The sequence below is a fragment of the Harmonia axyridis genome, chromosome 6, assembly GCF_914767665.1.
Source record: "Harmonia axyridis chromosome 6, icHarAxyr1.1, whole genome shotgun sequence".
Classification (NCBI taxonomy): Eukaryota; Metazoa; Arthropoda; class Insecta; order Coleoptera; family Coccinellidae; genus Harmonia; species Harmonia axyridis.
In genome coordinates this window covers 3511998-3738058 of record NC_059506.1, presented here as the reverse complement: position 1 = coordinate 3738058, position 226061 = coordinate 3511998, and the positions used below count along the sequence as shown (strand labels likewise).

At 34.7% G+C, this 226061-nt stretch overlaps 13 protein-coding genes and 2 long non-coding RNA genes across 20 annotated transcripts in view; 6 read left to right on the top strand and 9 right to left on the bottom strand.

The window, feature by feature from the left end:
• Nucleotides 1–12430: 12430 nt before the first annotated feature.
• On the bottom strand, nt 12431–12816 carry LOC123682054. Its single transcript, XR_006747768.1, has 2 exons — nt 12677–12816; nt 12431–12603 (listed from the first exon to the last, which is right to left on the bottom strand). It is a non-coding gene; the product is annotated as an uncharacterized LOC123682054 (long non-coding RNA).
• A 14850-nt stretch (nt 12817–27666) lies between these two features.
• On the bottom strand, nt 27667–34315 carry LOC123682419 (odorant receptor 22a-like). The gene is made up of 4 exons (XM_045621020.1): nt 33992–34315; nt 31940–32047; nt 27930–28085; nt 27667–27852 (listed from the first exon to the last, which is right to left on the bottom strand). The coding sequence occupies exons 1-4, from the start codon at nt 34313–34315 to the stop codon at nt 27811–27813; spliced, it is 630 nt and encodes a 209-aa protein (XP_045476976.1). The 3' UTR covers nt 27667–27810.
• A 4544-nt stretch (nt 34316–38859) lies between these two features.
• Nucleotides 38860–74525, bottom strand: LOC123682245 (protein henna). 2 transcript variants are annotated; one of them, XM_045620778.1, is made up of 6 exons: nt 73844–74525; nt 55218–55518; nt 49737–50096; nt 46087–46349; nt 43368–43597; nt 38860–39186 (listed from the first exon to the last, which is right to left on the bottom strand). In XM_045620778.1, the coding sequence occupies exons 1-6, from the start codon at nt 73916–73918 to the stop codon at nt 39030–39032; spliced, it is 1386 nt and encodes a 461-aa protein (XP_045476734.1). In that variant the 5' UTR covers nt 73919–74525; the 3' UTR covers nt 38860–39029. The 2 variants fall into 2 exon arrangements, with proteins under 2 accessions (XP_045476734.1, XP_045476735.1); XM_045620779.1 differs by lacking the exon at nt 73844–74525 and adding an exon at nt 60747–60949.
• A 6708-nt stretch (nt 74526–81233) lies between these two features.
• Nucleotides 81234–85673, top strand: LOC123682424 (eukaryotic translation initiation factor 3 subunit D). The gene is made up of 7 exons (XM_045621026.1): nt 81234–81548; nt 81702–81964; nt 82020–82241; nt 82301–82600; nt 82669–82800; nt 84961–85328; nt 85386–85673. Exons 1-7 carry the CDS (start codon nt 81350–81352, stop codon nt 85576–85578), a joined length of 1677 nt encoding a protein of 558 aa, XP_045476982.1. The 5' UTR covers nt 81234–81349; the 3' UTR covers nt 85579–85673.
• Nucleotides 85674–87498: 1825 nt separating this feature from the next.
• On the bottom strand, nt 87499–99074 carry LOC123682088 (exosome complex exonuclease rrp6-like). The gene is made up of 7 exons (XM_045620484.1): nt 98762–99074; nt 98433–98663; nt 96108–96349; nt 94765–95069; nt 92676–93033; nt 90640–91037; nt 87499–87845 (listed from the first exon to the last, which is right to left on the bottom strand). The coding sequence occupies exons 1-7, from the start codon at nt 98850–98852 to the stop codon at nt 87611–87613; spliced, it is 1860 nt and encodes a 619-aa protein (XP_045476440.1). The 5' UTR covers nt 98853–99074; the 3' UTR covers nt 87499–87610.
• Nucleotides 99075–101300: 2226 nt separating this feature from the next.
• Nucleotides 101301–125065, bottom strand: LOC123682332 (probable low-specificity L-threonine aldolase 2). The gene is made up of 6 exons (XM_045620897.1): nt 124545–125065; nt 112978–113052; nt 109470–109639; nt 107253–107473; nt 104882–105018; nt 101301–102112 (listed from the first exon to the last, which is right to left on the bottom strand). The coding sequence occupies exons 1-6, from the start codon at nt 124783–124785 to the stop codon at nt 101793–101795; spliced, it is 1164 nt and encodes a 387-aa protein (XP_045476853.1). The 5' UTR covers nt 124786–125065; the 3' UTR covers nt 101301–101792.
• Nucleotides 125066–132550: 7485 nt separating this feature from the next.
• Nucleotides 132551–133654, top strand: LOC123681995. The gene is made up of 2 exons (XM_045620373.1): nt 132551–132708; nt 132812–133654. The coding sequence occupies exons 1-2, from the start codon at nt 132695–132697 to the stop codon at nt 133122–133124; spliced, it is 327 nt and encodes a 108-aa protein (XP_045476329.1). The 5' UTR covers nt 132551–132694; the 3' UTR covers nt 133125–133654.
• A 430-nt stretch (nt 133655–134084) lies between these two features.
• LOC123681996 lies at nt 134085–135187 on the bottom strand. The gene is made up of 3 exons (XR_006747750.1): nt 134946–135187; nt 134207–134237; nt 134085–134150 (listed from the first exon to the last, which is right to left on the bottom strand). It is a non-coding gene; the product is annotated as an uncharacterized LOC123681996 (long non-coding RNA).
• LOC123681993 (zinc finger protein 182-like) lies at nt 135153–146664 on the top strand. Of its 3 annotated transcripts, none has more exons than XM_045620370.1 (5): nt 135153–135295; nt 140367–140807; nt 140940–141434; nt 141492–141935; nt 145391–146664. In XM_045620370.1, the coding sequence occupies exons 2-5, from the start codon at nt 140376–140378 to the stop codon at nt 145535–145537; spliced, it is 1518 nt and encodes a 505-aa protein (XP_045476326.1). In that variant the 5' UTR covers nt 135153–135295; nt 140367–140375; the 3' UTR covers nt 145538–146664. The 3 variants fall into 3 exon arrangements, with proteins under 3 accessions (XP_045476326.1, XP_045476328.1, XP_045476327.1); XM_045620372.1 differs by lacking the exon at nt 135153–135295 and adding an exon at nt 139217–139475; XM_045620371.1 differs by lacking the exon at nt 135153–135295 and adding an exon at nt 139685–139915.
• Nucleotides 146665–149629: 2965 nt separating this feature from the next.
• On the bottom strand, nt 149630–151727 carry LOC123682654 (zinc finger protein 300-like). The gene is made up of 2 exons (XM_045621401.1): nt 150954–151727; nt 149630–150898 (listed from the first exon to the last, which is right to left on the bottom strand). Exons 1-2 carry the CDS (start codon nt 151296–151298, stop codon nt 149969–149971), a joined length of 1275 nt encoding a protein of 424 aa, XP_045477357.1. The 5' UTR covers nt 151299–151727; the 3' UTR covers nt 149630–149968.
• Nucleotides 151728–151967: 240 nt separating this feature from the next.
• LOC123682285 (protein HGV2) lies at nt 151968–175062 on the top strand. Of its 2 annotated transcripts, none has more exons than XM_045620832.1 (5): nt 151968–152175; nt 170640–170885; nt 171461–171704; nt 173928–174385; nt 174800–175062. In XM_045620832.1, exons 2-5 carry the CDS (start codon nt 170640–170642, stop codon nt 174980–174982), a joined length of 1131 nt encoding a protein of 376 aa, XP_045476788.1. In that variant the 5' UTR covers nt 151968–152175; the 3' UTR covers nt 174983–175062. The 2 variants fall into 2 exon arrangements, with proteins under 2 accessions (XP_045476788.1, XP_045476789.1); XM_045620833.1 differs by lacking the exon at nt 151968–152175 and adding an exon at nt 169438–169572.
• Nucleotides 152177–165603, bottom strand: LOC123682286. Its single transcript, XM_045620834.1, has 6 exons — nt 165272–165603; nt 157540–157932; nt 154043–154302; nt 153525–153644; nt 153335–153472; nt 152177–153213 (listed from the first exon to the last, which is right to left on the bottom strand). The coding sequence occupies exons 2-6, from the start codon at nt 157593–157595 to the stop codon at nt 152942–152944; spliced, it is 846 nt and encodes a 281-aa protein (XP_045476790.1). The 5' UTR covers nt 157596–157932; nt 165272–165603; the 3' UTR covers nt 152177–152941.
• Nucleotides 175063–180206: 5144 nt separating the features above from the next.
• LOC123682041 lies at nt 180207–186812 on the bottom strand. Its single transcript, XM_045620430.1, has 4 exons — nt 186551–186812; nt 182361–182440; nt 180458–180617; nt 180207–180401 (listed from the first exon to the last, which is right to left on the bottom strand). Exons 1-4 carry the CDS (start codon nt 186714–186716, stop codon nt 180301–180303), a joined length of 507 nt encoding a protein of 168 aa, XP_045476386.1. The 5' UTR covers nt 186717–186812; the 3' UTR covers nt 180207–180300.
• A 4-nt stretch (nt 186813–186816) lies between these two features.
• Nucleotides 186817–193173, top strand: LOC123682039. 2 transcript variants are annotated; one of them, XM_045620429.1, is made up of 3 exons: nt 186817–187038; nt 187367–187549; nt 190957–191199. In XM_045620429.1, exons 1-3 carry the CDS (start codon nt 186907–186909, stop codon nt 191155–191157), a joined length of 516 nt encoding a protein of 171 aa, XP_045476385.1. In that variant the 5' UTR covers nt 186817–186906; the 3' UTR covers nt 191158–191199. The 2 variants fall into 2 exon arrangements, with proteins under 2 accessions (XP_045476385.1, XP_045476384.1); XM_045620428.1 differs by lacking the exon at nt 190957–191199 and adding an exon at nt 192933–193173 and having other exon boundaries at nt 186819–187038.
• Nucleotides 193174–222883: 29710 nt separating this feature from the next.
• The window catches only part of LOC123682447, an 8078-nt gene continuing 4900 nt past the window's right edge, over nt 222884–226061 (top strand). Inside the window, exons 1-3 of the mRNA XM_045621054.1 lie at nt 222884–223465; nt 224589–224688; nt 225975–226061. The exon at nt 225975–226061 is cut by the window's right edge and continues 15 nt beyond it. Coding sequence (XP_045477010.1) covers nt 223005–223465; nt 224589–224688; nt 225975–226061 — 648 coding nt within the window. The 5' untranslated portion in view covers nt 222884–223004. The remainder of the gene's footprint in view (nt 223466–224588; nt 224689–225974) is intronic.

The window sequence follows — 226061 nt, the reverse complement described above, 5'->3', positions numbered from 1 at the left end:
TAATTTGAAAACTGAAAAACAGATACTCAATTTTATTTCATCCAAAATACTACAAATTTAATTATTTATGGTACAATTAAAATATAAATTGCAATTTTGGTACACGGTAGGGGTATTGTTTGAAACTTTTGTTGATTCATTGAAGATGTGGAGTATAGGTACATAATTAATGTAATCTGTTGAGTGAGAAGCGGGAGGAGTGACTGCAGGATCTTCTGTTTTCTGCTTTTTAGCTGGAGGTTCTGAGGCGTCACTTCTAAGGGTGTTTATGATGTTGGAGTAGTGCTCATTATCCATTTGCAGATAAGGTTTAATTCTGGTGTCCTTGGAAATAATAATTACGTTTGTTTTCAAAGGTATTGTAATTTTTGGTGACAACAACTGTCAAGTTTTGCCGCGGGTAAACGCGAATAAACTGCTGACAGGTCCTGCCAAACAGTTTTTCCACCTAGAAACCATTTGTAATTCAAAATTGCGCGTTTCTGATTGGTGCAAATTACGACGAGGGAAATAGTCGTAAGTAATTGCACAAGTGCATCAAAATTACCGATAATTTTGTATGACAGCGTGTTGTCATGAAAACTGCAAGAGTTCATTTTCAGTTTTGGAGAAAGAGCCCGACACCGAAGGTGCAACTGTGTAAAATGCATAGAAACTATGCATCTATGAACAGAACAATTATCGCAGTGCTGTTTCGCTTCCTACAATGCAATTATCGCTATAATTTTCGATAATTGTTCTCCATATACATAGAATTTTTGACAGGAGGGAAATATTCAATTTAATTCGTTCATTCTGAATCTGGTTCTGAATTGACTCCAAATTTGATTGATTTGAATATACATATGTACAGGGATGCTCGGATTTTTGGTGCTTTATATGCGACAATTATGCTTATTAACGTAGCCTCCCAGATGAAAATAAACCAAATTACTGAAGTTGATTTTTTGATGAAAATCAATCCGCCTAGTATAATTCGAAATCATTTGGTACTTGTACATTTCTTCAAAAACGATATGAGCCAGATACGGGATATTCGATTCTGCCGTACCTGGCTTGTGTAGTTCGAAACAAGCGAGATAGGTCAAACGGATAATTTTAAATTCTGCAGTTTTTACGAAAATATCAAAAAAGAAAAAAAATTATAATTTCAGCCCACTGATAACAAAAGAACTCAAGCCGGTCGATCATCAGAAAAGTCGTACATTCAATTCGAAAATTGGGTCCTTGAAATTAATCAAAATCCGGATCCGGATTTTCATCGAAAAATGATTTTCTGGGATGAGGCCCATTTTCAGCTCAGAGGATAAGTTAATAAGCAGAATTTTTGCATTCGGGCTTCTGAAATTCCAAGAATGATTGTTGAAAGATCTTTCTATCCCCAACGTTTCATTTTTGGTGCGGTTTTTGGGCTGCAACACCATGGTCAAGTGATTTGACCTTACTGTGCAACCGTTACAATTTTTTGTGATTTGATACCGTTAGACTTTTTTTTTTGGATCCACCTGAAAGAAATTTGTGCCAATGTTTCACAATCGATTCTAGACCTTGAAAAAAAAAATTTTCAAGGTAAAAGGAAAATTTCATGAAATGTATAGGGTGTTTTTTTTCGAGGTATATAACTTTGAGTCGGCATTACTGTTCAAGATGGCGACGGAATTCACAGCTGTTAAGTGATTTATTCTCAGTTTGGTTTGGCAATTTATGAATGGACTCACTCCTGAACAACGCTTGCAGATAGTGCAATTTCATTTCGAAAATAATGGTTGTGTGCGGAATACGTATCGCGCACTACGTCCATTAGCGATGAAGCGCACTTCTGATTGAATGACTACGTCAACAAACAAAACTGCCGCATTTGGAGTGAAGCTAATCCTCACCGTTACATCCAGAAAAACTGACTGTTTGGTGCGCTTTATGGTCTGGTGGAATCATTGGTCAGTACTTCTTCAAAAACGATAATGGCCAGAACGTTACAGTCAATGGTGATCGGTATAGAGCCATGATTACTAACTTTTTCATTTCTGAATTGAACAACCATGATGTCCAGGAGCTGTGTAGCTGTGGTTCCAACAAGACGGTGCATGTGACATGTCACACATCTCGTGCCACAATCGATTTATTGAAAGATACGTTTGGTGACCGCCTAATTTCGCGTTTTGGACCTGTGAATTGGCCTTCAAGATCTTGTGATTTAACACCGCTAGACTACTTTCTGTGGGGCTATGTGAAGTCATTGGTCTATGCGGATAAGCCACAAACCCTTGACCATTTGGAAGACAACATTCGCCGTGTTATTGCCGATATACGGCCACAAATGTTGGAAAAAGTCATCGAAAATTGGACGTCCAGATTGGACTACATCCGAGCCAGCAGTGGCGGTCATATGCCAGAAATCATATTTAAAATGTAATGCCACAAGATATCTTGCGGATGAATAAAATTCATGTCAATCGAATAATCCATCGTTGTTTTATTGCAATTCAAAATTCTATAGCTCTAAAATAAACACCCTATATTTATAGTGGTGCAACTGTAGCCATAGCGCCCATTTGGCAGATATCCTTTTGCATATTTATCGTCATACCTTCTTCTTTACAATGAAATATACTGGTTTTTTACTTCAAAATGAAATATCTTATTGGAAAACCTATTACTAGGTAATTTTCTTCAGATTCTCATCTTGAATAATCTATAGTTCCGGTTACACGAACAAAATAAAATTCAAAACATGGCCTGCATTTTTTATGTTAATTTTCAAAATCTCTACCACGTCTGCTTTGTTATCTCGGAAATATTATTTACGTAAATTCTTTTCGATTCTCTTCTTGGGTTTTTTATCGTTCTAGTTCCGCTATCAGCACATGGTTTCAAATTTTCATTCTAAATCCAAATGCAAATCGTTCTTTTTTGAAATTTTGAAATTGAAAGTAAATCAAAATTTCGGCTGTATTTACGAAACCTCAAGTCAGATTTTGACCATTCTATACCAAATAGAATAGAGATTATTCGTTCATTATTCCTAGTCTACCAGAACATGTCAATAAATACTCATTTATTGACATTCAAAATGACAAAATGACTCTTCCTTTCAGGGATATTTGTATGTTATTATCAAATGAATCAATTTACATCTTTTTGTGAAATCAAACAAAAAATACTAATTATCACTTACTGCTACAACGGACACTAAAAACCCTGCGATTTGTGTAGAATGGAATAGAAAATCACATAAGGTAATGAACATCATAATCGAGTTGAATATCTGTCGATCCCTACAAAAATAAACATTGAGTATCAATTCATTAAATATATTAAAAAAAATTAAAGACTGAAAAATAGTGTAGTTATAGAAACCATACACTAATACACAGAATCTTCATAAACATTCAAAGAAACCTTTCGACAAAGATGTCGTCATCATTTGAAACTAAATCTCAAGTTTATAAAGATTCGTTTTTTCCGTATACTAATTGAATAAAGAATAATAAGAATTATAGAATATATGAATACGCACCTGATTATAGCCTGATGTTCCAAAACGCAAGTCCTTACCAAATTGAAATAGTTCTCTCTGGATGGATCATTTTTATCAAGGAACAAACTTGGATTCCTCAGAACAAACTTAAGTGTTTTTATTCGACAATTGAGGTACAAAACCGGTGCCAACACTAAAAAATCACTAGAAATCACGATAAAACCTACCGAAATGGCAACAAAATTCAAATAAATATGCGCCATTAGGTAATACTTCTGTTCGTCAAAAGGCATCCAAAAATTAAAAGCGAAGGGTTTTTCGATAGATGGTTCTGCACCTCTATTTTTCAGGTAAATGAACAAAGATATCAGAATATTGCAAATCAAAGTGCCACCCATAGTCTTCTTATATAAATTGATAATCTTATACGGATGACGTGTATGATGCAGGTAATTTTTTCGAATAATATCCAGAGATACACTGCTCAGATATTCATCGTTCATCAACATTTCGGAAATAATTTTTTGGAACTTGGGTGTTCTTGAAATCAAAATTTTCAGAAATGTGACAACTAGAGTCAATGTTGCACCAAAGTTGAACCCGAAATCCGGAAGGTCTTTAGAATTTTTCGTCAGAAGAATGTATATCGTCAGGATATAAAGATAATTGATCAAAATCAAATAGCCATAAAGGTTAGTAGTTTTAGTTGGATTCGAATTCCAGAACCCCGCATAAAAAAATTGATTGCGAAAACTTGTGAATAACGGCGAATTTGACATTTTACTAATTCAATTCTTTATCTGTTCGCTGGTTTCTGTGTTATGAGCTGTAAGAGATTTATTGGCCCAACCTTACAGCAGTTCTCGATGGTAGGTATAATAATGGTATGGTATGGTATGGTATAATTAGGGAGGTTCGTCTGAAAATCACAAATTCTTTTCATGATATTTCGTGCTAAGAAAATATGTTTTATTGAATTGATAAGACGGATTTTTCTGCAATTAGTTATTTATGTCCCCCAATCTGCTTTAATAACGCAGGTTGTTGGAATAATCCAATAGTAGGTACGAAAATACTTCCTCAATAATTTTTGTTTTGCTGTTATCAATAATACATGATTTGAATAAGCTTGTTTCGGAATTCAATCTTCTTCATTTTTCTTGGCTGGAGTTGATTTTTAAATTTGATTGAACGTATTTCAGTTCATGTTGTCCCCACTGAATCTTTTAGAGAAGATTAGCATGACTATAACTATGACTGGATACAATGTTCAATTACACTGATCAACAATTGCTAGGGATCACTTATGAACTTCTCTTCATTTGTATTTTTTTCAAGTTATCTCGTGAATATCTGTACATTATATGTTCTCTAAGGAAAAAGTAAGATGTTTTGAGTTGATTATATCAAAGTCTTCCTCACTTCATCGGCTCTTGTTCACAAAATCGATTATTATCTGTAGGCTGTTACAGGTGGAGTGAAAAGCAATGTGGTATTTGTTATTAAATCTGTTTTTTTCTCTCGTTCAAACACATAAGGTGACAATAATTGAAGAAATGAGAACAATATCAGCTTATCAGTCATGCCGAGATGACGTTTGGCTCCTGTGCAACTGGACCAAATCATACGGTGGATACAGGAAGGTTTGTCCCAGCGAGAAGTGTCCCGGCGGTTGAATGTTTCGCAAAGTGTCGTTAGTCGGGCTTGGAATAGGTTCATCCAAAACGACTCAGTAGCTTATGTTCATGGGGGAGGTCGGCAGCGCAGTACAACAGCTGCCCAAGATGGGCTGAGGAGCACCGCAATTGGACACTTGAAGATTGGAGCCGATGTTTATTTACGGATGAGTCTAGATTTCGTTTGGTCAACTCCGATGGACGTATTCTTGCTTGGAGGGAAAGAGGTCGAAGGTATGCAGAACAGTTTATGGTACCCACAACAGCTTTTGGGGGAGGTTCTATATGTGTATGGGGAGGCATTTGTTTGAACCAACGCACAGAGTTGGTTGTTCTGCAGAACACCACCATGACCAGCCAGAGATATCACGATATGATTATTGAACCCATAATTGTTTCGTTTGCGGCTGCCGTGGGCGAGAATTTCATTTTAATTGACGATAATGCCCGTCCACACCGTAGTCGTCTGGTTAATGAAGCGCTAGAAACTCATGCTATTGATAGGATGGAATGGCCAGCTCGCTCTCCAGACATGAATTGCATCGAACATGTCTGGTCTGAGATGTCTAGACAATTGTCAACCTTAGAACAACCGATCAATAACCTGGAGGACCTTTCTAACGCTTTACGGGATATTTGGACGAATTTGCCCCAAAATTTTATAAATCGTTTGATCGAAAGTATGCATCGTAGGGTAGAATGCTTGAGACGAGCTCGTGGGGGACCAACTAGGTACTAGCTTAACCGAAACTTCAGCCTTCTTGTGGTTTCATCATAAAATTTTTATGTTATTCAAACACAGAATTCTGAGTGTTCCTAATGAAGTCTTTTTTTCTCTCCAACTTTCCATTTTTTCATTCTTTTCTCAAGTGAACCATATTATCAACTGAAAATACTCTGATATCTGACTAAATTTATAATCTTGGTGCGAATATTTCAGAAATAAATTTAGAACAAGTAAGTGATCCCTATCAATTGTTGAGCAGTGTATATTCAGTTTTGGGATCTAGACTGGAACTTAAGGAAGATCTCACATATGATAAGTTCGTTCTAAGAATTGTCATGATTCAAAATCTCAATTGGTCTAAAAGGGGCCACGCAATCATTTTTGGATCTTTCATTTATTTATACGTTTCAGAATATCATTCTGGCTGTAGAATAAATTAATTTGCTATATTCACAATATTTCTGCAGAAACTTGTTATTTTTTCACTACTTTTTCTTACAATATCTACAAATTATCTGTACTTTCTAAGTTAATACTAAGTTATTAGTTTAAATTTGTTCTTGCATCTATCTACAAATTAGCAGTACTTCTCAAGTAGAGGTTAATATTAAGTTATTAGTTTGAATTAAATATGATATATGATTTTGAGTTCTTGAAATTATTCAATTATGTTAAAATAACAATATACAATTACAATTTTTTCAGAGCATCGTTCAGTATGGCCAGTTCATTTGATATGTTGCCAAGTAGCATTTCCACCTGTGGTTTGGAGTCCAAAACTTCTTTACTTTGGGTGTGGCATTGTATCTCACACTAAAGGACCTAGGAATCTTCGCAGCATATTTATTGAAATAAAAATTAATCTAATTAGAGATGAAATATCTCCAAGTTTTTTTCTTAGAAGGGTATCGAGCACCTCAAATGAAAATTATAAAATTATTCCAATGTGAAACTGGGGTAGTAATATACTGCTCCACAAAAAGTTCACGAATTTTGTGACCGTTTCAAGTTGTCAATTCTTATTCTTGTCCACCATCCATCCATCTAAGTGCATTCTTTAGTTGAGGTTGGCGATCAATAAGGCATAACCTTATCTATCTTGAGTTCTATTCATTAGTTAGCTCATTTCAATCCATCAAATGTTCAATTATAAGAAATCAAAATATCTCAAAAATATCTAAATGGTTTTTCTGCGCCTTGTTTTATAACTTTTTCAGTTTAAGTCAAGTTCTTGTTGTTTGCTTTCATAAGAATTCTGGATAGTACTCATGAAAAAGAATCCCCTCAATATAAATATGTCCTCTTATTTTGTGAACAAATACCTAAACCAATCACTACACCCAGGGCCGGATTAGACTCATTTCCTCCCCTAGGCCAAAAACAATTTGCCGCCACTCTGAGTAAAGAGATTTAAAAAAAAAAATTTGACACGTGATTTTCGCAGGAGTTGCTTAAGACACTTGACTATCTGGAAATGAACCAATCTATTGTTTCAGAGTGTTTATTCAATAGTATTCTACATAACATTCAAAAGATTTTCAGATAACACCGCAATTACAGTTTTTATCATCAATTTAATGAAGATTTTCTTCTTGCCTTTTTTCCACGAATTTTTGCAATAACTCAGCTTCAATGCACAAAATGGCAAGATAATTCAAACACTCTTGATCTTGAAACATGCTAGATCACAAACACGATAAAATTCGCTTCAAAGTTGAAAATGACCTCTCTGCTTTGCAGTTCGTTGCAAAAGTGCATAAAACTATTCTAATTGTAATATTAATCAAAAAAGTTCACAAAATAATTTTGAATGACCGTAAAGTGAAGTTGATCGAGATAACAGACATTGTGAAGATATCATCTGAACGTATACATCATATCATTCAGGAATATTTTTACATGAGAAAGCTGTGTGCAAAATGGGTGCCGCGCGAGCTCACAATCGATCAAAAGCAATAAAAAATAATAAATAAAAATAAATAAAAAAAAAGCCCCTTTGTGTCCAAAATCTGATAGGCCTATTCGATTCCTCGGGCGAAATTACTAAGAACCCCAGTATCAGAATTCCGTTTTCCACCTGTGCGTTTTGGAGCACTCAGTATATTCATCACTAGATTACGGCACGCTTGAACATAGCCATATTTATATTATTACTTACCTTAAATTGAAGTTTTGATGATCTTGTAATTATTTTGGGCTTAGTAAGCTAGAAATATTTTTGAATTGTTTCCAGATTCCTCGGCATCGCTCGTTGCGAGGTGTATACAGGGTGGCCACTTTTTTAATGGGATTGTATTGGTAAATTCAATCCCATTAAAGTCTTATTCGACAGTAAATTATCCTCTATTTGGCGTAATCAGATTTCGTATCCAACGTTTCGTACTCTCTGGGCCACCCTCAACCTCATTTTTTTCAATACGGACCTGCATATTTTATGACACTTTTCAAAATAACTTCTAACGCTGAATTCAACGATATATCATACAATGTCATTCAAAGTTGATTTTCAGGTAATTTTGACCCTTATCCAATTTTCTTTGGGTCGGATCTGTATTACATTTAAGTTCCTTTAGTTTAATTGACAACATGCAATACATTTCGATAAAAAAATCAACTTACCATCTTGGACTTAATGGAACATATCAGAATCAAAGCAAGAAACCAGTAATAATCATTTACATATTTCAATTCATAATAATTTAACAAAAGTATCATTTAATGAAAGAAAAATCAAATGATTATTCGGAAGTAAATGAAAATTAATGAAGTAAGTGTTCGAAATGTCCACCATTAGGTAAAATGCACTTCACGGTTCTGGAACCCATACTTCTTATACATTTGCTTGTTTTGTCTCCTTGAGTACCTTCCAATACATTCTCAATCTTCTCGCGAGGAATCACTAGTTCTCGATTTTTTTTCTGGGTACAATTGAAATTGGTTCAGAACATTGATATCGTTGATAGACTTGTTTTTTCTTACATACACACCAGTAAATTTGGATAACAGTCAAAATCACCTGAAAATCTATTTTGGATGACATTGTATGATATATAGTTGAATTCAGCGTTAAAAGTTATTTCGAAAGGTGTACTGAAATATGCAGGTCCGTATTGAAAAAAATGAGGTTGAAGGTGGCCCAGAGAGTACGAAACGTTGGATACGAAATCTGATTACCTCAAATTGAGGATAATTCACTGTCGAATAAAAAATTCCTGTAACATTTTTTGATAATATTTGAAATAAAGTGGGAAAATAAGAAAAATCGAAATGACAAAATTTATTTTTCTTATATCTCAATAACCGGCCCTGATAATCTCGATTTGTTTGGACTGCTTGATAATGCTTCTATGCATGCAACTTTTTCTCCATTTGACCGACCTTCTAACTCTTATGTTTTTAAAGTTACCAATACAATCCCATTAAAAAAGTGGCCACTCTGTATATTTATATAAAAACCTAATTTTGATCTTTCGAATTATTTCGACTGGTGCTCCACTATTTTTTTCTTTCATATTTTTGGGCGCCCCTGCGGACATAGCGCCCGTGGCAAGTGCCACCTTTGTCACACCCTAGATAAGGCCCTGTACACCGTACCCTGTGTACCTACAACGATTATCTTCTGTTGGTATAGAGACATCAGTAGCGTACCCAAAGGGGGGGGGGATAAGGGGGATATATCCCCCCCAGGAGGAATATCCATTATGTGTTACAACCTTATACAGGGTGTCCCGTAAAGACCACGTCAAACCGATGGAGAATGTAGATCAAAGAATAACCCACCTGCTATGACAAAATTCCCATTATAAAAGTCTTACCGTTTTCGAGATATATTTTTTTTGAAAATAATGAATTTTTGCCCCTTTCAACAGTTTTATTATTATTATTATTATTATTATTACATTGGATACAGAGTTGAGTATAAAACTATAAAACTCTTAACAAAATAAAACCTAATGTGAAAAAATAACACCAAAACAATTCAGGAAAAACAACACATACTGAAACATCCGATATTTGAAAATATGTTTGACTTTATTCAAGAACTCTTGTCCACCAGATGTCGAACCCATTCTTGAACACGCTCACCGACGCAGCTCCAACAAAATCATGCGTTAATTGATTCCAACAGGCGATTCCAACACGATCACAAGCGAAGACAGATAACTCTTCGAATTTCGAGTTCATAGAAACAAGATTCGTATAAATGAGTGGCAACGTAATCAAGTTAGACTTCAATTTTTTGAGGACGGTATTTTGATTATCGAAGGGATTCCCTTTCTGTATTTAATAGTCAGGTCAGTCTCCCCAGAAGAACGTTTTCTTTCAAGCTCCTTGCGAAGGTCCTGAAGCTGCTTAATTTGAAGTGGCGTCTTATCATCATCTATTGAAATCCTCCTGTAGTTCTCAAAGGCAGCAAGGACCCGTCTATGACGTAAGATATTGGCAGGTACCGCCGGGTTCGAAAACTCCACCTTAACCAGTCTGGGCGCCCCCTGTCGCAAATTACCGAGTCTTCTGGTAGAGATCACATCGCTGGGTGAGCCGTCCCTGATCTTCGAAATAATATCAAGAATTAAAGCTTTATCTGTTGTAACATCTACTGACTCAGGAACATTTCGGACAATGAGATTGTTAGCTCGCTTAACACGATCCAGTAACTCGACTGGATTAACGTACAATAAAGAACCATCGGCTCCAGCCGCCGCTGCCGAGATGGAAGAACCAGCAATATCCTTCAAGGTCAACACTTCACTCTTCAATATAAGGCTAGCTTTCTCCAACGCCACAACATCAACTGACCCCAACTGATTCTTCAACCCCGAAACGTCCTCCCTCAGAACTGAATGGGAAGCTTTAAGGACAATGAGCTCACCACTGAATTGCTGCAATGATGATGCATGCTGCTTCAACATTTTGCCATGTGCCTCTACACTTCTTACACAGCTGCTCAGTTTATCTGAAAGCTCTTTCTGTGCTTGCTTAATTTCAGCAATATCTCTAGCGATACCGTCAAGGATAGACAATCTGGACAAAACTATGTCCAACTGATTCGATGAACCAGTGGTTTGGGACTCCGCTACACCTGTCTTACTCCGAAGCGGACGGGGATTATTGCTTTGCTGGCTGGACATTATTAGGATGATCGAACTCCGAATAATAAAAAAAAAAAAAGGATGAAAAACAAAGGATACACTCTTCACTCAGCCGAGGCCGATCGGTGAGACTTAAATAAACGTACAAGGTGGGCCTAGGATGAGAATAGGATGAAAGAAAACAGAGGATCAAAAACACAGGTGAAAATAAACAATAAGTCAGATCGGGTATGGCTCCCTTTAGAATGTGCTCGAGATTATCTCAAGCAACATATGCAGAGCGTCAGGCCTGAATCAATTAAAAACCGAGGTAACGAGGATTCAAAATAAACAATATAATTCAAACCAAAGCAATATCAACAGATAATACCTGAAGGAATCAATACAAATTATGTACGATCAAAAATTGTGGAAGTTTGTAAGTCACATAGAACAGAAAATGAAATTATCTTACGATAAAACACTCTGAATAAATCGACTAATCTTGGAGTACCACCGAAACGTGTTATCTCTCACAGGTTTTCACAATTTCACAATTTCATTTTTTGTTCTTACGGTTGGTACAATTTTACATCTTTTTGGTTAGTTTTTTGAGTAAATATTGCTGAAGAATGATTTTAACGTTTACATTAAAAACATCCTCCGAACATTTTAAAGGGGGGCTATGAGAAATATTTTTATTGGAAATTTTGGTAGTGGATTATTTTGTTCATGAAGTTTAGCCCATCGTAGTGGAAAAGAAAATGTACCGAGCTACTGCTGCACATTACACCACAATCTTATTATGAGTAAGCAAAACTCTTTGCAAAACTTCTTCAAAAGAAGGAAAATTTGAATTTTTTTTTCTTTATCCCCCTCCTAAGGCTTATGTCTGGGTACGCCACTGAGAGACATAATATCTTTCCTAGTGAACCACTTATGGATAATATTCATTATCCTTTGAAGGATGTTTGGGATGATCACCTAAGATTTACCTTTCGCTGATATAGCTCCAGTCTAGAGTCTAGATCGACGGCATAAGCCTAAACATCTACATAGCGATATGATCACTAATAGCTCATAGAGTTTCATTACATACCCGGCTTCAATACGAGCAAAAAGTTCTTTGGAATACCTAATGGATATTCAAATACTGTGTGTCCACAATTATTCAAATGGGTCTGTATTTTAGTCAGATATTTATCACAATCTGTTCATAGGTAATCCTAGGAGAGGGCTTTTTAGATTATTGATTTTCATTTCATTCGATATCAAACATTGTTATGTTTTTTTATGAATTCGAAATTAGTTGAGAATGAACATTTTTGTACATGAAATATTTTTGAAAAATTGAATGAAAACTTCCTCAGCTCTTTGTGATAGTTGATAACATAAGGCAACTTCTATTATACATAATCAATAATTTTTTTAGAATTATTGAATCTTCAGTGTTAACTTGAATTAAATGCGATAGATATAGTAGGTAATGATTGAATTCCTTTAATTAATCCATCAACCTGAATGTGCAATCAATAAATAATAATAAATGCATGATTCTCAATTTGTATTTCAAGTATTTCTGCAAGGTCGAATCTATTCGTCTCTAGTTTAGAAGAAAAGAGTGGTTAATGAGTAGACAGTTTTAGTAATCTGAAAAAAATTGAGTATATTATCATTCATATATTTTACAACAATAATTACTTATTCAGTTATCTTTACCTACCTTCAGAAAAAGTTCCAAATTGACCACAAAGAAGGGACCAACCGTCAAACTCAATGGTTGAACAGATCTCGTCATCATGGTGATAAGTATTTTTTTCGTTTTTTGATCCGCTTCATCCCAGTCACCCTGAAAAATCGCAGAAGAAATGGTACCGCTCTGAAAGAATGTTTTATTGAGCATTAATTTCGAGAATTCATTGAATGAATTAACTAAGCTAGATGAAAAGATATAAGTATATTATGATCCGCACTAAGTGTAGGTAACGGGTGTTTTTTTTCGAGGTATATAACTTTAAGTTGGCATTTCTGTTCAAGATGGCGACCGATTCAACAGCTGTCAAGTGATTTATTCTCAGTTTAATTTGGCAATTCATCATGAATAGACTTACGCCTGAACAACGCTTGCAACTAGTGCAATTTTATTTCGAAAATAATGGTTCTGTGCGGAATACGTATCGCCCACCACGTCCATTTTATTTTATTGAGCGATGAAGCACACTTCTGGTTGAATGGCTACGTCAACAAACAAAATTGCCGCATTTGGAGTGAAGCTAATCCTCAAATGTATGTCTAAACACCGTTACATCCAGAAAAACTGACTGTTTGGTCCGATTTATGGGCTGGTGGAATAATTGGTCCGTACTTCTTCAGAAACGATGATGACCAGAACGTTACAATCAATGGTGATCGGTATAGAGCCATGATTACGAACTTTTTCATTCCTGAATTGAACAACCATGATGTCCAGGAGCTGTGGTTCCAACAAGACGGCGCAACATGTCACACAGCTCGTGCCACAATCGATTTATTGAAAGACACGTTTGGTGACCGCCTAATTTCACGTTTTGGACCTGTGAATTGGCCTCCAAGATCTTGTCATTTAACATCGCTAGACTACTTTCTATGGGGCTATGTAAAGTCATTGGTCTATGCGGATAAGCCACAAGCCCTTGACCATTTGGAAGACAACATTCGCCGTGTTATATGCCAGAAATCATATTTGAAATGTAGTGCCACAAGATTATCTTGCGGATAAATGAAATTCATTTCAATCGAATTATCTATCGTTGTTTTATTGCAATTTAAAGTTCTATAGCTCTAAAAAAAACACCCTTTATAAAGAATTTGTTTAAACACGTGAATCTCGTTCGATACATCCTCTACGTTTCAAGTGATTTGATAATAACAATATCAATAACAATTTTTATTATGAATCTAACAATTATTATATATTTTATTTTGAGACCTTGTAAAACCTAAGCTTGGAGCTTGTACATGTTACAAGGATGTATAACGTGCTTTCTAATTGTTTTGTGTGCTAATTTGTAATTATATGATTGATAATTCAATCAAAAAATTTGCCGAATTAAAGTAGGTATAAAAACTTGAACTATAGCGAATATGAAGAGCTAATGAATTAAGATGAAGAAAAGAAAAAGCCAAAATAACAAAAATAAGTAACATAAAAAATTATTTTTGTTACCAATTTGTAACCATGAAGACGCAATTTGTAATTTGTTTCAAATCTTGCTTCCTATTCTTAGAACAAGGATTAATTGGCAGTTGCAAAAATATCTTTTTTAATTAGAAGAAAACTGTATTAAATTAATTACTACGTCACCGATATTCTTTGAAGTGAAGCGCTATATCAATTACAGTGCAGGATTCAATAAACATAATCATTGCAGAAAAAGTTTCTAAGTTATACACTGCGCAAAAAAATTAACGCACATTATGGAAATCTCAAATTTATTCTACAACTGAAGGTGTTCTCAATGATAATTATTTTTATCAGAATTATGCATGCATATTGTTTTATCCACTTTCGACGTTTTTCTTCAATACAGATGTTTTTTCCCAGCAGGAATAAAAAAAGATGAGATTATCAGATTTTGAATGTATTGGCTCCATTCTGAAATCAGTTGTTCTCGATCAATTCTATTGATCAATAGTTTTTCTTTCGTTTGATTTTCTACATTCAATCGCTATGCAACGCGAAACACGCAATTTGACCCAAGAGGAATGTGCCCAAGCGGTAGTTTTGCGAGAAGAAGGGTGGACATACACAAGAATTGCAGAAACATTTGGAGTTTCCCATACAAGTGTGTCCAGAATGTTGCAGCGATTCAGGGAGACAGGAATGAATGTCCGAATACCAGGACAGGGTAGACCACGGGTAACAACTGCCATTCAAGAACGTTACTTGAGAGTTTCTTCGTTGAGACAATGGTTTGCAACCGCTCGCCTCCTTCAAAAGCAGCTTGAGCAAACTCATGGGGTGCAAATTAGCACTCAGACAATAAGAAATCGCCTCAGAGAATATGATTCAAGGCCTCGTGTCGCGGCAAGAAGCCCAGCTCTTACTCCAGCCCATCGAAGGGCGCGTTTGGATTTTGCGAGAGAGCATCTCCATTGGGAAGAGGCTGATTGGGAAAGAGTTCTCTTCACAGATGAGTCTAGATTCTGCCTCTACCATTGTGATCGACGTTCCCTTGTATACAGACGTCCACATGAAAGATATGCTCAGTGAAATTTCCTGAATACTACTGGTTCCGGGGGAGGATCGATTATGGTATGGGGTGGAATATCTTTGACTGCTCGCACAGACCTAGTGGTCGTTGATAATGGAGCTATGAATGCTGATAGGTATATATATTCTTGAAGAGCATGTAGTGCCATTTGCCCCATACATTGGTGAAAATTCATATTCATCATTTTTATGGACGATAATGCCAGACCCCATCGTGCGCGCATCGTTCAGGAGTACCTTGAAGAGGTTGAAGTCTCTCGAATGGAATGGCCAGCAAGAAGTCCAGATCTCAATCCGATTGAGCAGGTATGGGACAACCTCAATAGAAGGCTGAGAAGTTCAGAGAATCATCCAGCTACTCTTCATGACTTAGGAATCCAACTCAGAGAAATCTGGAAAGGATTAGATCAGAACATTTTAAGATCACTCATTTTGAGTATGAACCGTCGTTGCCGAGCTGTAATTAACGCAAGGGGTGGAAATACCAAGTATTAAATCACTTATCAGCATTCCAGTATTTTGAAAATTGTTCATTTCTCTTCTTTCATATAAGATTCGGTGAAATTCTGATTTTTTCTTCCATTTAATGTGTCTTGTTTCGTTCAAAACCTTCCCGAGAGAACATAAAAAATAAGTTATAAAGTTAATGTAGAGTTAACTTCCATTAAAATTGAGATTTTCAGAATGTGCGTTAATATTTTTGCGCAGTGTAGTTCTGAGTAATTATAGAAAGATGGTATGACAGATGAGGAATAGCTTCTGATTATAATCTTTATGGCTTTATTGATACATTCGTAGGCCTTTTGCGTAGTTTTCAATTATTTGGATATTAGTGACAATAAACCGGGTGTCCCACCCCAGACGCGGATCTCATCTTGAGGGAGTAAATGAAGATGTGTTGAAAATCTTTTTTGTGATGTATAAAGGGTAGTAAAACACAATTTTAAATCATTTTCATATAAAGAGTGTTTTTTAGAGCTATAGAACTTTAAATTGCAATAAAACAATGATTGATTATTCGATTGACATGAATTTTATTTATCCGCAAGATAATCTTGTGGCATTACATTTCAGATATGATTTCTGGCAAATGACCGCCACGGCTGGCTCGGATGTAGTCCAATCTGGACGTCCAATTTTCGATGACTTCCTCCAACATTTGTGGCCGTATATCGGCAATAACACGGCGAATGTTGTCTTCCAAATGGTCAAGGGTTTGTGGCTTATCCGCATAGACCAATTAATTTACATATCCCCACAGAAAGTAGTCTAGCGGTGTTAAATCACAAGATCTTGGAGGCCAATTCACAGGTCTAAAACGTGAAATTGGGTGGTCACCAAACGTGTCTTTCAATAAATCGATTGTGGCACGAGCTGTGTGACATGTTGCGCCGTCTTGTTGGAACCACAGCTCCTGGACATCATGGTTGTTCAATTCAGGAATGAAAAAGTTAGTAATCATGGCTCTATACCGATCACCATTGACTGTAACGTTTAAGCCATCATCGTTTTTGAAGAAGTACGGACTAATGATGCCACCAGCCCATAAAGCGCACCAAACAGTCAGTTTTTCTGGATGTAATGGTGTTTCGACATACACTTGAGGATTAGCTTCACTCCAAATGCGGCAGTTTTGTTTGTTGACGTAGCCATTCAACCAGAAGTGCGATTCATCGCTAATGGACGTATTGCGAGATACGTATTCCGCACAGAACCATTATTTTCGAAATAAAATTGCACTATTTGCAAGCGTTGTTCAGGCGTGAGTCTATTTATGATGAATTGACAAACCAAACTGAGAATAAATCACTTGGCAGCTTTCAGATCAGTAGCTATCTTGAACAGAAATGCCAACTTAAAGTTATATACCTAGAAAAAAAACACCCTATATAAAGGGTGTTCTAAAACAAATATATAGACCAGAGTTACACTTTTTTCATCGTAACACCCTGTATATGAATTCGAAATCGGAATCGCTCACTCGAATAATGATGAGTTGTTTCAGATCACTCCATCCTTAGGAGCACCATTTACGAGAAAATGGCGAAAAATTGAAAATATGAAGTTCTTCTAATTCGTAATTAATGAAGAAATCAGTTACAATGCAGATTTTTTTTCCAAGTAGACATAGTGGCTTTTTCTATGCAGAAAAAATTCATAATTAATGTTCAAACATTAACTACAAGTTATGGCCAAAAACTTTCTTATTTCAAATAGCACACCCAGTATTTCTTCATCTTATTGAACATAATAATTAATTTCGAAACTATCTTTATCAGGTTTTTCTAATCCTAATAATAATAATCTAATAGCTGAATAGTTTTTCAAGGGATGCCCTTTGAAATAAAGAGTTTTTGGCCATTATTTGTAGCTGACATTTGAATATTAATTATAATCACTCTGTATAATCCAGAGTTGAAATTTCGGTGAATCTCACTTGCGTCTCATTTTGGTTGTCAAATTCGTAAAATTCAACTGCTTTCACATTCAAAATATTCGCACTAACCATCTGTTTTTTGCGAAAAATATGTTACGATTCAGAACGATTCATAACAACACCCAAAAAAAATTGTTGATATTGAAAAATTCCTTCGTATGTGTATAAGGTGATGCAATACTTTTGAATCTATGAAAATGGAAATTGTAACCGAAAAAGATTATTCACTCACCTCCTCTATCAGTATTTGCCCATGCCAGTAAACGATAAATAGCTGAAAGAAGACTAATGTTCCACATGCTAAAGGTAAAAGATTAACCACATCGGACACAGATTCGCTCTGAAAATAAAATATGAAATTGAACCTTTTTTTTTCATATCATTGCTTGATTTATTCTTACTAGTTTAAATTTAATTCGTTCATTCTGAATGTCGTTCTTAATTTACTTCAAATTTGATTGATTTGAATATATATATAGCCATCTGTCTTATAACATTTTGCTCTGGGGAAGTAGCCCCGACTTCTCCAGAGTTTTTGTAGCTCAGAAACGAGTATTACGTACAATATTCAACCTCAATATGTTAGCGTCTTGTAAGCCAGTCTTTATTGGGAATGGAATCTTAACCCTACCCTCGATATACATTTTCAAATGCTTACTGTACGCAAAGGAAAATGAAGACAAATGGATGAAATTATCAAGTCATCATAATTATGTAACTAGAAATACGCAAATTTTTCTATTACCTAAACATAGGACTCATAAATTTGAATGCTCTCCATTGTACCGAAGTATTAAGTTATACAATCATTTGCCACCATCTGTGAAGTCTTTGAATTCAAAATTGTTCAAAAAAGAAATCAAGAACCTCCTCTTAAAAAAAGGTTTCTATTCTGTAAATGAGTATTTATGTGACTTCTTAGTTGTTTAGTTTTCTTATTGTGACCTGTCCTATACACCATGTAGTGTCTTAAAGGATTAAATAAAATATTATTATTATTATTATTATTATTATTATATGTACCGGGTTTTTCACCATAATTTGACCCCCCCTTTAACTTTACTACTAAAAGAGGAACAAAAATATGTTTTCTATAAAAGTTTCACGAAATTGACTAGTGTTTTTTAAAATAATTTCTCAAAACGAAATATATACAGAGTGGACAACATATTGATTTCAACCTCATTTTTTCAAATGGAGCACCCTGTATATTTTCCTATATTTGACTAGCTCTTATTCCCCTGATTTCGAATATATAACATATGTTTGGTCTATCTCTCTTATTCTGAGTACCACAGAGTTTCAAATTTTAAGAACCACCTGATGGCATGCTCAATAATCAGTTTTCAAGTGGTATGCTGCGATTACTCAAAATGCCCTTTTTTGAGTTATCTCATTGTCAACGATATAACATACGTTTTTCACTATAAATTGGAATTGGATGATATATGATTAATTAATTAATTTTCTGTTTACGTATCGAATGAAGAATCCGTAAGTCAAAAAATATGTCGGAAACTATAAATGTTATTAGCTAATTTGAAATAAAATTAGCTAAAATATCAGTTGTTATACTGAAGTTGTTTTCCAAAAAGAGCTGTCACTTCGATATTAAAGAAAACGCGTATATTTTAAGAGAAATTAATGAATGTTTATTTCAATGTCAATAACGATGGAAAACGATATCGGTCAAATAGAAATTTACATCTACTCTTTCATTCTGTAATTTTATTTTTGATATTCCTGTTTGCGTATGCTGAACTTTTTATTTTCCATCGACAGGTTGTCTGCCTAAATATTTCGATGAAACCTATCAAAAATTCTTTCATTTTGCACAAGAATTCGGTACGCTACCTGATAAATTGCCAGCTGTCTATGATCATCTGAAATCCCACCTGGATACTCAATAAAACAACCTCTCGAGTGGCAGGTTTCGATGGCAGTCTGTGTAGACTAGCTACCATTTGGACGCAAGCCACTTGGACGCCTGCTTCCAAACGCTCGAAAAAACGGCTCGTGAGTGGCGGGCATTACTAGTGCAAATGTTACGATGTTTTGTGATTCAAGTGAAAGAAGTTTATGCTTTCACAATCGATTCTAGACATTAAAAATTGAAATTTTTTTAAGTTTGTAATGAATGTGAATAATAATTTACAATTAGTACAGGCTCATTGAAGGGATATTCAACAAATTCCCGGTTCTATCCCAGTAGAGTGAACGCAAACGAAGTCGTTGTCACCCCTCACATTTATTAGGCATTAAGTCCTTCATCCTGGCTTAAGATAAACACCCCAGGGTGGTTGACACTGTCGATATCCCACGATAAAACAACTAGGTTCCAATTTCAAAAGATTTGTACAGGATGTCAAAGCAATAAAAATGTAGTTGTAAAAACACTAGGGAAGTTTAAATGGCCCAAAACTTCGAACATAAAAATCTGTTCTATTCGGAGGGACCACCAACGGTGGTGCGTCCATAATGGTTCCCAATTTTAGGCGGTGCTAACGGTACAACCCCATGTCAATAGTACATAACATGGGGTGGAACCAATAATCTAGGTACATAAGGACAATCACTCTGATTGGACGAAAGGAAAAAGAAGATAGACGCTTAGAAAAATTTGGTAGAAGGAGGGTGACAATTATTCAACTATAAAAACAATAGTTTTCAATTCGGTAGACAGTTAGAGTTAGAGTTGGGGTTCAAGTGGAAGTTCGGGTTCGGTTCGGAAGTTGAGATAAGATAAGTTGAATCAAGTTCAAGTCGGTTTGCGGAAACGGTTTCAGGAAAGGTACAAATAGGGAATTTGTTGAAAGGTTTATTTGAACAGTGATTGTGATATCCAGGGTAAGGATATTTATTTTAATCTTATATATGTTGTTTGATTATTTTTCTCCTTATAAAAGATTTACCAAAATAGTCCAAGATTGTCGAGTGTTATAATTTTTTCTTATTTACTCTTAAGGTGTTTGCCATAGGCTACTAATGTGCAAATTTTATTGACTGTATTTTCTCATTAATTATTTCAATCCATTATTAAACTTTGTTATTCAATAATAGTTGGTCTCATTCAGTGGAACACCTCCTAGAAAAAGATCAAATATAAGACTTATCCTAGTGCATAAGCCGGACGCACGAAAGGTTCTTTCATAAAAGGGAAATTGTGTTAATTTCAAAATAACTGGACTGGCCGGAACTATAGAAAGCCGCTCTTCTAATAAGTTCCCTTTTTTTAAACATTAACACCCAACTACAGGCCAGTTTATTACAAGTTATCATCCTTGGAAAAGTTCATGTGAAGTATATGGTGGTGCAACCGAAACCATAGCGGCCATTTGGCACATATTCTTTTGCATATTTATTGTCATACCTTCCTCTTTACAATGAAATAAACATCCATTAGTTGTTCTTGAAATATACTAGTTTTTTTACATCAAAATGAAATATCTTATTGAAAAACCCTTTATTAAGTGATTTTCTTCAGATTCTCATCTTGAATTATCTATAGTTCTAGTTACACGATCAAAATAAAATTCAAAACATGGCCTGAATTTTTTATGTTAATTTTCAAAATCTCTACCGCGTCTGCTTTGTGATCTCGGAAATATTATCTACGTAAATTCTTTTCAATTCTCTTCTTGGATTTTTTATCGTTCTAGTTCCGCTATCAGCACATGGCTTCAAATTTTCATTCCAAATCCAAATGCAAAGCGATCTTTTCTGAAGTTTTAAAATTGAAAGTTAATCAAAACTTCGGCTGTATTTACGGAACCTCTAGTCAAATTTTGACCATTCTGTAATAATCTTGCCTGTAGTTGGGTGTTAATGTTTAAAAAAAAAGGAACTTATTAGAAGAGCGGCTTTCTATAGTTCCGGCCAGTACAGTTATTTTGAAATTAACACAATTTCTCTTTTATAAAAGAACCTTTCGTGCGTCCGGCTTATGCACTAGGATAAGTCTTATATTTGATTTTTTTCTAGGAGGTGTTTCACTGAATGAGACCAAGTATTCTTGAATAACAAAGTTTAATAATGGATTGAAATAATTAATGAGAAAATACAGTTAATAAAATTTGCACATTACTAGCCTATGGCAAACACCTTAAGAGTATAAATAAGAAAAAATTATAACACTCGACAATCTTGGACTATTTTGGTTAATCTTTTATAAGGAGAAAAATCATCAAACAACAATATATATAAGATTAAATTAAATATCCTTACCCTGGATATCACAATCACTGTTCAAATAAACCTTTCAACAAATTCCCTATTTGTACCTTTCCTGAAAACCGTTCCCGAAAACCGACTTGAACTTTATTCAACTTAGAATCGAACTTTAACTCAGGGCCGAATTCCCCTTTTGGTCCCAACTTCCGAACCGAACCCGAACTTCCACTTGAACTCTAACTCTAACTGTCTACCGAATTGCAAACTATTGTTTTTATAGTTGAATAATCGTCACCCTCCTTCTACCAAATTTTTCTAAGGGTCTATCTTCTTTTTCCTTTCGTCCAATCAGAGTGATTGTCCTTATGTACCTAGATTATTGGTTCCACCCCATGTTATGTACTATTGACATGGGGTTGTACCGTTAGCACCCGCCTAAAATTCAAAAACGTACCGCTGGTGGTCCCTCCGAATAAAACAGATTTTCATGTTCTAAGTTTTGGGCCATTTAATACTCCCTAGAGTTTTTACGACTAAATTTTTATTGCTTTGACATCCTGTACAAATCTCTTGGAATTGGAACCTAGTTGTTTTATCGTGGGATATCGACAGTGCCAACCACCCTGGGGTGTTTATCTTAAGCCAGGATGAAGGAATTAATGCCTAATAAATGTGAGGGGTGACAACGACTTCGTTTGCGTTCACTCTACTGAGATAGAAACGGGAATTTGTTGAATATCCTTCCAATGAGCCTGTAGTTATTGCGAATTATCATTCACATTCATTACAATTCTATACCTAATAGAATACTCAGGGATTCTTCGTTCATTATTTGCAGTCTACCAGAACATGTCAATAAATGAGTATGCATTCAAAATAACTCTTCAATTTCAGGAATATTTGAATGTTATTATCGAATGAAGCAATTTTACATCTTTTTTTGAATGTTCATCAAACGAAAAATACTAATTATCACTTACTGCTACAACGGACACTAAAAGCCCTGCGATTTGAGTAGAATGGAATAAAAAATCACATAAGGTAATGAACATCATAATAGAGTTGAATATCTCTCGATCCCTACAAAAAAAATAATGAGTATTCAGTAATTATCTATTATAAAATAGTGTAGTTAAAGCAACCATACACTAATACACAAAATCTTCATAAACATTCAACGAATCCTTTCGACAAAGATGTCGTCGTCTTCTGAAACTAAATCTCTAGTTTATGAAGATGCGTTTTTTCCGTATACTTATTGAATAAAAAAAATGAGAATTATAGAATTTATGAATACGCACCTAATTATAGCCTGATGTTCCGAAACGCAAGTCCTTACCAAATTGAAATAGTTCTCTCTGGATGGATCATTTTTATCGAGGAACAAACTTGGATTCCTCAGAACAAACTTAAGTGTTTTTATTCTACAATTGATGTACAAAACCGGTGCCAATACTAAAAAATCACCAGAAATCACGATAAAACCTACCGAAAGGGCAACAAGATTCAAATAAATATGCGCCATTAGGTAATATTTCTGTTCGTCAAAAGGTATCCAAAAATTAAAAGCGAAAGGTTTCTCGATAGATGGTTCTGCACTTCTATTTTTCAGGTAAAGAAACAAAGATAGCAGAAAATTGCAAATCAAAGTGCCACCCATAGTCTTCTCATATAAATTGACAATCTTAAACGGAACACTAGTATGGTGCAGGTATTTTTTACGGATAATATCCAGAGATACACTGTTCAGATACTCATCGTTCTTCAATATTTCGGAAATAATTTTTTGAAATTTGGTGGTTCTCGAAATCGAAATTTTCAGTAATGTGACAACTAGTGTCAATGTTGAACTAAAGTTGAAGCCGAAATCCGAAAGGTCCTTAGAATTTTTCGTCAGAAGAATGAATGCCGTCATGAAATAAAAATTATTTATCAATACCAAATAGCCATAAAGGTTGTAAATTTTAGTTGGATTCGAATTCCAGAACCCGGCATAAAAAAATATGTTGCGAAAACTCATGAATAACGGTGAATTTGACATTTTACTAATTCAATTATTTTTCTGTTTGCTGGTTTCAGTGTTATGAACAATGAGAATTTTATTGGCTCAACCTTAGAGCAGTTCTCGATGGAATGGTATAATTAAGGAGGTGTGTAGAAATCACAAATTCTTTTCATGATATTTCATGATTATTCGTGCTGAGGAAATATGTTTTATTAAATTGATTAGAGGGGTTTCTCTGCATTTATTTTCCGCTATCTGCTTTAATAACGCAGGTTGTTGGAATAATCCAATAGTAGGTATGAAAATCCTTCCTCAATAATCTTTGTTTTGTTGTGATAAATAATACATGGTTTGAATAAGGTTATTTCCAGGGCCGTCGGTGAAAGGTAGGCAGGGTAGGAGGTCGCCTAGGACGCCAAAATCCAAAATTTAAAGCTGGATCAACAAAAATCCCATGTATGAAAATTCAAAGTATCGTAGGTTATTGAAATAATCCAAAAGTATGTACGAAAATCCTTCCTCATTAATCTTTGTTTTGTTGTTATAAATAAAATATGATTTGAGTATGCTTATTTGTGAAAACAAATTCCACAAAAAATGGAAAGTTTATGGAAATTATGGTGATTATAAAATATTACAGGCTTTGTGGTCTGAAACCAAGTGTCTTATTAGATGTGATTATGAAAGATATTCAACCTAAGTTCAATCTGAGGTCAAAATTTGTCTAAAAACACTTTTTGACTTTGTCTCTGTTGGTTCTAAAGATTCAGGGTTGCCCAACAAGATGTCTTACAAACAATAGTAGGTATGAAGATCCTTCCTCAATAATCTTTGTTTTGCTGTGATAAATTAAACAAGGTTTGAATTTCGAGGGCCAGGCAGCACTATATCGTGCGAGAATTCTCAATGAAGTACTGAAAATCCATGGTATCTTACAGTTTCTTTAGTCATGAACTGATTGAACACGTTTGGGATCAGCTACAAAGAGCTTTGTATACTCAATAATCACCTCCAGATACACTTCAAGAAGTCAGACGGCTTTTACCGCAACTTTGGAGAAAAATTGATCAAGGCTACTTCAACAATCTGATTGAAAGTATGCATAGACGTCAGCGAGGATGCCATACTCTTTGCTGAAATTTATTTCTTCTATTTTTTTGTGAGAACAAATTTTGTACTACAAATATAGACTATTTGATTTTGACAGCTATGTTGAGAAGCAAAAATATCTTTTCTCTAATTCTGTGGTTATTCCGTTCATTCTTCCACATCTTGTAGAACAAAATCGTTCGAGAATATATCAGAAACGCACAGTTTTCATGGTTATATTTCATTATTATATGTTGGTACTCCGAACTTTCCGCCACGGCTTTATCTGTTAATTCATCAATTTGCCTTAAAGAAATCAGTTCTGCCAACCAACATTTTTCAATGCAAAAATCACTAAATGATATTTATGGAAATATTTCATTAATTTCAATGAAAATGCAATGAATTAGAGAAAATAATGTATAATACTCGTACAGAAGGCTCATTCTACCACTCGTTCATTCAAAAACTCGCCACTTCGTGGCTCGTTTTTGAATTTTGAACTCGTGGAAGAATATCAATGCCTTCTGCACTTGTATTATAAATAACTATTCTTTGCTGTTTTCAATATAACATAAATGATGCGATACATGGCCGACTACGTCTATTGCAGTTCGTAGTATCTAGAGATGAGCGATACCGTGATTTCTAGATCACGTTGTGAAACGTGAACGTTCCTTTATGATTTCAGTGAAATTAAAGAGTGACGTGATCACTGTTTAGGTTGCTTGTTATTAATATTTGTATGAATCACCCAAACCTTAGTTCGTTTATCTTTGCAACTCGAATTGGTCACTTTTATCATTCAAAGCAAAATTAATGAAGAATCATTATGAAAACATCCCTTTTTCTTACATTTTCAACTCTTTTCCTTATTTCAGATCTAGTTAAGAGGTGGTTTTGAAAGATAATGTCAACTTGTATAAATTACAAGTAGCATAATTTACATCAAGTTTTGTGAAGAAAGCCCAAAGATTGCTGGTCTTTCGCCTATTATTATTCTTTCGCCTATTATTATTATGTCTCTGACGTGTTTTCGTTTATTTTTATAATACAGAGTACCATTTATTGCATCGGTCGGCAACTTCGATATAGAAAGAATTTCTTTGGGGTTGTTTATCAAAGATAAGCATAAAATTAGATTTATTGCCACCACCAATTATGCAGTAATTCGGTAGTTCATATTTGTTTGTAGCAAGTATTTATTGTTCAACTAGTCCTACAAAAATACTTCCTAAAGCAAGCGAAGTTGCCTACGATGCTGGGATTGTCATAAAAATATGCAATTATGTTAGTCGAAAAAGGTTCCGAAGCAATAAGCTGCCTTCATAATTTACAATTGCAACGGACTATGATATGCCCTGAAAAGATCTGTGAAATATTCAAACTGTGATCCCGTCACGCTCTGTATTCGTTTTTCGTAACCGTGACTACCTGTGACATTCTGATATCAGTGATTAAATCACAGTTCGTGAAATATCGCTCTTCTCTAAGTATAATATTTCAATATGAGACACAATCTCCAGAATAACAAGAAAGGACAATGAATAATATCTTGATGAATATGAAGAAATTAAAGGACTGAATACCGGGGCTCTTACGATTAATGAGATGCAGATTTTACACTGTTTATTCCGAGGTTTATTCATTGTTTATGTTGTCCTTGAGAATATTTAAGTTACAAAATGTAAAAGTAACCCTTCAATCTTCATCCATAATCTTATGTGAAAATTATAATTTTTTGAACTAGATACCTCCCAAATTGGAAGAATTGTAGGAACTACAAATGAACACGACTTATACAGATTAAGTAACATACGATAATTACAGATAAACCATGACAAGTGAGGTATTTCGAAATCAGAATTTCATGAAGATTATGACATAAAAATTTAGCATTTCCATTCAAAAATAGGGTGGTATCGTGCAAACCCCTCCTCCTCCCTTGAGCGAAAATGCTTGTTTCAAAATGGAAAAAAGACTACCTTCTGTATACCGCCCCTGCTAATAGCACATAGAGTTTCATATTTCATCAGATATCCGGCTTCAATATTCAAATATGGTGTGTAAACAATCATTCAAAAGGGTCTGTATTTTAGTCAGATATTTATCACAATCTGTTCATTGGTAATCTTAGGCAAACGCTTTTTATATGATTCTACTCTATTCGAAATCAAATATTGGTATGCTTTTTTTTGTGAATTCGGATTTAGATAATAATTAAATTATTGTAAGCGAAATATTTTTGAAAAAGTGAATGAAAACTTCCCTAGCTCTTGGTTATAATTGATAACATGAGGCAACTTTTATTATTTACAATTTACAATCGAAATTTCATTTAAGCGATTGAGAATTCGGTGTTAACCTGAAGTAAATTCAAAAGATATAGTAGGTATAGGTTCTAATTTAATTCCTTTAATTAATCCATCAAACTAAAAGTGCAATCAATAAATATTTATGAATGAATGTTTCACAATTCATTTCAAGTATTTCTCCAAGGTCGAATCTATTCATCTCTAGGCAAACGCTTTTAATATGATTCTACTCTATTCGAAATCAAATATTGGTATGCTTTTTTTTGTGAATTCGGATTTAGATAAAAATTAAATTATTGTAAACGAAATATTTTTGAAAAAGTGAATGAAAACTTCCCTAGCTCTTGGTTATAATTGATAACATGAGGCAACTTTGATTATTTACAATTTACAATCGAAATTTCATTTGAGCGATTGAGATTTCGGTGTTAACCTGAAGTTAATTCAAAAGATATTGTAGGTATAGGTTCTAATTTAATTGCTTTAATTAATCCATCAACGTAAAAGTGCAATCAATAAATATTTATGAATGAATGTTTCACAATTCATTTCAAGTATTTCTCCAAGGTCGAATCTATTCGTCTCTAGTTTAGAAAAAAAGGGTGGTTATTGTGTAGACTGATTTAGTAATCTGAAAAAAATAAATCGAGTATATTATAATTCATGAATTTTGTAACAATATATACTTATTCAGTTATCTTTACCTACCTTCAGAAAAAGTTCCAAATTGACCACAAATAAAGGACCAACCGTCAAACTCAATGGTTGAACAGATCTCGTCATCATGGTGATAAGTATTTTTTTGGTTTTTTGATCCGCTTCATCCCAGTCACCCTGGAAAATCGCAGAAGAAATGCTACCGCTCTGAAAAAATGTCGAGAATTCATTGAATGAATGAACTATACTAGATGAAGATATCAGTATTTTATGATCCAAAAGAAGTGTATACCTAAGTGAATTTGTAATAATTTTAAATTAAATATTTTTTAGAAGTAACAAATTAGAACAAAACAAAATAACATAATAATTTTTAAAGAAAGTGTTCGAAATGTCTACCGTTCTGTTGAATGCACAAATGACCTCTTCGAATGATTGATTGTTTTACATTCAACAATTGTTGCGGCGTAATCACATTTGCTGCATTTCGAATTCTTCCCGGGTGTTAACTGGGGTAGCATACACTTGAACTTTTTATTGTCCTCCAAACAAAAAAATCAACAGGATTTAAATCAGGGAAGCACGGTGGCCATTCTACAGGGCCACCTCTCCCATTCCATCTGTTTTCATAAGATGCATTTAGCCAATTTCTGACTTTCGAGAATAATGGACTGGAGACCAGGGCCGTCGCTAGGGGGTAGGCAGGGGAGGCGACCGCCTAGGGCGGCAAAATTCTGGGGCGGCATTTCAATCTTGATCAACAAAAATCATATGTGTAGAAATTCAAAGTAAGAAATGAGATTTAAATCGGTTAGAAACAACACGAAAATATACAGACAATTTAATCAACATTTTAAACTATCAAAGGTGCCGCATTATACACAACAACTCATAAATATCCAGATGTCGTGTAAACCCTCTCACAGCTGTTTACTGTTTACGAGATATTGAGGCTAAAAAACACATGTTCTAATCAGGCGTGTCGGCCTTCTCTTTGTACACTGCTCAATTTTATTGCTTTATTAGGGTACCTAGCCGGTGGAGGATATTTTTCTCTACAATTCTTCAACCAGAATGCCTATTCCCAGATGAATGCAAAATATACGAGAAACGTTTCCATTTCATCATTTCCATCTCATCCTTCCTAAGAAATACATATCTGAGAAGTTTATTTTATTTTATACCACGTTCCATTATATAACAATATTTTTTTGATCGTACTGTATGTGCAAAGTGAGTGTTATATTCTGAATTTTTCGATTTGCCTTTGGATTTAAGGATTTCAAAGTAGATTACTGAAGGTAAGTTCTATAATTTTTTATTTTCATCATTTCCTTATTATTATCATTTTTCGGCACTGGGAAGTACCTACGTTCGAAGCGTCGGATGATGAGATAGACTTAATAGAAAAAATCATATTCATTTATTTCAAAATGTAAGGTGCCGAAAGAGAAAACAAAAATGTCAAGATAATATTTTTCTAAAACGTTCTCATACTTCCCTCGCCCGGAACTTTCAATTGCTTCTTGAAGAACTTTTTCTTAATTAAATACTGAATCAGGGCCCGCTCTGGAGGCTGGCTAATTGGCATTTCGCCGGGGCGGCAAATATTGGAGGGCGGCATTTTCAATTTTTTTCAGAAATCCGAATTCCAAGAAGAAAGTGTTGAATACTTTTTTTTTAATTTCCAAGAATTTCACACATGATTTTTCATCAAATTAATTAGTTTTGGGGGTGGGCGCATTCGAATTTGAAATAATGGTTCATCCGTATCATCCGATTGTTACACACTATCATCTTAAAGATAAAAAACAAAATGTTCAAGCGTTTTATAAGATACTTTTTTGCAAAGGTATCTGAATTTGAATTCATAAGAAATAATTACACTCAATACATTTTGCGTCCATAAAACCCTTCTAACTTTTTATAAAAATTCTCACCCCGAACAAGGGCGTAGACTTGTATTTTTGCCGGGGCGGCAGAAACGCTAGAGCGGGTCCTTATTGAATATTATTATGAAATATTTTTACATTTATTTATTTATACTCGTGTATATTATTCGTTTTTACCAATCCTTAAATTCCAATTTTGACATTAATTAACTTTTCGATCATTTGAATAAATCATCGAAAAGTTAATTCGTTGAATATTTTTTCCGGAAAGATATTTTTTGTTCTAGTCATTCATATTATGTATTCCTATTATTGTTCCTTACCAATCCTAAAATGATTTTCATTTTTTGTACAAGTTTGAACTTGTTGGTTTTGTTTATATTTTTTCTATGTTATTATAATTAAAATTTTACAAACTGTCGCCTTCAACTTTTTCATATTTCGGTAGAAGACCCCGATAACCCAAAATAATTTTTTTGCATTCTGCAGAGTTGACTGTTAGGGCGGCAAATTGGGTATTTGCCTAGGGCGGCAATTTCGCTAGCGACGGCCCTGCTGGAGACCCATCCAACTGGAAAAATACATCATCTCTAATATTTAGTGGCAGATTTTCAACAAATTTGGGGTGGTTCTCAATTAAAAAATTTAAAAATATTTCACCATTTACAATATTGGGGAGCACAAAGGCTCCCAAAACTTCTCCAAAAATTATTCCCATCCAAATATTTAATTTAAATTCATTTTGAAAATTTCTAGGGCGAAATGCATGCGGATTTTCTATCATCCACTCATGCAAATTGTGAAAATTAGCCATTCCTCTTCGAGTGAAAGTGGATTCATCAGTCCAAATTACTTTTTCTAAAAAATCTGGCTCTTGTTCATTTCTTGCAATAATAAATCTGCAAAATTGCTCCCTTCTCATTTCGTCACCAGGATGGAGGGCTTGAACAGGAGTTAAGTGGTAGGCTTTGTAATTGTTGTTTTTGAGTGTTCGGAATATTCTGTTTCCTGAAATATTCAGTTGTTTGGATGCTTTACGAATACTGAGTTTTCTATTTTCTTCGAAGGTCTGTAAAATCCTATTTCTCTGTAGATGATTTCTTCTTTGTATGCCTCGTTCGTGCCTTCGGTCACCAATACCTTTCTTTTAGGTACTGCAAGGACGGTGAGAAAATTCCTAGGAAGCGAAGGACAGGTCCAAGGATCGCGTGTAAGCGGACCAGAAGTTCGACGAGAACCAGGGGGACCACAAGAACCGGACACGACCGAGCTCTACCCTTCTGATATTTTAAATATCTGAGATTGAGTGAATGTTCCTCTTAGCGAGGAGTGTGAAGCCGACGGCGAGGAGAAATCCTACGCGTATAGGCAAAAGTCGGGAATAATAATATTTAAGTAACAAAAATTGTACACATGAAAAATCTTCACGTTATTTTTCTCCAAATTCAATCATTTACTCCTTGATATACCATCTTTGTTTTACCAAAAAAATTCAAAATTTAAACAGCTCCTTCTAGGTGTTGCAGTTTCTTTGTCAGTTAGTATATGTATATATTTCAGGTACTGCTAGGACGGAGAGAAAATTCCTAAGAGGCGATGGACAGCTCCAAGGATCAGCGGGATCGCGTGTAAGAGGACCAGTTCGGCAGAACCAGTGGGACCACGAGGACCGGTCACGACCGAACTCTACCCTTCTGATATTTCAAATATCTGGGATTGAGTGAATCTTCCCCTCATTGGAGAGTGAGAAAGCCGACTGCCTGTGGAGTTTTCTCTCCTACGCGAATAGGTTAAAATCGGGGGGTTAAATATGGAATGACAATTATTACTATCAGCACAAACCTTTGATCATGGCCTTCTTCAATTAGAGCCACAATTCTTGTACGGTGAACCTCACTTATGACTTTACGACTCATGTTGGCAGTCAAACTCGTTGAATTTAACTGCTTCCAAATACGAAATATTCGCACTAAACATCTGTTTATTGCGAAAAATATGTAACGATTTAGAACGAAAAGCATTGATAAACAAACCCAGAAAAAATTGTTGATATTGAAAAGATCCTACGTAGGAAGATAATGTGATGAATTCTTTTGAATCTATGTGTATATTTCTAATGGAAATGATACCCAAAAAACTGCTTAAAACTATTCACTTACAAACACTCACCTCTTCTATCAGTATTTGCCCATGCCAGTAAACGATGAACAGCTGAAAGAAGACGAATGTTCCACATGCTAAAGGTAAAATATTAACCACATCGGAAACAGTTTCGCTCTGAAAATAAAATATGGTATTGTAACTTTTTTTCATTTCAGTGCTTGATTTATTTAAACTATTTTCAATTTATTTCGTTCAGTTTGAATTTACTTCAAATTTGATTGCTTTGAATATACGTACATCAGGGATTCTCAGATTTCCCAAGTTTTATAGTATAAACTTGGACGTATTTATTATTAAAAAATACCAACTAAGCCGTCGTTTCAAAGGGTCTTTCCTTCTTCCTCAAAGGCTAAAAACGGTTACATGTTAAAAGATAACACAAGAACATCACACAGAAGAGACATACCTAGTATGGAGATTTTGAGTATAAACTGTTATGTTACAGTAGTGCATGAGAAAGTATGCAAAAATACAGACTCTGAGAAAAACTTCTCTCTCTGAAAATGGAAGATTCACCAACGCTGAAAATCTTCAAAAAAAAAGCTAAGATTTTTTAGTTTAGTTTTTTGAAGATTTTCAGCGTTGGTGAATCCTGCATTTCCAGAGAGATAAGTTGTTTTCAGAGTCTGTTTTTTTTGCATACACTATCATGCGCTACTGTAACATAACAGTTTTTACTCAAAATCTCTATACTAGGTATGTCTTTTCTGTGTAATGTTCTTGTGTTATCTTTTAACATGTAACCGTTTTTAGCCTTTGAAGGAGAAGGGAAGACCCTTCGAAACGTCAGCTTAGTTGATATTTTTTATGATAAATACGTCCAAGTTCCTGCTAATCGTTTGTGCCAATGTTTCACAATGGATTCAAGAACTTGAAGATGGAATTTTTGTGAGTTATCGGGGACCTAAATGTCCTCGGAAAATTTCATGAAAACGATATGGTGGTAACCGTAGCCGTGGCGGCCATTTGGCTGATATTGTTTTGTATATTTATTGTCATACCGTCCTCTTTACAATAAAATAAAAATCAATTGATTGTTTTCGAAAAATACTAGTTTTTTACATCAAAATGAAATATCTTATTGGAAAATCCTTTTTCAGGTAATTTTCGTCAGATTATCAACTTAAATAATCTTAAGTTCTAGTTACTCGATTGAAATATTTCAAATTCAAAACAAGACCTGATTTTTTCATATTAATTCAATTTTCAGAATGTTTACCGCGTCTGCTCTGTGGTCCCGGAATATTAGGATTCTCGTTTTAGATTTTCTATCGTTCTGTATCAACATGCTATCAGCACATTCTGAATCCAAATTCAATGCAAATCGATCTTTTCTCGAGTTTTGAAATTGGCAGTAAATCAAAATTTTAAACGGCTGTATTTTCGGAACGTCTAGTCGCATTTTGATCATTCTTTACCAAATAAAATAAGGATTTGTCGATTCATCATCCCTATTCTACCAGAACATGTCAATGAACAAGTATGCATTCAAAATGAATATTCAAGGGAAATTAGCAAATTTGGATAAATGAACTCGTCATCCAATATACCCCTTTAAAATCAATGCAATAAAATTTATAGAAACATACATTCTACAATTTCAGGAATATTTGAATGTTATTATCAAATGGAGCAATTTTACATCTTTTTGTGAATGTTCGTCAAACAAAAGATATTTATTACCACTTACTGCTGCAATGGACACTAAAAACCCTGCGATTTGTGTAGAATGGAATAAAAAATCACATAAGGTAATGAACATCATAATCGAGTTGAATATCTCTCGATCCCTACAAAAACAAGTTTGAGTTTTCATTCATTGAGTATTCATCTATTATTAAAAAATTGGAAGAATATTAAAGAATAGTGTAGTAGCAGTAACCATTCTCCAATACACCGAATCATCATAAAAGTTTAAAGAATCGTTTCGACAAAGATATCGTAATCTTCAGAAACTAAATCTCTAGTTAATGAAGATTCGTTTTTTCCGTATGGATACAAATTGAATACAAAATCCCACCTGATTATAGTTTGATGTTCCAAAACGCAAGTCCTCACCAAATTGTAATAGTTCTCTCTGGATGGATCATTTTTATCGAGGAACAAACTTGGATTCCTCAGAACAAACTTAAGTGTTTTTATTCTACAATTGAGGTACAAAACCGGAGCCAACACGAAAAAATCTCCAGAAACCACGATTAAACCAACCGAAGTGCAAACAACATTCGTGTAAATATGCCCCATCAAGTGATACTTCTGTTCGTCAAAAGGCATCCAATAATTATTGAGAGTGAAAGGTTTTTCGATAGCTGGTTCTGCACCTCTATTTTTCAGGTAAAGGAACAAAGATAGCAGCAAATTGCACATAAGTGCACCACCCATAGTCTTCTTATATAAATTGACAATCTTAAACGGATCACGTGTATGGTGCAGGTAATTTTTTCGAATAATATCCAGAGATACACTGCTCAGATACTCATCGTTAATCAACATTTCGGAAATAATTTTTTGGAACTTGGTTGTTCTTGAAATCAAAATTTTCACAAATGAGACGACTACAGTCAATGTTGCACCAAAGTTGAACCCGAAATCCGAAAGGTCTTTAGAATTTTTCGTCAGAAGAATGAATGCCGTCATGAAATAAAAATTATTTATCAATACCAAATAGCCATAAAGGTTGTAAATTTTAGTTGGATTCGAATTCCAAAATCCGGCATAAAAAAATATGTTGCGAAAATTCATGAATAACGGTGAATTTGACATTTTACTAATTCAATTCTTTATCTGTTCGCTGGTTTCAGTGTTATGAACAATGAGAATTTTATTGGCTCAACCTTAAAGCAGTTCTCGATGGAATGGTATAATTAAGGAGGTGTGTGGAAATCACAAATTCTCTTCATGATATTTCGTGATTATTCGTGCTGAGGAAATATGTTTTATTAAATTGATTAGAGGGGTTTCTGTGCATTTATTTTCCCCTATCTGCTTTAATAACGCAGGTTGTTGGAATAATCCAATAGTAGGTATGAAAATCCTTCCTCAATAATCTTTGTTTTGTTGTGATAAATAATACATGGTTTCAATAAGGTTATTTCCAGGGCCGTCGGTGAAAGGTAGGCAGGGTAGGAGGTCGCCTAGGACGCCAAAATCCAAAATTTAAAGCTTGATCAACAAAAATCCTATGTGTGAAAATTCAAAGTATCTTAGGTTATTGGAATAATCCAAAAGTTGGCACGAAAACCCTTCCTCAATAATCTTTGTTTTAATATTATAAATAAAAAATGATTTGAGTATGCTTATTTGTGAAAACAAATTCCACAAAAAATGGGAAGTTTATGGAAATTATGGGGATTATAAAATATTTCAGGCCTTGCGGTCTGAAACCAAGTGTCTTATTAGATGTGATGATGAAAGATATTCAACCCCAGTTCAATCTGAGGTCAAAATTTGTCTAAAAAAACTTTTTGTCTTTTTCTCTGTTGATTCTGAAATCAGCGAGTCAGACAAAGAAATTTGTAATTTATTTGCCGATTATTTTGAGTCTTTTCACTAAGCCTGATCCAACCAAAAATTATGATACAAAGAAATGCTCTCCTGATCCATATTTCTTAGGCTCATTCCATATAACTTTTGATCATGTCAAGGAGATAATAATAATAATTCTTTATTGCCATAACAAAGTATTACATCATTTATTACATTGTACAAAAGGTGAGCATATCACTAAAGCGATATCTTCCTGCCTACCTCAAAATTGTGTAAAAACAAGATATGACGAGACCCATTGTTTATGGGCACTAATTTAATACAGAACTAAAATCCGACTACACAAGACTGAGGATACAGGATTGGAAAGATAGGAGAAGGGACAAGCGAAATTGCACGGCGCGATGAACCTACCTTTATATCAAGTTTAGTAAGTAAATACTTCTTAAGAGCAATCCTAAATGATATACTTGGTTTAGATGAAAAGAAAGGAGCTGGTCCAGACTCGATACCATCAATTTTTGTAAAAGAGTGTAGTATCCCACTGAGTATCCCTCTTGCATTGATATCTAATGAATCTCTCCGTAGTGGCATATTTCCTGACTCCTGGAAGGTTGCCAGCATAACTCCTAAATCCGGTATTCTGTAGAAAATTATCGTCCCATCAGTAAACTTTGTGTCTTCGAGAAAGTGTTTGAATCATTAATATACAACCGTTTGCTCAATCATATGCAATCTCGAATAATACCTGAGCAGCATGGTTATGTTGAAGTAAGATCAGTTGAAACTAATCTCATCTGCTTCACTGAATTTATCCAAAAAAGTCTTGATGAAAGAATTCAAGTAGATGCTATATACACAGATTTTAGCAAAGCTTTCGGCCGAATCAATATTCAAAACTTTATGAACGAGCTTAAGAATGTTGGTGTTGAGGGCACATTGTTGAGAAGGTTCGAGTCCTATTTCACAGAAGCGGACCCAAATGGGAACCTTGGGGGACCCCTACGTTAAGATAGGGAGATTCAATTCAAGATCATTTTTCTAATATCAAGGGTCCCCCAAGGTTCCCTTTTGGGTCCACTTCTGTTTATCATTTACATAAACAGTACCAACAAATATTTTAAAATATATAAGTTTTTGTTGCCTTTGTTCACAGCAAACTCAACTTTGCTTCTTCGGTTTGGTGTCCTCATTATAATGTATATACCAAATAGTTGGAAAAGGTACAAGCTAAGTTTCTTGGGTTTCTAAGTTGTAGGACGGGATTTCACCTGATACCTGGAAATCCTGATAACTATTAACTACTGTGTTCGTTTGAAACATTTTCCAATTATTAGCTTGAAGAACAGAAGTAAAATGAATGATTTAATTTTTATCTATAAAATACTGTCGAATAAAATTAATTGTCCTCAAATTCTAGATTCAATTGATTTTTATGTTATTGTCAGACATCTGAGGAGACCTCCTGTATTTTACCTGACCATCTATAGAACCATCAGCGCAAAGTCATCTATATCGAGAATCTTAGATCTATGCAATTCTTATGTACAGGGTGGGCAAATAAGCGAGGTAAGCGGCTATATCTCAGGATCCACTCATCGTAGAGACTTGCGGTAAAAAATTTTACCACTAAAGTAAACAAAAGAAAACACTGGAAATTGTTTTGAAGTTCATACCTCCACCCCTAGGGGGCGTAATAGCTATCGTCGAGTAGAAAAATGCATTTTACTCGAAAAATTTTCATATTAAGTTGGAAAACCAATATCATCACTGTAAACCTTGGAAAATTCTCTATTTGTTTGAATTGTCACTTTCGATTTTGCGACATCGAATAAGGGTGGCGGAAAGATAGAAATCTGACTGATTGAAATGTCTGTAACTTCAGTTTGGCTCAAAATTTTTGAGCAAATTAGATCTTATTTGAGAGACAACATCTTGTTGATTAAGGAAAAAATATACTCATGATGAATTTGATTCAGCTGCTTCCGATAGGGAGCGCTAAGTCAGAAGTTCATTGTTTTATTCATTTTTCTCTGAAATTTCAAATGTAATGATAGGATTTTCTTAACAGAAACAAAAATTTCATTGAATTCGCATGAGAAAACCTGAAGGTCGCAAAGCGATAATTTCAGGCGTTCTGAAGTTATGGCCGAAAGAAGATATTCTTCAACTGATGCACTGCGAAAAACCAAATTGAGTCTTCAAGTTCTAACAGAAACAGAAATCCCATCAAATTTGTATGAAAAAACCAAAAGGTCGCAAAGCGATAGCTTCAGGCGTTCTGGAGTTATGGCCGAAAGAAGACACAATTTAGTTTTTCAGTGCATCAGTTGAAGAATATCTTTTTTCGTCCATAACTCCAGAACCCCTGAAGCTATCGCTTTGCGACCTTTTGGTTTTTTCATACAAATTTGATGGGATTTCTGTTTCTGTTAGAACTTGAAGACTCAATTTGGTTTTTCGCAGTGCATCAGTTGAAGAATATCTTCTTTCGGCCATAACTTCAGAACGCCTGAAATTATCGCTTTGCGACCTTCAGGTTTTCTCATGCGAATTCAATGAAATTTTTGTTTCTGTTAAGAAAATCCTATCATTACATTTGAAATTTCAGAGAAAAATGAACAAAACAATGAACTTCTGACTTAGCGCTCCCTATCGGAAGCAGCTGAATCAAATTCATCATGAGTATATTTTTTCCTTAATCAACAAGATGTTGTCTCTCAAATAAGATCTAATTTGCTCAAAAAATTTGAGCCAAACTGAAGTTACAGACATTTCAATCAGTCAGATTTCTATCTTTCCCCCACCCTTATTCGATGTCGCAAAATCGAAAGTGACAATTCAAACAGATAGAGAATTTTCCAAGGTTTACAGTGATGATATTTTTTTTCCAACTTTATATGAAAATTTTTCGAGTAAAATGCATTTTTCTACTCGACGATAGCTATTACGCCCCCTAGCGGTAGAGGTTTGAACTTCAAAACAATTTCCAGTGTTTTCTTTTGTTTACTTTAGTGGTAAAATTTTTTACCGCAAGTCTCTACGATGAGTGGATCCTGAGATATAGCCGCTTACCTCGCTTATTTGCCCACCCTGTACATAATGTTGATTTATTTTCGGGGGGTAATTTAAGTTCTTTCAAAAAAACTGTTAAAAGGATATTTGGGTAGTTCTATTGTTCGTGAGTATCGTTTCATTTATTTCTGATTTTTAGCATTGTCTATTTTATGTTATTAGTGGGCGCTTCTTTTGGGTGTTCACATCTGTAGCGTTCTTCTGTGTAAAAGAAAAATAAAATTTCGGAATTTATTCTTTTTAATTTTTTCTTTGATGGAGTTCATTTAATGTTAACGGAACGTATTTCACTCTTCGAATAAATAGTTAATAGTGTTCTATTAGCTGTTTTAGTTATATTCTGTAGAATAAATCAATTCGCTATATTCACAGTATTTCTGCAGAAACTTGTTATTATTTCCACTACTTTTTCTTACAATATCTACAAATTATCAGTACTTCCTAAGTTAATACTAAGTTATTAGTTTAAATTATATAGAAGATATGATTTTGGGTTCTTAAAATTATACAATTATGATAAAATAACTATATACAACTACAATTTTTTCAGAGCATCGTTCAGTATGGCCAGTTCATTTGATATGTTGCCAAGTAGCATTTCCACCTGTGGTTTAGAGTCCAAAACTTCTATACTTTGAGTGTAGGCATTGTATCTCACACTAAAGGACCTAGGAATCTTCGCAGCATATTTACTGAAATGAAAATGTATCTAATTAGAGGTGAAATATCTACAAAATTTTGTTCTTAAAAGGATATCAAGGAACTCAAATGAAAATTATAAAATTTTTTAAATGTGAAACTGGGGTAGTAATATACTGCACCACAAAAAGTTCAGAAATTTTAGACCGTTTCAAGTTTGCAATTCTTGTCCACCATCCATCCATCTAAGTGCCTTCTCTAGTTGAGGTTGACGATCACCTTCTCTCTAGCTCTATGAATTACTTAACTAATTCCTTGTCCATCAAATGTTCATTTATAAGAAATCAATTCTTTACTCTCAAATAACTGAATGGTTTTTCTGCGTATTGTTTGATAACTTTTTTAGTTCATTATTAAGAATCTGGATAAGTATAGGGTGTTTTTTTTGAGGTATATAACTTTAAGTTGGCATTAATATTCAAGATGGCGACCTATTTAACAGCTGTCGAGTGATTTATTCTCAGTTTAGTTTGGCAATTCATCACGAATAGACTGAACGCCTGAACAATGCTTGCAAATAGTGCAATTTTATTTCGAAAATAATGGTTCTGTGCGGAATACGTATCGCGCACTACGTCCATTTTATTTTGCACTTCTGGTTGAATGACTACGTCAACAAACAAAACTGACGCATTTGGAGTGAAGCTAATCCTCAAGTGTATGTCGAAACACCATTACATCCAGAAAAACTGACTGTTTAGTGCGCTTTATGGGCTGGTGGCATCATTAGTCCGTACTTCTTCAAAAACGATGGTGGCTTAAACGTTACATACAGTCAATGGTGATCGGTATAGAGCCATGATTACTAACTTTTTCATTCCTGAATTGAACAACCATGATGTCCAGGAGCTGTGGTTCCAACAAGATGACGCAACATGTCACACAGCTCGTGCCACAATCGATTTATTGAAGGACACGTTTGGTGACCACCCAATTTCACGTTTTAGACCTGTGAATTGGCCTCCAAGATCTTGTGATTTAACACCGCTAGACTACTTTCTGTGGGGCTATGTAAAGTCATTGGTCTATGCGGATAAGCCACAAACCCTTGACCATTTGGGAGACAACATCCGCCATGTTATTGCCGATATACGACCACAAATGTTGGAAAAAGTAATCGAAAATTGGACGTCCAGATTGAACTACATCCGAGCCAGCCGTGGCGGTCATATGCCAGAAATCATATTTAAAATGTAATGCCACAAGATTATCTTACGGATAAATAAAATTCATGTCAATCGAATAATCCATCGTTGTTTTATTGCAATTTAAAGTTCTATAGCTCTAAAAAAAACACCCTTTACATTTACTGTTTAGGTAGACATTTGTTTCGATGGACGTACAATATTGTTGTTTCTTGAAGCTACCTTAAATGCCCAGATATTCATAGAGGAGGTAATTGACAATATTATTCCTTTATTTAATGCTGCCTCTTTTTTTTTTTTTTTTTGAGGATAATGCACCACCATTTTGTGCGAGAATTTTCGATGAAGCACAGGAAATCCATGGTATCTGGCAGTTTCCTCTGTTCCATCAGTCATGAACTCAATTCCATTGAACAAGCTTGAAATCAGCTACAAAAAGCTCTGTATACTCATTAATCACCTCCAGATACACTTCAAGATCTCAGAAATCTTTCACCGCAACTTTGGAGAGAAATTGATCAAGGCTACTTGAACAATATGATTGAAAGTATGCAAAGGCGTTGTCAGCAAGGAGGCCATTAGATTTAGATTTAATTAAGGAGGTTACGTTTCACTGCGACCTAATGATCTATTGTGCCCCCCATCAGAGCTATTCTCCCCATAACGTGATCTACTCGCCTTTCAGTTCCAGAGTTCTGATGAACTCCAATATCTGGGATGGCTTCAAGGAGGCTAATTACTCACTTCTATAGGTTTCGTGTCCAAGGCAGGTTTTCCGTTGGCTAGCGATGGCGAGGCATTCCGTCACCAGGTGATCTGGAGTTTCTTCCTCCTCCCCACAGAATCTGCACTCGTTATTTTCTGTTAGACCCATTCTCATGAGGTGTTTCCTAAGGCGGCAATGCCCTGTGAGGAATCCAGTGAGGAGGTGTAGCATATTCTTACTAAAATCCAGATACTTCTTGGATCTTGTAGAGTCAAAGTTTCGAAGAAACTTTTTGGAGTGATCCAGACCAGGAAGATTCCACCAGAGATTTTCTTCTTCGGTTACCTCTTTTTCCTGAAACTCTTTCTTGTAGGTGCATTTATCTACACCACAGAAAGATTCCGGGCCGATGAAAGGAGTTTGTGCTCCTTTTATGGCAAGTGTTGGCCTCTTCATTCCCTCTGATTCCCGAGTGGCCAGGAACCCAGACTAAAAAGACCCTGTTATTCTTACCCATTTCATTAATTTCTCTTCGACACTCCCATACCATCTTAGATTCGATGGTTTGTGAGTTCAGTGCTTTAATTGCAGCCTGACTATCGGAATGTATCGCTATGTCACATTTCCGATAGTTTCTTGCTATGTTGATTTCTACACATCTTTCTATTGCAAGTATCTCTGCCTGAAAGACACTTAGACAGTGGTCTAGCGATATTGAGCATTTGGTACAAGCCCCGAATACTCCATCGCCAGTCCCCGTCGTTTTTGAACCATCTGTATACCATTTGATGGTATTCTTTTCAAGAACTGGGATTGTGAACTCCTTTTCCCAATCCTCTTTTTTACTTAGTATCGTAATGAATGTTTTTTCTATGCTAATTTTCTTCATCATCCCATCACTGGGAAGGTTCGCTGATGATATAATTAGTCAAGGAGAACCAGGCTCTCTTATTCCTAATTCCCTCATTGCCGGTACTTTCCCTAGATAGTCTTAGAATGGCCTCATAGGCCACTCTCTTTATCACTAGATAAAGAGGTGTGAGATCTGTGATGATCTCCAATGCCCTAGTTGGATATACCACGTTCTCATAGCTCCAGTGATTCAAACACAGGCTAACCTTTGTAGAGGAGGCCATACTCTTTACTGACATTTATTTTTTCAATTTTTTGAGTGAACAGATTTTGTACTACAAATACCTACTAAAAATCAAATTTCACTTGAAATTGTAAAACTTATAAGGAAATGAGCAAAAGAATGAGTTAGATAAGTCGGTAAACATTTAGATTTCTCATATATCACAAATTGCTGAAAAGAAATGGAAACTTTCAAAACAGTCTCAAAATTTACAAACTTCCCTAACTTTTGTAGAGCAGTATATTTTTCTGATAAGTTTATTAATATTAATACTTCATCACTGAATCAACTTAATTAATCATTTTTTAAATATTTCCGAAGCTTGCACAATGTTTCATTTTCACACATGAAAGATGCAACGATTTTGCACGCTTCATTCCATGTTACGCTACTGGAATTTTTTAAGACGCGGTAATTTGTCAATTAATCGTTTCATATCGTGTACTTTCGGTCGGAACGCAGATGCGCGTTTCTGGAGAGAATTTTCTGAAAGATTTTCAATGATGATTGAAACTCCAGCAAGAATAAGTACCTCAGATTTAGGTTTCAGTCATTATTAATTCAATTTGAGACTCGGAATCTTATTTATCGGCGAGAATTGTGTCGGAATTCTCGCACCTCCCGTGGGATTAGAACGAAGAAAACCTCCCGTGGGATTAGAACGAAGAAACCTCCCGTGGGATTAGAACAGGAACCTTTCTTGGGATTGAAAAATATCAAGAACTACTTCCTTGAGATACAGAATTTGGGATAGTACGTATGTTAGACCACTTTACTCTCTGAATCTGAAAGAATTCCTGCGAAATACCTGGCATTATCACACCAACTTCGTTGAATGAGGACTGGAGTACTATAGCTTCCTGATAAGAATTGGTGTTCAGAAGGCTGAAGATAATATACAGAAGAGGTTCCATCCTAGTAGCAGAGAAACTCTTTTAAAATCGTTTTAAGTTAAGTTTCTATTTTATTATTTGTTTAGAGTGAAAAGGATCGATCATTGTATATTTTGATTTTATTAAATTTGTAAAAACCTGGGTAGGAGTTTTGTTGCCAAATAAGCCAAACCACCCCTAGAAATTAGTCCTTAGAGTCTCATGGGCAATTGTAACGTTACAAAGAATATTATGATCTCTAATTAAGTAGAGAATACTCCTGAAAGAATATAATTATATGTTTAAATGTTCTTACATCAATTTTTCCTTGGCATCATCGAAACTTTCTGCAACGTAGTAGATTGGTTGATACTCTGTAATTGGATATTTTTGCACTCCTGTTTTTTCAGGTTCGAAAGGTCTTATTTCTGCTTTTCCTTCTAATGCATATTGAAGTTCGCCATATGAAGATAATAGTCCGGCTCCGTAAGCTTTGATCTCATTGTCTTCTTGACATAATCCGTACTCTACTGTGAACCAGAAGCACTGAAAGATAAGATAACAAATTCAGTTCAAGAAGTACTGCTAGAAAATTGATATCTACACAAATAAAAAAATTTCGAATTGAAACTTCTGGTTGGGTGGGTTGTTTACATAGCGACCAAGTAAAAAATATGCTTCGTCGTTGAAGAAAATTCGATGCAAAAAATCGTCATCCAAACATATTGTTCAAGCACCTAATGTTTTACACATTCCATCGTCAGCTAGCTTCAGTTCTTGTGTCAACTGAACCTTATAAGTATGGAGATGCAAATTCAGATGCAAAATACGTGATAGCGTGCCGTTAGACCGGCCCAAATGTTGTGCGCGCCGAGAAATGAATAAATTAGGATCTTCTTCAACACTTTCACTTACAGCAGCCAGGGCCGGCGTTAGGGGTGAAACAGTGAAGTCACTGTTTCAGGCGCCTCTTTTCGAAAGGCGGCAATTTAGTCTAGTTTGTGGCCGCCCTTTCATATTTCTGGAAAAATATAGCCTTAATTCTTGAAAAAACATGAAGTTGGTACGCTTTACTACGTTTTCAACATTCCCTGCAATAAAAATCTTCAAACCATCTCTACTAAGCCGCCTGTTCAATAAATAACGCATGACGACCCAACCAATATAAGCAGCATTACCTATTACCCTAATTGAATGAGGGATGGAACGTATTTCACAAAGACGAAAAACAACTATTCGAATTACGTGGAAGTTATTTACACATTCAACATTTGGAAAATTCCTAAAATTCTGCATTCCAAACTAGTTACTGATAAATGCTGAATGTTTTCAGCGGTACATATGTTTTTAATCCCATTTAGTTTTCAAAGCTTTGCGTGCCTTACCGCCCTTCATATCCTGTGGTGTGATAGGTAATCTTTCATTGATCGTAAGCAGTGCCTTGTGAATGTGAGAATCAGATACACTTACGCATTGTTCATCGGCGTCGAAGAAATCTAGGAATTTATTGTAGGTAAAAATGTCCGAAAAAAAGTGAAAACGACTTCAGAAAGAAACAATTAGCAAAAACGCTAGAATCAAAAATGGCGAATTATTAACGAGACAGGGGATGTTTTTTGTTAGGGGGAGGGTTGTTTATTGATACTTTTTCAGCAGGGGCGCCAAAAAATTCTTCGCATCAGGCGCCAAAATTGCTCGCGCCGGCCCTGACAGCGGCAACATTCTCAGTAGAGTGTGCATTTCGATGACCTTAAGACATCACTAACAGATTCAGTCTCTTAGAATGGACTAGTTTTCATTTTTTTGTTAAGGATTTATTCTAAAAATTTAAGTAAAATGAAACAAAAATGTGGAAGAATCATTGAAATATCTTTAGAAATGAAAAAGTTATGGGACTTTGAAGTTGCGCTTGGAAGAATAATTTCATAGTCTAGTGTGTGACGTCACGCCACTTACACGAGGCGACTGGTATTCGCAGAGTGCTTACGAATTCATTGGTGTAAAATCACCTGTGCCGTTCGTGTCATGTTTTGTTCGTTACACGATGGCTGAAATAAAAAAAAATCCTACAAATATTGTATTGTGCCTATGTGTGCAAGCACGACAATTAAAAACCCCAATAAATTGTTTTTTCATGTACCAAATGACATGAATGAAAGGAAAAAATGGTGCAAAATAATGAGGCGTGACTTAATTGGACCTAAAACTACTTCATATGTGTGTGAAGATCATTTTGATGTAAGTACCTATCAGTACTAGCTGTCTATTTCTGATAATAAAAATACTAAGGTGTAAGTTGGTTTGAAATAAGTTATTGAGTAAAAATAACGTTGTCCTTTCACGAAGCCTTCTTCCATTATGGTGACATAAAAACAAAACTCGAGTTAAAACTACACTGTACAACTACAAACGGCACGAGAGCCTTGGCGCGGCTAAGTATTTGAACGTAATTTATGGTATAGCGACAACAGGCAAGTGGCGTGACGTCACAGACAAGTTGGAGACCAAAGACGTTCCGCGCTAAAATACGTAAATTTAAATAATCTATTTCTCAGTCATTTATTGATGGATTTTCAAAATTTTTTCACTGATTTATCAGTTTTGCTCTATATTTTAATTCTATCGTGTCAAATATAGTATTATCAACATCACTAAACTAGTCCATTGTTTTACTATCTTACCGATTATGCACTCAGATGGACGATTATGTCGGAAATAATATTCCTGTAATGGACTAAACGTACATGGTGGGGTTTTACAATTTCAACACGTTCAGCAGTAGGTAAAAGATCCATATTGCTAAATCGCCAACCTTCAACTGAACATACGACGCTTCGGATGACAGTTTTATTCGACATACACGAAATAATTTTGAAAAAGTAAATAAAAACTTCCCCAGTGACCTCAGTAGTTCTTGGTTATAGTTAATAATATAATGCAACTTTTATCATTCACAATCAAGAAGTTCTTTGAAGCAAGTGAAGCTTCATTTCGAACCTAAAGTTGAAGATTAAAAATTTAATAATTCTACCTACGGTAGCTAGTTTCTCGATGTAATCATCTGGAGCTCCCAGAGAAGCTAGACCAATTTCTTGTGAAAACTGGGCGAAGGCCGGATCTGCAAACAATGGTACATGTCCCAAAAGTTCGTGACATACGTCAGGCTCTGGCGTGTAGAATGGTTTACTGGGATGACGTATGTACTGCGTCGAATGGAACACCCTGAAAGCCAAGCCTGCCAAGAAATCTCTCGACGAAAGTAATCCAGCTACCGGTCGTAGTCTGAAGCCTGTACAGTCTGCAATAATATATCGAATAAAGATAACAATCAAAAGAGGGATTGAGACAGGGAGGAGTGCTGTGTCCATAGAGTAATAATCATATATAGAGGAAGTATACGCAATTTTTACATGTCCCCAACATGGTTAGATTACGTTGTCGGATTGTGATATATTTGCAAAATCCACAATTTTACTATATCGTTATGAATGTATATTATATTCAATGAAATATACAATGCGCAAAAAAATTAACGCACATTATGGAAATCTCAAATTTATTCTACAACTGAAGGTGTTCTCAATGATAATTATTTTTATCAGAATTATGCATGCATATGTTATCCACTTTCAACGTTTTTCTTCAATACAGATGTTTTTCCCAGCAGGAATAAAAAAAGATTAGATTATCAGATTTTGAATGTATTGGCTCCATTCTGAAATCAGTTGTTCTCGATCAGTTCTAGTGATCAATAGTTTTTCTTTCGTTTGATTTTCTACACTCGATCGCTATGCAACGCGAAACACGCAATTTGACCCAAGCGGTAGTTTTGCGAGAAGAAGGGTGGACATACACAAGAATTGCAGAAAAGTTTGGAGTTTCCCATACAAGTGTGTCCAGAATGTTGCAGCGATTTAGGGAGACAGGCATGAATGTCCGAAGACCAGGGCAGGGTAGACCACGGGTAACAACTGCCATTAAAGAACGTTACTTGAAAGTTTCTTCGTTGAGACAACGGTTTGCAACCGCTCGCCTCCTTCAAAATCAGCTTGAGCAAACTCATGGGGTGCAAATCAGCACTCAGACAATAAGAAATCGCCTCAGAGAATATGATTTGAGATCTCGTGTCGCGGCAAGAGGCCCAGCTCTTACCCCAGCCCATCGAAGGGCGCGTTTGGATTTTGCGAGAGAGCATATCCATTGGGAAGAGGCTGATTGGGAAAGAGTTCTCTTCACAGATGAGTCTAGATTCTGCCTCTACCATTGTGATCGACGTTTCCTTGTTTACAGACGTCCACATAATACTACTGGTTTCGGGGGAGGATCGATTATGGAATATCTCTGACTGCTCGCACAGACCTAGCGGTCGTTGATAATAGAGCTATGAATGCTGATAGGTATATAAGGAACATTCTTGAAGAGCATGAAGTGCCATTTGCCCCATACATTGGTGAAAATTTCATTTTTATGGACGATAATGCCAGACCCCATCGTGCGTGCATCGTTCAGGAGTACCTTGAAGAGGTTGAAGTCTCTCGAATGGAATGGCCAGCAAGAAGTCCAGATCTCAATCCGATTGAGCAGGTTTGGGACAACCTCAATAGAAGGCTGAGAAGTTCAGAAAATCATCCAGCTACTCTTAATGACTTAGGAATCCAACTCAGAGAAATCTGGGAAGGATTAGGTCAGAACATTTTAAGATCACTCATTTTGAGTATGAACCGTCGTTGCCGAGCTGTAATTAACGCAAGGGGTGGAAATACCAAGTATTAAATCACTTATCAGCATTCCAGTATTTTGAAAATTGTTTATTTCTCTTCTTTCACATAAGATTCGGTGAAATCCTGAATTTTTCTTCCATTTATAGTTATATATATATATAAGTTATAAAGTCAATGTAGAGTTAACTAAAATTAAAATTGAGATTTTCAGAATGTGCGTTAATTTTTTTGCGCAGTGTATTTAAGTGATTCTAGATCACATATGCAAATTTGAATATTTGGAATCCAATATTTTTCCTAATTGTCGAATTTATAATAAGCATAATATTTATAATTTTCTGCATCTACCTGTTGAAATCCAAGGTTTGGCAACTTTTGCTCTCCTAGTGTCATCGGTTGTTTCACGTCGTTTGGCGCGCTTGAAGTTTGTTTTCTGAATTTCTGATATATTTAGGTATTTATTTCAGTATATTTTGAGGTAATATGAAACCTTGATTAACTATGGGACATAAAAGGTGCGTTCTTTGTGGAGAAACTCGCGAATTGAGTGAAATATCGTATCACTGATATGTTTTCATTTCCGCGCACGAGGACCCTGTGCTAACTTGAGGGCGGCCGAAGAACCTCAACATTTCCGGATTCTTCTCAGTTTTTTGCTCATAACCTCTAAACCAAGCAGTTTTCGACCAAAGCGTTCATTTTTAAAGTTGTAGATCATTAAATTCTCTACAATTTTGTATCTACAAACTTTTTCGTAAACCTAATATCAACTGAGATAGAGTCGATCAAATTTATAGTCCAGTAGTCAAAGAAAAAAATGTGGGTCTGCTGGAAAAAATTCCGAACTTGATAAAACTCCTACAGATTGTTCAGGGGTGTTGTGGGATGACACTGTCGAGGACCCTCTGCTAGCTTGAGGAGGGCCGAAGAACCCCAACATTTCTGGACTTGGATAAGTTGACAGAGTCATGCCACAACAGCTTCGAACAACCTGTAGAAGTTTCAAGTTCGGAATTTTTTCCAGGTAATAGTATATTATTCAACGAGCGGTAATGTAGGTCATAACTCACGCAGATGAAGTTTGCAGCACGAGCCGCAGGCGAGTGCTGTAATTCATCAAGTGAGTTATGACCATTACCGCAAGTTGAATACTGTACTTTATCTAAGACTATTAATAAATATTAAGAAAAAATACAGACTCAGAATATAGACAGAAGGAACGGGAAATAAACATATGTGCACGATCCCGAGTACAAGATAGATGGAAACTTAGTGTTACCAATCACAATCGAACTAGCTTCGGCTAGCTCGAATCCAGTACAGAGTACAGACATTGAACTTTATTGAAAAACATTAATAGTTGCCTATAAAAATGCATTAAAATATACCAAAAAACATTCCCTGTAAACGATGACTTAATGATCCTACTGCTACACCAATCTTGAAAATGTTTTCAAACTCCTTTATATTTTTTTCGGGCAAATAATTCTGTATGATAACATTAGCTGTTTGTTTTTTGGAAATATATGCCTATATAATATTTCATCTTCACTATCTGAATTAATCGTTTTCAGCAAAACATAATTAGGTATCAACTTAATATGAAAACGTCAAAATTATTGAAGTGACATTCCTCCCCTCAATAACAATAATGGAATGTTCCCTTTCGGCCAATCGAATAGAAGCAGAGAAGTATAGAAGCACAGATCCATATTTTCCGATTTATTATAGTGAGTTATAGCAGTGAAATATTATAACTCACGCTTCTTGTTAATAGATACTATTAATTGCTCAAAAGCAGTTGAATAATGAATATATAATTCAATAGGAGTAGATAAAATGTATTTATTTATCTACTGGACTATTATAGCTCTGTGAGGAAATGGTTGGTCAAATGAACCACTAAATCTGAGGCTAATTGATTTATACTTCTTCAGCAATTGTCTCATATTACATTAACTTACCCATCAAAAAATTAGTTATATCTTCAAGCTGAGGTATGTTGTCTTCTCTATAACCACAATTCTGGACGAGAAGGGGAAACACATGGTTGTGTTCTTTGCAGGCGTGAGTTGGATATAAGGCTGTCAATTGTCTGAATACTTTTCCCCAGGTGTCTATTTCTTCCTTCGTATATTCCACCCTCGGCAGAGGCTCCCCGTGTTTGTAGTTGTAGGCGATATCTGCAAAGTATTTCCTTCTTTTTCTGTAAACTGGGTCCGTGAATCCTGGATGATCAGCATCCAGTTCAGCTCCATACGATAATATTTGATTGGCGAATTTGTCGAGGTCTCTTATTCTTCTTGGAAACCATGGTACACTGTCTATAAAAAGACAAAATACTTAGTTTTAAACAATAAAATATTACTTCTTTTATATGAAAAAATATTCCAAAAACAAAGGAATTTTCAATTTTCGGAATCGAACCTATAAAAGTACTGGCATGCAACGGAATCCTCTATTAGGCCAATTGAAAAGTCCCTAGTGTGATGCACAGATGGCGGTGCTAGTATTAAATCCATATGATTTTTGGTTAGTACCAACCTCTAAACGATACGTGTCAAAATTTAACAGCAGTTCGACCATTAGTTTGTGAGATATTGCGTTGTGAGTGAAGCTACTTTTGTTATTCGAAAAAAGATGGGAGAATGAATTTCATGTGCTGATAAAATATTGCTTTTTGAAGAGCAAAATACAGTTGAAGCAAAATCTTGGCTTAATGAAGAGTTTCCGGGGTCAGCACCAGGAAAATCAACCATCATTGATTGGTATGCTAAGTTTAAATGTAGTGAAATGAGCACCGAAGACGGCGGTGGAAGCCCAATAAAGGCTGTCACCGACGAAAAAATCAAAAAGTTCACAAAATAATTTGGAATGACCGTAAAGTGAAGATCGAGAAAGCAAACATTGTGAAGATATTATCTGAACGTGTACATCATATCATTCACGAATATTTATACATGAGAAAGCTGTGTGCAAAATGGGTGCCGCGCGAGCTCACAATCGATCAAAGGCAACAACGTGTTAATGATTCTGCGCAGTTTTTAAAGCTGTTTAAGTGCCATAAACCTGAATTTTTGCGTCGATATGTGACAAAAGATGAAACATGGTTCCATCATTTCACTCCAGAGTCCAATCGACAGTCAGCTGAGTGAACTGCACACGATGAATCAAAACCAAAGCGGGGAAAAACACAACAGCCAGCTGGCAAGGTTATGGCATCAGTATTCTGGAATGCGCAAGGTATAATATTCATTGATTACCTCCAAAAGGGCCAGACCACCAACAGCGATTATTGTATAGCGTTATTGGATCGTTTAAAGTATGAAATCGTTAAAAAACGGCCCCATTTGAAGAAAAAAAAAGGTGCTGTTTCATCAAGACAATGCGCCGTGATACAAATCAAAATTAGATGAATTGGGCTTCGAATTGCTTCTATATCCACCGTATTCGCCAGATCTGGTCCCCAGCGACTTTTTTCTGTTCTCAGACCTCAAAAGAATTATCGCTGGAAAGAAATTTAGCTCCAATGAAGAAGTAATCGCCGAAACTGAGGCCTGAGATTGGGTCATATTTGCATATATAGGGGTAAAAATGCATCAGTTGAGCACAGAAAAACTCAAAGCAGGGATATTTAACGGCCCACAAATAAGACAATTAATTAAGGATCCTGCCTTCATAAATTCAATGAATTAAGTTTAACGAGAAGCTTGGACATCATTTGTTGCAGTTGTAGAAAATTTTCTAGGCAAACATAAAGCTAAAAACTATGTTAAAATGATCAACAAGACGGTAAATAGTTTCAAATCCTTAGGGTGCCATATAAGTATTAAAATACACTATTTACATAGCCACTTAGACCGTTTTCCAGAAAAATTAGGACACATAAGTGAGGAACAAGATCAAAGATTTCACCAAGATATTAAAGTTAATGGAGGACCGCTACCAAGGAAGATGGGACATGCACATGATGGCAGATTACTTCTGGACTTTAAAAAGGTACTGTTTGAAAAACCATTCAAGAATGTCGCGGAAAAGAAGCTTTCGAAGTGTCGAGTGACTATTTGATTTCTTCGAAGTTTTTTTTTGTTTGAAGTATGACACAATATTGTGTTTTGTATAACGAAATAAAAATTTTGTATCTACTTTTATTTACCACACTTACGGATTTGAGTTAAAATAATGTAACTTATATTTCTCTAAAATTGTATTTCTCAAAAATTTGATCTCCTAGGTAAAAATGAATATGTTATTTGAATTCAGGACATCAAATTGATAAAGGATCAGCTCAAAAAAACCTCAATACCAAAACAGCTGTGCACATGTTATGTATTCAGTACAATCATAACAATTCTCTTCCAATAAATATGAGCTCTTCAAAATTTGATTGCTTCATTTTTTGCATTAAAAATGTATGGATCATAATCTTGAGCTAGAGGGATCAAAACGGTATAATAACTTGATTTTTGATTTATATGATAATTACAGTTTCACACAGAAGCATTACCATTTCGAAAGAACTAAACAAAATTGCATTAAATAATTGATGCTTTCATCAAATTATCTCAGAATTTCGTCAGACAATAACTATATCATTATGCAACTTTTTCGAAAATTCAATCAGAAAAAAATTTGGAAAATCCCATTCAGTGATTATTTCATTCACGTGTAATTGAACTAACAATACAATTTCACAATAATATTTTCGCCAAAATATTTAGCGAATAATTTACATGAGTATTTCGAAATGCTTTCTATTCGGAAAGGGTCAAGGACAAGAAACAAGAATCAACTGATGAAATCAACCTTTTTTTGTCGGGAATAAACATTTAGAATCGTCCGAGAAACTTGAAATTCATTCATGTTTATATTCGAATTTGAGCATTCGTTTTAGGATAAAGAACTCCTTCATTGCAAAAATCAGAATGTTATCAGAGATTATGAAATTTGCAGACCTAGTAATGAATTCTCAAGCTAAAAATCATTATATTGAGAAAATTGAGTTTGTACATCATAAAAGTATTGAATATAGTGGAATAGTTGAATAATATAGGTACTAACTGACAAAGAAACTGCAATATCGAGAAGGAGCTGTTTAAATTTATCTATTATTCATTTATTTTTTTTTGGTAAAACAGATATTATAGTAAGGAGTAAATGATTGAATTTGAAGAAAGAAATCGTGAAGGTTTTCTCATGTAACAATTTTTGTTACTTAAGTATTGTAGTCGTTTTTTGCAAACCAGCTGTTCGAGGAGATCCAAAATCGATGTTTAGATGTTGTTATAATGCCTAGAGCACGTGTACGCGAAATCTGTGGCACATCTATGTTCTTAATTCTTTTCTATAGTTCGACCAAGAAGTGGGGGAGGACCAAGGGGGGTAATTCATTCAACAGTATATATTATAACATTATAGTTCTTTGTTGTTCTCGTAGCTTGAGACACAGTGTTCACCTTTCCCATTTCAAGTTAGTAAAATATTGGCCTTGGCGCTACTTGGTTAGTAAAGGCCCATACAGTCGGTCATCGGTCTTAGCCACCAAAATCATCGTAAATACCCAAGTCGGTGAATTGTTGGACAGTGCCTGATTCATAGTTTTCATTAACTAGTTATGTGGATTTTATAAAGTGTAAATTGTGTTCAACTTCAATCATGGGCGTAACGAGGGGGGAGGGGGGTTACTGGGGACGTAACCCCCCCATTGATCAGAAGGAAAAAATTTTTTTGGCAGAACAATAAAAAAATACCTTGGATGATTTTGCTTTTTCAAATTTGTTATTGTGGAATAACAGAAGTATCATTGTGAGAAGAAAAATATTTTTAAATAGTACTACATGAAAAAATGCTTATTTGAAGTGTAAGCAATTTTCTCATTCATCAGCTATTTAAGCAAGATACCAAAATTCCCTCTCTTTTCAGTATTATTTCTTACTTTTACAAGTAGAATAAAATAATTCTCGCCCAGAACCGCGCCTAACCAAGAGCGAATAATACTATAATTTGAGGGAATCGGGGCACCGTAAGTGCCCCTCAATACTCGGCGCCTCTGGGTCGATAGAAAAAATCAGAACCAATGCTGAAAAAGAATTTGCATCCATATCATCAGAGACTATGGCTGAATTACTCAGTACCTCAATAAAAGCCCCAAGAAGAACTCGACGCAAACTCTTAGGTGCAACATTGAAATCGACAATCCTCAATCATACTTTAAGATATCCCTATTTTTGCCATTTTTAGATCACTTTTTAAGTGAATTAAATAGTCGCTTTCTGAAACATCAAGACGTACTGAAAAGTTTTGAGTATCTTATACCGACCTCTACCAGTAATGCTGAAGTCACCAGAACACAGGAAGAAAGTTTTAAAAAGCTCCTGAATTTCTATCAGGAAGATATTCAAATTGGTGACATCGCTGCCATTGAGGAACTCCATATATGGTACGAGAGTGTGAAAGATTAGAAAATTAGCTCAAGAAAGTCAATCAATTATTACACTGCCTGCCATCAGGATGTTTTCCCCACTATCAACACCCTCCTGAAAATTCTTACCACTCTTCCTGTATCGACATCAACCAGTGAAAGGTCCTTCTCATCTCTTAGAACTGGCCAGCAAAGGTTGAACGGGCTTGCTATGCTCAATACTCACAGAGAGCTAGATATCAATGCTGCTGAAGTGTTGGACGAGCTGGCAAAAACACCTCGCCGTCTTGAATTTAGACTTTCTTGAATGATTGGCGGAGCGTGATAGCAATTTTCACTTATACATTGATATTATTGAATATTTTCAATCTTTTTTTAATTCTTACACGTATTTCATTGTTTATTAAGTGTAGCATTCAATAGTATAATATATATTGTGCCGGTATGATGAAATAAGTTTTTCACACAAATCTTCGAAAGGAAACGATATCTACACTCCGCCCCCCCCCCCGCTTTTCACTTCAGTTCAGGTCACTCGCTAAAACCTGGCACTACCCATAACCCTCCCCATGAGTCAACTCTAGTTACGCCACTGACTTCAATAGAAATTGTGGAAAATCTTATAGTCCTTCGAAACACAGAATCCAGTACCTTACAGTCCAATTTATATATGGATGTTCTACATCTAACAGTTACAATATTACCTTTAAGCCGTTGTTGTCGATAGAGCAGAGTTTGAATAACACTTATCAAGCCACTATTTTGATTCCAGAGATTTTTTCTCATCGAAAAAACAGTGTTTTATCATACACACGAAACGTCTTGTTATCCATTGACAATAACAAATATAGCGTTCACTATCTCGATTTAATTTTAGCTCTATGTTTCCAAATTTTGAAACGTTCCTTTGAAGCTTGGTACTAACGACAAAAAATGGTATGGCACCCTTGGTGCCATCTGCGGGCCAGGCCGAGGACTTATTGAGTGAGGTAGTAGTATTATCGATATTTCACATTACTCTTACCTTTGTTATCCCTGTAGTCTCTAGAAATTATATTAAGATAGTCGCTCATGTCTTTGATGTCCATGATTGCAGATGCGATATCTCCACTTGGGGCACATTCCACCATGAATTCATATCGTCCAGGCATCCTGGAAGATGGCCTCGATTCAATGTGCAACAGGTTAACATCGTTCTTCATGAAAATTTTCAAATACTTGGCCAGGATTCCACATTCGTCGTCGTGAGGTGCAAAAATGAGACAAGTACTTTTTGCTGAATCTCTGCCTGTTTGGATGTAGTTGCCTCCGGGCATGAGCTTAGGCTGAAAAAAATACAATGAAATTAGAGATGTAGTTCAACTTCATGGTATGTACAGTTTCAATTCGCGTAAAAGTCTGTAATTTTATAATATCTTACTACTTAAATGATTAAGTGCGACTCATTTATGAAGAATTAGGAGACAAAATCAATTATATCCATATATCTGGCTAGATACCGTGTTTACGATAACTCTCTGGCTGAATGTGCTATGGAGAATTGAATTTTCAAGATGAGTTAGGACGAGGACCAATATATGGCAATGGTCAAACAATGAGAGTAGGACAATAGAAAAACCCTCTGATGAAACACTGCGGGTCTTGCTCGGGAAATGAAATTTTTTATGCTTTCACCGACCTATGCCAGAAAGCTCCTGAAGCTACCACTAGCTGAGCTTTGGATAATGACGGGACTGCTGACAGGGCACTGTGGGTGCTCTGTTGAAAAGAGGTAGAAACAACCGAATACATAAAGTGCAAATGTCCGGGCCTACGAACCACTGACATGAGAAAAGCTGTTCTGGATATTCACAAAGTAATAGCCAATGCTCCTAATGATGTCGTCGGTTTCGTTAACAGAAGCGACGGCCTCCCAGGGTTTGTATGAATAGGAAGGGGTTAAGAACAAATAATCAATTTAGTTGCTGTTCCCGGTAGGCTATCAGAGCCGCAAAGAACCCGATTCAGTAAATAATGATGATAATAATAATAGTTGATCATCTTTCCAATGGACAGAAGATAGAAGCAATAAAATCGGACGATCTTTATAAATACCTAGGAATGAAACAAAACCGACGAATAAACCATCAAAAAATGAAGGAAGACTTAACAACTGAGTTCATTAGGAGAATCAACAAAATTTTAAAAACAAACCTCAACAGCAAGAACATGATGAGAGCTATCAATACATATGCATGTTCAATTCTAAAATACTCTTTCGATATAATTCCATGGATCAAAACAGATATAGAAAAACTGCAACGCAAAATGAGAACCTTGATTACAAAAGCACACAAGCACCATCCGAAAAGTAGCATTGAGAGGACGACACTGCCGAAGAATAAAAGAGGCAGAGGTCTGCTAGACATCATAGAACTTGCCCATGATCAAATTGAATGCCTACGAACATACTTCAAAGACAAATCAGGCACGTCAGAGATCTACAAAGTACTGTGTGAAGCAGACGAATCAACACCTTTACAACTGCACAAGGAGCAATTGTCATTCAACCACCAGACAATCCAAGAAAAACTGCAAAGATGGAGAGAAAAGCCTCTACATGGACGACATTTCAACGAGGTAAACCAGGATCATGTCGACATTGAAGCGCTCACATCAGGTGCGATGTATCCAGAAACGGAAGGATTTCTTTTAGCCATCCAAGATCAAGTGATCTCAAGAAGAAATTACTGCAAGCGTATCATGAAGGATCGAACTATTACTGACGATCGATGCCGTTATGGGTGTCCAACGAATGAGACAATTCAACATATCACGGGAGGATATCAAATGTTTGCAGGAAATGAATATAAAGAGACACGATGCAGTAGGAATGATACTACACCAAGAAATGGCAACCAAATTAACACTAATTCATTCTGAAAAAGTGTCATACTACAAGTACCGACCGGAAACCATCCTGGAAAACGAACGCTATAAACTGTACTGGGATCGTACAGTCCCTCACAACAGGCCAGATATACTGCTTGTTGTCCTTGTTGATAAACATCAACAGGCAGCAATACTCATCGACGTAGCAATACCTAATAACAACAACATGCGTCAAAAAGAGGTCGAAAAAATTTCAAAAAATAGGACCTCGAATTTCAGATAAAGCGCCAGTGAGGAATGATATCAACGAAAACTATTCCAATTATCATCTCAACACCAGGAATAGTGCCCAAAAATCTCAAGAGAAATATCAAGCAACTAGGACTTAGTGAGTATATATTATGTAATATAATGCAAAAAGCTGTTCTTTTAGGTACTGCAAGGACGGTCCACGGACCACAAGGACCAGACATGACCTAGCTCTACCCTTCTGATATTTTAAGTATCTGGGATTGAGTGAATGTTCCTTTTAGCGAGGAGTGAGAAGCCGACGGCGAGGAGAAATCCTACGCGTATAGGCAAAAGTCGGGAAATAGTTGATGAAAGCCCCTACATGGACGACATTTCAACGAAGTGTATCAAGATCATGTTGACATTGAAGCGTCGAGCTATTGGCTCACATCTAGAGTGATTTACTCAAAAACGGAAGATTTTCTTCTAGCCATCCAAGATCAAGTGATCTCCACGAGGAATTACTGCAGGCATATCATAAAGGATCGAATATTACTGGATTTATTTTTTTTTTTTTATTTATTTAAGACAAATAGGAATACAAACAGGTAAACCCCAATACAGCATTCACAGTTTGACAATTAATATATCATACAAGATATTGAAATAATGAAAACAAAATTCAAGCTATGCTATGAACTATAAACTAAAAATTAAACATAACATTATCTGAAAATGATCAGCATACTGAAAATACAAAGGGCAACTTTAATTTTAAAATTCTCTTCAATTCATGGAGTTGAACATTGAAAATATCAACATCACATGAAAAAGAATTAAATGTTGACAGCATTCTACACAGTGGCGAATTTTGGGTTACATTAACTCTACGGAATGGAACCGCGAATAAATCACGGGATCTTAGTCTTCTCTCCGGTACTCTAAAATCGATAGATTCGAGAATTTCTGGGACATTAAGTATATTATTTACTAATTTGAAAAGCAGACACATATCATTTAGTCTTCTACGATTCTCCAAGCTTAATATTTTAAAACTTCGTTGAATTTCGGTGTAGTCATGATCAATAATCTGAATTTTACTTCTGAAAGACAAGAACCTCAAGAATTTATGTTGTACACTTTCTAATCTACTAATATAACATCTATACTGTGGATTCCATATTGATGTTGCAAAATTAAGCCTACTGAATACAAATGAATAGTAAAGAGTCAACAATGTTTCATTTTTCTTGAACAATTTTCCATGCCTGAGAACAAACCCGAGCATCTTATTCGATGACTCAATAACTCCGTTAATATGCACGTCAAATGTCAACTTCGAGTCCAGAAACACCCCCAGGTCTCTCACAGCATCTTCCTGCTTTATAATCACCTGATTGATAGTATAATCAAATGCAAATGTGTTGACATTCCTAGTGAAAGATATTTTGAGGCACTTGTCAAAATTCAGAAAGAGGAAATTTACTCATAAAACCTGTCCAAATCCTCCTGAAGTTTCATACAGTCTTCGAAACTACTTATCCTCAAAAATATTTTGAGATCATCAGCGTACACCAAGAACTTAGCATAATGAAAGCAGCAGGATATATTGTTTAAATAAATAATAAAGAACAAGGGCCCCAGATGAGATCCCTGAGGAACACCCGATCCATTATGAAAAATGCCCGAATACTGTCCATTCACGCATACAAATTGGGATCTATGTAGAATATATGACTGTATCCACCTCAACAAGCTCCCACATATACCCACCTCCGCAAGTCTTCGCAATAAAACAGCATGATTTATTTTGTCAAAAGCCTTTTTAAAATCTGCATAAACACTATCAACCTGAGAATGGCTTTCAAAGCCTTCATTAAGATTTTCTAGGAAATTCAATAAATTTGTTTCCAGATTTCGACCCCTGACAAACCCATGCTGATTTTCTATTATTATGTGTTTTACATGATTAGAAACGAAATCGTATACCAATGACTCGAAGAGTTTAGGAATAGCCGAGAGTATGGATATGGGGCGATAGTTCTTGATGATATTTTTTGCGCCACCTTTGTGAACAGGGACTATCTTCGAGAGTTTCCATCTATGGGGAAAAATCCCCGAATGTAAAGATGTGTTGAAAATTATAGTGAGCGGTTTCAATATGTTTATTCTACATTTGATCAGAAAAAGTGGTGGAATATCATCTGGGCCGGGACCCTTATCAGGATTTAGAGCATTTAAAGCCTTTTCTACTGTTATCTCATTCAAAGTGATTTCAGACAAGTACATACTGTTATAAAGATTCTGTACTTCATTAATATTATCGTGGTTGCTCGTAGACGACTCGAAAGCACCGCTGAAAAACTGAGCAAACAGATTGGCTATGTCCTCAGATGAGGAAACCTCAACATTATCATTTTTCATCTGTGAGGGAAATTTGCCATGTTTTTTCTTACTTTCTTACTTTCTTACTTGGATGTCCAACGAATGAGACAATCGAACATATCACTGGTGGATGTCATATGTTTTGCAGGAAATGAATATAAAGAGAGACACGATGCAGTAGGGAAGATACACTACCAAGAATTGGCAACCATATTAGAACTAATTCATTTAGAAAAAACTGCCATACAACAAGTACCGACTGGAGACTACCTAGAAAACGAACGCTATAAAGTGTACTGGCATCGTACAGTTCTGACTGATTAAACAGTCCCTCACAACAGACCAGATATATTTCTAGTTGATGAACATCAAAAGAGAGCAATACTCATCGACGTAGCAATACCAAATAACAACAACATGCGTCAAAAGGAAGTCGAAAAAATTTCAAAATATAGAGACGTCGAGTTTCAGATAAAGTGCCATGAACGCGGAATGATATCAAGGAGAACTATTCCAATTATTATCTCAACAACTGGAGGAGTGCCCAAAAATTTCAAGAGAAATATCAAGCAACTAGGACTCAGTGAGTATATCATGGCTCACCCTCTAAATACCCCCTTCATAATAATATCAGAAATGTAGAAGTGCAATAAAAAAATGTTTTTCAACAGCATACATTTATGCAAGAAATTTGAATCAGGTGGTATTCATAGTTTATAAGTTATGCGGAGTTTTTTTTTAATTTTATCAACTTTGGAATATGCATTTTGGGTCATGAGTTTATTCATCAAACTATACTTATTTTTCAATGTGCTATCACGCCCAGAAAGCTCGGTACACATTATGCATTTTATTTCTCGTTCATATTTCAAAATAATAATTAGACCGAGAAAAAAAAAATTGAAAAGCAACTGACATTCCGTTAAATTTTTAAATTAGACACATTCCTCAAATTCGATTCGATATTTTCAACGTTTTCAAAAGTTAACGATTGAAAAAAATTAACCAACTCAGATCTTGTAGACAAGCTGCGAAAAAAAAATTACGACATTAACTAAGAACTCACATTTCTGATCACTCCACTACCACCCATCTCGAACGTATCGAATGAATAATAAACACAATAGATTTATAACAACACTAAATCACTAAGAAGTGCAGCTGATTTTCTGCATGAACAACTGGTAAATGAATTAGGAATTAATTTCATTTGGAAGGTAATTTTTACTCCTTGTTCGACGAAGTCAGTTTTTTTGTTCTTCAAACCAGCCTGCGGTTATTCCGTACTAGTTTTCAATTTCCTTATTATTATAAATTACGTTGTTTGCAGAACTCGATCGTGAACGTCACTTATATTTGCGAAGGTAAAACCCAAACGGCTTTTGCAATTTTGGATGCAATTTCATCACCATACTTCTACCTGGAAATATAGAGAATTGAAGATTGGTAGATGAGTCATTCAAAAATGGAAATATTCCTAAGGATTATAGTTTTGATTATAGGACATTGGCGTGAATAGTCTTACTCTCGAAAAAAATTTCCCAAGTAATAGTATATTCTAAAACAAGTTGCAGAATGGGCTCCTATTCCAACACGAATACGAAATGAGGGTTGAAATTGCCTTCTGCAACGAGTATTAGACGATATTTTTCTATTTCAGTCAAGCTTTATGAAATATTGTCGAAATTAAATGAAAAATTCAGATCATTTAACCTAGTGACTTTTGTATTGTATCATGGCAGTTGGTGTGACTGTTGCCAAAATTGACAGATTACGGAATTTGAATATGAATCGTACGTTTCGAATTTTAAAATAATTTACAATTACGCATTCAATTCGTGAATTATTTCTGACGAAATCGATTTAACACCACCAGAATTAAGAGAAATTGCGAATAATGTTGGAAATCATTTCCCTATATCCAAATTATATTATATTGACAATTATTGGCGTTTGTTGAAATTTGATAGGATTGGAAGTCGGTATAGACAACCACAAAACGAAAAATATAACTGAAAACGATGGTGTAATGAGTTCATTACAGCACTGTTTTTAGAACTGTAATGATCTCATTACGATACAGAAATAGAGAAAATTCCATTTCTACACCAAAATCGAGTATTTTCCCAAACTGTTTTTGTTTCAATAAGTATTACTTTTGCAGTTACACACTTTATATGGAAAGTAAATATTTGTACAATGTCATTTAAAGAATAAAAGTGAGAGGTTTCATTTTGATATTAAAAAACGAGTATATTCTAAGAGAAATCAATGAATGTTTATTTCATTGTAATGGGGAAAAATGTCATTAATGCTAGAAAACGATATCATCCAAATGGCAGTCCCGGATATGATTCGATTATGGAGCATTGGCATAGAAGATATCTTTGACGAAAAAGGTGTTAAATCACAAGACTTCTGTTACCAATTGTTATCAACTGTTCAAATAATAACACATAAACAATAAGCACATAACAATAAAAGTGCTCTAGTTTTGCGAACTGTGACTATAAAATTTGAATATATGAACAATTGTTTGATTGCTTGTTTTCCCAGAATGATCTTCTAGCTCGAAGTACCATGAACGAATGCATGCTTGATGTAAAGGGTGTTTTTTTTAGAGCTATAGAACTTTACATTGCAATAAAACAACGATGGATTATTCGATTGACATGAATTTTATTTATCCGCAAGATAATCTTGTGGCATTACATTTTAAATATGATTTCTGGCATATGACCGCCACGGCTGGCTCGGATGTAGTCCAATCTGGACGTCCAATTTTCGATGACTTTTTACAACATTTGTGGCCGTATATCGGCAATTACACGGCGAATGTTGTCTTCCAAATGGTCAAGGGTTTGTGGCTTATCCGCATAGACCAATGACTTTACATAGCCCCACAGAAAGTAGTCTAGCGGTGTTAAATCACAAGATCTTGGAGGCCAATTCACAGGTCCAAAACATGAAATCAAACGGTCACCAAACGTGCCTTTCAATAAATAGATTGTTGCACAAGCTGTGTGACATATTGCGCCGTCTTGTTGGAACCACAGCTCCTGGACATCATGGTTCTTCAATTCAGGAATGAAAAAGTTAGTAATCATAGCTCTATACCGATCACCATTGACTGTAATGTTCTGGCCATCATCGTTTTTGAATAAGTACGGACCAATGATTCCACCAGCCCATAAAGCGCACCAAACAGTCAACTTTTCTGGATGTAACAGTGTTTCGACATACACTTGAGGATTAGCTTCACTCCCAATGCGGCAGTTTTGTTTGTTGACATAGCCATTCAACCAGAAGTGCACTTCATCGCTAAACAAAATAAAATGGACGTAATGCGCGATACGTATTCCGCACAGAACCATTATTTTCGAAATGAAATTGCACTATTTGCAAGCGTTGTTCAGGCGTGAGTCTGTTCATGATGAATTGCCAAACCAAACTGAGAATAAATCATTTGACAGCTGTTAAATCGGTCGCCATATTGAACAAACAGGATACCAACACCAAATTCCAATAAGTCAGATAAAAATTGAAGAAGTTAAGTGTTTACGGATTCACACACGAAATTTAAGTTATTCAGAATAATCTGAAATGCATTTTGCTAGCGTAAATTATGAAATTGGAGACCAAAGATTTTTTTTTAATCCAAAAATAAGACTCGGAAGCAAAAAAATATATTTATAGAAATAATGAAATGCAAACCCTATTCAGACTTATGTTCATTACCTCGTGCAATAATTGTAGGTAACAATAAAAACTCAAGGAGAAAATCTATTTTACCGGAAATTGAAATGATCTGCTCAATATCATCTGGCTATCCAATTCCCTTTCACAATTCTTTTATTCAAACTATAATCTCATGATGACTTCACCATTTATTAATTAACTATGGGATCAAAATTTAATATTGGATTCAGATGTGAAGAAACAATTTCAAGCTTCATGCAGAATTTTATGTCGATCGCGTCAACATATGCAGATAAAAAAAAAGAATTTATCGATTTATAATATTCAATCGACTAGTTGAGATTTGGAAGTAGAAAAAAAAAATAACAATTTAGAGCTTCATACAGAAACCAAGATAATAAAATCCTCAAAACTACAGAAAATTCAGAGAATTAAATTATGCGTTTATATAAAATCACAATCTCAAGTTTCTGGCAAAATTTTGTGTTGATAGCGTCGTCAGAACCATTGAAAGTTCAAATAATAGCGATGGAAAATTTTGATCCCGTCACAAGAAACGAAGAAAATTAAACAGAATATAGAAAAACATAACCTAATATATTGAACTAGATTAAAATATGTATATTTATGTAAAATAATCACTTGAAATTTCATGCCAAATTTCAGGAGGATTGTATTGACAAAGCCCGTCAACTATATAAACTAACTGATAACAAAGACGTAATGGTGAATAATTTCTCATATATATTTAGGTAAACCTTTTTTCGAACTCAAATAGTGCAATCAGTGTATAAATGAACGAGCGCTCAATAATTTTTAAGGCCAAGTCAACGCTTTTTTAGAATTTATTTGCTAAATTTCATATTCGTGGAAGGAAGATTGTTCCAATTGCTATGGAGTGATAAACTCCACTAGTTAATGAAAAAAACTATTTTTTTTTATCATATGACAAATAAATAGTATTTTTCTTTATCGATTCATGATATGTATTAGACTGTGTCATTAAATCTTAGCTGTAACATATAGAATATACACATTCTAAATCATATTGACATTGACCTTTGAGGCAGGTTCAAGAATACCTTCTGAAATTACTGCAATAGTTATCAGGAAGTAAACAAACAAGAGATTGTTTTGATGTGGGTTATGTAATTACCGCAATGAGGATATCATTCATTCAATGAGAATAGATCAATTAGATCGCTCATGAACAATTCAATAGGTACTTAATAGGTTACATTAAAAAATATACAACACTGTAGGGCACTGCCTAGTATAAAATCAAAAGCATCCAGTAATTTACTTTTATTTAGAAACCTATTGCTTTTTTCATATTTTTACTTAGTTGTAGGTAAGTTGTAACACATCTCATCAACTAAGACCAGTTTGTTATTTTGATTTTATTGCTCGGTTGCAAATGTCATCATTATGTACTTATGCACTTGGGCATAATCTAAATATTTTATGTTTGAGCATAATGCAAACAGAGTATTCATTTTAAAATATATTAATGAATTTTATTATCGAAATTATCACAAATTAAGAACTCAATCAAATTAATAGGAAATTGTCAATTGAGTCAATTCTGAAAGTATTCTGCAAAAATGAATTCATGTGTCATTGTCACGTATTCAACTTCCTGTAAAGAAAAACCAGACTCAGAAAATGGCGGCGAGCATTCTTGAAACCTCATTTCTTGAAGATATACCTACCGTTGATTTATACAGGGTGTCCCGTAAAGACCACGTCAAACCGAGGGAGAATGTAGAAACAGGTCATCATCTGAATCGAACATGAGCAACTGTTCTGGCAGAAGTTAATGGTTTAAAGTGTATGTCTTTGGCTGAAGGATACATACATGGTGTCCCGTAAAGACCACGTCAAACCGGAGGAGAATGTAGCTCGAAGGATAACCAACCTGCTATGACAAAATTCCCATTATAAAAGTCTTAACGTTTCCGAGATATTTTTTTTTTTTTTTAAATAATGAATTTTTGCCCCTTTCAATAGTTTTGCCCTTACGGTTGGTACAATTTTACATCTTTCTGGTTAATTTTTTCAGTAAAATATTGCTGAAGAATGATTTTAACGTTTACATTAAAAACATCCTCCGAAAATTTTAAAGAGGGGCTATGAGAAATATTTTTATTGGAAATTTTGGTAGTGGATTATTTTGTTCATGAAGTTTAGCCCATCGTAGTGGAAAAAAAATGTACCGAGCTACTGCTGCACATTAAACCAATAAATTGTCTATTTTATAGTGATTTCAAAGAGGTATCACACAAGTCATTTGTTATTCAAAGAAAAAAGATATTGCTATTTTTATCCAAATGGGTACGTTTCTGGCAATATCAAGTTTGTCAATTCTGTTGAGAAATCTTCGATGTTGCATTACTTAGTGAACAATGGCAATTGTTTACGTGCGAAAATATTACTCGCATAATTATTCCCCTCAACGAAATTCAATTTTGCCGGCAAATTTTGGAAAACATGATGCAAATCCAGATTTTTTCAATAAGATCATTTGAAGCGACGGGTCTTCCTGTACCAAGGATGGGTACATGAAGACCTTAATCCTCTGGACTTTTAATATTGTGACTGCCTAAAAGACAAAGTATACGCAACACCCATACGTGATGAAGCTGAATTGCGGATGCGTTCTCTCAATTCGGCTTCATCACGTATTGGTGTTGCGTATACTTTGTCTTTCAGGCAGCCCCGATAATAAAAGTCCATAGGATTTAGGTCAGGTGAACGAGGAGGCCACAAAATTTCACCTTCTGTTCCAATCCACCGGTGGGGATAAGTTCTATTCAAATGTGCGGTAACTTCGAGTCCGTATTGTGCCGGGCATCCATCATGTTGAAACCATAGACTATACGTCGCAGCGCCAGTGGCACATCTTCCAATAAAATGGGCAGCTGGTTGGTTAAAAATCCCAAATAATTGTTTGCGTTCAGTGATGGCGGCAGTTCGATCGGGCCCAAAATTGCACCATTAAATATTCCAGTCCATAAATTGATCTTGAATCGATATTGTGATCTATCTTCTCTCACCCCGTGTGGATTTATGATATTCCAGCTATGCAAATTGTGGAGATTCATGTACCCATCCTTGATACAGGAAGACTCGTCGCTCCAAATGATCTTATTAAAAAAAATCTGGATCTGCATGATGTTTTCCAAAATTTGCAGGCAAAATTGAATTTCGTTGAGGTGAATAATTATGCGAGTAATATTTTCGCACGTGAACAATTGCCATTGTTCACTAAGTAATGCAACATCGAAGATTTCTCAACAGAATTGACAAACTTGATTTTGTCAGAAACGTACTCATTTGCATAAAAACAGCCATATCTTTTTTTTTTAATAACAAATGACTTGTGTGATACCTCTTTGAAATCACTATAAAATAGACAATTTATTGGTGTAATGTGCAGCAGTAGCTCGGTACATTTTTTTTCCACTACGATGGGCTAAACTTCATGAACAAAATAATCCACTACCAAAATTTCCAATAAAAATATTTCTCATAGCTCCCCTTTGAAATTTTTTGAGGATGTTTTTAATGTAAACGTTAAAATCATTCTTCAGCAATATTTTTCTGAAAAAATTAACCAGAAAGATGTAAAATTGTACCAACCGTAAGGGCAAAACTATTGAAAGGGGCAAAAATTCATTATTTTCAAAAAAAAATATATATCTCGAAAACGGTAAGACTTTTATAATGGGAATTTTGTCATAGCAGGTGGGTTATCCTTCGATCTACATTCTCCCTCGGTTTGACGTGGTCTTTACGGGACACCATGTATGTATCCTTCAGCCAAAGACATACACTTTAAACCATTAACTTCTGCCAGAACAGTTGCTCATGTTCGATTCAGATGATGACCTGTTTACTTTTCAGGACAAACCCAGATATTTAGAAATGAAACATTGTACAAGAGACTTGTAAAAGTGAGGAAGTAACCTCCTTGAAACAATCCCAGATACTGGGGTTCAGTAGAACCCCAGACCTAACACCTAGATGTTAATATTGTTATTTATCAACAAAGTCTTCTTTACTATTGAATATTTGGAACAAAAACAACGATAAACTATCTTAGTTTCATTCTTTTTGTCAATAAATTTTCTACTGTCCTCTAAAGACAGTAGTTTATAGACAAATAAAATTTTCGAAAACCAAGCAAGTACATCAGAGGTCTACCGAACATTGTATGAAGCAGTTGAATCAACTTCTTCACAACTGCATAAAGAACATGACGAGACCACAAGAAAAATGACGATTAAGCCCCTACATGAAAGAAATTTGAACGAAGTGAACTATTGGCTCACATCATGTGCAATTTATCCAGGAAGAGAAGGTTTTCTTCTAGCCATCCAAGATCTAATGACCTCAACGAGAAACTACCAGGAACATATCATAAAAGATTCAACTCCCACTAACTATTAATGCCGATATGGATGTCCAACGAATTAAACAATCCAATATGTTACGGGCGGATGTCATATGTTTGCGGGCAAGGAACATAACTAGAGATAACGTGCGATGGGAAAGATACTTCACCAAAAATTGGCAACCGTTTTAGGACCACCTAATACATTCTGAAAAATTGCCATACTTCACCATACTACAAGTACCGACCGTAAATCGTACTACAGAGGTAACTCTCTTGGAGTCGTACGGTTCTCACAGATAAAACATTTCCTCACAACAGACCAGATATATTAATAGTCGATGAACATAATAATCCAGTAATACTCATTGACGTAGGAATTCCAAATAACAACAACAACCGTCAAAAAGAGGTCGAAAAAATTTCGAAATATGCATATCTCGAGTTTCAGATGAAACGCCAGTGGTAAATGCTTTCAACGAGAACTATCTCAAAAATCATCTTAACCAGTAGTAGCCGAAATTCTCAAGGAAAATATCAAGGAACTAGGACTATCTAACTAGCATGTAATATTAGGCCAATTGAAATGTCCCAGGTCTGATGCACAGATGGCGGTGCTAGTATTAAATCCATATGATTTTTAGTTTGTACCATTCAAACAATACGTGTCAAAATTTGACAGCAGTCCCACCATTAGTTTGTGAGATATTGCGTTGTGAGTGTAGCTACTTTTGTTATTTGAAAAAAGATGGAGAAAAAACAATTTCGTGTGCTTATAAAATATCGTATAAACGTGTTGATGATTCTGAGCAGTGTTTGAAGCTGTTGAAGTACAATAAACCTGAATGTTTGCGTCGATTTGTGACATTGGATGAAACATGGCTCCATCATTTCACTCCGGAGTCCAATAGACAGTCAGCTGAGTGGAGTTCACACGATAAACCGAATCCAAAGCGAGGAAAACACAACAGTCAACTGGCAAGATTATGGCAGCAGTATTCTGGGAATTCAGCACCAATGATGAAGTAATCTCCGAAACTGAGGCCTATTTTGAAGCGAAAGACAAATCGTACTACAAAAATGGTACCGAAAAGTAGGATCGCTATAATCGCTTTATCGCCTTCGAAGGCAACTATGTTGAATAATAAAATGGAATTTTGCCAAAAAAAAATGTGATTAACTGTGGTAGACTGAGGACTTTTCAATTTTCCTGGTATAATGCAGGTTTTTTTAGGTACAGTAAGGACATTGGAAAAATTTAGTCGACCAGTAGACCCAAAAGATCACGAGGGCGAGGACCAGGAGGTCGACGAGGACCGTCCACGACCAAGCTTAATCATCCTGTTATTTCAAATATCCATCAGGCTGAATGTTTCCCTAAGCGGGAAGTGAGAAAGCCGATTTCAAGAAGAAGAGTTGCCTCTCTTTCGATGATAGGCTGAAGTAGGATATATATCACATCTCATACAGGGTGTTCCACCTTTGACGTGAGGCTTTATTACGGTTGAACTCTGAAATATTCGAATTGTTTTTCGACACAGTATCATTAAGAGCTACATTCTCAAATTGTTTGGAAATACACATTATTATTATTATTTGAACTGGGGTATTTTTGGTTCAGTAAGCCTTCCGGGAACTGCGACCATGAAGATCTTTTTTTCTCTACCCTACTCATTCATAGAAACCTAAAGAGGTCGTCAATGACAATAGAACTGACAACCTCCTTAGGGGCCCTGGCCGTTACCTCTCTGATATCCAGGACCGGCTTACCCATGTGAATGGTTCTTAGGCCAGCCAGCTCCGGACACTTGCATACCATGTGTTCGGCTAATTCTGCTTCTGATCCACAGAGCCTGCAAATCTCGTCTGCTGACTTTCTCATACGGTACAAAAGATATTACCCGTCAGTAGTCCCACCATCACCCGAAACTCGGCTCGTGACAGCTTCAAGAGATTTTTGGCATAGGTAGGTGAAATCGTCACGAATTTCTTTGCCTGAACAAGTCTAGGAGTGTAAGTCCAGTGGATTATCCTGTTTTTCAACTCCCATAGCTGGACCGCAGCTTTATATTGTTCTTTTCCTATCCCACAGAAAGGCTCAGGTCCAGCAGGTGTTAACCTTGATGCACTTTTTGCAAGTTCATCAGCTCTTTCATTTCCTTCAACCCCACAGTGCCCTGGTACCCATAGTAGAGTCACCTTATTTCCTCTGGCCAGTTGCTTTATGGTGTTACGGCAATCCCAAGTCAGCAGAGACCCCTGGCAACACGATTCCAGAGATCTCAGCGTGGTTTGGCTGTCCGTGGTGATGTAGATATGCGCCCCCTTGAGATTCATTTTGAGACACTCCTGAGCGCATACATAAACAGGAAATACACAAGGCGTGAGAAAAAAGTGTGGATGACCAAACATATGTTTTTTCTTAGAACTCCCTGTTTTTATTGAATTTTCAGATTACGTGGAATAAATGAGAACCCAAGTTTCAATATGCTTACATGTGCTTAAAACTTACTGCTTTTGTGTTATTCCGATTTCTTATTAATTGTAGGGTCTTTGGAAATGCCTAGTGACTCCGAAATAAATTAATTTAGTTGAATTAATTTTGAAAGTGAATACTAGAAGAACGGAGGTAAGTACTGGCTCCTTGATAATCATTGAGAACTCTACTGGGTGTTCAAAATAAGACAGTTCATTAATGACTTTTTCAAACGTGAATATCCAGCTTATTTCAAATGTTACACCTGTATTTTATTTTTTATTGAGTATCGACGCTTATTACATTCACTACCAAATAACAACATGAATTTTAGGGTATGCCGTTTGGATTTTAGCCTGATACTAACGTGTTTTTCAATAATTATAGAAGCGCTCGTTTTTTTTTTTTCAAGCAATGATATCTTTGCTCATTTTGTTTTATCAAGTACCACGATTTATTTACTTATAATACATATTTATCTCAAATGAAGAGGAATTTCGAAAATCATAGTCAGATCATTAAAAAATTCATCAAACATTTAATTATCTATTCCAGAAAAACCGGCAAGTGTTCTTTATCGTATTTAAGGAAACTAATCAACGAAAATTATAGATATAAATTGAATTGTGTAATAGTAATTCAAATTATGTAATAATTAAGTATTAGTTAATCATGCAAACTAGTTGATTATACAAATTCAAGAAACTCGAAGCAATCTACGTAGGTATGGTTCATTAACCTCATGGTAAACTTTCTGATTCGAAATCGGGTTCGTTTCAAAGATGTGCCCTTGCACACCACATAATGATACACATGAAAAAATTAAATTGTATGGTCTCTAAGGGCTTAATTGGCACATGAATTAACTATCGATCAAATGTTTCTAACTTAGGCAATTCATTGAAAATAATGAACCAAAGTTTGTATGAATTTCACAACATTTTTTCAATTTGTATCATCCACAGAAGAATTGTCTATAAATATAGATTTATTCATATCAGAAAAAGGTTCACATTTTTGTAGGTTAAACCTGATAAAAATTGTCATTGAAGGACAAACAGAGGCATATTTTTCATTCTGATCAAAAATATCAATTAGGTCACTCAAACGCAGTGCACTATATTTAGCATGCAATATAAAATTAGACCCAACAAAAGGGAAATTTAATGAATTAATCTTAACAATTTGAAATAGTGTACTCTTCGAGTAAACATCTAGTATCGATAAACTTCGTATCTTAAAATTTGAAGCACCGCTATTCTATTCTCATTCACCTCCTTTAAGTCACTCAAAAAAATGCTTTCTAACCTATAAATTGACGTTTCTTGATTATCTCAAAAAAATATTCGAAAAGAAGAAGCTTCTCATTAATCTTCATTTTAGCTATTCTTATCTTACAGAAGTTTATTCTTTTAAATTTATAGCCAAAATCTTTCACTTTGAAATTAAGATTTTTGGTTTTTAAAAAATTCAGAAATTAAAGATTTTCAGTTATCCAATCCATGCTGACATAATCTCAATTATTCTATACAACTCCAAAGCAATATCTATAAAAAAAAAATTTTGAAAAAAGCTCTGACTTGGCATCAAGAGCTCTCAAGCGCTCGTCATTATTACTCCTCAAATGCGCTTTGGAGACCATAGAATTTTATATAGGTATATATGACATATGATATATCTATATATATGATATTCCACCATTGACACGGTTGAACGCTGAAATTTTCGAATATTTTTTTGACTCAATATCATCAGGCTACATTCTCAAATTGTTTAGAAATACACAAAGTATAAACTAAAACTAAAAAAGTGTAATAACCTAACATATATCTTATGGAACACCCTGTTTCCCATTGAATTTTCAGACTGCATGGATTAAAGGAACCCAAGTTTGTTCGAAATTTCATTTCATTAAAAGTTAAATCTTCCGTTTTCGAGATATTTGGATTTTTCATAAATTGCAGAGTTTTCTGAAAAACGTAATAACTTCGAAAGGAATGAATTTATCTGAATGATATTTTGAAAGTAAATAGGTACTTGAAAAACGGAGGTAAGTACTGACTTTTTGATTGTCATTAAGAACTATACCGGGTATTCAAAATGAGACAATTCATTGATAACTCAAGCAAATGTTAATATTTGGCTTATTCCGAAAGGCACGCCCTAGGTTTTATTTCCTCAACTGGAAGAAAATAAAACTTTCTACAATAAAAAGAATTAAATACTGTTTGCGCCATTTGAAATATGCCACATATAGCAACGTTCGAACACCTAAATCATAAAAAAATTGTCTCATTTTGAATACCCAATCTTCTATTAATGATTATCAAAAAGTCAGTACATACTTACCTCCGTTCTTCTGGGATTCACTTTCAAAATCTCATTCGAATAAATTCATTCAATTCAAAGTCATAAGGTTTTTCAAAGACCCTTCAATTTTAGGATAATAGAAAATCTCAAGTTTTAAGCATATGAAACGTTCAACAAGCTTAGGTTCATTCATTCCATGCAATCGTAAATTTCAATAAATAACAGTGTTCCTCAAAAAAAAACATAGTTTTGGTCATTGACACTTTTTTGGTATTTTCAAACAATTTGAGAGTGTAGAAAAATTCCAAAATTTCAAGCTTAAACATATATTAGAGCGTCACGACAATGGTGGATCGCCCTGTATACGTACAGGGTGGTCCAGATTTCAGTGCAATAACTTTGGCATTGGATGGAACAATTTTTTTTATGGGAAAAAAATTCTATAAAAATTGATTCTAACAAGTTTCTTATTCGAGATACAGTGTGTTAAGGTTTGAAAAAAATCAGTTTTTTATTTATAACTCTAGTATTATTAAATTCATTGTTCTAATTTTCAGGTTATGAAGTCTTGATAATGTAATATTTCGATTCAGGTAAGTGTCTCCTTCCTAATTTATCCAGTGGCGTAGATATAGAGGTGTGATCCTTTTCTTATTGAAAATCTCCACCACTGTCTTTTTTTCGAAAAATTAATTTTTGTGGATAGTATTTTGCTTTGTAATCGATTATCTTGAAAAGGGTGTATTTCATGAAAAGAATTCTTGAGACCTTCTATTTCAATGAAGCTCTGTTGATTTCAGAAATAAAACAATGTTTTCGAAAAAAAGACAATGGTTCAATTAGAAAAGCATGTCAACGCCACTGGAAAATTTTGACAGGAGATACTTATCTAATTGGAAAAATTGAATTATCTAGACTTCAATTAATAAAAATTAAAACAATGAATGTAATAATACTTGAGTTATAACTAAAAATTGATTTTGTTCAAACTTTATCAACCTGTATTTCGAAAATGAAGCTTGTTAGAATAAATGTACATAGGAATTTTCTTCATGAAAAAAGTTATTCTATCCGACGCAGACGCCAAAGTTATTGCACTAAAATCTGGACCACCTGTAAATAGCTTTGAAAGTGATCTACGAGAAAAAAGTTTGGGAACCACTAATTTATTAACATTCCTCGTTTCATACGTATGTATACAAATATTTGAAAATATTATTCAGAAATTTTTTAATTTTAGCCTTCAGCTTAACCATAGAAAAATCGACTAAATTTCACTTACTTGATCAGGAGGGCTAGGGGTAGGACTGGCTTCCTTTCCATTTCCATTTTTATCAATATTCCTCGGTGTCGACATTATAGTCAATGTTGAACCTGCACTAATGAATATACACTACTAGCAGAATAACTTTTCAATTTAACGCTTTTGAGTAGGAACCGGTCTCTTATAATCAAATTCGAAACGAAATGTTATGAATCGATTGGTATCACTTGTATATCTCTGTACCGCCAGATGATGAAATAGAATTATTATGTTATTTTATATTCGTTCGATTGATAAATTCAAAATAAATTATAATTGCAACACGTAGAACATCTTGGACTGCATTCTTATGAAATGATTCTGCGTTGTTTTCATTTCGTGATGTTTTCAACATTTCCACAATTCATTTTTATAAAATACAACGTCAAAACAGAAAGCGAAGTTTACAGAAACATTCCATTCATAACTAAATCAATTTTTTATTTATTTCCCATAACGAATTGTAATAACATCATTCACCTGTTTCTGTATTGCTGGTTATGTTGCATGACAGATGTCATTTAAATGGACTTGGAATTTCCTGATTAGAAAACATGGTTCCGAAAGTAAACAGAAATGAAACCCACTTTCATTTAGAAAATCGATCTAATTTATATTTCAGTGAAATGCTTGGATCTTGTCATTATATGTCATTATATACATCATTTAAATGTCCTCCGCGTGCTCTCTTACAGCACTAAATTCTCATGTAGAGATTTTTGATGACTCGCCAGTAGATCTCGAGCAATATCTAACCAATAACTTGACAGATGTTGGTTGTTGATTTTCAAATCGTCAATAGTCTGTGGATGATCTTATCGGCATAAAAACAATCCTTCAAAAAAAAATTCAAGGGCGATAAATCACAAGATCTTGGTGGCCAACACACATCGACAAAATGAGAAATTAAGCCTGTTACGATTTTTTCTCAATAAAGCTAAAATGGGCCGTGTGATTTGTTGCACCATCTTGCTGAAACCACATCTCTTTTAATTCCATATCATTGATTTCGGGCCACAAAAAATTGGTAATTATTAGGCTACAGCAATGAGAATTGAATTCTTCATTTTCAAAAAAGTACGGACCAATCACTCCACTAGGCCAAATTGCACACCATACAGGATTTTCAATGCTCTATATTCGACGTCTTCTAAATGTTCGAGCATCCAATCAAAATATGTTCTACGCATTCCATTGTGAGCTGGCTTTAGTTCTTGTGTCAACTGAACGTTATCCTTATGAGGTGGATGAAAAGCCAGATGCAAAATACGCCAAAGCGTACCGTAAATGAGGCCCAAATGTTGTGCGCGCCGAGGAATAAATAATTTTGTATCTTCTTCGACACTTTCATTTACAGCAGCAACATTTTTGGCCGAGCGTGCATTTCGATAATGTATGGGCCTTAAGACATCAATAACAGATCCAGTATTTTCGAATGTTTCCACTGTTTCCACAATTCTACGCTCAGATTGACGATTATCCATAATCAATCCGAAATGCACGACACGAAGGTACTTACTACAAAACCATTATTTTCAGTAATATAGTAGTTAGTATTTTCTCTAATTCTGTGGTTATTCCGTTCATTCTTCCACATCTTGTAGAACAAAATCGTGCGAGAATATATCAGAAACGCCCTGTTTTTATGGTTATATTTTATTATTCTATGTTGGCACTCCGAACTTTCCGCAATGGCTTTATCTGTCAATTCATCAATCTGCCTTAAAGAAATCAGTTCTGCCAACCAACATTTTTCAATGCAAAAATCACTAAATTATATTTATGGAAATATTTCATTGATTTCAATGAAAATGCAATGAATTAGAGAAAATAATGTATAATACTCGTACAGAAGGCTCATTCTACCACTCGTTCATTCCAAAACTCGCCACTTCGTGGCTCGTTTTTGAATTTTGAACTCGTGGAAGAATATCAATGCCTTCTGCACTTGTATTATTATTATTATTATTATTATTATTACATTGGATACAGAGTTGAGTATAAAACTATAAAACTCTTAACAAAATAAAACCTAATGTGAAAAAATAACACCAAAACAATTCAGGAAAAACAACACATACTGAAACATCCGATATTTGAAAATATATTTGACTTCATTCAAGAACTCTTGTCCACCAGATGTCGAACCCATTCTTGAATACGCTCACCGACGCAGCTCCAACAAAATCATGCGTTAGTTGATTCCAACACGATCACAAGCGAAGACAGATAACTGTTCGAATTTTGAGTTAATAGAAACAATATTCGTATAAATGAGTGGCAACGTGATCAAGTTAGAATTCAATTTTTTGAGGACGGTATTTTGATTATCGAAGGGATTCCCTTCCTGTATTTAATAGTCAGGTCAGTCTCCCCAGAAGAACGTTTTCTTTCAAGCTCCTTGCGAAGGTCTTGAAGCTGCTTAATTTGAAGTGGCGTCTTATCATCATCTATTGAAATTCTCCTGTAGTTCTCAAAGGCAGCAAGGACCCGTCTATGACGTAGGATATTGGCAGGTACCGCCGGGTTCGAAAACTCTACCTTAACCAGTCTGGGCGCCCCCTGTCGCAAATTACCGAGTCTTCTGGTCGCGATCATATCGCAGGGTGAGCCGTCCCTGATCTTCGAAATAATATCAAGAATTAAAGCTTTATCTGTTATAACATCTACTGACTCAGGAACATTTCGTATAATGAGATTGTTAGCTCGCTTAACACGATCCAGTAACTCGACTGGATTAACGTACAATAAAGAGCCATCAGTTCCAGCTGCCGCTGCCGAGATGGATGAACCAGCGATATCCTTCAAGGTCAACACTTCACTCTTCAATATAAGGCTAGCCTTCTCCAACGCCACAACATCAACTGATCCCAACTGATTTTTCAACCCCGAAACGTCCTCCCTCAGAACTGAATGGGAAGTTTTGAGGACACTGAGCTCACCACTGACTTGCTGCAATGATGACGCATGCTGCTTCAACATTTTGTCATGTGCCTCCACACTTCTTACACAGCTGCTCAGTTTATCTGAAAGCTCTTTCTGTGCCTGCTTAATTTCAGCAATATCTGTAGCGATACCGTCGAGGATAGACAATCTGGACAAAACCATGTCCAACTGATTCGATGAACCAGTGGTTTGGGACTCCGCTACACCTGTCTTACTCCGAAGCGGACGGGGATTATTGCTTTGCTGGCTGGACATTATTAGGATGATCGAATTCCGAATAATAAAAAAAAGGATGAAAAACAAAGGATACACGCTTCACTCAGCCGAGGCCGATCGGTGAGACTTAAATAAACGTACAAGGTGGGCCTAGGATGAGAATAGGATGAAAGAAAACAGAGGATCAAAAACACAGGTGAAAATAAACAATAAGTCAGATCGGGTATGGCTTCCCTTAGAATGTGCTCGAAATTATCTCAAGAAACATATGCAGAGCATCAGGCCTGAATCAATTGAAAACCGAGGTAACGAGGATTCAAAATAAACAATATAATCCAAATAAAAGCAATATCAACAGATAATACCTGAAGGAATCAATACAAATTATGTACGATCAAAAAATGTGGAAGTTGTAAATCACATAGAACAGAAAATGAAATTTTCTTGCGATAAAACACTCTGAATAAATCGAACAATCCTGGAGCACCACCGAAACGTGTTATCTCTCACAGGTTTTCACAATAATGAATTATTATAATGAATTATTATATAGTTATTATAAATAACTATTCTCGAATACTTTTGAAAAAGAGGGCAGAATACTAATCGGTCTATAGCTATTTGGATCACTGATGTCTCCCTTTTTATGTATAGGTTTGACAATGGCAACTTTCAGTTGGTCCGGAAACATTCCCTCTTTGAAACAGCGGTTAATAATAAAGCTGAGTGGTTCGAGTATAATATTGATCGATGATTTCAAAACTCTTATCGGTATCTCATCGTAACCACAAGATAATTTATTTTTCAAAGACCTAACAGCTTTCAATACATCATCATGTGAAATATCGAACATGAAAAATGACTTATTGAGTTTATCTCTATCATCAGGGGTAGTTTTTTCCAGCATTTTAGTGATATCAGAAGGGAAGTCCACGAAAAAGTCATTGAATCTATTTGGTAAACATGAGGGATCACCCTGATCATATGAAATTTCCCGAGAACTCCCATTTTTAGTAAGAAGAATTTATTACCCGCCATGAAGCCTTTGACTTATTTTCTGAATTACGAATTAGGCTGTTGAAATGATCTTTCTTTTTTTGGGACAGTAAGTTGTCATATTGTTTTTTTATTGAAATGTACGTTGCTTTAAATTCAGGTCTGGCAAATGAAAATATATAGAGCTTATCTAAAATGTCCTTCAGATGCTCGACATTGGGTGTTACTTTGATGTTCTTTTCATTAGAAGATAAGTAAACTTCAACCTTGGGAAAACATTGCTCAAAAGTTTTGGAAAAACGTTCGTGAAAAATATTCCAAAGTTGATTTGGATCACTTGTACAGGTATAGATGTCATCCCAATTTATTAAAGTTAGTTTTTGCACGAAATTTGTAATGGTTCCATCATTTATAATTCTCCTTTTAATTTTTCTCTTATTTATATGATTACTGTATAAAGAGTTGGCAACAAATTTCAACGCACAGTGATCGGATATATGATACCCTAAAACCCGAGTTTGACCCAGAAGGGGCGTGATAATATTATCCAAACAGGAGCCAGAAGCTGGGCGGGTGGGCACAAAATTAGTGAAGTCAAGGTTAAAATTTTCTAAAAGAGATTTAAACTCACTGACATTGGTAGAATCAGAAAGGATGTCCAGGTTAAAATCACCTACCAAAATGAATTTACCCTTCTCGACTGTGCATTTTTCAAGAATGGTTCTTAATACTTCCAGAAATTGGTCGACATCTGCTAATGGCTGGGTGTTTGGCCTATAAATACAAACAATGAGTATCTTATAATTTTCAAGATAAATTTGTGCAGCAGAACATTCAATTATGTTTGATACGCTCAGAAGACTGTAGTCCGTCCTCTCAGTACACTTAAATTTCTCCTTGCTGTAAATTGCAGATCCACCATGTTTTCCTTGTGTTCGAAATCAGCTTATAACCCTTTATTCTGTAAGCCTCAAGTTCCTCCTTACATTTCCAATGTTCTGTAATAGCCAACACGTCTGCACCTTCTTCACCAGCCATAAGTTGCAAACTATTCAAAGCTGTACCCAGAGATCGAACATTTTGAAGAATAAGACAGAAGTTATTTGCTGACTTGCACTCATTGAGATTTCCAGATGGAATTTTGAATTTCTGGTGAGCCACGGAAAAGGATTTATGTTTACTATTTTGCCATGTTAGTTTGTCCGTTTCATTCTTCCCGCCCGGTGAAAAAAAATTTCGCTATTTCACACAAAAACATATTTTATCCTTATCTACTGAAAATGATGAAATATTTTCGGCGTAAATTCTAACCTCTCTTTTGTGTTTCAGTTCTGTCCTGATTCCTTAATTTCTTGCAGGTTCAAGTTTGTGAATAATAATAGATAATAATAACAATCTCTATTTCAGAAAGTTCTCATTTACAAAAAAAAGAACAAATGAAACAGTGTCAAAAACTCTTCACATAAAAAAATCCTCATGTTTATAGGGTTCCAGTTAAATTGAATGATCATGTATGTATTTTTTGAAATTTTCCTCTATTTGAATATTTGCTGGTAACGCATTGAAGAATCTTAGTCATATATCTTCTAATTTTTTCGTATAAGTATGATAATTATAAATATAAATCACTTTTTGTCATAACTGATCAGCATTTCATCATATCATTATTCATGTTGCATCCAAAATTGTGCGAATATATATTACAGGGGTTCAACCACGAACAATCACTGTTTTCGACCTCCAACTAGAATTTTTGAATGGGATAAAGCCATTAAGCTGTTCATTCCAGCAAATATTAATATGAACAGTAAAATATGTGGGGACCATATCAGTGAGGACAATTTTTTCAATACACCTAAAACAAGACTGTTACCTTCAACCCTGCCAGATTTGTCAAATTATGCACTGCTTTCAGATCAGAATAATTTAATTAATTGTGTACCGAGTACTAGTTTAACAGATTCAAGTTCAGATATCAGAAATAACCAACCGAATACTGATACTGTTTCTCTTTTTGTAAAGAAAATATAAGGCATTTTAAGTCAAATCAATGTCAAGGAAAAGAGTAATTTAACAAAGAGAGAATTTTTTTTATATTAGTAAATGTCGAAGGGAGCAGTTGTGTAGATTTAAGAAAACGTAGCTATATTTTCAGTTCATTTTGTTTTATTGCTATCACCTTATATACTTTCAATGAAAATCTCTTCAGAATCACCATTAATTTTTTACTTTGTTCCAGGTTTCAAACGGCTCGCGTTGTAGTTCTGCCAAAGAATTGAAGATTCCAATTCTAAATCAATACTTCGATTTCCTGGATTTTTGTCAGTAATCACAAAAATAATTATTTTATTGTCAATCTTCAAATGAAAAGTTTCCTTCTAGTTCTAGTTAAGTGGTACAATACGATATATATAATTTGATTCAATTATTTCATTGATTTCTGTTCACAAATATCAATTTGTATAATTATGTGCAATAAAAAGTATGTCAAAATTCGTTGACTATTATTAATTAAGTAAAAATTAAGTTGGATGCAAAACCTCACTGAAATATTGAAAAAACTGTAATGGATATTACAGTTTTTTCACAATTTTCGGTGCAGGTTTTCATTCAAATTATGAGTTGTTTCGGATTATGAAATAATAAGGCGCCAAATGCGCAGAATCAACATCATTAGTTTCATTCCCTGCCCATAAGATCGCCACAATCACGCTTGTTTATTTTACCACTGAGTTCCACTCTTTCCTTCCTTTCTCTATTGACATCCCATTAAAAGCAATCCGACTTTGTATATTGAGCCACCCCAATTCATTTATATTTTTTTTCTTCCAAATAAGGCCTTACTACACTCAGAGATATTGGAGGAAAATCCCGTTAGTCCAAATAGGTACAAATATTTAAAAGAAACAGTCGTCAAACTCAAAAAGTTTTCAAGTTTCCTATTGAATTATCAATTTTAATATATCTGAAATTGAAACACCTAGTTTGTTCGTCCAAATTGAATACACTATTATTAACACTAATAGAAACATTGTATAGAGAATACAAAAACACAGAGTAAATTTCGAGAAGAGTACTTGCCTTCCTCCATGTTGGTTTAGAGTGCGCTACGCCCTCTGGTAACACATAAAGACAACACAGAATATATCTTTAAATTTTCGACTAGTTGAATTGGAAGAAGAAGAACATATTCTGTTTTGTAAACTCAAACTTGTCACTGGCGTGTGTCTGTCATTTAAGTTTTCAACCATTCCGGTTTTTTAATAAAATTGATTTTATTTACAACTTGAATAATATATTTATCAAAGCAAGAAACCATCAATCCAGATGTTGAAAAGTGATAATCAATCAGGGGAAGCACCCCAATTTATAGCGCCTGTAATACAGGATAATCCAACTGGATGGGGGCCATGCGAAATGCCTGAACAATTCAGGGATATGCCATATCAACCATTCAGCAAAGGAGATCGTTTAGGAAAAATAAGTGATTGGACAGGAGCCGTCTTACAAGACAAAAAATACGCAAGTAAGTGAACATGATACTTTTGGTTATAACCTCAATGAAACATATTTGAACCTAAAACAAACAGAACTGTATATTTTTCAATTAACGAGGTCCTTTTTAATACGTCATAATTTGTTTTCAATTGAAAAAACATTGAATATTATGTATTTTCAGTAAAGTATGCCTCCCAATTTGGTTCTGGCAGTCAATATGCTTACTACCATGAGGAAGATGAAAGTACTTTCCATCTCGTTGATACAACTCGTGTACAGAAACCACCATATCAAAGAGGTAGATTCCGTCCTAATCAACGTAATATGAGAGGACGTGGTGGAAGAGGTGGAGCCCAAACTGGAGGCATGCAAGCTCTGGGTAAAGGCCTTAAAGCTAGGGATACCTACAAAAGAAACCAGATCAAGAAATGGGGACAAGGAAGGGTAAATATTAATCACCCTAAAACTATAATTCATTGATATAATCTTGTATTTTCAGCCTCAAATTAAAATAAGAGATGCCTCAGTCACTGTGAAGCCAGATTGGGTAACAATTGAGGAAATGGACTTCCCTCGATTAGGAAAGTTGTCCTTACCAAATATTAAAGATGGTGATGACATTATGCTTTGTGGTGAGCTTGAATACTACGACAAAGCTTATGACCGTGTTAATGTTAAGAATGAGAAACCTCTTCAGAGTGTGAATAGGATCTTCCATACTGTAAGTAATTTCACTCTGCAATAATTTGAATTTGCTTTCTAACTCGATTCTATTTAAAGGTAACCACAACTGACGATCCTATCATCCGTAAATTATCAAAAACTGAGGGTAATGTTTATGCCACTGATACAATATTATCAACAATTATGTGCTGTACTAGATCCAACTACTCGTGGGATATCGTCATTGAGAAGATTGGTGACAAGCTATTCTTTGACAAGAGAGACAACACAGAATTCGATCTACTAACTGTTAATGAAACCTCAGTGGAACCCCCTCAAGATGATAGCAGTGTGCTGAATTCTCCAAGAGATCTGGCTTTGGAAGCTACTTTTATAAATCATAATTTCAGTCAACAGGTAAGACCAAGTCCAATGGTTTAAAAATGTTCAACACTAACTTCTCATGTTGTTTTAACCAATATTAGGTACTGAGGACCGGACCTGGAGAACCTAAGTACAAGTTTGAGAATCCTAACCCTTTCATTTCCGATGAAGAAGAAGGTGAAATTGCGAGTGTTGGTTACAGATACAGAAAATGGGACCTTGGTAGTGGAATTGTAAGTACAATATTTGTCAATGAATTAATTTTTTTGTGATGAGGATAAAACAGCATATATTATATGACCACCTTGGTGGTCCAGTTGGTTATGAGCTGACTTTACCACGAAGGTCTGGGTTGGAATCTTAGGTAGGTCATGGATATTATGTTCCGGATATTTATAATTCAGAGAACAGTCATGGTCCAGTGAAAGAATGCAACAATCAAAATGTTAGCTTGATATGATATCAAGTAAATGAGTGTTCTCTTTCAATGGCCGATGGGATGATCACTGCCATGGCTTGATTCTCAATAGTCGAATATTAGTCGCTTTCCAACCGTGGTATGGGTTGAAAATAAATCAGAAAATTTTATTCCATTGTATGCAATCAATTTATTTGCGACAATGAATGACAAAAAATTTTCTGTGAAAATGAGTACTTTGGTTTGGTTTCCCAATAACTTTTTTGAAAGTAAGATGAATACTATGAAAGTAAAAAATAAAATGGAAAACATAAACATTCTAGAATCTGCTAACTCAAGGATCAACAAGAATAAATTAAATGTTCAAATAATAATAATGTTTATTGACTTAATTCTACATGATGTCAGGTTAGTCAAAAGGAATAGAGTTCGGCCAAAGCCAAACTTCCACTCTTCCATTAAAAGGGTGTTTTTTTAGAGCTATAGAACTTTAAATTGCAATAAAACAACGATGGATTATTCGATTGACATGAAGTTTATTTATTCGCAAGATAATCTTGTGGCATTACATTTTAAATATGATTTCTGGCATATGACCGCCACAGCTGGCTCGGATGTAGTCCAATCTGGACATCCAATTGTCGATGACTTTTTCCAACATTTGTGGCCGTATATCGGCAATAACACGGCGAATGTTGTCTTCCAAATGGTCAAGGGTTTGTGGCTTATCCGCATAGACTTTACATAGCCCCACAGAAAGTAGTCTAGCGGTGTTAAATCACAAGATCTTGGGGGCAATTTACAGGTCCAAAACGTGAAATTAGGCGGTCACCAAACGTGTCTTTCAATAAATCGATTGTGGCACGAGCGGTGTGACATGTTGCGCCGTCTTGTGGGAACTACAGCTCCTGGGCATCATGGTTGTTCAATTCAGGAATGAAAAAGTTAGTAATCATGGCTCTATACCGATCACCATTGACTGTAATGTTCTGGCCATCATCGTTTTTGAAGAAGTACGGTTCGTACTTCTAATAATTCCACCAGCCCATAAAGCGCACCGAACAGTCAGTTTTTCTGGATGTAACGGTGTTTCGACATATACTTGAGGATTAGCTTCACTCCAAATGCGGCAGTTTTATTTGTTGACGTAGCCATTCAACCAGAAGTGCGCTTCATCGCTAATGGACGTAGTGTGCGATACGTAATCCGCACAGAACCATCTTGAACAGTAATGCCAACTTAAAGTTATATACCTCGAAAAAAACACCCTATATAAAAAAATTGCACATCAATAATCTTATTGAGCTTAACAGTAGCCAAATCTACTGAGATAATTTCAGATTTGGCATAGTTGCTATATTGGCACTAAGTTGAATTATTTGAACCTTATTCATTAATATTCCTCACTATATCAATTTCTTGCCCATAAACCAAATTTTTCAGATATGAATAAAGAAAAAAATCACTAGGAGTTGAATCTGGTGGCCATTCGATTGTACGATCAATAGCTGTCAAGTTTTATTCTGTAAGCGCTCCAGATATTATGTAGTGTTTAGGTTACAAATGAAAAACAGCACTATGATGTAATTTGCCAGAAGTACAAGCTACCATACAATGGAATAATAAAATTTTCGTATTTATTTTCAATCCATATAGTCTAGCAATCGATACCACGGTTGGAGAGCGACTATCAAGGCCACAACTGTGATCATCCCCGCTTCGCCATTGAAAGAGAACACTTATTCATATTGTATTACGGAGATGTTATGAATGTGAAATGCACTGTTCCTCTACAGTCTACACTCTGCGTGTTGTCTGGAATAAAGTTGAATATCCTATCTTTCCAAATGTATTCCAGATGTATTTTACTGTTGAATTTTTATACTGATCACTTGATTCTGGTTGCATGTTGGATGCAGCGAACCAATATAAAGAAGAGATAACAATTTTTTAGCGTTCATTATGATTTTTGTAGATTCTAGTTGCCAGATGTGAACATGATGCTATGGTTCAAACTCCAAATGGAGAACTGCAATTCTTGACCATCAAGGCTCTAAACGAATGGGATTCCAAATTGGCTAACGGAGTGGAATGGAGGCAGAAGTTGGATACTCAAAGAGGAGCAGTATTAGCTAATGAATTAAGGAACAACGCTTGTAAACTGGCCAAATGGACCGTCCAAGCTCTTCTTGCTGGAAGCGATCAGATCAAGTTCGGTTATGTGTCAAGAGCCCACGTCAGGAACAGCAGCAAGCATGTCATCTTGGGTACTCAGCAGTACAAACCACACGAATTCGCTACTCAAATCAACTTGAATATGGACAACGCTTGGGGAATTTTGAGGTGAGTAAAATTGTGAAAAAGATGATGTTCGTATGATATCAAAAATATTTATTACAGGTGTATTGTTGACATCGTTATGAAGCAAAAAGATGGAAAATATCTGATAATGAAAGATCCCAACAAGCCCATGATCCGTTTGTACGATATTCCTGACAATACATTCGAATCCGATGGAGAATCGGAGAGCGATGATGACGTTCCTCAAGACTCAGCAGCTTTCCAAGGTCTCTATCCGTACAATAAGAGTTAATGAGAATTTTTTAAGTTCATATAAATAAAACTTATGGTGAATGTTCAAGTATTTTAATTCTGTAACTTTTGCCCTGAAATATAATATTTAAACTTAACATTTTCATTTGATTGAATAAAGGTTGATGATATGATCATCTCAATAGAGTAGAAAATGTTATTATTATATTGTTCTAGATTCTAAAATTAGCAAAAAGGAAAATTAAAGATTTTGTTTTTTACTTAGAGAATTGAAGGGTCTTTCAGTCGTGTTTCTAAATTTTTTAATTATCTTGGAATTACCAATTTTTCAAACACACTTCTTCGAGCCAATTGCCATTTATCACTTTCGTATTTGGTAATATTTCTATTTATTGATATTCTAAATTTTCAAACTTAAAACCACAAGAACGTATAATTTTTTTTCAACTCTAAATAGGTTGCATATATTTTTCCATCGGAATTTTAAAGTTCCAAATATATTGAAATTTATCATTGAAATAATTGAGGTACGATTGAAAAACCTTTCAATTTTCAAAGTGATATAAAACTATAAACTTTTACGTGAGAAAAAATCAGCAAATTTATTCTTAAGTGCCATACAAAGGTTTCTTCCAAAAATTGATGGAATCAATCAAGCGATTTCCGCACAGAATCAAAATTAATCTGCACTGAAGAACCTAGTGAGAAATGTACTGTACACCTTTAAAGATTCTCTATACCTGAAAAATAACTCAAAACTTTTTTCTGGGTAACAAAGACGTTTTAATATTTTCATTTCATCCATAAAAATTAATTATACTGAAGAACAATGGATTTTACACAATTATTTCCTCATTAAATTGTGAGATAAAATTATTCATCAAACAATGACAATATAATAATTGATAAAGAAAGCTTTTGCTTTTCCTTTAAAAAAAATTGAACCTCTAATTATAAAATTCAATCTCACTCAGAATTATAACAAATTAATCTTTTGATTTACAAAATTGTGAAGTTTTTCAAACTTTAACGGTGCTTGAAGATTGACGAGAATTGACTTCAGTACTTTTAGCGAATTCTGTTTCCATTGATAAAGTTCAAATCACTAATGAGAAATCCATGGCCAAACGTAAACACGATAACTCTCGAACGTAAAAACTTGAAACAGGGTGGATTCGATTGTCAAATGCAGCAGTTGAATTAATGGACCAATCCAAATAGAGGTTCCGTAAATATAACCTTCAATTAACATTTGCTTTTATTAAATGCGATAACAAAACGTTAACTATAAAATGCTTTAGGTCTCCACCGAATCCTAAGGTTTATCATTGAAATAATATACTAAAATAGTTCAAATTTATGACGTAATCTAAGTATTTCCCAATTTATTTCATCGAACCTTGAAATATTCAAAAGAATCTTGAATAGCAACTTGATAATGGAGATGATAAACCTATTTTAATTGGATGATTATTGATTGGGGAACTCCTCCAAGATCAAAGTTTGTCTCCACTTATATGATTGTTAGAACCAGCTCATTCTGGAGGTTTAAATTAGGCTTTCTTCTCTATCTCCTTTGAATCAAGATCTAACCGCTTCGTACTCGAACATATTATGCAAGCAGATCGTTTTCTTCTTCAACGCATATTGTAAACTGTGATATACAATTTTGAAAGGTTTCACTATATTTTCAATAGAATTCATCCTTTTCTGAAGAATTTCTTCACCAAACCCAGTGTCTAGCGAAGTTAGTTTCTGGATGGGTGAGCAATGTTTTAAGCTCTGTTCTGTTGGCACTAATGGAGCCTAATGATACTCTGTCGAAAAAATTGGAAAATGTCAGCACTTAACCATAATACAGCATCACATCAATGGTGGAACACCATGTATAGTTATAGGAGCAATTTTATGTGATTTAAAACTATAGCTCCATTTAATGGAAAATAGAAAAAAAAACAAATAGCGTCTACATTCATTTATTTGGTCAATCAATTAATTAATTAAATAATTAACCCATACAAATAGGAAAAAACAAATCACATACATCCAAGTTAATTAATAAGAATTCAATTTCAATAATACTTGAAGCCGCCACCTCCGTAGTTATTGAAATTCTGATTTTGCTGTGGCTCCCACACATTTTGAGGATTTGGATACTTGACTGAATTCTGGCCATAATTCTTGCCAGAGTTACCGTGGTATCCTCCTCTGTAACCGCCAGACCCTCGGAAAGGAGATGTCATGGGACTCTTTGATTTATTACCAGTAGAAAAGTTCCTCCTTCCTTGTCTGAAACTAGATGAAAACCTGAGAAAAAGCAGAAATTTAGTGTGATGATAAACAGAAGTAGTACATTATCACATCAAATCACAGTATTTGAACATTCAATTTGTGATTAAATTTAACTGAACAAAGAGTACTAGGAATTGGTTCAAATTATAGTTCAATTATAAGAATTGTATAAAAATACTAAAATTCCAAGATGTAGTCAATAGTTATATTAATTAATTTATTGGATTCATTAGCTATTTTCTTGAATTGTAATTCTGAAATAGTTATTTATAATACAAGTGCAGAAGGCATTCCACGAGTTCAAAATTCAAAAACGAGCCACGAAGTGGCGAGTTTTGGAATGAACGAGTGGTAGAATGAGCCTTCTGTACGAGTATTATACATTATTTTCTCTAATTCATTGCATTTTCATTGAAATTAATGAAATATTTCCATAAATATAATTTAGTGATTTTTGCATTGAAAAATGTTGGTTGGCAGAACTGATTTCTTTAAGGCAAATTGATGAATTGACAGATAAAGCCGTGGCGGAAAGTTCGGAGTACCAACATAGAATAATAAAATATAACCATGAAAACTGTGCGTTTCTGATATATGCTCGCACGATTTTGTTCTACAAGATGTGGAAGAATGAACGGAATAACCACAGAATTAGAGAAATTTAATTTCTTCTGTTATGTAGTAGTAGTAGTAGTAAAAAATTTTCATTAGCACAAGCTACACAAAGTTTATAATATAACAATAGGATAAAATTACAACAGTCGTTCACTCACTGTAATAGATATAATTTTTTATTATTGAAAAAACGAAATATTTTTTACACAAATAAATATGTGTAAGGACCTGATACAGGGTTTTCCAATAAAAGGTTTCATTTAGAACAACCCCCACCATCTGAGCAGCTGTCATCTTAAGACATTTGACAAGCGAAAACTACGTCATTACTAGAAATGGAAGGGAACGCTTTGAAATTTGAAAATGAAGCACTTCTGGGTCGTCGTGAAGCACCTTCTCGGCCGGTAACAGTAAAACTGGTGGAATAATTTGGGCTGTTGGGATAAGTTATGATATAAAGAGTCGAAACCACTCCAGAACAACTTGAGAACTAGGTATTCCACAATTTATTTTGGACGTAATTGGAAGATAATGATATGGGATTTATTTTCAGCAAAATGGCGCTATGTGCCACACAAGCAGCGAAACAATTCCAATTTTACAAAAAAAGTTTCATGGCCTTGTTATTTACCAAAAGGTAATAACAATTCGCCACCAACATCTTGTGATTCAACACCTTTAGACTTTTTTCTTTGGAGACACGTGAAAGATGAAGTCTATGCCAATGCTCTACAATCAAATCCAATGATTTCTCTTAAAAGGGAACACCTCCACGTGGTTGCTCAGTTTGAAATGAAATTAGAGATATTTCTTCTTACAAATCGCTGATTTTTATGGAGTTTTCACATTTTTTTTTTTTTAAATTAATCCTCATGGTAGAAAGAAAATATTTTCAATTTCTGAATGAAAAAAAAATTTTCTTAACTTTTCGTTTTCCGCAAAAAAAATTGATAATCTAGTAAAATTTACCAAAAATCATTACAAAAGAGGTAAAATCATTATTTCGTGAAAGTCGTCGTACAGTGCTGCCCTCTACTTATTTGCTTCGAAAAAAAAAAGAAGATGAAGTGAATGTAGAAGTTCGTGCATCGTACAAAATTTGGTCATCGCAGGAGCGCCAAAGGGGAAATGAATGGGTACCAAAGTTTGGCTGATACGCGAAAACCACATGGTGGTAATCCCTCTTAAAATATACTCATTTTTATTAGCATCAAAATGAAACCACTTGTTGGAAAACTCTGTATTATAGATCTCAATTCAATGTAAAGCCCTAAAAGTATGCTCCTTTCAAAATAATACACTTCAGTCAAAAAAATCTAATTATAAAAAACAATTTTGAAATGCGATAGGAGGAACTTCAGTTCTCAAAGAAAATTAATATCAAGTCTTTTAACAGCCTGAAACTTGATGTTAAGACAAAATTCATAAGTTTGCTTTCTACAAATCTGGTCCATTTCTACTAGTTATGTGAAATCACGTAAAAACTGTGAAACATCTGAGATGGAAAAAATGTAGCACAACCAAATGATAGATGTCGCTCAAAATTCGATTTGATAAAGAGGTGCACAATTGTGCCAACTTGATAATAAAAAAAATTTCAACAATTCCTCAAATGAGCCTTTTGTAATGAGCCATTCCCAGTGCCTACTAGACGGAATATATTATTTTCATCTAAATCCTTCACATCCTTTGCACAGTATGGAATACATTAACTTCTTCTCAAAAAACAAATTTCTGTTCAAATGCTGAAACACATCGATTTATATCTCTGATTTCCCATTTTTGACATTCATGCGATAGACATTACGTCATTGATGACGTCATCGATTTTTTTAAAAGGGGAAACATGGCATGTTACGCCTTGAGGTTGTCAATTAGCTATTCAACAGTACAACTTACTGTAGGGTCTATTTATTTTCAACAATGTCAAATAGATCTTATAATAATTTGTACCATTGAATAGGTAATTGAAAGACCTTCAAATTGAGGTGTCACATGACGTACTTCACAATCTGAAACAAAATCGATGACTGTTATCAGTGAAGATTACGCCATTGCGTAATGTATTTCAAAAATTGGATAATCAGAAATATAAATCGAGATGTTTCACCAATTTCAACAAAAATTGATTTTTCGACAAAAAAATTAATTCATTCCGTACATTTGCACCAAACTGTATATATTTTCAACTGACCTTCCTTTCTTGGCAGCCAAGGGACGGACGAATCCATCGCTTTTCCTCTTCAAGTCGGTTTTGATAGCGGCAACTGGGGAATTTTGGATATTTGGTTTCGGACTGCTCTTAATCATGGGTTTCTTGATGGGCTTGCTCGGTACCGGCCTCAAATCGTATTTCGATTCATCTTTAGGATCCTTGAAGTACTTCTTCCTTGCCGCCTTCAATATTGCCAATAACTTTGTGAAATACATCCGAACAATCCTTGTGTTTACGACCATCAGTAATTCTTCCTTTTTGATGGGTAAAGACAAGCATATTTGCTTGAAGTCTTTGATAGACAGTATAACATTCACGTCAACATTCCTGTCTTTAGCAAGTGTCTCACGCCAAGCGCATAATTCCTCAGCTGCCAACTAAAAAAAAAATAAATTAAAAAAAAATTCCATTAGGCATGTTAGTTTTTTCAGATATAATTATATTTTTTCAATAGAGATAGAGACAATTCTTGCTAAAAAACGTATAAAACTGTCAGATAATTTTGAAAGAATTTTGAAAGTTTTGTGATGAAGAAAACGGTATTTAAATGAATAACATAATCAAATATTCTATAGAATTTTCGTGATCAATGCAGATGCTATCAAATGGTAGACAACAATACCAAGTTTCCATATGTAATATGTAGTGCTACGAGAATGTACTAGTTACCAATAGGTTCAAACGTGCCAAAAATGTTTCCCAATAAGAGGTTTTATTTTGAATAGCTCGCTATCTGGGCAGCTGTGACTTTTGAAGCTGTCATATTTTGACGTTTGACAACTAAAAACTAATGGCGTATTCGACTGTCTGCACCAGGGCGAATTAATTCGAGCTAAGGGCCAATTGCACTCAAAAAATAAACGCTGTTTACCTAATCAATGTTTAGTACTAGTCAATGATTATAATTTCTACCGATTGCACCGTTTGATAATAATCGATGTTTAGCTAAACATGAGATATGTTTGGCAACATTTCAAAATATCGACGGTGATCATAGAAAAATCAGGAATTTCAATTTTCTAGTATAATGTTCTCTGATCTTGTGGCGACAAAGTTAAAATAAATCACGAATTATCATTATAAATTGTCATTGAATGATAATTCACTATCTGAATCAGAATCCATATTTCAATTTTGAAAGTCCTCACAAAACCAAACACAGAAACATATAATGTGACACCATCAGGTTATGTCCATAAAGACATAATGTTTATGGTTATGTAATAAGTCATATGTTTTGACGTTTTGAGTTGCGCAGAACCATAGACATTATATAAAATTGATATTAGGTCTATGCGCAGAACCCTGTTTAAAACAAATCGGGAAAATAAATGTCCAAATTTTCCTTTTTAGTGTAATCGGTGATTAGGCCACATTAAACGTCATTTGACAGAAGGTGCAAGAGAAATCAGAAAGTAATCAATGTTTAAATTTTTAATCAACGATTAGGCAAATGGTGCAACTGGCCCTAATTATGACATTTAGCTCTACAAAAATTCGAACTGGTGCTGCCAGTCGAATATGTTATAAGTCATTACTAATAATAGAACGATACCCGGTAGATGAAAAAGGTCGACATTTGTAAATTTTATGATTAAATTTGTAAAAACCTGGGTAGGAGTTTGGTTGCCAAATAAGCCTAACCACCCATAGAAATTTGTTTTAGAGTCTTTATTATTATTAATTATTATCTCGACAATTTTTCCCAGTGGGCAATTGTAAGGTTAGTTAAAATATAACCTTGCATTGCATTCTTTAAGCATCAAATATACAAACGTATATTTGATATATATGTCCAAACGGACATATCCCCTGAATGATTTTAATGGAAGTTATTTAGATATTTTCCTTCGGGATATACGTAAAGTTCGAAAAAAATAATGAATTCCTGACAGATATTATCGTTTATGCCTCATTACGAACCATTTTTGTCAAATTCTTGATGTACGTTATAAACAGATAATGCTATAGATTCAAGAGAGGGTTATTTTTAAAACTTCGTGAATGTTTCTCACCTTTTGAGCATCGTTGAATTTCTCAAAGTCTGAGAAGATATTTTCGGGTTTTCTCTCCTTCACTGGTGCAGTAAGATACATGCAGGTTTGGGCCCCAATAGCAACCACTTTGTCATATATACCCGCTTCAATGGCTTCATTCCTTGTTTTGTAATATATGTGTAGCAAGTAATGCGTCTCCTTTCTCAAGTTAGTTTTAATATCATTCTTGAGTGGTCTATACGAACAATCGGAATCAGTTGGTTTGAAGTAACTGACATACTTATTAATAAGACCATATAAGGATGATGTTTCGTATTTCAATTCTTTGACAGCACTACGAACACAGTACGCATTTACTGTGAAGAGATTATAACATCTGTAAAAGAGAAAAAAAATCATAACACAAATCAAATTACGAATAGCTTGGTGAAAAAGGGTCCTGTTGCTCAAGTGAATTTTAGTAGTGAGCTATCTGACCTACCAACCCGATAGATCTACATATCCCATAGATTGATGAAAACTAGTAGATTTACACAGAAAAGAATCACAAAATCGATGAGTCAAGGAGGCTGATCGATTCAGAGGCCGATAAGTTAGTAGGGATAATGGTTCTCGATTAGTTCAGGTTCCAATAGGAGAATAAAATAATTATGATTTATTTTGGTGAAAAATCAATTTAACAAATTTTAACTGGGTTATCCATGGCGTGGTTCAATGACATATGTCAAACAGAATATGTCATTGTCTAGTTGAAGTCAGCCATTTAACAATATGGAATACTTATCTACAGCTGAGCGTGTGAAAACTTACTAAAAAAATTACAATTCTGTAATAGATACAGTTCAATGACATATGTCAAACAGAATATGTCATTGTCTAGTTGAAGGTCAGCCATTTAACAATATGGAATACTTATCTACAGCTGAGCGTGTGAAAACTTACTAAAAAAATTACAATTCTGTAATAGATACAGTTCAATGACATATGTCAAACAGAATATGTCATTGTCTAGTTGAAGGTCAGCCATTTAACAATATGGAATACTTATCTACAGCTGAGCGTGTGAAAACTTACTAAAAAAATTACAATTCTGTAATAGATACAGTTCGTGCATTAAGAGCAGATTATGGTCGACATAATCGTCCATCTGAGCGTACAATCTATAATACAGTGAAAAAAGTCAAAAGGACTGGAACTGTTACTGAAGTCTTAAGGCCCATACATCATCAAAATGCACACTCAACCAAAAATATTGTTGGTGTAAGTGAAAGTGTTGGAGAAGGTACAAAATTATTCATTCCTCGGCGCGCACAACATTTGGGCCACTCTTTCGGCACGCTATGGCGTATTTTGCATCTCCATCCTTTGAAAATCAGTTGACACAAAAACTAAAGCCAGCTGGTCATGGAATGTGTAGAACATAATATGCCGATTGGACCAACCAAGCACATTTTTAATTTGGTGGCTATGTAAAACAAGCAAGATTGAAAAACCTCAACTGAGAGATCATTACATCCGAAAAAAGGTTGTATAGTAAGCAATTAAGTCTGGTGCAGTGATAGACCCATACTTCTTTGAATATGAGGAAGGTGTCACTGTAACTGTCAATTCTCATCTATATAACGGATTTTTTTGGCCTGTAATGAATGATATGGAATTGGAAGGAATGTGGTTCTAGCAACACAACACAACCTGTTTTGGCTTTATTGCAAAAAAAATTCCCAGGATGCGTAATTTCTTCACATAATGGCAAGGTCCAAAGATTAAATTGAAATAAAAATTTGACTCTTAGTCTAAATGGAAGTGTGTTTCTAAACGTTTACTTTCGGAACCACAAATTGGATAATCCTTCATATAATAAAAGCCAAAAACACTGAAAAAATTCCATGTGATAAATCTATTTGGATATCACAGAGTACAATTTTTTCAATATATTATTGAAGAATATGTTCGAAAGTGTTGATGAGAATATTTAAAATAGTGGAAATTTCAAAACCAATTGAAATTGAAAAAAAGCTATTTATATGCGGGAAAAATCCCACGATACCTTACAGTTACAACAGACTGTTAGGAATACTCAGAATAATCAGAACTAAAAGGAACCCACCTCTGCAAAAATTTGACCTCGTGTCTTGCTTCATAGAACACCTTCAAAATATTAGGATTGGTGAAAATCTCAGTTAATAACAATATCAAATGGTTCATCTTGCTGAAATCAATAATGTAATCTGTGTTTTGGGTGGATATCATCATCAAGTTCATGCTTTTTTCATATGTATCCATATTATGTCTCGCATCGACAGCTATGATTTTCTCCTTACGGAGGGCTTTTATTGCACTCTTTAGACGTCTCTCCTCGGTGATCAACTCGAAGGGTTTAGTTTCAATGTTGGCGGGCTCTTGTAATTCGACCTATGAAAGAAAAAGAAAATGTTGCAACACAACACAGCACACCAGGAAATAAAAAAAATCATCTACTCAGAACAATTAATAGTCATCTTTCATGCCTTTACATGAATTATGATTTAAATTCTGCATGAAACTTCAAATGATTATTCTATATATACAGGGAGTTCCACCATTGACGCAACACTCTATTATGGTTAAGCGCTGAAATTTTCGAATTCATCATTTGAGTATCATTAGGCTCCATTAGAGTTTTTTTAAATAGTTTGGAAATATACAGGTTGTACCAAAAAAGTGTAAATGACCAAACATATATTTTTTTCTTATGGAACATTCTGTTATTTATTGAATGTGCATGATTGCATGGAATAAATGAAAGTCATATTTGTTTCAAATTTCATAGGCTTAAAGCTTACTGTTTTTGAATTATTTCGATTTTTCATAAATTGGAAGGTTTTTGGAAAATGTAAAACTTTAGAATGAAATAATCAATTCAAATGAGATTTTGGAAGCAAATACTATAAGAATGTAGATAAGTACTGACTTTTTAATAATCATTGAGAACTCTACTGGGTGTTCAAAATGGCACATTTACTCCATGCAATCTGAAAATCCAATAAAATACAGGGTGTTCCATAAAAAAAGCATGTTTGCTCATTTCACGTTTTTGGTACACCCCGTGTATTTCCAAATAATTTCAGAATGTAGCTCTATTGGAGTCTAATAAAACTGAAAAAATATTTAAAAATTTCAGCGGTTAATCGTAATAGATTCGCATCCATGGTGGAAAGCCCTGTATATAAAATGTCACCAAATGAACTTCGACTTCGAAAAGATATCGAAAAGTTAGAAGAGTGTTGGAGTACATGTATTTCTCTTGAAGATAACTATGTTGACGGAATAAAGTCAATTTTTAAGAAAAACTGTTTTACTGGATAGCTCAGGACTTATTGAGTGGAGTGTTAAGACAAATCTCAACTGGATCAGCGAATGAGCAATAAAAAAAAAAACCGGAGGACATAACACTACAGGTTAAGATCTCACCTTAACATTGAACTCTTCCGACGGCTTGAAATTGATCAGGTCATATTTGTAGGGATGGTTTTTGTCTGGTTCAACATTTGCCGCCTCCTTTTTACCACCAGCGTGTTCAGATTTCACAGAATGGGCATCTGAATCGTCACCAGATTCATCGATGACACGGAAATTACTTTCGTCCGCTAAAGTCGGAAGTTCTCCACTGTCATCTTTACCTTTGTTCTCTGAATTAGAGTCGTCATGATTTTCTATCGGAAAAAAATTGATCAGGGGATAAATCAAATTGTAAAACACCCTCGAAATATAGTAGTCTACGAGTATTGTAGAACTCTCCAATTTTACTAAATAAAAATTATGATTTCCTTCCTGGGGTTTCAGGTAAGTGAAACACATGACTTCAAGTATAAACTTCTAAATTTTGGTTTTTTTACGATCAATAATGGAACATATAGTTTAACACTTAAGAGATTATGATTGGCTGCAAAAATTAAATTTTGTGACATTGTATTATCAAAGTTGCATACTCACCCATTGGGTCAAATGAACTACTCACCAATATGTCACTAATATTAAATTGCCTATACTCTATCCTTTGGATCTACATAATTGCAATTGTAGAATCAAAGCTGTAAATAGAAACAATAAATCAGTATAATTATATTCATACATACATTGTATACATTGATAGGCAGAAAGAGACACAACTTCCTGAAATTAAATTCAAGAATAATGGCTATTTTCTGATAACTAAGCTGAAGTTAGACTGGAAGTTAGAAAAGGAAATATAATTGTAGTAGAACAGATCATCAGAATTTTAATAACCATTTTACTACTATAAACTAAACTAAGAATGAAGATAAGCAACCAGCATTTGGAACAATAAACACATAAAATTATTAGAAGAGTAAAATTCTACCTCATATTACATAAATAAGATTTTCAGACATTATACCATAAACAATACGAACATTTCTCCAATTCACAACTCAAAATTGAACCCTGAACAAAGGAAATATAATTGAATTATAAATTCGAGAGATGAAGAACTACTTTATTTAGAGTTATCAGTTCTTAGTTTAGTTTGGTTTATGAATCCTGAATTATACACTATAAAGAAATTTGTTGGATTTCTCCCCACTTTTTGAAATGAAAACCCCAAGTAACAATGACAACTATAGGTGTTTCTTTCCTCCCAACAACGTAACTTTTACCACATTTAATGTCAAATATTGTATAGACTGAATTTAACAGGGCCTGCGTATTTCACGACAGATTCAACAAACCTTGCAAAAATCCCATCCTGTAGACTGATTCTGGTCCTTCTGAAGCCTAATCAGACAAAATACTTGCATCATCTTCATCATTCCGAACACCAGCAAATGAAAAAAGGTGGTGTGATCTTAGAATTCCAATGATTCATTGTGTGTTGGATCAATCTTCTTCCAGATGATATCACCATTGATGGGATGTTTGAAGAATTGGGAATTCCTACTTTTCCCAATGCCGAATTTGAAGCTTGACAAATTCGAATTCTTGACAGGAACATTATCGCTATGTTGACGATTAATTGAGGAAGGTGGTAGGTCTTTGTAGATCCAAGGATAGAGCTATTCAGGTAGTTCCATTAACAGAACATTTGTACATTTATATGAGATACTTAATCATATCTTATAGTGTTATTAGCATCCAAAATGCCTAGTTCTCAGCATCAAATATTGTCCTTATTTTTTTTACAAAATAAAATCCATCCTAACATCCAATTCTGCGATCTGCACACAAAAACTATAAAATTTGTGATACAAACTCCCTTTATCCAATGTTTGGACAAAGCTGGTTTTTTGCTTTGAAGTACATAACTGAGTAATTTCACATAACTTTTGACGTAAAGTCAAATTTTTACCTAGTCTCCACAGTTGGTGCCTCTCTAGAAAAACTTTCAATAACATTGAAGTTCTTCAGAAATGCATCACTTTCACAGGGTTTCTGGGAGATTCTACAGGTAAGTGGACTTAATATTATTGTAGTAACTGATAAAGCCTTACCTCTTCCCCAAACCTCTAACATGAAGGATAATTAGAAACCAAATATGCTTTCCAATAACTCTGAAGATGTGGATAATTTGTTCAAAAACAAATAAATTACCCATGAAATAATGTGCTAGGCGTAGTATAATCAGCATCCCCAAAGAGACGAAAATGCAGGTCCAAGGCAATTTGCCCTTTTAGCGAACGTCTAATATTGGAAACCAATATATTTCTGCGACTGCTCCATTTTACGTTACCACATGTTCCACTATCGATCAAAATTAAAAACGAATTCAAAAACACTTACCAGCTTCATCGACTCCTTCAGATTCCATTTGTATTTCATTCTTCTTCTTTTGAAGAGCAATGGTGAGCTTTCTGAATGGACCTAAAGGTAATCCAAGGCTCTTCAAATCTGTCTCGGTGAGAATCATGAGAGTTTCAAAGTCGATCTGTTGATCCCTGAAAAGGGTAAGATGTTCTTGAAGCTTATTTTCATTGAGAAAATGTTCCAATTCATCTGCGTCTTCGTTGAAATCTGTAAAATGGAGAGTTGCATTTAGTGGATATCAACAATTCGGTCATATCAAAGTTCAAGCGTAGAAATATATCCTAGTATTCAAACATTTATGTTACCTTCTTCTTCTCCTTCAACGATATCCTTCATTTCGTCAAATATTTCAGCATCATTGTCGCCTAAAGCCTTCAATTCGTTTTCATCGGCCATTTTGTATTTCCGTACCGGCTTTCCCAAATATGATCAGGAAATAAGAAGGAATTCTCCTTCCGTTTTTTACTCTCTCCTTAGGATTATCTGCTAGTTATATTAATAACTATTTAACTTATAGCTTATAAAACGCACAGTACTAAATCAGTTGCGCGTCAGTGATAGAAATTCAACATTCAACAAAAAATCAATAGCAGATACGTCAATATAATCCACAGAACAGAACTACCACAGAAGTCATAGAATTCTTACTTTTACTGCTGTCATTGATGGTGGATTTCATAAAACTTAAATGGCCATTTGCCTAAATTGATTGCCATTGATTAAAATTCAAACATTGATTACTTTCTGATTTCTCTTAAGAAATCAGGAAGTTATCAATATTAAAATTTTAGACAAATGGTGCAATTGCACCATTTGTCTAAACTGGCCATTATTGTGTGATTTGTTCGATCATATCATTTCTGTATTCAATTTCATTTCATAGATTTCAAACTACAATCAACGCGTTGATCGGTCAATCACAGTTTTATGAAAACACGAGCACGTGTGTTTTATTAGCTCCAAAACTAACATTAATACAAAAACATTCAACCAGGGGTGGCTCCAGGCTTTTCGGCTCCGGAAAAGAAATTTTTTTCTGAAATCATTCAAAAATGCTGTTTTATCGAGTTCCAAGAAAATTTTGATCGACTTATCAAGATGTTGCTTTTCAGGGCAAATGTATGTGCATTTGTTGAATAAAGTCGATTTATTATTATTATTATGTTGATTTTAGTTTGAAATCTAAAGTTACATTTTGTCCATTTTTATCTGAAAGAAACGGCATTCAGAATTTTATACAATCGTATAAATATTATTTTCAATTCTAGATGTAGGGAATCTATCGATTCCCTCAAAAATATTCGAGTTAAGTTAAATTTCGAACCAAAATGCTAAAAACAGAAGAACTCGGTGTAAAAACTTGGAATGATCAAAGCTACACCCCTAAGAGATCCGTAGAAAGGCTTTGCTAACGGTCGAATCTAAAACGGTCTGAATGCCCATAATAATCGGCATTTCAGGCCGAAGAATTCAATTGATTTCAGACCAGTCTACAAATACAACATATGTGCAACACTTGCACCGACAACGAGAAGTTAGAGATTTCACATCTGTTCCCGAGACCAGCGAAAAAGTACCTGCGACCGAGCCGCAACGACCCAAGTGTCCAGCGACCCTTAAAAAACGATTAGATCTAAATATCATCTTCATCAAACTCTTTTAGTGGGTTGGAAATAAATTTAATGAGTGTTTTTATCCCGTTCTTTTATTTCCCTAATTTGTCCTTGGCCGTGAACTACGTAAGTCACAGTGTAAGGACCACAACCCACATAGGGTTGCGTATGACGTCAAATTTAAAACTGGTCAAGCGTTTCAATAGAGTCTTCCAAGTAATATTGGAAGAACTAAAGGGTGTTTTTTGAGAGCTATAGAACTTTAAATTGCAATAAAACAACGATGGATTATTCGATTGACATGAATTTTATTTATCCGCAAGATAATCTTGTGGCATTACATTGTAAATATGATTTCTGGCATATGACCGCCACGGCTGGCTCGGATGTAGTCCAATCTGGATGTCCAATTTTCGATGGCTTTTTCCAACATTTGTGGCCGCATATCGGCAATAACACGGCGAATGTTGTCTTCCAAATGGTCAAGGGTTTGTGGCTTATCCGCATAGACCAATGACTTCACATAGCCCCTCAGAAAGTAGTCTAGTGGTGTTAAATCACAAGATCTTGGAGGCCAATTCATAGGTCCAAAACGTGAAATTAGGCGGTCACCAAACGTGTCTTTCAATAAATCGATTGTGGCACGAGCTGTGTGACATGTTGCGCCGTCTTGTTGGAACCACAGCTCCAGGACATCATAGTTGTTCGATTCAGGAATGAAAAAGTTAGTAATCATGGCTCTATACCGATCACCATTGACTGTAACGTTCTGGCCATCATCGTTTTTGAAGAAGTACGGACCAATGATTTCACCAGCCCATAAAGCGCACCAAACAGTCAGTTTTTCTGGATGTAACGGTGTTTGGACATACACTTGAGGATTAGCTTCACTCCAAATGCGGCAGTTTTTTTTGTTGACGTAGCCATTCAACCAGAAGTGCGCTTCATCGCTAAACAAAATAAAATGGACGTAGTGCGCGATACATATTCCGCACAGAACCATTATTTTCGAAATAAAATTGCACTATTTGCAAGCGTTGTTCAGGCGTGAGTCTTTGATGATGAATTGCCAAACCAAACTGACAATAAATCACTTGACAGCTGTTAAATCGGTCGCTATCTTGAACAGTAATGTCAACTTAAAGTTATATACCTCGAAAAAAACACCCGTTACAACTATCAATACTATCATAGAAATTCATCGATTGGTATTTCGAATAAAAAGCACACATTAAAAATTATGGAAGTGTATTTCATATCACATAATAATAATACTTTTACACTTTGTCTATAATAAGTAGGATATTATCAATTGCACTATTTACTTAGAAAAAATTAATTATTAATTTTCTTACATTTCACTAAACTAGAGAATTCAATATAAATGAATTCAGTCATAATATCAATTCATATCTACTTCAAACAATTCAAATTCGGTTTTTTCTTTCCTAGAGCAATATTGTAAATTCAATGGAAATAGTAGTGAAGATGGTTTTTATTTGACAGTAAATAAAAAGAAAATTGACCCGTGAACCTGATTTACATTGAAGCATGGACTATCAATAACTTCGAAAGAATCTTAGAATTCACAGAGTCCATAGACGAGATGTCAGAAAAACATTCATCATCATCTAAAATCAGATCTTTCGGTATTAGAACCTTCTAACTAATCTGAAGCTTTACTCAATTACCTACTATTTTCTCTCTAAATTATTAAATTACGTTAACATTCTATCATATCCATTTTATCACTTCTTTTGGTAAATTTCTCGTCCAATTCCTTCATTACGAGAGATATTTTATCGATAGCTGCTCTCACGCATTCTTCTGTGATTTCCCAGTACAACACGATCCTGAAAAATCCAGGGTCACGACAACTAGTCCTCAAACTAACGCGCACAGAATCCTGAGGAAGCACTGTTGCCAACCGTTCCACAATTTCTCTGGCTGATATTTTGGATCGGTCCACTTTGATCATCACTATATTGGTCTGTACTGTTGCAAGGTTGACTCGACATATTTTTGATCCTGACTCGTTGATGGCTGGAACAGGACAAAACAATTTCAATTAAAACTATCGATAATGGAAAAATTTTCATCTAGAACTACAGGGATTCCCAATAAAAAGTTCCAATTACTAAAACTATGAAGATACTCCTGCATGCCTCAAAACCCATTGAAATTTCGATTCTTCACATCAATAACTTGTCCTAACAGCTCAAATTTTTCCTACCAATTTCACTATTTCCGGCCGAAAAAATGCTGTATCACTGTGACTGCAAAATTTCCACCATTTTTTGAAATTTTGTATTCACAGTTCGCAAAACTAAAGTACTTTGCAACAAGCAATTTGGGCTGTTGGGACAAGTCAATGATGTGAAGAATCGAAACCGTGTACGTCGCTTGAGAGAAACTGAAAATATTGCTGCTGTAGCTCGTAGTGCTAACGAAAATCTAGGTTTGCTGATTCCAAGTCGATCTCGCGAATTATGCTATGAATAATGATTTTTATGACCGAAATTGTAAGATATGTCAATTCTCGAAGAGGTGATCACATATGGCCTGCGAGATCTTGTGATTTAACACCTTTAGACTTTTTTAATTGAGGCCATGTGGAAGGTAAGGTTAATGTCAATGCTCCACAATCGATTCAAGACCTCAAACATGGAATTCGTGAAGTTATCTAGAACATACATCTGCAAATGTGCAAATTGTACATGGAAAATTTCAAGGATATGGACCATTTTATCGGTGTCGTTTTCTATCGTTAATGGAATATCTGATCACAATTGCGTCCTTAAATTTTAAATGCGTCCTTAAATTTTAAATTGAATGAGAGGAAGTATGTCCTCATCCGACAATCCTCTCATTCAAGTTAATGGAATACCTCCCCCTTCACAATGAAATAAACATCCAATGATTACTCTTAAATTAACTCATTTCTTTTATATCAAAATGAAACCTATAATTGTTAAACCCTTTATTATGTTATAAGGAAACTCATCTGATCTTGGTAGATTATTCATAAGAATAAAAAAAAAATCAGGTTTTCATTATTATAACATAAGGAATGATAGTGTTCTGTCTATTCCGAAACACAAAAGAACTAGGTAGATATGAAATTTCTCTTAATGAATGAAGGTTTTTAATCGTCTTCCTAGAAGTAATCAATATTCAAGTTTTGAATAATTCAAGAAAGTATTAGACCAATTGAAAAGTCCTCCATCTGATGCACAGATGGCAGTACTAGTATTAAATCCATATGGTTTTTAGTTAGTACAACCTTCAAACGATAAGTGTCAAAATTTGACAGCAGTCCGACCAATAGTTTGTGAGATATTGCGTTGTGAGTGTAGCTACTTTCGTTATTTGAAAAAAGGTGGAAAAAAGAATTTCGTGTGCTGATAAAATATTGTTTTTTGAAGGGAAAAATGCAGTTGAAGCGAAATCTTGGCTTGATGAAGAGTTTCCGGGGTCTGCACCAGGAAAATCAACCATCATTGATTGGTATGCTAAGTGGTGAAATGAGCACCGAAGACGGCGAACGCAGTGGACGCCCAAAAGAGGCTGTCACCGACGAAAAAATAAAAAAATTTCACAAAACAATTTTGAATGACCGTAAAGTGGAGTTGACAGACATTGTGAAGATATCATCTGAACGTGTACATCATATCACTCACAAATATTTATACATGAGAAAGCTGTGTGCAAAATGGGTGCCGCGTGAGCTCACAATCGATCAAAAGCAACAACGTTTTAATGATTCCGGGCAGTGTTTGAAGATGTTTAAGTGCAATAAACCTGAATTTTTGCGTCGATATGTGACATGGCTCCATCATTTCACCCCGAAGTCCAATCGACAGTAAGCTGAGTGGACTGCACACGATCAACCGAATCCAAAGCGAGGAAAAACACAACAGTCAGCTGGCAAGGTTATTGCATCGGTATTCTGGGATGCGCAAGGTATAATATTCATTGATTATCTCCAAAAGGGCCAGACCATCAACAGCGATTATTATTTAGCGTTATTGGATCGTTTAAAGGATGAAATCGTTAAAAACCGCTCCATTTGAAGAAAAAAAGATGCTGTTTCATCAAGAAAATGCGCCGTGTCACAAATCAATGAAAACAATGGCAAAATTGCAAGAATTGGGCATCGAATTGCTTCTGCATCCACCGTATTCGCCAGATCTGGCCCCAAGCGACTTTTTCCTGTTCTCAGACCTCAAAAGAATTTTCGCAGGAAAGAAATTTAGCGCCAATCTACAAAAATGGTATCGAAAAGTTGGAAGATCGCCATAATCGCTGTTTCGCCCTTGAAGGCAACTATGTTGAATAATAAAATCGAATTTTGTCAAAAAAATGTGATTTACTATGGTAGACCGGGGACTTTTCAGTTGGCCTGTTAGTTAAGTAATTACTCCTAGAAAAATATTATTAGTCGGTTAAGCGAATATTTTTTGTTTGATTGTAATTTTTTTGTGTTTCATTCTATACATTGTGAAATGTCGATTTCCTATCTGCAAACAACCTTGTAGATAAAAGGTTATTAGGTTTAGGGCATAAGTTTCTTCTCAAAATCACCTGAGCATTCATACCTCTAAGGATCAGCTTCCTTTTTGAAAGCACCCTTTACTTAAGATGTTCTGATGAACATCAAAAGTTGGCAGTATCTTAGAAAATATTTGTGTGAATTCTTTATAATTTGAAGACGAAGTATTATGTCATTTCCTTCACTGAATTCACTATTGAAATTCAAAATCAGTACACAAATAACGCATACACATGACTTTGAAAGATTATTAATCTTACCTGTTGCAATTTTAAGAGCATGTCTGTGATCTACTTCCAGCCTATTGATCATTTTGTCTATTGCAACTAGACCAGCAGCTGCCAAAAATCCGGCTTGTCTCCAACCACCTCCTAGAACTTTCCTCACTCTATTGGCCCTGAAAAATAATAACATGAATAATAACATCATCAAAATGAGAAGCATGAAAAGGAACTTCACAGAAAAAAGACAATTGGTTTTATTTTGGTAAGAAATGCGAGTATGTGTACAAAGGCAAAAATAACCCCTCTGGTCCAAATCAGTGAAATCTAAAGTAAGGGCCATATGTACAAGTGGAAAAGTAAGAGCCAAATAACGGGAGTTTTTTTTCGAAGTATATAACTTTAAGTTGGCATTACTGTTCAAGATGGCAACCGATTTAACAGCTGTCAAGTGATTTATTCTCAGTTTGGTTTGGCAATTCATCATGAATAGACTCACGCCTGAACAACGCTTGCAAATAGTGCAATTCTATTTCGAAAATAATGGTTCTGTGCGGAATACGTATCGCGCACAACGTTCATTTCATTTTGTTTAGCGATGAAGCGCACTTCTGGTTGAATGACTACGTCAACAAACAAAACTGCCGCATTTGGAGTGCAGCTAATCCTCAAGTCTATGTCGAAACACCGTTACATCCAGAAAAACAGACTGTTCGGTGCGCTTTATGGGCTGGTGGAATCATTGGTCCGTACTTCTTCAAAAACGATGATGGCCAGAACGTTACAGTCAATGGTGATCGGTATAGAGCCATGATTACTAACTTTTTCATTCCTGAATTGAACAACCATGATGTCCAGGAGCTGTGGTTCCAACAAGACGGCGCAACATGTCACACAGCTTGTGCCACAATCGATTTATTGAAAGACACGTTTGGTGACCGCCTAATTTCACGTTTTGGACCTGTGAATTGGCCTCCAAGATCTTGTGATTTAACACCGCTAGACTACTTTCTGTGAGGCTATGTGAAGGCATTGGTCTATGCGGATAAGCCACAAACCCTTGACCATTTGGAAGACAACATTCGCCGTGTTATTGCCGATATACGGCCACAAATGTTGGAAAAAGTCATCGAAAATTGGACGTCCAGATTGGACTACATTCGAGCCAGCCGTGGCGGTCATATGCCGGAAATCATATTTAAAATGTAATGCCACAAGATTATCTTGCGGATAAATAAAATTCATGTCAATCGAATAATCCATCGTTGTTTTATTGCAATTTAAAGTTCTATAGCTCTAAAAAAAACACCCTTTACAATAGAAAACTGCCTGCCGGAGGCTGCAGCTACGCACATCTATCACTTATTTTTCATATGATTCGCGTAAACCAGTGCAGTCCGTGGGATATCAATAAAATGAGCATTTTCGCTTTGTTTTTAGTTCATTGTATGACTTATTTGGATAAAGTACGTTCAGAGCCAATTGAAGTAGTGCAGAATATTTCTAATAAACAAGGGTTTTCCAAGTTTCCAGAAATATATTAGGTAGCATGGAATTTATTGTCTTGGCAGTCCTCTTGAATGAATCCCAGTATGTATATATATTTAGATATAAATTTTGTTTCCTTTCTTTGCTGAACAGTTTTAGAATGTAAAATTAATTTAGTAACACGTACAGGTTAATATACTCTGTCAGTATATATTACCTCTGTGACAAACTATGTTTATTTGTTGAAGTTCTCGAATAAACTTTATTATTATATTATTATTATTATTACGCTATTTTATCGACTATCGAATTAGTATGTGTCGATTTGGTCACTTTAATTGCTCGAAATAGTACACATGGTGCCTCGTGACAATTTGATCGTTCTTATTGGTGAGGATCGTGGTCATTTTCCACATCTCATTAATAGGACTGGTTTGAGGAGTTTTAAGAGCCGTTTAAAAAAAATTAATCAAACACCGACGATGAATTTTATACAGTCGTCGAGAAAAGAAGAGAGGTTTTTAACGATTTTGACCAAAAGACCAATGAAATTGGGCTTTTGAATCGTTTCAATGGAAACGCAATAAATTAGCACATACTGTCAACGAAGGCCATTTTGATTTGAATTAAGTCCATTACTTGAATTATTGAAATATGTGCAGTTGTAGGAAAAGTATAGTGTGCAATATGTGGAGAAAGTCCTTTTCTCGCTCGTGTGTTTGCGGCACTCGCCTTTCAGGCTCGTACCACAAACTTCCACACTCGCGAGAAAAGTTGAACTTTCCCCACTTGTTGCACAATATACTATTTCAACTCTAGTGTTCAAAAAGCCTGCCCTCATAGTTGCAGCATGAGTAGTCGAGAAGAGTAGATTGGAAGAACTATACATCAATGAATTAAAAATGCGAAAATTTTGACATACTTTGCAATGAAACTCTTCGATCCGGCCAAAATAGAACCGACAGGGGCTCCAAGGCCTTTGCTGAGGCAGAAACAGATGGTATCCACATATTTTGCAATCTCAGCAACCGGAACCTTCTGGTAAACTGCAGCGTTCATGACCCTGGCACCGTCCATATGAACCTTGATACCATATTCCCTTGAAATGTTCTGCACTTGAGCCAGCCATTCCAAAGGAAGTACCTGAAATGAGTTATGTTTTAGTTTTTTTCGATAGACAAAGAAAGGAGACCATAGTTTTTTTGGTCCAATTTTGTATTTAGAGAATCTCTCATCTGAGCAAGAGAAGTAATTTTTTTTTACATATACATATTTAATGTTTTGGACACTAGAATCTCTCAAATGGTCTAAGCCATGGTTGTCATCTTTTCTATAAAATGTATGTGAATGTCCCTATACAGAGTGATTCAGGAAGAGCGTTGGTTAAAATATTTCCAAGAAAGACTCGAGTAAACGATTGAAATTTTATAGTTTATAGCTTTGTTGTGAGAAATGAATTCATAGAGAAATAAACAACATAGATAGAGTGAGTATAAGCAATTCTTACAAGTCCCCAACAAGGTTAGATTACGTTGTCGGATTGTGATATATTTTCAAATCCACAATTTTACTATATCGTTATTAATGTATACTGAAGGAATAAATTAAAGGATCAAAATAAAATTCGAGATTTTTAGCGGTTTTTCTAATGGCCGTATTTTCGATAACAATGGTCATATCTCAATTTGAAAAAAAAATATTTGAAGCTTGAAGTTTATAGTTTAGAGATCCCATGATGAGAAAATTTTTCGGGCAACGTGTACCGCTCAATCCTAATGAATATAGTAACTAAAATTTCTGCGAAATTTTTTCAGTTTTTTTTTTTGGCCTACAGACTTGGAATTTTTTTTCCAACTTAACCACTATATGGATGAGATAACTTGTTTGTATTCAGCTCCAATATCCTTTTTTCAAAATTTCGATAAGAGCACTTCTCGTTGAAATATCGAACTTTGAATTGAAAAGAACCTTTTTGTCTTTAACCATCAATACCTCACCAATCAATGATTGCACAGACAATTTAGGGGATGTTTTGAAATCTTGAATGAATTTTCTACAAGAAGTAGCTATGGCATTTTCGGAAAAAAAATTTTTTCGTTCTCTACATTAATTTGAAAACTTGATAAAAAAAAGGGCTTTTGGAGGCTTTTTGGATAATCGAGCTGAATTGAAAATATCGAAAAAACTATCAATGTTGAGTATTCCTTTTACAGTTCAATATCACCACAAAAGTCACAGAGAATTTCAAATCAATCCATGGAGCGGTTTTTTTGTTTCATTCGATCGAATTTTCAAAAAATTAAAGGATCAAGTATGCAAATACGTTCTCAAGCTGTGGTTGATGTTCGAGGAGACCATACGCTTTACTGAACTTAATTTTTTGAATGAACTGATTTTGTACTACCTACAAATACTAAAAAGAAATTTTCAACTGAAACTACGAAACACGTGAAGGAATTAGCAAAAAAATAATTTAGATAAGTGAGTAAACATTTAGATCTATCATATTTAAAAAATTTCTGAAAAAACGAAAACTTTTGAAACAGTCTCAAAAGCCCTGATCTTCCTCAACTTTTGTGGAGCAGTATATGTCTATGGAATTGAGTGAAATATCATATCACTGATATGTTTTTATTTCCGCGCGCTTCATGTCAATTTTAATAGTTTATGTTGGAGACAAGATTTGCTTACTGGAAATGACATATGCTCCCTCTATCTATGTTTATTACTTTGAGGATGAATTGAAAAATTTTCATTCATTCGATAACAACTTTCATTTTTTAAATCCCAGTTCTTCATTCATAATCAGATTACTCGTTGAATTCGACATTACTTCATTGTATAATTCGCATATTTTTCCCAGAAAATTTGACTGAAATTTGAAAAAATCTTCAGATTTTCCCAAATAGGCCTTCATCCCAATGTCAATAACTTTGAGATTTTTTCATGAAAATTTCTAATTTTCTAGATTTTATCAGAAAACATGCCAGTTCTTCTCCTCCATTGATTTAAAATTCAATTGAACATACAGGGTGTTTCGATTTCGATGCCAAAAACCTCAAAACTATTTTGTTTTAAATGAAAACCCATTCCTTTTTTGGTCAGGTGAAATCTACGTCAAAAAATAGTGTATACTTACTTTTCCACCGCACATATTGTGAGTGTTCTCCACAATCACCAGCTGGGTGATGGGTTCATGTATATCTGAATCAACTCGTATTTTATCCCTTAATTCATCTAGATCAAAAGTGCCATCTTCTCTGTTCCTCAATAAGGCAGTTTGAACACCAGCTATCTGTGATGGACCACCTACAATGAAAGATAAAACATCGAATTACTGAATAAGAAAGAAAATGCGGACCGTATCTATCTATTCACAATAAGGCAAAGCACTTGAACAAGAAAAAATCGAGAAAAGCTTTTAACCAATCGTTCATTCATGCACCTAATGGAGTCTACAAAACTGTTGTAATATACAGTGTGATACACTGCGATGGCCTATCAGACGTTTATGGAAAACTAATCATAATTATGCTGAAAATTTGCATGTTGGGGTTTGGGACAATGATCTTTCTCAGTGAAATATTTTTAGATCTCTACAACTTCCGGTTATACTGGAAACAGACTACTACTTTCTTATTTCAAATAGCACACCCAGTATATTATTGTATCATTAGATAGCTTATTTGATGACAATTTCAGCAATATGCCATAACTTGTGAAAACTCAACGGTTCATGAGTTATGGGATTCTTATGGAAAAAATTGTGGCGACGAGAACTCACATTTTGTCGAATATTTCTGCAGAAAAATTTGTTATCGAAAAAACTTTTTATTTTTTTAACCTGCCAATACTTTGTACTCGTTGTTTTATGAGACTGTTTGCGGTTTGGACCAAAAATGTATCGGGTGTCCCAAATTCGTTGTCTAGTGAGGGGATCTTAGAACCCCTTTGAGCTAAATGAATGACACATTTTCGGACTCGATTTTTGAGAGGATTAATTTGGCGAAAACCACAACCTGATAAATTCTACTGTTCTCAAGTTATCAGAGAAAATTGAAAATGGCGTGGAATGAAAATTTCTCATAACTTCTTTATTATTGGTTCTATTAACATGAAACCAAAACATCCTACAGGCACTTTTTTAGTAGGTGTTGGTGTTATAATTTATTTTTTATTGCCTTTTGTTTTTGAGTTATAATACAAACTTTATTTTTTCAAATGCAAACCATAACAATTGATTAAAAATAAAATCACTTTTTTTTCTCCTATTCAAAAATATATAACATGATACATATATAAATTTCTCATCAAACTATAAAAACCATCGAAAGTTTAAATTTCACACGGCAAATCAACCAAGTGCCTAATAATATGTGAACTTCAGATAATTAATATATTCGGAAGCCACCAAGGTTTCCGGATTTGACACCGTTAGATTTTCTCAACATTTTCAAATTGATCGAGGTTGTTCTTCGAATATGACCAAAAAAAAAAAATCTTACGATGTTAAATCCGGAGACCTTGGTGGTTTCCAGGGGCGTCACCAATTGGGGCAGGAGGGGTGCCGCTTACACCCCCCCCTCCCTAGAGTTTCGACTCATTCTTGAATTTGATATGAAATATTCAAAATTTGAGTTTCATTGAATTATCAGCTTATAAAAGGTGACATCAATAGAAAGAGAGAGATAGATAATGTTTTTGCTTTGTTTGGTCCCCCCTAGCCCAACGGCTGGCGACGCCCTTGGTGGTTTCCGAATATTTTAATTATCTGAAGTTCACAGATTATTATCGATAGGCATTTGGTTGATTTGCTGTATGAAACTGAAACCTTTGATCATTTTTATAGGTTGATAAGAAAAATTAAGCGATTTTATTTGTCATAGAAATTTTTATGGTTTACATTTAAAAAAACACAATTTTGTATTATAACTTCAAAACTAATAACAATAAAGGAAGTTATTACAGCAATGGATTTCATTGAAAAAAAGTGCCTATAGAATGTTTTTGTTTCATGATAATAGCACCAATAATAAAGAAGTTATGAGAAATGTTTATTTCACGTCATTTTACAATTTTCTCTTTCAGCTTGAAGACAGTTGAATTTATGAGTTTGCGGTTTTCGTAAGTAATTGCACAAGTGCATCAAAATTACCGATAATTTTGCATGACAGCGTGTTGTCATAAAAACTGCATGAGTTCATATTCATTTTTGGAAAAATGAAAACGACCGAATGCAGTTTTTCAAAGAAAACACGATGGAATGCGAAATTATCCGGTCATTTTGATGCACGAGTGTAATTCGGGGGAATATTTCCCTCCTGTCAAAAATTCTATGTATATGGAGAACAATTATCGAAAATTACAGCGATAATTGCATTGTAGGAAGCGAAACTGCACTGCGATAATTGTTCTGTTCATAGATGCATAGTTTCTATGCATCTTACACAGTTCGAATCTATGGCAATTCCATTCTACATCAGTTTGACAAGTGATGTAACAGTTTATTCGGGAAATATTCCCCCGAATTACACTCGTGCATCAAAATGACCGGATAATTTCGCATTCCAGCGTGTTTTCTTTGAAAAACTGCATTCGGTCATTTTCATTTTTGGAGAAAGAGCCCGACACCGAAGATGGAGGGAAAATGAACTCATGCAGTATTTATTGACAACACGCTGTCATGCAAAATTATCGGTAATTTTGATGCACTTGTGCAATTACTTACGAATATTTCCCTCCTGTCAAAAATTCTATGTATCTGGAGAACAATTATCGAAAATTACAGCGATAATTGCATTGTAGGAAGCGAAATAGCACTGAGCTCTGTTCATATAGATGCATAGTTTCTATGAATCTTTCACAGTTCGAATATACGGCATCTATGGAATCTATGTCACTTTGACAAGTTAACAGTTTATTCGGGAAATATTCCCCCAAACAGTTCTCGAGTCGAGCCCGAAAATGTGTCATTCATTTTTTTTCTAGCTCAGAGGGGTTCTGTTCTGAGATCCCCCTACTAGACAACGAATTTGGGACAACAGAGTGTTTATGAGAAGATCGTGAACTTGAACAACTCAAAATCTTCAAAACTTTACAACCTGATGGGGTGTTTGGACTTTACTTATTCAAGAATGAGGTTGGTGCAACTGTTACGGTGAATGGATTGGGCTACCGAGCTATGATTAATGCTTTTTTATTGCCAGAGTTGGAATATGCTACGATAATTGCATTCTTTTTCTCGAACAAATCAAAGATTGATAATAGTGAACCAATAATGCATTGGAACATGCAAGTTTGCATGAAATTATCGAAATTATATAAAGCACCTCAGCGGCATTCAACATTTTCATTATGTATGTATGTACTGGAAACGGGAAAGCGCACTAATAATAAAGAACTTAAACATTTCATCATCAACGTAAAACTACCGTATAATCAAAGAGACAGCAAATTGTCGGTTTGAAATACAATGCAAGTAGGTTAATCTCTGAAAAAAGTAGTCGGGCTCACAATAGTCATTATGGGATGATGGAATGTTGTTACGACCGCCCTCAGCTGTTTCGAAAGGTTCCGTAGAAATCGATCAATCAGGTGAGCGGTGAATGTAAACATATCGATAGAGAAAAAAAAGAAAAGTATCTCACCTTGTTCGAATCGGAATGTGTGCGAGTTGTCACCGGCTATTATCTCGCCATCTCTCCTGGAACAATGTACCATTACTGAAAAAAAAAACAAAAAGTTAAATAGTGATAAACTTAAATTTACACATTTTCAATAGGATAATCGGCAATTGTTCCACCACATTATGACTCCGTCTGATTTATTATGAGTTTTTTTTTATCACAATGATATCTAGGCCATAAAAGTTGTCAATTAAACACAAAATACCTACCTGAAAACTAACATGCGTTCATTTAAATTAATGGTCAAGAAGGCTGTGGAAAAATTAGAGTTGATTTTCTGTGATTACAAGTAGCGCTTAGTATCATATCACTAACATTTGGGTGTTTTTTTAGAGCTATAGAACTTTAAATTGCAATAAAACAACGATGGATTATTCGATTGACATGAATTTTATTCATCCGCAAGATAATCTTGTGGCATTACATTTTAAATATGATTTCAGGCATATGACCGCCACGGCTGGCTCGGATGTAGTCCAATCTGGACGTCCAATTTTCGATGACTTTTTCCAACATTTGTGGCCGTATATCGGCAATAACACGGCGAATGTTGTCTTCCAAATGGTCAAGGGTTTGTGGCTTATCCGCATAGACCAATGACTTTACATAGCCCCACAGAAAGTAGTCTAGCGGTGTTGAATCACAAGATCTTGGAGGCCAATTCACAGGTCGAAAACGTGAAATTAGGTGGTCACCAAACGTGTCTTTCTATAAATCGATTGTGGCACGAGCTGTGTGACATGTTGCGCCGTCTTGTTGGAACCACAGCTCCTGGTCATCATGGTTGTTCAATTCAGGAATGAAAAAGTTAGTAATCATGGCTCTATACCGATCACCATTGACTGTAACCTTCTGGCCATCATCGTTTTTGAAGAAGTACGGACCAATGATTCCACCAGCCCATAAAGCGCACCAAACAGTCAGTTTTTCTGGATGTAACGGTGTTTCGACATACACTTGAGGATAAGCTTTACTCCAAATGCGGCTTTTTTGTTTGTTGACGTAGTCATTCAACCAGAAGTGCGCTTCATCGCTAAAGAAAATACAATGGACGTAGTGCGCGATACGCATTCCGCACAGAACCATTATTTTCGAAATGAAATTGCACTATTTGCAAGCGTTGTTCAGGCGTGAGTCTATTCATGATGAATTGCCAAACCAAACTGAGAATAAATCACTTGTCAGCTGTTGAATCGGTCGCAACTTGAACAGTAATGCCAACTTAAAGTTATAAAGAAAAAAAACCTATTCACCTTATCCTTCACGTGGCCCCGAAGAAAAAAGTCTGAGAGCCTTAAATCACAAGATCGCGGTGGCCAATTGTAATAACCTTTTCATGAAAAAAAAAACAACCAGAAAATTTTGTTTGCAAAATTGCAACTGTTTGGTAACTCGAGTGGCAAGTAGTGCCATCCTGTTGAAAATAAACGTCATCCATATCAATATCTTCCAATTCCGGCCATAAAAAAATCAATAATCATAGCTCGGTAGAGCAATCCATTCACCATAACAGTTGCACCAGCTTCATTTTCTATAGACAAGGCCCAATCACATCATAACCAACCTAAAAACCGCACCAAACAGTGACACTTTGAGGAATAAGGATTGATAGGCTTCTCATAAATCATTCTTGGATTTTCCGAGCCCCAATGTGGCAATTCTGATTATTAACGCTGTCTCCTAGGTGAAAATGGGCCTCACCATCGAAGATTATTTTTCTATTAAGAGGGGTTTATACCAAGTGCTTTTCTCGTGATCTGCCGAAGTTTATTACTCCTCCTCCTCTGAGATCCCAATACTTTTCAGGATGAATGAAGCAATCTCAACCACATCAAAGATTTCAAAATACGTTTTTACGTCTTCATTTTTAAATTGAAAAAAAAAACAATTTTTCAGCCTTTGACAAGATTTTTTGTATAATATTCTCATGTGAAAATTCATAAAAAAAATAAATATTTGTTCGGAAAGTTATATCATATTTATTCTTCAATGAAACCTTCATCTAATTCTTTTTTTTTTTCGTTTCGAAAAATTGATAAAACAGGACTTTCCGCAATGACGTTCTCGTTGAAATGAACAACAGTGAACACCTCAAATAAATCGATGGTCTTTAGCTTGGAACGTACTAATTTTTGAATTGATCGCTGAAACGGTATAGACCTCTCTTGAAGTCCGGATCACTTTTATGCATTTTAAGGACCCAATCAGCAAACATACAACGTTGCTGATGATGATCGAGCAGCTTGAGTTCTTGTGTTATATGAACTTTTAAAGCCTTAAGGGTGTTCAATACCTTGTTCATACCACTGCTATTTCAGTGCTAATTTCAGTGCATTCCAATTCCAAAGTACAGGTCGGATTCATTTCATTTTTTGAGTGAACAATGACGTGATATAGTGAACTTGAAGATCCCGTCTCGATTTCCAAAAAAAAATCGATAATATTCCGCAAATCGAACTTTGAAATTGAACACTTTCTTTAAATGACTATTCAGCTTCAGAGAGACTTCTCATTTCAAGTAACTCATCCACAAATGTTCAGTGATATTATGTGTTTTGAATTGGTGCAAAAATTTTTTTAAAATTGCTTGATTTGCTCTAATTGTAGATGTTTTTCATATGGAATTATGCTTCTTGGAACGCCTCCCAAAGGTTTACGCCTTTTTGCAACATGAACGCCAATAGAATCTTGGACTGTATTTTATGGCTCGAGATGAATGACACTTTTATGATTTACGAGGGTAGGGTTTCTCTGATTGGCTAAAATTGTGTACATTACTAGTTTATGACAATATTGCACTGAAGAATAGGGAAAGGTAGAAAACTTGTTATGAAATCATTGTTAGAATTAGAAACGATACTGTTCCTAAAATATATATGCTAGCTGATTTTATTCGTAATGATGTCTGGAGAAGTACATTTTAAGCGCTTAGTATCATAAAGAAAATTTCAAAAGTCATAAAGAAATTAAGATGAAAAAAAGGTATCTGGATTTTTGCCGAAATATGGAAAATTATTAATATTTCAGAAATCTGACAAAAAATTCTCAAAAAAAAAATTTCTTTTGAAAAACTCCCTATTCCCGAAACTCTATCTACAATATTTACCATTTAAATTCAACCCTGAAAATAGGCAATTCTTGATTAAGAAAATTTTCTCGTACTTCCTTCATTAATATTAACTTGAAAAAATTTATAGTAAAAATTTTTCGCTTCGTGAAGCCATTCTTGTATACATACCTCCTTGAAAATTTCATGTCATAAAAGTTTAAGAAATTGCAATATTTTTTTTAAATAATCTTTTTCGTTAACTCAACTCTCTTGATTTATTGCCCTAGAGAAAGAGAACAATATACATCTCTTTCAACTCGAAGAGTTGAACGTTAAATCGTTATTCCAAATTTGAATTGTGAAAAATATTGAGAATTTTTCTACCTGAAGTAAAAGAAATATTACCAATTCAAAAGATGATTGAATCGAATATTACTTATCTTCACCTATAGCCAATAAGAGTATTGCTGATTCCTATAAGCAATTATTTATATGTATATTATATTTCCTTGAGATATTAACCATGCTGATGGTCCTTCCTGGCATCTGAATGCATGGAAGGGGAATAGCAGCAATCATATGATACAATTTTGTTTGAAGAGGAAGCGGCATAATGAGCAGAGGAGGGAGAGGATTATTCCGTCGAAATCAAGAAAACTATGTGTTGGTCCTGATTCCAATTACGGACCAAATGCTTCGCAACCGGACATGGCTGAAATTGAAATAGAGGAGAAGAAAATAATTTTCCTTCAGAACCTACGGGACAGAATTTCAGGGGATTCATCCATACAAGAAATAGAGATGAAAACAAGAGGACAACACGATAATGTATTGTGGAGGGAATATCGACAGGATTATCTCACATCATCGAATTTCGGAGCAGTGGTGAAAAGAAGAAGGACAACACCCTGCCATAATTTGGTGAAATGCCTCCTCTACAAAAAACCAATAAACACTCCGGGAGTTTTATATGGCAGAGTTAATGAGAATCGGGCTATTGAAATATATGAAGCCACAAAAAATGTTGAAGTAACACGCTTTGGTTTCATAATAGATCCCGATTTCCCATTCTTAGGTGCCTCGCCTGATGGACTGATCAAGCATGATGGTCTGATAGAGGTCAAATGCCTTCAATCTGTAAAGGGTAAGCTTAGTGAAAACAAAAAATCGAAATGCTATACTGTTCATCAGGATGGATTAAGGTAAGAAACATTTCATGGATTATAATGTTGCATTATAATTATGATACGTCACATTGAAAAAAATTTTTACAGGTTGAAGAAGAATCACAACTACTATTTCCAGATTCAGGGCCAATTGAACATATGCAGAAGAGAATATTGTGATTTTATTCTATACTGCGACAACGATTTTCACGTAGAAACCATTAAAAGAGATGAGAATATCTGGAAGAATATTATGGTACCAAAATTGAGAGAATTCTATGAAAATTGTATTCTCCCGGAGATAATAGATGGGAGAATTCCAAGAGGAATGCAAGTTCGCGAGCCAGAATCTTGAACTTATGCTTCAACGCGTAGGGCTTTCCCTCGCTTACCAAAAAAAGTTCTTGAAATTTAAATACACTTATAAAATATTTTTTCTCCGATTGACAACAAATTTCAATTTTGCAGACACATATCAATCAGTAAAGTATTACTTTTCCTGCCTACGCAGCAAAGTAAGTACTTTCATGCTTAGGCATCATCAGAAATGATTAATGGGAAAAAAAAATTTCAAACTACAATTATTATGGACATATACATTTCCATGACAACCAACCATACGAACAATTGCAATTTGTATGAAATTTCATTTCAATTTATCACTACAAAAAAAATTAAAAGATCAATACTTATACATGGCCGAGCGAGTTTATCCGATTTGAAAAAATTATTAAATATTGAACTTAGATGAGCTGAATATATCTGTAAAAACCCCAAGTGTTCCGATAGACAGAACAAAATACAATCTTTTTTTTCTATTCTGTTACTCTTTTCTTATTGCCTTCACTAATTTTTTTACGTGTCAAATGCCAAATAATCATTTTGAATTTCAGTAGAATATCAGAAATTCTCATCCAAATAAACAAACCGACAACAATAACCTAATAAATCACATGTCTTATATTCCTATACCCACTTTTGTGGTCTCCAAAGGCGCATAAAATGAGAACTCAAAAGCTTCTCGAATTTTTCATTCTAGAAATCTCAATATGCACTATTTATGATTTTCTCTGTGAAATCATACACTCAGAGATAATCATATATTTTTTTCTATTATCCATATTCGATATACGTCCATGACAGTGGTTCATTGTCATTTCTGTATTCACAATATTTACAGTAATTATCTTATTTAGTAATATATAACTAAACAAATATAACAAATTTTCCTTCTTTTGAAGAAGTTTTCCAAAGAATTTTGCTTACTCATAATAAGATTGTGATATATAAGGTTGTTACATATAATGGATATTCCTTCTGGGGGGTATATATCCCCCTTATCCCCCCCCCCCTAGGATACGCCACTGTATCTTAACTGAACTGAATTTCTAAAGTTTACAGAAACACAAATTTACTCTTTGCTGGGCTTCATCGAGAGTTGAGATTTTATTAGGGGCAATAAATACCAAACAGGCGGTTCTTCAACTTGAATGGGTGTGCCAGGTACAAATCTACCAAAAATTTTCGGGTAGCTCCATCTAGCGGAATTGCAGTTTCAGCGCAAAGTAGTCTACAACCTTAAAACCTAAGTGCAAAATAAGTTGTAATGTCGTATGTGGAATGCCTATTTCCTAGAATCGAAGAGAAATCGACAAACTTGGGTTTTTGTCAACACTACAAGAGCTACCAGGGAGCTTTTGGGGCAAGTTATTGATATGAAGAATCTAAAACTTCAGAATGTTGTAGAATGGGCTCCTATTCCAACACGAATGCGTAATTCGAAAACTAGCGACGAAGGAGTGAGTTTTCGAACGCAAGAGTGTTGGAATTGCCTTCTGCAACGAGTATTAGACGATATTTTCTCTATATTTCAGTCAAGTTTTGTAAAATATTGTCGAAATTCAATGAAAATTTCAAATTATACATCCTATTAACTTTTGTATTGTATCTCGGCAGTTGGTGTGACTTGACTGTTACGAAAATTGACAGAACGTACGTTTTGAATTTTCTTTTGAAATTGTAATTTATAAATACGCATTAAATTCGTGAATTATGTCTGACGAAATCGATTTAACACCACCAGAATTGAGAGCAATTGCGAATAATGTTGCAAATCATTTCACTATATCCAGATTATATTATATTGACAATTGGAATAATGGTCTTGAAATTTGATAGGATCGGAAGTCAGTGTAGACAACCACAAAACGAAAAATATAACTGAAAACTATAATGAACTCATTACAGCATTGTTTTTAGTACTGTAATGAACTCATTACGATACTGAAATAGAGAAATTATTATTTCGCCATTTTTGATCGACTTTGATAGACGTATTTTGGAGTCGATTTAGTTGAAAGTCACTTGACTGGTTTACAAGTTGAACTAATATTCGTTTTTCGTTCCATTTGAATTTTCATTCCTTACGAAATATTCGAACTCTAGATTATTATCTCATGATTTTGTAGGAAAACCTAGTGAATCCTTAAAAAAGATGAGACTATATGGATCTTTGATTTCTAAAAAAAAATAATAAGGAAGTTTTTGATTCAATTCTGTTTCGATAAAATTGAAACATTGGCATTTCTTCTCAAATTTCTCAAACATATTTAAGCTTTTTGTGTTCCCTTGCACTATTGATTATTTTTCCAAATGTGCATTATGAATTTCTTAAGAATTATTCCGCATTTCATTCTATTGAGTTGTTTTCCAGCATTGTTTGTTTATCGATGATATCGGCAAAAACGTCATTACAAGAAATTTCCATCATATTTCAAAACCCCCATGTTGTAACAAATTTCGAAATTTGTTTGTATTCCAATGGGGGCCAATTTTATTTTTTCCTATCTCCACCTAGTAACAATTTTGCAACAATAAAAACAAAGTTGTGAAATCCTATCAGATGTTTCCCTATTGACCTATAAGGGTCAATGGAATGTAAATACATAATAATAAGGATTCTCAACATGCCGATTAGATTTCCAAAGATTTCACAAATTGTTTTATTATTTACCTACTCGTATCTCATGCAATATATCAACCAATTACCTAAATATCATTCAGGAGTGATTTTTTCCCATTCCTAATCAAATATTCAGAATTTATCAATTATAGGCTAATTAATTTATGTTATCATCACACATTTTTAATGTTATGAATCTATATTTCATAAATTTCGAAAGGTGAATCTTCATTTTCGGACCTCAGAATGAAAAAATTTTTTGTTGTATTTTAAAATAAAATTGTCCTAATATGATTTTACTAGTATTGTCAATTTTATTCGGAACAAGAAATCAACTCTGAATCGAGATATTGAAGCTTAAGTGATGCTGCATTTGTTGCTGTCTGAAAAATGGATGAAAAAGAATTTCGTGTTTTCATGGAATACTTTCTTACGGGAAAAAAAGCACAGCAATGGCCTTATAGGTATTATTCAAACTCAGATCTAAACGGGTAAAAGTTGGTATTCTGACTTCAATCACACAATTTATCACAATTGGCCACCGAAATCTTGTGATTTAACACCTTTAGACTTTATTCGTTGGGGCCACGCGAAAGATAAAGTCTATGCCAATGCTCCAAAATCGATTCGAGATCTTAACTATGGTATTCGTAAGGTATCGAGGACATACAGTACCAAATGTGCAAATTGATCATGAAGAGGATATGGTGCTGCAACCGTAGCCGTGCACTCTTTTTTCTAAATATCATAATGAAACATGTTGTTGGAAGACCCTATATCTGGCATTAAATGTAGTAAAGGTACTTATTCAAATGTTATGGAACTTTACCAATTGATGTCAACTTGCAGAATATACGTTGATGCCACTTTAAGTGTGAATACAATTAGTCCATAAAGAACTAATGATTAATTAAAAAATCCAAATTGAGTCGCTTTGAATTGAATTTATGAGGATTAAATAATTTTCATAGTTTCTGAATCAATTGTGCGAGACGAAACATTAATTTCTGGGTGCACTAGTACAGAATAATGCATAGAAAATAGAGTAATAACATGACAAAAATATAAAATGGTAAGAAGCACCTTACTCGTGATTTTTTCTGTTGAATTGTTTCCCTGTTGACTCTCACTTTCAATAAGTTCTGTTGGGAAATGAGAACCATGTTATTTTACCAAAATATATGAGGGTAAATAGCAGGGCCGCTGCCAGACATTTTGACGCCCCGTCAAAATAAAATTTCGACTGCTTTGCTAAATTTATCTCAACTTTCTTCGAAGGCGCCTCTGTTATCTCCCTCAAGTATAGTTTCAATTTCTTATGAAATCGAATTTTTAACTCAAAATCACCTTGTCAAATTTATTAAAGGACGTTTTGCAGATTTTATCAAAAAACGTTCTGCATTGTAAGTAGGACGCTCTATAAGTCTACAGTAAAAAGACGACGTAGTTGCATTTTAGTATAGCTGTTTGTTTTTTCATAACTTTAGTTGAGAGCACCTATTGCTTTATAAAAAAATGGATCTGAATAATTTTATCATTTCACTACAAAGAGTGGTATTTCTACCAAGAAAACATTGTTGTGTCAAAAAATATGTCTTGTTAGTGACTGCGCCCCTAAAATTTGGCGCCCCGACAAAATGTCCAGTTTGCCGGTCCTGGCAGCGGCCCTGGTAATTTTTGAATGTAAATATGACTTCACAGAAATTCTGTAGAAGATCCTACTTTTGATTTTCTTTCGATATACACTCAGACACTGTGATACATTTTTGAAATCAGCTCAGCTAGAGTAATCGGAAAATTGAGACAAAATGGGGGTGCTCCATTAAAAAAAAATGACGTCATTACTCGAAAGTAATTAACCCTGTATATTATATTATTATTATAAGACACGGTAAATTTAAATAAAAAATCGACGAGTTTCGGGATTATTTCTTAAAATGGTCTGTTTAGATGAAAATGAATTTGTTCCATACTTTACGGACACAGTGTATACATATTATTTATGAAGGAGTATGTTTTTATTGAAATGAATATATCAAAAGTATAAGGGCTTCTTATTATTTATAAATATGTTTTTATCGAATAATAAGGGTTTTCATAGACTTTCTGTAAAACTTCTTTATATTGAAGTACATACATTTATCAAGTAGGTATATACCCTTTTGAATTTTATAATTTAAATATATTTTCCTCTGTACAATTGGTGGACTTTTTCGATGAAAGAAAAATATTCAATGTATAAAGAGGCAATAAACAACTTAGTAGCCATCTATAGTCTGGTTAAGGAGTGATGGCTGAAATAACATTAGCTATTCATAGAGAGTTTTTTTTTTTTAGCAATTCCGTTTTAGATCATTTTTTTCCTAATTCTACAAACGCATGAGGTGTTTCAAAATCTATAGTTTTTGGATGTTATATTTGAAAAAAAAATATAGTCAATAAAAAGCCATCAAATATCTCTCACGTAAATCAATTGTTAACTTCGTAAGTTACAAATAAAATGTAGTTTTCTTTCATCAAACGATTCCAAAGATGCTGAAAAATTAATCCGACTATATTAGGTATGCAGTTCTGTATTACTCTATTTACAAATGAAGTGTTAAATGATTATTTATTACTTGGGATTGATGGAATTCGCCTGTTTTTGATAAGACATTTAAATCAATCAGCTATGAAATAACTTCGATTGTTAATTGTAATCTATCGTTGGCTAAATAATTCGTACACATTCCAGAATTAAATGATACTATAATTCCTTTTCTATTCTTCGAAAATATTAATTATCCAATATCCAGAATGTGGATAACTATGTTACATTGATTCGAAGTATAAATTCTAGAAATTTGAAAATTCATGAGTTATTACTAATTTTCAATTAATGGACAGTTTATTGTGCAACATCAAACACTCTAATGCATCATGAGTTGCAATTTTTTTTATCGGCTACCTGATTTCGGTTCATATCTCTGCGATAAATTTTCATTTCAAATTTGAGCATGATTTTAGGTTGAGAATTCGATGTAAAGCAAGACGTTCAATTTGAATACAGGAAACTCGGTCGAAACTATACCTACAACATTGAAAGTTGAATTTAAAAAAATGTCAAACGTAATATAGACAATACTAAACTACTTAGAAACTGGTTTTGGAGCTATGAAATTTTGGCTTTTTAATTCGAATTTCGTAGCTCCAAGACTTGTTTCAATGAGATTACACATTCCATGTGATAGAAAAAAAATGAGAAATTTGCAATCTCGTTCGAATAAAGCTCAGGTAAAGATTAAAACGATATTTCTCATTGTGACTTAATATGTTTCACCATCGTAGAAGAACATTTAATATACATGAGGAAAATATTATCTAAACAATATTAATTTCCTAGTTACCCATAGTTTCTACACTTAATATATTTCGAAAAAGTATGTTGTAAATCATTGTCCATATTTTTTTCAGAAACAATTGAAACTAGTCAAATAAAATTTCATAAAAAGGCTGAAAATTTTAAACCATGGTTTATAATTTCATTAAAAATGGGATTAGAAATAAAAAAATTTTGGTCTCACATAGATTCGATCTTTAACTTCTAAGTTAACATGCAAGAAATGCACTACATATTCCATTAGCTTAAAAAGTAGTTTAATTTATATTCCGATCAGAATATATGAAACTGTTGATTCTGAAATTATGAAATATGGTTCATAATTTCATCAAAAAATTAAATATTGTTGGTCTCGTAAGATTTGACCTTGGACGTCTTAATTGTTATAATTTTTATTTCGATAAGAATATGTGAAAATTCTATATTCGAAACTATGAAAACTCATATTTGGCAATATTTCTGAATTTTGAGAAATTAATAAATGCCTTGATTTTAAGCCTTTGAAATATATGTATTTTGTTGTCAAACAGTGAATGAGGGCGTTTTTTTCGTTCAAAATTTCATGCATATAAGTTAAATTATTCTGACTGAAAAATCTTCACTATTCGATTTTTAGATTTCACTGATTTCAAAATTTTAACAGTAAGAATATCAAACGAACGCAAAATTTTATTACATTTAATGATTTCGAAGGTTTATTCAATAAATAAATTGTTCAGATTCAAATTTTCAACTTTCGGAACAACATTGTGCGATTATGTAGCCTGAAATTCAAAATTTTCGAATCAAATTTGAATCTTATGATTATGAGTTTAGACATTTAAAATTATTTTTTCTGTGAATGCTCTTCTGGTGTGTTTTAATTAGAAAATTTTACTCTCAATTTCCTTCTCTTAAGAACCATGTAGTCGTGAAAAATTTTAAGATTTCATATTCTCCCTATATGTAAAAAAACACATTGAATTTACTTACTAGCAATCAAATTTGCCATGGTACCGCTGACAACAAAAAGGGCATCCTCCTTCCCCAGCATCTCTGCCGATCTCCTCTCTAACTCTGCAACAGTTGGATCCTCCCCATAGACATCATCCCCAACGACTGCGTTCACCATTGCATCCCTCATATCCTGAGTGGGTTGACTGATAGTGTCCGTTCTCAAATCCACAGTTATGGCATCGGGTATATGCCCATTTCCGTTCACTGTCCAATACATTTCGTCAGAAAACTTCGATTTTCCGTGAAAAATTAACTGATGGTTTTACTGTACAGCGAATCCGTACGTGTATGGCAGACTTTATAAGATCTGGTGGAGACCGCTCTTCGGCGCTTACGAACAAATGAGTAAGTCGATTGTGACGGTCTGTTTTATGCGTCCCTGGTCGACTACCACATCCAATCGCAGCTGAAGTTCGCTCTTGCAACTTGAAAAATTGTTATCAAACTGTTTTTCATTGTGCGTTGATTATTTGGGCTTGATGGACGGGCGATATTTTTATCTTCCTAGAGTAAATGTCGTCAGCGCACGTCACGATATAGGCCGCTCCACACACGCCTTTCATTCATTGGCATTATATCAATTTTGTTCAATTGGTTAATGAGATACTATACTGGCTGGTGGGCTCTTTCGGCAGTCTGGATTCTTAATAGGGAAGTCTTAAATTAGATGGGAACCTATTTCCCACATTTCCGATAATAATCTGAGAAAAAATTTGGAACTCCGCGAATTTCAAACAGTTTTTTATAATTTTCGCGACGATTTATGGTTTCTATCTGAAAATCTCAATATCTGATTTATACGGAAAATAAACTGTTTTCCAATTAAAGGTTCCATTTTGAATAGCGCGCTATCTGGGCAGTTGTCACTTTCGAAGCTGTCAGGTTTTGAAATTTGATAAGTAAAAACATTACTAAAATGGAACGATACACCCTTCAAAGACGCATTGAAATTGATTCTTCTTCTACTTCAAGTGCCGTCTTCGCTCCGAAGTTTGGCTACCATCAAAGCTATGCCTATTCTCGATACTGCAGATCTAAACAATTGGCAGTTGTTGCAATTGATTATATTCACTAAAAAAATGTTGAACATTTTGCAGTTACAGTTCGTAAAATTAAAGCACCTTCTCTGGCAATAGTAAAACTGGTGGAAAATTTCAAGCTGAACTTTTAGATACTGAAAATGTGGACCCCAGACATTTCCGCCATTTTGGGACGTATTTTTTCTTGCCGTTCATTAATATGGGTTTTCACAAAATGTATTGAAGGTGAAATGAATGTTGATCTTGTAATTATTTGAGCCTTAGTATGTCAAATTCTAGGAGGGCAAAATTTAAGAGGTGCCAGGGCCATTTGGCGGGGGAACGTTCCCCCAGTTCCCCCAACCCCCTGGATCCGCACCTGGAGTGATGTCGTATTCGTAGTCAATTTCAATTCTATTCATTTGTTTCGTTCTTAACAGAAAGACCTAGAAAATCGAAATTACGATCGGAATAAATTACATATTGCATTAAGATGTGCTCAATCAAGCCTTATGTGAAATTTATATATCTCTTCACTTGAACCTGAAAAAAATGTAAAAAGAATATGGGTATTTCCCTGACCACAAAACCAATAGCGTTGAGGTGAATGAGAAATAGCTACTGACGTCAAGTCAGTGCTTTTCTTGAAGTTTTTTCATCATCTTTTATGGTTTTTATCACTAACCTGATAATGCCTGGCTTTTGGACTCGTACCAAATTACTTAAGAATACCTTGAAACATTTTGAAAAATTACATCATTTTGAAGGTCTATGAAATTACCTACATATTAGCTGCTAGATTACTACACTGATCAACAATTGCTAGGGATCACTTATGAACTTCTCTTCATTTGTATTTTTTTCAAGTTATCTCGTGAATATCTGTACATACATTATATGTTCTCTAAGGAAAAAGTAAGATGTTTTGAGTTGATTATATCAAAGTCTTCCTCGCTTCATCGGCTTTTGTTCACAAAATCGATTATTATCTGTAGGCTGTTACAATTGGAGTGAAAAACAATGTGCTATTTGTTATTAAATCTGTTTTTTTCTCTCGTTCAAACACATAAGGTGACAATAATTGAAGAAATGAGAACAATATCAGCTTATCAGTCATGCCGAGAAGACGTTTGGCTCCTGTGCAACTGGACCAAATCATACGGTGGATACAGGAAGGTTTGTCCCAGCGAGAAGTGTCCCGGCGGTTGAATGTTTCGCAAAGTGTCGTAAGTCGGGCTTGGAATAGGTTCATCCAAAAGGACTCAGTAGCTTATGTTCATGGGGGAGGTCGACAGCGCAGTACAACAGCTGCCCAAGATCGTCTTTTGATCCTCAATGCTAGGAGAAATCCCACTTACCCGGCGTCGCGGCTCAATAGATCACTGAGAGTTGCAACAGGAGTTCTAATTTCGAACCAGACTGTAAGACGACGACTACATGTTCGTGGTTTGAGAGCACGTAGGAGGGTACAACATCCCCGTTTGAATAGGGAACACCGGGTTCATCGACGGTAATGGGCTGATGAGCACCGCAATTGGACAATTGAAGATTGGAGCCGATGTTTATTTACGGATAAGTCTAGATTTCGTTTAGTCAACTCCGATGGACGTATTCTTGCTTGGAGGGAAAGAGGTCGAAGGTATGCAGAACAGTTTATGGTACCCACAACAGCTTTTGGCGGAGGTTCTATAGGTATGTGTATGGGGAGGCATTTGTTTGAACCAACGCACAGAGTTGGTTGTTCTGCAGAACACCACCATGACCAGCCAGAGATATCACGATATGATTGTTGAACCCATAATTGTTCCGTTTGCAGCTGCCGTGGGCGAGAATTTCATTTTAATTGACGATAATGCCCGTCCACACCGTAGTCGTCTGGTTAATGAAGCGCTAGAAACTCATGCTATTGATAGGATGGACTGACCAGCTCACTCTCCAGACATGAATTGCATCGAACATGTCTGTTCTGAGATGTCTAGACAATTTTCAACCTTAGAACAACCGATCAATAACCTGGAGAACCTTTCTAACGCTATACAGGATATTTGGACGAATTTGCCCCAAAATTTTATAAATCGTTTGATCGAAAGTATGCTCCGTAGGGTAGAATGCTTGAGACGAGCTCGTGGGGGACCAACTAGGTACTAGCTTAACCGAAACTTCAGCCTTCTTGTGGTTTCATCATAAAATTTTTATGTTATTCAAACACAGAATTTTGAGTGTTCCTAATAAAGTCTTTTTTTCTCTCCAACTTTCCATTTTTTCATTCTTTTCTCAAGTGAACCATATTATCAACTGAAAATACTCTGATATCTGACTAAATTTATAATCTTGGAGCGAATATTTCACAAATGAATTCAGAACAAGTAAGTGATCCCTATCAATTGTTGAGCAGTGTAATTAAAATGCTCCTTTTGCAAATTATCACGTTGATGTGATCAGAATTTATAAAAAATAATTTGGAGACAGTTACTCTACTCAATTTTAGGCAACTTTTTGGAGCATTCAGTTTTAATGCTCAAAATTCATACCTTGATATACATACCTACAGCAAACAGGACTACTTAAATATCTTTTTTGTAATTTTATGGAATATCTCACATTTTGGGAAGGTAAGGTATAAGTACTTGAAATCTACTTATCATACATGGTCTGCTTAGGATAAATACATTTCTGGAAATTACAATATTCTGTATTGATAATACTAAAACATTCAAAATAAACACATAATAATGTTCGAAAAAAAAGAAGAAATTGTATCTTACAACAGGCTTTTCTGCCAAAATTATTTCATGCGATTCACATTGAATGAGTCAACAAAAACGACATCCTAACCTCTCAAAAATATTTATATTTATACATTTATATAAAGTGTACAACTTTGCTTCCGAAGACCAGAAGAGAGAAGGTTTTCAAAGATGCAGAATTAGAGGCATTACTTGATCAAGACTCGTGTCAAACGCAACAAGAATTGGCAGAATCATTGGGAGTGACACAACAAGCCATTTCAAAACGACTTAAAGTCATGGAAATGATTCAGAAACGAGGAAATTGAGTCCTGTACAAGTTGAAGCCGAGAGATGTTTAACGGCGTTTGTTTGCTGCTTGTAAGGCAAAGACGGAAGGGCGATCGTTATCAAACGCAATTAATGCGTTTGAGCCGAGTATTGAAAGATAAACGGCCGCAATACAACGAGAGAAAAGATAAAGTTATGTTACATTACAGCATGACAATGCTAGACCCCATGTTGCGAAAGTGGTCAAGATAAACTTGGAAACGTTGATATGGGAAGTCCTACCCCACCCGCCGTATTCTCCAGTGGTTGCTCCCTTGGACTATCACTTAATAAATGTATAGCTAGTTTTTTGCAATAAAGCCTCGAATTTCGGAAAACAACGGCGGGAGCAAATTGTTTGAATAGGTTAGTGATGTCGAGTGTTGGTTATAGTTTGAAAGTTATTCATATTCTGTACACAACTTAGTTAAAATTTTCAAAATCTGTTCATTACTCACGAAATAATATAATATATTGAACTTACCATCAAAAAGTGATGTTGGAAAAACTTATGAGCCTAAGAGTACAAAATAATAGAAAACTCCAGCAAAAAGCTGAAAAATCTGTTTAGGAAGCCGTTGAATAGTTCAATGGTAACAATTTGAAGGTGAATCCTGAGAAAACTCAAAGGCTAGTAATAACAACCAAAAGCCATAATAAAGAGAGCATTTCTTTGCTCGGGATGTGCATCAGTGGAAATTTCACTTGGACTGAGCATGTGACTGAATTGTGAAAAAGGCTTTCCACATCATTATTTGCAATAAGACAAATAAAGAATATGCTCACAGAAAACGAAGCACTCCTCACCTATCGCGCTAAGTTCAAGGGCGTAGAAATAGGGGGGGGGGTGTACTGGGGATAATTACACCCCACCAAGATTTCCAAAGTATAAAATTGCAGAATTCTCGCAAAGACGAAGAACAAAAATTTTTTCATTAAATGAACCAATAATCATTTTACTTTCCTTTGAAATCCACACGGCAGCAAAAAATCGGACCCTTTTACGGTTTATGAGTTTATTATCACCCTCAAGATGACTACTTTCATTGTACTATGAGTATGTCTATGTCCGAGGTTTATTATCTTCTTTTATCTATCCGCTTTTTCGGCCCCTTATTTTCCATCTGTGAAAAAAACGCCCTCCCGGCCGACCACCAAAGAGATGGTATGAGAGTTCGACGTCAACATCGCAAGAGGCTGGATGAACAGAAGATGACAAGACATGGTCTTAAGAATAAGGAAGAAGAAGAAGAAAAAAGATCCCGTCGGACACGTCGTAATGTTCGGTAGGAGGATCGAATGGAAATACGAGGTCAAGTATCTGGCAGTGATGCTTGACAAGAAGCCCACTTGGAAACAATACGTCACATCAGCTGTGTCGAAGGGAAAGACAGCAGCGGCAGCAGCGCTACTTTGCAAAAGCAGCAAAATGTCTCTTTCCAACAAGCTTCTTCTAAGTCCACCATTCGGCCGGTCATGTCTTACGCAAGTCCGGCTTGGGGATACGCTGCAGAGACTACAAGTCATGCAGAATTATATCCTAAGACGAGCCGTAAATGCACTATGGTTTGTCAGCAACGTACGGATACATGAAGACCTGCATATACCATTCCTAGACGACCATCTAAAATATCTGAGCGTGAAGACCTTCATTAAAATGGAAAATCACGCAAACCCTCTTATAAGGAAGGCTTGCGACTACGATGAAAAAGCTCCTAGGAAAGACAAACGGCCGACGATGGCACTTCCCTAGGAAGTGTGTGTTAAACCACAAACTTTCTGAGTGGCATATTGCCACAAAATAGCTCACCAGAGGTGAATTATATTGAGATGGAGCAGTAAAAGGCTAATAGCCTGACTGCAAAAGAGAAAGAAGTTCTAAGTGTATAATATACTTCCCGATCGCATGACATTACTTCGTGGAGCGACCTTTAAGAGACTTGTGAAGAATTTGCTTATCGAAAATGTCTTCTATTCCATAAAAAATTTATTTATTTACTATCAATTCTAGTCATTATATTCCTTAGTTAATTTTGTATATATATTAGATATGTATTTTTGATCTATGTGTATCTGTATTTATTGTCTTATATTTTATTGATTCACCGTGTAAAGTTTTGAGGAAAATAAACGAGTATCAGTATGAGAATATCTTCCTGGAGGGCGCAAATATACTATTCTCACCCAAAAATCCTGAAGGTGTCCCTGATTATCATTGTTTAAAGATAATATATCGATTCCGTTCAAATTGGATTTGAAAATTCATCGGTGCCATCTAGCTAGGAGTTATCATTACTTCGAGTTAACTAGTGTCAACTACCATAAAACAATAGTATATAACATTACTAGCAAGGTAAGAGGGTTTTTACTGGCGAATGGAGGATATAATTGACGAGCCGCAGGCGAGTCAGTTACCTCCTTGAGCCTGTAAAACCCGTTACCTTGCGTGTATTGTTTTATATTTTATTTGTTACTCATTTGTAAAAAGGTTAGATGAATTCCAAAAAAATCTCCATAATTTGTCTCAAATGTCGTAAGCTATCATAGACATAAGTCTATGTAAGCTATGGAAGCGTTGCCATGAACATGTCTGTTTATTTTTCTTTACAAAACGAGAATGAATGTACCAAAAGAAATTATTGAGGCAGCCAGTAGTGTAGCTTCAAGTTTATTACCTGCAAAATCAGCTTCAAGGTACGAGCGAGAATACGACGACTTCAAAAAGTGGCAAAACAAAAATAGTGTGATTGGGGTAACTGAAGATGTTTTGTTGGTCTACTTGTATCAACTATCAGCTAGATTCAGCCCTAATACTTTATGGGCGAAATGGTCTATGCTGAAAAGCTGCTTGGAAATGAAAGAAAATGCCCCTGTTCGCAGGTTTGTTTTCCTTAAAAAATTTCTTGAAAAATATGACGTTTAGTTGTCATTTGCAGATTTCAAAAGATATTAGCGTTTCTGAAACGAAAATATGAGCGTTATACGCCAAAAAAGGCCAAGGTAGTAAGTAAAGAAGAGGCTGAACAATTTCTTTTACATGCTTCTGATGACCAGTGGTTGCTAGCGAAAATTGTAACAATATTTGGGATTTTTGGATGTTGTCGATGTGATGAAATTCTCTCCTTAAACATGAATGATGTAGAAGATATGGGAAAATACGTTATATGACGATAAAACAAAATTTTCTAATGTGAATAATACTACTAACTTGTAAAAATTTTGCAAGGTAACTGTCAGTTTTACAAGTTAGTGACTTGATAAAATAAACTTTCTTGATTAATATTGTGTTTTTGGAAACTGACGTTTACAAATGAGAAACAAATAAAACCTGTTTCAATCCGCCCCTGATTTGTCTGAAGTAGTCCAAAAAAGTTCCGAAAGAGGTAGCTTTGCATGAGTGAATTACTTGCTACTCCTATAGATGGTGCTGTAGGACGTCAAATCACATTTGAATGAAGTTTTTTTATATAATCTATAAATAATGAGATATAATCTATATACAACGATGATATTACACTATAAACATTATGATAATAGTCTTAGAAAATAGTAGTGATTTTTTCCAGACTGGCAATACGATTTTAATTTCGATCTCCAATGATAAAGTTTTAGTGATAGAAATATTTATTTAGCAGCAATATTGCCAATATTTAGCATTTTACTTGTACAATAAAATAATTATTGAATTAATTCATTTGTAATTATCAAAGTCTATTTGTTCAAATCACAGCATGAAAAGAAATTAAAATTTTTATATAACAAGAAATGTTAATCTTTTCTAAAGACTTATTGAATCAGAAATTCAATTGAACTGTATTAAGTAAGGTATATAATATGCATATACATATAGAACACATAATTGAGCTTATGTATTCGAAATTAAGAACAAGATATGTTACTTGTATATCTATGGAAAAACAGAAAAAAGTTAAACTGTCATCCAGAACAAATAAAAATATGGTACATCCTGACAGCTGTGTGGCAGAGAAATATACGTGAAAAATTAGAATAACTCTATATTTGAATATAGACAGTTCAAATATTTAGCAGAATGACGAATAATAGGTAATTTCCTACTAATTGAGTTTGAACTTATGCCAATATCTATTTGTTAAAGCATCGTATTGCTTTGAGTATTATATATTTTGAATCTAAGTTTCCCTTTTAGGAAAAGACCAAGAAATAATAAAGATGAAGGTGAATGCTTACCTTTATCGAAAAGAATAAACAATCTTCATATTAACAATAGGTTAATGTTTGAAAATCAAGAAGGGCATCGTCAGAACCCAATTCAAGTAGGGCCTGGTCCCCCATCTTACAACATGCCTCAGATTGATAATCCCACAGACAACAATGACTATCAGCAATCAATGCCCAACTATGCACCTGAACTGGATGAATCACAAAATCCACATTATTTCAATATAAATAAACTTCTTTACGAGATGTACCTCGAGAGATCACGAAGAGATTCACGTTAAATCATAGATTAAGTTTCCAATTAATATTTGTACCTTTCAATTGAGTTTTATATATGAAAATGCATTTCATCTGAGTGAGGATAAGAAGGATGTGTCATTTATTTCTAAAGAATTATTTCTTTGTGATATCTGATATGCTATTTTCATTACTGCCATTTTGAAGTATTTTCTGCATTGCACGAGATGCATTGAAAATAAATTGAGATATATTAATATTCTATGATATTCTGTTTGCATTGATGAACTTTGTTATATTTATTAGAAGTACTTGGATTTGAAAATGTTGCATTGAAGAAAACAGGGTTGTTTATTAACTGAATGTGATCAGAAATATGTGAACAATATTCAACATATAAAGTATATTTAAGTCAATTTTTTTTGTTGATAAATTTATTTCCTGAGAAAATGCATTTGAATTAAGACTTTGATATCTTGGATCAAAGTTTTGAGCCAATAAGACAAAAGATCAATAGTTTGATCCTTTCTTTTATAAATTATTTTTATCGTTTACTATTAAACATTGGAAAAGCCGAACTTTGTTTATTGCATATTTTTGATAAACTAGAAATGTTTCTGTATGAATTGCCATAATTCAATAATAAAAGCATAAAAGATTGATTTTATCAAATTTTAGAGGAGTGGACAAGTTTTAATAAAATTTTTATTTGGTGATGGAAAATGTTTTCAAAGAAATCATCGTTATTACTATTGCAGTATCCCTAGGATATTAACATAATTTAGTCGTTTTCATTATAGAACTGATGCATAATAATTGTCTCCAATATTTTACATGGTTTACCCTCCAGGTGTGAGGATCTTCAATAATTTTTCAAGCATGAATTATAATCTTCAACAGTGTGTGGAAAAGAACTGATGAAGTATGAGATTTCAGTTGATATACTATATTGGTTTGAAAAATTCTATAGTTAGGTATTCAATATATTCTACAATTTTCAATTGGTCTTGTTCAAGCTATGCCTTCTATTATTAAAATACCTGTATAAAGCATGTACTGAACATAGAAGTCTGAAATTAAAAGTATACAATTTCTTATTGTATATAAAATTATTACTAGAATCTACCTGCGACTTCTTTCCTTATCTGTGTTCTATCCTAAAAATGAATGTCATAGTTAATGATTCGCAAATAGGATGGATTTTCTACAAATTCATTGCCAAATTTCATGGGCAAGTTTTTTACATAAAAAATTTTTATTTTGTATGATGCATATTACACTCTTAAAAAAATTTCTACAATTTGGTTCAAAATTTTTTTGGTCAAAGAAGAACGATTTTAAAGTAATACCATAGTATAAGGAATCCTTATACCATGTATTATAGTATAAGGAATCCTTATACTATGGTAATACCTATACTAAGAGCAAAGAAAAGAGTTTTTTTCTTCCGCTGAATACCTATATTTGTTTATAACACGGTATACAAAGATGGCGAATTTTACTTGGAGAGAGAATATTATGAAAAAGAATGATAAAAATGCTTTCAGCTGTAATAATTTAACATAATAATAATTACAACAATTTTTCCAAAATAATTTCCTTATATATCAATGGCCTAGCTGCTGAGACACGTTAATTTAAATTAAAAAAATGATAATAAACAACAGGGGCAGAAATTTCCAATTGTAAAGATATATTAACCAAGTAAGCAATAAATAATGAAAATATTTCGAAGTAAAAATTTTGCAATTTGCACCAATATTAGGGACATCTAGATTAAGGGGAATTTTTATATAAAAGGTAAAAAATTATGATTTGATATTAATTTCTGAATTTTCTTCTCATGGAAAGAATACATATCTCACCTTATAGTTTTAAAGAATATAAACAATCGTATTCGCTTTGCATACTTCTTCGAATTATTTATACTTGATTTCATCCAAAGTAACCTTAGAATCCAATCTGTTTATGCTTTTAACCCCTCAAGTTTCTCATTCATCCCCAGATCGATTTTCAAAGCATTCCCCTCGCTTTGGCGGTAAAATTCAAATGTATTCGACACGTGCCCATATCTAGGGCCATGCGCACCAATGCGCGATGCATCAGAAGAACTGGCATTTACTTTATAACGTACGAGTGTTGCCTTGCCTTTGCCGTGTCACTGCTTAATATCTGTTATTTGTTTGAAGTTTGAAGGAAATCCTGAATTTCTCTGGTAAGTTATTATTTAATAAATAGTTCGGAAAAGTTATCGTGTACAGTTATAAAGGGCATTTGGGAGACGGTTTTCTCCCACGTCCAGCAGGGTTTGGGGAAGGGAGCTTCGTCGCATAGAATTTGTGGAAGGGGTGTTCGTACCGTATTCTGGTAGGATATATTCATCCCCACGTTCCTTTTAAACCACCACCACTTTTCTCGATTTCCTCCACCACGTTTTGATTTAAACAAACGTCATCGTAGTTCGAAATGGGAGTATCAAAGTTTTCGTTTTTCATTATCGTTATTGCGATTCACAATTAGGTTTCGTCAAGGTCGTTCACCTAACGGGTCTTCCAGAATTATTGAGATTGCTCATCCGTTTTCATTTACCGTTATAGGTTTGTCCCTATTTCATCGTTGGGATGGGATGTTCGTTAACTGATTTTCATGTTTGTAACATGAGTTTTTTCGATATACCGTGATCAGTTGACTTTGGCCTATTGTTTCCTCCATATTGTAACCTTTAAAATTGTCACGTATATGGGTTTTTCCATCATCCATTTTAAATATCTGTAATTTTTCTCCTGTTTCAGTTTTATCCCGAAACTTACTTCTATCCTGTAGGTATTTTTCGAAATGTGAAGAATATACTTTTTGTTATTAAAATTCCTAGGTACATTTAGAATACAATGAAATATCTACCTTAAAAATCCCAAGAAAGCATTCGAAACCTATTTACTTTATCTGACTGAGAAAGATTAATGATTTTATAATGGAATTCATAGATTAGCACAAATAACTTTTTGGAAATGCGAATAGGTAAAGTTTTTGTTAGTATTTCTTAAACTCTTGCATTCAGAGTAAAATATTTCAAGAAAGCATTCAAACCTATTTACTCAACTGAGTGTTAGAGATAGGTTGATGACTTTATAATGGATCGATGTGCATTTTTAATTATCGTAGAATCAGTGGCGGGACCAGTGTATTGAAAACAGGTTTTTTAATTACAGTTACCAGGAAAAGTTTAAGACCTATATCAAACAGACCTGAAGATCCTACTTTTGAGAAAAAAAATGTGGATAATAAATAAGTTATAAATTTACAGAAGCTTCAACTCGATAAAAACTGAAAAAAGATTCCCTTATATTACTTTACCCAATGATTAACAGTTTATTCTTCTTAAATTTCAGAATCCAATAAATAGAAAAATACAAATAAACAAGAATGTTTTTATGGTAATAGTCCATAGGTGGAGTTATTGATAATATAGGTATAAATAAGAAATGTTTTTTACTACAAACTTAATTTTTTTGATCAATCATTAAAGATTATCACTGATTCGACAAAATATTCCTTCTGAATGCAAAATCCTAAACAAAAATTCTAATTAGTTCGAGATTTTTAGTCATTGTAAAGATCTAATAAAAAAAAGAGATGAATTCACCACATGGAGCACTAGACAAATTGAGTACAGAGAATGCTTAAACTCCGCGTGAGTATAGAGAACAGTGATGCCAAATAAGCGACAACAAGAAGGCATTGATATTCTTCTACGGGTTAAAAAACCCAAAAAAGTACCACGAAGTGGCGTGTTTTTGAAAGAATGAGACGAGAAATGTATCCGAAAGATCTGGAAAAATATCAACTTGAAGAAATTTTTATGTGATTCATTTCATAGATGAAAGGAATACACAATGTCTTTTCGACATATTTGTTAGGTAGGTAGGTAGTAGGTACCTACCTACCCTAATCGTACTGAAAGATCTTTCTACGGAAGCAGTTATTACTGGGTTAACGGTAATTACTGCACAGAATTTCTATTATTCTCTACAGTGACTACATGGGTGACACTGGTGACAGTGGGAATATACGTAGTCACTGTAATTCCGCTGTCCTAACCCAACTTAACCGAGAATCCCGGTTTACATTCTCCAAAATTTTATTAATGTAACCTGCCCAAAGGGCTATGCGTATGCTTCATTAGACTTTTAGTTCCACGATAGATTTCAAACTAAAATCAACAAGTTGATCAGCCTATCAATGTTTTGTAAAAAATCAATTTAATTGATTATATCCTTGGTTTTTCACCAGACTACAGTCTTCATCCACTATTTCATAGAATATAAATGTTCCTTCTCAATTGAACTTCACTTTTACTTCTGAGAGGTTGATTTCTAACAGATTCCGGCTGATTATCATTGACTTTTACTTTGCTTCTCGTCGTCGTAGACCTATAAGTTGGCGGAATAGCAAAAAAGCGCGATTTCAACACGATTTCCCAAGGTGAATCACTGCTTCAAATGCAATTCCGTAAAAGAGATAATGTTCTTTAATTTATTATTCAATGACGAAAACCTCATTGAAAATATTCCGCTTTAATTGGAATTATATACGTGTTGATTCGTGATCCACGATGTGGATAATTTCAAACATTTTAATCGCTATAGGCAGAAATAGATGCATAGAAAACCTGGTGTGTCTACTTATACCTGTAAAACTTTCAGACGAAACGGGAGATTTTTCAGTTTTATACCTACTTGATTTCAAGCCTAGAATATAGAAAGATTATTAATGTTCTAAGATTTCGAGGGATTATATTTAACATTTCTCTCAATTCTCGGCTCTCGTGACCTTTAAGTATAGAACAATAATATTTTATATTCTATGCTCGTAACAATCTACTAAACTTTGTCATTATATTCCATTCATTTCATTAAAAATTCGATAGGAACTGAATTTTAATTTATTGTGGAAGTTTGTAAAGTCTAAAATCAGTATTTCATTTTTAAACGGCGCCAGGCAGATAGCGGCAATTCGAAAATTTCTGAAGAGCGCCACCTCACAGAACTCTGGTGAAGCAGAACACCAAAGCAACAGGTGGGTATCTCAAAAAGTCTGAAACAAAATCTAATCCTCAGAGGAAAGAAAACATCCTCTTAGATCTAATCATTAAACACACCAGGGATTCTATCCATCTTAGGCCAAAATATCAAGTCTACCTAAGCAAAAGTCTGGAAATAAATTCGGAAAATGTTTCCTTCGAATGCTATATTTTAACTCGGCCTTTGTTGAGTCATACAAAAACTATAACATAAACAATAAGACAGCTTTGGTTCTGCTTTTATACATGGTGTTACTGAATTGGAGGTATAAAGGAAAATGAGAGATTCCTTGGATAATTTCAAGAAAAAAAAGTCTTATAAACATGGAACCGCAAACGCTTCGTTCTCGAGATACAGGTGTTTCTTGTAGTACTAATTTTTTGTGATGATTACCTGTTCCAGTTCATCCAATCTTTATTAATATTCGCTACAGATTGGCTAAATCAGTACCAAAACTCATAATTCGTTCATTCATCACAGCAACTTGATCTTCTGGTGGAAAGAAGCCGACAAAGAAGCCAGAAAAGCCATTCAAAATTAGCGTATCACATGATGAAAACTTTAAATTGGAAAATCCTATGCCATATTCAAGTTACATTTTCTCTTGAATAGAAGGAGCTATGAGAAGAAACTTAAAAAATCAAACTCTAACACCCCGTCAATCATTTTACTGCTTACAAAACAAGTTTTGAGTTACCATTTTATTCTATTCGAGTTCGTTGAAAATAGAGAAGTTGCTTCACTTTTCTCTAAAAGATATACATTAGTGACAACATGGAAACATTAATTTCTATGACGATAAAAATAAATGATTATAATGAGAACAAATCCAAAATGCATAGGATTCAATCAATGATCTAATAATATTATTATTACATCATTGGATACGATATACCTTGCTTTCTAGGCATCTTGTGGGGAATTTTCTCCAAGCAACATCTTAGAAATTAGAAACAAAATTAAATGGACCTAGTAGATTACTCTATGGTCCCATGAGTTTTGTGGCACGTGGGTACATAAAGCATACTCATTACTCATAGCTGAGCTGTCATTGCCCATTGGTCACTATAATTTGAATTATTTGTACATCTTCAAATTTGTGAAAAACCACATTATAAATGTATACCGTCGCTGTTATCAGTAGTCTTGACCAATCCTATTCATCTGAAGTGTCGAATGTCCCACTAGAAGCCGTTTTGTATTAGACCTGAACACAGATTTTTGGAATTTGATTTTTCTTCATTTCGTTGGAATTTTTCTCTGCCATAAAATGTGAAAAAAATCAGAAGAGAAACAATGAAGACTTGAATCAGGGTAATGTCGCTATCATTTCAGAAGAAATCTGTTTTTTTATCTTTCGTTGAACATGTATTCCATTAACGTATTTACTCGTTTTATAGCGGAATATATCTCTGAAACTCGAAGAAGTGTGTAGTCGCTGGTGAAAGTACGAATAAGTAGGTAACTGGGTTTAACCCCACTTTAACCAGATTTCTCTCGATTCTCGTGCTTCGACGTCTCTATCTAACGCACAGGTGGAAGCATATGTTGTCTCTCGAATTTCGTCATTTGGTATCGGTTTTGAAATTCGTTATACCACTTCCTAGAGGATACTGCCACTACTGTCTTGACTAAGCTGACTTCGCAGTTGTATTATATTGGTTTATACCACTCTTTTATATCCTCCTGTTTTTCATCCCCTCTTGCTTTAGGGGATAACCGTCAAGGACGCTTGTGTCAAGTTTGAATTTTCGGTACGTATAATTTGGGCGCTTTTTTTGAATGGATGAGCATATAATTTCATTATTGTTTTTAATTATTTCGATCAATTTGATTAATCCGAATGAAACTTTTGAACTATTTCGATGGGATTTGTGGAAAGGATTGTTGATCATGATTTAATATTTCTGAACTAGATGAAATAGAATTAATTAAACTAAAATTAGTTTTTTTTTGATTCATACAAATGATACAAAAATTAATAAATCAGTATATTTATATATGAAACACAAATGAATTATGTGAATGCATTGATTATAATAATAATATTTACCAATAATTTTCAAGTGAATATAAGAAATTACAGACATTCATTTCCTTCGTGTTTTATAAATTAAATTTTAGTTTACTCATCGAACATTAAAAAAGTTGGAAATTCGGAAATGGCACAAAAATGTTTGTTAAATCTGAACTTTTTGTTTTCAGTGAGTTGATATGAATTTCCAGCAATTTGGAGTTCCTATTTCTGCTGCTTTACCAATAGCCACTCAGTATCAAGGTGGCAAAATCACTCAAAATGTAACTACACCAAATGGACAAGTTGTGGGTCTATTGCAAGGTGGAGAAAATGGGGTTCATTACCTTAGACCCTTTGACATTAATTCCTTTGCTGCATCACAACCTAGTACAAGTAATGGCCAACAAGCGCAAACTTTGATAACTCTCCCCATAACAATGCCAGGAGCAAAACCAGGAGATCCCCAGCAGACGGTACAGATCCAAGTGATTAATCCTCAACCAATGAGCCCACCTAGTCCTAATGCTCAACAAAAATTTCACATGACGCAAATACCAATTCAAACATTTGGCCAAGGTGCTACTGTGCTTACTGTCGCTTATAATGGCAATCAAGAAGGCATCCAGATTGTAAGTAGTTCACATTTTGCTAGTTTTTGAGAACAAAATTTTGTTTATTCATTTTGATTGAAACCATATTTGAAATATAATTATTGATAGTTATTGCTTATAATTATTATTAATTCACGTTTGAATTCCAAGGTCGATGGGCAAAATGGAATACCCGAAGGAATGACAGTGGTCGCAGCAATTCAGCCCCAAGATATCCAACTCATCCAAACAGATCCAAATGAAAAGAAAGATGGACTTTTACCAGTCGCATTGATTAAAAGTGAGGTGAATAAAGATGATGCGAATCCTCAAGAGAATGGTGCACCTGTTACTGCTTTTCCTACACAATATCTCCAAAATACCTCTGTACAAGAATATCTACAAAAAATGCAACAAAACACTGCTTTACCACTCAGTTTACAACAGTTCCTCAAATTCAATGCACCAGGTATTAAACAAGAGCAGATAACTGAAGATGGAGTCTTGGAACAAGTAAGCATTTCAGCTGAAGTCGATCAAGAACAACATTTAGTATTGAACTCTGTCGATTATATGGAACATCAAGAAGAGAATCCAGAAGATGCAGATAAGAATAAGAAAAAGAAGAAATACAAGAAGAAACCAGCCAAACCAAAAAAGCCCAAGGTAGATTCATAACTAGTGAAAACAAAACAATTCTCTAAAAAAAAAATTTTTTTCCAGCCCGGCCAAGTTCACATTGCTACAGCCCTCGATGGAACGACACTTTTTTGCTGTCCAGAATGCCATATGGCATATCCCGAAAAGGACCTATTGGAATCTCATTTAGTTGGACATAAAATTGAAAGAAGATTTATATGTGATATTTGTGGTGCTGGATTGAAACGAAAAGAACATTTGGAAAGGCACAAATTAGGCCATAATCCCGAAAGACCTTTCGTTTGTTCCGTCTGTATGAAAGGTTTCAAAAGAAAAGAGCATCTGAATCTTCACTATGTCATACATTCAGGTGAAAAGACTGAAATTTGTGATGAATGTGGAAAAGGTTTTTATCGAAAGGACCATTTACGGAAGCATCAGAGATCCCACGTAACCAGAAGGGCGAAAGAACAAGCAGAGAGACAGAGTTTGTTATCTAAAGAAGGAACAGCCCAAGTCACTATACAGGTAAAAGAAATATTTGTTTTAAAATCTACTGAAAACAAGATAAAACTGGTGATTTTTGTTCAGGTCTTATTTTCAACAACTCCTGATTATAAAGAAAGAAATGTACTTTATAACGTTAATAGGGTTACATCCAGAAAGAATAACTTTTCTAATTCTGTTGCAAATCCGTTCATTCCACCAAACTTTGTAGAACAAAATCTAGTTACTCAGTTTCACACAGGGTTTATGGATATATTTTATTATTATATGTTGCTACTCGGAACTCTCCTGTCATGTATTTATCTATGATCTGTCAAATTTGTGATGCAGAAAACAGTTCTGCCAATCAACATTTTTCAATGTAAAAACCACTAAAGGATATTCATAGCAGTATTCCATGAATTTCAATAAAAATCCAGTGAATTAGAGAATAGTATATTCTAAAATAAGTTGCAGAATGGGCTCCTATTCCAACACGAATGCGAAATTTGAAAACGAGCGAAGAAGGAGCGAGTTTTGGAATGCATGAGTGTTGGAATTGCCTTCTGCAACGAGTATTAGACGATATTTTCTCTATTTCAGTCAAGTTTTGCGAAATATTGTCGAAATTCAATGAAAAATTCAGATTATATATCCTAGTGACTTTTGTATTGTATCTTGGCAGTTGGTGTGACTGTTACGAAAATTGACCGATTACGGAATTTGAATATGAATCGTATGTTTCGAATTTAGACATAATTTACAATTACACATTAAATTCGTGAATTATGTCTGACGAAATCGATTGAACACTACCAGAATTATGAGAATTTGCGAATATGTAGCAAATCATTTCTCTATATCCCCAAATTATATTATATTGACAATTATTGACGTTTGTTGAAATTTAATAGGATTGGAAGTCAGCATAGACAACCACAAAACGAAAAATATATCTGAAAACGATGCTGTAATGAATTCATTACAGTACTGTTTTTTAGAACTGTAATGAACTCATTACGATACAGAAATAGAGAAAATAATTTGTAATACTTATATTACTATTATTATTTATTTCTTTTTCGTGGAAGAATATCAATGCCTTTTGCATTTGTATTATGAATAACTATTGTGCGTTTTGATTTGCTGGCGACTCCTAGTACAAAAATTCCAAGTCTGTGAAGTAGAGAAAATCTCCTTTTATCATATGCCACATAATGTTCCGATGAATGCAAATCCAGTAAAAAAAATTAACGCCTGCTTTTGGTTTATTATTTTCAATAATGAACCTTGTTTTTAATATTTCCAATAAACTTTTTAAATCGTTTGAGGAAAAAAGTTATTGTATTTATTTTGAAATGGTGTTACATAACTCTGGTTTAGTCGTATATGACATCAACTAGATATAATCATTAGACTGCTTGAACCACTTAATGTATGCAAATAACACAGTACCTTTAACTCTTATACTAGCATTTCGATAACCAAAAATCTATTTCTTTTTTTGTTCACTTTTTATTTTTATAAATGTTTCCAATAATGATGTTCCATAACTCTTGTAGAACTCTGAGGTTGGAAAAATATATTTCCTAAACGTCGGCCAACTGACACAGTATCAATTTTCTGCTTTTTGATCCTTATGCCTCCAGTCTATTATTTCTGATATAATCTCCATAAATCTCCGTAAATAAGTCCAATATGACTTTTTTTACAGTGTAAAGAAATTAACACATCACACTTTAATTCCAACATAATTCTTTTTAACAAATAAAATTCATAGCAAGCACTATTGCAGGAATACATATGGATATCTCTTGATGCCTTATTTTTTTTTATGAAAGTTCTTCATCTCAAATCTGAGCGTTTATGGAAAAAACCAGTTTAGTTCTGCATTTTACACTTGTTAATTAAAATTTTTTATTTTCTTTTAAAATAGAATATTGCTTATAATGCACAAAGAATGGAAAAAATTTTACTCATAATGAATGTGACGAATAACTGGTTGATTTGGTCTGTCGCATACATCAATTTTCAGAATGCTTCAGTGATATAAAGAAAAGAACACTACCACCAACATTTATGATAATTTCTACAATTTGTAACCACAAGAATCTTGCAGACTAGCTTGAAAACGTGAAAAAAATCGCTTAAGTACAAAAACAATTCGGCAATATCTAAGAGATATGATAGGCTTGTTCATGTTTTTGATAGCTAAATGAAAAATATGCCCTATTCAACTAAATGAATACTTTTTGGTGGAAGCTCAATAAAAGTGTATGACTTGATTGTCATGAATAATGAAAATCTCTGCACTGCATGCTACATAACCGATATTTTTGAAGTACAAGTAATGCCATTTGTTCCATATGTACAGAGTTTTCCAATAAGAGGTTTCAATTTGAATAGCTCGCTATCTGTGCAGCTGTCGTCTTTTGACATTCGACAAGTAAAAATTCCATTCTAAAAATGGAACGATACACGCTTCAACAATGCATTGAAATTTTTAAAATTTACTAAGAAAATGGTGATAATTTTGCAGTCACAGTTCGCAAAACTAAAGCACTTTTTTATCACCTTTAGGCTTTTTTTTTGGTGCCACATGAAAGATTAGTTCTATGCTAATACTCCATAATCGATTCAAAACCTTGAAGTTCGAATTCGAGAACAGCCGCAAATGTGCGAATTGGTAATGGAAAATTTCATTAAATAGATTATGGTGCTGCAACCGTAGCCGTGGCAGCCATTTGACTGATATCGTTTTCCATCGTTAATGGCATACCTTCCTCTTTACAAATAAATTTTTAAATAAACAAGCATTGATTTGTCTTAAAATGTACTCGTTTTTTTATAAAATGAAACCTTTCATTAGAAAACGCTTTATACTTTTCTAAATTTTCTACTAATGCAAGTTAATGTCTCCCAACTGTGCAACTTGGGGCAAATCGATGACTAATTTTCAGCCTGAATCATTGTTGTGGAGAATTCATCCTAATTAGGGGTGGTAAAACACGATATGGACTTAATAAAAATTAAATAACTTTTCTTGGAAAGTTCCATTTTATTGTTCTTAGATTTTTTTCATCTTGTAAATGAAAATGTTGGATGTGTAAGGTACAAGTAATTGTTTCCAATCACTCTTTATTAATGAATGATCATTGGAATTCCACAAAAGTTGAATATCTGAAATAATTCATTATTTTCTTGAAGAATGGTATTTCATTCAATTCCTATTTAGAGGTTATTATATATTTTTCACACTAACAATATCCATCGGTAGTTTTCTCACCAGATTGGCAAAATGTCAATTAACTCCCACATTATAAACTCTAAATTACACTCTTAATTTTCAGATCCCTCAGCCGCAACAAGAAATACCTGTTCACACTCAAGCTTCCGTTATGTCATATTATGAATATCAAAAGCCTACTGAACAAGAACAAATTCCACAAATTCCTTATCAAAACGAAGGTTCTATATTACCATATCTTAATTTTCAGATGCCTACTCAACAACTTCAAATACCTGTTCAAATTCAAGTGCCCCAACATCATATCCAAATGGCAACACAACAGGAAGAGGAAAACAGCCAAGTCAGTACGGTTGTGTTACCTGCTAGCGAGGCATTGTCGATCTTACCAAACTAAAATTTACCATTTTCATCATAAGTGATCTTTTCAAACAAATATTCAGTCATGCGCGATTGGGAAAAACTTGATATATTTATCTGAGTTATCTTTATTTAGCCCAAGACTGCCTAAATCAGCCTTCAATTGAATGAATTGCATAGATTGATAATACTGTTGTTTGATCGTTGATGGTGGTCTTGAACTTGAACAAAATCTTCTGTAGTTTTGAGTGGAACATTGAATGAAATAATAACAAGATACTAACAAAGAACTTATACAACAGTATTATGGATTGAAGTAAGAAGCTCCCAAAGGATTGAAAAAACATTATTTTTATTTAGTGGATTTCTGAAAATTATACTTTTTCAACCGCACATGGCACTTGTATATATTAGATATGTATTGATCTATTTATTCTACAAATTTATATTATACACTAATACCTGAAAGGAATCTAGCAAATGTGCCCTGCACTAATAAAACATTGATTATTTTTGTCTCAGTTGAAGTTTTTATTTCATTTGATGTGGGGTACAGTGATATGGTGCAAATCAAAGAAAAATCTATATTTGTTCAATCTTCAATTATGAGAGACTTGATTATTATCAAAAAAGAATAATTTGTGTATGATTAGCATTTTTCTGCACCTGTACGATTCCTAGACTATAAGAAAATATTTTCTTGAAGATATATGATTGTTGATAAAAAAAAATGTGATATGATGAACAAATATTAAAAAATCATTAAGATAAATCATATTTGGCCTAAACAAAGTGTTTATCATATATATTGGTCAGTTTGAGTGCTTATCAGTATTAGTTTGAAATAATCATTTAAAAATTCTAAAGCATTCATGTTGAAATTTTGAATTAATTCTGTACAAATTATAGTTTTAGTGGTTTTGGGTAATAATACTGAATATTTTAATTTTTTTGCTCTGCCAGTGCTATTGGTAGAGTTTATTGGATTATTTATGAGGATTTCGTTGTCTTCATCACATTTTCATTTTTAATTAATAAAGATGGTATCAGTTCAAATATGTATAAAATCAAGTTGTTGAATGATTTTGGTTGAAATATTATTAGGTTTGTAGTTTTTATATAAAGATGACATTCTATAGAATGAAAATAAAAATTTTTATATAATATTTTTTTATTTGAACACCAACAGAATAACTAAATGTTATGAGTGTCATATAAACCATAAAAATTACTGAAAAAAATCTTTTAGAATTTTTCGAATATCTCAAAACAGAAACTAAGATACAGCAAAATATTTGATCCTGTAACTCAAGACACCCTATATTTTTCAACGTAGTGAAACCGTAATTAATTTCTATATGTTAAGAGTGTCCTTTAAACCATAAAAATAACTGAAAAAACCCTTTTAGAATTTTTCAAATATCTCTAACAGAAACTAATATACAGCAAAATATTTGAATCAGTAATTTTTCAGAAACAAAAATTGATTTGTCAAAGGAGTTAGGATATGAAAATGAAAAAAGTGTGTTCACCCTCTAATCCAAATACACTGCGCAAAAAGAAGAACGCATAATATTATGGAAATCTCAAATTTATTCTACTACTGAAGGTGTTCTCAATGATAATTATTTTTATCAGAATTATGCATGCATATGTTATCCACTTTCAACGTTTTTCTTCAATACAGATGTTTTTTCCCAGCAGGTATAAAAAAAGATGAGATTATCAGATTTTGAATGTATTGGCTCCATTCTGAAATCAGTTGTTCTCGATCAATTCTAGTGATCAATAGTTTTTCTTTCATTTGATTTTCTACACTAGATCGCTATACAACGCGAAACACGCAATTTGACCCAAGAGAAATGTGCCCAAGCGGTAGTTTTGCGAGAAGAAGGGTGGACATACACAAGAATTGCAGAAAGGTTTGGAGTTTCCCATACAAGTGTGTCCAGAATGTTGCAGAGATTCAAGGAGACAGGTATGAATGTCCGAAGACCAGGACAGGGTAGACCACGGGTAACAACTGCCATTCAAGAACGTTACTTGAGAGTTTCTTCGTTGAGACAACGGTTTGCAACCGCTCGCCACCTTCAAAATCAGCTTGAGCAAACTCATGGGGTGCAAATTAGCACTCAGACAATAAGATTGATTGGGAAACAGTTCTCTTCACAGATGAGTCTAGATTCTGCCTCTACCATTGTGATCGACGTTCCCTCGTATACAGACGTCCAAATGAAAGATAAGCTCAATGCAATTTCCTGAATACTACTGGTTTCGGGGGAGGATCGATTATGGTCATGGGCGCCCGCAGAAATTTTTCTCAGGGGGGCAAAATGAAAATTATTGAAAAACGATAAGGCGTCCATGATTTGTCATTGAAAACCGGAAAATTGTTGAGAATCCATTACTTTCCTTTTTTCCATGCCCTTTGGATTGAGAATGTAATATTGATGGTGTTGTGCTGAAAAATGAGGCAATCAAAATCTCAGGGGGGGGCCATGGCCCCCCCCTGCGGGCACCCATGATTATGGTATGGGGTGGAATATCTTTGACTGCTCGCACAGACCTAGTGGTCGTTGATAATGGAGCTATGAATGCTGATAGGTATATAAGGAACATTCTTTAAGAGCATGTAGTGCCATTTGCCCCATACATTGGTGAAAATTTCATTTTTATGGACGATAATGCCAGACCCCATCGTGCACGCATCGTTCGGGAGTACCTTGAAGAGGTTGAAGTCTCTCGAATGGAATGGCCTGCAAGAAGTCTAGATCTGAATCCGATTGAGCAGGTTTGGGACAACCTCAATAGAAGGCTGAGAAGTTCAGAAAATCATTCAGCTACTCTTAATGACTTAGGAATCCAACTCAGAGAAATCTGGGAAGTATTAGATCAGAACATTTTAAGATCACTCATTTTGAGCTCGTTGCCGAGCTGTAATTAACGCAAGGGGTGGAAATACCAAGTATTAAATCACTTATCAGCATTCCAGTATTTTGAAAATTGTTTATTGCTCTTCTTTCACATAAGATTCGGTGAAATCCTGAATTTTTCTTCCATTTAATGTGTCTTGTTTCGTTCAAAACCTTCCCGAGAGAACATAAAAAATAAGTTATAAAGTCAATGTAGAGTTAACTTTCATTAAAATTGAGATTTTCAGATTTTGTGCGTTAATTTTTTTGCGCAGTGTATGATGGAAAATTTTATAGTTTACAAGCTATGAGATTATCCATTTCTGTTCACTGTTTGACACACTTCTCATCTTTGAACCTGTTTACTTATTCTTTAACTGGACAAAATAGTTTTTTTTTAATTCTTACTAAGGTCTCCTTTAAATAGTGAAAAAAAAACAATCTTTAGATTTTCTATAGAAGGAAAACATTGGTGAATTCAGACAAAACATTTTTCTAAAGACTACAATTTATTTATTCTTCAAGGAGTACATGGGAAGCACTGTCTATAAAGCAAGCTGGAATACATTTCAGAATAGACCACTTCAATTCTAGTATTTCAATCCTATTCTTAAAATACTATCATGTTCGATTAGAAATATAAAAATTTAAAATCTATCACTTCTACATTTGTATACTTATTTTTACTTTATATATTTTGTACTTATTTTTTATTTGTATGCAATCTTAATTTTATTGGAAACAAATAATTTAAAAAATCCACAAAATGAAGCAACTGAAAAATACACTCATTAAAAATAAATACTCAGCATTAACAAACATAGACACACTTACAAACATTACAAAAATGCTTAATTATTTTGTAAAAATATTTTCCTGTTCGCATAAATCTATAAAATTTTGAATTCTTAGTATATGAATATATAATATAATAGGAAATTTTCATCACAACTCTAAATTTTTAATTGATTGTAAAAACATTTCCAGACAGCTCTAATAATGACTTTTAATTTTAAGCATTTCAGTACTGCAATATTGAAGAAAATCCCAAAACTATTGAAGTTCCATTTTCAAAAGAATTCGAATTATTCGGATATGTGTACTAAAATTAATCAATGAAAATATATAAAATTCCAATACTGCAGCATTATATTGAGTATTTTTGGTTATTTACATATTAATTCTTCCAGAATCATTTTGAAATAAAAAAAAAGGTGCTCACAACAAAAATGTATAGTAAAACTTTCCATAATTAATTCATTATTTCGAACAAAAACAATATCAATTTTGAGAATATATAAATAAAAACTTAACAGATTAAAATCCAACAAGTAACTTAAAAGTTGTACATAGTACGAAATAAAAAATAGTAAGTTTTCTGAGGTAGTATTCAATTACTTTTCGAGATTATGGCTCACAAGGCCCAAAAGTGTTTTCATACTATTTCATCACATCTTTACTGAATAGGAACAATTTTAAATTTAGCCCCAAATTTATTACTAAAATCACAGCCAAACATTTTTGGAAAAATTTAGAACACGAAATTCCACCCTCCTCTAAGAACTCAAGGTATGATTCATCGAAGAATTTTGAGAAACACTGCCACCCTGTTGGGACAGTTCTGCTTTTACCCGCCGAGCAATGTGCGACCTTGTATGTTTACGTAAATGATCCTTACGATAAAATCCTTTTCCACATTCAGGACATATGTGTCGTTTTTCTCCAGAATGTATGACGAAATGAAGAGTTAACTGTTCCTTCCTTTTGAAAGCTTTAAGACAGACTGTACATACATAAGGTCTCTCTGGGTTGTGACTTTGTTTGTGGCGAGTCAAATGATCTTTTCGTTTCAACCCAGCTCCACAGATATCGCAGACAAATCTACGTTCCATCGTATGTCCTAAAAGATGTTGTTCTAGTAGTTCTTTTTCTGGATATGCCATATGGCACTCAGGACAACAGTAAAGAGTTGAACCATCTAACGCAGTAGTTAGTCTTATTTCTCCAGGTTTAGGTCTAGGTTTCTTCTCTTTTTCAACTTTCTTTTTCTTTTTTTTCTTCCCAGTAGAAACAGTTTGAAAATTTGATACATTTGCAGCAGATAAATTAGTTAATGAATTACCTGTATTAGTTGTTAAATTATTGATTTGGCTGTTAAATATAGTATTATTCATAGAATTATTCAAATGACTTACATTAAGGGAATTATTTGTAAGCAAGTTCATATTAGAATTATGGTTGTGTAGTGTTTGTTGAGAAGCTGTCTCTTTCTTAATATTTTCAGCAGAATATTTCAAAAAATGATGTAGACTCAATGGTAGAGTAGATGCTGGCAAATGTGATAAATAATCTGCTACTGTAGATCCAGCTGAAGTGAGAGTTTGCCATGTAGTGGAAATATTAGACACATGATCTTCAGAGTTATTATGTACAATTTGGGACTGACCCTCTAGCCTTCTGTCTTGTCGGTTATTCTCCTGCTTGACCTACAGATTATTCAAAGTATGAAATTTAATAATTCCAATTACAATTTATACGTACCTTTTGAAGTGAATTTTTCTCTTCATGCTGTAAAACAGCTGCACAAATTTCCTGAGTCAATTCTTGATCAAAATGTTCTCTCTTATCATTTTTTGCAACTAACTGGCCATAATTGCTTGTATCTTGATTTAGATAACTAGTCTGATACTTATTGGTAAGAATGGGTTGTTGTAAATGAACATGTTGAGAGAAAGGAATCCCATTGGAAGTATAGCGAACATTATTTGCTTCTTGAGTGGAAGCTATATTATTGGAAGATATATTGTCCTGAGAAAATTTGGCTGCAAACTGATGAAGATTCGGAATACCGGTAGAAAAATGACTTCCAAACGATGGAAAATTCATTATTCAGAAAGCGAAATAATTGATGCTTAAGAATATTTTTTGAATGTCAAATGAATTTACAAAAATATAATCCTACATACATGCGCTTTTCTTTCATTTCACGTAATTTCTTGAAAATTCAATAAACCAAGCCATACAACACATTTCCATTTTCATTTCATCCCATTCTTCTAATTGGAAAGCTAGCGCACAGAAAATATCTTGTTATCAATGAAAGGGTGATAATCGCATACAACGCAACCCTTTCAGTTCGTTAAATATCGATTTTTTTTTCATTCAGTATGATTCTAAAAGGAAGTGAATATATCCATTCCATTTAATTGGTAAGGAGTAATCTTGAATGATAATAGAATCTTAGAATTGAGCTAGAGTTAAGGTAAAAGCAATATTTTCGATAAGGGAAATTCCGAAATTCAAATATTGGCGAGTTACCTATGAAGGAAACGGGAAACAGTCAAATATTAATTTTTGGCCCACACAAATACACTTCGCCAGTTCTTGTTGAAATTAATTTTTTTTTAGATTTATATATGTCGTGATGAGTTTAAATATATATACATAATAATAAATTACCTCAAAATCATGTTTTTTTTATTTTTTTTATTTTTTATTATTCTATGATAATAAAACTAGTTTGACAGTAAAGAAGTTCCGTTATCTGTGGTTAAATGCAATAACGGTACATTAGCGCGAACGTAAAATCTTGAATCTCCTGTTTTTTTTATTTGCTTTTCATCCCAACTGTTGCATTTCATTCATAAAAAGTGCATTGTGATTTTCTTCTTTAGTTTCTTATTTTTTTATTAATATTCAATTATATTTTTATTCATCTCTATTCGAATAGTATAAAATTTGAGGATAAGGAATCATTTCTAAGGTAAGTGCAAAATTTGTTGATTTATTTTTATTATTCAGAAATTATTGATAGAAACCTAAGATGCACAAATTAATATATTCGCAAATAGCTCCCAATTTTCGTACAAAATAATTTTTACAATAGTCGAATATTTCTTATAAGGCAAGCATCGTAAGGTATTCTTTGTTGCATGGTACATTGCTAACTTAACCTATTATTGCTCCCGCATTCTTTTTCTCATAAGATTTTGAGGAACAAGCTTACATTCAATATTCAGTCCACATTATCCTTTGAAGTTGAACGAGTTCAATATTTGAAAATATGAATACAAAAATAAGCACAATTGTTACGTTTTTGAATAATAAGCTTTTTTAGCTTGTAAATATATAATCTTTTATTATTGGTATTTTTAAATTTCAAACGAACACCTCCAAGAGCCGAGGATCACATTTCTAAAATTATATGGACGGTAAAAGTACTTACTCAAAGAGTCAAAGTCAAATTTATAGGCACAAAGCATCTATAAAATATTTTGCCAGATCAATTCATCTATTATATAATTTGCATTTCATGGTTTTTCTTCACCATCTTTGAAAGATTTAGGTAAAAAATGTTGACTAATTTGAAACAAAGATAGCGATACTTAAAGCAGACTAGACCTAACTTTTCAAGTTATTGCTGCCTGAAATTCAAATGGAAAAATAACTATACAAATTTTATTTCAATTTGATTGAATGGTGTTGCTGTTTCTAAAGAATTTACGTTAAGTCAGTATGAAGTTCCAATCTTAATTTATCATGCTTGTTATTGGATTGAATCTCATGATTTTCGAAAGTAAGATCCACAGTATTGAAGTCATCACACATAAAATCACACCTCCCCAACCAAGGTCTAAGGACCAAGAGGTGGTGAATATTCTTGCCCCCAATAGTTCAGACACTCCTTTTCCACCCATGGGACTAACTACCCCATCCACCATGCTTTCGGACTCGTCCAGTCTAGGCTTGTTTTGAAGTCTCTTAAAATGTATTATTGTAAGAGAAAAGAGAGCGAACGATGCTGAAACACATTCGAAATATCAGTTGAAATTATCTAGTGTATAAAATATGGACAGCTTATTTTCTATTAGAATATGATCCATAAAGGATCAATATTCGTCTATTCTATCTTATTTTAATACCTGCTAATAGATACATAACCCCTGTTACTAAAACAGCACTAATTTGGTGTTGAAAAACTCCAAATGCTCCTACCAAAGCTGCACTTCCAAGCACAATTAGGCATACTAGAGCACAAGATATAGATAAGTTTTGCATTCCTGTAAATGAAATTACTTATTGGGTGTTCATCGTCCCTTGGAATTTACCTACTATGTTGCCAGTCTGCCCTTGGCTCGTAACCTCTCATTCCGTCCAATCCGCCTGATAAATAATTCACACATTGGATGACTGGTGGAAATCCTATCTCTCCAAGCAATTCTATCTCTTCACCTGGAATTTTTTCGTCATAAGGATAGATCATATGTATGAATTTCAAATGAATTTGTTTCATTAATAATATACCTAATTTGCAATATGTTTTAGAGTTGGATACTAATGTCAACCGTAATGATGAGATCTTGTGAAATCGAGAGAAGAATTCAGTGTTCTACTAGCTATATGGGCCGAGTTTATAACAGAAGCTATGAACCTATATTATTTCTAAAATTACAGTTGCCTTATTAAAATTCAGTACCTAATTTCTTCATTTTGTTACATTAATTTCTTTCATCTAAGTTACTTGAAAATTATTGATTCATTTGATAATAATTGGAATGTCTCTTTCAAAATCCTTGTCTCTATTATGCTTTCGACCTTTTTTCATGTGTTTATTTCTACTTATTTCTTACTTGTCAAACTAACACACAATGTCCATATGCCACCATGCATGGGAACTAAGAATGCTATTATCTTATTCTTGCCATCATTTGTCATGATTTTCGCAACTTTTCCATCTAAATACCATTGGATTCTGACTGTTGAATTAGATAAATCTTCCAGAGCATATCTGTCCCATGACACCTCTTCCAAATGGTCAGTCATTATAGCCCCGCAAAGCATTGCAGTGGCGCATGTAGTAAGTAAAAGGGTGCCCAATAGAAAGAAAACACTGCAAAAAAGACATTGATTATATTATTATTTCAGTATTCGATTGATAGAAAAAAATTGGAGTGAATTTTCAAGAAAGTTTCTCTTGCAGCCAATATTTACCTATTTTGAGATATTTAGATTTTTCATTAATTGAAGATTCTTTGGAAAAACCTAATAACTTCGAAATGAATGAATTTATTTGAATGAGATTTTGAAAGAGAATTCTAGAAGAACTGAGGTAAGTACTGAATTTTTAATTATGATTGAGAACTCTACAGGTGTTCAAAATATGTTCCTGTTGACGACTCCAAATGGCAGACCTTATATTTTATTTTCACTGTTGGTAGAGCATTTTTGGAAATTAATAAAATTTGCTACTAATGAAAAGTATGATACAGGGTGCGCCCTTTGAAATAAGCTCAATATAAACATTTGAATAAGTCAATAATGAGTCATCCCATGTTGAAGAGAGAGTTCTCAATGATTATCAAAAAGTCGGTACTTATCTCAGTTCTTCTAGTACTTATTCACTTTCAAAATCTCATTCAAATAATTCCTTCATTTCAAAGTTATTATGTTTTCCAAAGTCACCTGAATGTATGGAAAATAATTACCGGTTAGTTTCAAATGTTAGTATTGTTTTTTGTAGACCTTTATGCCCTTAATAAGAAAAGCTGAACATTGGACTGGTTCCCAAGTTATATGGTCAAAGTAGACATGGCGATAAAAGCTACAAATTGATTATAACCATAAATTTTACATATTTGAAGAGTTTTTTCGCTATTTTGTAGCTAAAAAGGCTATTTTTCATTGATCGCTGGGGTTTTTTGATTTTTATGTCGTCTTTTCTTATGATCTTCAAGTTTTAAAAAATTTTAAAAAAGGAACGAAGTAACCCATTTCAATTTTGTAGCCGAAGATACTGGCTAACTCCCGCTTTAGAGCAAGCAAGAATGCTGTTATTATTTTTGCTTTTATTAATATTCCAATGAAAATAGCGCAATAATAAACTCATACTAAAATAGTTTTTTTATATACAATGCTGAAGGCATTGATATTTTTCCAAAAGTTCAAAATCCAAAAACGAGCCATGAGTTGGCGAGTTTTGAATGAACGAGTGGTAGAATGAGCCTTCTGTACGAGTATGATACATTGTTTTCACTAATTAACTGGTTTTTTATTGAAATTAATGAAATATTTCCATAAATATCGTTTAGTGATCTTTGCATTGAAAAATGTGGGTTATCACAACAGTTTTGAGTATCACAAATTTGACAGAAAATAAATAAATAAGTGGCAGGAGAGTGACGAGTACCAACATATAATAATAAAAACCATGAAATTTGTGCGAAACGCTGATATTCTCGCACGATTATGTTTTAGAAAATGTAGCAGAATGAACGGATTAGCCACAGAAATAGAGATTAAAACATTTTATGATCAAAACTGCAAAGCAGACACGTTTAGTCATGTAACTCATAAGTAATGACTATAAAATACCGCTAAAAAATTATAAAACCTTAGCGATGAAGAATAACCCTTTTAGCTGATGTCCTTGGAATCATACAGCCAGGGGTCTCTATTGACATGAGAGTGCCGTTATACCATAAAGCCACAGGTAATAAAGTAACTCTACTATGGGTACCGGGGCATTGTGATATTGAAGAGAACGAAAAAGCCGATGTAGTTGCAAAAGGGCATCAAGGTCGACACCTGTTGGTCCTGAACCCTTCTGTGGGCTTGGAAAATGCCGATATAAGGCAGCGGTCCAACAATGGGAGTGGGACAATAGAAAAACCATCTGGAGGAATACTCCGGGCCTTGCTCAGGCAAAAAAATTTGTGGTGCTTTCACCGACCATTGCCAGGAAGCTCTTGAAGCTACCATGAGCTGAGCTTCGGGTTATGGTGGGACTGCTGACAGGAAAATGTCGATGCAAATAAAGGGTGTTTTTTTTTAAACTATAGAACTTCAAATTGCAATAAAACAACAATGTATTATTCGATTGACATGAATTTTATTTATCCCCAAGATAATCTTGTGGCATTACATTTTAAATATGATTTCTGGCATATGACCGCCACGGCTAGCTCGGATGTAGTCCAATCTGGACATCCAATTTTCGATGACTTTTTCCAACATTTGTGGCCGTATATCGGCAATAACACGGCGAATGTTGTCTTCCAAATGGTCAAGGGTTTGTGGCTTATCCGCATAGACCAATGACTTTACATAGCCCCTCAGAAAGTAGTCTAGCGGTGTTAAACCACAAGATCTTGGAGGCCAATTCACAGGTCCAAAACGTGAAATTCGGCGGTCACCAAACGTGTCTTTCAATTAATCGATTGTGGTACGAGCGTGACATGTTGCGCCGTCTTGTTGGAACCACAGCTCCTGGACATCATGGTTGTTCAATTCAGGAATGAAAAAGTTAGTAATCATGGCTCTATACCGATTACCATTGAGTGTAACGTTCTGGCCATCATCGTTTTTGAAGAAGTACGGACCAATGATTCCACCAGCCCATAAAGCGCACCAAACAGTCAGTTTTTCTGGATGTAACGGTGTTTCGACATACACTTGAAGATTAGCTTCACTCCAAATGCGCCAGTTTTGTTTGTTGACGTAGCCATTCAACCAGAAGTGCGCTTCATCGCTAATGGACGTAGTGCGCGATACGTATTCCGCACAGAACCATTATTTTCGAAATAAAATTGCACTATTTGCAAGCGTTGTTCAGGCGTGAGTCTATTCATGATGAATTGTCAAATCAAACTGAGAATAAATCACTTGACAGCTGTTAAATCGGTCGCCATCTTGAACAGTAATGCCAACTTAAAGTTATATACCTCGAAGAAAAACACCCTATATGAATAAGTACTAAGTAGCGTTAAGAACAAATGATCAATTTGGTCGCAGTTCCCGGAAGGCTAACAGGGCCGTAACGATCCCGATTCAGTAAAATAATTATAACTCTTTTAGCTGTAAAGTAGCGAGAAAACTATTCGAATATGTGCCCTGGTTCAAAAGTAATGATAACATTACATTTGTAACTTTTGCCGCTATGTCTGCCCCTATAACTGGAACCAGCGTTGACCAGAGTCTTCTGACCAGCTAGCTTTTCTTATTAAGGACATAAAGATATGCAACAAACAATACAAACATTTTAAATTAACTGGTAACCATTTATCATTCTTGATACACGCAATGTTTGTAATTTTCGAATATCTAAAATTCTCAAGAATTCTCTTCTAACCTGGGATGAACACTGCAGTTCCACCTCCCATCCTCGTCTTGCTCGGATCCCTCCATGAAGGGGTCGCAATCGACGATTAGGAGGTCGTAATCGTGGCCACGCTTCAGCTTGAAGCTTTTTTTACCAATTTTTTCCAGAAATTTCGACGTCCTGATTTTGACTTTTAACAAATTTCGCTCGATTTACACCACTAAAAAAAATTATTCGACAAGCTTATTGTGCGGTGTGCTGTATGCGTAGTTTGTTCGTATATAATGCTTTTTTGATTCCTTGTTTGTTTGTCGATGATTGAACCATTATTTATATGTAGGTGTCTTTAAATTCGTGATGAAGTAGTTGGCTAGTGTTGAAAGTGGCTTCTTAGGAGAGGGTCGAAGTTCCTCTGTAATACATCTGCAAAAAATTGGTAATGCTTGAGAACTGTTCAAAATTAAAAAAAAATTATTAGAGCATTCCTGAATTGTAAATAGTTACAATATTGCTACGTTACGAGGGCTTCTATTTATGTATTGAGAATTGGCAACACTCATATTGACTGCGTAAAATTCAACATTTTTCTTGTTATAAGTACTAATATCGTTTTGACTTTCGAGTAATTTTTGTTGTTCACAGTAAATTGAAAATTTCATCTCTGCCAAAATGGATTTAACTCGTGAAAATTTTCGAGCTATGAATATTATGACTTTCGAAGTGGTCTAACAGAAAAATGCATCTATCAACTAAATTCAACTTTTGGGCATGAGGAACCATTCAAAGCCACTGTACCGGGTTTTTCACCATAATTTGACCCCCCCTTTAACTTTGTTACTAAAAGAGGTACAAAAAAATGTTTTCTACAAAAGTTTAATGAAATCGACTATTGTTTTTTAAAATGATTTCACAAAACGAAATATATACATAGTGAGCAACATATTGTATGCAACTTCATTTTTTCAAATGGAACACCCTGTATATTTTTCTAGCTCTTTTTCCCCTGATTTCGAATATATAACATATGTTTGGTTTATCTCTATTATTATGAGTACCACAGAGTTTCAAATTTTAAGAACCACCTGACATGCACAGTAATCAGTTTTCAAGTGGTAGGCTGCGATAACTCAAAATGCCCTTTTTTGAGTTGGCAACGATATGGCATACGTTTTTCACTATAAATAAGAATTGGATGATTTGGATGCAACTCCATATATTCTCTCCTTGTAGCTTTCATATTTTTATTGTTCTTCACATAAAATGAAAATATTTCGAATTTTTCCGCTTCTGTGTAGTGCATATTCGATTAATAGTTTCATTCAATGTCAAACGTATGTCATATATCGTTGCCAACGAGATAACTCAAAAAAGGGCATTTTGTTTTATCGAATCCTTCCACTTGAAAACTGATTACTTAGCTTGCCAAGTGTTTCTTAAAATTTGAAACTCTGTGTACTCAGAATAAGAGAGATAGGCCAAACATATGTTATATATTCGAAATCAGGGGAAAAAGAGCTAGTCAAATATAAGAAAATATACAGGGTGTTCCATTTGAAAAAATGAAGTTGCAATCAATATGTTGCCCACTCTGTATATATTTCTTTTTGTGAAATCATTTTGAAAAACACTAGTCGATTTCGTGAAACTTTTGTTGAAAACATTTTTTTGTACCTCTTTTAGTAACGAAGTTAAAGGGGGGGTCAAATTAAGGTGAAAAATCCGGTATATCGCTGGTACACTGAATTCAAACTTGGACGTAGTTCGGTCTCAGACGAAGTTAAAGGTCGTCCAAAATCAGTCGTTGTGCCGAAAAATATTGAAGCTGTGCGAAAACTAATTGGACAAGATCGTCATGTGACATATCAGGAAATCGAGAGATGTTTAAGAATTAGTATGACTAGCATACATAGGATTTTGCAAGAACATTCGTGGGTTCGGTAGCCCGGTGCAAGTTGGATTCCACATTTGTTGAATGATGCTAAAAAAATTGCTAGTGTCAAGATTTTGTAAAAGGCCGTGTTTATTAGTTGAACTTCAAGTTCGAACTTACTGGCATTAATCTCGTGCCTTCTGTCTATCAATTAATAGTAAAATCGTTCCTTAAATAATCTTATTTATGAAAATAAGCCAATTTCTTCAACGACAACGTACTAATTTGAATTACAATTTTTTTGTTTGGATTCCGAACATTGACAGGAGAACTAAAATGGCGGTTTGTGACGTCATCACTAATAGAGCGTATTGAGAGAAACAAACCCAAAACGACGAATCACCTTGCATCATGACAATGCGGGCTCTCACTCATCAAGTGCAACGAATGAGTATTATGACACCCAAAAAATGAAATTAATGGGTCATCCGCCTTACAGAGCCGACTTGGCACCGAGTGACTTCTTCCTCTTCCCAGAAATTAAAAATAAACTTCGTGGACAACAATTTTCATCGACCGAAGATGAGGTTGAGGCCTTCAAAACGCATGTTTTAGAACTATCATCTCCTGACTGGAAAAAATGTTTCGATTGATGGTTCAATCGCATGCAAAAGTGTATAGATCATAAAGGCGATTATTTTGGGAAGCAGTAACAATATTTTGCATCAAAATCGCTTGTTCATTTTTGTATTCTCAATACATAAATAGTAACCCTCGTATAATCTTAATTAAAGGATCTGAAGTCCTTGAATTCATTTATATCAACTATTCACTAAAATAATTATGTATGGGGTGTCCCAAATTCATGGTCTAGTGATGGGATCTCAGAATCTTTTTAATCTAGAAAAAATGAATGGCACATTCACGGGCTTGATTTTTTTAGAAACATTAATTTGGTGAAAACCGCAATCTCTTAAATTCAACTGTTTTCAAGCTATAGGTAAGAGAAAATTGGGAAAAGGCGGAAATTATTATTGGTGCTTTAAATATGAAACCGGCACTTTTTTCCAGAAGAATCCATTGGTGTAATGTTTTGTTTTCTATTGCAATTAATGTTTAAATTGTAATACAAACTTCTTTTTTCAAATGTAAATTTTTGTAACGAATAAAATCGCTTTTTTTCCATTTTCATTAATATATGAGATGATTTATTCATTTACAAATCTATAAATCTTTCACAAAGAAAAAGGGAAATTATTGTCATAAAATTCTCATTCTTTACACCACATATTCCTCGATGGAATGGGGTTCCATATCTACTAATAAGTTATGAATTTTTTCTTGAAAATCTTCAATTTACTCAATAACTTTATTTAATTCGATAGATGATTAAACAATTTCATAGAGGTATAATAAGCTCCCTTTCTCTTTTAGAAAATCAATGTATGGGGTAATTATAGTTCGAATAAATTTCTCATCAAACCAAAAATTCATCAAAAGATTCAGTTTTACACGACAAATCAACCAAATGCTTATATATGATAATCTGTGATAAGCCTATCTTCAAAGAATCAAAATATTCGGTGGCCACCAAGGTCTCAGGTTTTGACACCGTTAGATTTTATCTACATTTTCAAATTGATGTTTTTTATATGTGATCAAAGGAAAAATTGTAACGGTGTTAATTCCGGAGACCTTGGTGGCTACCGAATATTTTAATTATCTGAAGTTCACAGATTATCATATATAGGAAATTGGTGAAACTGAAATTTTCGATGAATTTTACAGTTTTATAAGAAATTTATATATCATGTTATATATTTTTGAAAGGGGAATAAAGCGATTTTATTTGTTAAATAGATTTTTATAGCTTACATTAAAAAAATTTGTATTATAACTTCAAAACTAATTATTGCCATAAAAAACAAAATGATGAAACCATTGTTTGGTGCCTGTAAAATGTTTTTTTTTTCATGTTTATAGCACCAGTAATGAAGGATTTATGAGAACTTTTCATTTCATTTATTTTCCAATTTTCTTTTATAGTTTCAAAAATTTAGCCCGAAAATGTGCCATTCATTTTTTCTAGGTTAAAGGGATTCTGAGATCCCTTCACTAGACGAAGAATTTGGGACACTTGATACGTTAACTATATTATGTGTACTCTTCTTATTTTTCTCTACGGCTTCCGAAATCTGTCAAACTGTTTCCTGCAATCTGCCTTTGTTTTTGTTGTCGAATTCTCTAGAACTCTCACGAATATACCTGGAACTACCCCTCGCATTTTTTTTTGATATTTCCTTTCCGCACCAGGTACAAATGTACTTCAAGGGCGTAGATCTTTTTTTTTTTCTTGGAGGGGTAATCGAAAAAAAAAATTTTACGACAACGTTTACTCATATCTGTAATGTGAGAAAGAAAGGTTTGATACCGAAGTTTGAACCATTTTTTTTAATTACCGATTCGATTGTTCTATCCTTATACGGGGTGTTCCTAAATTGGAGGTACAAAGAAAAAAAAGAGATTCCTTGAATAATTTTAAGAATAAAATGTCCTAAACATGGGCCCGCAAATGCTTTGTTTTCGAGATACAGGGAGTTTCTTGTAGCCATACTTCTTTGTGATGCTTATAACAGTTTATCGAATCTTTATTAATCTTGTCAGATTGGGTAAATGAGTACCAAAACTTATAATTAATTTAATTCATCACAGCTTACTGGATCTTATAATAATTTGGGTTTTCCTGAGGATTACTGAAGAATTGTTTGACAAGAAACCAAAAAGTGTAGTATTGGACCACAGTTTTTTTTACATTTTTCTAAACTACCAGTGGTTCACCAAAAAAAATTCTGGTGGAAAGAAGCGAACGCCCTACCAGAAAAAATATCACCCTGTGAATTCAAAATTGAGATATCACATGAAAACTTCAATCTGGAATATCTATACCAAATTTAAATTAAATATTTTGTGAAGGGAAGGTGCTATGAGAAAAAAAAACTTGGATATCTGTACCTCGAAAACAAATCTTTTGCGGACCCATGTCATAAGACTTTATTCCTTAAAATGATCCGAGGAATCTGTGATTTTCGTTTGTGCCTCCAATTTCGAAACACCCTTTATAGTCAATTCAGAACTGATGTCTCCACAAATAAATTGCAATTTTGATGAAACATTAAATTGTAAAACACAGTACACGCAATTTTTCGATGCGGATAACTCAGTTCAGTTCTGCATCGTCAAAATATTGTGACGAAAACACTGGGTAAGTGTATACCGATGACGAATGCAAAAATCACGGATGACAAAACAAGGGGAACGCCGACAAAGCAAGTAGATAAAGGAAAAAATAAATCTCGGACATGGACGTGCTCGTAGTGTAATAAAAGTAACCATCTTGAAAGCGATAATAAACTCATAAACCTCAAAAGGGTCCGATATTTTGCTGCCGTGTCGATTTTAAAGAAAAGTAAAAAGAATATTGGTTCACATTATGGAAAAAATTTCGTTTTTCGACTTTGAGAGAATTCTGAAATTTTATATTTTGGAAATCTTGGGTACCCCCCTCTTCTACGCCTTTGATATACTTAAGGGCCTTAAGTTAAGGCTGTTCGTTAATTGTAGCGAACCGCCTTAAGTACACATGTACCTGAGTACCTGGCGTGACATCGAAACACCAAGAAGAATACGATAACACACAGGGTGTATACACAGTGTCCCACATAAAAGACATTTGCCGAATATTTCCGTTGAGTTGGTTGAGAGACACATAACTTCAGTTTTAAATTATTGTATTTATGAATATCTTGAAAATGTTCTTTTCGTCGTTCATTTGGTGTAAAATCAACCGTAAGATGAGTTTTTCATGATCGAATTCTTGATAATTTCCAATGTTGCAGAATGTTGGACAAAGACATTGTTACTATTTACTATTTTTGTTTGAAAAATTGATAAAAACGAGTTACGTGTATTGATAAAACGCTGTTTTTTATGGGAAAAATATTGTGCAGTCAAAGTAATAGATTGATGGGTGTTATTCAGTCTCTGTTCCATCGACAAAAACTGTTATGAAATGCCCCAAGAAATTTGGCTCTGATGAAAAGAAATAGCAGAAGTTTAATGAAGCATATTTCTTAATCGATTATGAATCTTTATACAGAAAAGGTTTCAAAAAGTTTAAGGAGCTTTGTAGTACATGAATCATTTTTAAAGGTGACTATGTTAAAGAATAAAATCGATTTTTTTAAGAAAGAAAGTGTTAACTGATTAGGCCAGGGACTTATCGAGAGAATTTTTATAAAGGGTATTCCACCATTGACGCCACGCTCTAAGCTCTAAAATTAAAAAAAGAATTTTCGACACAGTACCTATCGTCAGGCATCATTAGGACTACATTCTCAAATTGTTTGGAAATACACAGGGTGTACCAAGTAATTGTGAATGATCAAACATATGGTTTTTCATATGAAATAACCTCTTTTTCAATTGAATTTTCAGTTAGCATGAAATAAATTAAGGATAATATGCTCAAAACGTTCTCGAATTAGTTCGATTTGCCATAAATTGGAGGTTTTATGAAAAAACCTAATGTTTACACAAAAAAATAAATTTATTGAAATCAGATTATGAAAGTCAATAATAGGAGAACGGAGGTAAGTTCTGCCTTTTTGAAAATTATTGAGAACTACTGGATGTTGTAAATGAGACGATTTATTGATGACTAAACGTTAATATCGGGATTATTCCAAATGGAACACCCTGTATTTTATATTTCTATAAGGTAGCAAATTTTATTATCTGAAAAATTATCTACCTAATGTAAAAATAAAATATATGGTGTCCCACTTGAAATGAGCCCAATATTAACGTTTGAATAAGTCATCAATGAATCACAAAGTAGTCCTCTCAATGATTTACAAAAAGTCAGTACTCGCCTCCTTTCTTATAGATTTCACTTTCAGAATCTCATTTGAATAAATTCATTATCTTTGGTGTCGTTAGATTTTCCCTAAGACCCTTCAATTTGGGAAAAATCTAAATATATCGAAAACGGTAAGCTTTCAGCATATAAATCTTTGAACAAACTTGGGTTCAAGAAACAACAACCACAATAACAACAACGCTATTTATTGGCCAAAGGCCAATTGGCCATCGACAGTATTAGTTCTGCAGCTAGGTGATTGGGTTCATTCATTCCATGCAATCTGAAAATTATTAATAAAAAACAAGATATTTCATAAGAAAAACATGTTAGTTCATTTAGATTTTTTTTGTGTACCCTGTCTATTTTCAGACAATTTGAAAATGTGTCTTGAAAAATTCGAAAAATTTCAGCGTGTATAGTCCATTGGTCCAGTGATTTTCATTTTCAAATGTTTGATTTATACCAAAGAAAACGAATGTAACATGACCAAACTTTCGAGCTTTTACAGCTACAGTACAAGAAATGAGGGATTATTGTGTATACCAAAATATAATACTTCTAGATTCGAATTTTCACCAATGTATCAGTGTATAAACATTTTTAATCACTTACCTAAATCTTTGCGTAGTCTCAAGTTGAATGAATTTAAAAAACAATTAAGATTAGGTTAGTCAGTATATTAATACCACACAAGTGTGAGCGAGAGATCTATTTCTTTAGTCAGTATATGTTATTATTCTGTTCCTGAATATTTTTCTGATTTTTGTGAATAATTTTCTATTTTGAATTTTTTTTCCTGTGACTTATCCTATACATTTTTGTCTGACTGGATAAATATAGTATTATTATTATTAATATTATACCGAATAATAATTTGAACTGACAAGAGTATAATCGTTGAAATAAAACCAGCATGAATAACGACAAAAGAACGTTACAAGTTGCACAACTCATCGTCCCACATTACTCACCCTAAAAATCTGCATTTTCATATCGTTCCTTCGTTCGAATTCCAGCAATACGTGCATCTCTAAAAATTCCGTTGATTGCGATAAAAGTACGTTGGAAAAGGACCTCGTCGATTAGCTTTTCTCGTACATTTTCCGCCTCGGCACACGCTGTTTTCCGTATGGCGAAAGAGTTGAATGAGCTATTCTCGTGTTTATCTATCCTACCACCCTCCGATAACCCGCAACGAGTGCACGAACCTTGCCCCAGTTGAGCAAGGGTTGAGGGTTATTGTCTGGCGCGTTGCGTGGGGGTTCTCGCTGCTGGTCCTCCATTGCCGGATTTCCTCGGGAATCCCGTTTTTTTAGGATTTCCCTCACGGGCCTCACGTGGTCGGTGGAGGTTTACGATTTGCGTAAGCCTGTATTTTTTTCGTGAACACAAAATGCCAGGCGCATCATAATTCCAACAGTAAGCGGAATTTTGAAAAAAAAATGGAATCTTGTGCTTGTACCAATACCAAATTCGTTTTCTTATGAGGGTATCTCGGAATCCCTTAGAGCTAGAAAAAACTGAATGGCACATTTTTGGGCAAGATTGGTGAGAGAATTAATTTGGTGGAAACCGCAACCTCATAAATTCAATTGTTTTCAAGCAATAGGGATTGGAAAATGACGTGAAAGTTCTCATAACTTCTTCATTACTGGCGCTTTTAAACATGGAAACAAAATATATATACATAAATTTATATTTTTATGTGAAAATTCATGAAGAAATAAAAATTGACGTTTCTTCCTGAGGCCATATGAAACATATCACCCGGTATATTTTCTTCATATTTAGCAAATATGTTCCTAATTGAGAGCCCAAACGTATCATGCAATAACCGCCTTGAAAATCTAGGACCGGGTTAACAAAAAATTATGAATCGTTTGAATCCTCGTAACAACACCCTGTACATCGGAATTTTGAAAATCTGTTTTGATATTCGGAAACACCACTAGAAACTAAACTAAGACGTGTACTTCAAATTTTCGCGCAGACAGTTTTTCTGCACAAATTTTCAACGTAAAAGTGAAGTTTTTAAGAACTTGGATATCTGAAAGTGGTTTGAAGTGACTTTTAACAATGAACATGAAAATATTGAATCCATAATTATTTCAACTTTCAACATTACTGTATAATTCATTTTCACATTGGTTTTCTTTTTTATAGCTGTATACTATTTCAGTTTCTATTTATTGAGAATTGAGTTGCATTAGGTTGATATCGTATATTTTGAAACAATTATGAACAAAAAAATATAATAACAAAATAATTAATCTGAATTATTCTAAACAACAATGGTCTTCTGTCAAAGTGATGGTCAACCTACTTGATTGAATACGAAATTTTATGATTATTCGTAGTATTGAAAAGCTCTGCTGAAAGAAACAATAGACTTCATACACGAAAGAGGACTATGATCTCAATAACTAACTCATAGATTAATCACTAAAAGTTACTTTATCTACTCCTATTGAATTATAAACTCATTATTCAACTGCTTTTGAGCAATTAATAGTATCTATTAACAAACAGCGTGATTTATAATAACTCACTGCTATAACTCACTATTATAAATCGGAAAATATGGATCTGTGCTTCTATACTTCTCTGCTTCTATTCGATTGGCCGAAAGGGAACATTCCATTATTGTTATTGAGGGGAGGAATGTCCGAGGGAATGTCACTTTTGACGTTTTCAAATTAAGTTGATATCTAATTATTGTGAATGTTTTACTGAAAACGATTAATTCAGATAGTGAAGATGAAATATTATAAAGGTATACATTTCCAAAAGACAAACAGCTAATGTTACCATACAGAATTAATTGCCCGAAAAAATATAAAGGAGTTTGAAAAAATTTTCAAGATTGGTATAGCAGTAAGATCATTAAGTCATCGTTTACAGGGAATATTTTTTGGTATATTTTAATGCATTTTTATAGGCAATAATTAAGGTTTTTCAATAAATTTCTATGTCTGTACTCTGTACTGGATTCGAGCTAGCCGAAGCTAGTTCGATTGTGATTGGTAGCACTAAGTTTCCATCTCTCTTGTTCGGGATCGAGCACATTATGTTTATTTCCCGTTCCTGCTGTCTTTATTCTAAGTGTGTATTTTTTCTTAGTATTTATTGATATAGTCGTAGATAAAGTATAGTATTCAACTTGCGGTAATGGTCATAACTCACTTGATGAATTACAGCACTCGCCTGCGGCTCGTGCTGCAAACATCATCTGCGTGAGTTATGACTTACATTACCGCTCGTTGAATAATATACTATTAAACCACTTCCAGCAAACCAAATTCTTAAAAAATTCACGTTTTCGTTGAAAATTTGTGCAGTAATGAGAAACGACGAGAGACTGAGAGAGTAACTCAAAAATAAAAACTGAAATGGTATACAGCTATAAAAAGGAAAACTAATGTAAAAATGAATTACAAAGTAATCTTGAAATGTTTTTGATAATTCATTGTTAAAAGTCACTTCAAACCACTTTCAGGTATCCAAGTTCTTAAAAACTTCACTTTTACGTTGAAAATTTGTGCAGTAAAACTGCCTGCGCGAAAATTTGAAGTTCACGTCTCAGTTAAGTTTTTAGTGGTGTTTCCGAATATTAAAACAGATTTTCAAAATTCCGATGTACAGTGGTGTTGTTTCCAGGATTCAAACGATTCATAATTTTTTGTTAACCCGGACCTGGATTTTCAAGGCGGCTATGGCATGATACGTTTGGGCTCTGAATTAGGAACATATTTGCCAAATATGAAGAAAATATACCGGGTGGTTCGTTTGATATGGCCTCAGAAAGAAACGGGCAAAATTCATAAAACACCCTGTATCTCGGCTACGAAGACAGTAAGACCCAATAAATGGGGTATCTCCAGAACCGCCTTGGTGCCACCTATGCACCTGTGAAGTATTTCCGTTTCCCAATGAAACACCCTGTATCATGCACATATTTATTTTTCAATAAAAAATTAATCTAATTCTTCTTTTCCATTCCGAAAAATGTAATAAATTAGGACGCAATGGTATTCTTTGAAATGAATCATAGTGAAAACCTTATTTCCAAGTTATTCTTGAGCGACGCACGCCGCTTCGACTCTTCACATCACTAACTTGTCCTAAATGCTCAAATTTACCACCAGTTTCACTGTTTTTGGTCGAAAAGGTTCTTCACGACGAAGATTATTTTTTAGTACTGCGATTTCGAATTTTTCATCATTTTTGTAGTTTCAATGCTTTGTTAAAGCGTGTATCGCTCCATTTTTAGTAATGGCGTAGTTTTTACTTGTCAAATGCCAAGAAATGTCAGCTACGGAATATCCAAAATGACACCTCATCAGTCATCATTGGAAAAGATGAGTGGCAAGCGTTTCATGCCCAAACAATCCTTTAAATTGGTACTAATTGATTCGAACGCCACACAATAATGAAATTTGGAACATATAAGATGATATTCAAAGCAATATTTTCACCGCAAAACTCGAATTTATGTATAACGATTAAGAGGGATTACCACCACGTGGCTTTCCGCACATTAGTCAAACATAAGGACCTATTTATTTCAACTCTGGTGCTCCTGCGATGACCAAACTTTGTACATCCACTTTATCTTCTTCTTTACGAATCATTTAAGTAGAGGGCAGCACTGTACGACGGTCCATTATTTTTTCACAATTATAGTTTTACCTCTTTTGCAATTATTTTTTGTAGGTTTTTCCACGAATATTTTAAAAATATATCAGTGCTTTTTGAATTCAACATATCATCAATTTTTTTGCGAAAACGAAAAAACGCTCTTTTTTTTCTTTCGCGAATTAAAAATATTGTCATTCTACAATGTAGATTATTGCTTAAAGGAATTATGTGAAAACCCCTTGAAATCGGTGGTTCTAAGAGGAAAAATCTATAATATTTCCTCTTAAGTTTCTACATAGTGTCATTTGCCACATCTTTTTTTTAATTAATTGAGAAGATATGCTGCAATAAAAAAATACTAGCACCTAGTCTAAATTTTGAAGTATTTCAACCGAATTAGTGCCCTATCGGAAGAGCTATGGGAGAACTGAAAAAATATAATCGATTATTCTCATTTCTAGTTTTTCGTGACAAGATTTTTGATGAAACGTGACAACTCCGCTAAGCCAACACATCGAAGTCGATACGTTCCGCTCAACTAATAATCATTAAAAATGTTTACATTGAAGAGTGATTTGAATATTTTCTGTGTTTTGAAAAGTGCCGAGTTTTGAAGTACCGCATTGTTGGTACGGTACGTTGTTTTAAGTTATTCGTTTTTTTGTAATTATTAGGGACTGTTTTTAACCAATTCTGAACCACATTTGTGGAAAATTCGTCATATTCAACCTGAAAAATGATTTATTTGCGATTTATGCAAATTAAAATGATGACAGAAATGTATGAACCCCAACTAAAACATACAGAGTCTTTATGAATTAATTTGACATTGTTGTGGCCTTTGAAATAATTTATATTGTATAATGTTACTTTGATAATAGGCATCTTACATGTTCTCCTTTATTCCAAATATAATAAAAACAACAATAAGCACATTTTAACTAACAACAAAATAGGAAAATAACATTCAATTTAAATCCCATAATAACATTATAGGATAAATATATTTTGGAATGAAAAAGAAAACAAGTGTTCCACAGGTAGTCTATTGAATAAATCGAACCCCTTGGAAAATATAGGATTCATTGCAGCAGCATTACATGTTTCTCTAATGTAGATTACTAGTACTCTTATTTCTTGTTGGATAGGCATTCAGCTTCCATCCATAGTATGGCGACGAAGTGCCATGTAAGAACTTGAAAATAAACAACATTGTCATGTAAACCAAGGTTATGGATTGCATTCAACATGCCTATGATAGGTGTAAGTCTATCACATTTTAGGATGATTCGCATTCCCTTATTCTGCATCTTCTGCAGAAGAAACTATAATAATAATAATAATAATGAGGCTGAACAATTACATTTAAATAATCATTTATAATTATCTTATATTTGTTGTCGTTTGCATTTCATTGAATGCAATAGTTTTTATCTGTTTAAAAATATTCTTTTCTCTAATTTCTTTTCTATATTTTAACTTGGAGTGTTAGTGAATAATTTTTTTTTTTAATATTTTCTTATGCTTATTATTTTTTTTTTTCATTCTTAATTTTGATTGTGTTTGTATGAAATTGAGGGTAGAATTTGATTCAGAATTATTAGCAAAATTATGTTCTTTGTTTCTTTGACGTTTAAGTAAGACTATTTTTCAATTATCTCTCAAAGTTCTTTGACTTCAAAATTGTTTTCTTTTTTTTAGATGGCTGACGTAAACATTGATCTCGACACCAAAGACAGCAAGCAACTTTTTAATCAAGGGGTAAAAGCCTACGTTCTTAAGGACTACAAAAATGCAGTTGATGCTTTAGGCAAGGCAACAGAAATCATGGTGGCTGAACTTGGGGACGACTTGCACGATTCTCTTGGCGAAACCTACCTGTACTATGGAAAGGCCTTATTGGAAGTATACAGACAGGAATCTGATCCTATTGGGAATTTACCTAAAGTAAATTAGATCTTGATATTGTTTTCATTTTATAGTTTTGAAGATAAGCAATTCCTTGTTCAAAAATAATGAGCTGAATTTTCAACAAAAATATAATAATATAACAATTGTTTCACCGCATAAGAAGAGCTTATCGAAAAAAAAGTTGCTTCAACTCTAGCATACCTTATTTTAATGACGAGTGTAGTGTTTTTTCATCTATTTACATTAATGTTGCTGCGTATCTTGCAAAAGAGTTAATTCGTAAAGTATACTTCGAAACAATTAACAATCTGAGATTTTCCATTGAAAATAACAAAGATAATGCAATGCTATTCATTTGAAAAAATTTGGTCATGAATTTAACAATTATTTCTACATCTTCTATTCTGAATATAAATGTGTAAAACTTTTATATTGCCTCAAGATAAAACTGTGTAATTCCCAAAATATTCTTTTTAAATGAACAAATAAATGTAAATTCATCCCCTTTTACTCGATGAAGTCAAAGTATGCTAAATACCTGAACAATGTCTAATATATTGAAATTTTGTAGAATTTAATTTCCTTACAATGACTCAACCACTTTCTTGCAGACGATTGATACCTCCACCACCGAAGAACAAGAACCAGAAGAAGATGAAGAAGCAGAGAATCAGGAAAACGAGGAAATGGACGAATCTAAAGATAATGATGGTGAGGAAGCAGCAAACGGAGACGATACCAAAGAAAATGCCGACGGCGAGGAAGAGATGGAGGAAGAGGAGGAAGATTGCCTGAAAGTTGATGAAGCCAATAAAAGTGGTGCTGGCGCTGCAAATGAAAGTTTTTTGGAATTAGGTATTGAATCTTTCTATATCACTGAAATTTGATAGTGTATAGTGGAATAGAGCGGATACCAGATACAGATTTGCTCTAGCTGCTATAGTTTTTTTGATGATACAGGGTGATTTTTAAATTTTGTCATTTTGGAGCTTGATCGGTCAATAGCTCTTGTAAATTTTGGGTTAGGAGAATGATTCAAATTTGGACAGAATCGACAATCCTCTGTGCTTAAATTATTGACTCTACAGGCTGGTCCAAAATTGGTGAAACGAATTAAAACACCGTTTATCAAATGGGAATACCCAATTTATATATCATACTCATAACCTCCATGAAATTCTTATTTTCAAATACCCCTCTTGTTATAATTTATCTGTGGTTCATTTTGACGTAGACCACTTTTTTCGACAAATTCCGTGGATATAATTGTTCAAAATAGAGATCATATCTTGAACACCATTCAAAGAAAATTTTTTGATTTTTTTTATTCCGAAAGTTTCCACAACTTCTGCAGATTTACAGATCACTCTACAGGTGGTCCTAAGACGTAAAAACTTTTCGGGAAACCCATGAAAAATATCATACAATTATCTCGAACGATTTTCAAGATATGATCTCTAGTTCAAATCATTATAACCGTTCTAAAATATGTAAAAACTGCGACACTTTGAGCTATTTCAATATATTTTGTAATGGCCAGGATATAGTCGATATATGAAAATGGCAAAGTTTGAAAATCACCTTATAGCACAGAAATTATAAAAGAGTAAATCTGTTTGTGGTATCTTTGGTTTCATCAAAATGTAGCTCGCTATCGCGAAAACCCTCGATTTCTACCTACCTACTTACTCATAATCGAGAAATTCCTTGAAACCCATGAATGTTGAACACCCTGAAATATTTTTCTCTTAATTCTGTGGTAAATCCGTTCATTCTGTCATCCCGAGTAAAACATATCATGCGTGAATATCTAGATTCGCACAGTTTTCTCGGTTATATTCCATTATTTTATGGACGTATTCGGAAATCTCCTGTCACATTTATCTATGCTCTGTCAAATTGGTCATGAAAACAGTTCTGCCAACTAACATTTTTCAATGCAAAATTCACTAAACGATACTAATAGTAACTATTCTTTATTAGCCATCGACCGAAGTCCTTCAGCCTAACTAAACAATATATGTGAAAAATTCCATTAATGTCAATAAAAATTCAGTGAATTAGAGAAAATAACGTATAAAACTCGTACAGAAGACTGATTCTAAAACTTGTTCATTCAAAAGCGAACCATGAGTTGGCGAGTTTTTGAACTCTTGGGGAAAATCAATGCCTTCTAACACTAAACGATATTTATGGAAATACACACTGCGCAAAAGAATTAACGCACATTATGGAAATCTCAAATTAATTCTACAACTGAAGGTGTTCTCAATGATAATTATTTTTATCAGAATTATGCATGCATATGCTATCCACTTTCAACGTTTTTCTTCAATACAGATGTTTTTTCCCTGCAGGAATAAAAAAGATGAGATTATCAGATTTTGAATGTAATGGCTCCATTCTGAAATCAGTTGTTCTTGATCAATTCTAGTGATCAATAGTTTTTCTTTCGTTTGATTTTCTACACTCGATCGCTATGCAACGCGAAACACGCAATTTGACCCAAGAGGAATGTGCCCAAGCGGTAGTTTTGCGAGAAGAAGGGTGGACATACACAAGAATTGCATAGCGATCGAGTGTAGAAAATCAAACGAAAGAAAAACTATTGATCACTAGAATTGATCGAGAACAACTGATTTCAGAAGGGAGCCAATACATCAAAATCTGATAATCTCATCTTTTTTTATTCCTGCTGGGAAAAAACATCTGTATTGAAGAAAAACGTTGAAAGTGGATAACATATGCATGCATAATTCTGATGAAAATAATTATCATTGAGAACACCTTCAGTTGTAGAATAAATTTGAGATTTCCATAATGTGCGTTAATTCTTTCGCGCAGTGTATTTCATTAATTTCAATAAAAATTCAGTGAATTAGAGAAAATAATGTTCATTCTGATATTTGTTCATTAAAAAAATCGCCCTTACTAGCATCATTGTTTTCGAACGTTTCCCACTGTGTTTAACACATTCATTTGAAAAGGAAAATATGAAATTCAATTGAAGAAGTTACCAAGTTTATTAAAAATTGACATGGCGGTTTTTCATTTTGCAATTTTAATTTGTCCTTACAGACCCTAAGGAACCAGAGGAAGATGAAGAACCATCAGATTTACAAGTAGCCTGGGAAGTTCTGGAACTTGCGAAGAAAATTTTCACCAAGAGAACAGGCGATGAAGCCAAAAAATCTTTGGCTGATACCTTATCAGCATTGGGAGAGATTTCTTTAGAAAGTGAAAATTTCCTAGCAGCCATAAATGATTTCAAAACTGCCGTGGAAATACAAGTACTAATTTATCCAAAAGGTTCTAGAAAATTAGCAGAAACCTATTACAATTTGGCAATGTCTTATTCGAGTCATAGTGTGTACCGAGAAGCCATCACTAACTTCAAGAAATCTATTGAACATTTGGAGAAACGCATATGGTACCTAGAGGATAAAAACATAGAACGTGAGGAAATTCAAGAAATACAGAAATTAATTCCTGAAATATATGAAAAAATAAGGGACTTACAAGCATTCACTGATGAGGTATGTTGTGATCATTGTAAATGTTTAGATAAGTTAGCTATGTCCTTTCAAAAAGCTAAAGTAAGAGAAGTATTGAGAAAAACATATGAAACTTTAAGAGGAAATCCTGATAATGAGACGACAATTGCAAATTTTTTGAGTGGTAATTAATGAATTTTTACCTGATTTTAACGTTTCAGTATTATTACATTGGGTCTGATTTTTTGTGCCATTTTTTATGTTCATTATTTTACCATTTTTCACCTTATTTATTTGTTGTAGTTTTTTCAATAAATAAATATTTTTGTAGTTTTTTGTTTTTGATTTCCCATTTTTTATTAGTTTTTCGGAGCTCCATCTAGATCTAGGTATATGAATATGACATATGGTCCGATTTCCAGTTGAATGAGTAGTTATATTTTCTTGTCATTTCAGACATTAAAGAAATTGGAAGAATTAACAAAGCAACCAGAATTGGCTAGTAAAATCTTAGACAGTGCCAGTAGTAGTAGTAGTACTTCACAAAAAGCTACTGACATCACTCACTTGGTGAAACGAAAGAGAAAACCTGAAGAGAACGACGAAGAATCTAATCCATCTAAGAAATGTCCCCAGTAATACACGCTCTGATTTTATTTATTCTAATTTTGTTTTATTGTTTTTTTCTTAATTTCGATATAAATAGATATTTTTACTGAATAATGTTCATCTTTTACCTCTGGATTAATTTCAACTACCGCTTGAAAGCAATCCATTATAAACTAATTCTTGATTCGTATTCACATGGATGAAAGTTTTGGAAAAACATTAATATGAAACTTAACTAACATTACGATAGTGAAGAATCCGAAAATTAAACACAAAGATCTCAAACATAATCATTTATCTCAAATTGAAGTTTATTTTTATTTTAAATGTGAATTGAATTTCCAACAAGTGAAGACTGATTCAATCAAATACAATATTTTATTTTCGCTATTTTTATTTCTACGACAATTGTTTCGTCATACCATGACTTCTTCAGGTAAGTATTAATAGATACTGATTCAACAAATATTTAGGCTTGTCTTTAATAATAAAATTGCGTACTAAAGATTTAGTAGAGGGGACTGATGGAAGTTGACAATTTTTGGGATTCTCAAAAATTGTTGAGTAGAGGGGATCCGTTCAAGTCTATTTGTTCATTTGATAAAATTTGTTTTTTATATATATATTAATATTTTGAGTTTTTCAAAATTATGTTTTGTATCTTAAGAATATTCTGCATAGTGCTATTTTTTTCATTTGTAATGTAACATTAATCGTGCTCCTTAATTCTTGTCTGGAAAGATTTTCCTGTTTGGCCAACATATATGTATGGCCAAGTTCGTCAGGTAAACTTACATTCTTCTGATTTCTTCTTATTATATGTTATGTCATTATTTTTTTTCATTAATTTTCCTAATTAATTATCTGTTTTAAATTGAATATAATTTTGTTTCATCTTCAAATATCTAGCAACTCTCTGTGTTTTTTGTTCTATGTATGTTAAAGAAATATATATCTTTTCATTTGGGTTCTTGGATATACTGAATTCATTGATTTTATATACTGAGCTTTGTTTAAAAAATTTTGTTACAAGAAATTTTACACATTGAAAGTAAAAACTTGAGACCAAACTCATTAGAAATTATTGAAATAAAATAAAACGAAGTAATTTCCACTATGTTATTTAATTGTTTCGCCACACTGTGGCTTCATCAGGCTACATTTCAGAAATGTAGCCTGATGAAGCCACAGTGTGGCGAAACAATTGTTGCAAACAATTAAATAACATAGTGGAAATTACTTCGTTTTATTTTATTTATAATGAATTTCCGCCAAGTAAGGACCGAATCCATTAAATATTATTGAAATAAATAGATATCCAAATAACAACTAGTCTTGAACCGATCCCATCTATGGAACTTTTTTTTGAGAATCCCAAGAATCATCAACTCCCGTGGTCATCAATTCAAATACTGACCTTGTCCAAAGTAGGTATTTATTGAAGAGATCATAAATTATCGAATTTTCTTAACAAATACCATGTTTCACTACACAATTTTCCCTAAGAAATGGATTCTTGTTTTGATATACCTCGTTATAGGCAGTGGATATTGGAAAAGAATTGAAAAAATATAAAGAAAACGGAACTCTTGCAACTCCTGTGTATCTTCTGATGTTCATCGAATTTCACTACGATGCTAAGTAGAAAAGAAGATTGAGTAAGGCAGTCCACAATACCAGTTCTCAAAAATAAGTTCATCAAATCGTACACCGATGGTTCTAAAATCACGATGGGGACTGGCACCAAATGCTCAATATCGTTAGGCCTCTGTTCACGTGTCTGTCTGACAGAGATACTTTGTAATCGAAAGATGTATGGAAATGAACCCAACAGGCCAATTGAAAAGTCTCCGGTCTTCCATAGTAAAACGAATTTTTTGGCGATTTTATTATTCAACATATAGTTGCCTTCGAGGGCGATACAGCGATTATAATGATCTTTCAACTTTTCGATACCATTTTTATAGTACGATTTGTCTTTCGCTTCAAAATAGGCCTCAGTTTCATGGCGCTAAATTTCTTTCCACCTCTTTTGAGGACTGAGAACAGGAAAAAGCCGCTGGGAGCCATATCTGGCGAATATGGTGGATGCAGAAGCAATTCGAAGTCTAATTCATGCAATTTTGCCATTGTTTTCATTGATTTGTGACACGGCGCATTGTCTTGATGGAACAGCACCTTTTTTTCTTCAAATGGGGCCGTTTTTTAAGTCAGTCAGCTGGCAAGGTTGTTTTTGATCGCTTTGTATTCGGTTCATCGTGTGCAGTCCACTCCGGAGTCCAATCGACAGTCAGCTGAGTGGACTGCACACGATGTCGATATCGACGCATAATTTCAGATTTATTGCTCTTAAACAGCTTCAAATATTGCTCAGAATTGCACAGCTTTCTCATGTACAAATATTCGTGAATGATATGATGTACACGTTCAGATGATATCTTCACAATGTCTGCTATCTCGATCAAAACTCCACTTTATGGTCATTCAAAATTATTTTGTGACCTTTTTTGATTTTTTCGTCGGTGACTGTCTTTTTTGGGCGTCCAGTGCGTTCATTTCACCACGTTTGAACTTGGCATACCAATCAATGATGGTTGATTTTCCTGGTGCAGACCCCAGAAACTCTTCATCAAGCCAAGACTTTACTTCAACTGTATTTTTCATTCATTGTCACTAAGATGCATCTTAATTGTCACAATTCGACTGCTGTCAGATTTTGACATGTATCGTTTGAAGGTTGGACTAACTAAAAATCATATGCTCACATATCATTGATTCTAAAATGGTAAATTAGAGTGCCCAAAGAAACTCAATAAAATAGGGTTGAATAACACGGTCTGTTTAGTCTGGGTTCCCGGTCATTAGGGAATTAAAGGAGATAAAAGAGGCCAACACACTTGCACAACTCAAGGAGCATAAAATCTTTTCATTAGTCCAGAATCAATGTTTGGTATAGGTAAATGTACCTTCAATAAAGAGTTTCAAAAGAAGGAAAAAGAAAGAAGAAATACTCTGGCAGAATCTTCAATACTGCTAGATCGAAGAAGTATCTAGATTTTTCTCACTACTCACTGGATTCCTTACATGGCATCACGGGCGTAGCCAGGTTTCAGTTTCGGGGGGGGTTTTACATATTATAAAAAAAATCTTATGTTTTTCTTTTTAAATATATCAACTTTAAAAGAGCCAACCCATTCAGTCTATTTTCACTAGTTTCATTTTTCAAGTATGTTTTGAGAAAAATAGCATTTTCAAAATCACTTTTTGAAATTTAGTTTATTTCTTTACATCGATTCCTATCAATATATTTAGGAGAAAAATACCGTCGTAGTATTTGTACAACAGAGTACTCAAATTCAAATTTATGAGTAGAAAGTTTATATGCAAAAAACCGGTAAAAAATGATAGTTATCAACTTTTTTGCGTTTTTCTATGTTTTATCATGAAATTTTGGGGGCAAACTTCAGATTCGAATTCTGTACCCCAGAAACAGAGATAATAAATCGAAGAAATTATAACTACCCCATCAAGTTTTAGCAGAGATAGATATAATACGCCAATTTTGAACTATTGTTTGAGCCAGGTTTTTCGGACAAAAAACTTTATGGAAGAAAACGTCAGAAGATTAAATTATTTTTGTATTTTTTTTATGTTCCGTCACAAAATTTTGGTGCTAAACCTTAGATTCGGATTCAGAACCCAAAAAAATAAAGGGTGTTTTTTTTAGAGCTATAGAACTTTAAATTGCAATAAAACAACGATAGATTATTCGATTCATATGAATTTTATTTATCCGCAAGATAATCTTGTGGCATTACATTTTAAATATGATTTCTGGCATATGGCCGACAAGGCTGGCTCGGATGTAATCCAATCTGGACGTCCAATTTTCGATGACTTTTCCAACATTTGTGGCCGTATATCGGCAATAACACGGCGAATGTTGTCTTCCAGATGGTCAAGGGTTTGTGGCTTATCCGCATAGACCAAACTTTACATAGCCCCACAGAAAGTAGTCTAGCGGTGTTAAATCACAAGATCTTGGAGGCCACTTGGTACAAAACGTGAAATTAGGCGGTCACCAAACGTGTCTTCCAATAAATCGATTGTGGCACGAGCTGTGTGACATGTTGCGCCGTCTTGTTGGAACCACAGCTCCTGGACATCATGGTTATTCAATTCAGGAATGTAAAAGTTAGTAATCATGGCTCTATACCGATCACCATTGATTGTAACGTTCTGGCCATCATCGTTTTTGAAGAAGTACGGACCAATGATTCCACCAGCTCATAAAGCGCACCAAACAGTCAGTTTTTTTGGATGTGACGGTGTTTCGACATACACTTGAGGATTAGCGTCACTCCAAATGAGGCAGTTTTGTTTGTTGAAGTAGCCATTCAACCAGAAGTGCGCTTCATAGCTAATGGACGTAGTGCGCGATACGTATTCCGCACAGAACCATTATTTTCGAAATAAAATTGCACTATTTTCAAGCGTTGTTCAGGCGTGAGTCTATTCATGATGAATTGCCAAACCGAACTGAGAATAAATCACTTGACAACTGTTAAATTGGTCGCCATCTTGAACAGTAATGCCAACTTAAAGTTATACACCTCGAAAAAAAACACCCGTTACATACGATCGAAAAAATCCAACTAACCCATAACTTTCCTTTGAGGGGCACATGTGAGCACAAATTGACTGGATTACGTAGAGGTAATTTGATTCAAATTTCACAGTACAAATTAATTGAACTGAGAGTGATAATTTCATTCACTCTTTACAAATTCCATTAAAAAATATTTTCGAGATTTTGAAGAAAAAATAAGTTTTTTTGACATCTTTAACATTTCGGGGGGGGTTTGAACTCCCAAAACCCCCCCCCCCTGGCTACGCCCGTGCATGGCATTGACACCTTAGGAAGCACCTCATGATACTGAGTCTAGCAGAAAACGACGAGTACAAATTCTGCGTGGAGGAGGAAGAAACTCCGGATCACCTGGTGTCGGAATGCCTCGCCATCCAACGCAAAAAATGCTTTGAACAAGAGACTTGTAGAAGCGAGGAAGTAACTTTCTAGAAGCCATTCCAGATAGTGGAGTTCATTAGAACTCTGGAACTTGAGGGCGAGCTGTAGGCTACGATGACTAATGGCTAGAACAGATCTGATGGAGGCACAATATACCATAAGATGCAATGAAACCCCCCTTAATTGTAAATATATCACCTGACTTTGATGAAAATAAAAAATTACTCAAAAACCATAAATTTTATTGAAATGTGATAGGAATTTGGACACAATGTTTATCTCTTCCACACCACAAATGCAAACATGCATTGAATGATAGTCATTCCATCAATTGATAATACAACTCCTTTTCCAGTCGTTTTCTGTACCAAAGGTAAGTTGATAACTGGAGAACTCTCATTGTTAAAAACGAACGGATAACTGAAATTATAAATACATATTTTAGGATCCAACATGAATACAGGACCTTGATTCACCTAATGCAGCTATGCTGAGAGCCACGGTCATCCAAGGTAATGTTGCGCTAACTCTGGCATACCTGAAGGTAGATATCATCTTTAACAGTCCTTTGTAGTGGGTAAAATAAATACTGTAGGCCATCATTCCAACCCATGGCACTGCAAGAAGAAAGTTGCGCTGTAAGGAGAAAAATTTGGATCGGTCATGGGACTCGAGTTTTGAAGGACTAAAATCGTATTGATATCTGTAAATAATAATTCTGTTTAACTTAAACAAAATATAAGTATCAATCATGAAATCAACTAACTACACTGCGCAAAAAAATTAACGCACATTATGGAAATCTCAAATTTATTCTACAACTGAAGGTGTTCTCAATGATAATTATTTTTATCAGAATTATGCATGCATATGTTATCCACTTTCAACGTTTTTCTTCAATACAGATGTTTTTTCCCTGCAGGAATAAAAAAAGATGAGATTATCAGATTTTGAATGTATTGGCTCCATTCTGAAATCAGTTGTTCTCGATCAATTCTAGTGATCAATAGTTTTTCTTTCGTTTGATTTTCTACACTCGATCGCTATGCAAGGCGAAACACGCAATTTGATCCAAGAGGAATGTGCCCAAGCGGTAGTTTTGCGAGAAGAAGGGTGGACATACACAAGAATTGCAGAAAGGTTTGGAGTTTCCCATACAAGTGTGTCCAGAATGTTGCAGCGATTCAGGGAGACAGGTATGAATGTCCGAAGACCAGGGCAGGGTAGACCACGGGTAACAACTGCCATTCAAGAACGTAACTTGAGAGTTTCTTCGTTGAGACAACGGTTTGCAACCGCTCGCCTCCTTCAAAATCAGCTTGAGCAAACTCATGGGGTGCAAATTAGCACTCAAAGAATAAGAAATCGCGTCAGAGAATATGGTTTAAGGCCTCGTGCCGCGGCAAGAGGCCCAGCTCTTACCCCAGCCCATCGAAGGGCGCGTTTGGATGTTGCGAGAGAGCATATCCATTGGGAAGAGGCTGATTAGGAAAGTTCTCTTCACAGATGAGTCTAGATTCTGCCTCTACCATTGTGATCGACGTTTCCTTGTATACAGACGTCCACATGAAAGATATGCTCAGTGCAATTTCCTGAATACTACTTGTTTCGGGGGAGGATCGATTATGGTATGGGGTGGAATATCTTTGACTGCTCGCACAGACGCACAGACCTGAATGAATGCTGATAGGTATATAAGGAACATTCTTGAAGAGCATGTAGTGCCATTTGCCCCATACATTGGTGAAAATTTCATTAATATGGACGATAATGCCAGACACCTTCGTGCGCGCATCGTTCAGGAGTACCTTGAAGAGGTTGAAGTCTCTCGAATGGAATGGCCAACAAGAAGTCCAGATCTCAATCCGATTGAGCAGGTTTGGGACAACCTCAATAGAAGGCTGAGAAGTTCAGAAAATCATTCAGCTACTCTTAATGACTTAGGAATCCAACTCAGAGAAATCTGGGAAGGATTAGATCAGAACATTTTAAGATCACTCATTTTGAGTATGAACCGTCGTTGCCGAGCTGTTATTAACGCAAGGGGTGGAAATACCAAATTTTAAATCACTTATCAGCATTCCAGTATTTTGAAAATTGTTTATTTCTCTTCTTTCACATAAGATTCGGTGAAATCCTGAATTTTTCTTCCATTTAATGTGTCTCGTTTCGTTCAAAAACTTCCCGAGAGAACATAAAAAATAAGTTATAAAGTCAATGTAGAGTTAACTTTCATTAAAATTGAGATTTTCAGAATGTGCGTTAATTTTTTTGCGCAGTGTATAATTAGATAATATGGTAACATATTTTCAATTTTAATCACGATCAAGATCTCAAATTGACTTTCACATCAAAAATTAAATATAGATATTCACCTACCGTACACAGAGACTTGTGTAGTAACCAGCAAGAAATAGTTAACATTATTACATCTTGAATTGTTAGGGAAATTAGTACTCCTGTAAAGATATGTTGTTAGTATATTGATGACTAGTAGGTTACATAGGTGTATATGGTCTCCAAGGGCAATTGGCATATGAATGACGAGTGGTCAAAAGCTACTGACTTCAAGTCAGTGCTTTCCTTATTTTTTTGCTTGAATTTTCTGGTTTTGAAGAAGCTGCCATACGGAGCTTGGAATTATTATTTTACAGGGTGAGTCAATAGGGCTCGATTGGTCGATAACTCTTGTGAATTTAGGACTAGGAGAATGATTCAAATTTTGACTGAATCGACAGTACTCAGCACATTGGCTTAAATTATTGTTGAGTCTACAAGCTGGTTCGAAAGTGGTGAAACACGATACCACCCTGTTTTTTTTCAATGAGATGGACCACTTTTGATATCATTTTCATAATCTCCATAATATTCCACTTGTCGCATTTTCTGTGGTACTTTTTGAAGTATGCCAGTTTTTTCGAAAAATTTTATAGTTATAATGGTTCAACCTAGAGAGTCCTTTCATTCAAATGGACTTCTTAAAAGCTGAAAAATGCGGGTTCACTTATACCATCTCAGAAATAATTGGTGTTGAGTTGCCACAACTTTTTTTTAAAATTTTATTTGAATCAGTTGTATATTTCTCGAAAATTCCTCATGGAACTTCACCTATAAATTCTTTAAATCTATTCCTTGTTTTTATTTATTTTCAGTGGAACACCAACAGGACAAAATCCCAGATGCAGTGTTTCATTAGCTTTCTAAAAAGGTATAAATGTTACCTACTTTTTCACGGAACGGACAAAAAATTAAAAAAAGAGCTAAAATACAACGTGATTCGAACTCTAATATTCTTATACAGGCCTATGGAGTATTTCGTAATGAAGGTCACCCGTTATTGAAATCTGTATTTTATATGCTGGGTGGACGCCAAAATCCACTTTTTCATTCCACCAGGGGTAGCCACTGAAGCAAGTCAAACTTTTCATGCCACCCCAAATGTAAAAGTCACATGGGGTTAGTTCTGGAGATCTGGAGGGTCAAGTAATTGGTCCTCGCATAGTCAGCGGTACGTCCTCCAATAGCATTGAGAACAGATCAAGCAATTCGGGTTTTGGAGAAAAACTGACCCAACAGTGCAATTGTGGATGGCTTTATCCATACATTGAATTGTATTGAATTGCAAAAAAAGTTTGAGGGGTGGCCCTTTGAACCCTTTGGAATCATAGAGGAACACCACCAACAAATTTTTTGAATGCCTTCTCGCCCTCTCAAAATGTCAGCTTAATTTCTATTTGTGAATTTTTTGGTTTTCAAGAAAAATATTGAAAACTACTTTTCGGGCGTCGTCTTTGAGGGGTTGTAACTAAGCGGGAAAGGGCTCAAAAAAAGTTTATATGAAAGACTCCCCCTATTTTTTGACAAGGATACACCCCTTTTTTTTTCGCAACTATTCATAAACACCTTGTATATATTTACTAATTTTTATTGAAAACATTGAAATACTCATTTCATATACATATAAAGAGATAACTCCAGAAGATCTAAAAAACCGATCGTTATAAACTTGTATCAAAGAAAAAGAAAAAATTTAGGTTGAGTGTTGTACAAAGCGAACGACGAATAAGGAAAGTAAAAGATATACAAGAGTAGACTCCCCTACCTCAAAAGGGTGATGGGAATGGAAGAGGTTGTAGCATAAGCGAACTTCTCCCTCAAACCAACAACCTTTTATTCGAAACATTTTTCCATAAGATGTTTCCTGGCCGAGATTCACCTGATTCAACTTAAGAAAATCACCGGATATATAGGCAAAGTTAACACAATAAGATCTGTTATCACGAAAATATTTGGTATATCCTTACCAATGTTTTTTTAAAATTTTCTATGGTTCAGCTTGAAACTTCTAATACTTCTATATATCTATATTCCTTATCTAATTTCCTCCGGTTTTGTGGCACAGATTTGAGGCTTCAAATTGTCATTCTATACAGGGTGTTCCAACGAAAATTTGTCCCCCTCAGAACTCAGAATAGAAGAATTTGTGAAGATTTAAAAAACCGGTCAACTTCTGTTTTGAGGGGGACGAATTTCCATCATGAGTTTGTGCCGAAAAAACACCCCCATGAAGGCATCGACCCCCAACATTTTTTTTAAAGGAAAGAGATGTCGCGTGTTGGTTAATTTGAAAGTTATTCATGGCCTTTACCCAACCCAGTTGAATTTTTTTTCAAATCTTCGAAAATCCTTTTAGGGGTGTCCAGGGCCGGCGCGAGCAAATTTGGTGCCTGAAGCAAAGAATTTTTTGGCGCACCTGCTGTAAAAGTATCAATAAACACACCACCCCCCCTTCCAACAAAAAACATCACCTGCCCCGATAATAATTCGGCAGTTTTGATTTCTCTAGCATTTTTGATAATCGTTTCTTTCTGAAGTCGTTTCCACTGGGTTTCTTTTTTTTTCGGACATTTTTACCTACAATAAATTCCTGGATTTCTTCGACGCCGATGAACAATGCGTTGGTAATATATCTGATTCTCACATTCACAAAACACTGCGTACGATCGATAAATGATTACCTATCACACCACAAGATACAAAGGGCGGCAAGGCATTTAAGGCTCCGAAAACTAAATGGGATTAAAAACATATGTTCCGCTGAAAACATTTAACTAGTTTCGAATGCAGAATCGTAGGAATTTTTCATATGTTGAATGTGCAAACAACTTCCACGTACTTCGAAGTGTTGTTTTTCGTCTTTGTGAAATACATTCCATCACTCATTCAATTAGGGTAATAGGGAATGCTGCTTACCTATTTTGGTTGGGTTGCCATGTGTTATTTTCTGAACAGGCGGCTTAGTAAAGACGGTTTGGAGATTTTTATTGCAGGAAATGTTGATAAACGCAGCAAAGCGGACCAACCTCATGTTGTTTTTAAGAATCAAGACTATATTTTTTCAGAAATATGAAAGGGCGGCCACAAACCGGGCTGAATTGCCGCTCTTCGAAAAGATGCGCCTGAAACAGTCGCTTCACTGATTCACCCCTAACGCCGGCCCTGGGTGTGTCAAATTTTCGTTGGGACACTCTGTACACAATAATGCAATATTTCATCTTGATCGAATCAGTATTCTGAAATTATCTGAAAAACTAAATTTCCAACGGCCATATGTACGGAAGCCCTAGTGGTATACGATCGATTAACAAACTTAACAGCGGCATTCTAGATCCGAACCTATCCTGAAAATTTGAAATTTCATGGTGTTTCCGTTCGAGAGTTATCTTTTACGGACGGATAACGTCAACTGAGTCCTTGGAGAACACATACCATAAATGCACCATGAATAGGGTTGTCAAATGTTAATATCAAGGCAAAATAGCAAAGAGCTTGTAAATTCAGCATAATATTCATATCGCCAATTGATCGATTCAAGCAAAATTTCAACTAAATCGGATATTACAGTAAGGAAAACATTGAATATTGTTTCTGATATTGTGTTTCGGAATTTTCAATGATTTCTTAATAAACTTGAAATTTTTCATCAAGATTGATATATTTATTGAACATCTACAGGCAAAATTTCAATTTTTTTTTTATAATCTGCTTAAATTTTCTATGGTTGTGATAACGTAATCAACATAAAATTTTCCACGAAACTAGAATTTTTTATTTCATATCTTCAGGCTAAATCTCAACTTGATCGATCGTGATATCACCAAAAGATTGGGACATAATTGAATTTGACCATGGCAGTCACTCGAATATGATCTTTTGAGACTATACCCGGTTCAAAATTCCAAAAATACCGACATCGGGCCAAATATATTTGGCGATCTGATCGGGAAAGGGCCACTCAAAAATGATTAAAAGTAGGTGATATTCTAAATTTTTTCCGATTTTCACATTGTTATGCCCTTGAAATTATTGGCAAAAGTTGAATAGCAGATAAAGAATATCATCTTAGCGTTATGAGGCATTCAAGAGAACAAATTAGTTAGTAAAAACAAAATTTTCGAAAAAAAATCTTCCTATATTTTGAAGCAGTTTCTTTCATAACTACTAGTAAGAAAAACTGAACAAATAAGGAAAAAAGAGTGTAATATACTGATTCGAATATATTTGCTCACCTGTTCCATTTGGACTTGTATCTGCCCTAGCAGCAGCAAAAACAGCAGAAACTAGCCACAGAGTTGGTACAATGATCGAGTAAGTTGTGGTGCTCAAATAGCTCTTCCTAACAGACCCAGTAGCACTTGCTGGTGGATTCTTAATTACTATCGTACTTGCGCTCATCCTCTCCTAATTTAGTACATAGCTGAAAAATTAAAGAAAAAACCTGACATCTTCTGACAAATAGAGGCACGTCGTTGCATGGCAAACTTTGGCAAATACCCTGTGTCATACGTGACAATACGTAACACTGACGTAAAAACAGAAAGACGAATTTATGGCTCGAACAAAAACAAAATTATAGTATGAAAATATGAAGATACCTTTTTACTCGATTTTAGGTCCGCTCATAAGATCAAATCAGAAATCCATCAGGCCAATATGTGCTCATCCGTTGATGGCATACTCCCACATGTACACGGGACTTCTTGGTTTCATCGGCATGGTGAGCAGCACCTATTCATAAAATGAAAAAACTGGTCAAAGAAAAAATGATTTTGTCATTCATGAACTTGACCATTTCAGCTTTCAGCCCAACTGTTGTTTCATCTTAGTTTTTTTGACTCTTATATTATTCTTATAATTATTTGCTAATTTATATTCATGTCACTTTTCAAATTTTGGTCAACATAATTTTTTGGTGTTTTTTTTTCAGGCTATCCTCAATTTTATCCAACTATTCCGTGATTATTATCTTGTTTACTCATTTTTGATTTTAATGTTTTTAAGTTTTTAACTGTTGTCGAATCTTAGCGAATCTTATTCTTTTTTAGGTTTTAAGTTTGGTTGATATTGTTAGAATAATCAAGTGTGGACCAGTTCTTCCTGGTTACATGTGGAGAAGTCGAATAAAAAATAGCAAGTTAGCTAATCCGGAGTTAGAGCGTGATCTGAAGCTGATTTTCTTGTCTATATCCCTGGAATATTATATTTTTCTAATACTGGGATGTCTTACAGTAAGTAACATCCTTTCAAAATAAGCAATTATTTCAAGGTTTTGAGTTGGTATCAAGAGGTATGTTGAAAATGATCGTATTTCAATTGTTTCTATATTTTATATTCAAATGATGAACTCATTTCACATCAATTTTTGAATCACATTATAAGAACAAGTATTTGTTCAAAGTGTATCTTCGGTAGTAGAGGTCTCACACTCAAATTGATTTTTTTCTGAAGTGAAGTAAGGAAGTAGAGTTAATTTAGGGAGTAGAATATGGACCTCCATATTCTACTCCCTAAATTAAAATAAAAAATAAATAAACTAAAAAATAAATCTACCTAGATTTATTCGTAAATTTTTTAAGTACCTACATCCTTTGAAATTGAAGTTTGACGATCGATAATACTAACGAAAAAGGTTGCAGGTATATGTGTATTGGGTTGTATAGGTCTGAAATCGGGTTTCCTCAAGTGAAGTTCGTAATTGACAGTAAAGGGTTTTCCAATAATATGTTTCATTTTGATATTAAAAGAAAGAGTATACTTCGGGAGCAATCCATGGATGTTTATTTCATTGTAAAGTATGCCATTGATGATGGAAATAGATATCAGCCAAATGGTCGTTACTACTGTGGTTGTAGCACTATATTCTTTTAAATTCTTAAATTTTCCATGCACATTAGCGGCTGTTTGTCCTCGATAACTTCACTAATTCCATTTGTATTAAGGTCTTGAATCTATTTTGCAGCACTAACATAGACCTAATCTTTCACGTGGTCCTAAAGAAAAAAGTCTGAAGGTGTTGAATCACAAGATATCGGTGGTTAATTGTGATCACCTCTACGAGAAATAATACAGCCAGGACATTTTTTCTTGCAAAATTGTGATTGTTCCGTTGCTTCTGTGGCTTGAGCGTCGTCTTATTGAAAATAATTGTCGTCCACAACAATATCTTCCAATACCGGCCTTAAAAAATCATCAATCATAACTCGGTAGCGCAATTCATCCACCGTAACAGTTGCAACAGCCTTTTCGAATAAGTAAGGTCCAATCCATCACCAGCCTAAAAACAGCACCAAACAGTGATACATGAGGATAGGGGCTTTTCATCAATCATTCTTAGATTTTTTGAGGCCCAAATGTGACAATTCTCCTTATAGCCACCGATGTGAAAATGGGCTTTATCATCGAAGATGATTTTCCGATGACAATCCAGATCATTTTGTTGCATTTCAAGGACCAAATCAGAGAAGATACTATACGTTGCTTGAGTTCTTGTGTTAACTGAACTTCAAAAACCTTGTGATCTAAGTCTTTATGCATAATATGATGTAATGTCGTTTTTGGAATGCCTACTCCCTAAGATGAAAAAGGTATCGCCTTCCGGGAACTGCAACCAAAATGATCTTTTGTTCTTAACGCTATCTATTCATACAAACCCAGGGAGGCCGTCGATACGGTTACCGAAACCGACGACATCCTTAGGAGCCTTGGCTATTACTTCTTGAGTATCCAGAACTGACTTTCCCAAGTGAATGGTTTTTAGGACCGTCAGTCCAGGACATTACTTGTTTGGCTGTACCTATCTCCTTTCCACTGAGCCTGCAGATCTCATCTGCTGGCTTACCCATGCGGTACCGAGATAATGGCTGTTTATGTATGCGCCCAGGAGTGTCTCAAAATGAACCTCAAAGGGGCGCATATCTACATCACCACGGACAGCCAAACCACGCTGAGATCCCTGGAATCCTGCTGTCAGGGGTCTCTGCTGACTTGGGAGTGCCGTAACACCATAAAGCAACTGGCCAGAGGAAATAAGGTGACTCTACTATGGGTACCAGGACACTGTGGGGTTGAAGGAAATGAGAGAGCGGATGAGCTTGCAAAAAGTGCATCAAGGTTAAGACCTCCTGGACCTGAGCCTTTCTGTGGGATAGGAAAAGACCAATACAAAGCTGCGGTCCAGCTATGGGAGTTGAACAGTAGGACAATCCACTGGACTAACACTCCTAGACTTGCTCAGGCAAAGAAATTCGTGAAGATTTCACCTACTCACACCAGAAAGCTCCTGAAGCTGTCGCGAGCAGAGCTTCGGGTGATGGTGGGACTGCTGACGGGGCACTGTCGGTACAAACATCATTTGTACCGTATGGGTAAGTCAGCAAACGAGATTTGCAGGCTCTGTGGATCGGAAGTAGAAACGGCTGAACACTTGATATGCAAGTGTCCAGAGCTGGCTGGCCTAAGAACCATTCACATGGGCAAGCCGGTCCTGGATACCAGAGAGGTAATGGCCAAGGCCCCTAGGGAGGTTGTCAATTTTATTAACGTCGTTGTCGACCTCCCTGGGTTTCTATGAATGAGTAGGGTAGTGAACAAAAGATCTGCATGGTCGTAGTTCCCGGAAGGCTTACCGAAGCAAAACGACCCCAGTTCAAATAATAATAAATAATAATACCCATGCGGTACAAAAGGTATTTGCACCGACAGTGTCTTGTCAGCAGTCCTACCATCACCCTAAACTCGTGGTAGCTTCAAGAGTTTTCTGGTATAGGCCGGTGAAAGTACCACAAATTTCTTCGCCTGAGTAACACCAGAGTGTTTCTACAAAGGATTTTTCTATTGTCCCATTCCCATTGTTGAACCGCTGTCTTATATTGTTCTTTTCCAAGCTCACAGAAGGGCTCAGAAACAACAGGTGTTAAGCTCGATGACCTCTGCAAGTTTATCGGCTTTTTCGTTTCTTTCAATATCACAATGCCCAGGTAGTGGAGTTACTACATTGCCTCTGGTCAGTTGGTTTATGGTATTACCGCAGTCTAATGTCAATAAAGACAGCTATATGATTCCAGGGATCTCTGCATGGCCTGGCTGTCCGTGGTGATGTTAATATCCGCTCCCTTAAGGTTTTTTCTGGGACATTCTTGTGCGCAAGTTTAGACAGCTAGTGTCTCGGTTTGCAAGATAGAGAGCTCACTTCCAAGGAATCTAGAGATCCTCAGTTTAGGCCCATATACCCCAATACCTGTACCTGTCTCTGATTTCGATCCATCGGTATATCATAGGATGGACTTTTTGTCCGATTTACAAAGTTCATTGTACTGAGATGGTGCAATTGGCACAATCATGGAACAAGTCAGTTATGAATAAATATGAACAGAGATCCATCAGTCTTAAAAGTGATTGTTATTGAATTTTTGGAATACTTGGTGATGGGTTGAGTGAAAAATGGGGAAACTGAGAGATGAAATAAAAATTGAGCGTGAGGAACAACACACTAAAAAACTTTGAATAAAATTGTTTTATTAATTTTTTCTACTTCTTTTTATGATTATCATTTGTGGAGTTCTCTGAACTTATTTGAATATTCATTTTCAGCATGCCCTAAGGAAATGAGTGAATAATGATACTGTCTTTTTTCCAGCAAAACGCAGTACTGTTTCTCCCATTCCTTTTTCTGTACGCATTCATAATTCTGATGGAGGGTCTCATATTTTTGATGTTTTTGTTCGTCAAATGCGTCAACCTGTCAAAGATCAACATGTGCATGATCGCGTTTGTTGTTTACAACTGGATGGCAGTATTTTGTGCCTTTCAGGGTTGTCTACGATATTGTGACATGTAAAAGTGAAAATCGAGCAAGTGTAATAAACTGTTTTGTAAACGATACCACGATTTGATTTCGCATATGCTTTCGGATCAGAATATTATGGATTGCTGAAACAAAAATGATGAGCAAAACTCGAATATTTGAGACCCTTCTGTCATATTCTAAATCTGCAATTGAAGAAACTGACAATGATCATTTTGAGGATGCAATTCATAATTTTCATGATCCATGAAATTCTTATTTTTCTGAATGATTCTTTAATTGCAGATTTTTCATTTTAAGTACTAGTTCTTGTTGGACAAAGATTGGGTTAGTGGGTAGCTACTACCATAGTATAAGGAAAAGATAGTAAGCCAGTGTAGTGCTTTTTTCGATTTTGTTGATGTTGAGCGCCATCTAGTTGTACTCATGTTTAACTCGAATTTTACTGTCAAAAAGTGGTCCGTGAAGTGGAGCCCTCTGAAAAAAATTGGTGTTATTTTGAAGAACTAAAATATTTGAAATAGAGTGGTCAGAAGATTTCTATATTTCGATATTTTTTCTGCTCTGTAATAAGCATTTACGCCAGTGGCGTGTATTTGTGATAACTTAATAATAACATAAAAATTGTTGGCAATGTCATGCGACCCCTTTTCAACCACGCCATTGAATGAATTATCGTATTATTTCTGCGCCATCTATAGCTCATGATTCAGTGCCATCTATTATCGAGTTACTTCTCCAAATCCAAATCCAACTACAGTAGCGACCCCTGGTGACTATTTCCTTGCCGTCAAACGGCGGTTGGCTTACTATCCTTTCCTTATACTATGCTACTACTAAAAGAGTTCCTACCATATTAGAATTTTGAGCAAGGTTTTCCCATTAGATTATAGCAATTTTTTTGGTGACAGTGTTCTAGTGAATATTCAGAATATTTTATATCTGCTACCGTTTTCCAATGAAAAATGATAAATACTTCAGAATAATCGAAAAAATTATGAAATATTAAAGGCCGTTTTTTATAATTTTCCAACTGCTGCTGGCGTAACACAAAAAAGTGTTCTGTATCTTAAAAACAAAGCGTTTGTAATCATATGTTCATTAGATTTTTTTTCTTGAAATCAATAAGTAATTGCACTTCTTCATTTGTTCCTACGACAAATTTTTATTTTCAAATCGTTATTTTGGTTTATTATGAATGTGGATATTGTTTTGGGATTACATCCTGTTGATATCCCTTAGTGTGAATAAATAAATAACGAACCTTTCGAGAAGAATGTAACCATAACTGAATTTACATATTTTTGAAATCCATAATTTAGTTACTTATAGTTACCTATAGAAGACTACAGTCAGTATAGTGGAATTTTTTGTTACGAGATATAAAGTCTATTTTCCCAAACAAGTTGTAAGTATTATATAAAGCTGGATAATTCTTTGATAAAAAATATTTTTTTGAGATACACTTGATGATAACTATATAAAATTTCATCGGGGGATTTTAATTTTCTCGATTCTGCAGATACTTCATCTTCCAACAACTCAGATTTTTTAAGCATGGAATTTAATGGTTTCCAAATCAAGCGCTTCATTTGATTATCAGAGTTTGTTTCAAGTATCTACATTATTAGGCAATTTGACGCTACGTTTTTAACTATAAGTGATTTTTTTTCGATTGTGTAAGCCACGCAAAATATCTTTATTGTTTAAGAGCCACTGTTTTATTTTCTGATTATTAGGTCACGTATGGTTCTGTAGAATACAATATAAATAAAATATAGTAACAATTCCACCATTCAATTTTTCAGAGAAATCCTGTACTTTTCATTCCGTTTTTGGCCTTGTATGGTTTTATTATTCTGACGGAGTTCATCATTTTCCTGCTCTACCTCTTCATAAAATGTGTGAACTTGTCCAAGATAAACATGCCGATGATTATGTTTGTTATCTACAATTGGTTTGCCGTCTTTTGTGCTTTCAACAAGTTAGTTAGGTATTGTGACATGTAAAGAAAATTCAGTGGATCTAAAATAAAGTAAATAGTAGAAATAAAGAAGTATTTTTGGAGTTCGTCATCAAAATATCATTGTACTAGTATTCGTTACTATCAGTTATGTAAAAGGCACATATTATGTAAAGCACATATTCATATAAGTAGTGCTATTTTAAAATAGTAAAACCAATCGAAAACTATTTTGATCATTAATAATTGGTTAATTTTTTGAAATTTGGAGTGAGTTTATGTAGTTTTTGACATGTCCATGGAATGTGCTTTATCCAAGGATCCTGTATGATATATGAGGTAGGTATTTCGCTGGATTACAATGAGTGATATCTACAGAGCATATTTAGAGGGGAAACTTCAATATACATAAATGGAAAAGCCTTCATAATTGCAATATGTTGAGAACTTTGCCGACAAAATATTGTGCTTAAATTGAATTCTTCAAACCATTACTAAAATATTTTCGATTTCTGGATTCAAGTCCATAGCTTTTATCTAATTATAAAATTCATAATTTATTCACAAGATAGTATTCTAAAATTTAGGTGAATATTCTCAGGGCCGCTGCCAGGAGCGGCATACCGGACAATTTGCCGGGGCGCCAAATTGTAGGGGCGCAAAGTCAGTTAATAAAACAATACTTTTTCTTTTCTTTTTATTATAGACTTATAAATAGAGCGTCGTCCTTTTAAACAATGCAGGGCTTTTTTATGTAATCGACAAAACGTCGTTGGATAAGTTTGACAAGGAGATTTTAAGTTGAAAAATACGATTTCAAATGAAAAGATGCCTGAGAAGAATAATAGAGGCCCCTTTAACGAAAATTCATATAAATTAGGTAAAGCAGGGCGCTAAAATAAATGGCAGCGGCCCTGAATATTCGAAACGTTGGCGATGTATTAATAAATTAAAGTTGTCCAAATTCCTGTTATCATTATTTAACTATTCTAGGATATATGCTGAATTTGAATCAATTTAATTTTTCTCTGTTCTCATAGAACATTTTTTGAACAGATGTTTAATCCAAAGAATTCATTTCATTGAAAAATGAGAACTGGATTAACGTTTCCGTAAATCATAGTTTTATATCCATTTAAATCAAATTTATAATTCACAATACGTCCGGTTTTACTGTCATAATTTGAAGGTGAATAATTTATTGAGGTAGTAAACAGCTAATAAAATTTTTTGTTTATTTTTATTCTCAGTTACCTTCTTTTATGATCTTCTTTTAACATTCCTTGAATTTTCAGATCGAAAAACCCATCAAAATGGGTAGGTAGAGTTAAGACTCACTATGCTCTCACACTTTATTGAGTTATGATTTGAAAACTCGGGCTACCTACATAATATGACAAAAATAATATTTCATTATTTATTCTTATGATTTTATACATTTCGTATAAAATTCAACAGTAAAAAGTTTCTGTTATATTAGGACATTGGAAACATACGAGTGAAAAGTGCCACTTAAGGATTTTAAAGTTCAGTTAACACAAGGACTCAAGCAGGTCGATCAGCAACCTCGTATCTTCGCTGATTGGGTCCTTGAAATGCATCGAAATGATCCAGATTTTCTCGTAAGTATCGTAAGGGCATCTAATTTTTCTAATTTTTTGCTTTGTCCTACACAAGCAACTGACCAATCGCAATATTGCAAGGAAAGTTTCCTGGCATTGTTAGATCACAATCGGCCACCCAGATCTTAAGATTTTTTTGTGGAATGAGAAATGAGGTATATGCCGATGCTCCACAATCGATTAAAGATCTTTAAGATGGAATTCGTGAAGTTTTTGGGGACATACTCCCACAAATGTGCGAATTGGTCATGGAAAATTTTATAAAAAGCATATAGTGCTGCAACCGTAGCCGTGGCGGGCATTTTATACTCGTTTTTCCTAATCATAAGATGAAGTCTCTTATTGAAATACTCTTTAATTAAAAGGAACAGTATCCTAGTAACTATAAAATCATAGATATACCTACTCTTTTCGGACAGCAATCTGCTGAGATAATACACTCACCGGCAAAAAAACTTGGCCACCTAAAATTTTGCTAAAATTTGTTGACCAATAACTTTTGTAATTTTTTATCAATTCCAATTGTTTCTACGCCAAATTGAAGATATTTTCTTTGGTATTGAAACAAACTCCAGAAAATTTTCCCGGAAAAGTTGATAGCTTATTTATACAGGTTGAGAAAAAAACATGTATTTGTAGTCTGATTTCTCAATACCTTGTGGAACAGTTCAGGAAATTTGTGGAGTATATGCTCAGTTGATTACAAAGACCACCTTTTCTCCATTTTTCAGTTTTTATTTCACATTGATATCTTGATTTCTTTCACGCTTACACGTATTTAAATGAAAGTCTGAAATTGTTTTAGGAAACAGAATTTAATTGGTAATGTTTTAATGTTCAACACAAATTTGAAACGAAAAGAAGAAATAATGGGCACTTTTCAATATTTCGTATGCCTATCTCTAGCAGAAATAATTGCATGCAATCGCCGAGACATCGAATCGATGAGAATAATGGGAGGATTAATGCGATCTTGGGAAATTGCCTTGAATTGTATCCCAGAGATGTTCAATTGGATTCAGATCCGGGCTACATGCAGGCCATACTAATCGGCGGATATCAACCTCGTCCAAATATTTGTTAACAATATTTGCTACATATGGTCTTGCATTGTCGTGCAATAAAATGAAATAATCTCAAACAAATGGAGCATAGGGATCTACAGCTTCCAGAAGAACGTCTTGTATCTAGTATTTTACGTTGAGCATTTAGAGCTCTCAATAAATAATAATTAAATACGTGCTGCTCTTGATATACCGGCCTGTTCCTTAATAGAGCTTGGCGTGTTCATAAAATTCTTGGCTTTTATTTCAAAGGAAATCAAGAGATCAATGTGACATAAAAACTGAAAGATGGCGAAAATGATGGTCTTTGTAATAAACTTAGCGTAAACCCTACAAATTTCCTAAACTGTTCCATAGGGTACTGAGAAATTAGACGACAAATACATGGTTTGTTCACCCAGTATAGATAAGCTATCAATATTTTCGGAAAATTTTTCTGGAGTTTATTTCAATACCAAAGAATTTATCTCATCATAAGATCAGATTGCTGTTCGAAAAAAGTGGGTATATCGATGATTTTATATTTCAGATAAAATGATGATTTTATAGTTAATAGGATACTGTTTATTTCAATTGAGGGAATTCAATGAATGTTGATTTTATTGTGAAGAAGGCACCTATGGCATTAACGATATCAGTCAAATGGCCGCCACGGCTAAGGCTGCATCACCATATCCTTTTCCTGAAATTTTCTATTACCAATTCCACATTTGCGGCTGTATGTTCTCGATAACTTCACCAATTCCATCTTTAGGGTCTTGAATCGATTGTGGAGCATTGGAATATAGGAACCTCATCGGTGAGTGTAGTTCAAAATGAAAGATGATGACCTTGAAGGGTTGAAAGGACTGAAGCACAGAATTCAAACATTCAACTCTCCCCCCATCAACATTTACAGCAATCACGTAAATCACTCAATCAATTATACTTTATTACAACCCCCTCATGGCATAAACTAATAAGCTATAATAAAAAAGCAGAATTAACGACTTTAAGGCCATAAGTCCCAGCTCGAATACCACCAAAATTTCAATCTTCACTAATTGCCTCCTTCCAACCACTATCTCTCACATATTTAAGAGCCCAACATTTGGCCGGGTGGCCAATCCCTAATGCAATAACTACACTCATTACCGCCCAAATATTCAGCCAAAAGCACCATAATCAATTACCGGCTAAACTGGCGGAAACGCTAAGACCTTGAAAATCTGCCGTTTCGTGAAAGTCGAGTGCAAGGTCGCATGCACAGGTCGCGGTGCCAATGCACGGGTTATTCAACTGTCACATCACAGCTGCTATGGAAACGGCTCGGCACGTAGCTGGCCTCCTTGATCTTGATCCGCATATCGCTTGCTTTATGCTGTTGCCTGTGCCATTTTTCGCGAAATATATGACAAGGAGGAGACTGGAACAGTTAGGCCAAAGAGAAGACTCTGCGAGAATGATAATAACGTCCTATTACAACAAAGGTATTTCCTGGTGGTCCAAAAAAATTATTGCGGTTTCGGGTTTCGGGGAAACCCGCTATGGAGTTGTCTCCTAAATTCTGACGGTCCGCTTTTGGGCCTAAGAATTAAATTGACAATTTATTGCAGTAGAATGTGCAGGACCGCAAGTAATCTTATGCAAATCTGTTTCTGATCAGAGACGGATGATAAAAAAGATAGGTGCAGATATTTTTCTGGTGAATAACTGTTGTACGGGATTCGGTGGAATGCTTGATGATGGTACGTTTATCAAATGGGATCTATTGTAATTTTACAAGGTACTAAAACAGTCAGAATCTGACTGTCAGATGTGCAGATATGTATTCATTTATTTAGATGTGAGATATACATGAGTCATAGTGAATTTCGGTTCAGATGAAGAATTCTATTAGAAATTTGAGTTTAAAGCCATGAAATTGGAGAGGTGAGTATACCTTATATGATGGTTTTTCCAATAAGAGCCAAGAGGTTTTATTTCGAAAAAATTTCCAGCTGTCGGGAAAATTGATGTTGATTTGCTGTGAATTCTGAAGTTCATAAAGTCTTTCAAAATTAATTTTGAAAATTAGATAAGTCTTTGCCGTAAGTTAATTATTTTGAAAGAGCAAAACATTGACTTTTGTTGAATGATACATAATAACGAAGGGTTTTCTTATAATAGATTTCAGTTTGATAAAAAAAGGAATATATTTTAAGATGATTCAATTGATGTTTATTTCATTGTGAAGAGGAAGGTAAGACCTAAGCGATGGAAAACGATATCAGCCAAATAAACCTTATTCACGTGGCCCCAAACAATCAAGTCTGAAGGTGTTAAATCACAAGATTTCGAGGACCCATTGTAACACATCTTCGAGAAACCCCAGGAAACTTTTCTTGCATATTTGCGATTGTTTCGCTGCTTGTGTGGCATGTAGCGTCGTCTTGTTGAAAATAAAGGTCGTCCACATCAATATCAATTCTGGCCATAAAAAAATCATCAATCATTTCTGGGTAACGCAATCCTATCACTGCAACAGTTGCACCAGCCTCATTTTCGAATAAGTAAGGTCCAATAATATAATAAACAACAGAATCGAAGAATTAAATGCCAGGTCAAAAAAAAAAAAAAAAAACACACATTTCAGTTCTTGAAGAATTCTTCCAATGAATATACTGTATACTCTAAGAGGATCTGCTTCACACGATTCTTAAACTTCTTCTCTGATAATTGCTTAATTGATTCAGACAGCTTATTGTAGATTTTTGGACCCCAGAAGTCAACACCCTGCTGGGAAAATTTCCCTCTGTGGAAAGGAATGCGGAGCTGATCTCTTCCTCTTATTGAAAAGATAATATAGGCCATTGGATGGAAAATGGGCCAGATTTTTATGAACATAAGTAGAGCATTCAAGAATATATACTGCTGGTATGGTTAGAATCCCCAACTTTTGGAAAGGAACCCTGCAGCTATCTGACTGTTTGAGATTCATGATTATCCTAATAGCTTTTTTTTTGGAGAATCAGGAGGTCATGGACTAGTGGTGAGGTACCCCATAGGAGTATTTTATATGTTGCCACAGAATGGAAGTTCTGTAATATGTAATCAGAGCTGCGTGCCTTGGAGATATTTTATTCATTGTTTATATTGAAAATATGGATACTGACAGCTTCTTCTTCATCTCCTCAATATGTGGCTCCGATGACAAAACTCCGTCCACAGTTATTCCGAGGAGATCGATAGTGTTCTCCTTCTTACTTCTTATCTGTAATTGTTGAGTCTTGGATTCGTTGATGGATAGACAGTTGGAGTGGAACCATTGACCTGAAGTCGAGTGCACATATCTCTCCAACAGCTGTAGCTGCTCAACACTAATATCCCTCATAAAAAAGGAGGTGTCATCTGCAAAGAGAAGGGTTCTTGATGTTCTTTTGGATGTCTCCATACTTAAGTTGAGATCATTCATGTAAATAATAAAGAGCAAAGGTCCAAGAATTGAGCCCTGTGGAACCTCCGCTGATATGCTCTTTATATCCGAGAGGAGATCATTCCATTGTACTTGCTGTTCTCTGTTTGATAGGAAAGAGCGATCAACTTCGAAGCTGTACCATCCAAACCATAGTACCGCCTCTAACCATGATTTACCGTATCAAAAGCTTTTGTTAGGTCTTTGGAGAGTATTTGTGAGATCGATTTTTCACCCATAACTTCGATAATTAGGTGCATCAGCTCAAGGAGTATTGTTGATGTCGATTTGACGTTTCTGAATCCATGCTGTTGGTTGCTCAAAATTTCATTGCTATCATGTATTTAAGAAGTATCGTTTTTATAATCTCTTCGAAAATTTTTGATATGACAGGTGAAATGGATATAGGTCGATAGTTTGATGGGTCAGATTCTTCTCTTATGTATTAGTATGATTTTTGCTTTTTTTAGTTCATAAGGAGAGAAACCTTTAGCCAGATATTTATTGAAAATCACACCACCAGCCCAAAAAACGCATCAATCATTGACATATTGAAGATGGAGAGGATTTTTAACAATCGTTCATAGATTTTATGAGCCCCAAATGCGACAAATCTGCTTAATAACGTAGCCTCTGAACTGAAAATGGGTATCCCCATTGAAGATGATTTTTCGATGATAATCCGTATTATTTTGATGCACTTCAAGAACGCAAGAACGGTGGCTATAAAAACAAGCAGAATTGTCGCCTATGAGGGAAGTGAAAATCATCTTGTACGTGCCGAGATACCATAACATCCAAAAAGAGCCACTGTATGGTGTGCAATAGGTAGTAAATATGAGGTGATTGGCCCGTACTTCTTTGAAAATGGAAAATGCGTCACTCAAACATCAATTCGCATCGCTATAGCCATTTGATTACCGATATTTTTACCTGAAATAAATTTTATGGAATTGGAAAGAAGGGATGTGGTTCCAGCAAGATGGTGCAACAAGCCACAAAACCGAACCCGTTTTGGCTTTATTGCAAGAAAAATTCCCAGGACGCGTAATCTCTCCTTTCGGCGATGTGAATTGGCCATCAAGATCTTGTGATTTATCGCCTTTTGATTTTTTTGTGTGATGCGAAGGATCGTGTATAAGCCGATAATCTCCAGACTATTGACAATAACATCCGTTATTGGCAAGATATTGCCCGAAATGTGCAGGCGAGTCATCGAAAATTACCTCGCAAGAATCGAATCCTGTAAGAAACCACGCGGAGGACATTTAAATGATGTTGTAATCCACACAAAATGACAAAGTTCAATCTTTATATTGAAATGAGAAATTGATCGATATTCTGAATGAAATTGTGTTTTAGTTATGTTTACTTTTGAAACCACAAAATGAATAACCCTTTGCTTCTATTATTATTAGTTTTATGATCAATCCATAGGAGCTAGTTCTGTAAGATGTCTAAAATACTGGTGTGTTCACTGATTAGATTTTGTTTAAGATAATTCTAGCGACTCGCTTGGCATGGGTCCCTTTTCTCTTTTCTTCCTTAAAGTGGCGCTATACATTGTACAGGGTGGGCAAATTTCGATGTTTTAGCACTACAACTTTTGAACCAGAGGAGATAGACAAAATCTGATACCCACTTCTCGATCTCTTTTTCTGAGAAACTAAAAAGGGTAGTTTTCGTTTTTGGCCACCTTCTTTTGTTTTCGAGTTATAAGCGAAAATTGGAAAAATGGCGAAATCGAAAAACAGTTATATCTCCGCTAATACTCATGATAGAGCTCTGAAATTAAAACATTATACAGGCTTTTTTTTACGTAGAATCCAGTGGCGTGCTCGTATTTTCAAAAGGGTTTTTAATTACGAAGCTATGACCCAAAGTTATGTTTTTTTAAATGAGAACACTAGATTTTTGTGCCATTTTCTGAAAGCTTAATTTTTCCTGATTTCAAAAATATATAACATCGTATGATTCGGATCAATATAAATAATAGAAAATGGCCAAAAACCTCTTTTCACCTAAGAGTCTCAATATTTCTATGGTTTCAACTGTTGATGAACACAGAAAAATTGAGCTTTCTATAACAAGAGCATTGTCCTTCCGTCAATCTGATTATTTCTATGCTTTTCACTTATTTCTACAAAATTCGAATCTAGATATGTTTTATAAATTTTTTATCTAAAAATTGATTTGGAAATAACGGAGAAACCACAAGATCGAATTTTTCAATCGAAAGAGTTGTAATGAGATGCATGTATCAGGAGATTATTTACATAGGTCTCCAGAATCAATACGCACAAGTACCAATCCATTTTAAACAGCATATGAAACAATGCATATCTGATTGAACTCAACATTTTAATTACGAAGGGACAAACAAGAAATAATATTTTACCTAATAATGACAACAATTGCACAATGCACAGTCGTCACCTCTTCTCGATATTTCAATAGATGAATATTTGAAACTGTGTTCAAGCTACCTAGGAACCTTTTTCCAAGTTCGTTTATCTTTTCGAAACTATTTGTATAAAATAAATATAGATTCGAATTTTGTAGAAATAAGTGAAAAGCATAGAAATAATCAGATTGACGGAAGGACACTGCTCTTGTTATAGGAAGGCTCATCAACAGTTGAAACCATAGAAATATTGAGACTCTTAAGGAAAAAAAGGTTTTTGACCATTTTCTGTTATTCATTTTGATACGAATCATACGATGTTATATATTTTTGAAATCAGGAAAAATTAAGCTTTCAAAAAATGGCACAAAAATCTAGTGTTCTCATTTAAAAAAACATAACTTTGGGTCATAGCTTCGTAATTAAAAACCCTTTTGAAAATACGAGCACGCCACTGGATTCTACGTAAAAAAGTGCCTGTATAATGTTTTAATTTCAGAGCTCTATCATCAGTATTAGCGGAGATATAAATGTTTTTCGATATCGCCATTTTTCCAATTTTCGCTTATAACTCGAAAACAAAAGGAGGTGGCCAAAAATGAATACTACCCTTGTTAGTTTCTCAGAAAAAGAGATCGAGAAGTGGGTATCAGATTTTGTCTATCTCCTCTGGTTCAAAAGTTGTAGTGCTAAAACATCGAAATTTGCCCACCCTGTACAATCAATGTCATCAATTTGAAATTTTCATTTGTTGTGTCAAAAGTTGATCGACTTTTGATTTAACCTTAAAATGACATTGAAAGAAAATGAAAAGCCAGAAGAAAAGATGTGGAAATCAAGTGAAAAGGGACCAATATCATCAAAACACATCTTACTTATATTAAGATGATCAAAAATACTGGTGTTTTCAATAACTTTTAAGATATTAAGATAATTCTGGCGACTCGGCTCGTCATGGTTTCCTTCTCCCATTTCTTCTTTAAGGTAGTGCTATTCAAAGAATTAACCAATCAACGGTATCATTTCAAAATTTTTATTTGTTATGTCAAAAGTTTTTGGATTTAGTTTGAAAATCCCAGGAGGCAAACTGTCCGATATAACTTTGAAGTTTATGATACACTATAGAATATTTTTCTGCTAAAGTTGAATTTTTGTTCCTATATAAGTTTCTGAACAACTCTGTACTCTTATCAGTCAAAAATGTAGCCTGATGAAGCCACAGTGTGGCGAAACAATTGATGCTAACTTAAGACAAAGGCGTATACAGAAAGGATAATGGGAGAAATAAGAATTTTTTTCATAGAAATAAATGAGTGTTCGTATTGTGCCTGCATGTACATGATATAGCAAAAATATCAAACTCGTTCTCTGTATATGCCACTGGTTCAAGAAAATAATGCTTATAAAAGGGCTTGACATAACCATAATCATATTTATTATAAATTATATATTTAACCATATAGAAAAACAAAAAAAAACAAATGCATTTGATTTTATTTACATATTATAAAAAAAGTCTTCTGTTTTTCTTGCATCCATTTTATTTTGTTTAGCGATGAAACGCACTTCTGGTTGAATGGCTACGTCAACAAATAAAACTGCCGCATTTGGAGTGAAGCTAATCCTCAAGTGTATGTCGAAACACCGTTACATCCAGAAAAACTGACTGTTTGGTGCGCTTTATGGGCTGGTGAAATCATTTGTCCGTACTTCTTCAAAAACGATTATGGACAGAACGTTACAGTCAATGGTGATAGGTATAGAGCCATGATTACTAACTTTTTCATTCCTGAATTGAACAACCATGATGTCCAGAAGCTGTTGTTCCATCAAGACGGCGCAACATGACACACAGCTCGAGCCACAATCGATTTATTGAAAGACACGTTTGGTGACAGCCTAATTTTACGTTTTGGACCTGTGAATTGGCCTCCAAGATCTTGTGATTTAACACCGCTAGACTACTTTCTGTGGGGATATGTAAAGTCATTGGTCTATGCGGAAAAGCCACAAACCCTTGACCATTTGGAAGACAACATTCGCCGTGTTATTGCCGATATACGGCCACAAATGTTGGAAAAAGTCATCGAAAATTGGACGTCCAGATTGGACTACATCCGAGCCAGCCGTGGCGTGTATATGCCAGAAATCATATTTAAAATGTAATGCCACAAGATTATCTTGCGGATAAATAAAATTCATGTCAATCGAATAATCCATCGTTGTTTTATTGCCATTCAAGGTTCTATAGCTCTAAAAAAACACCCTCTATAAGCGCTAATTGTAATCACAGAAAATCAACTCTAATTTCTCCACAACACTCTTGACCACGAATTTAAATGAACGTTCGCTATGAAAGATGTCTAAAATACTGGTGTGTTCACTGATTAGATTTTGTTTAAGATAATTGTGGGGACTCGCTTTGCATGGGTCCCTTTTCTCTTTTCTTACTTAAGGTGGCGCTTTACGAAGAATTGGCCAATCAACGGTATCATTTTCAAATTTCTGTCAAAAGTTGATCGACTTTTGATTTAACCTCTAAACGACATTGACAGAAAAACGACCTGAGCGCCATTAGAAACGATGCGGAAATCAAGTGAAAAGGGACCAATACCGAATCAAAAGATATCTTACTTATATGGAACCGCTTATATCATAATATTTCTGCTTAAACTACCTTTTTGTATGTGACACACACACACCCCATACTTCTGAAATATTCAGCAATCATAACCAGAATATTAGAATATTCCCACAAAGGCCTCCAAACCGCCAAACGCTCGACGGCAGAATTATTATTAAATGCTCCGAAATCATCCCACGTATCAGATTGGGATCTTGAAAAATTCGCGCCGGACATCTTCATTCTATGTCATTTTGACGTAATATAAATCTTTCTCTCTTTGGGCGCGTTCCGAATTTCCATACGATTCGTCCTGAAAAATTCTTAACGGGACCGGTGAGAATTCGCGGATAAGATTTATTTTTAGAGGCGGACCCAGAGCGGTCTCAGCGTGTCGCATTAGCCATTCTGGTCGTAAATCAACGGGTCGATTTACATGATTGATCGCCACTTAAATCACTTGTACAAATAACTCCGTTGATAGTTAATTGAACGCGTTTAATTAGTGGTTGTTATGTCTTAGTTGGTAAAGATATGAAGCTAACGATGAGGACTTGCGTATTGGACGTAATTGTGGTTGAAACTGGTTGAAGAAACTGGTATTAAAGGGTATTAAGAGGTTTCGGATGCTGTATATATATTCTTTTGAGAAAGAGCAATACAAAATATTAATTTCAAACAATCAAGCATATGTGTCGATGAATCTCAGTATTAGCAGAGGAAATGTAACGGGGCATCATACATTTTAACGTATGATACAAGAGAACAGATAAAAACCTCAGCAAAAACTCTGTCTCCCCGTATCGGTGTAGTGACTAGTTTGTGTAAACGTTTACAGAATAAGCTGACATAATTTATATTGAAGGACTTCCTCTTCAACCTAAACAAAATTTTCTTCATCCTCTATTTTCGGTTGATGACTCTATAATTTCCAATTGGATCCTAAAACAAACAAAAAAAGAAGCAGAAAAGAAGTACTAAATATTAGTTTTCATTATATCGATTTGAAGTTAACTACCCATTCTAAAAAAGAAGCTGAAACTGAATGGATAGCTTGGAAACCATCATGAAATTTATAAATCGGACAATCATTCACCAAGTGGTCAATGGTCTCTTCTACACCACACTCACATAGTGGGCTATCAATAGAATGCCATTTGAAGAGGGTACTATTACAACGACCATGACCAGTTCTAAGTCGATTTAAAATACACCAAATTTTCCTAGGAAGATTGAAACCTAGAACTTTTTCTGAAGGATCAACGATAAGACTTTTGTTGAAGACGTTAGAAGAAGTCCATCCCGAACGCCAAATTTCCTTGTCGCTTTCATTGGATTCAAGGAAGGTTTCTGAAGTATACTAAACTAAGATAAGAATAATTCACACACGTATTTTTGAAAAATGTGACTCACAAGTAGACAGGGCGCAGTTTGGTTCCAGGAACGACTATGGCACTCGTGAGGCTCTTTTCTCGTTGAATGTCCTGACTCGGAGGTGTAGAGTCATGAATGTGAACGTGTGTACCTCTTTTATTGATTACCGTAAAGCGTTTGACTGCGTGAAACATGATAAACTTATGGAAGTTCTTTGTAAGACCGGCATTGACAGGGAGGAAATCAACATCATCTCCCAGCTGTATTGGAATCAGTCAGCAGTAGTTAGAATCGAGAATCAAACATCTGAAGCTGCAATTATTAAAAGAGGGGTAAGACAGGGCTGCATCCTGTCTCCATTGCTGTTCAATATTTATTCCGAAGTTATTTTTAGGGAAGCTTTAGAAAAAAGATTAGAAGCCATTTAGGTAAATAGTATCGTAGTGAACAACTCAAGATACGCCGATGATACCGTAGTTCTTGCAGATAATTTAGAGGATCTGCAAATACTGATGAACTATATTGTTAGATGCAGTGAAGAATAAGAATAAAGAACAAAGCTACTTGTTTTTTCAAAAACAAGTATAACTGCGCAAATAAAAATAAACGGGCGTACTATAGAACAGGTGAATTCCCTCAAATATTTGGGCACGAGCATCAACAGCCAATGCGACCCTAAAATAGAAATAAGATCACGTAGGTATTGAGCAAGCCAGAAAGGCCTTTATGAACATCAAATAGTTCTTTAAGAAACCTGAGATAGCACTGGACCTCCGAATGCGAATGGTAAGATGCTATGTGTTTTCCATTTTATTATATGGGTGTGAAGAATGGACTCTCGATCCAACTACAGAGAAGAAACTGCAGGCATTTGAGATGTACCTTTATAGACGCAAGTTGCGGATATCTTGGGTGCAAAAAATGACCAATGAGAGAGTACTTTCCCTAATGCGTAAACCACTTGAGCTCCTTTTCAGTATCAAAGAAAGAAATACCAGATACATAGGGCATGTGATGAGGGGTGCGAAATTTGAGCTTCTTAGGTTGATGATAGAAGGAAAGATACAGGGCAGAAGATCGTTGGGAAGAAGACAAAATTCTTGGCTGAAGGATTTGAGAAGATGGTTTTGATTGCCAGATGGATCGCCAACCTTCGTTAAAAGACGGCGTACTAAGAAGAAGAAGATGTCCAAAACACTTACTCTAGAAAAACCTTTGGAATAAATTGCTGACTTTTGAAGGGACAAGCATTCTTGGATTTTGATGGTATTGGTCCCTTTACACTTGACTTCCACATCGTTTCTGATGACGCTCACGTCGTTTTTCTGTCAATGTCGTTTTTAAGTTGAATCGACAATGAACAATTAGTTGTACAACTTTGCTTCCGTTGTTTTGCAATAGATAGATAGCTATAGAGGTGAGTGGTAGTTGAGATAAATAGATCGTAGATGTCATACAATAAGCTTAGGAATTTGTAAACATAACGCCATCGAAATATTAGTCGATTTTTGTCTGCATCATAAAGTTATTCTCTATTAAACACGTCAGCTTACGAGCCAAATTCTCGTCATTTGCTTGAGGTTTTAAGTTTCTGCTTTAATATGAAGAAATTTGCGGCTGAGGTTCATTGAATGCTCTCAAATACCTATGGTGAGGTCGCTATTAGTGAAAGAATGTGCCAAGAGTCGTTTCAACGCTTCAAGAACGGTAATTTTGACGTCGAAGACCAGCATGGCGAGGGAAGAGATAAGGTTTTCGAAGATGCAGAATTGGAGGCATTACTTAATCAAGACTCTTGTCAAACGCAACAAGAATTAGCAGGATCATTGGGAGTGAGGTAACAAGTTATTTCAAAACGCCTGAAAATTATGGGAATATTTCAGAAACAATGAAACTGGGTGCCGTACGAGTTGAAGCCGAGAGATGTTGAACGGCGTTTGTTTGCTTGTGAACAGCTGCTTGCAAGGCGAAGACGGAAGGATTTCTGCATCGCATTATGAGTGAAGACGGAAAATGGGTTCATTACGATATTCCTAAGCGCAGAAAATCATGGGGATATCTCGGCCATGCTTCCATGTCGACGGCCAAACAGAATATTCACGGTTCCACGGACATGCTCAGTATTTGGTGAGACCAGTTTGGCGTAGTGCATTATGAGTGGTTGAAACCGACCGAAATAATCACAGGCGATCGTTATCGAACGCAATTAATGCGTTTAAGCCAAGCATTGAAAGACAAACGATCGCAATACAACGAGAAACATGATAAAGTGATTTTACAGGATGACAATGCTCGACCCCATGTTGCGAAAGTGGTCAAGACATACTTGAAAACGTTGAAATGGGAAGTCCTTCCCCACCCCCCGTATTCTTCAGACGTTGATCCCTCGGACTATCACTTGAAAAGGGAAAAGGAAACCATGCCTAGATGAGTCGCCAGAATTATCTAAAACAGAATCCAATCAGTGAATACACCAGTGTTGTAAGGTGCGTTTCCTCAGACAGTTTCCTCCGACCGCCACGTTTCGAGGACTTTATCTAACCAATCACAAAAGCGTAGTTCCGCCCACCATGGGCTACAGTGGCGATAACTTCAGTTGTTCTTGAGAGACGCACACGGTTCCAATTTTTCATATCGCTAACTTATCCCAATAGATCAAAATTTTTCAGCAGTCATCCTATTGTCCGTCGAGAAGGTGGTTGACGACGACCCAAAAGTGCTTTAGTTTTGCGAAGTTCGCCATTTTTGTAGCGAATTTCAACAATTCCAATGTGTTGTTGAATCGTGTATCCTTTCATTTTTAGTAATGGCGCAGTTTTTACTTGTCAAATGACAAATGATGACAGCTTCAAATGTGTCAGCTATCCAGAGAGCGGAATATTCAAAATAAAACTGCTTATTGGAAAACCCTTTATCACTTTTATGAGTTTATAAGTTTGCTTAAGAGGGATTACCACCACGTGGTTTTTCGGTTATGCATCAAACTTTAGTACCCATTAATTTCCTCTTTGGAGATTCTACGTTAACCAAACTTCGTACGGTGTACGAAGTTCTATATTCACTTCATCTTCTTTCTTTTAAGACAATAAGTAGTGAGCAGCACTGTACGACGATTCTCACGAAATTATAAATTCACCTCTTTCGTATTGATTTTTGGTAGGTTTTTTTTCACGAATATTTCAAAAATATATCAGTGCTTTATACAAAGTACATGTCATAATTTATTTTATTCACAAATTCAAAATATTTACTTTCTTCCATGTAGATCATCGTTTGAGGAAATTAACTGAAAACTCCTTAAAAATCGGTGATTTATAAGAAGAAATATCTCTAACTTCGTTTTGAACTGAGCAACTACGTGGTGGTGTTCCCTCTTGAGCTATAATCTTTTCAGTGATGATAACGGGTGTTTTTTTTCGAGGTATATAACTTTAAGTTGGCATTACTGTTCAAGATGGCGACCGATTTAACAGCTGTCAAGTGATTTATTCTCAGTTTAGTTTGGCAATTCACTCACGCCTGAACAACGCTTGCAAATAGTGCAATTTTATTTCGAAAATAATGGTTCTGTGCGGAATACGTATCGCGCACTACGTCCATTTTATTTTGTTTAGCGATGAAGCGCACTTCTGGTTGAATGGCTACGTCAACAAACAAAACTGCATCATTTGGAGTGAAGCTAATCCTCAAGTGTATGTCGAAACACCGTTACATCCAGAAAAACTGACTGTTTGGTGCGTTTGGTGGAATCATTGGTCCGTATTTATTCAAAAACGATGATGGCCAGAACGTTACAGTCAATGGTGATAGGTATAGAGCCATGATTACTAACTTTTTCATTCCTGAATTGAACAACCATGATGTCCAGGAGCTGTGCTTCCAACAAGACAGCACAACATATCACACAGCTCGTGCCACCTGTTGCCGTTGGAGCTGTGAATTGGAATCCAAGATCTTGTGATTTAACACCGCTAGACTACTTTCTGTGGGGCTATGTAAAGTCATTGGTCTATGCGGATAAGCCACAAACCCTTGATCATTTGGAAGACAACATTCGCCGTGTTATTGCCGATATACGGCCACAAATGTCGGAAAAAGTCATCGAAAATTGGACGTCCAGATTGGACTACATCCGAGCCAACCGTGGCGGTCATATGCCGGAAATCATATTTAAAATGTAATGCCACAAGATTATCTTGCGGATAAATAAAATTCATGTCAATCGAATAATCCATCGTTGTTTCATTGCAATTTAAAGTTCTATAGCTCTAAAAAACACCCTTTATAAGAAATAATGAATTAGCTAGTAGGAATCGAAAGAGATCCCCAACTAAAGTCCACAAATCTTCACAAACCTAAGAAATAAAAAGGCAAAAAATTGAATAACAAAGAATATAAATACAAACCCAACCTGCACACGTATGGGATCCGTGTAAACAAAATGACGAGAGTTAACACCCATCTAATTGTAATTTGCAAGCCATCCAACGTACAACGCGTCTTTCATTTTAATCTGATTTATAATTGGGATTTACGAGGTTTAAGCACCTCGTAAATTCGGTAAAGCCACTTGTTCCTCGGAACGTGAAATTATCCAGATTTAATACCTTGAGGGTTTAATGACGCCACTTCGTAGGTACAGTGCAATCAGCCGGTGCGAGCAGGTATTTTTATTGTGCACATAAAGACCATTGGCAGGATGACACTAACAAAAATCGCTGAAATTATGATTTTGAATCGGATGATGTATGAACATGTGTATTTCTCATATTCTCATATTCGTTGTTGTTTTATCTATTGTTGAGTGCGTGAAAATTGTGAATACTTATTATCGAAAAAATGATTCTTTAGTAAGTATGTTTCATACATTACGGGCAGATTATGGTCGACATAATAGTTCATTTGAGCATAAGGCAGTGAAAACATTCGGAGAGACTGGATCTGTTGGATGATGTTTTAAGAGGAAATATTTACGTGAGTGCTCAGTTCAAAAAGAAATTATAGATTATTTCCTCTTACAACCACCGATTTTGATGGGGTTTCCACATAATTTCCTTGAACAATAATCTTCATTGTGGAAAGTCAATATTTTCAATTTACGAATTAAATAAAATTCGGAAACTTTTCGTTTTTGGCAAAAGGATTGATTCTATGTACCTACATTGTTTAAAGATCTGATATATTTTCAAAATGATCGGGAAATAAAACCTACCAAAAATCATTACAAAAGAGGTAAAATTATAATGTGAAAATAATAATCGACCGTCGTACAGTGCTGCCCTTTACTTATTTGCTTCGAAAAGAGAAAGAAGATGAAGTGGATGTTCAACTTGGTCACCGCAGGACCTTCAGAAGAGAAATGAATGGGTAACAAAGGTTAACTGATACGTGGAAAGCCACGTGGTGGTAATCCCTCTCAAGGTGCATGGCATACCATACATCATTGAAATGCACGCCCGACCAAAAATATTACTGCTATAAGTGAAATTTAATAATGCTAATAATAATTATTTGTTCAGTTGTTGAAGAAAATTTGATAATTCTCGATAATAAACTTTCGACGATATAAAAACTAACATCAGTCAAGTTATTGGTGAGATATTCGCCGAAATATGTCATCGAGTCATCGATTATTACCTCACAAAGATTGAGTTCTGTAAGAGACCATGCGGAGGACATTTACATTTACATAAATGATGTTGTATTGTATTCCACACATTATGGCAAGATCCAAATATTATATTGAAATAAAATATGATTTATATTCTTAATGAGAGTGTCTTTTATTTATGTTCTGAATTCATAAAGAATTCAAGAACCGACAAACCTGGGTTTTCGTCAACACTACGGCTACATCAGTTATGTTCTCAATTGTTCTTGGGCGACGCACATGGTTTCGAGTATTCACATCACTAAATTGTACCAACAGCTCAAATTTTTCCACCAGTTTCACAATTGCCTGCCCAGAAGGTGCTCCTCGACGACCCAAAAGTGTTTTAGTTTTGCAATATATGACTGCAAAATCTTCACCATTTTGTAGTGATGCATCGTTTCATTTTAGTAATAGAATAGTTTTTCTCTATTTCAGTATAGTAATGCGTTCATTACAGTATCAAAAACAGTACTGTAATGAATTCATTACAGCATTGTTTTCAGTTAAATTTTTCGTTTTGTGGTTGTCTACTCTGACTTCCGATCCAATCAAATTTCAACCCTCTTCAATTGTCATTATATTATAATTTGGATATAGTGAAATGCAAATTTCAACATTATTCGCAATTTTCCTTAGTTCTGGTGGTGTTAAATCGATTTCGTCATAAATACTTCACGAATTTAATGCGTAATTATAAATTATTTCAAAATTTCAAACGTACCATTCAAATTCCGTGATCTTTCAATTTTTGTAACAGTCACACCAATTGCCTATATACAATGAAAAAGTCACTAGGATGTATAATCTGAATTTTTCATTGAATTTCAACAATATTTCACAAAACTTGACTGAAATAGAGAAAATATCGCCAATACTCGTTGCAGAACACTCGCTCCTTCGTCGCTCGTTTTTGATTTTCGCATTCGTATTGGAATAGAAGCCCATTCTGCAACTTGTTTTAAAATATAGCTATTACTTATAAAATGTCAAAATACAGATAACAGCTTCGAAAGTGACGGTTGCCTAGATAGCAGGTAAGATGTCTAAAAACCTGATGAATGAACTGATTAGATTTTGTTTAGCCAATTTTTAGAAAAATTCAGGAAACCTTTAGTGCTATCGTATTTTTCCTGTCATTAGTGGATTTGATATTTTCTTTTGACACAGTTAATGAAATACATACTATAAACGTTTATTACACACAGGAAACTGATCCTTGGAGTTCATCTGTTGATTTGGTACTTGATACATCAATCAAATTCAAATCAAATTCAGCAGAGAAAAAGATCGAAATGACAATTATAACATTGCGGCGCCGCCACGAAATAAAACTAATATTCTCAATTTGGTCGAATGTCATAGCATTCAAAAATTGACACGTGCATACACCATGTTTTTAGTGATTTTAATAGCAAGCTATTCCAAATAGATCCTCTCATTGAAAAACCCTTCGTATTTCCAAAAATAACGCAGCAACCAAGTCTATAGAGACTACCAACGCTAAAAACGCCTCTAATATCCCCAGCCAAGACTCATTATCGACATTAATCTCATATCAGGATCACACGTAACCCAACATTACTTTCCATAAATTTCGATCTGTACCTATACACCGACCGTCAGCTGGTACCACATCGCACGTCATGTTGCATTTTTCTGCCCGCCGCTATCGATCCATTATTCATCCGCCATCTGAGAACGAATGTGGACGCCTGTCAAACATTTCCGTTTATTTTTCCTCAAGATACCCTCAGATCGACCGCCGCCATTACCGATATCGGGGCATTTAACGTCTCATAGAATTAACGCCATTCATTAGAGAAGGCCTCGATCCGTCTAGGCATGAAGTTTTAATCTGTCCGTCTGTGCGTGCGCGTACCGCATTTTGATCAGGTGGTCGGGGCGGTTCTTCTGCAGTGACTGGAGCTTAGGGATGGGTAAGGGACAGAAAACTATCGATATAACGAGTGGCTTGAGGGAGTTAATGAATATATGTAGGCTTGGTTAATCGATCGTCTAGAGGTATGATTCGATTACCTGGCCTTTCGTCTTTTTCTCCGTGACTTTGTTGGATTTGTAATAATGAAACTCTTTTGAGTTATTTATATCTATTTACAAAGCCACAATTATACAGTGAAAACTCAGTATTGAGAAGATCCCAATAACGTCCTAATAACAAGTTTCTTACTACTATACGGTATACGGTACTGAATTTCGTCTTTAACTCTCGTTTAATTGATTACTCGAACCGTCTTCGTCGTACTTCAAGTTTTCGGTCGTCTCGTCTTTAACTTGTTCGCGACTCGTCTTAATCTAGTCCGCGAACCGTCTTTTCGTCTTACGTCTTAAGTTGACCGACCGAACTTGTCTCGTCTTTGATTTGAGTTAAACTGTACCGTCTGTACACGTCTTTGGTTTAATCTTCTGTCCTCTCTGTCGATTGGAACTACCCTGTCTCGAATATCCCTTCTTTTCGTTTTGGCCACACCCTTAGGGGAAAGTACCATCTCTTAGTCCAATGAAATCTTTTGCCGTACCGCCCCCAAAGATCTTCGCGGATTCCTGGGAACCGAATATTCTAGAAGGACTAGAACCCGAGAAAAAAAAGATGAAACACATCTGGCAGGACCGTATTGTCTTCGAACCTTATCAACCCCCCCAATAAATCTCTTAGGTTTTACAATCGACATAACACATTCTTCGACACCCCGAAGAATGACACATCCTTTTCACATTGTATACAATAACCATTCGTTCCCTGTAAATTCATTGAATTTGTCATGCCCTTGGCACTTGAAGAGACTAATAGGTCTTCAAGCAACCGGTTGACCATCTCAATTATTTACAGGGAACAATGAACTGGATCCTACATTATATAGGTAATAATTGACAAAAAAACTGCAACAACCAGAAGGAGCTGCTTAAATTTTATTATAGCAAGGAGTAGATGATAGAATTTGGAGAAAAAGATCGTGAAGGTTTTTTCATGAGAACAATATTTGTTACTTAAATATTGTAGTCGTTTTTTGCTAGTATGTTAAATTTTACAACAAACCATCTGTTTGAGGAGATCCAAAGTCGATGTTTAGTTGTTGTTAAAATGCCTAGAGCACTTGTACGCGGAATTTATGGCCAGCTAAGTGAATTTGAAAGAGGTCGAATTATTGGTCTACGGGAGGCGGGGTTGTCATTTCGAGAAATCGCTAACCGTACGCACAGAAATCCAACTACTGTAATATGAGATATTGTCAAATGTCAAGCGTGGTTTGGTAATGCCCAAAATCGAAGAAGAGTAGGCACCGGACGTCGAAGGGGCACAAATGAAGTTCAAGATCGACGTCTTAAACTTATGGCCATTAGAGACCGATTTGCGACAACTCGATCTTTGGTTGATGAGTGGTTAGGAGAACAAGTTCATCCTGTAACTGTCCGAACGGTTTACCACCGGATAAGGTCTTTTGGACTTCAGCATTATCGACCCCATCTTGTGTTACCTCTGACGGTTGAGAATCGCCGGCAACGATTACAGTGGTGCAGAGAACGTCAACATTGGAATGTGGAATGGCATCAGGTCGTCTTTTCTGATGAATCTCGATTCTACTTGGGTGCACATGATGGCCGAAGAAAGGTTAGACGACGTCGGGGAGAAAGAATTGAACCTCAGTTTGATGTTGAGTTTCATGTACACCGGACAGTAGGTGTTATGGTACGAGGTGCTAATGCACATGCAAGTAGGTCACCTTTATTCTTTATTCGAGGTAACATGACAGCGCTGCGTTACCTTCAAGAAATAGTGCAGCCATATGTTCTTCCTTTCCTTAACCGGCTCGAGAATCCAATATTTCAGCAAGATAATACCCGACCTCATGTTGCAAGAGTTAGTTTGAACCTTTTCGAATCGACTCATGTGAATCTTTCGCCATGATCGCTCAGATCCAGAACTCTGGATTTTTCAGAGTGATCATAATTAATATTCAAACATTAACTACATATAATGACCAAAAACTTTCTCATTTCAAAGGCACACCCAGTATTTCTATAAGCTGGCTGCTTCTCGGCAATTGCTTTCTTCAGATGGCTTAATTGTTTACAGTATACTGCCGAGTTAACAGTTGTGCCGTAGGGGAGCAGCTCATAGTAGAGAATTCCCTGTAAATCCCATCAAACACACAGCAAAACCTTCCCGGCCGTCAATCCTAGCTAGGCCACAGTTTCCGCAGGCCAACTGCATTTCGACCACGACCGTTTTTGCTTGACGTTGTCGTCATTTTTCATCACCAGTTACCAACCGCTTCAAAAACGGTCGATTTTGTTGCGATTCAGCAACGATTCGCAGAAAAGAATTTAATAATCTCATGGGTAATTGAAACAGTGCTTACATGATGACAGTGATTAATCCAGAAAATTTTGTCCGTGGGGAATTTCGAAATCTAGGGGGGTTGTCAAAAAAAATTGTTTTGAAAAGCTTCTTTCTTCGGTGGGGGAGGTGGTATGTAGAGTGGTATCGGTCATGTTCTGGGGTAGTATTTTCTGGGTACCCCCTGGATTCAACACGGCATGACGGTCGGACTCGATAATGTTCATGATTTTATCGACATTTTCGACAGTTGCTCTTCCAGTGCGTGGTCCATATTAGCTGGGAAAGTATCAGGACCATAAACACCTCGATAAACACTATTTACATCTTCAGCTGCCTGGCTTGCATTTTCGCCTTTATCGAAGAAGTCTGTAAAATATAGCGGGTTTTCTCAAAGATGCTAGTGTCCATCTTTGACGTGCGCTCAAACTAAACTGAGTCAACTAATCACAAAACTGTCACGAAAGTTTTTGTAGTACTAAATCTCATCCTTCAACCTCATCTAGTGGAACCCGATCGGACATATACAAAGCGAGATATAGATAACTAAAAAAATAATGGATTTTTTTTACTACACCTATAATAAATATCGAATATCACTAATATTGGAATTGAAAATATCAATGATATTTTTCGACCATTTTCAGAAAAAATATCGACATATCGATATTTTTTGCCCATCCCTAGACAGGAACGGTCGTTTGGTAATTGCGTCAGTGCTGCTTGTATAGAGTTGTTTAATGAAGTGAAAAAGGGCGATCTTGGGAAGATATTAATGAATTTTCATAATCCCGACTTGATCTACAATTTAATTAAGCGTCGCTGATTAATTGTTGGAAATAAGCTGGAAATGGCGATTTGGAATATCTGCTGGCATGATTTAAATTGCTACTTGTTGATGCTCGCGGGAATTACGATTTAATTGACTTGTTTTATTGCTTTTGGTTCATCATATTCACTTTGAGTCTAGACCTTGTTTGTAGAAATAATTATACAATTCTAAAACGTGAGAGACTTATCAGTACTCTATGAATAAAAAATTTGACGTAAAAGTGTTGCATGGAAGATGTTCTCCTACTAGAAATGTTGCTTTAAAGAAATGCTATTTTTCAACTTCGACATCAATTAAATATATAAACATCAGCTTCTTTTTCAATATCGAAAATTTTTATTTTGTCAATAGTTGTCAAACCAGTTGTCTCTATTACTTTTGGAGGACAAGCGTTCTTCTCTACTCATAGACTCTGTCTATGGTGGCTATAAAAATAGCACAATCTATAGGGTAAGATTAAAATTAAAGGAATATAATTTCTTTCCATAATAATAATGCAATTTTTCGCTACTTTGAAAGAAGCTTAGTTTCTTTAAGATTTCAAGGTCATTTCCAGACACGAGCATTACTTTCTGTATTCGAAGAACCGTATGTACTTTTGTTTTCATCCAATATTCAACGTATAATGCCAATGCCCACCCTCTAATACCGTACATTTATGATGAAGTATTCTCGACCTTCTTATTTAAAATGAATCATTGAGCAATTTGAGAATTTTATTTCAGATCATTCGGATGGCATACATTTCGAAATAATCCAAGATTAGTAGGTACCACAATTATAGTTATTACAATACTTGAAAATTCCTCTCTTCTATAAAATAACGTATTAACAAAATAATATTGACTCGTATTGTTGTATGAACTCTCTATGTATAACGATACTTATAGGATTAACAAAGAAGGCAATCTTCAATCCAGAATAATGTTCAAGATTCCAAGTTAGTAATCACTTAGAACATCAAATACTCAAACCAACTGATAATTATTTTCAGGTTCCTTGGTTGCAATCAAAAGAACATCCTGGTTATGGTACGATTCTAAGATACAGATACATGCATCTAGGATAACGTTCATATCCATACATTCTTATATTTTATTATTAATCCTTGAATTTCGCAATAACGGAGTAGATCTTTACTTTGTTTTAAAATACGGTGCAAATATAGTTGCATACATTTTCGTGAGTATACATACAATTAGTGATCTTACAATAAGAACAGCGAAGGTTATTTCATACTGTGAAAACATTATTTTTTGCCATAACGTTAGGTTGGTTTCTTTCTAATGAAATAACATACCTACCGTTTATGTGAAAAACATGACGTTGCACAGAAACTTGATGAGTGAGTCAGAACACGTCAATTTTTGATGACATGATGAATGAGATGAAGCTGGAAAGAATATGAATATTTTTTAGAAATAGGACTCACATGGCAAATATCAAGAGATATTCTCTATGTAATGAAAAGACTTTAAAAAAATATTATTTATATAAAATAAAAATTTTTTTTCTGATCGAACCAATATTGAGCTATATCGCCTTAGTTACCATGTGTCATAACACACTCATATTTCCCAAGGGAAATATGAAACGTCAGTTCATATTTCCCTAGGGAAATATGAAACTATTTCTTTATTTAGTAACAAAATGGAAACTGCAATTGTTGAAATTTCCACTAAAAGTATTTCCACCAGATACAAAGGAAGAAGAAATATCTTGTTCATAATTATTCGACGACGAGACTACAGTTTTCTTGAGAACATTCCTTGCAGCAGCAGTCTCGGACGATTCTCCCAAAACGGTCTTCAAAGATTGTGATGCTGCAGATGGCTCACCCTCCACACCTGCTATCATCTTCGCTACCTTATTTTTGTGCAGCATACTGTCCGCCAGATAGCCTTCTGCAACAGACGAACTTTTCCAACCACCATGTCTCTTGAGTGTTGTCATTGAGGCTCCCGCATCGGCAACCAATGTCGCGGATGTTCGTCTTCCACAATGACCTGTATAGGTTTTCGGATTATCTAAACCCAACCATTCAGCAACCTTACTCGGAATTTTTCCGAAGGTATTTTTGCCGACAGGCTGAAGAGTACACTTCTTATTCCTATAAGCTACGAAGAACCTAAGAACGCCTTGCGGGCGCAACGCTGAATACTCCCTCACCAAACGAGCAGCACCCAGATCTTCTTCATCAATTATAGTGAATATTCTGTTTATATCATTCTTAGTCTTTGAGACTTTGATTATGATTACCGAACCACGATCTTCGATATCTGAAGATAGCATATTCACCAACTCTCGTGTTCTGCAGGCGCCAAAGATTTCCATTATTAAAACAACCTTCAAAATTATGAATGTAAAAATCTTATCAACAGAGGAAATCAAAATGAAACTTTTACCTTATACATCAAAAAAACGTCATTAGGAGCTTCACTCAAGAATGTCTTGAGCTGCTCCCGGGACAACACTGATGATTTTTTAGGAACGTATCCTTTATTTTTGTTCTTAACAAATGCTTCGACTTCATCGAATAATTTGACATCAGTTTTTTCCTTCAAATGTAGCATTGATCTTAACATCGATAGTTTCGGCCATAACGTGTTTGGAGAATATTTCTGGGACTGGGGATCGAATGAATTAATCATACATCAAGAATAACAAGAATCAGAGCAACATACCAAATCTTGGAAATATGCTAACAAAATACTATCGCTCACACCGTCCACCAATTTTTTTCTTTTCCACTCCTGAAAGCATTCGTACTCTTTACTGTAGGCAGCTTGAGATTTGGCTGGAACCAAAGATTCACGGGCCTTTGCCGCTTGAGTTTCGACGTAGTTCGACATTTTTTCATTAATTTTATTTTTGACAAGACGTCAAAATGAAACCAGTCAACCAAGATTCTCAGAAACATGGCCCATAGCAACGTTAAAAATTTAATTATTACAAAAATATACAATCTAATAATAATTTTTCCTTATCAGATTGTTTCAATCAGAAAAAAACTATTGATTACACCACGGGAAATATGAATACATTTCCCTCGGTTGTCTATACATCCCTCGGGCTCCGCCCTCGGGATGTAACTTTGACAACCTCGGGAAATATACTATTCATATTTCCCTAGTTGTAATAATAGCTATATTTTTCACTTTAATATGTGAAAATTGAAACAGAGGTAGGGGTAGCAACTGTCATAAGTGTCAGTCAATGGATGACGAGTTTTCTTGAGTTATCCCGAGTAAAGTGTAAAGAATTCAGCTTCATAGTAAAGGAGGTTTTTTTTAGAGCTATAGAACTTTGAATTGCAAGATAATCTTGTGGCATTACATTTAAAATATGATTTCTGGCATATGACCGCCACGGCTGGCTCGGATGTAGTCCAATCTGGACGTCCAATTTTCGATGACTTTTTACAACATTTGTGGCCGTATACCGGCAATAACACGGCGAATGTTGTCTTTCAAATGGTCAAGGGTTTGTGGCTTATCCGCATAGACCAATGACTTTACATAGCCCCACATAAAGTAGTCTAGCGGTGTTAAATCACAAGATCTTGGAGGCCAATTCACAGGTCCAAAACGTGAAATAAGGCGGTCACCAAACGTGTCTTTCAATAAATTGATTGTGGCACGAGCTGTGTGACATGTTGCGCCGTCTTGTTGAAACCACAGCTCCTGGACATCATGGTTGTTCAATTCAGGAATGAAAAAGTTAGTAATCATGGCTCTATACCTCGATTGACATTCCCGTGTTATTGCCGATATACGGCCACAAATGTTGGAAAAAGTCATCGAAAAATTGGACGTCCAGATTGGACTACATCCGAGCCAGCCGTGGCGGTCATATGCCAGAATCATATCATTTAAAATGTAATGCCACAAGATTATCTTGCGGATAAATAAATTTCATGTCATTCGAATAATCCATCGTTGTTTTATTGCAATTTAAAGTTCTATAGCTCTAAAAAAAAAAACCCTTAATTAATATGTGTCAACAATAGACACCAGAGTTCAGATCTCGTAAATATTATATTCAACTCTAGGGTTGAAAAACGCGGGTTCATCGTTTAAAAAAATTGCGGCATGAGTGCAAATAACATCTGGGCAAACGTTTTCATGACGTAGTTCAAGGAAGATTGAGAGAACTAGCAAAATATTTCTGAAAATTGAGATGACTAAGGATAGCGTAAGAATAGTATAATTATTCTAAAACAAGAATGCAGAATGGTCAGAACGCATGAGTGTTGGAATTGCCTTCTGCAACGAGTATTAGACGATATTTTTCCTATTTCAGTCAAGTTTCTTTGTCGAAATTCAATTAGGCCGGGAGCCAGTTGCAAATTTCATTGATTTTTTCTTCTCGGTGAGATGCATCAGATAATAGTAATAAAAAACCTCGTGAACGTCAGCTAAGACCCGACTTTTATTTCTTTGTGTTTGGGGGGCTGCCGCTGCTCTCCCCCCAAGTTCGAAGAAAAAAAAAATTTAGTCATTTCCTCTCAACTGAAAATTTGTCAAATTGTAGCTAACCCAATATCTAGACGTAAAACAACAATCAGCTGGCTATAGCATAGTGTATTATACGTCAGCTGGTGTCTCAAACATGAAAAAAAAAATTATGTTTTCAATAACAACTCTGACATTGACTCTGAATTCTGATATAATGAATCGGAGACTGGAAGTGAATAAATAACATTGTTAGTTTCATTGTAATTTTCAATCATTTTTTTATAATAAATATTGTTTATCGAGAACCAGTTAAATTAAGTGAAGCTAATTGATCAATTATTTATTTAAATATATCTCAAATTATTCAATTATATTCATTCTTATTCGTTTCAAGAATCTTGAAGCGAAATATTTATTTGATCCGAACACTCATATTTGAAATATTGGAGTGTAATGCCGAATACTTAAAGATACGTAATTTCAGCTTATTATACTGCTGTGATAAATAAAAAAATCAGCTAGCAGTAAGTCGGGGAAACATGGTAAGCTGATGCATTTAAATTGGCAATAGATGCATCCGCTTAACTTCTACGTAATAACTTTCAAAGTATAAGCTGACGGTTTTTCCACGAAGATACAGCCAGCTGACATATACAGGGTGGCCATTTGAAAACGAAACAGACGAGATTACAGACGAAATAAAGTTTCTGATAGAAATGCTCGGACAGGTCGATTTCTGTTTCGAGGGCGACAACTTAAGATGTAGGTTACGGACGCATAGCGCTTCAACCCTTGCTGCTACAACCCCCACCCCCAATTTTTGAATAGGGAAGATGGGGTGAGTGACACCTCAATTTAAAGGTATTTTTATACTGATTTCAGCACAGTAATTGTTTTTTCATTTTATGCATTAGTTCTCGAAATATTCATGCGTTAGTTAGTTAGGAAGGAAGCCACAGTCATGGTTGTTTTGAAGCTCCAAATGTCGATTTTTCACAAAACACTACAAGTGCCATGAAAACACCACTTCATTTTCAAATACTTAGTTAAGAATATTTCGAGAACTAATGCATAAAATGAAAAAACAATTACTGTGCTGAAATCAGTATAAAAATACCTTTTAAATGAGGTATCACTCACCCCATCTTCCCTATTCAAAATTTGGGGGTGAGGGTTGTAGTAGCAAGGGTTGAAGCGCTATGCGTCCGTAACCTACATCTTAAGTTGTCCCCCTCGAAACAGAAATCGACCTGTCCGAGCATTTCTATCGAAAAACTTTATTTCGTCTGTAATCTCGTCTGTTTCGTTTTCAAATGGCCACCCTGTATATTTATCCATAGTTGCATATAAGCTATCATCCGGTAAATTTTTGTTTGAGAGAAAATCATTGAAAATTAATTTATTTTTTTCATGTTTGAGGCACCAGCTGACGTATAATACACTATGCTATAGCCAGCTGATTGTATTGTATTGGGTTAGCTACAATTTGACAAATTTTCAGTTGGGAGGAAATGACTTAATGTATTTTTTTTCTTCGTGTTTGGGGGGCTGCCGCCGCTCTCCCCGCTAGCCGAGTCGGAGCTGACGTTCACGAGGCTTTTTATTACTATTATCTGATGCATTCTACTAATTACCGTTGGAGAGGAACTTGGTCATGTATATCTGTTACTGGCTCCCGGACTAAATGAAAAATTCAGATTAAACATTGACAGATTACGTTTCGAATTTTTGAATAATTTATAATTACGCATTGAATTCGTGAATAATGTCTGACGAAATCGATTTAACACTAACAGAATCAAAAAAAATTGTTGATAATGTCGCAAATCATTTCCCTAAATTCAAATTATATTATCTTGACAATTGACGTGTGTTGAATTTTGATGAAAATGATTGAAAACTATGCTGTAATGAGTTCATTACAGCACTGTTTTTAGAACTGTAATCAAGTCATAACGATACTAAAATAGAGAAACAATATTACATGATTATTGCCAGTTGATAATTAAACTCACATTGGATTTTTCATTTGCAGTACTCAATAATTGCGTTCACTTACATAACTCAAAATAAAGAAGTTTATAACATCGAGAAATTTATGATGGACAATTTTCGTCGTTTTTCTTCAAGAGGGGACACCATTAAGGGAAGTATCATAGATAAAATAAAAATGGGCCGATACATGGCTTTTATGCAAATTACTCTCTGTATCATCTGCCTGATAGCGATTCTTCCTACAAATTCAGACAGATCAGGAATTTTGTACATCATAATGATGATTAAGAGAGCAAATGTGCCGCCTGTTATCGAAATTGTCCACTACTTACATTTTGTTTCGGTTCATTACTGTTGTTTTCAAGTTACTTACTGCTACTCAAATGTCATGCTTTATTTTGTTCTTCAACTCCATTTTCAATATATGTTATTGATAGAAGACTGCAGGCGATTGGAAAGAGACTTGGACCTATCCAGATATTCTGATGAAGACGTGAACCAATATCATGCAATAATTGAGAGAAGGTTGGCTTCGATACTGAGTTATTACCAAATTGTAGATAGGTCAGTATACAAATTTTCAGTAGATTAGTATTCGAGTTTTTGAAAACTCGTTCTTGGGGTTGACAAGACATTCTTGTCTTGATTGAAAGTGGGATGCATAGAAAACCTGGTGTGTCTACTTATACCTGTAAAACTATCAGACAAAACGGGAGATTTTTCAGATTTATTCCTACTTGATTTCGAAGGATCGCGTTTTTTTCAGATGGCGCATACATCGTTTACATTTGACATTTCTCTCAATTCTCGACTCTTGTGAACCAAGGGCGTAGATATTTTTTTCTTGGGGGGGATAATTGAAAAAAAAATTTTTGACGACAACTTTTACTCATATCCGTAATGTTAAAAAAAGAAGTTTGATAACGAAGTTTGAACCAAATTACTCGAAATAATTTTTTTTTATTACTAGTTCGGTAGTTCTCACCTTATACTGGGTGTTCTCAAATTAGAGTTACGAAGGAAAATGAGAAATTACTTGGATAATTTTGAGAAAAAAAAGTTTTATGAATATGAGCACACGAACGCTTTGCTTTCAATATACAGGTTGTTTATGTGTGTCGTACTTTTTGTGATGCTTATATCAGTTTATCAAATATTTATTAATCTTCGCTACATATTGGGTAAATAAATAACAAAACTTATAATTGATGCATTCATTAGAGCTTACTAGCTGGATCTTTATAATAATTTGGATTTTCCTGAGGATTACTAGTGATTTTCTCTCGAAATCGATAGCAGATACGACAAGACTGGACCAGAGGTTTTTTCTAAACTAACAGCCATTCACCTAAATATAGTTTCGGAGGAAGGAGGCAGGCATCCTTCCAGAAAAAATATCACCCTATTGATTTGCATTCAAAATTAGCATATCACATGGTGAAAACTTAAAACTGGAATAGCTATGGCCAATTCAAATTGAATATCTTGTGAAGGGAAGGTTATACGAGAAAAAAACTTAAACTTTAACACATGTATCTCAAAACAAAATGTTTGGGGACTCATATTATAGGACTTTTTTCTTAAAATGATCCGGAAATCTGTCATTTTCATTTGTACCTCCAATTTAGGAACACAGTGTAACATGAACATCTAGACTAAGAAAATCTTATAGATATTTTTTTTTCAGGTATCAAGTTTTATGTGGAGACCTTTTCAGGCGACCCATGTTCCTTGTGATTTGGTTTGGACTCATCGCTCTGATGTTCACCAGTTATTTGTTGGCTAAAGTAAGCAATAAAAAATTGTTACCGTATGTTTTAATTCTCGAAATGAAGATACCACTTGTACACACTGGCAAAATTAGGGGAATGGACAAAATCTTGTTACAATCACTCGGCATGGTGGATGATGTAAACCCTTAAACCTAACCCATATTTCAAATTTGATATCAATATCCCAAAAACTGAGCTATGGAGAAAAAACTAAAAAATCTTGAAATTTTAAAACTCTGTAGTCGTTAATGAAGCATTTGCGGACACATGTTCATTCATTTAATTTATTTATAATCGTATTATTATGGAGAAAAGTATTATGTTGACCTGAAAAATACGCCCCTAAAATCTTGGTACTGAATTTTGAATCACCCTGTATAACAAAAACGAATTAAGTGGGGACGAGTGGGACGTGTTACCAAGGAATCGAGCTACAATTCGAAAAAAAAATCTAAAATTTGCCAAAAAAAAAGGTTCAAGAAAAAATGAAAGAGAAATTATGTTGAGATTCGTCCCTTCAACAACTTATATGTTATATTATATACAGGGTGGCCATTTGAAAACGAAACAGACGAGATTACAGACGAAATAAAGTTTTTCGATAGAAATGCTCGGACAGGTCGATTTCTGTTTCGAGGGGGACAACTTAAGATGTAGGTTACGGACGCATAGCGCTTCAACCCTTGCTACTACAACCCTCACCCCCAAATTTTGAATAGGGAAGATGGGGTGAGTGATACCTCATTTGAAAGGTATTTTTATACTGATTTCAGCACAGTAATTGTTTTTTCATTTATTGCATTAGTTCTCGAAATATTCTTAACTAAGTATTTGAAAATGAAGTAGTGTTTTCATGGCACTTGTAGTGCTTTGTGAAAAATCGACATTTTGAGCTTCAAAACAACCATGACTGAGGCTTCCTTCCTAACTAACTAACGCATGAATATTTCGAGAACTAATGCATAAAATGAAAAAACAATTACTGTGCTGAAATCAGTATAAAAATATCTTTAAATTGAGGTATCACTCACCCCATCTTCCCTATTCAAAAATTGGGGGTGGGGGTTGTAGCAGCAAGGGTTGAAGCGCTATGCGTCCGTAACCTGCATCTTAAGTTGTCCCCCTCGAAACAGAAATCGACCTGTCCGAGCATTTCTATCGAAAAACTTTATTTCGTCTGTAATCTCGTCCGTTTCGTTTTCAAATGGCCACCCTGTATTTAGAACTATCAGACCAAATTGGAGAGTTCTTCTTACCTATTTCCGGTTGAATATCTATGAAATCCTCATAACTGATTTCAGGTTGACTTGGGGCCAGATATAATCCTAGTTTTCATGGTTTGGTTATCTATAATTGAAATAGCATTACATTATGTAATCTATGGACAA

Bases quoted from the DNA above. Each gene is read 5' to 3' on its own strand.
- LOC123682419 (XM_045621020.1), bottom strand. From the start codon at position 34,315: ATGGGTGGTGCACTTATGTGCAATTTGCTGCTATCTTTGTTCCTTTAC. The intron at 32,048-33,991 runs GTGAGGACTTGC...TTTTATTTTCAG, and splicing joins GAGAGAACTATTACAATTTG to AGCGAAACTGTTTCCGATGT. The intron at 28,086-31,939 runs GTGAGTGTTTGT...ACATTTTTTCAG, and splicing joins GGCAAATACTGATAGAAGAG to AGCGGTAGCATTTCTTCTGC.
- LOC123682245 (XM_045620778.1), bottom strand. From the start codon at position 73,918: ATGTCGACACCGAGGAATATTGATAAAAATGGAAATGGAAAGGAAGCC. The intron at 55,519-73,843 runs GTAAGTGAAATT...TATTTTTTTCAG, and splicing joins CCCCTAGCCCTCCTGATCAA to CCTAAGCTCATGCCCGGAGG. The intron at 50,097-55,217 runs GTAAGAGTAATG...GTCTTTTTATAG, and splicing joins AGACTACAGGGATAACAAAG to ACAGTGTACCATGGTTTCCA.
- LOC123682424 (XM_045621026.1), top strand. From the start codon at position 81,350: ATGTTGAAAAGTGATAATCAATCAGGGGAAGCACCCCAATTTATAGCG. The intron at 82,601-82,668 runs GTAAGACCAAGT...AACCAATATTAG, and splicing joins ATCATAATTTCAGTCAACAG to GTACTGAGGACCGGACCTGG. The intron at 85,329-85,385 runs GTGAGTAAAATT...TATTTATTACAG, and splicing joins AACGCTTGGGGAATTTTGAG to GTGTATTGTTGACATCGTTA.
- LOC123682088 (XM_045620484.1), bottom strand. From the start codon at position 98,852: ATGGCCGATGAAAACGAATTGAAGGCTTTAGGCGACAATGATGCTGAA. The intron at 96,350-98,432 runs GTAAGTGTTTTT...TTTTTCCGATAG, and splicing joins TGAAGGAGTCGATGAAGCTG to AAAATCATGACGACTCTAAT. The intron at 95,070-96,107 runs GTGAGATCTTAA...TTTCTTTCATAG, and splicing joins CGGAAGAGTTCAATGTTAAG to GTCGAATTACAAGAGCCCGC.
- LOC123682332 (XM_045620897.1), bottom strand. From the start codon at position 124,785: ATGTATTGGACAGTGAACGGAAATGGGCATATACCCGATGCCATAACT. The intron at 113,053-124,544 runs GTAAGTAAATTC...TTTTTTTTTCAG, and splicing joins CATGGCAAATTTGATTGCTA to TAATGGTACATTGTTCCAGG. The intron at 105,019-107,252 runs GTATGTCAAAAT...ATTATTTTTCAG, and splicing joins TCGAAGAGTTTCATTGCAAA to GGCCAATAGAGTGAGGAAAG.
- LOC123681993 (XM_045620370.1), top strand. From the start codon at position 140,376: ATGAATTTCCAGCAATTTGGAGTTCCTATTTCTGCTGCTTTACCAATA. The intron at 141,435-141,491 runs GTAGATTCATAA...ATTTTTTTCCAG, and splicing joins CCAAACCAAAAAAGCCCAAG to CCCGGCCAAGTTCACATTGC. The intron at 141,936-145,390 runs GTAAAAGAAATA...CTTAATTTTCAG, and splicing joins CAGCCCAAGTCACTATACAG to ATGCCTACTCAACAACTTCA.
- LOC123682654 (XM_045621401.1), bottom strand. From the start codon at position 151,298: ATGAATTTTCCATCGTTTGGAAGTCATTTTTCTACCGGTATTCCGAAT. The intron at 150,899-150,953 runs GTACGTATAAAT...AATAATCTGTAG, and splicing joins AGAAAAATTCACTTCAAAAG to GTCAAGCAGGAGAATAACCG.
- LOC123682286 (XM_045620834.1), bottom strand. From the start codon at position 157,595: ATGGAGGGATCCGAGCAAGACGAGGATGGGAGGTGGAACTGCAGTGTT. The intron at 153,645-154,042 runs GTAAGAAATAAG...AAAAAATTCCAG, and splicing joins ATTGTGTGTTAGTTTGACAA to GTGAAGAGATAGAATTGCTT. The intron at 153,473-153,524 runs GTAGGTAAATTC...TTTCATTTACAG, and splicing joins AAGGGCAGACTGGCAACATA to GAATGCAAAACTTATCTATA.
- LOC123682285 (XM_045620832.1), top strand. From the start codon at position 170,640: ATGGCTGACGTAAACATTGATCTCGACACCAAAGACAGCAAGCAACTT. The intron at 170,886-171,460 runs GTAAATTAGATC...ACTTTCTTGCAG, and splicing joins CTATTGGGAATTTACCTAAA to ACGATTGATACCTCCACCAC. The intron at 174,386-174,799 runs GTATGTTGTGAT...TTGTCATTTCAG, and splicing joins TACAAGCATTCACTGATGAG to ACATTAAAGAAATTGGAAGA.
- LOC123682041 (XM_045620430.1), bottom strand. From the start codon at position 186,716: ATGAGCGCAAGTACGATAGTAATTAAGAATCCACCAGCAAGTGCTACT. The intron at 182,441-186,550 runs GTGAGCAAATAT...ATATCTTTACAG, and splicing joins TACAAGTCCAAATGGAACAG to GAGTACTAATTTCCCTAACA. The intron at 180,402-180,457 runs GTGAATCAAGGT...TTATAATTTCAG, and splicing joins TCTCAGCATAGCTGCATTAG to TTATCCGTTCGTTTTTAACA.
- LOC123682039 (XM_045620428.1), top strand. From the start codon at position 186,907: ATGAAGATACCTTTTTACTCGATTTTAGGTCCGCTCATAAGATCAAAT. The intron at 187,039-187,366 runs GTGAGCAGCACC...ATTCTTTTTTAG, and splicing joins TTCTTGGTTTCATCGGCATG to GTTTTAAGTTTGGTTGATAT. The intron at 187,550-192,932 runs GTAAGTAACATC...TCAATTTTTCAG, and splicing joins TAATACTGGGATGTCTTACA to AGAAATCCTGTACTTTTCAT.